Below are 288,358 nucleotides of genomic sequence, written 5' to 3'. Positions count from 1 at the left end.
TAGAAAGCATGGGGAGACAGGAGAGAGGAGGAAAATGGAATATCTCAGTTGGTGGACTTAAAATAGGGGAATGCACAGGCAACTTCCTAGGATGGTCTAAGACAGGAGACAGAGATGGAAAGACAATCTGAGGCAGATACAAAGGTGCAAAGGCCAGTGCATCCTCCAGCAACGGCCAGAGGGAAAATAGGAACTCTCGCTGGAAGTTCAGGATGCTCCAGGGGCAAGGAAGTTTGCCTCTTTCAATTAAAAGCAAATCCAGGGCTACTTAGAACCCAAATAACAAAGGACAGTATTTCTCCTAAGATCATAAGGGAGGCAGGAAGATGTTTGATAAGGCACTGAAAGTGTAAGGTCAACCATGGACTGAATCAGAACTTTCACAGTCAGGGAAGTGGTAAACAGCAACCCCTCCTGAAGGGCATGTTTTATACATCAGTGAAGACTTTCGTTGGCATAAATATCATTTCAGGAACAATAAAAATATGTATGACTCGCTTTTTAATTTTCGTTTTAAGTTGAAAGTCCCATTTGGAGGGCAGGGGCATTTTATAACTCAGAAAACTGACTTGAATAGGAGACCGACAATGAGAAATTTGGCACTGCTTTTCTAGCCAATAAAATGTAAAGATCTGGGCGTACCTGAGAAGTAGCAATACAGAGGCAGATTCTAATTCTCCATTCTGAAATTAGATTTCATGTAGTAAGCACAATATAGCTAAGTTAGGCAGGCTCAGAGTTACTTCATTACTGGTTTAATATTTTAAACCTATGCCAAGCTGAGTAACGGACTATACCTCTGAATTGCTTCAACTGGTAGAATTTAGGTCCAAGAGTTCCTTCCCACTACAGGAAAGTCAAGTTCATCCATTTATTTTTGTAAGTAATTTTTTTGACATCTCTATGTGTCAACATCCCTTGCTTTAATGGAACTTTCCTTCTAGCTAGGGGAACAGAGTGGTAACAAGTAAGTAAAGCATACAGAACACCAGATGGTGATAAGTGCTATGAAGAAAAACAAAATATAGTAGGAGATGGGGATTGCCAGAGGTGGGTGAGTGGGGATGGGGTTCAAGGTAACATTGAACAAAATCCAGAAGGAAGTGAGAGAGCAGAGTGAAAGAAGAAAGTTCTATTTAGAGGAAACAGCAAGTTCAAAGGCAGGAGAGAACCAGGCACATTGGAAACCAGTGTAGCTGTAGGGGACAAGGAGAGCCCTTAGAGCAGCAGTCCCCAACCTTTTTTTTTTTTTTTTTTTTTTTTTTTGCGGTACGCGGGCCTCTCACTGTTGTGGCCTCTCCCGTTGTGGAGCACAGGCTCCGGACGCGCAGGCTCAGCGGCCATGGCTCACGGGCCCAGCCACTCCGCGGCATGTGGGATCTTCCCGGACCGGGGCACGAACCCATGTCCCCTGCATCGGCAGGCGGACTCTCAACCACTGCGCCACCAGGGAAGCCCGGTCCCCAACCTTTTTGGCACCAGCGACCGGTTTCTCGGAAGACAATTTTTCTACGGATGTTGCGGTGGATGGCTCAGGCAGTAATCCAATGATGGGGAGCGAAGGGGAGCGATGGGGAGCAGAGCGGCAGGTGAAGCTTCGCTCGCTGGCCCGCTGCTCACCTCCTGCTGTACCGCCCGGATCCTGAGAGGCCTCAGACCGATAGTGGTCCATGGCCCGGGAGTTGGGGACCCCTGCCTTAGAGGGCCATTGCAAGAATCCCAATGAGAGATGATGGAGACTTGGAAAATTTTTCATTCTGTCTCCATTAGGTGGTAGTGTAAAATCTACAAGGAGACAAAAGAAGAAGGAAGAACAAAAATATTTTATCACACTGGTCTACCCTTTAGAATATTTCTCAAAACATCTATCACCAGTGATCCCATTCTGGCTTCCCCCTTGGTTCAAATAGCTCATATGTGTTATTTCTAACATAGAAATGAATACACTAGAATAGCACTGGCCAATAGAAATAAAATACGAACCACATAAGAAATTATCTAGAGCCATATTTTAAAAAGTAAAAAAAAAAAAAAGTGAAATTAATTTTAATAATGTAGTTAATTTAACCTAATATATCCAAAATATTTAACCCAGTATTTCCAAATATAAGCAATAGAAAGCATTGAGATATTTCATATTTTTTTAAACCATGTCTTTGAAGTCCCCTGTGTATTTACACTTACAGCACATCTCAATTCACACTAGCCACATTTCAAGTGGTCAATAGCCATATGTGGCTAGTGGCTACTGTATCGGACAAATCCAGCTCTGTTAAGATTCAGACCTGCTTGGAAAAGTGATTGATTAGTAAGGAAAATATCTTGGCCTAGGTGTGACTGTTCTCAAAGGCTAAGAATAAATGGCCAACCTGAGGTCACTCTCAAATTAGTATTAGTCTTCCAGACCATGCACTGTCGTCAGTCTTTTTTTTTTGGCTGCATTAGGTCTTATTTTTGGCTGCACGCGGGCTTTCTCTAGTTGTGGTGAGCGGGGGCTACTCTTCATTGTGTTGTGCAGGATTCTCATTGCGGTGTTTTCTCTTCTTGCACAGCCTGGGCTCTAGACGTGTGGGCTTCAGTAGTTGTGGTGCGTGGGCTCAGTAGTTTTGGTTCGTGGGCTCTAGAACACAGGCTCTGTAGTTGTGGCACAGGCTTAGTTGCACTGTGGCACGTGGGATCTTCCCAGACCAGGGATCAAATCCACGTCCCCTGAATTGGCAGGCGGATTCTTAACCACTGCGCCACCAGGGAAGTCCCTGTCGTCAGTCTTGATCCATCTTTCAGTTGCCCACTTTAATATATTCTTCCTTTAGTAATGGTTAGCAGTGAGAAATACCAAGACTTTTAAATTCTTATAAGCAGTTGGGGTAGTTCTCAGAGAGTTTCTGAATTCCAGTCTCAGTAATATGATCTGGAGCAAGATCACTTCAGCTTTGTGTGACACCAGAACGAGTTTGAAGTTTTCAGGTTTTGAAAATACTGCCTTGGTAGGATATTTTGGTTTTGTGTCAACCTGTGCTTAGCTATGGTGTCTACCATTTACCTTCCCTACATGCACACGTAGACGGAGTCTTATAAAACTTTGTAGACACATGTTTAGGGGCTGAGTGGAGGGAGCTACTTCTTTGGGAGGGACTGAATGGCTTTTAATTAATCTTATAATTAACTTATGATTTTATTAGCTTAGAAGTTTAAAATTTTTTGGTATAAACCTGATAGAACAATTTTAATATAAATGTATGAATTTATAATTTTAAAACATAAAGAGATCTTAGTTATTATTTAGTTCATATTCCCATTTTCCAAATGAGGAAATGGCAACCCAGGGACTTCCCTGGAGGTCCAGTGGTTAAGACTCCATACTCCCAGTGCAGGGGGCATGGGTTCGATCCCTGGTCAGGGAATTAAGATCCTGCATGCCACACAGTGCAGCCAAAAAAAAAAGTGTTTCAGGAAATGGCAACCCAGGGATATAAGTGACTTATCCCAGGATATAGCTGATAGCTAAGCCAAATCAAAAAGAAGAGTCTGTCTTCTAACTCTTAGTCCAGTACTCTGTCCATTACACCAGACTAATTTTTCTCAGTCAAGATAATAGGAAACCAACACTTTAGAAATAGAATAGTCTGGCCTGCCATTTATTGGAAAAATAATTGTCTAGAGGAAAAAGTGATACTCAAATAATTTTTATTTATGCTGATAATTTCGGACATAATCTACTCAAGTATGTTCTGGAATTTTGTTAGTATCTGTACTTCATATTTAGCAGGAATTATTTTTACTGATGATATTTCTTTTTGTCAGATTTTAAAACCACACAAGAAAGTTTGGTATAATTTAACCAGATCAAAAGAACTATATGCTTTTACCGTAATTAAAACAGGAATTTTCTGCCTTATTTTTTATCGGTGTTTGAAATCTTTCTATTTTTTTGCTAGTCTTTACATCAAAAGAAGAAGCAAACTTGTTCATACGTAGACACCTCCTATATAATAGATTTGATTTGGAGCTCTTCACTTCCAGTGACCTAGAAAGAGAATGCAGAGAAGAACTTTGTAATTATGAGGAAGCCAGAGAAATTTTTGTGGATGAAGATAAAACGGTAATTTGGTTGATATGTTAATTGGCTAGACATCTATTAAATTGTACTTAAGGAAGTGGCACTTTCAGTCAGTAGAGATTATGTGCCTTAAATAGAATTCAGATTGTATACCTGTTATCTCTTTCTACTTTCTTATATTGTAATTAGCCCATTTAGACTTGGCTTTATACTTAACTGGGCTTATAGTAATTATCAAATTATCAATTATGTCGTGATTTTCTGTGTTTAACATTATGATATTCAAAGACAATAATGAAGCAGAGTGAATTAAACTTCAGGATATTATTTTAGTTAGTTCTCTGACTCAGGCTTCAGTCATTCAAGACTCAGAGCAATTTTTTCTATTAGGACTTACCATTTTTGATTACTGTATTTATATTTCAAGTACTTATTGACGACCTATTATGTGCCAAGTGCTCTGCTAGAGACTGAAGATAAGATATATAGTCCCTGCATTCAGGATTTTATTGCTTGGCAATAAACCTTTAGAAGGTCTCCCTTAAAATACAATTAAATCCTATCTGTTAATTCTGAAAAGGTACAAAACAAACAGCCAGCACTGTCCCTGTTATAATCTGGCATATTCTTTAAGAATGACAAGTGACCCAGATTTTTCACTTTTTTGTAGATTAAATAACCCCAGCTCCTTTTCCCCTTCCTCAAGAATCCCATTTTACTCTTTGGTCAATAAGAACCTCTCTAGGTATCCTTTAAATGCAGGTGTTATTGAAACTTAGTTCTTTTTTCTTCCAAAATTGTGCCCAGATTCCATTCCCTGCTATCATCTGCTGCATCTATTAGAGAAGGGAAAGAAAGTCTACTCTGCGTTGTAGTTGTGCCTGTTGAAATTCTATTGTTTTTCACAAACCCGTTTTCTAATTTTATCACAGTTCCTTAAAAATGGCTTCCATTCTCTCAAGTAACACTGAACTTAAACAGTCTCAGGGATGTCTTTCCAAATCAATAAATAACTTTCAATAAAATTTCCTAGGAGACTGAGGGCTCATCTAATGTAGAAAAAAATCAGACTCCTTTTCAAACATGATAACGAGTCCCCTGCTTCAACTTCCACCTCTGCTACTTTCATCGACTCTCTAATGCGATAGTGTCCCCTGATGCCTGAGTGAGGGCTCTGGGCAGGTGAAGGGAGACTATCAGTGCACAGTAGTAGAGACCTAGCACTGGCAATAATCCCCTGACCAATTCCAGAGTTGGAAGAAACAGTGGTGGATGGCAGTACTTAATTAGAGTGAGTCACGCCCTCCAGCATGAATGAACTAGTATCCTACCTGTGGCACATGCCAAGCGTTTACCACCCCTAGCCTAGGTCATTGAGACCAAATGAAATGACAGTAAAGAAATTAAATAAACTTGGAAATTTTACCTTTCTCTTAGATGGCATTTTGGCAAGAATATTCAATTAAAGGACCAACCACAGAATCAGGTAAGGCAAGAACTGATCAATTTTCATGTTTTTTCCCACCCTCTCTCATAGTACATTTTTAGTTTCATTGTTTGAGTTTGGTTGTTGCACAACCTACATACCTTGTAAAGCCAAGGAAGGTTTCTCAGTTATACACTGGGCTATCTAAGACAGAGAAGGCCACATTCATCTATTTACACACTGAAAATCAAGTTTGGTGAGATAGTAGGGAAATGAGATAATAGGCTTAATGCTATTTTAAACAGTCCAGCTAAGTCAAGACTTGCACAGAATAAAAGTAGGACTCTATTAGTTTCAAATAGTAAACTATTTTAATTTTTTTTTCTTTTTTACCATTACAAGTAAATGGACTACTTATGGTACTAGGTAAATTAGGATTGTTAGGTAGAATTAAGTAACTCCTAGAGAGGGGAGATCCTTTATTTTATCTACATTTATCATCTCTAGCTGCTTTTTAGTCAGGTTTGTTTTGTTTTGTTTTGTTTGTGTTTGACAGCTCTTTTTTCATTCCCCCTAGGTAGGGCCCCAGCTATAGGGAGACTGTATTACATAGCTACACCAGAATTGCTTACTACATTTATCTTAGTAGTTAATACCAAAATGTGTATAGTTGAACAAAGAACATGTTTATCCCACTTAGTGTTGACTTTCATCCATTTAATATAACATTTAAAATAAATGAAGCTAAGGACTTCCCTGGCGGTCCAGGGGTTAAGACTCCACGCTTCCAGTGCAGATGACGCATGTTTGATCCCTGGTTGGGGATCCTGCGTGCCGCACAGTGTGGTCAAAAACTTAAAAAACTTAAAAATAAATGAAGTCAGAGCTAGGGCTTTTAGGAAGTGTATCTAAATTTTTTCTGGTCATGTTTCTAGCACAGACTTTTAAAAGTAATCAATATTAGTTATTAGATGCCCAGTAGCATGCTTACACCCAGCGTTGAATTTATTGAAATCATAGGTGGTGCTTTTCAGTTGTTATATTCATGTTATTTTAATGATTTATCTTAAGATGCTAACAGAGAGAAAATCGATGTTATGGGCCTTCTGACTGGACTGATTGCTGCTGGAATATTTTTGGTTATTTTTGGATTACTTGGTTACTATCTTTGTATCACTAAGTGTAACAGGCAACGACATCCAGGGTAAGTACCAAATAAAAATATTTAATTTACTATTATATGTTCTATACTGTCATTTTTAAATGGCTAAAAAAAATGGCTGCCTTTTTTTTAAAATACACTTTTGATTTTGGAATAATTTTAGATACACCGGGAAGTTACAAAGATAGCACAGAGAGTTCCCTTATGTCCTTCACGCAGCTCCCTCGTTGTTAACATCTTATGTTACCATAGTACATTTGTAAAACTAACAAACCATCATTGGTACATTACTATTAACTGAGTTCCAGCACATTGGTAAAGCTTCATAAAGGCCATAATTGTTTGCATAATAGAATCTCAACATCCTTATTAGAATAAAAAGTTATTATCTTATCTGTAAGTAGAGATGAGAAAGTGAAGAACTAACCTTATTCAACAAAAAGTACCACATGCGAAACAGGCTATCGAAATTAATGCTTATATATCCCTATTTACACTTTCAAATTCTATGAAGAAGCTAATGATGGTAACCAGGTGATAAAATGATTATGGAAATAGATAGTGGTGATGGTTGTACAACATTGTGAATATAATTAATACCATTGAATTGTACACTTGAAAATGGTTATAACGACAAATTTTATGTTACACGTATTTTACCATAATAAAAACTTCTTCTTTATTGTTAAGGTAAGAGTTTAAGGCAACAGATATGGAATTAAGATAAATCCATTGGAGGATAAAAGCTGAAGCCATGAGAGTAGGCAAGTTCTCTGAGTGTGATGAAAGGACAGAAGGCAAGTGACGGAGTCTTAAAGGATGCCTACAGTAAGGGTGCAGAGGAGGACATGCCAGCAAAGGGGGCAGAGGACAGGGGCAAAGTATAGTGTAATTCTATCCCCAAGCTGGAATTCCTGAACAACTCCCTGAGGCATTAATGTGATCATGGGCAGGGACTAGGAAGATTGTCTGAGACTTCTGTAAATCCTATAAAATTTTGAAAAGTGAGAGAAGATAAGGAAAATTTTGTGCAATTTTTCTTAAGCCACTATGTTTTGAGCTGAGAGGTTTCCCTTACTTAATAGACAGGAAATGAGCAAGTTCTTCCTGTTTTCTAGGGCTTTTGACTAAGATTTTATTCAATATGTCCTTCTCCACAAGCTGCAGCATACCTGGAAACTCACAGGTTAATGAAGAAATCGGAAAATATGTCTTTAAAGACTCTCCTTGCCTTTTATCTTTCCTTCTTTTCCACCCCATTTATAGTATTTTCCCCAAAAAGTCTCTGTATGCCCTCACATTTAATAATTTCCCTCAAGGTCTGTGAGCACAGCCATTGTTCAGTGTCCTCATGCTCGACATTGTCTTCTCTCCTCTTTCCGGTTTTTCTTCATTTTTCTACTTTTCTGCACCACTACACCTTCTTACCTTATGGCTTTTTTCTCTGAAACCTTCTAGCTTCTTTCCTGCATGAGGTTAGAAGCAGAATTCAAAGACACGAGGAATAAAGAGGTGCATTATTATGCATATTTTCTATGTATGTTGTTATAACATTTTGAAAACCTGGATATCTCTTATTTTAAAAGTTTAGTTATACTTAATGTTAGTACAGTATAATGCTGTACTGTTTACAGGTCATTTTTACATCTACTGTCTCTCTTTGATTCTCACAGAAACCCTTTATAGGGGACATTTCAAACTAGGTTAACCAGACATCCACTTGTGTTAAGGTTAACTTTTAAATACTTAGTAAAGTACCGTTCATCAATTGTCCTAAGAAATTCTTGCAGCAGAGTTATGTGTTCTCTTTCTACATTTTGCAAGTCTGGAAGTGGGGGAAGGGTGAGGAATATTTGAAAAAGAAAAGAGTAAAAAATAAGATCATTGTTAGAATAGTTTGTCTCATTCCTCTGTAAAAACATGCCAAGAAATGGGAAACAAGATCTTTTCATTTCTTAGTCCCTATATTTTATGGAGGAAAACAGGCATAATATAATGCTGTCAGCTTATTTGAGATGTTCCTGGTGCATACTTTCTGATTTCAATCTTGTAAGAAATCACTGTGGAGACACTTAATGACTTTAATATAATTATACTGTTCCTGTAACTTAAATTTTGAAGGTCAACGTGGAAAAATTCATTTCTTCAAATAAAACATCTGTCTCTCCTGTTTCCTATAAACAAACAAGTAGAACTTTTCGTCACAAGCTAATGAATGTGGCAAGTGACAAGCCTACCATGAATACATTCCAGGTTTCTGACAGAGGAGGAATTGTGTTGACTCCTCTAAGTAAACTTCTGAGGCTATCAGTCACCTCTCAACTATTGAAGGGCTGATTATCCAGTTCCTAGATTTACACAGATTTTTTTCTTTTCTTCTCTCTGCAATTTTCCTCTCTCCTTCCATCCAGTTCCAGATCTCATTATAACCTCCAAAGGACAAGGCATTCTAAGGGGCAAATTGATTGATTCAGTTTGCAAAAGTTTGCAGTATTTTGGGTCTGCTAAGCTGTCTCTTATTGGGAAGAATACTGTAAATATTGACTAGAGGTTGGGGATTACCTATACATTTTAATTATCTTATTAGTCATAACTATAAGAGGTTAATTTACGCATAGATGCTTCATAGGCAGCCAACTTCACAGTCTAAACAGATCAATTTACTAATGTCTAAATTTTAATTTGTAATTCACAAGTGAGAAGGGAAAATGTAGTTTCAAAACACCAGACCTGTGTTGCATTTCAAATTTCATTGGCTGGTGGTGTAGGTGACAGAGTTTTGTGAAAACAGTGGCCATATTGAACTAGGCCTTTTTTTTTTTTTAATTAAAAAAATTTTTTTTGTAATTGTTGGACTTAAATCAATGGAGATCAATGGGGAAAAGATAATAATCTGAGAAAGGGAACAATGCAGGTGAAACCACAGAGATAGACCATAGAATTCATTGCACATACAGAGGAGAGTAAAGAGGCTACCTTGGCAAGAGCAGAGAGCTATAAAATAAAGTGAGGCCAGAATAAGGGAGGCTTTGAAAAGGAGGCACAGGAGTTAGAACTTGATTCAGTAGAAAGTAGGCTGCAGGTTAGACTTTTGCGGAGAAGAATGATATGATAGAAGTCCTGTTTAGGAGGGTTGGCCCAGGCAGCAGGGATTCAGTGGGGAACAGAGGAGAGAGAGACGGGCATCGCTGTTGTGATTATCTCTGTGGCATCAATTTCCTAGGCTTGGAGTTATGCTGCCTTTCAACAAAGCCTGGATTTGGTTTCACACCATACTTTGAGAAAATTTTAATTCAGGAGCAGGAGAAAGAGGGAATTCACGTGTTTTGAGTCCTTGTTACAATGTTCCAGACATTGCTTAGATGCTTTACGTAAGACATCTTTCTCAATCCACACAAAACATCTCTGTTGAGGTAGCTATTGTTATCCCCATTTTATAGAGGAGGAAAGCTGAGTTAGGTTACCTTGCCTCTGGTCACACAGCTATGAAATGACAAGATCCTGTTTCTTACCCATGACTGACTTCAAAGTTCTTGATCTTTCCATTATATCAAGATTCTTTCAGAGTTTATGGGTAAAATAAAACTGTTGTTATTTTAATAAGTCAGGTTCAGGGACTTTCCTGGTGGTCTGGTGGTTAGGATTCAGTGCTTTCACTACCATGGACCGGGTTCACTTCCTGGTTGGGGAACTGAGATCCCACAAGCCACACAGCACGGCCAAAAAATTAAAACAATAAAAATAAATTGGGTTCACCTGTATCAAAATGTTGGATTTTTTAATATTGCCATCTTAACCTAAAAATGCTGCCTTTCCTAGACCTCAATGCTGTCTCTGTTTAGTTCTTCAGCCACCTACGCAAGAAGGGGCAGACACACTCCCTCCATCGTTTTCAGAAGACCTGAGGAGGCTGTCTTGCCTCCATTGCCACCTTCAGTGGAGGACACAGGATTACCTTCTTATGAACAGGCAATGGCACTGACCAGAAAACAGAATGTTTCGCCACCACCACCATATCCTGGGCCAGCAAAAGGGTTTAGGGTATTTAAAAAATCTATGTCACTCCCATCTCGCTAAGCCCACCTTGTTGTCTTGGTGATATAGGACATTCACATTATTTAAATGGTTTGTTTTCCCTGAACCAAAAAGACATGTCGATTCAGCCCTTTATGACAAACTGCAGAGAGTAAAGGAGGAACAAGCACGTGTACTATGCCACTGGAGATCTGTTAGCATCCTGGACCTAAACTTGATCATAATCAGCTGGATAAGGAACTTTGTATCTTTGCAGTTAAGAAGAGAGCACTTTTTTGTTCCTTTTAATGGTTCAAAAAATCTGTTATGGGTGTCACAGCTACAACTGGGGAACTATCTGTATCCTCTGTACAGAAGAAGTTTGTAGATTTCTTGTATTGAATACTAAAAAGGTAAGAATTTCTAACTATTAGATTATCCCAAGTCATAATATTTGACCTACTCTTTTTTTAGGATTTCTTTTTGGTTGGAAATACTTCACAGAATTTGGCATTTAAATATAAATTGGTGGCCTTTATATAATCACTTGTTTTTTTATTTTAAATTATTGCATAGCATTCACCATATTTTGCACGTTCTTATTGTGAACTCTTGCTATCAGTCATATTATGGGGAGCGGGGTCAATAGTTTTCTTTAAAAAAAACCAAACAAATACTTGATAGAGAGTTAGTTCTTCAGAGGGAACAGGGTTGCAATGTTACAGAATTGAAAGGGTTGTTACACCACCAAATAAAGGTACAGGCCTCAAATCTAGGAGTGACAACTTGATAAGTTGTGCATATTAATGATGAGTAGACACACCCATTTTCATTGCTATGTTGTCTGTATTGACTATAACTATTAATCTGGAAAATTTGTTGAATTTTATAAATAATAGTTGGAGAACCTGGAAGAAGTAATTTACTTTTCTGCTATCAAAATAATATTGATTAAAGTTACCAGCAACCCCCTGTATCTCTTAATGTCTAGACACAGAACTCCATAGGTAATCATTTTGACCTATATTTTGTATTTTCTTCTAATTGTATGTATGACCAGTCTCCCCTTAAGAACATAGTAGAGTATAAGCTATAAATTTCTGGAATGAATGTTTGTGCACAAATTTATTTGAGTGGGTGTGTACGTATATGTGAATTTGTTTCCTCTTTGCAGGAGCTCAAAAAAGAAACATACTCCTGAGAAATAGAAAATTCTGTTATGTTTTTTGCCAGGCATTGCTTTTTTCCTATTTAAGACCATTTATAAAATTGTATTTTGTTTTATATTTTCACACAGGTGAGATTAAGACTCACATGCATTTGATAATTCCTTCCAAATTAAATGTTTAGAAAATATAAATCATATTATACTGTGTGTTTGAGTGTATGTCTCTCTTTTAAGACAGCATGATCTTAATGCAGATAAAAGAAAGATTTTAATCATTATAGACTGCTAAAGACTTTACCTTTTATATTTTCAGTCTCTTTGGTTGCGTGTTACAAAGAAATCATCTGGCAACATTTAGATATAATTAGGAAGAAGTCTTTTTAAAGCCACCTACGTTACCTATAAAAATTTTACTATTTGTCATACCTTGGCTTACATAAGCACTTTTCCTCATGTAACTTTGCACTTTGCCCTTATTTTAATCCTCTTTAAAAGGTCAGAGGCAAACTACTCACTTTAGCAATCACACTGAGGCATAGAAGGATAGCTTGACCAAAATCTAACATGTTGGTGAGAGCTAGGTTTAGAATGAACAAGCACACTATTCTAGGCCCATCTCATATCTATAGAATTACACTGTCTCAAATTATGAAATTATAAAATAGAGACAACTAAGTTTTATGAGAAATGTATAAACATTTGTCATATATACATAAATGTATATAGGTGCATATATTACATATCTGTATATGTATTCTCACACATGTGTTTCTTAGGATGAATAAAAATATAAGATACGGGGGCTTCCCTGGTGGCACAGTGGTTGAGAGTCCGCCTGCCGATGCAGGGGACATGGGTTGGTGCCCCGGTCCGGGAAGATCCCACATGCCGCGGAGCGGCTGGGCCCGTGAGCCATGGCCGCTGAGCCTGCGCGGTCGGAGCCTGTGCTCCGCAACGGGAGAGGCCACAACAGTGAGAGGCCCGCGTACTGCAAAAAAAACCCAATATATATATATAAGATACGATATATCTTTTATTGAATCACAATTTGAAATATTCCATGAACTTGTTTACTCCCATTGACTCACAAGAATCTAACTGCAAATCTAGCTTCAGAGCCTGTGACAACCCCTGTCACCCCAGCAGTAGCCTAGATTTGTCATGTGCCATCATTAAGTGTGAAACTGTTGCTCTGACTTGAACAAATCTAGAATTTATCATTAAGATTATGAAATAACTGGTATTTGTAGAGCATCCAATGTTGAGCTCATAATACTTTAAATATAAAAAAGAAAATGTGATAGAACCATAATCAAATACTTATAATAATTAAAAGGAAAATATCAATATAAAATTATTGACACATATTTCTGTCCCATTCACGCTTTTCTATTCCTTGTATACTTTTGGTGGTGGATTTTCTAGTTTGATTAATTTGTTTTGTTTGTGCTTCTTCCCTGGGTAACATATTAGTGTTAACCATTAAATCTATTTTTGACACAAAGCTTTCTACTTAGGTATATCAGTTTTCTCCTCTATCACAATCAGGAAATGAATGTAATATGGGTATGAAAAGGGAATAAGCCTAGAAAAAGACAAGTACACATTAATAGGGTTATGCCTTCAGTAGGCTAGATAATTCTACACACAATATTCTCTTTTCAAGATGAAAAAAATCAAAGAGAGCACAAATTATGACTCTGTCAAAGTTTTGCATCTGTTAATATTGTGCCCTCTGAGTGATTATACAGAGCTGGGTGATAATTCTCAGAACAATTAAAAACTAGAGCAACAGCATCCTCTGTGTCTGGTTTCCCGTTTGCCTGTAAAATTCTAATCATTTTTTCCTATTTCTCAGATAAGTTATGTATGTGTGTACTTTTCCTATATGTGCAAGAGAATTTTTTAGTGAGAAAAAGTTTGTTAGTGCTGTTTAAAAGCTTAATTTCATATTATTCATTTTGCTATTGTTCTAACTGAATGTGAAATAAATTAGTTACTAGTTTGATTTGAAATGTATGTGACATTTATACTACTAGAAGAGTGTCTAGAATTTCTGTAATTTTTTTAAAAACTAGATTCTTTTGTAGATCCTGCCTGTGTAGCATTTTGGAACACATATGATATATAATGATGCCTTCAATCTTCTGTACTGTGTGTTTCCTTCAACATTTTTTGTCGTTTACACATGTCTCCCCAACAGTTTAAGAGTTTAAGGCAATTCAGTACAAATTTGTCAGCGTTTTCATTATCTGGAAAAAGCAACCCATTTTTGAATGCATATTTTTCCTACAGGTTTGATTATATTTTGGTTTTAACGGATTTGTTATCACAGACACTTTTTATACATGTGAATAAACTTTATGCTAAGTAAATATTTGTTGCTTGTTTCAATTAAACATTCTTCATATAGTGGCGTATAATTATATGAGTTAAATGTGAACAACATGTTGCATGTTTTCAAAACAATGTTTACAGCATGGTATTGCTGTATGTATCTTTCACCCAGTGGTGCTAGCTTTCTAAACAGTTTAGTTGCAGTTGTGAAAGTGCAATATTCCTTAACACTGTTTTAATATTTAATATATTGTTTGAAGCAAATTTATAATATATTACTCCTTAAAACTGAATTTACTTCTGTGACCTATATCTATACATAAATTAAAAATCAAAAAAATATAGTAATGTTACACTAAATTATAGGAGTAATAGTACCTCCAACATAAGAGAAACACAAGTAATACTATGTATCATACACATAAATAAACTGATTATTTTTTTTTCTTTTTTTTTTTTGCGGTACGCGGGCCTCTCACTGTTGTGGCCTCTCCCTCCCATTGCGGAGCACAGGCTCCAGATGCGCAGGCTCAGCGGCCGTGGTTCACGGGCCCAGCCGCTCCGCGGCATGTGGGATCTTCCCGGACCAGGGCACGAACCCGTGTCCCCTGCATCGGCAGGCGGACTCTCAACCACTGCGCCACCAGGGAAGCCTTAAACTGATTATTATTAAACATAACTTCATGTTCAACATTTAGACCACCTTAAATTTTTTTATCCAATTGAATAATCCATAAATGTTAATACTTATACTCCTTAAAATTACTTTAATCAAGGAAATGAGAAGAGAAGGTAGTGACTAGGAGAAAACATTTGCAAAAGACACATCTGATAAAGGACTGTTATCCAAATTATACAAAGAAGTCTCAAAATTCAACAGTAAGAAAACCAACAACCCGATTTAAAAATGGGCAGAAGACTTGAACAAATACCTCACCAAAAAGGATATTTAGGGGCTTCCCTGGTGGCGCAGTGGTTGGGAGTCCGCCTGCCGATGCAGGGGACACGGGTGCGTGCCCCGGTCCGGGAGGATCCCACATGCTGCGGAGCGGCTAGGCCCGTGAGCCATGGCTGCTGAGCCTGGGCGTCCAGAACCTGTGCTCCGCGGCGGGAGAGGCCACGGCGGTGAGAGGCCCGCGTACCGCAAAAAAAAAAAAAAGATATTTTGGTGACAAGTAAGCATATGAAAACATGTCCAACAGCGTGTCATTGGAGAATTGCAAATCAAAACAACAAAGAGATACACACCTATTAAAATGGCCAAAATCCAGAACTGACAACATTAAATGTTGGTGAGGATGTGGAGCAAAACGAACTCTCATTCACTGCTGGTTGGAATGCAAAATGGTGCAGCCACTTTGGAAGACAGTTTGGCAATTTCTTATAAAACTAAACATACTTTTACCATTTGATCCAGCAATGATGCTCCCTGGTACTGACCCAGATGGGTTGAAAACTTATGTCCACACAGAAACCTGCATATGGATGTTTATAACAGCCTTACTTATAATTGCCAGAACTTGAAAGCAACCAAGTTGTCCTTCAGTAGGTGAATAAACTGTGGTACATTCAGATAATGGAATATTATTCATTGCTAAAAAGAAATGAGCTATCAAGACATGAAAAGACTATAGTGGAAACTTAGATGAATGTTACTGAGAGAAAAAAGCCAATCTCTAAAGGTGACAAACTATGATTCCAACTATATGACATTCTAGAATTGGCAAAACTACAGAGGTGTAAAAAGATCAGTGCTTGTCAGGGATTGGGTGAGGGGGTGGGTGTGGAGGATGAATTTTTAGGGCAGTGAAACTACTCTGTATGATACTGTAATGGTGGATGCATGTCATTATACATTTGTCCAAACCCATAGAATGTACAGCATGAAGAATGAACCATAATGGGCTTTAGCTGATAATGATGTGTCAATGTAGGTTTATCAATTATAATGAATGTACCACTCTGATGTGGGATATTGATAGTGGGAGAGGCTGCTCATGTGTGGGGATGGGGTATATGTGAACTGTCTATACTTCCCACTCAATTTTGCTCTGAACTGCTCTAAAAAGTAAAGTATTAATTTAAAAAAATTACTTTTATGACAAAAAGTTTTCTTAGGACCAATTGAAAGTTTTTTTTTTTAAATACTTCCTTATATTCTGTTGAAGAGTAGGAAAAAAGAGTGTATTGTTTTCGTTATGTGTTTTATGTAATATTTAACTAGGTGAAGTCTATAAGTAAAATTTCAAGAAATTCAAAAATATATCCTCGGACTTCCCTGGTGGCACAGTGGTTAAGAATCCACCTGCCAATGCAGGGGTTCTGGGTTCAAGCCCTGTTTGGGGAAGATCCCACATGCTGCGGAGCAAGTAAGCCCATGCGCCACAACTACTGAGCCTGTGCTCTAGAGCCCGTGAACCACAACTACTGAGCCTGCGAGCCACAACTACTGAAGCCCACGTGCCTAGAGCCCATGCTCCACAACAAGAGAAACCACCGCAATGAGAAGCCCGCACACCGCAACAAAGAGTAGCCCCCGCTCGCCGCATAGAGAAAACCTGCACACAGTAACAAAGACCAATGCAGCCAAAAATAAATTAATTAATTAATTAAAAAAAAGAATCTGCCTGCCAATGCAGGGGACATGGGTTTGAGCCCTGGTCTGGGAAGATCCCACATGCCGTGGAGCAACTAAGCCCATGTGCCACAACTGCTGAGCCTGTGCTCTAGAGCCCACAAGCCACAACTACGGAGCCTGTGTGCCACAACTACTGAAGCCCACGCACCTAGAGCCCGTGTTCCACAGCAAAGAGAAGCCACCACAGTGAAGAGTCTGCGCACCACAACAAAGAGTAGACCTGGCTTGCCGCAACTAGAGAAAGCCCGCACGCAGCAATGAAGACCCAACACAGCCAAAAAACAAAAACAAAATATATGAATCTCTAAAAAAATGTTATAATATATATGTATATATCTCCTAGATTTTGATTGCTGTGACAAGATAATGAAACACAGACACAAACTCTAAAAAACTAGGTGGAGTAGCCACATTTCATCTAAAGATAGAACCTGTCCTAACAGCTTATTAAATATGCTTAAGAAGGACAACTCTGAGGGCTAAAACCAGAGAGATTTGGAAGGTGAGGGTGATTAGAAATGTCCTTACAAAGTTAATGCAGGATTGTCAAGTCCATTGCTGACTAAGCGTATTTTTCTCACTCAGGGACCAGAAGAAATGATGTCAGGGTCACTGGTAAATAGATTAGGAGGCAGAGTCTAAAAGACGCTATATAAGTCGGAACTCTAGTTGAAAGTCACAAAAACTTAATTCAAACTGGTCTACAAAACTGGGAAGTCTGCAGTTGGAACTGTCCTCAGGGACTTAATATCTCAAGTTCTAAAATCTGCTTCTTTGTGTTAACACTGTCCTGCTGCCCACAGGCTTCCTTCATTCTCAGGGGAAGGCACAGCCACAGGCTTACATTATACCTGCTTAGTGACTGCAGAGAAGCAATTTCTCCCATCCAAAGCCCACAGGTTACCATCAAGATTCTAACTGGCCATGCTTGGGTCACATGACCTTAGCTGGGCCAATGAGTGGGCAGGCCTGGTTCATGTACCCACCCTGTATCCAGAGGATAGCATACCATGATTGGAAGTTGGAGAGAGACAGTTCCCTAAAAGAAGATGATGCTGTTACTAAATCAGGGGCAAGCGGATATTGGGCAGAAAAACTAGCAGCTCTCTACTTCAGACATCAAGAATCATCCCAAGGCGGGCGGCAAGATCAATCAGAATCTCCTGTCACAAACCAGATGACGTAGGGCAGGGGTTAAACAATGCAGAACCAAGAGGATGGTCAGAAAGAAGGCGATTAGACAGTAGACGTAACCTCATTTACATTTCAAATCAATTAACATTTGTTGAGCACTGTAGTAGTTTTCTTTCGCTGCATAACAAATTACCACAAATCTGACGACTTCAAACAAACACACATTTATTATCCCACAGTTTCTATGAGTCAAGAGTCCAGGCACCACTTAGCAAGTCCTCTTCTCAGGGTCTGACAAGGCTGCCCTCAAGGTGTTGGCCAGGCTGTGTTCTCATCTGCAGGCTGTGTCGTGGAAGGATCCACTTTCAGGCTCAGTCAGGTTGTTAGCAGAATTCATCTCCTTGCATCTGTAGAACTGAAGGCCTTTATGGACTGGAGGCTAGAGGCCAACCTTAGCTCCAGAAGCCACTTGCAGTTCCTAGAAGCCACCAGCAGTTCCCGGCCACATGGGATTCCTCTATACCGCTGCTTATTTCATCAAGCCAAGAGAGAGATCGCTAGAGTGTGTCTGCTAGCAAAATAAAGCCTTGTGTAATGTAACATAATCACAAGGGAGACATCACATTATCTTTGCTATACTCTGTTGGTTAGAACAAAGTTGCAGTTTCCACCTGCACTTAAGGAAGGAGATTCTACAAAGATTTGAATACCAGAGGTGAGAGATCATTGGGGATCACCTTAGGGTGTGTCCACCATAAGGATCTAGGCCAAACGCTTACTTTACAGCAGGGGTCCCCAACCCCTGGGCGGCGGACCAGAACGCGAACCTGTTAGGAACGGGCTGCTCAGCAGAAGGTGAGCGGCCGGCACGTGATTGAAGTTTCATCTACTGCTCCCCGTCGCTCCCCATCGCTTGCTTTACTGCCTGAACCATCCCCTACCCCCACCATCCGAGGAAGAATTGTCTTCCAGGAAGCCACCGGTCCCTGGTGCCAAAAAGGTTGGGGACCACTGCTCTACAGGATCTTTCATTTCTTCTGACCATGTTAAAAGTCTTTCAATTGCAAAGTTTTATGTAAACGTGAGTTAACACCTAATAGTAGTAGTATTACAGCTTTTGAAAACTTTGTAATGTTTCATTATTTACCATTTTCATTTCATTTCATTCTTGTTCATTTTCCAACAATTCCTAGCATTAAGTAGCTTTAAACAGATTAAAGTACTTATATCAGAGATTATAATATTGAGAACAATTTGAGAAATTGGTCCTATTCCTTAGCCGGCTAAGGCACGCCCAAAGGAAAAGTAGTTGAAAAGAGCGGATCAAATCCCTCATTCTTGCATGACCTTGAATGTTTTCTGTACTCTCAAATTTGATTTATAATTTAGCTAAGTGTAGTGTTCTAGGTTAAAAAATCATTTTACTTGGCATAATGTGGATATTGCTCTAACATCTTCTAGCATCTAATCACCGTTAAGAATTCTAACAGTGTTCTGATTCCATTTCTTGACATATTTATTTCCCTCAGGAAACCTTTTTTTTTTTTTTTTTCTTAAACGATGGAAATTTATTTTCTTACAATTCTGGAGGCTAGAAGTCTGAGATTAAAGTGTCGGCAGGGTTGATTTCTTCTGAGGCCTCTCTAGCTGGCTTGTGGATTAGCCATCTTCTCTCTGTTTTTGCACGGTCTTCTCTCTCTGCGTCTGTCTTAATCTCCTCTTCTTGTAAGGATACCAGTCATATTGGATTAGGGCCCATCCTAAAGACTTCATTTTAACTTAATTACCTCTTTAAAGACCCTATTTCCAAATTCAGTCACATTCTGAGATACTAAGGGTTAGGATTTCAAATCTAAAATTTTAGGAGGACACAATTCACTCATAACACTGGTCTCCCTGTTTTTGTTCTTGTCTCCTGAGGTCTAGTTTTCATCCTCTGGTAACTTGCAAATTTTCTTATCCCTGGTGATCTCAAATTCACAATTCTGGGCCTTGGTTTTCATTTATTGTTCATGGCAACAAGTGCCTCCTTTTCATGTGAAGTTCTGTGCCCCGTAATTCTAGAAAACTTTCTTGTATAATTTTTTGCCACTTTCTTCTCCTCAGTTTTCTCTACTTTTTGTATGATTCCTAATGGTTGAATATTGGACTTTCTGGATTGATCCACTATTTCCAATTTCTTCCTCCAGCCATTCTTCTTTCTGCATAAGTTCTTATACTTTAACTTCTAACTCTATTAAATTAAACATTTTTAGATTGTCATGTTTTTAATTTCCAAGAGCACTTTTGTATTCTCTGATTTTTTTTTACACATATAACAACTTCACTGGTGTATAATTTACATGCCATAAAATGGAGCCATCTTCACCGAGCAGTTCCATGAGTTTTAACAAATGTAGACACCCAAGTAGCAATCATCCCAACTGAAGAAAGTTCCCATCTACCCCTTTCCTATCAATTCCCTGACTCTCCAGCCTCAGGCTACCACCAACCTATTTTCTGTCACTATAGATTAATTTTGCCTATACTAGAATTTTATATACTAAATCAAATAATATGACATGTATTCTTTAGTGTCTGGTTTCTTTTACTCAGTAGAATATTGTTGCATATACCAGTAGTTTATTCCTATTTATTGCTGAATAGTATTTCATTGTATTGGTATATCACAATTTGTTTATTCACCTGTTGATAGTATTTGTGAATAAAGCTACTATGAACATTCTTCTACAAGTCTTTGTGTGGACATATAATTTCGGTTCTTTTGGGTAAGTACCTCAGAGTAGTACTGCTGGTAATAGATGGGCATATGTTTAACTTTATAAGAAGCTACCAAATTATTTTTCAAAGTGGTTGAACCATTTCACATTCCCAACAGGAACTTATGAAGTTTCCAGTGGCTCCCACATCCTTGCCAACACTGGCTGTTACAGTCTTTTAATTTTATCCACTCTGGTGGAATGTAGTGGTATCTCATTGTGGTTTTAATTTGCATTTCCCTGATGACTGATGATATTGAGTATCTTTTTTTTTTTTTTTTTTCGGTACGCGGGCCTCTCACTGTTGTGGTCTCTCCCGTTGCGGAGCACAGACTCTAGACACGCAGGCTCAGTGGCCATGGCTTACGGGCCCAGCCGCTCCACAGCATGTGGGATCTTCCCAGACCGGGGCACGAACCCGTGTCCCCTGCATCGGCAGGCGGACTCTCAACCACTGCACCACCAGGGAAGCCCTTGAGTATCTTTTTAAAAAACTTTTTATTTTTGTATCTTTTCATATGCTTATTATCTATTTGCATATCTTCTTTTTATCAAGTGCTCATTCAAATCTGTGGACATTTTTTAATTGGTTAGTTTCTCTTCTTACTTTTGAGCTACAAGTGTTCTTTGTATAGTCTTGATACAAGTCCTTTGTCAGATATGTGTCTGGCAAATATTTTCTCCTAGTCATAGCTTGCCTTTTCATTTTCTTAGCAGTGTCTTTCAAAATGCAGAAGTTTTAAATTTTGATGGAGTCCAATGTATCTGCTTTTCTTTTATGTTCATTATTTTGTGTGCCCTGTCAAGAAATCATTGCCCCAAGATTGTAAAGATTTCCCTCTGTTTTCTTCTAGACATTTGACAGTTTCAGCTTTAACATGTAAGTCTAATTTTTGTGTATATATGAAGTTAGGATTGAGATTCATTTTCCTCCATTCAACTATGCAATTGTTTTAGCAAGATTTGTTTAAAAGCCTATCCTTTCCCCACCTAATTATCTGAATTATCTTGGAATCTTTGTTGAAAATCAATTGATGATATACCTGGGGCCCTCTTTTATGTTTCATTCATCTCTGTCTATCCTTATGCCAATACTGTACTGTTTTGCTCACTGAAGCTTTGTAGTAGTCTTGAAAAGAAGTAGTGTAAGTCCTACAACTTTATTCTTTCCCAAAATTTTTTTGGCTATTCAAAGCACTTTGCATTTCTATCTATATTTTAGAATTAGCTTGTCAACTTCTAAATCAAAATACTTTGGGGAATTTAGAATTGCATTAAATTTATAGAAAAATTTGGAGAGAATCACCCTCAACAATTATGAGTCCTCCAATCCATAATATATTTTTCAAGATATTGAAAATATTTCTCAGCAATGTTCATAGATTTATGTATACAAGGATTGCATATATTTTGTTAAATTCATCCTTAAGCAGTTTGTGTCTTTTTATGCTATTCAAAATGCTATTTTTAAAATTTAATTTTCTAACTCTTAGGTATACCCAACAGAATTAAAAACACATATTCACGTAAAAACTTGTATACAAATATTCATAGTAGCATTATTCATAATAGCCAAAAAGTGGAAAATCCAAATGTCTACCAACCTATGAATGAATACACAAAATGTGGTATATCCATATAATGGAATATTATTCAGCTGTAAAAAGGAATGAAGTACTGATAGATGCTACAACATGGATGAAACTTGGAAACATTATGCTAAGTGAAAGAAGTCAGACACAAAAGTCCACACATACTGTATGATTCCATTTATATGAAAAGTCCAGAATAGGCAAGTCCATAAAGAAAGTAGATTAATGGTTGTCAAAGGCTAGGGGGAGGAGGGAATGAGAAGTGTTTGCTATTAGACATGAGGTTTCTTTCTGAGGTGTTATAAATGTTCTAGAATTAGATAGGGGTGATGGTTGTACAACCTTATGAATATACTAAAAGCCACTGGATTGAATACTTTGAAATTAAGAATTTGTGAATATCTCAATTTTTAGAAATTGTATTTTCCAATCGTTTATTGTTACTATGTAGAAATACAATTGTTTTTTTACTTATTGACCTTGTATCCTGTGATCTTGCTAAATTCAATTATTAGTTCTACTTTTTAAAATAGATTCCGTAGGATTTCCTATGACATAAACATGACATTCACAAATAAACATAGTTTTATTTTTTTCTTTCTGTTTTCCTCACCTTATTGCTCTGGCCGAACCTCCAGTATGATGTTGAGAAGAATGGTGTGCCTGAGAGTTTGAAAGCAAATGTAGTAAATGTTAGCATTTATGAAATGTTAATGCATGATACAGGATATAATTGTATTATTCTTTATTCTACTCCATGTCCAAATAAAAAGTTAAAAAATAATTGAAAACTATGTGCCAAGCACTGTTCCAAGCACATACTGTTATTTAATTCTCTTAATACCTCTATGAGGCAGGTATTATTACTAAGTAATAATTTTACAGGCAGGTATTATACAGAAAAGGAGACTGAGGCACAGAGAAGGTAAGTAGTCTACCCAACTTCACACAGTAAGCAGCAGAAGCAGTATTTGAGTGAATGTAGCCTGGCTCCAGAGTCTATGCTCTTAAGCATTATGCTATTCTGTCTCTCCAAAGAGTATATCTTTAGTTTTTATTTGGGGGGTGGGGGTGGGCATATAAGCTTTTGTTAGGAAGGACTACAGTTTTGTTTTGTTTTGTTTTGTTTTTTTAAAGACCCCAGCCCACTTGTTTCACCCTTGTATCATAACTTCTCTGGAAATGTCCAAGTTCTGACCTCTTGAATATGTTTTCAAGATGTAGCTTCTAGTACTTTTAGCAACATTCTTTCCTTCACTCTGCCTTGTCCCCTTAGCCAATCCATAGCTGATAGGAGAAGATTCAATAACTAAGACTTGGGACAGCTCATACCTACAAATTTAAATCACAACACTAAAATTAAGTAGTTATATCAAACAATAATATAAGACATGTTCCCCCAAAAGCAGAACAATTTGGGCACAGGTAGTTTAATTGGGAGGGAGCAAGAATGACAGTGAAGGGAGAAAGGCAGGACAGGAGAACAAACCAAAGGGCATATTATCAAAGTTGCTGTTGTCGGCAGCAGGGGCTCACTTCTATAAGGACCACTCTCTGAGAAGGATGAAAAATGCCTCCCATAACGGCCCACCTGGAAGCTGGGAGGCTGGACATCCATTCTCCATTGACTGAGGATTTCTCCTGATGGGGAAATACAAACTCTCCTGCATTCTGGGGAGCTCCAGTGATGCCCAAGAAAGCAGAATGCAGAAAGATGCATGGCAGGGTCTTGGGGTAGGCTGCTATGCACACAAGGTAAGTCAGGACTGTCTCAGAGGTGAGCCAAGGGATGTGATGTGGGCACCAGAGGAGTCTGCTACAACATGTCATGACCAATGCTCCCTCTGAGTTTTTAACGTTGTGAGCAAGCAACCACGTTACATGAGTAGCAAAAAAGATGAGTATGCATAAAAATAATAAAACTGGGATAATGAATAGTCTGTGCTTACTTTGTTACTTTCAAAAATGTTCTCTATGAGAGTGTGTGTGTGTGCGTGTGCGTGTGTGTGTGTGTGTGTGTGTGTGTGTGTGTAACTCTATAAAGAGACTGAATTTCAATTTCTCCCTTGAACAGAGAAACAACTCATGGAAGCAGAAGAATCTTGAAGACATGTTGAGCAAGAGACTATAAGTTTCCCTAGACTTTGCAGAAAATTGTTAGAGGGTGTTGGACTTCCACATGATGTTTGAGCCTACTGTATCTGGATCTTAAGTAACGGAGAAATCCCATTTGACAAAATTGAATCTGATACCAGGTAATGATGCGCTTAGTATTTAATATACATATACTAACATTAACATGCACGACAATTAGGTGAAGTCTAGATCTCTCCCAACAAGCTTCCTTTACCACCACCATATCTGGGGCTTTGTGATAAAGGGAACAGAGGAGCAACAAGAGAAGGGAGAGGATATAAACCAGCTATGCAGGGGAATTTCTGCTCAGGCAGAGTGTGCTTTAGTGCCCTACTCTTAGGCCATAGATGAGAAACTGGAGGCTTGAGAACACATGCTCTACCACCCTTGGTTTGAGGTTCAATTCTCCAGCAGCAAAACCTCTGGAAGATATTTGCCTCAAGTGTTTGCAAACAACCAGAACAGGAGTATAATAGGACTGTCTTAAGTAGTGGAATATTGTTTTCTTTTCTTTTTGTTGTTGTTGTTGGTGGTGGTGGTGCTGTGTATGTGTGTAAACCTATGAAGGGACTGTACTTCTCGTGTTGATACACTGATGTTCCATCCAGGCTGAAGATGTGGAATGGGGTGGGACTTTAGGAAGGGCAAGGGAATGTTTTCCATAGCTTTGATCATTTACTCCCTGTTTAAGAGGTTCACATGGCTACTTATTGTGAGGAATTATACTAAAGTAATTAAATGTTTGGGTATTGGGCCAAATATGGCACTATTTGAACATCAAAATAAATAAATATGGTAACAGATTATAATCTTGTGTTCAAGGACTCCCAAGACCACCCTGTATTCAATGATTTGCTATAAGAACTCACAAGGCAGTCAAGTTGTTATACTGATGGTTACAGTTTGTTGCAATGAAATGATACAGATTAAAATCAATAATGGAAGAAGGCATAGAGTCTAAGGGAGACCAGGTGCAGCTTGAAGTTGTGTTCTCCCAGTGGAGTGCTGTGGACATTTATCACATGATGTGTTGCCAACCAGGGAAGCTCACCTGAGCCTTGGTGTCCAGGGTTTTTGTTTTTTTGGGGGGGAGGTTGATCACATAGGCATGGCTGACTCCCTGGTGGCTGACCTTAATTCTCTAACCCCTCCAGTGGTCAACTGATACTGTGTGGTCCAAAGCCCCCACCATAAATCACATTGTTAGCATAGCTATCTAGTGTGGTCCAAGGCCTTAGGTAAACAAAACCACTCTTAACAGGCAGGATATTCCAAGTGCTTAGAAGTTATGGCCCTGGAGCCTGGCAAGGGCCAAACCTTTCTTTGGAATACACAGGGTTTGGACAACCTGAACCTGCTAAGTTATTTCTATACTGCACAACTCCATTGAATAAAAAAATTCATGAATCTATACTGAAATAAATAGGTAGATAAATAGGAGATAAAGAAAAGTTCCTTCTTGTAGAAGAATGATAACTAATTATTATAGAAGAAAGGATGGAGTTACAAAAATTACAGTTTGGTAACCATAATAATAATTGATTTCATCAAGAATCATCAGTGGATATGCTGTAGTGAGCTGATTTGTGGTTCCCCAAAAGCCGTGTCCATCTTCTAATCCACAGAACATGTGAATGAGACCTTATTTGGAAAAAGGGTCTTTGCAGATGTCATTAAGTTAAGGATCTTGAGATGAGATCAGCCTGGATTACCCGGGGGGGACTCTAAATCCAGTGACAAGTGTTCTTATAAAGGACAGATGAAAAAGACATCCAGAGGAGAAGGCAATGTGAAGACAGAGGCAGAAACTGGAGTGAGGTAGCCGATTCAAGGAATGCCACCAAAAGCTGGAAGAGGCAAGGAAGAATTCTCCCCTAGAGCCTCCAGAGGGAGCACACAGGCAGACATCTTGATTTAGGGCTTCTGTCCTCCAGAATTTTGAGACAATAAATTTCTATGGTTTTAAGCCACCTAGTTTGTGATAATTTGTTGCTGCAGCCACAGGAAACTAATACAGATACTAAAACCAGTGGTGAAGGAATGATGCTTCAGGAGTTTACAGTCTTAAAGTACCCACAAAACATTCATTAATTATAAAAGAAAACATAGCAACTCTTTAGTGGAGATACCTGGCAGTAGCACTTTAACCAAGCCTATTGGGTTCTGGAGTCAAACATAGCTGGTTTGAAGCTCCACTTGCACTCTTATCAATTTATATTAGTTTATATGATTTGGGCAGTTAATGTCATTAAGCCTCAATTTCCTATAAAATGGAAATAATAGTGACCCACATTGTAAGGATATTTTGAAGATTAAATGAGATAAACCATGCAAAGCCCATAGCACAGGACCTAGCACATATGTATTCGATACATATTGGTTATTCTTGCCCACTCACCTGCCCCAGCAAAAGCAGCTGGACTTTATTGCAGGGAAGCTACAGAGGAGCAGGGCAAGTGAAGGTCTCTGCAGGAACTCCCATCACTGAGCAGGATTGCCAGGTCTTAGATCTGTCTGGAAGGCAGGAGAGGATCAGAGTTGTGTCTACGTTGGTCCATCCTGCAGGCTGGAGGCCCAGGCCCTCACTACTTGGAGCCAGGGTAGGAAACGGCCTTTCCTGTTTTCCCCAGGGTCTACAGCAGAGTGTGTACGCTGCGCTCAGAGTTGTTGCAGACCTTCTTGTTGGGCAGGTCAATGTCAAACTGAACTCCTCCCAGCTCATTGACAACCTGAGTGACTGCATTAGAGCAGCCTTCACAGGTCACGTACACAGAGAACTCGTGCTTTGGCATGACTGAGGAAGTGATGGCAGTGGCGTTGGTGACGCCTCCCCCACTCTGCATATTGGTTATTCTGATGAGAAGAGCTATCATCCACAGAGACAGGTGTAAATTTCCTGTAATCTACCCGGGGAGTTAAAAGATATCACTCAATGATAGACTTCATGATCAGGCCACACCCCTGTCTTTCCAGCTCATACTTAAACTGTGCTTTATCCCCAGATCTCTTGGTCTCTAGTCATTCAACCTGGCTTCTTCCAGACCCCTATAAGCTAAGCCAGTCACCAGAGTTCAAGAGGTAATCCATATCTGTAGTTAGACCCTTCCTCTACATACAAAATTGATGATCAAGTAAGTTTCTTGAAGTTCTCCTCACTGGGAGGAATGTGACTCATCACTGTCTTTCAGTGACACCTGTGGTTTCCAAAGAATCAGGCTTAAATGCAGCTCTTCTGACTCCATTGCTGTCACCCTGGAGGGTATGATAGGCAAGAGAGAGAGCAGCCAAAGATGACTGGTATGGTCAAGCCTCAGAGAAAATGATAGTGGGACTTACTTCATTTCTGATGTTTTAATTTCATTTCTGATGTTGACCTAAGAGATTGAAATGAGTTCTCCCCTGGCAAAGACAGGGCTTATAGTTCCCCCTCCCAATGCCAGAGGAGAAAGGAAAAATGGAAAATTAAGGCCCCCTCCCTTAACCAACCTACTTCCCACAAAACTTGTCCTTCTTGTATCTTTCTAATTAATGGTTGGTCTATTTGTAACATTGGAATATATAGAGTTACTGACTACATTTCTAATCAGTTAACCCTAAACTCTGCATTTCCCCACAAGCTAATAAACAAGGCTGCCTCAGTGGAGATAGAGTTCCATTACTCCCTCCCCCAAGTGATTGCCTCTATCACCTTAAAACAAGCTGAATCCTGGGCTTCAGTTTCATCAGCAACAGAATGAGGGTGATGAACTACTCCAAGTTTCCTACCAGTTGAAATACTCAGTGATTTTTTAATGGGATGGAAGGAAGGTTGGGAAATGTGGGGAGAGTGTTCATGGACATTTTCTAAGGCATCACTAACTTCTAGTCAATAAACTCAGAAGGAAGTGAAGATGGGAGTGGGGGAGGAGGAAGGGCTCTTTTAAGTGGAGGGTCTCAATTCATCTTGCAACCAAATTGTCTTTGTTTGTTTGTTTCTAGAAAGGAGTATGTAAATGATTAAATGGAATTTCTGAATGGGTATTTTAAAAATACTATTTGTATTTATTCATTCAATAAATATGTATTTAGAGCCTAATATAATGTCAGGAGTAGTGGTAAGTACTGAGGATACAAGGATGAATTAAACACAACTCCTGCCTTTAAGGAACTCATGATCTGTGAGGGAAAGGGGCAAATACACAACGAATTGCAATGCAACAAGATGGTGTTAAATATAATGAATATAATAAGCACCATAGAGCAATTGAAAAGGAAGCAATTGGTTTTGCCTTGGAAAGTTGGGGAAATGTCATGGAAGACATAACAGTTGACCTGGATAAGTTCCGTAGGCAAAGACTGGAACATTTTTACTTAAAACATGTACAACATGTTAAGTAAATGTTTTTAAGTAAAAACATTTTTACTTAAAACAAGAACAACAAGGCTCATTGGAGACTTTTGAGGCAGTCTAGATCAGACTTAAACAGCGTGGTTGGGGATTATTTGAAAGAGAACATGAAACGTTTGCAGTGTTGGGAGTATATTTTCAGTAGGGTAGAAGACATTCTTCAGATAATGCCATCAATTTTACCAAAAAGATTTTATGATGTTATTTTGTAGACATGTTGTAACATTGGAAATATACTTGCATTGACTTAGGATAAACTAGGGAAATTTCACTTAATGGGCAAAGGAACATCATATATGGTGACAGAGTAATATTATTTTTCAAATACTACTTCGCTGTATAGTAGAAACTAACTCAACATTGTAAAACTATACTCCAATAAAAAATAAAAATAAAATAAAATTTACTGTTAAATAAATAAAATACTAAAATTTCCGCTTAATATCTTTTCTCTGATTTATGTGACATAAACAAACTACATAATGGTGTGAGGGACTATAAAGGTTTTATTGCCACTTGTTTGGTATTGCCTGCATAACTCATTCTGAGTACCAGTTGTGGGTATCAAACTAAGTGCCATAAAACATATCATGCCACTCCACTTCCTACACCTTCCATACAGCCAAAACTTTAGTGCTCACAAAAATACTTATAAATGAATAGTTAGTAGTGAAAAAAATTTTTTTTGTTTTATTTAGATTACAGATCTCCAGTCTGCAATAAGAAAAGTAAATGTTGTAAGGAAGATTTATGTTACTTCTCTGCAGGATCTCATATTATCTGGCAAATTCCTTCCCCAAAGAAAACCACTTTTCAAAGATATCCTCAGTAAATGCATACTTGGATTAACATAAAATTGGCAAAGTCACTTGTGTCCACACATTTGAATTCATTTGTAAATAACGACTACTCACTTCCTTGCTTCCCCACCCCGGACCAGACTCCAAGCATCACAGGTGCCGAAAGACTTACAAAAAGGAATGAATAGGAACAAAAGGATGTAGGCGCCAGGAGGAAAACAGAATCTCCCAGAACAAAATTAATCTCAGAAGGAATAGCAGATCCAATACCAGGTATTACCGAAGTTTAAACTGCTTTTTAAATGGTGAGATAATGTATCAAATTTATTACTTCTACTATGCCTGTCTGATTTGCTTAACCTTTATGTCAGGCTTATCTTGAGGGATAGATTTCTCTGCTAAGCACATAAATAGGTGTTAAACCTGTATTGATTTTTTAAGGGTGGTGGTCAATAAACTTTACGGTTTTTTTAAACTTTTACTTTATGCCTTAAGGACCAAATGATGATTTCTATGATCCCGAAGTTTCACTACTCGTGAGTTACTAAAGAAACACAGCTCTGACATACACTAGAAGAACCGCAAATAATCTTTAATTTACCCCCCACCAAACAGCTTGGAGGTCTGACCGGAAATGTCTGGGTAGAGTCCTGCTGAAGTTCCAAGTCTCAAACAAAAAGTCCAACACAACGTGTGCACAGTGAGTTTAAATTTATGGTAATTAAAGTCATCCAGATGGTAGCTGCATTAATCAATGAAGAGGCAGTATTTATCTTGGGACAGACGATTCTGAAACCCAGAATGAGAAAAATCGCCAAGGAGGGGGTGGGGACAGTTAATAAGAGCCCCTGGGAAAAGTCCTTCAACTAGGATTGGAAAATAATACGTTTGAATTGGAATCTTTTTGAATGTAAATCTCCCCTAACAGCAGGAAAAGGGTCCTCTAGCCCACCAAGCTTTGGGCAGGAAGGGAGTAAACGGAACTGTAAAACAGCCCGCTCAGCTGTTTCTGGTTTGGGACGAGGAGCAGAGAAAGGAATCGCGATGTGGGAACTGAGTATTTGTGTCGCTCAAAATAACTCGAAGGGTCAAATAACGAACTCCAGGCAAAGCGCTGACAAGCCTCCCCCTCTGCAGCACCCTGCGCTGGGTTTCCGTTCAACTTCCCCTCCCTCGCGAGGACTAACGGCAGGCGCGGCCCCTTCCCACGCGGGGCGCGGCGAGCGCGGACAGCTCCCCTTGGAGCAGACGAGGGCGGGAAGTCCGCGGCCCGTTGGGCTAGGGCTGGCGGGCGCCCCTCCGCGTTCCCGGAGCCGGCTGGGCCAGACAGGCCTCAAGCCTTCTCCGCCCCGGCTGGCCTTCCAGAGGCGGCGGTGGCGGCGGAGGCCTCACGGGCCGCCCGCCTGGCCCGCGAGCCGCGGGCGCGGGGCGCCGAGGGGAGGCGGGGCGAGGCCGCGGGGCGGAGGGGGGCGGGAGGTGCATCCTGGGAAATCCACCAACATGGGGCGCAGCGACCGCCGCGGCTGCCGTGAGTCCCGGCCGCGGATGCCGCCGCTTTTCTGACGCCCAGCTGGGGCCTCGCCGCCCACCGCGGCTCGGGTTCCCCCGACACAAACCGGCCAGCGCGCCCTTCGCCCGTCCGCCCGCCGGGGCCATGTGAGGGGGCCAGCTCCCTCCGCCGCCGCCGCCGCCGCCGCCTCCTCCTCCTCTTCCTCCCCCCGCCCCCTCCCTCCCCTCCCGCCCCCCTCTCGCTGCGCCCTAGAGGAGCCCCCGCTGCTGCCCGCCCTCCCTACGCAACCCCCACGATGGACAGGAACTACGCGACCTCCGGCTTCGCCGACCCGCCGCCGCCGCCGCCCGCACCCCCCGCCGCCCCCGCCAACGCCACCGCACAACCCCCCGCCCCCGCCTGGGCCTACGAACCCCGAGCCGCGGCGGTCGCCGCCGCCTCCAGCAGCAGCTGCAGCAGCGGCAGCAGCCCCAGCCTCAAGGCCAGGTAGGGAGGGTGGGCGGCGGGGTCGTGGTGAGCCAGGAAAGGCCAGGGATGCGTTTGGGGCCTTCGCCCCTGTGCAGCCCCGCCCAGGGGTCCGGGCCGGCTGGGAGCCCTCCGCTCGTCTCTTCGCCCTAGCCCTGGCCGGGAGAGACGGCTGAGGACTCCTGTGGGGTGGTCTTGGGGTGGGTGCGGGTGCCCAGTGCGGGACTCGCAGCCAGGGCTGGTCGGGGACCGTGGGTAAAAGGGAGGGTTGGGCGGGAGTCGTGGGTCCCCGTCACCTCCGGGGTCCGGGCTCTCACATGGTGAAGTTTGGGTTCGTGGCTGAACTCGGCGATCAGGGAGACTCGGGACTGGTTCCGGGGGTACGAGGGGGGCGCTGAGGGGTTCGGGGCAGTGACATTCCATTGTATTGGAACCGACAATGTGGTCTTGGGGGCCCCGGCGGTGAGTGTGAGGGTGGGGGAGGCGGGAGAGGAAGAGGCGCGGAGCTGCGTCCCTGACATTGGGGGACCCGGGAGGGCTGTGCTGCGGGAGAACCCCGGGGGCGTGGGCCCTAGGAGGGGGCCCGTTGGGGCGCGAACGCTGCGCCGTGGCTGGGTGACATATGTTTGCAGTGGTGGCCAAGATGAAGCTATTTCTCGTATACAGGTTCAAAGTTACTCTTGGGTGTCCTCCTGTTTTAACAACAGCAGGAAGTATGGAATCTCTCTTTGCCTTGGGGTGACTAAAGTTGGGAAGAAATTGGAGGTGAGGGGCGGTCGGTGAAGGCCATAAAGGTTGAAGAACAGAAGCATGCTTCTCCATCTCGGTTTCTGAAGCCCCGGTTCATTATGTAGCGTGGGGTTCAAGAGTTCATCTTTGCTCCAGCATGACCAAGGGAATCTAAAATGTTGACTCTTACTAGATATTTAAGCTCGCGGGAAATGTGTAGTAGTGCCACACAGTGAAACGTGAAACGGTCCATTTGAATGATAACTGGAAGGCGTGGTTTGGTTTGGACCATTCGGGAGCGGGGTGTTTTAAAGACACCTCTGCCGAACAATGAAGAATCTGGTAGGTGCAGCTTCTGATTACAAGGACCAGGGAATCTTGGGTTGCTAATGACTTCATCCTCAGCTACCAACAGGAAGCTTCGTGGTTTTATGATCTCATCAGATTTCTTTATTATTGTCACGACAGAAGTGAACTTTTTTTTTTTTTACTTTATATATTACAGTATTCTAGGTTATCTTCTTTGTTTTTATAAAAGTTCCACGTTCATGATTTGGAAAATATGTGCGAAGAGTAGCTGGTCTTTGTCTTAGATAGTACCTTGGGGTGATTGTGAGAGAATGAGAAAAAATTTGTTCAAGAAAAGGGAAGTACGCTTTCTTAGAAAATTTTAGGTCCTTTGTTTAAAAGAGATGGGGTTAAAAAAATAATGTGATGTGCCAATTTGGAGCTAAATAGTTAAATGCTGAGACTTTTCAGAAATAGTCATAACTTTGTATTATATACAGTTAAGACATTTTAAGGAGTTTTATGAAAAATGTATGGCACTTTTCCTTTTTTGTTTTTTTGGGGGTTTTTTTGGTGGTAATTTGACTATCATTTTTTAAGTAGCTTTTGCATCAAATACCATAATTTACAAATTAAAATTACTTTCTCTTCAGGGAACAGCAGTGATAGGTAATTGTGCAGCATATTTTATGTTTTAAATGACAACTGTTTTATTAGGTACATGAAACAAATGCTATCTAGTTATTTCTGTTATTTCTTTTAGCAGAATACTTCTGAGTCAAGAAACTAAAATCTACTTGTCATATTTTCCAAATGTTATTTATCAAAGTAACAAAGAATGACTTCCCAAACACATTTGAAAACAGTAAGTAGATTTATTTGGAACACATAATCTAAAAGGGATTTATTTTCTGTTTATTGGAAATTACTGATTCTTAAATGCTAAGCCCCTCCCCTCTTAAAATATATTTTGGGGGTGGAGTTAGCTAAATTATAGCATAGAAAATGCAGGCTTTCCCCCTCCCCCATCAACTTGCTTTGTTAACATCTTGTGTTAGGATCAGGCCATCTGTACAGGGCTACACACACTTCTTAATTGTACCTCATTTTATTCCTCAAACTGTGATGTCCTCGCTCATTTCAGTTCTATAAAAAATACTGAATCTGAAATATGCCCTTTAAGTATTCTGTGCTTTCAGGAGCCTACTCATATTTTTGTAACATTTTTAAAAACTGTTTCATAATTTGTGTATCAGTTGAATATTTTTGTTCCCCCTTTTGGCAGTTTTTCTTGAAGGTGGAAATGAATACTAGTTGTGATGACACAGTATGGATACTTATCCATAAGGAGTTAGCCTCTCACCTTGTTTCCAGTAACCTATTCAGAAGCTAACAGATGGTAATGACATTCAGTTGTTACTGACATGGAATCTTACATCCTACCTTATGTCTTTACTTGGTCCTGAAATGAAACATTTTCATCAGTTGATAGGAAACAGCATAGTAAACAATTTTTTGGTATAACAGCTCCATAAGGTATTAGGTATTTCCATTGTTTTAACAATTGAAAAATAAAGTGCTAATGGGAAAACTCAAGCATTTTATTGATACCTTAAATAGAGTGTATAGAGAGATTTCTGAATGTTTCTATAATAGTGCTTGGTACGTATATGGAAGTTCAGAGATGGGACCTGGTCATATATTGATAAATCTCCATTTATTTGGGATCTTCTCAGTTTCAGGGACCAAATGAGCATATCTTTGCCTATCACCATGTGGTTGGAAATACTCTTTATGGGGCTAGTTTAAATACTATAAATACCTCTCCATGCTTTTGGAAATAAGATGATCATCAGAACGCTACGGACCTGCACCTTTTCTCTCCCTGACATTTATATCTTGTACAGAACAGGAAGAGACAGACTGTTTCATCATGGTGATGATACATGTTGTGTTTAGTCACACCAGAAAGTGACTAAATGGAAATATTTTGTTTTAAAATAGAATTATATTTGTTTTTTGCCTTTTTGACTTGAAACAGCCTTTTTTTTTTTGCCACCAGTTTTTAGAATTTCCTAATACATAAGTTCTTTCTGATTATAGTATGAATGTGCAGTGAGTGTGAGAGGTACCCTTCCGTAAAAGAAAACAATGATTAGCTTCTCTAAAAATGGTCAGCTACTATATTGAGGACTTTTTGAGTAAGTTTTAAATCTAACGTTTCCCTCAAGGCTTTTGTAATGAGACCTGTAAGATCACAATTTATAAGGAGTAGAGACAATCCCAAATTAGTGAAAGATTATAAACTTCTATTGTTCAGAAAGTATTTTCCCATAAAAACAGTGTTGTAATAGTAGCTATCATTTACTGACAACTAATTTGTGCTAGCTACTGTTTTAAGTGACAAACACCCACACCAGTTTATTTAATCCTCACAGTAGTCTTTTGAGGTAGGTATTATTTTTACCTTCTCTTTTAAGAATTGGAAACTGAGGCATTGTGACATTAATAAACTTAGACCCACATAGCAAGTAAGTAGTGGAGCTGGGATTTAAACCTGGGCATTGTGGATCTAAAGCCTGCATGTTTCATTACTGTACTGCACTACATCATGGTAAGATAGTCTAATGCTGTAATCTACCTATGTAATGGGTTAATGACCTTCTGTAACTGGCCTGGAAACCTAGCCGTCATTAATATCCTTATTTCAGTGTTCTTTATCTCCACTGTCCGTTTGTTTTCCTAATTGAAACATGCTTCCTTTCACTTCCATAGCACTGTCTATTGTGGTTTTCCTCCTTTCTGGCCCACTGCTTTTTCCTCTTCTTCACTAGTTCTTGCTCTTCTATCTCCACATGTTGTTTCCTTGGGGCTTGGGATTGATAGGCTTTCTTGTCCATTCTGTGCTTTCTCCTGAGGATATCACATCCATGCCCGTTACTTTAAATACCATCTCTGGAGATGCCCATATATGTGTCTAAAGCCCAGACCTCTTCTGAGCACCTAATCGCGTATCCATCTCCCTCTTTGAGCTTTTACTTGGGTGTATAGCGAGAATCATTAGTGATGAACTCATACTTTCCCCATCCACCCCACCTCTGCTTGTCTAGTGAATCCTTTCTAGTAAGTCGCACCTCTGTCCACCTAGCTTCTCAGGCCACAACCTGAGAGTTGTGTGTGCTCAGTCACCAAGCCTTGCTATTTTTTTTTAATCTCTTAAATATATCTTGAAATTGTCTACTGTCTTTCTACTGCTCCACCCTGATCCAAGCCATTATTTTTCACTTGGATAACTAAGTAATCTTAAACCTTTTCTTTCCTTCCTTCAATTCATTGTTTTATTTATTTATTTTTTTTTTATTGAAGTCGAGTTGATTTACAAAGTTGTGGCAATCTCTGCTGTACAGCAAGGTGACTCAGTTCTACACACATATATATATATTCTTTTTTAAAGTATGAATTGGATATAGTTCCCCGTGCTTTACAGTAGGACCTTATTGTTATCCATTCTAAATGTAATATTTTTTTTTCCTAAATGTAATATTTTTCATCTACCAACCCCAAATTCCCAGTCCCTCTCTCTTCCTCCCCCCCGCTTCAGTTCACTCTCTTCATAGCATTCAGAGTGAGTTTTAAAAGCACAGATCTACCAGTTTGCTCCTGTTGCTCCTTTGCTTGAAACCTTTCCATTGCTACTCCTACACCTTAAGGTCAAGTTTTTAAAAATCTGGAATGTGCTGTGTATGGCCCTGCATTTACTGGCCAATCTAAAATTCCTAGGATCATCCTAAATTCCTTTCTACCTTAAAACCCTGATACATGCTGTTACCTCCACCTAACTAATTCTCACCCCTTCCCTACCTCCCAGCCTGACTTCTTAAGGTATTTCCTGTTAGAAACCTCCTGCCTTTCACCCTTGGCCCCCTGTTACTTTGAGCAATGGTATATGTTTACTGTGCTTCCACAAAATTCTTAGAAATATAACTACATACTTATATGCTATTTATGTAATAGGTACCTTCCTCTTTAGAATGGAAGTTCTTTGAAGGACACTATCTGTTTTGCCTACTGCTGTATACCTGATACTTAACTCTAGTGTCTGGCACACAATAGGTGCTTAATACATATTTATGACATGAAAGCCAGAACTCTGCTTTAGTGTGGGAATTGAAAGCCCTTCTTTTCCTTGCTGCAGTCTCTAGTACCGTTCCCCATCTTCACCCGCTACCCTGTAGGAGGGACCAGGATGTAGGGTTTAGGGCATTTGTGATTGTCCTTGGTTGGAAGTATGGTGATGTAGGCTGCTGCTTGCTTGCTGCCTTTCCTTGCCATGCTCTCTGGGACAATTTGAGTACTAAAATGTGTATAGCAAAACACAGTCCAGGATTTTTCTTTCATTCATTAAACAAATACTTGAGTGTCCACTATATGCAAGGCACTGTTGCCTTTATCAAGTATTATATTTCTTCAGTGAAAGCTTGAGAAATCAAATGGCAAACATTCATTCACTCATTAGAATGTACTGAGCATCTCTGAGTTTCTGTTACTAAGCTAAGTTCTACAGGGTACCATAAAGATGAAAGAGACACTGTCCTGCCTCTGAAAGAACTTGTGATCCAATAGATGGAGTGTAACCTTTAAAAATTGTGAAACAGTATATTGTACACCTGTAACATATAGGTGTAATATAATATTGTACATCAACTGTACTTCAATTAAAAAAAAAACAACAAAACTTGTAATCCAGAAGGGTGACAGGATGATATACTTGCTGTCTCTCTACTTGGCTTCTAAATGTTGGAGTGCCCTTCAACAAGTGACACTTGGAGCTCCACCCTTTTTCTTCTCTTTCAACTCACCCTCGGTGAAGTTGCCATATATATTAAAAGATTTTCAAATTTATATCTCTAGATTCATATCTAGGTATCTTCCTGTCATCTCCATTTGGATATTGAATAAGTATTTAAAACATAATATGTCCAAAACATGATTATCACCCTAACCCCCCAACCAGGTCCTCCTTTCATCTTCCCTACCTCAGTAAATAATACTACCGTTTACTTTGTAGCTCATGCCTAAGAGTTTGGAGCCATCTATGACTCATTTCTCTCCTCCCATATCCAGTCCCTCAGTAAATCCTGTTGGTTTGATCTCCATATATATAATTTCCCACATGAACAATTGCAGTTGCCTCCTTGTTTCTTGCTTTCCTTGTTTCTACTTTAGCCTTTCTAGAGTTTATTAAACGTGCATCAGCCAGAGTTAACATTTCAAAATATAAATCAAATAATGTCATTACCCTCCTTAAAACCTCCTAGTATTACTCAGAGGAAAATGCAAAGTCCTTATCGTGGCCTACAAGGCCTTGGCTAATTCTCCAACCTCATCATTCCGCTCCCACCACCATCCTTTAGCCACATGGGCCTTATTTCTGTTCCTGAAACATGCTAAGATATTTGTGTCTTAGGAATTTTGCACTAGTTGTTCTTTTTATCTGAACTTCCTTTACAGGTCTTTGCTTTGCTGCTTCTTCTGGACATTTAGGTCTTCTCCCACATGTTACCTCCTCAGCAAGGCCTTCTCTGTCTGCCCTATCTAGAGTAACTTCTCGTCACTGTATTACAGCACAGAGTTTTATTTTCTTCATAGCATTATCACTCTCTGAAGTAATTTTATAGATTTATATGTATAATTTATCACTACCCTTTCCCCATACCACTAACCACTACTAATAGAGTGCATATTCCATGAGAACAGGAAGCTGTCTTGTTCACATCTGTAGAAGGCAGTTTAGAGAAATGGTTGATGGCATAAGCTCTGAAGTCAGAATTTGGGGGGGTTATATTTTGACTCCAACACTTGCAGTATGATCTTAAACAAGTTTCTTAATTTCCCTGTGCCTGAAGTTCCCTGTGTGAAAGGAGCAAGCTTTTTTGAAGATTAAATGAGAACACAGAAAAGTGTTTAGAATGGTGTCTAGCATATAGAATAGCGTATAGACTATTAGCAATATTGGGACTTCCCTGGTGGCGCAGTGGTTAAGAATCCATCTGCCAGTGCAGGGGACATGGGTTCGAGCCATGGTCCCGGAAGATCCACATGCCGCGGAGCAGCTGAGCCCTCGCGCCACAACTACCGAGCCTGCGCTCTAGAGCCCACGAGCCACAACTGCTGAGCCTGCGTGCCACAACTACTGAAGCCTGTGCAGCTAGCGCCCGTGCTCCGCAACAAGAGAAGCCACTGCAGTGAGAAGCCCACGCACCGCAACGAATAGTAGCCCTTGCTCGTTGCAAGTAGAGAAAGCCGGCGTGCAGCAATGAAGACCCAATGCACCCAACAATTTAAATTAATTAATTAAAAAAATAGAATATTAGCGATATTGTCAGCACTTAGAACAATATCTGGCATGTTGTAAGTGCCTGTTAAGCATTCAGTGAATAAATGAAATAACTATAGTACTAGGCAGAAGATTTGTTTCTTTTTAAGAAGTATGAAAATGTTTGGGGGCTCGAAGGAAAAGCTGTAATCGAGTTCAAGGGTATCAAGGAAGCATTTTTCAGGTGTATTGCATACAAACTGATCTGAATTATTGTTAACGTTGAGTAAATGGAATAAAGTATTAGCAGAAAGAGGGAGCTTCCAAGAACAGGTGTTCCAAAGAGGGAGGAAGTGGAATCTGCTGGACTGGTTAGGGCTGGTGCTTGAACTGGCACAGCATCACTTCTGTCGCAGTCTGCTGGTCAAAGCAGTCCTGGGCCTGGTGAAGAGTTATGGGAGGGAGACTACACAAAGGTGTGTTTCATTGGGGAGGTCACCAGAGTAATACTCTTGCACAGCGTATCAGTACTAGATTTTGGAGGACTTTTGATGACAGGCCATGGAGTTCAGTCTCTACAGCTCAGTAGGGAGCTTTGAAATTCAGGTTTTTGAGGAGAATGGTGGTGATGATGACAAAGATGATGATATTAGCAAGAAAAGTGTTTTAATAAGATTAATTTGGCAGTCAAGTACAGAATGGATTAAAATTGGCAGAGGTAGAAAACAGGACATCAAATGAGAGGCAGTTCATCAGGCTAGACAGGAGGGAGGTGGTATGAGGGTTCTCCAGAGAAGCACAGCCAATAGGGGATATATAATATAAATGTGTCTGCTCTCTGCAGCCTTGAAACCAGGGAAGCCTGTGGTGTAATTCAGTCTGAGTTCTAAAGACTTGAGAACCAGGGGAGCTCATGATGTAAACCCTAGTCCAGGGGCAGGAGAAAATGAGATGAGGTGTCTCAGCTCAAACTGTGAGACAGGCAAAAGAGGACAGATTCCTCCAGCCTCTCCATGGATTGGATGATGCTGGCCCACACTGGGGAGGGCAGTCTGTTTTACTGACTTCACTGATGCAAATGCTAACTCATCCAGAAACGCTCTCACAGACACACCCGGAAACAGTGGTTAATCTGGGCTTCCCATGGCCAATCAAGGTGACACGTAAAATTAATCATCACAGAGGGGTTAGGAGACTGGTGGTGATACTGGTATAGAAAGGAAGGAATGGATGTGAGAGACATTAAAGATCAAATTGCCTGAGATTGTTGACAAGGGTACAAGTTAAAAAGTAAGAACAAGGGAAATATTGTTGACCTTTTTCTGGTGACTGGAGAATGATGCAGTGAAGAAAAATACCTAAAATGTTCACTCATTTTGGTCAGCAGATATTCCATGTACCTCCTCTAGGCATTGGGGATTCGATGGTAATTAAGATAGACAACATCTGTTGTTGTGGAGTTTACTTTCTTGTGGGGAGTGGGAGTCAGAAAGTAGACAAGCGAGAAAATTTCCTGCTTGAAGAAGTAGCATTTCCCTGAAAAGTGAGGAAAGAGCACGTGCAGATGTCCTAAGGCTAAAACAAGTCTGGTAATTCCCTTCTCTGACACAATCTAACGCTAGATCAGTGGTTGTCAAATTTAAGAGTTCTTCAGAATCACCCAGAAGGCTTGTTGAAACACAGGTTGCTGGGTCTAACTCCAGAGTTTCTGAATTAGTAGGTCTGAGGCAGAGCCCAATAATTTGCATTTCTAACTAGTTCTTAGGTGATGCTAATGCTGTTTGTCATCTTATCACCCTCTTTTTGCCCTTTTTATCTCTGCTTAAAAATCATCTTTTCATAAAGGTCTTCCCTTACTGCCAAATCTACGTAGCCCCACCAAGTTTTCTTTTATAACACTTGTATATTCTTTAAAGTATTTGTCCTCAGCCGACAAGACCAGAAAGGCGAATTTAGGGAGTCTGAATAGACATTTGTATAGAGACAACGGTGGAATCTCAGAGGTTAAGGTTTCTGGGAAGAAAGGGTAGAGGGCTGAGACCTGAGCCTTAGCTGTTAGTGATAACTAGCAGATCCTGAATGCCTACCATGTGCCACGCACTGGTCTAATATTACATGCGTTATCTCATTTAATTCTCACAACTCTGTGAGATGGGTAGTGTTAGCCAGTTCACAGACAAGTAAACTGAAACCGAGAGCTGTTACGTGTGCAAGGTCACTGCTAGTCAGTGGCAGAGGCAGGATTTGAACCCATGAAGTGTGACTTCAGAGACTGTCAGTTGGCTGTGGGGATTTAGAATGAAGTAGAATTGGCAGATGAAAAAAGTCAAAGGCATTCGTGATGGGAGACTCCCCCCCCCCACCCCCTGGTACGCGGGCCTCTCACCGCTGTGGCCTCTCCTGCCACGGAGCACAGGCTCCAGGCGCGCAGGCCCAGCGGCCACGGCCCACAGGCCCAGCCGCTCCGTGGCATATGAGATCCTCCCGGACCGGGGCACAAACCCGCGTCCCCCGCATCGGCAGGCGGACTCCCAGCCACTGCGCCACCAGGGAAGCCCCGTGATGGGAGACTTTTAAGAAGGGTGTTGGGGGGAAAAAAGATGTTGGGTCTCTTGGGTGTTTGTGCTGGAAGGTTGTACTTTCTCAATTACTTTAAAAATTAGAATTATTTTCCCAGAGCATACTTTGACTAAAGGTTTTTGGAGAAAACTGGGGAACATGGGCTTACACCAGTTTGAATGGTTGCCATAAGGTATGGGAGTTTTAGAGATGTTTCCTGAGCACCTCTCATATATTAAACAGTGCTTTGGGAGCTTGGAATACATCAGCGAACAAAACCAAGATCCCTGCCCTGGTGGAATTTAAACTGGGTATGTGGAGTGAGACAGATGATAAATAATAAACATAACTTTGTGAATTATCTAGTATGTTGGTAGGTGACATGAGAAAACACAGGCTTACGAAGAATGGAAGGTGGATGGGGGAGGCATTGTAGATTTAAATAGCAGGCTAATTGAAATAGTGATATTTGAACAAAGGTTTGATGGTGGTAATCTTCAATAAGAGAATTTTTTTTTCCAGTGATGCAAATGAGACTGCAGGTTTTGTTTAAAAACATATTGCCTGCTCTTTTGCTAAACTTGCTTACAAAAAATCTTATTTTTGTTAACTGTATGCTTTGTTGCTGCTAGTGCGGTTTTAAATTTTAGGAACATGCTAGATAACTTGTTACCAGGCTGCTACCAACACACAGTTTCTGAATTTTCACTAGGCGTTTTCCAGCCTGGGCCTTTTTGCAATCAGTTTTTCTTTTTCTTTTTCTTTTTCTTTTTGCTCAGTAGTAAGTATTTGTTAATCATTGTGCCAGCTGTGTTACAAAATGTGTGAGGATATTATGTGAAGAGGTAAAGGGGAGGACATGGATCTGGTTTTAGCATATCCACTCATTTTTCTTTCATTTTTTTCTAGAATCATGACCACAGATTCTCCCTTGCCCTCTGTCTCTTTTATCTCTGAGTGAAACATGCCATTTTTCCATTGTTTCTTGAACAGCAGCGGGAATGCTCTTATCTCCAGGTCTTTGAGCGATTTCCTCTACTAGGACCACTCTTCTACATGGCTTTCTCCCTCACTGCGTTCAGTTCAAAGTGTCACATTGTTAGAGAGGCCTCTCCTTAGTACCCCTGCCCCCATCAATACCCTGCTTTATCATTGTGTTGCCTAGTACCCTGCTTTAAGTTTCTTCATAGCACTTATCAGTCCTTGATATTAAATATTTCTTTACTCTTGTTTATTGTTGGTCTCTGTCCATTAACCCTTGGGTGTTTCTTAACAATTCAACTTGAGCTGCTTAGTCCTCCCCTCCCACCTTCCTCCTCCCCAATATATCTGTCACATAATAGTCTTCAATAGATACTGATTTTAATAAAGAATATATTTAATACTAGAGTATATTATGCTTTGACTTAGTATCTAATATTTCAGACTTTAAATTTGCCCTCTATAAGTTTAAGGTTCTTTAGGGATCCTGACCATGTAGACTAACCTTTGTTGGTAAGCCTGTAGGCATTTATGGGATATAACAACATAAAATAAGGAAATTTTCATATGATTTAAGGCCATCATTCTCATTACTGTGTGATCACTGATCTTATTTAAATAACTTGAGACCAGATTTGTCTGACCCAATGAAGCTTGGCAAACACAAAAATGTGGATAAGCTAAAGTACTTTTGCTTGGGTCTGCTTAAATTAGATGGCTTAACATTTTAAAACATATCTCATATTGAGCAGACTGCAAAACAATATTGATCTGCTAAAAACAGCTGATACTATCCCCACTTAAACAGACAGTAAACTATTGAAGTCAGAGTTTGATTTGGCCAGAGCCAGAAAAGGTCTAGTGGTATAGTGCCAAAATAAAAGTGAACCATTTGGAAGGATGGGATTAAAGTAGAACTGTGGCTGTACAAAAAACTACAGATGGTCTTTTGCTGTTAGTTAATATCTTTGTATTACTTTTTTCATTTTTAACAAGAGCAAGTTTGGGCTGAACATGATCCTCTTTAACTTCCCGGATTTTAATACGGCATAGAAGATGATGGTTCCAAACTTGCTATTAACAGCTAACGTAGTATCAGCTAATTAACATTTATGTATTGTGCACCTTTTTATGGACATTTTAGCATCCTCCTCCTAAAATATACTTTGGAATGAGTATGTCTGTTATTCACGCTTAACGGACATGTTTATTAAGAAATTTTAAGGTACTTCAGCTTGTAAATTATGGCACTTGAATAACATTTTATGAAATCTTCTTTAACGGTTGTTTCAAAATATATACCTTTTCTCTAATGTTCATTATAATTTCTTCCTCTGCATTAACCTTTGTTGTGGACCAACAACAAATCTAGAACACAAATTAGCCACTTAGAAGTTGATTTTCTCTACTACAAACAACAGCAACATTTTTATTATGGAAAATTTCAAAGCAAACACATTTAGAGAGACTGGTGTAATGAATCCCTATGTATCCATTAGCCAGCTTTGACAGTTTCAGCACATGGTCAGTCTTGTTTCATATATGTTTCTACCAGCTTTGTCTCCCTACTTTATATTTGCTTTGTTTTATTTCAAAGCAAATTTCATGCCATGTATGTGCCTCTTTCAACCATAGTATGTCTCTGAAAGATAAAGGCTTTAAATTTTTTTTTTTTTTTTTTTTTGCGGTACGCGGGCCTCTCACTGTTGTGGCCTCTCCCGTTGCAGAGTACAGGCTCCGGACGTGCAGGCTCAGCGGCCATGGCCCACGGGCCTAGCCGCTCTGCGGCATGTGGGATCTTCCCGGACCGGGGCCTGAACCCGTGTCCCCTGCGTCGGCAGGTGGACTCTCAACCACTGCGCCACCAGGGAAGCCCCAACGTGTAGGATATTTTAAGGCAATCTATAAATATTCTATCTGCTTTGGTATCTGAAGTTAATCTTTTTAAAAAATATATATATATATAATTTTTTAAAATAAATTTCTTTATTTTTTGCCTGTGTTGGGTTTTTGTTGCTGGGCGCGGGCTTTCTCTAGTTGCGGCGAGCGGGAGCTACTCTTTACGGTGTACAGGCTTCTCATTGCAGTGGCTTCTCTTGTTGCAGAGCACTGGCTCTAGAGCACAGGCTCAGTAGTTGTGGCGCACGGGCTTAGTTGCTCAGCGGCATGTGGGATCTTCCTGGACCAGGGTTCAAACCCGTGTTCCCTGTGTTGGTAGGCGGATTCTTAACCACTGTGCCACCAGGGAAGTCCCTGAAGTCAATCTTAAAATAGTATAAATAATATAATACAATTACAATTGTATAAAATACTAGTGGTTTTATTATAAGTCTTTGGTTAATGGGCTTATGGATTTCTGGAAATTTCCTTAGGAAAGCCTTTTGAGCATCTGGAAAATTTCTGATTAATTTTTATTAAAATTTATAGGGAACACCTGAAACTAACACAGCATTGTAAATCAACTATACTCCAACAAAAAAAATTTTTTTTAAAGTTTATAGGGATATATAATGGAGTATTACTCAGCCATAAAAAGGAATGAAATTGGGTCATTTGTAGAGACGTGGATGGACCTAGAGAATGTCATACAGAGTGAAGTAAGTCAGAAAGAGAAAAGCAAATATCATATACTAACGCATATTATGTGGAATCTAGAAAAATGGTATAGATGATCTTATTTGCAAAGCAGAAATAGAGACACAGATGTAGAGAACAAATGTATGGTTACCAAGGAGGAAAAGGGTGGGGTGGGAGGAATTGGGAGACTGGGATTGACACATACACATTATTGATATTATGTATAAAATGGACAACTGATGGGGAACATGCTGTATAGCACAGGGAACTCACCTAGTGCACTGTGGTAACATAAAAGGGAGGGGATATCTATATGTGTATGGCTGATTCATTTTGTTGTGCAGTGGAGGCTAATACAACATTGTAAAGCTAACACAACATTGTAAAGCAACCATACTCCAATAAAAATTAATTTTAAAAAATTTATAGGGAAAGAAGAAAAAGTACAATGAGTATCAAAATGAATATTAAGCTTTGGATTTTGATTCTCCTGAAAATCTTTTTCCTTCCTCTAAAATGTTATTTATTAAGTTCTTATATTAAACCAAAGATGTATAAATGTTTGTCTACAAAACTATTCACAAGTGTGAATTATTGTGTTAAGTGTATATCTTTAGAAAGACTTCCTTACTTAATGCCAGAAATCCTAGGCCATGTTAATATTAGTGAAGAAAATTGTGATGACTAAAAATTCAGCTCTACTGGTTTCTCAAACAAGGAAGAAATTTAATTTGGTAAGGGAAAGACTAAGCCACAACAAGATGCATTGAAGAAACTAAACTAAAATACTTCATAGCATCTATACATTTGAATCATGGAAATATGGACTCTATTGTGTATTGTAAGAAGTAACCAGCTATGTATTAATTCATTTTCAATAATCCCTTCATAGCCTGAAATGAGAGAGAATTATCCAGGGCCCATGTGACCATTTTTGTCTACCTCTTAAATGAATGTTAATGTCTGGACATTACAGATAGTTAATACATTACTGCAGCAGTTCAAATCACAAAATAATTTGCTTTGACAGACGTATTTCTTTTAAAAGAAAAGTGTTCTAGAAAAATATTGGGGTTGGGAAAAATGGGACCTGAAATGTTTTCTTTGTTCAATGGAAAGGTCAGTAATACAGGTGATGACAGAAATAAAAAAGGAAGATGAGATGGAACTTTGGAATTGTGTCCAATCCAGGTCTTGGAGACTCTTGTTATCATGCATATAGCCAAGCATATGCCACATCACCAACACATTTCATTTATTTTCTGACAGAACAACAGACGGAAACTCTGAGTAGCCTTGACTTTGGCATTGTCTTTCTTGGGCATCTGTTACAAATGCCAAAATCTCTCTCTCTTTGTTGTGGATAATGTTTGGAACTGGTAGATTGGTTTTTGAATATGTTCTACTGCTCCACTAGGCAGGAAATACCATACTACTCATTTCACCTTGTTAGTGAAAACAAAAACACCTTCTTTTTAATAAACTTAAATGTATCGTTTACACAAAATGAAGTAGGATTTTTTTATAAAGATCATTAATGATGTATATAAAATTAAAATACATTTACTTATCTCAAGAAATCATACTTGATTTAACAGTAACTTGTTGGTACAAAATACCAGTTGTACCTCCTTTATACGATTATCAGTTGAGGGCCTGCATGAAACGTAATTTCTCTTAGATGATTCATTTGCAGTTACTTTGGTGAAGGGCTCAGTATCATGGTTGGGAGCAGAGTTAAGGGAACCAAAAAGGGATATTGAGACACTGAGTGAGTAGCAGCAGTGTGAAGCCACTTCTGGGCCTGTGAAGGGCCACTTCTGGGCACCAGTTATTGGAGCCCAGAAGGAACTGTAGTTGTGTAGAGATGCAGCATGGCTGGAACCGTGGTTGTGACAGGGAGGGAATGGACAGATAATACTCAGGCTCCTCTCTTCTGCCTTCTGATCTCCTGCAGAACCTACCCCTAATGGCCCCTGAAGCGCCAAGGTGATGCAGTATATAGAAGTTACCTGTGCTGTGAGGTAGTCTTCAACAAAAGAAAAATGAAGGTCCAAAGAAGCTGTAAGTTGCTGAGGTCCCATTAGAGATAGTGATTCCAGGCCATTTGACTCCTCCAGCACTTTTTAAAAATTAACAGCTTCGGGCTTCCCTGGTGGCGCAGTGGTTGGGAGTCTGCCTGCGGGTGCGGGGGACACAGGTTCGGGCCCTGGCCTGAGGGGAATCCCACATGCCACGGAGCAGCTGGCCCCATGAGCCTCAATTACTGAGCCTGCGCGTCTGGAGCCTGTGCTCCGCAACGGGAGAGGCCGCGATGAGGAGTGGCCCCCGCTTGCCCCCGCTTGCCGCAGCTAGAGAAGGCCCTCGCACAGAAACGAAGACCCAACACAGTCAAAAAAAAAAAAAAAATTAACAGCTTTATTGAGATTTAATTTACATACCATAAAATTCTCCTGTATTAAGTGTACAATTCAATAATTTTTAGTATGTTTATGTCACCACAGTGTCACCACAGTCTAATCTTCAAACATTTTCATTCCCCCCGAAAGAAACCTCACTCCCCATTCTCCCTAGGCAACCATTAATCCATTTTCTGTCTCTATAGATTTGCCTTTCCTGGACATTTAATATAAATGGAATCAAAAAATGTGTTTGGCTTCTTTGCCTAAGCATAACGTTTTTGAGATTTATCCATGTTGCAGCATGTATCAGTACTTAAAAATACTTATAATGGAATAATATTCCATTGTTTAGATATAGCTCATTTGTTTTTCTGTTCACTGGTTGATGGACATTTGGGTTGTTTTCACTGTTTGGCTCTTGTGAATAATGCTGCTGTGAACATTTTCATAAAAGTATTTAAATGAAAACATGTTTCACTTTTCTTGCACACGTACCTAAGAGTAGAATTGTTGGGTCATATGATAATGGTGTTTAACATTTTGAGGAACTGCCAGACTTTTCTAAAGTGACTGTATCATTTTATTTTACATTCCCACCAGCAGTGTATGAGGATTCTAGTTTCTCCACATCCTTGTCAACACTTGTGATTATAGCCTTTTTTTTTTTTTTAATATAGCCATTAATCTCCTGAAAGGTTCACTATTTTTAACACAGAGTTGTCTCTTCTCACATGATATTCTGCAGTCAGGTTCAAGAGAAGGGAGGTATCTTTTACCATCGACAACTTTATTATTTTCACTGTTTTTTAAACTACAGGACATCACAGTGGAATTACTCAGCAGTTGGTAGCCAACTTCATTAAGCTCTACATCCCTTAACACTTGCTTTTAAAGCAATTTTTAGTAAAACTTGGAGACTTACATAGTAATACTTGTATGAAAGGGCTGTTATGATAATGAAAGGCTTATTTGAGTTTAAGATTCCCTTTGCTTTCAATTTTAGTTTGGGAACTGAGGGTAAGTTTTGTAGCACATAGCAGCTAGAGTCACCTTTTAAAAATGTATTTAGTCACTCCCTTGGTTAAAAATCCTTCAGTTGTTTTCCATTGCGCATGGAATAGAATCCAGACTCCTTACTGTACCCCCATAAGGTTTTTCATGTTTGCCCCTTGCCTACTACTTTACAGGTGAATGGGTCTCCTGGGTCTCCTGCCACTCTCCCCTTCCCTCAATACACTTGAAGCATGTTAGTCTTCTTTCAGCTGCTCTATATAGCAAGCTTTCCAACCTCAGGCCATGCATAACTCTTTCCTCTCCTCTTCCTGTGGTTTGGCACAGGGTTGGCTTAATATCCCCTTTCCGTGGAGACTTTCGCTGATTGCTGTGTCTTCCAAAAGTAATGTCTCAATCGCTTCTGCCCTCAGCCCCATTTCTCAGGGAGGACACTCTTTTGGCAATTTCATCCATTTCATGACTTCACAAATAACCCAACTGGTAATGATACCCAATTTTTAATTTCCAGCTCTAAGTGGTAACGTTCACTAGCCCTCTTTTGAGTATTTCCCACTTTATCTCTTATGAACACCTTTTAAGAGTTCTCAAATGTCTATAACTATTGCCACTGTTTGGTCCTTATAATTTTTTACCTGGATTTCTGCAGTAGGATCTTGGCCTTCCAACTTTTAGGCTTGCTCTTCTTCACAGTGCTTATCAGATTATCCTTCTAAGAGTCATTCTCTCCTCTTGGTATATGGCAGAATTGCTTTAAGAGCTTTTTCAAAGTGACTTACAGGGTCCCATCTTAGAATTACTAATAAAGAACTTCTGAAAGTGAGAACTGGGAGTGTATAGTTTGAAAAAACCCGCCAGATGATGCTGATGAGCACCTCTGGTTAAAAACCATTCTTTTAAAATACAAATTTAATCATTTAACACTGATTAAAATTCTTTAGAGGCTTTTGATTCCCTTGAAGATAAATGTGATTTTGTCATATAATTTTCTATAATCTGGGTCCTGTCTGACTCATAGCCCCATCCCTAGTACACCCATGCAGAATTACTGAAAGGTCTACTAATGTACCATCTTATTTACATTTCTAGGTCTTTACATATGGTATTATCTCTTCCTGAAATAATCTTCTTTTTCTTCCCTTGAATACTTTCTCCTCTTTCTTTCAGTACTCAGCTGCATTTCCTAGAGGTAAGCCTCTTATACTATGTAATGTGTGTTTATTTACTTATGCCTTTTTACTTCTGTGCCTTCTAGTGCCTAGCATAATGCTTGGCAGTCAGTAAATGTCAGTTGTATAAATTCAGACCTCACCTTTAGGTGCAGTAATAATAGCATTGATTGAACATTATGTGCCAAACATAGTACTGCACTAAATGCTATATACACATATATATATATATATATATATATATATATATATATATGCCTTATTGTTTACTCTCACAACTTTATGAATGTGCATGTTACTATTCACCATATTTTACAGTTGAGGAAACTGAGACAGAGAGAGACTATGTGGTTAGCCTCAAGTTGCAGAATTTGTAAAGTACAGAGTTGGGTTTGAATCCTGTGGTTTATTTGCAAAGCTTGTGTGTGTGTGTGTTTTTTTTTTTTACAGCTGTTACATAGTTGTTTCATGGTTCATTAGTTTATTTTTTCAAACTCACAATAAATAATTCCTTAATAAGGGCTGATTCTTCTTATGCTTCAGGGTTTTTTTTTTGTTTTTAATCCTCAGACTACAATACATGCAAAGTTACATACATGCAAAGTTAATTCAGTGAACTTGGTGTTACCACTGTACTCATTTTGAAGACAGATTTTATACTGAAGAATGCTGTGTGATAGATGAAGTAAAAATATTTAGCTTAACTCAGAATATTAGAAATATGCAGAACATTAGGCTTCATAAAGAGAAAAACTAGGACTCCCTGTGCTTTGCTGAAAGTCTTGAAGTATGTAATTTGCAGAATCAGGACTGGAATCTGGGCCTCCTAACTTCCAATCCAGGGTTATCTTTCTCAACTCTGAAAGGTTGATAATACCCTAAGACTAAAACATTATTTTCCAAATTTAAAGAAAATTGTTTTTATTATATTAGAATATATATATTTTCAGTGACCAAGTTCTTTAACAGAGAAGAAAATAATATGACTACTTAAGGCAAAATCATTCAGTCTTGGGTAACTTATTACTTGTGTGCAAGTACTGGCTTGTTTACCTGGGATTTAACATATTTCATGGAATTTTTGCTGATTGATTTTAAAACTTGGAATGTGTTTTATTTCTTAAGTATTACGGACATAAGAGTATGCTACCCAAGGAGAAGATCTGTACATGTTATTAATATCTGGATATAAACCGTAAGACAGCTTATTCTCAGTAATACATTCAAAGCATTTTTTCTTATGATCATATGCCATCTTCACTGCACAAATTTGCCATTTTAGATAAGATTTTTGTCACAGCTTTCTCATCTGCCTTAAAACTTAATTTTCTTTGTTAAACAAATTAGATTAACATTAGGAAAGAGGCTTACGGAAAGTATGTCATACTTATAGTAAACAAGGTAGAGAGTGGTAAAGAATAATCTCTTTTGGTTTGTTTTAATTTTGAGGAAAACGTCAGTTTTTAAATTTGGAATTTAAGTAACAGGAACTGAAGGAAAGTGTTACTTCCCCCTGCAAAATTCTGACCGTTCTTATCCTCAAGATTAAGTCTGTACCCGACTTTGAAAGTATGGGGAGGGGATGGAAAATGGAAGTTTTGTGCTTGGTTGGGAATCTGAAGATTGACACAACTGTCACTGTTAGCCCTTGGTTCCTTCCTCTTTCCTAGACCTTAGCTCCTGTAGTGCTTGGAGTATGTAGGGGTAGTAAAAGTCCTCTTTCTCACCCTACCACCCATCCAGGCCTTGGAGGCTAGAAAGGGCTATACTATGGTAGGTACTATTATATTAAATAAATGTACATTTATTCAAAGGAGCTTATATTTAGGTATAGGAATTAGAAACAAAGACCATGTTTTGAGGCCTTTTTTTTTTTTTTCCAGGATAAATTTTTATTTTCTTAGGCTGGCTTTTGTTTGAAAAAAATAAACAACTTCAGCAAGCCAGTGACCATCAGATTATTTTGAAACTTATTTTAAAACCATAAAAAAATATATATTTTTGAAACTTGTTTTAAAACCTTAAAAATATTATGTACAGATTAACAAAAAAAAATCCTTATTATATGGTATATGGAGATGGGCCAACCACAGGAGGGAGACTGAATACATGCATGACAGCAAGCCTATCTATAACCACCTTCTTGTTTGTTGATGTTGCACACTTCATGAAAAATTACCCATAATCACTAAGTTTGGATGATCGTAACTTTTATTGAGCTATAGTTCACAAATCATATAATTCACTATTTTATTTTATTTTTATTTTTTAAAATTATGTTGTTTGCTAATAAAGACTGTTTTGTTTTCGGCTGTGCCGCATGGCTTATGGAACTTTAGTTCCCCGACCAGGGATCGAACCTGGGCCCTCGGCAGTGAGAACACGGAGTCCTAACCACTGGACCACCAGGGAATTCCCATAATTCACTATTTTGAAATGTACAGTTCAGTAGTAGTTACATGAGACTGTGTAACCATCACCACTATCTAGTTCTAGAACATTTTCCATCACCCCTGAAGGAAACACATGCTCATAAGAAGTCTCTTCCTATTCTCCCCTCTCCCTAAACCCTGGCAACCACAGTATCTACTTTGTGTCTCCAGGGATTTGATCATTTAGTACATTTCATAGAAATGGAATCATACTGTATGTGGACTTTTGTATTTGGCTTCTTTCACTTAGCATAGTGTTTTCAAGGTTCATCCATGTTGTAGCATGTATTAGTATTTCGTTTCTTTTTATGGCTGAGTAATATTCCATTGTATGGCTGTGTCACATTTTACTTATCCATTTATTGTTGGACATTTGGATTGTTTCTGCCTTTTGACTGTCATGAATAATGCTGCTGTGAACATTTATATACGAGTTTTTGTGTGAACATATGTATTTCCAGTTCTCTTGAGTATATATACCTAGAAATGGGACTGCTAGGGCATATGGTGACTATGTTTAATTTTTTGAGGGGAGCATGGAATTTTTTTTTCTTCTTCTGGTCTTCCCAATGAGTTTTATTTGGGCAGACCTGGGGATGGGGAGGGCCTGCATTTAAAAGAAGGTGTTGGGCCTCTTGGTGGTGAAGTGTGGCTTGTGCTGGTGACAGAGGACCTGGTGGGGCAGTGGGAACTTGATCTTGGAGTCGTGGAACTGCTTGGCTGCTGCTCGGCGGCACTTGCTGGCTGCGATCTCCTCTACCTCCATGATCTGGATCCAGTGGGCCCGGGCAAGGCGCCGGGTGCCCGTGTCTCGGTAGCATTGGGTGATGGTGCCGGCTGCGGTCAGGTCCCGGTACTGCCGGTACATGTTGTGGGGGCCTCTGCGGGAGTCATAGTGCAACCAGATGCAGAAGTTCTTCAGCCTTGGGAGATTTCTTGAACACCTGTCCACAGCAGACAGTTTCCCCTGAAGACTTCTTCATCTTCTCCAGCTGAGACACAAAGTACCAGAAGCGGGACTTGGCAGCATGATTAGGTGCAAAGATCTGCATGCGCCAGAGGGGCGGGGTGGGCCATTTGGCGGGCAGCGCCCCACCACTTTGTACTCTCGAAGTGTGCCCAAGGCCTCCATGGCGCTCCATCTGCGCTCGCCGCCACCCTCGAAAAGGCGGGAAGCATGGAATTTTAACTGGTTTTTAAAAATTCATTGAACTACTGTTTCACTCAAAGCTAATTTTTATATCACGTATAATCTTTATCCCATTGTGCTTTATACATGTTGTTTTTTTAAAAAAAATCCAGTTTATTTTATATAATTATTGAGAGGGTAAAATTATCTGTATTGCTCCCTCTATGACGTATGGTGTAGAGCGTTCTTAATTTGGGCTTCAATAATTAAATCCATTGAATAGTGGCCCAGTTAGATCTCTGCTTTATATTGAAAACTCTCATACAATGCTTAAAATTGATAGAAGTCTCCAGGTATTCAGTTTTCTAGAAAGGGCTGACCTACTAGCTTGATCCTTCAATTTTTTTGTTGTTGTTGTTGGTACGTGGGCCTCTCACCGTTGTGGCCTCTCCCATTGCGGAGCACAGGCTCCGGACGCGCAGGCTCAGCGGCCATGGCTCATGGGCCCAGCCGCTCCGCGGCATGTGGGATCTTCCCGGACCGGGGCACGAACCCGTGTCCCCTGCATCGGCAGGCGGACTCTCAACCACTGCGCCACCAGGGAAGCCCAATCCTTCATTTTTTTATTTCCCAATTCTTATCAGGATATCTGGCAATCAGGTTAGGTACTCAGTACGTATTTGCTTGAGAGGTGATTGAGTTGTAACTTAAAGGTGATTTCTTTTCTGAAACTGAACATAGATTGTAATTATTTATGAGTATCTACAATGTGCCATATACTATTGGGTTGCCCAAAAAGTTCGTTTGGTGTTCTCTGTTAGATGGCTCTAGTAGCGCTTAGTTGTCTTCAACTTCATTTGAAACAATTTTGTTCGATTGTATTGTGACAGCTGTCATGTCAGCGTGCATTTAAAGAAAAAACTTATAAAAATTGGTGAATTTTTGTGTAGCCATTTTAATATTGAAGATGGAATAAAAAAGGCAACATTTTCAGCACATTATGCTTTATTATTTCAAGAAAGGTAAAAACGCAACTGAAACGCAAAAAAAGATTTGTGCAGTATATGGAGAAGGTGCTGTGACTGATTGAATGTGTCAAAAGTGGTTTGTGATGTTTCATGCTGGAGATTTCTCACTGGACAATGCTTCACGGTCAGGTAGACCAGTTGAAGTTGATAGCCATCAAATAGGGACATTAATTGAGAACAATCAACGTTATACCACGAGGGAGGTAGCCGACATACTCAAAATATCCAAATCAAGCATTGAAAATCATTTGCACCAGCTTGGTTACGTTAATCACTTTGATGTTTGGGTTCCACACAAGTTAAGCGAAAAAAACCTTCTTGACCATATTTCCACATGCGATTCTCTACTTAAATGTAATGAAAACATTCTGCTTTTAAAACAAATTGTGATGGGCAATGAAAAGTGGATACTGTACAATAAAGTGGAACAGAAGAGATCGTGGGGCAAGCAAAATACACCACCAACAACCACACCAAAGGCCGGTCTTCATTCAAAGAAGGTGATGTTGTGTACATGGTGGGATTGGAAGGAAGTCCTCTGTTTTGAGCTCCTTCCAGGAAACAAAACGATTAATTCCAACAAGAACTTCTTCCAGTTGACCAACTGAAAGCAACACTGGAGGAAAAGCGTCCGGGATTAGTCAACAGAAAACGCATAATCTTCCATGACGATAACACAAGACTGCATGTTTCGTTGATGACCGGGCAAAAACTGTTACAGCTTGGCTGGGAAGTTCTGATTCATCAGCCATATTCACCAGACATTGCACCTTTGGATTTCCATTTATTTCGGTCTTTACAAAATTCTCTTAATGGAAAAAATTTCAATTCTCTGGAAGACTGTAAAAGGCACTTGGAACAGTTCTTGCTCAAAAATAGAAAAAGTTTTGAGAAGATGGAATTAATGAAGTTGCCTGAAAAATGGCAGAAGGTAGTGGAACAAAACAGTGAATATGTTATTCAATAAAGTTCTTGGTGAAAATGGAAAATGTGCCTCTTTTTTTTTAACTTAAAAACCGAAGGAACTTTTTTGCCAACCCAATATTTTGGGTGTTGGGGTTATAGCAGTGATGAAAGCAAAGTCCCTGTCCTAATGGAGTTTTCATTTCAGTCGCTAAGAGGCAAACCAGTAAATAATGTTGAATGTTTATTAGTGCTATGGAGAAAAATAACGCAAGAAAAGAGGGTTAGGCAATGTGTAGAGAGGATAGAGGAAGGATGTTGTTTTGTATCAGGTGGTCAGGGAAGTCTTCAGTGAGATGAAGTTTGAGCAGAGACCTGAGGGGAAATGAGGTGAACCAACTTAGTATATTTGAGGAAAGAGCCAGGAGACCTGTGTGGCTGGAGTGGAAAATAGATAAAATTGGAGGTTTAAGGGGGCAGCAGTTAGGTTACTTAGCATATTGAGGATTATTGTAAGAACTTTGGCTTTTACTAGGGTGAGATGGGAAGCCATTGGAAGGATTTGAGCAGAAGAGTTTCATGATTTGGCTTTACTTTTTTTTTTTTTTTTTAAACATAATTGACCTTACAACACTATGTTAGTTCCAGGTGCACAACATAGTGATTCAGTATTTCTGTACATTACGAAATAGTTACCATCTGTCACCATACAAAATTATTACAACATTATTGATTATATTCCTCATGCTGTACATTTCATCCCTATGACTCATTTATTTTGTAACTGGGAGTCTGTACTTCTTAATCTCCCTTACCTATTGTGCTCATCCCCCCCACCTACCACCTGTTTATTCTCTGTATCTATGAGTCTGTTTTTGTTTTGTTATGTTTGTTCATTTATTTGGTCTTTTAGATTCCACATATTTGTCTGTCTGACTTATTTCACTTAGCATAGTACCCTCTACGTCTGTCCATGTCGCCTCAAATGGCAAGATTTCATATTTTTTATGGCTGAGTAATATTCCATTTTATTTATATATTTGTATGTGATACACACATTATATGTGTGATATATACACACACCCCACATGTTTATCAATTCATCTGTCAATGGACATTCAGGTTGCTTCCGTATCTTGGCTACTGTAAATAATGCTGCAGTGAACATTGGGGGGGGGGTGCATAGATCTTTTCGAATTAGTGTTTTGAATTTTCAGAAAAATACCCAGAAGTGGAATTGCCAGTTAGTATGGTAGTTCAATTTTTTTAATTTAATTTTTTTTTTTTTTTTTGCGGTACGCGGGCCTCTCACTGTTGTGGCCTCTCCCGTTGCTGAGCACAGGCTCCGGACGCGCAGGCTCAGCGGCCATGGCTCACGGGCCCAGCCGCTCCGCAGCATGTGGGATCTTCCCGGACCGGGGCACGAACCTGTGTCCCCTGCATCGGCAGGCAGACTCTCAACCACTGCGCCACCAGGGAAGCCCTAATTTAATTTTTAATTTTAATTCTATTGATAAGGGGTTAAAATCCAAAATATACAAAGAACTCATATAGCTCAATGTTTTTTAAAAAATCAACCGGTTTTTTAAAAATGGACAGAGGACCTGAATACATATTTTTCCAAAGAAGACATAAAGATGGCCAACAGACACATGAAAAGATGTTCAGTAACACTCATCAATGAAATGCAAATCAAAAGCACAATAAGATATCACCTCACACCTGTCAGAATGGCCATTATCAAAAAGACAACAAATAACAAGTGTTGAAGAGGGTATGGAGGAAAGGAAGCCCTTGTACTCTGTTGGTGGGAGTGTAAATTGGTGCAGCTACTATGGAAAACAGTATGGAGATTCCTCAAAATACTAAAAATTGAACTATCGTATGACTTCATTTTTAAGGGAGTGACTCAGGCTGAGAATAGGGCGTGGGAGGGGTTAGGGCAGAAGCAGAGAGACCAATAGGAGGTTATAATTATTCCTTGCCTGTTAAAGAAGTGGAGTTAGCATGGATTTCTAAGGAGCAAGACAAGACAAAAAACCACCCCTAGAACCTCCTGATATTTACAGTTTATCTTGATCATTATTCTTACTCTTAAAGAGGTTTCAAGATTTGACATGGCTTACAAATTTTTCTTAGTGTAGATTGTATTTTTGAGAGCCTCTTTTGTTTTTTGTGGGGTTTTGGGTTTTTTTTTTGACCATGCCACGTGGCTTGTGGGATCTTAGTTCCCCAGCCAGGGATTGAACCCCAGCCCTCAGCAGCGAAAGCATGGAGTCTTAACCACTGGACTACCAGGGAATTCCCTGAGAGCTGTTTTAGATTTACAGATAGTTACAGGGTTCCCATATACACCCTCACCCACTTTCCCCTATTATTAACTTCTTATATTCTTATGGTACATTTGTTACTAGTAATTAACTGATACATTGTAGTCAACTGAAATCCATAGTTTATTCAAATTTCCTTAGTTTTTACTTAATGTCTTTTTTTGGTCTCTCCAGGGATACCCCTTTACATTTGTTTATCTTGTCTCAGTAGATTCCTCTTTGCCATCACAATTTCTCAGACTTTTCTTGTTTCTGATGACCTTTATATTTTTGAGCAGTGCTGGTCAAGTATTTTGTAGAATGCCCTTCTCTTGGAATTTGCCTGATGTTTTTTTTCTCGTAATCAAACTGGAGTTATGGGTTCTCTAGAGGGAGATCATAGAGGTAAAGTGTTACTTTCGTTACATCATATTAAGGGTATATCTTATCAATGTGATTTATCACTGTTGATGTTGTTTTTACCACCTGGCTGAGATAGTGTTTGTCAGGTTTCTGCACAGTAAAGTTATTTTTTTTGTTTTTTTCCTCCTTTCAATACTATCCTCTTTGGAAGAAAGTTGCTATGTGCAGCCCATTAAGGAGTGGGGAGTTATGGCCCACCTCCTTCAATGTAGAGTTGCTACGTAAATTATTTAGAATTCTTCAAGGGAGATTTGTGTTTCCTCCTCCACTTATTTACTAATCATTTAATTTTATCAGTATGGACTCACAGATATATACTACTAAATTTTTTTTGCTCAAAATGTTCCAGTTTTGGTCATTGGGAGCTCTTTCAGTTTGCCTCTTTGTCCCTTTGACATATCCCCGTAAGTGTAAGGTTTTTTCCCCTCTCTCTGTTTGTTTGGTCAGGAAGAAAATGCAAAGATGCTCAACATCATTAGGTAAATGAAAATCAAAACCACAATGAGATACCACTTCACACCTAATAGGATGGGTATTATAATAAAAGTAAAGACACAGGCAATAACAAGTATTGGCAAAGATGTTGAGAAATTGTAACCCATTAAACGTTGTTGCTGGGAATGTAAAATGGTACAGCCAGTTTGGTTGGCCATTCCTCAAAATGTGAAACATGGAGTTATCATAAGACCCAGCAATTCCACTCCTAGGTATATACCCAAGAGTATTAAAAATATACATCCACACAAAAACTTGTATGTGCATGTTCATCACAACATAATTCATGATAGCCAAAAAGTGGAAACAACCCAATGTCCATCAGGTGATGAATGGCTAAACAAAATGTGGTATATCTATACAATGGAATGTTATTCAGCCGTGAAATGAAGTACTGATATATCCATGTTTGTAACATGGATGACCCTTGAAAACATTATGTTAAGTGAAAGAAGCCAGTCACAAAAGCCTGCATATAATATAATATGATTCCATTTATATGAAATGTTGCGAGTGGGCAAATGCATAGAGACAGAAAAATTAGTGATTGCCAGGGACTGGGTAGAGGAGGATATATAGGGTGTGATGCTAATGGGTACAGGTTTATTTTTGAGGCAGTGAAGTGTTCTAAAATTAGATTATGGTGATGGTTGCACAACCCTGAGTATTCTAAAAGAGCTCTGATTTGTACACTTTAAAAGGGTGACCTTTATGATATGTGAATTATATATCAATAAAGCTGTCATTTAAAAACATTTAGAACAAAAGAAAAATGAGAAATCTAGGGATTTATACTTGTATGAATCATACATTAAACACTACAAAAGATTGCTGACAGGAATTAAAGACCCAAATAAATAGATATACTCATGGATTAGAAGACCCAATACTCTTAAGATGGTAGTTTGCCCCAGTTGATGTATAGAGTCATTGCAGTGTTTTTGTAGAAATTGACAGGCTGACTCTAAAATTTATATGGGAATACCTGGCATAGACAAAGTCATTTTGAAAAAGAACAAAATTAGAAAATCTGTACAACCTGAATCATTTATCAGACTGTGTGTTATTGGCCTAAGAACAGACATGGATCAATGTAACACAGTAGTTAAGAACAGAACCACAAATATATGGCTAGTTGACTTTTTTGGACATAGGTTCAGATAGGTTCAATAGGTAAAGATTCAGTAGATAAAGAATAATCTTTTTGATAAGTAGTACTGGGATAATTGCATATCCAAATTAAAAAAAAAATGAATCCCAAGCCTTACATCACAACATGTACAAAAAATGAATTCCAAATGAATCACAGACCTAAGTGGAAATATTAATACTATAAAACTTCTAGAAGAAAACATAAGAAGAAATCTCTGAGATGTTGGATTAGGCAAAGATTTCTTAGCTACAACATCAAAAGTACAATTCATAAAATAAAAAATTATTTTGCTCTTCTAAATACATTGTTAGGAGAATGAAAGCCACAGATTGGGAGAAAATGTTTACAAAATATGTATCTGTCCAAGGATTTGGTTCCAGAGTATATAGGCAACTCCTAAAACTCATTAATAAGAAAACAGACAACCCAATAAAATATGGGAAAAGATTTGAGTGGATACTTTACCAAAGAATATTTCTGCATGGTAGATAAACAAATGATGCCCAACATTGTTAGTTATTAAGGAAATGCTAATTAAAACCACAGTGAGATACCACTGCACACCAATTAGAATAGCTCAAATTTTTTTAAAGAAAAGGAAAAGAAACAACTTACAAACTTAAAATACTTGGTGCCAGTGAGGATGCAGAGTAACTAGACCAGATGTACATTATTGATGGGAATGCAAAGAGGTATAGCTACTTTGGAAAACAAGTAGTTTCTCTAAAGTTAACATATTACTGTATAACTCAGCCATTCCCCTCCTAAGTTATTTACTCAAGTGAAATGAAAACTTATGTTCAGACTAAACGTTAGGCATGTGTTTATAGCAGCTTTATTCATAATTGCCAAAACAGGAAAAAACCCAAAGTTCCTTCAACTGATGAACGGATTTAAAACAACCATCAACCTTTGGTACATCTATATAATGGAGTGCTACTCCACAATAAAAAATAATGAATTACTGGAAGTGGGCACGCTCCACGCCTTGAGGGCATTGGTCTTTTCCCACCTGCCTTGCACCACTGTGGGAGATTCTGAGTCAAGAGGAAGTCATCTGGGACATCGCCAGGCAGCTCATCCAAGTAGCAGACAGGATGAAGTGCGGCATCCGGCCAGGGCTGGTGGGCAACCTGGCCGCGCAGTTTACGAATGGGAGCCTGTCAGAGGAGGACAGGCGTGTCTATCTGTTCAACAGATACAAAGGTTTGGTTAATGCAAGATGAGTAAGCTCTTCATCGTTCATGAACAGATCTGCGGTACAACATGGTGCACATAGTTAACAATACTGTATTATATACTTTAAGCAGGTGGATCTCATGTTAAGTGCTCTTACCACAATTAAATTAATTGGTTAGAACTTCGGCCTGGAAGAAAACATTCACAATACATGTATCTGACCAAAAAAAATGTGGATCCAGACTGTATTTATTTATTTATTTATTTTAAAACATTTGATTATTTTTTTAAAAAATTTTTATTTATTTTTTGGCTGCATTGGGTCTTCGTTACTGTGCACGGGCTTTAGTTGCGGCGAGCGGGGGCTACTCTTCGTTCTGGTGTGAGGGCCTCTCACTGTGGTGGCTTCTCTTGTTGCAGAGCATGGGCTCTAGGTGCGCGGGCTTCAGTAGTTGTGGCGCACGGACTCTAGAGCACAGGCTTAGTAGTCGTGGCGCATGGCCTTAGTTGCTCCGCGGCATGTGGGATATTCCCGGACCAGGGATTGAACCCATGTCCCCTGCATTAACAGGAGGATTCTTAACCAGTGCCCCACCAGGGAAGTCCCAGACTGTATTTTAAAAACTTTTTACAACCCAGTAAGATGGCTAACGACCCAATTTTTTTTAAAGGGCAAAATCTTTGAACAAACTTCACAAAAGAAGTTACAAGAATAGTCTATAAGCATATACGAAGATGCTCCTCATCATTGGTTATTAGGGAAATGCAAATTAAACCACAGTGAGATACCACTTAACCTACCTAGAATAGCTAAAATTAAGAAGACTGAAAAGATCGTGTGGTGACGAGGATGTAAAGCAAAAACGGAATGTTGATTAATTACTGATGCTGATGTAAAATGGTACGTGCACCTACCTTATCACCCAGTAATTCATTCCTAGATATTTAACTTAGAGAAATGAAAGTATATGTCCACAGAAGACTTATATACAAAATGTTCGTAGTACATTTATTCATAGTAGCCTCTAACTACAAACAATCCAAATGTTCCTCAGTAAGTGAATGGATAAACATAATTGTGATAAATTCATATAATTCAATGAAAAGGAATGACCTACTTATGTATGCAACAGTATGGTTGTATCTCAGAAACATTATGCTGAAACGAAAAAAAGCCAGACACAAAAGAGTACAGACTGTATGATTCCATTTATATGAAATTCTAGGACAAGCAAGCCTAAATTTTCATAACATTAGGTTTCTCAGTGGTTGTCTGGGGCCAGGGGTGATATGAAAAAGATATTGACTGCAAAGGGGCATGAGAAGCCTTCTGTTGTGATGGAAATGTTCTGCAAGTTGGTTGGGATTATGGTTATACTGGTGTGTACATTTATGGAAAAATGTGTACACATTGAACTGTACACTTAAAATGGGTGCACTTTACTGTATGTAACTTACACCTTAATAAGGTGATTTATAAAGTTTAAAATAGATTTAAAATTAATCCTAAAATTGAATCTTCAAACTAAAACAATCATTTACTTAACTTTCGAATCAGTATTCTAACTGTATATACTTAATGGGACATGATCTTGAGACAGAAAGTACTGTGAAGAAATACTTAACTTTACTTGGTGGTTTTGTTTTTGAAAGAGGTTGTGTTACAGTATTTTCGGATAGAACTAATGAGTAAATATGTTGATGTATCAATAGTTGTGAACTGGGATTCTGACTGTAGGAAAAGGGAAATACATGTGAAATGGAGGAAGGTGAGGAATACTACATTAGATTTGAGTTAGAGTTGTCATTATGAACTCACGTTTTTAAAAAGACATGTATTTCCTAGCTTTGTCCACTTAAAGGGCCTAGAAGCAGTGACACCTCAGGCATTGAATACACCTGACACCCAGATCTTGGTTTCAAAATGCCACTGCCCACTAAAAAACCCCTAGTGGAAATGGTTGATTTCAGGTGTGGTACAGGGTTAAAAAAACAAGGTGAACCTGAAGCATCTTGTGCTAGGAGGTAAGAATGTGTCTGAGCACCAAGGAGGATATGTCAAAAGGAAACAAGATTGAAGGGACACTATAAATTAAATACGAAGAGTCTACGATGATATTTTTTTAAGCACAACGTATATACATTAAAAAACATTAGTATATATTTTATATATTATATTTAAGTACGTATATAGATAAGAGAGAGAAAAGGGGAAAAAAGCTAATTTTTATTTTATAGAAGAATGCTAACTTTTAAATATGGAAGGTAGTGTAATTAGAACACTACTGTTTCTAATCTTCAGTGCAATAATTGAAATGAAGATCATGAATGCAGGGTGTTTGAAACCATTAGCTCTTGGGACAAGATACTGACACTGTCTTAAGTAACACCTCACAATTGCATACTTATTTCAAAGAGAAGAAATAACTACATTGAGAGATCTGACAGTACCTTAACCACTTCAAGTTTAGCATCACCAGTGAGACACACTGACATTATGTGTGTCCTCATGAGTGCAATAAGAATTACAAAGCATCATTATGTATTTCTCATGAAGTAGCAATCAGACAAATCCAGAATTTGGGATAGCGTACATTCAACTGACTTCAACTGACATTCAACTGACTCCTCAAAATAAAAAGTCCATGTCCATGGAGTCAAGGCAAAAGGGGTTTGGCATTAGAGGCAGAGTGGAGGCACTGTTCTAAATGTAAAGAGACGTAACCAAATGTAAGTGTTGAATTTTGATTGAATCCTGCAGAAAGCTTTAAAATATCAAACATTTTGACAACAATTGAGGAAAATTGGAATGTGACCTCTGTATTACATGTTATAGTGACAGTGTTGAATTTCTTCAAGTCTAATAATGATACTTGGTTATACAGCTGAATGTCCTATTCCTAGGAGATGCAACTGAATTATTTAAGGATACAGTTTCATGATGTCCACAAGTTATTTTCAAGTAGATTAAAAGAAAGGAGTATATATGTCTGTGTATAAAGATAAAGCAAATATAACAAAATGTTAACAGTTGTTGAAACTTAAGTGATGGGTATACAGGTTATTCATTGTACTGTTTCAGTTTTTCTGTGGGTTTAAAATATTCAGAATAAAAATCAAGGGGAGAAAAATATCTTGTTCTGAATTACTCTCAAGATGTATAAGCTTGAAATTTTCTAGGAGAGTTATTGGGAAATAGTGTTAATTTTCAATTCATTTGAACTGTCTACTATATTCCAGAGACTGTTAGAATTAGAGGGACTTTAGAGATTATCCTGTCTGGGTCCCTTATTCATACAGGTGAGGAAATAAGTCCAACAGTAATAGAGTCACTTATTGAAATCACATGGTAAGCCAGTAGTAGCACTTGGACAGTGAATTCAGCTCTCCTGTTTTCCAGGATATTGCTCTTCCCAATGTACCATGCTACCTCTTCCAGTAAAAGGACTTTGTTGTAGGTAAAGTTGAACTAAGAAAAATACTGTGTATTATTTTTCTTCCCAGTGTATCTTCAATATGTTCCCCCACATTTTGACAGTATTGTCAGACTGTGTTTGATCTCTTGATCTGTAGGTCAGGAATTTAGTCAAAGACTTATGCTACTTTTGATAATTGCTCTCCTAGAAATTTTTTGATCATCTGGTTTGAGCTCTGTGTTTTTTGTCATTTATTTTTATCATCCTCTAGTTTAAGCTATGAAGAAGGACATCCTTCTCACTCTGAAACAGATCTCCTTCAGAGACAGACTTTTGCAGCCTCTCATCAGCTTCCTGGATATGCTGCCACACCTCACCCAACCGGTAAAAATTCTCTTATGAAATATACCACAAATCTGGGTACATTTAGTGAATAAGAAGAAAAATCAATTTTCACATGTTGGGTTATGAAAGTATATGGAACATAACAGTCTCATGGGAAGTGTTAAAATGAAAATGAGATTAAAAGCTTTGTCTTTTACTGCTAGGGAATATCTGTATAATTAGTAGGGAGATCTCTTTTTCATGCATCTCTGTAGATTTTAAATTATAATTATGCTTGAGCAAATTAATGTTTGTTGCTATTCATAATAAAACAGTTTAGGGTTGTAGAACTTCTGGCCTCAAATGTCAGAGATTCCTTTTTAAAATAGCATCCGGAATATCATTTTATATTAACATATATTTTTACTTTGGGATACATTTTATCTTCAAATGTAGGTCTTTCTGGAATATTTGATACTAGTGTGAACAATGCCAGCACTAACACTAAAGAATCTTCAGTGATGAATTTTCTCTCTGCTGTTGAATCCCGAACTGCTCAGGCTGCTTCTTCAGGAACTACTCTTGTACCACAATTCAGGGCCCCATCCTGGCAGACAGGTGATACTTTGTTTTCAGAATTTTTAAGTCCTTTAAAAATATGGATAAAATTTCACTTTTGATAATCTTGTCATTATAGTAGTGTGGCTGAGAGTGATGTTAATTATTGATTTTCCAGTGAACTTTAAAACCTGGAATTTTTCACTATTTTAAGGTGGACAAAATTCAAGAAATTGTTACTAGCAGAAATTCGGTTTTAGCACTCTGATGAAAACTAGCAAGTTGAAGAAGGTAGGTAATTGTTAAAGATAAATCCTAGATATCAAGTTTTTATCTAGCAATTTAAGTAGTTACTTGTTTACTTGAGAGGAGGAAAGATTAAATTTTTTTTTCCTATTTCACCTTTATAGAGGTGTAATTGACATATAAAACTGTAAGATGTTTAAGGTATACATTGTGGTGATTTGATATACATTTACATTGTGAAAGAATCCCCACATCTGGTTAATTAACACAGCTATCACTTCACATATTTATCTTTTGTGGGGGGCGGTTGGTGAAAGATTAAATTTCATTTCTTTTAGTGACTTTGGGCTGGATAGGTGTGGTATAGTAAAAAAAAACAATCTTGGAACTGATTTCATCATTAGAGTTAGGTAAAGTTATCCTTAACTGAACAGAATAAGTCAATCTTTAATAAAAGCCATTCCAAGTTGATATATTATGTACTTTTCTTTTTAAAATTTATTTATTTACTTTTATTTTTGGCTGTGTTGGGTCTTCGTTACTGTGCACGGGCTTTTTCTCTAGTTGGAGTGAGCAGGGGCTACTCTTTGTTGCAGTGCGCGGGCTTCTCATTGCGGTGGCTTCTCTTGTTGCGGAGCATGGGCTCCAGGTGTGTGGGCTTCAGTAGTTGCGGCGCACAGGCTTAGTTGCTCTGCGGCATGTGGTATCTTCCCCAGACCAGGGCTCGAACCTATGTCCCTTACACTGGCAGGCGGATTCTCAACCACTGCACCACCAGGGAAGTCCTATTATGTAGTTTTCTGTTTTATTTTTCTTATTTCATTTTTCAACTGTTTCCCCGCCCCAAAAGTGTTTGTATATACTTTTATTTTTTGCCGGATGACAGAAAGGTTAGTTTTTTTTTTAAGGTTTCATTTTAAAGAATATAGTTTTAAGTAATAGCTATAAGAAATAATATTTTACATTCTGATATAAACTCCATTAATAGAGCTTCTCAGTATGTCTTAGAAACATTTTTTCTGCTTCTAAAGAAACAATGTTTTACTGTGAAATAAAACAGTATTAAAAAACACAATAGGGGACTTCCCTGGTGGTCCAGTGGTTAAGAATCCGCCTTCCAACACAGGGCATGCAGGTTCAATCCCTGGTTGGGCAACTAAGCCCACACGCCGCAACTAGAGAGCCCACGGGCCACAACTAGAGGGAAGCCCATGCGCCACAACAAAAGATCCCATGTGCTGCAACGAAGATCCCGCGTGCTGCAACTAAGACCTAATGCAGCCAAATAAATAAATATTAAAAAAATAAAACTACACAATAGCTTCGTTGTTTGCTTCCTGGAATAATTTTACATTACATGTATTGAGTTAGACTTTCTATCTCAGTTTCTATAATTACATTATTTTAAACATTAATTCTAAGCGCTGTTTTTTCCTTCAAGAGTAGCTAGATATTTTCTGTCCTTGTAATGGTAATCCTTTTTCTGTCTGCATTGCGAGGCTTGTGGGATCTCAGTTTCCTGACCAGGGATTGAACCTGGGCCCCAGCAGTGAAAGCGCCGAGTCCTAACCACTGGACCGCCAGGGAATTCCCACTTTTTTGACATTTAATGGAAAGAGTTGAAAGAAGAATATTTTTGAAAAGGGCAAGAGAATCTTTTTTCCCCAATTTTTCCAAAATGAAAAAGAATTTTTTTTAAAGGAAATTCACTAAAAAATATGTAAACAGACTTAGAGAACGAACTTATGGTTACCAGGGAGGAAGAGTAGAGGGGAGGGATAGACTTGGGAGTTTGGGATTGACATGTTCACACTGGTATATTTAAAATAGATAACCAACAAGGACCTACTGTACAGCAAAGGGAACTCTGCTCAGTGTTCTGTAATAACCTAAATAGGAATAGAATTTGAAAAAGAATAGCTACATGTATATGTATAACTGAATCATTTTGTTGTACACCTGAAACTAACAGAACATTGTTAATCAATGGTGCTCCAATATAAGATAAAATTTTTTTACTGTAAACAATAAAAAGGTGTATAAAATGGAAAGTGATAGTTCCTAATTACAGTCCCCCTTTTTAGAGAAGAGTTAACAGTTTGGTATTTACTCTTCTTTAATATCTTTGTACATCAAAACTTTTTTTGTATATCCACCTAAGCAATGTTTATAGCATCAGTATTATTAGGATATGCCATAATTATTTTACCAGTCTCCTCTTGATGGATATTTAGGTTGTTTCTACCTGTTATTCACAATAACTATAATGAATATCTTGTTTGAATCTTTGTGTCCACTTATTTCCATAGGGTAAATTTCTAGAAATGGAACTTTTGGATTGCATGGGTTTAACATGTTTTTACTTTTGCCGTATGTGGCAAGAATGCTGTCCTGAAATGTTAATACTCTCTTCTTGACAGTGCTTTATTAATTTCTGATCAGCTTCTTTTGATAAGCATGCATCTATTGTTATGAGAAGTTGTTCATAGGAAGTCAAAACTTGAAATGCAAGGAATTTTAAAAATGCATTTATTTTGATAAAAGAAGCTGCACTATTAATCTCACTATTATTTTCAGATTTATTATGTTAAATGTAGGCAGTTCAGTTTCAATTTTAATGTTATGAACATTTTAGTTTGTCCATTGGTATTTTGCATTGGGATTTCAAGGGAAATTAATCATTAGAGATTATGTACATTTTCACTGTTTTCTTAATTATCAAATGACCTTATCTGACTATATATATGTATAATCTCATATTTGTAACAATCATACATATGAATTGCTGATACCTTTGTAATTTTGTTCCTGCCTTATGAAAGCTAGCTGTTTTGAAATGTATTTTTGAAAATTCATGTGCAGAACTAATTTGTCAGGCTTTTCAGTTTTAAAGAGATTTTGATGGATTGAAGGTTATGTAAGTTTTATTAAGTCTGTATTATGAAAGCAGATACAAGTGTTTGTGCTGTAACTGCATGAGCATATTTGTTTTCTTTTCATAGGTATGCATTCCTCAGCAGCAACTGAGCTGTTTGTTACTGGACCTTTGCCAACCACTGGAGCACTTCCACCCTCTGCCCTCCCTGCTTATCAGCATCCCACCACCTTCAGCAATAGAAACTTTGCCACCACCTCACCTTTGGTGCTTCAGGATTCAACTTTTAACACTACATCCAATGGAATTTTAAATCCTCATGATCCTTTGCTGCAAATCAAGACTTCCCAGGGAACTGTTCCAACCGCTTTGGCATTTGAGCGCCTGGGCAGTTCTGCGATAAGTAACAGCATACCACCTCAGTCTTCAACATACCGCTCAGCTCAAGAGTCTGCACCCCATCTTTTACAACCTCAATTTAGTTTGTTGCCTTCAGCACTTGGAGGAGCCCAGCAAACTCCTCAAGCCTACGGTTCAACTCTCTTTACTAGTTCTACTGCTTCCATTGAAAGAGCTCTTCTTCGAGAATGTAGTGTTATTAAACACCATCAGCGGCCTTCAGGTACTCAGTCTATTCAGGCACAACTGACTGGTTCACAGCATTCCTTACACAGTTATCTATCAAATGCAAGTGTGGTTAATTTTCAGGAAACAAGCAGGCAGTCATCTTTATCCTGTAACCCAATTGGAGATTCTACTCAGGTGAGCAATGGAGGATTGCAACAGAAGACATCCCAGGTCTCAGTGGAACTTGCTCAGTCCTATTCATCTGCAATTCCATCATCAGGGTATCCTCCTTCTACTACAAAAGTAAAAAGCTGTTCTACAAAACAACCACTAACATCAGCCAAGTCCCCCAAACCTCAAAGTATAATTCCTCCTGTGCAAACACTAAGCTATTCCAAACCTTTACATAACCAGAGTTCTGTAATATCAGGCCAAGCACAAATTTATTCTACAGCGCAGCTACCAAGCCTTTTATCAGTTAGTCAGTCTCAAAATTATGGTTTAGTACAGCCACATAATGTGCCATCTATTGTTCATTCACATGTTTATAGGTCCAGCAAAGTTGAGAAGTTGCCATCTTTATATAAAACATTGACTTTTTCTGGGTCATCTCAGACTATAACTTCTGAAAATCCAACACTTAATTATTCTTCTGATCAGCAAGAGGTATTATCTTCAGTTACAAATGAGAATTACCCTGCTCAAACAAGAGATCTATCTTCAGTTAGCCAGTCTCAGAGTTACTCATCTGGTCACTCTCAGGGTTTATCACCAGTTAGTCAGACACAGGTTAGTTATTCATCTCAGTCACAAGTTTTGTCAGTTGTTAGTCCTTCAGAAAGCTATGCTTCAGGGCAGTCCCTAACATTAACAGCCCCTTCTCTTTCTTATTCTTCTGCCTCTCGGGCTCAGAATATGTCAGATTCTAGCCCAACTCAGAATTATATTTCTATGCATTCTTCCCAAAATGCTCAGACTCAAGGGTCATCATCTCCCCAGTCCCAAAAGTTTTTGCCTGTTGTCCAGTCATCATCTTTTGCGTCCTCTACTCATTGTCAGACATTACAGAATAACATACCTTCCCCTGATCCAAAGTCTTACGCTGAAAGAAAACTTGACTCAAATGTGTATACATCTTCAAAGCAAGAGGATGATTTTCCAATGCAAGAGTTACAGGTATTACAGCCGCAAGTATCTCTTGAGTCATCAACCCAAAGGCTATCTGATGGGGAAATTAATGTTCCAGAGTCAGCTTATAAGGTGTCAAAGACAGATGACAGATATTCCCAGAGCATAATCAGAAGTAATTCCCATCTTGAAGATCAAGTTGTTGGGATTGTTCTACAGGAGTCAAAAAAAGAAGAAAACATAGTTGGTTCAGTGGCACAGCTTAACCAACAAGTTGGCCAAGTCAATAATGCAGCAACCCTTGATATAAAGAAGACAACTAATTTAATGCAAACTCCACAAATAAGGTTGAATACTAAAGACCTAAACCAGCAGCATTCTCTTATACAGAAGGTACATGAAGCCAAGGTCCAGGAGCAGCATGATCAAATAATTAATGCCTCATCTCAGATTCAAATTCCAAATAATGCTTTAGGGCATGGCCATCAGGCATCTCTTCCTAATACACAGGTCCTTTTAGATTCTGCCTGTGATTTACAAATTCTTCAGCAGTCAATACTACAGGCCGGTTTAGGACAAGTAAAGGCATCTCTACAAGTACAGCGTGTTCAAAGTCCTCAACAAATAGTACATCCTTTCCTTCAAATGGATGGTCATATTATTCAGAGCAATGGCGATCATTCTCAGCAGCAACTCCATCCTCAAAATTCTGAAATTATGAAAATGGACCTCTCTGAGTCTTCAAAACCATTACAACAACATCTAACAACAAAGGGCCATTTTAGTGAAACAAATCAACATGATTCAAAGAATCATTTTGTTTCTCTTGGATCAATATGTTTCCCAGAGGCAATGCTCCTCAGTGATGAAAGAAATATTTTATCAAATGTAGATGATATCTTAGCAGCTACAGCAGCAGCTTGTGGGGTCACACCTTCTGATTTTTCCAAGTCAACTTCAAATGAAACCATTCCTGCTGTTGAAGATGGTGATTCTAAATCTCATTTTCAGCAATCATTAGATGTCGGGCATGTGACGTCAGATTTTAACTCCATAGCAGCTACAGTAGGAAAGCCACCGAATATAAATGATATTTCCTTAAATGGAAATCAAGTTACTGTAAACCTTTCACCAGTACCTACTCTTCAGTCAAAGATGACTCTTGATCAACAGCACATTGAAACACCTGGTCAAAATAAAGCTTCTAAAGTAACTTCACCAGTGGTTGGGCCGGGTCATGAAGTCCAGGAGCAAAGTTCTGGCCCATTCAAGAAACAGTCTGCTACCAATCATGAACCTGAAGAAGATAGCGAAGTACCTGTTGATAGTACATTAAATAATAACAGAAATCAAGAGTTTGTTTCTAGTAGTAGAAGTATAAGTGGAGAGAGTGCTACATCGGAGAGTGAATTCACTTTAGGGGGTGATGACAGTGGTGTGTCAATGAACCCGACTAGGAGTACACTTGCACTGTTGGCCATGGCCCAACCTGGGGAGCCAATCAGCGTCAAGATTGAAGAGGAAAACCAAGATTTAATGCATTTTAACCTTCAGAAGAAGAAAACTAAAGGAAAAGGGCAAACTAAAGAGGAAGACAACAGTAATCAAAAACAGCTGAAAAGACCTGCCCAAGGCAAACGCCAGAATCCAAGGGGAACAGATATATATTTGCCGTATACTCCCCCTTCCTCGGAAAGCTGCCATGATGGTTATCAGCATCAAGAAAAAATGAGACAGAAGATCAAAGAAGTAGAGGAAAAACAGCCAGAAGTCAAAACCGGATTCATTGCCTCTTTCTTAGATTTTCTGAAATCTGGGCCCAAGCAGCAGTTTTCCACTCTTGCTGTACGAATGCCTAACAGGACTAGACGACCAGGAACCCAGACTGTTCGTACATTTTGTCCCCCACCACTTCCAAAAACTGCATGTGCAACACCCACACCTTTAGTGTCTGAAACTGGGGGTAATAGTCCGTCAGAAAAAGCTGATAACGAACTTAAAAACTCGGAACATTTATCTTCACTTTCTTCTGATGAAGATGATCCTGGAGTATGCAGTCGCGATATTTATAAAAGCACCTCTACTACCTTAAATACTTCGGATGCCACTTCTGATAAAAAGAAGAAAACAGGTAAAGTTTTAAAATTTAGATTCATAATTATGGCTTTCCACTTTAATTTTTCTGGCTCTATACCAAGTTTTATGCTTTCTTAGCTTGAAGCAGGTCTGCATTTTTCAGGACAAAATGCATAGGTAGGTATCTCCTTATTAAATAAGGAGACTTATTTTTTTAAATGTTCCTTGCCTATAGGAAAGTTCTGGGTTTTAGGCTGAGTAGTTCTGGTTTTTCTCAGCTTTTTACCACATGCAACATAATTTACATAGTGCACTATCCAGACTTTTCTAACCTGAGACATCTTGAAGTGGCTCATGGATATGAGGCATTGTACTGAGGGCCATGTTGTTATATAAACTGGCATATTTTCTTGGTATGCTAATTTTACCTAAAGATTAACATTTTACTATTAAATATGGTTATTTTGTGTGCAGCATGCAGATTAATATAATTAAGTTAAAACTTTAAAAATTTTGTGCTGGGGCTTCCCTGGTGGCGCAGTGATGAGAGTACGCCTGCCGATGCAGGGGACATGGGTTCGTGCCCCGGTCCGGGAAGATCCAACATGCCGCGGAGCGGCTGGGCCCGTGAGCCATGGCCGCTGAGCCTACGCGTCCGGAGCCTGTGCTCCGCAACGGGAGCGGCCACAACAGTGAGAGGCCCGCGTACCACAAAAAAAAAAAAAAATTGTGCTGGTTCCAAAGTATATGCCCAAATCCTTGGGTGTGTGTTTCACTTTATTCTGTAGTTAAGGGAACATTTCAAGGAACTGTTTTGAGAAGCACTGCCTTATATAAATGATTGACAAGTAGTATAAAAGTTACTGTTTTAAAGAGCATGCTGAGCTTCCCTGTGGTGCAGTGGTTAGGAATCCACCTGCCAATGCAGGAGACACGAGTTCGAGCCCTGGTCCGGGAGGACCCCACGTGCCGCAGAGTAACTGGGCCCGTGTGCTACAACTACTGAGCCTGCGCTCTAGAGTACACGAGCCACAACTACTGAGCCTGCGAGCAACAACTACTGAAGCCCGTGCACCTAGAGCCCGTGCTTCACAACAAGAGAAGCCACCACAATGAAAAGCCTGCACACTGCAATGCAGAGTAGCCCCCAGTCGCCACAACTAGAGAAAGCCCGCGCACAGCAACAAAGACCCAACAGCCAAAAATAAATACAAATAAAATAAATAAATTTGAAAAAAAAAGCTTTTAAAAAAAAATCATGCTAAGGAAAAACATACTTATAACAATAAAATAACTACCACCTCTGTGCCAGGAACTATTAGCAATGCTATAAGATGTGCTTTGTTATCTCCAATATACAGATGATATAACAGACTAAATGAATTTTCCAGGTCCATACAGTCAGTAAACGGAAGAGCTGAAATCCAGACTCAGGTTTATCTGGTTCTAGAATCTGTATTCCTGCCTACCTCCTTTTTTTTTTTTTTAATAATTAATTTTTTGGCTACATTGGGTCTTCATTGCTGCGCGCGGGCTTTTCTCTAGTTGCGGTGAGAGGGGGCTACCCTTCGTTGCGCTGCACGGGCTTCTCATTGCAGTGGCTTGTCTTTGTTGCGGAGCACACCTGTGCAGGCTTCAGTAGTTGTGGCACGTGGCCTCAGTAGCTGTGGCTCGCGGCCTCTAGAGCGCAGGTTTAGTAGTTCTGGCGCACGGGCTTAGTCGCTCCATGGCATGTGGGATCTTCCCAGACCAGGACTTGAACCCGTGTTCCCTGCATTGGCAGGAGGATTCTTAACCACTGCACCACCAGGGAAGCCCCTGCCTACCTCTTTTGTATGAATAGAGTGGTGCTTTATGAGTAAAACCTTGTTTTGTGATGTACTTTTCAGCTTCTCTCCAGATTTGAGACTACCTTTTTAACTACTAGAGTAATATGAAACAGCTGGTATCCCAAATACTCTATCAGCATAAATTTCTGCTAAAACATTTGTAAAGAATTCTCATTTTGTTATACAAGGAAATTAGCATAATGGAAAATCATTGTTAGAGTCAAAACATTAGAGATGTGGCTAATCCTAGTAAGGTTTTACACTCTATTCCCCCAATTCAGAGTTCTTTGCAATTACTGTTATATTCCCTCCTATGTTCCTAGAGCAAACATTTTATAATCTCTGTTATAAAACATGAATCTAGAACTAGTTTCTTCCAGACAACAGTTACTATCTCATTTTTAGTTAAAAATCACCACCATCAACCTTATCCTTACTAATAGGTCTTTGAAGTTCTCCCTTTACCATCCCCATTGCCTCCTCATCTGTGAGAACTCATCATCTCTTGCTTGGACTATTGCAACAGACTTCTCATTAGAATCCTTCCCATCAGTCTCTACACCAGTCCGTCCTCCGCATTGTCATCACACTTTATAAAAAAGGAAAACCAATTGTTACTTCTCTGCTTTGAAATGCTTCTTGTTGCTCCATGGGAAAAAATTATAATGTGTAAAAATTCTCCCTTTCCATGTTTCACTCTTGCTCCACCCTTTCCACTTCGCCTCTTCCGTGACAACTGAATTTCTCATTGTTCCTTGGACCTGTGAGCCCCTGTCACAATTGTGCTCTTTTGGGCAGGTTTTTTTCCACCTAGGCCTTTCTCTTGATTTTTTAGCCCAGCAGACACTTAGTTATCTTTGAAGACCATCTTCAAAGTCACTTTATGGAAGTTACTCCTGGCAGAATTAGTGCTCATATCCTCTAAATTCCCACAGCCCTTAAATATTTCTGAAGGGCAGAAGTTTTAAATTGCAGCAAGGTCTAGTTTATCCAATTTTCCTTTTATGATTTGCGCTTTTTGTATCCTAAGAAATCTTCGCCTAGCCCATAGTCACAAAAATTTTCTCCTGTTTTCTTCTAGGAATTTTAGAATTTTGCATTTTACATTTAAGTCTAGGGTCCCTTTTGATTTTTTTTTTTTTTTTTTGGTATAAGATATGTGGTATGGGTTGAAGTTAATTTTTTTGCACATAGAAGTCCAGCTTTTCCAACACATTTGTTGAAAAGACAGTCCTTTCTCCATTGAGTGCTTTTTGCACCTTTGTCAAAAATTAATTGTATGAATTCATATTTGTGTGAATCTATTTCTGGACTCTCAATTCTATCACATTGATCTATGTGTTTATGCTTTCACCAGTACCACACTGTCTTAATTCCTATAGCTTTACAGTAAATCTTGAATGAAATAAGGCAGTGTGAGTCTTCCAAATTTGTTCTTTTTCAAAATTGTTTTGCCTATTCTAGTTCCTTTCCATTTCCATTTAAATGTTCAAGTCAGCTGTTGGTATCTACAAAAAAATCCTTCTGGGATTTTGATTTCCTTGAATCTGTGGCAATTTGAGGAACACTAAACTGTTAACAATATATTGAGCCTTAATTCATGCACACATTTGATTTCTCTCACTAGTCTTGTGTAGTTTTTGGCATATAGATCCTGCTTTGTTAGATTTATTCCTAAGTTTTTTGGGGTGCTATTTATTGTAAGTGACACTTTCTAAAATTTTCAGATTCCAATTATGCATTAGTAGATTATAAAAATAGTTATTTTTTATACGTTGATCTTAAATCCGCACAACTGATTTATTTTAAGACTTTTTAAATGGGAATTCCCTGGCGGTCTAGTGGTTGGGACTCCACAATTCCACTGCAGGGGGCACAGGTTCGATCCCTGGTTGGGAAACTAGGATCCCGTAAGCCATGTGGCACGGCCAAAAAAAAAAAATGGTTTTTAAAAATTAGATTCCGTAGGATTTTCTATGTAGAAAATGATGTCATCTGCAAATAAGGATAGTTTTATTTCTTCTTTTCCAGTCTAATGCCTTTTTCATTCCTGTCTTAATATACAGGACTTCCTATACAATGTTTAATAAGAGTGCTGAGTGTGGACATCCTGAACATGTTCTTGATCTTTGGGAGAAAGAAATCAGTCTTTCACCATTAACTATGATGTTCACTGTAGGTTTTTGTAGATGCCTTTTTTTATTGCATTAAAGAAGTTCCTTATATTTTATAGTTTGCCAACAGTTTTTATAATGAATGGAGGTTGAATTTTGTCAAATGCTTTTTCTTCATCTATTTAAATGATCATGTAGTTTTCTTCTGTAGTCTGTCAGTATGGTGAATTACATTGATTGATTGTTAAATATATCTGTGGCCTTGCATTCTCAGGATAAACTCCACTGACTGATATATTATCTCATTTATACATTGATGGATTCAGTTTTCTAATTTTTTTGTATCTGTGTTCACAATGAATATTAGTCTGTAGTATTCTTTTTGTAATGCCTTTGTCTGGTTTTGGTATCTGGTTATTGCTGACCTCATAAGTGAGTTGGGGAGTATTCCCTTCTTCTCTGTTTTCTGCAAGCGATTGGGTAGTATTGTTTCTTCCCCAAATGTTTGGTTGAATTTGCTAGTGAAACCATCTGGACCTGGAGTTTTCTATGAATTAAATTTCTGTGACAGAACTATTCAACTAGTCTGTTTCTTCTTGACTGTGTTTTGTATCTTTGAAGGAATTGGTCCATTTCATTAAGTTGTCAAATTTATGAATATAGAGTTGTTAGTAGCATTTCCTCATTATCTTTTTAATTTCTGTAGGTCTTGTAGTGATTCCCACTCTTACAGTCTTTTTTTTTAAAATAAAATATGGCCTTTTTTTAAAAAAAATTATTTATTTTTGGCTGCACTGGGTCTTTGTTGGTGCACGTGGGCTTTCTCTAGTTGCAGCGAGTTGGGGGCTACTCTTCACTGCGGTGTGTGGGCTTCTCATTGCAGTGGCTTCTTGTGTTGCGGAGCATGGGCTCTGGGTATGCGGGCTTCGGTAGTTGTGGCACGCAGGCTCAGTAGTTGTAGCACATGGGTCCCACTCTTACAGTCTTGATGTTGGTCATTTGTATCTTCTCTCTTCATCTTCGTTAGTCTGGATAGAAGTTTATTAATTTTATTGATCTCTTCAAAAGACCAGCTTTTAGTTTCATCGATTTTTCTCCTTTGTTGACAGTTTCACTGATTTCTGCTATTTTCATTAATTCCTTTTTCTGTTTGATTTTGGTTTATTGTGTGCTAGTATTTTTTTTTCTAGTTTCATATGGTAGAAGCCTAAATTGCTGATTTCAGACCTCTATTCTTTTCTGCTTTAAGCATTTAATGTTACAAACTTCTCTCTAAGCCCTGCTTTAGCTATATCCCACAGATTTTATTTTTATTATTTGTTTTTATTTTCTTTTGTTCTAAAAGTTTTAAAAATTCCACTTGGTGCTTTCTTTTTGATCTATGAGTTATTTAGAATCATATTTTAAGATATTCAGATATTTGGGAATTTTCCAGACATCTGTCCTTTATTGATTTCTACTTTGTGTAATTTCAATTCTTTAAAAATTTTAAGGTTAGCTTTATAGCCCAGAATATGGTTGATCTTGATAAATGTTCCAGTGCACTTTAAAAGAATGTGTATTCTGCTGTTGTGTGGATTGTTGTATAAATGTCAATTAGATCAAGTTGGTTGTTAGTGCTGTTCAGATTCTTCTCCTTGCTGGTTATCTGTTTATTTGTTCTGTCAATTACTGCGAGAGGATTTCCAAAGCTTCCAAGTATGCTTGTAGATTTGTCTGTTTTGCTTTTCATTTCTATCTGTTATTGCTTTGTGTATTTTGACCTCTGTTTTTAGATATGTACACAGTTAGGATTGTTAAGTCTTAGCGAATTGACCCTTTTATCAGTATATAATATCCTTCTTTTTCCTTGGTAATAATCTTTATTCTGAAGTCTACTTTGTCTGTTATCAATGTAGCCACTCGAGGTTTCTTTTGATGAATTGCATGTATATCTTTTTCCATCCTTTACCTTTAACCTATCTGTGACGTTATATTTAATGTGGGTATTTTGTAGACAGTATATAGTTCAGTTTTGTCTTTTTTAAAAAAACTCTAATCTCATAATCTCTCTTTCAGCTAGAATGTTTAGACCATTTACATTTAATGTAATTATTGATATAGTTCAATCTTCCATTTTATCGTTTTCTGTTTCCCCCCTTTTTTGTTCCTGTCTCCTCTTTCCTGTCTTTAAAAAAAAAATTATTTGAACTTTTTTACTATTTTATTTTAAAATTTATCTCTCTTTTTTTTTGGCTGTATCCTTTTGTATTATGTTTTTAGTGGTTGACATAGTGATTACAATCCACTTAGTTAATATTTTTGCTACTTAAAATGTAAAAACCTAAAAACCATAGAGATCTCTTTACCCTTGCCCTTATGTTATATATATTTCTCCTATATATTACCTCTACATATATTGAAAACCCTGATAGAGAAGTAATTTTTGCTTTCAACAGTCATATATATTCTAAATAACTTAACAGGAGCAGAATAGTCTATTGTATTTACCCAGATATTTATAATTGCTGTTGCACTTCCTTTATTCCTGATGTTCCAGGTTTCCCTCTGGTATCATTTCCTTTCAGCACAAAGAAGTTTTCCATTTTTAAGACTTTTTCTTTGATTTTCAGGATTGTAATTATTTGTCTGGATAAGGTTTATCCTGTTTGGAGTTCATTGAGCTTTTTGAATCTATAAAATGTATCTCTTTTTCCAAATTAGAGAAGTTTGGGGACGTTATTTTTTTCTGCACCAATCTCTCTCCTATGGGACTCCAATGACATAAATGTAAAATATTTTTATATCGTTACTCAGGTTCCTGAGGTTCTGTTTATTTCTTTTTCAATCTTTTTTCCCCCTCTGTTCTTCAGATTGTATAATTTCTATTGGTCTGTCTTCAAGTTCATTGACTTTTTTGCCTTCTCAATTCTGCTACTGAGCCTATCCAGTGAATTTTTTATTTCAGATATTTTTTTCAATTCTAAAATTTATTTTTGGTTCTTTTTTCTAGTTCCAATGTCTCTGCTGAGAACTTAACATATTTCCATTCATTTCAAAAGTATGTTCACCTTACCCCAGGGAGCCATGGTTATGATAGCTGCCTTCAAGTCTTTGATAATTTTAACATCTGAGTCACCTTAGAGTGGCATCTGCCAATTATCTTTTCCCTTTGAAGTTTGGTCACATTTTTCTGGTTCTTAATATATTGAGCAGTCTTGGATTATATCCTGGACATTTTGAGTACAATACTGTAAGACTCTGGGTTCTATTAAAATCCTCTGCAGAATGTTGATTTGTTTTGTTTTAGCAGGCAGTCAGACCATAAGTTCTGTCTCATCTTTGAGTGATGGTCTGAAGTTAGTTCAGTTTTCAAAGCCTTTGCTCTGGTGCTTTGGATCTGTCGGAGCAGTTAGTCTGGAACTTGGGTGGATGGTAGACTGTTATAGTTTAGATCTCAAAGACTTTGCTATACTAGTTTGGGTATATTCTGCATATGTGCAGTTTAGGCATGAAACTAAGATTTGTGTAGGTTCATGCACAGAACTAGAGGATACCACTCTCCAGTTCTCTCTTCCCTGGGAATTTCCCTACATGCCCAGCTCTCAGGGTTCCCTTTCCCAGACATTTGGCTAGAAATCTGGAATTTTCCTTGGATTTTTTTTAGCTGCTTATGCTTTAACACAATTCTGTACAACTAGGACTGCCCTTGGGGCAGCACACTGAGAGAAGAGAAAAAAGGACAGGGAATCCTCCTACATGTTTTTCCCCAACTTTATTGAGATATAATTGACATACAGCATTTTCTACTCTCTTCATGCCATAGGAGCCCATGCCCCATCCAGGTGCCTCTGGTACACCAAAAAGACAGGTCTTCTGTTCGGGTTTAAGATGTCAGGTTTACTGCCTTTGCGTTGCAGCTCTGTGACTTGGGTTGCCCTTGGGGCAGGGCTGGGAGAGAGAAAGAGAAGAAAAAAGAAATGACAGTGGCCCCCCACATTCTTACTTCGCATGGGGCTCCTTTCCCCACTCCTCTATCCAGAAAGACAGATTTTCTTGGAGTTTTTGTTGTCTGTGTCCTGTGTAGTTCTGCATAAGGGCCACCCTCTAGTCAATGCTAGGTGATAAGAGAGGAAGGAAAGTGAGGAAACACCTCTATATAAAGATTATTTCAGTTTGGGCTTCCCTCCCCAGTCTGCCTGCAGTTACTAACTTTGCAGAGTCTTCAGGTAGTTGCATTTTATGTTTTGTCCAGAGTTTTTATTTGTAATAAGTAGGTCTAGTGGACTTAACTTCATCTTGGTTGGCACCAGAAGCCTTTCATGAATTTTTAAAAATTTGTCTTACAGGTTACAGTCGTTATTTCTGATGCTCAAACTGTCCTGTAATGGGCCGGTAGGAGCCCCTTCAGTGTTTTGAGATTTTGATTGTGATTACATTGAATTCATAAATTAATTTTAAGGGAGAATTGTTAATCTTTACAATATTGTCTTCTCATCCACTTATGGAATGTAGTGTTTTTCTACTTATTCAGATCTTATTTTATGTCTTTTAATATCATTTTTTTCCACATAGATATTCTATATTATAATATCTAAAAAATACTAGTTTTACTAGTATTTTAAATATTATTTTCCCCATAGTGTTCTCTCATTGGTTACTGATAATATATGGCAATGATTGATTTCTGTGTCTCCATCATGTGTTTGGCATTTTTGTTGCACTTCTATTTTAACAGTTTTTCCACCTGATTCTCTTGCCCTCCTAAGTAGATGATTATATCTTCTAAAAATAATGGTAATTTATGTTTCTTTTTTTTTTTTTTTTTGGTAACTTATCTTACTGGCTCAGGCCTCTGTTGTTTAATAATTGCAATGATAGCAAGCATCCTGGCCTCCTTCTTGATATTTAGTAAAATATGTAGTGTTTGACTATGAAATATATTTGTCAGTTTCTAGTATACCATACTCTTTAAGAAGATATCCTTATGTTTTGAAGTTCTTAAGATTATTTTAAAATTAACAATGAGCATTGAATTTTTTTTTTTAACATCTTTATTGGGGTATAATTGCTTTACAATGGTGTGTTAGTGAGCATTGAATTTTGTCAGATGCCTTTTTGAGCTGGTTCTGATAAATCTGCTTTCTTTTACCCCCACATTCATCTATTACTTGATTTCTTAATGCTAAACCTCTTTTTAAAAATTTCTACCATGAACTCTGCTTGGTCATGATGAATTGCTTTAGTCCACTGTAAGATTTAAGTTGCTAGTATTTTATTTGGGATTTTTAGACCTAGATTCATAAATGAAGTGAATGTATCGTACTTTTTGTCTTAATCTTGTTCATTTTTGTATTCAGGAATATGCTGACCTTACAAATTGAATTAGGAAAGTTTTTATATTTGTTTAAATTTTAAAAAGCTTATTATATATAATTGGGATTTCTAAGAATATATCTAGAACTCTCTAGTTTTTTCCTGATAGTTTGATCTATCTGGGCCAATTTAAGAATGGCATATTTTCTAGAAAATCATCTCTTTCATTTAGATTTTAAAATTTGTTGTTATAAAGTTGTATATACTATTACCTCATAAGTTTGTAGTCTCCTCTGTTTCTGTAGGTATGTTCTTTCTTGTTCCAGCTGATTATTTGAATCTTTTTCCTTATCAATCTATGGAAGATTTGCCTATTTAATGGTTCCTTTCAAAGAACCAATGTACTTTTCTTTTTTTTTTCCTCTTATCATTTTTTACTCACTTTTTCTTAATTTCTGCTTTTATCAGTTCTTTTTCCCTATCTTCCCTGGGTTGAATATTCTCTTTCTGGCTAGTTTGTTATTTGTTTGCTGTCTAATGAATGGCATTAAAGTTGTATGTTTCCTTTTTTTTTTCACTACACTCTGGCTGTATTCCTCTGGTTTCAATTTTTAATGCTCTCACTGTCCTTTCTAAATGGTTTGTCGTTTCATTTGATTTCCTTTTAACCCAAGAGTTATTAAGAATAGTGGGGTCTTGCCTGTTTCCCAGTAGGTTTTTGGTTTTTTGGTTGTTTTTGGTATTCCTTTAATACTAACTTATGGCCCTGTTGTATAGTGGTCAAAGGAATATGGCTTAAGTAATGTCTACATTTTGAAATTTGTGGAAATTTTGTTACTAGCTTGGTAAATGGTCAATTTTTATAAATATCCCATGAGTACCAAGTGCTAATAGATTTTATTTGTAATATTGTTCAAGTCCTTTATATCTTTTTATTTTTTGTGTAATGTAATAAATGATATTAGGTTATTTAACAAAATGTATATGTACATGTTGCAAGTAAATGATAGGTCTGGAATTTGCCTTAAACTATCCCAGCAAATATAAAAGAGGTGACAGAAAGATAAATTTATCAAAATGTTTGTGGTTGTTACAGTTGGGTTATGGTATCTGAGGGTTTGTATAGTCTTATGTATGTTTTAAATCTTTAATAAAAAGGTTTTTTAAAATCCTCCCTATCCTTATTTGTTTTTAGATTGCTTCATCTGTTGATTACTGAAAAGGGTGTGTTAAAGTATCCAACTATGTTTTATTGTTTTTCTAATACTGTGTAGTTGTTTTGAATCCGTGTAATTGGGTGTTTGAAATTTTACTACAGTTAAATTTCCTTTTATCATAATAAAATCTCTTTTTCACATTTAATTTCCCATTTTGGTTTTTTAATATTGCCATACTAATCTTATTGTTAGCATTTTTAGTATATTTTCCATATCTCTTCTTTCAGAACATTTTTTTCTTGTGAGATATAACTCACATATGGAAATATGATACACATAAGAAAAACACACAGAAAATTCCCATAAATTTGAAAATGCAGATATTAGTTAAGACATATTCCCTGACCACAATGTAGTAATTTCATAAAAAAATAGCAGAAAGGAAAAAAGAGATAAATAAAAGTAAGTTTTTCTTTCTAAAACTTCTAAATAACTTCTGCTAACTTCTAAATAACTCACGGCTTTAAAAGGAAACCAAAGCTGAAATGACAACTCACTTAGGACAGTGGAGCATCATATTTTGGAACCAAGGGGATGTGCCAGGAATGTGTGGGGCAAAGAAGAAAATTTATGGTGTTAAATGCTACTCGTTAGAAAGCAAGAAAGTTCAAAAATAAATTGAGTGTTAAAGTAAATCCAGCTCATAATCTGTAGAACTAACCACTGTCTGAGTTGGATGGTAATCACCTCCTTGCTTTTCTTTTATAAATTTTACCACCTGTGTATGTATCCCTGTACTTTGGTTTGGCCCATTTTAAAACTTCTCATAAAGAGCATCATACAGTATTGATAAGTTTTTCCTTCCGCTAATTTGGAAGCTATTCTTTTTATAAAATATTTCCTTAACTTTTTATTATGGAAATTTCAAACATAAAGTTACAAAGGTTGGTATAATTAAACCGATCTATGAATCACTCAGTTTCAGTAATCATCAATACATGGTCAGTCTTATTTCATTCTTATCTTTACCTACCCTCTCACCCCCACCCCCACCCCCGATGATTTTGATGAAATATTTCTGTTCTTTACCTGGAGATAATAGGGATTACAATATGCATTTTCACTTTCTCAAAATCCATTAGTATCTTACTCCCCTCCCAAATAACATAAAGACTCTGAGCACTAAAACTCCATTTTATCCCCTCCTAACTTTAATGTTACCATGTATTTTAATATTTGCGTTTTTTTCTTTCTGGCCACGCCACGTGGCTTGTGGAATCTTAGTTCCCCAACCAGGAATCAAACCCTGTCTCCCGGCAGTAGAGGTGCGGAGTCCTAACCACTGGACCACCAGGGAATTCCCCCACGTATTTTAATTCTATCCTATTAATACTCAACAAGAAATAGTGTATTAAATAGTCAGTGTTTGCTTAGGTTTATTTATAGATTTACCATATTGCCCTCCATTCTTTCTTGCACCTCACATCTCCTTGGGATGACAAACTTATGACTAAAGCATGTCCCTTGCAGTTTCTTTTTCTGAGGGTCTGCTGGTGGCCGTATCTCTGTTTTTGTTCATAGATAGCTATGTGATTTGTTTTGCCATGTAACTTAGAGTGTATTTTCAAAATTCAGTGACATTGCTATAATAAAATCCCTTTTATTTCTTCATTCATCCATTATTTATAAGAACAATGTTTCCCAGTTCCTTTATCAATAAAAATGAAGAACAGAAATAAAATTGGTTGTAAAACCTATCTCAATAAGTAATATTCTCCCATGAGTCCATAAACGAGTAAGTTTTAAATGCCACATCGACTCAAAAGAAGCATTCTTTTTACATTTACATTTGTTTTACATTAAATTTGAAAAAATATTAATTTAGATCTACGGTATTATAATGTGTTATAAGTATTATAATGTTAGAAGTGTTTAATATATAGAGCCTTCTGGTCACAAGACATAAAAAATTGATTTCCATTTATATACATTTTTGAGGCAGAAAGTATGATGTTTAGTTATAGTAGCATAAAAATATATTACATTAGGATAAAATTCTGTGATCTAATCTTGAATGATTAGATTATTTTCCCATTGTTATTGAGATATGATTGATGTACAAACTGTATAAGTTCAAGATATACAGCACAGTGACTTGATAATTAGATTATTCATTTGTATTTCCTCAACAGGCCTCTCCCTTTGATTGGGAGGAGTCATATAAATATATGAGGATAGTTTTAATTTGGGATACAGATCAGGTAGGCTGGCTGGTGACAGCTATTAGACCACCCCCCCCCCCAGCCCCTCCTCCCCCCTAGTTAGCTAGAATAAGGGAGAGATGTACTCTAGTTGCCAAGCACTGTAGTTCACTCATTTCCCTTGCCTATCTGCTTTTCCATTTTCTTTTGTGTTTCATAGGTCTGGATTTGTGTTGGGCTCTGCTTTGATTCCCTCTCAACCCCTCCTGTAGGCAGGTAGAGTTCACTTTCTTCAGGGAACAGTTTTTACATTTTGGCCTGTGATCAAGCCACCCCTGCTGCCTACAGCTCAGCATAAGCAAGGGGATCACTGCCCTTCCTGTTTTATTTACTTATTATTGTATATGTTATTATTTTAGTTCATCAGCACTACTCAAAATTACTGCTGCAGTGCTACATGTTCTTTATATTTGTTTCTCAGCCTGGAGCTTCTCTATCAGCTCTAGGCTTCAAAGTCCTTTTTTAACAGCTTTGTTAAATTATAATTCACATATCATAACATCCACCCATTTAAAGTGTACAATTCAGTGGGTTTGTAGAGTTGTATAACCATGACCACAATCTAATTTTAGAATATTTTCATTATCCAAAAAGAAACCCATTATTAGTCAGTCTCCACACCCACGCTCACACCCCATGATAGGCAACCACTAATCTATCCTCGCTATAGATTTGCCCTTTTTTGGACATTTCATGTAAAAGAAATCATATAATATTTGACCTTTTGTGACTAGCTTCTTTCATTTAATGTAATGTTTTCAGTGTTTATTCATGTTGTAGAATATATCAGTACTTCATTCCTTTTTATTCCCTAATAATGTGGATATACCACATTTTGTGTATCCATTCATCAGCTGATGGACATTTGGGTGTTTTCCACTTTTTGGCCATTAGGAATAATGCTGCTGTCAACATTCATATACAGGTATTTGTGTAGATTTATTAGAAGGTGGAGTTTAGAAGTGGAATTCCTTGGTTATATGCTTAACATTTTGAGGAATGGCCGAGCTATTTTCCATAGTGGCTGTACCATTTTACATTCTCTCCAGCAAGGTACAAGGGTTCTAGTTTCTCCTCACGCCTGCTAGCATGTTATTGCCTGTATTTTTTGTAGCCATCCTAATAGCTGTGAGATTGCAATTATCTACTGAATTTACATTGAGCTAATGACTTATAGTGTTGAATGGCCTTTCATGTGCTTATTGACAATTTTTATATCTTCTTTGGACAAATAGGTCCCTTGCTCACTTTTTTTTTTTTAATAAATTTTATTTATTTATTTAGGCTGTGTTGGGTCTTTGCTGCTGCACGCAGGCTATCTCTAGTTGCGGTGAGTGGGAGCTACTCTTCGTTGCGGTGCATGGGCTTCTCATTGCGGTGGCTTCTCGTTGTGGAGCATGGGCTCTAGGCCCACGGGCTTCAGTAGCTGTGGCACGTGGGCTCAGTAGTTTTGGCACACGGGCCCTAGAGCACAGGCTCAGTAGCTGTAGCGCACGGGCTTAGTTGCTCTGCAGCATGTGGGATCTTCCCGGACCAGGGTTCAAACTCGTGTCCCCTGCATTGGCAGGTGGGTTCTTAACCACTGTGCCACCAGGGAGGCCCTTGCTCACTTTTTAAATTGGGTTATTTGTCTTTTTTATTATTGAGGTGTAAGAGTTCTTTATATATATATCCTGGATACAAATCTCTAGCAAGTACATGATTTGCAAGCAGTGTTTCCCATTCTGTAGGTTATCTTTCAACTTTTGTGATGGCATCAATTGCAGCACAAGTTTTAAATTTTGATGAAGTCCAGCTTATTTTTTTCTTTTGTTACATGTAGGGTCATGAAAATTTATACCTATTTTTCTTCTAAGAGTTTCATGATTTTAACTTTCACATTTATGTCTATGATCCACTTTCAGTTAATTTTTGTATATGGTGTGAGGTAGACATCCAACTTTATTCTTCATTCCTATCTAGTTGTCCCAGCACCATTTGTTAAAAAGCTTTTTCATTTTTCCCCCATTGAATGGTTTTGGCACCCTTGTTGAAAATCATTTCACCATAAATACAGAGTTTATTTCTGGACTTTAATTCTACTCTCTTGATCTATATGTCAATCCTTACGCCACCATCACACTGTCTTAATTACTAAAGCTTTGTGGTAAAGTTTTGAAATTTCTGAAATGTGAGTCTTCCAACTTTATTCTTTGCAGGATTTCTTTTGGCTGTTCTGGCTCTCTTGCATTTCCATATGAATTTTAGGAATAGTTTGTCAGCTTCTGCCAAAAATGCAGCTAGGATTTTTATAGGGATTATGCCGATTCTTTTTTTTTTTGGCTGCACCACACAGCATATAGAATCTTAGTTCCCTGGCCAGGGATCAAACCCACACCCCCTACAGTGGGGGTGGAAGCGTGGAGTCTTAACCACTGGACCGACAGGGTAGTCCTTGATTCTTTTAATCAGTTTGGGAGTTTGCCATCTTTACAACGTTGACATTTCCTATCCATGAGCACAGGATGTTTCTCCACTTATTTAGACCTTTAATTCTTTCAACAATGTTTATAGGTCTCAGAATATAAACTTTGTACTTCTTTCATTAAATTTATTCCTAAATAGTTTCTTCTTTTTGATGATATTATAAATGGAATTTTGTTCTAAATTTGTTTTTGGATGGCTCATTGCAAGCATTTCGAAATACAATTGATTTTTATATATTTATCTTATGCCCTGCAAACTTGCTAAATTTATTTATTCTAATAGTTTTTTAGTGGATTCCTTAGGATTTTCTGTATACAAGATCATTTCATCTGCAGATACAGTTTTATTTCTTCAGACATCCTTCTTAGGGGGAAGCATCTCATTTTTTACCGTTAAGTATGATGTTAACTGTGGGTTTTTTGTAGATGGCCTTTATCAGGTTGAAGAAGTTCCCTTCTATTTTTAGGTTCTTGAGTGTTTTTATCATGAAAGTGTTTAAATTCATGATACTGAATTTTGCCAAATGCTTTTTCTGTACCTATTCTGATGATCCTGTGGTTTTGTCCTTTATTATATTAATATGGTGATAGATTGATTTTCAGCTGTTAAAACCAAGCATGCATTCCTAGGATAAAAGCCACTTGGTTATGATGTATAATTCTTTTCAGTGTTGGTATATTTGCTCATATTTTGCTGAAGGTTTTTGTGTTTGTATTCATAAGGGATACTGGTCTGTAGTTTTTTCATGATATTTTTGTCTGGTTTAGGTATTGGAATAATACTGGCCTTGAATGAGTTGGGAAGTGTTTCCTCTGATTTCTTAGAGTTTATAATGGATTGGTATTAATTCTCACTTAACTGTTGATAGAACCCATGTGTACCCATTTGGGTCTGTGCTCATCTTTGTGGGATGTTCTTAATTTCTTTTATTCCCCTGTTATTGGTCTCTTCAGATGTTCTCTTTCTCCTTGAGTTCTTTTGGTAGTTTGTGTCTTTCTAGGAATTTGTCCATTTCATCTAAGTTATTTGTTAGCAAACAGTTTTTCATAACATTACTTTATAATCCTTTTTATTTCGGTAGCTTCTACTGCTATTTCAAAGTATTTGGGAGGTGCTGTTTTTGTTTTCCACGTCCAATCAGCTTTTCTTCTAGGAATTCACAGTTTCAGCTGGCTGACCCTTCCTTGTCTTGCATCACTTTTCTGTCTCTATTCTTTTAAATATATTTTTGTGCTAAATACTTAAGTGGAAGTAGGGAGTTTAGGTCGATGGAGGTTCTGTCTAATTGTCATCCAGATGTAATTCTCACCACTTTGGTTCTTGGAAGTTAACAACCATTCTTTAATTTCATTGTTTCAAACAATTTGATGGCAAAAATAATAAGGTCTTTCTTTGTAAACTGTTCAGATTTTACTCAAAGCAAGTAAATGTTTAATAATTTGTATTACTAATTTGCATTTGCTTGATCTAGTTTCAGAAGCCCTACAGGTGGCAACTACTAGTCCAACTGCCAATACTACTGGTACTGCTACTACTTCCTCCACCACTGTGGGTGCAGTTAAGCAAGAACCTCTCTACTCTACTTCATCTGCAGTAAATATCCTGGAAAATATAAACTCTGCAGAACCCCCAAAGTCCATCGAACATGATGGTCTTCCTTCAGACCAGTTTGCAAAAGGACAGGACACTGTTGCCATAGAAGGTTTTACAGATGAGGAGAACACAGAAAGTGGAGGAGAAGGCCAATACAGAGAGCGTGATGAATTTGTGGTAAAGATAGAAGACATAGAGACTTTTAAGGTGATGTGAATGTTCACAGGTATAAAGGTCATAGCTTAATGGGCGTGCCCTATGGTAGCCTTCATGATGACTTTTAATACCATGCATCTAGCCTGAATTGTGAAAAGTTATATTTTTATAATTCTGTTGTCATAATTGTTAAATAATGAAATCAAACTAGAGATGTCAGGTATTTTGAAAAGGAAAATAGCTTAAAATAATTTTAACTCATCTCTGAGTCTTGTGTATTTCTGACTGGTCAGTATATTGCATTTAGCTACTAGTAATTAGAGCAGTTTTGAAATGTTAATTTTTTCAAAGCTTCCAAGTCATTTGTATTATTAGAAGTTTGGAGAAAATGGTTATTTATCTAACTTAAAAGTTTAAAGAAAATAACAGGAATACAATGTAAAAGTAGAATTAGACTTTTTTCAAATTGCAGAATGTTATAATTTCGTATAAGAAATTTTTAGCAGTGTTTAAGAAAACTTATTTTGGGGTTTTTGTTTGCTTGCTTTTGATTTTATTTTTTAATTGGGGTGGAGAGAAATGGTATTAAAAATACAATGAAGAACATAATATTTAAATTATCCATATTCCTTCCATTCACAATTAACTATTGTTAATATTTTAGCATATTTGTTTCTGATCTTTTTGAATATATACATACTGTTATAACATTGCATAAATAATGTATGACAGTATCATTAGTGGAAAACTTTCCAATAGCTATACAAAAGGGTAATGGGTTACTTTGCATGTTTTTGCTCCCTGTTTCTGGAAGAATTTAAGCAGAGATTGAATAGCTCACTTAAAAGAATTACTGCAAAAGTTCAGCTAGGTAAAAGATAAAAGGTTGAGCTAGGTCTTCAAGATTCCTTTCAGCTCTAAGATTCTATAAATCTAGAATATGTTGCTAGTTTCTATAAATGTTGTTAATACTTCTTATTACAGGAGGCTTTAAAAGCAGGAAAAGAACCCCCAGCTATTTGGAAAGTACAAAAAGCTTTATTACAGAAGTTTGTTCCTGAAATTCGAGATGGGCAAAGAGAATTTGCTGCTACAAATAGTGTAAGTAAAATGCTTGTTTACATTAACCTTCCTATTTTTTGACAGTGATGCTGGGTAAAATACAGAATGATGTAAATTTAAATGTATTGTTTAATGTATGTATATTGAGCATTTCTGAGATAAAATATTAAAATTGAACTACAGAGTATATGATACTGATTTTAAAATAAAATTAATGTCTAAATACCAGCTACTTAAATTGCTTAACTTTTTATTTTTTAAATAAAAGAAAGGAATTAGTGTTAGTCTGTGAAGAATTCAGATGGACTCAGAGACTCTTATATTGATTGTTCTGCCAGAGTCAGATATCCTGATTTACCAAGAAGACTTACAGAATTATTTTCTACCTAAGTAGTTGTTTCATAGCCCTGAGTAAGTGGGCATCTGATGATTAGCCAAATAAGATTGCATCTATAGATGGGCTTGCAGTTAAGAGTGAGGCTGGAATCAGTTTTACTGAGGGTACAACTAGCCTGGCCAGAGCTGCATTTTGAAAAACTTGAAGGATGGCTCTGTGACAGTCTATCAAGACAACAAAGTAATATTTTATGTACAGAATGTACAATTATGTAATTCAAAGTGTTTCTTTCCTTAGTACCTTGGATATTTTGGAGATGCAAAGAGTAAATACAAAAGGATATATGTGAAGTTCATTGAAAACACTAACAAAAAGGAGTATGTCAGAGTGTGTTCCAAAAAGCCACGAAATAAGCCTTCACAAACTATCAGGTATTTATTATTTTATGTAATATGTTTGTAGTAATTATTGGAAGGCTTATTATTGGCAATGTCTTGTACAAAGAATTACATAAATTAAAGAGGCTGATTTTTTTTTCCATTATGTACAAGTCTGAAAATTCAGTGCCTGATGTAATAAGTGATTCTTTTTGAAGTAATGAGACAGGAACTGTAAAGCCCATGGCTATCATGGTGGGATGGGTACCCTTTTCTTCCGAGTCCTTTTGGTGTCACCCTAGTATAGTGAAAAAAATTGGATTTACAGTCTAAAGGTTTGAATCCATCTTTTTGTGACCTAGATTAAGATAACCTTTCTAGGGACTTCCCTGGTGGGCCAGCGGTTAAGACTCCACGCTTCCACTGCAGAGGGCCCAGGTTCGATCCCTGGTCGGGGAACTAAGATCCCACGTGCAGTGTGGCCAAAAACAAAGAAGAAAGAAAAAAAAGATAACCTTTCTAAGCCCTCTTTTTTATCCATAAATAAAGTGAAAATAATAACAGAATGTCAAATTTAAAATGAAAAAACATTGAGCCTGTACATTACAAGTACAGTAAAAAAACATTGAGCCTGCACATTACAAGTGCAGTAGAATTGTCGTCATGGATCAGTGTGGCTCTGGGTTGTGTGGAGCGTGAATTTGGAAAATTCCCTTTGATCTCTGTGGGAAAGGGGGTGTGAACCTTGATACTCTCAATCTAGTGCTAGGAAGATCTCGTTTAATGAAGATTCCAACGTATTGGACACAGCCCACCTTATTTTTATGATGCAATTTTATCCACTCCCTCAAATCTCCAGAACTAGTATATAGCACATCTTATTGAGGGGCTCTAGAACAGGTGCAGTTGGGATTCCACATCAAAACCCGGCACCACCAGAGCCTGTGAGAGTTTCTGATCTGACTGTAAGTCCATTGATCATCTGCCGTGTACAGGCTCATAGTCAGGAAAATGAATTTACAAAGGGAAAGGAAGAGTGGAGGGAGAGAGAGAAATAGGGATGGAATTAATATAGTCCCTTATTAACTGAATATTGAATGTCAGTGGTTAAAGAGTATATTACAAGAGACTTTTGGAGGAATCACCATTGGAGATGTGTAGGACTTAGACTTTATTTTGGAGATACTGGTGAGGTAAATAAACTTTTCTTCACCAGTGTTTCTCGGGTTTTTGTCTATTTTATTTTATTTATTTTTGGCTGCATCACACGGCATGTGGGATCTTAGTTCTCTGACCAGGGATCAAACCCACACCCCCGCCTACAGTGGAAGCGCAGAGTCTTAACCACTGGACCGCCGGGAAAATCCCTCGTCTAATTTATTTTAATTTGACAAGATTTCAGTGCATTAATGAAGTCTGTTTGTAACATTGCAGAACTGTTCAGGCTAAGCCAAGTAGTAGCAGTAAAACTTCTGATGCTCCAACACCAAAAACTACAACGACAAAAGCCCCTTCCATGAAACCCAAAGTTAAACAGCTAAAAGTAAAGGCTGAGCCACCACCAAAGAAAAGGAAGAAATGGAAAGAAGAATTTTCATCATCCCAATCTGACTCATCTCCCGAGATCCACTCTAGTAGTAGTGATGATGAGGGTGAGTTCTCCATGAAATGAATACCTTGATAACTTTAGATTATGTACATTAATGGGGAGGAGCAGTGATGCTGACAATTCAAAATGTATTTACTTTTACTTAATTAGGGAATTTAGCTACCTGATTAAGTTCTGCTTAGGCATATATTTGCCCATGACCGAGCTAGATAACTGTGCCTTAGTTTCTCTTTTATAAAGTGAAAAGGTTGAAATAGACAGCAGTTATCATACTTCTTGACCTTAGAACCCTTCTACGCTGTTAAAAACTGTTGAAGACACCAAAGAGCATTTATGTAGGCTATATATATTGAAATTTACTTCATTACAACTTAAACCTGAGATAGCTGTAAAACACAGAATATACCAGGAAACATTCCATCAGCCATCAAACTTGTTGTGTAATATATGCAAGAAATTTCTAGCAGTTCAGTAGTCTAGAGCAGAAGTAGGCAAACTACTGCTAGTGGGCCAAATCTGATCTGCAGCCTATTCTTGTAAATAAAGTTTTATTGGAACACTGGGATTCATTTACATATTTTCATACAGTTACTTTCCCATTACAGTGATAGATGTGAGTAGTTACTACAGAGAGTATATGACCACTGAAGCCCCAAATATTTACCATCTGGCCCTTTACAGAAAACGTTTGCTGACCCTTCTTCTTCTAGAGCATACATTTGAAGGTAGTCAGGAAAAGATGAAAGGATGATGGAAGGCTGCATATGCCATGCTAAAGCTAAAAAGCTTGGGATCCTGTAAGCAAAGGGGAGTCCTTGGAGGGATTTAAGTAAGGGAGCAACATGGTAAAATCTGAATTTGAATTACGTGACATCACAGTTCAGGTATAAACTGAAAGTCTGAACCTAAGTTTTGGCAGCAGGGATGGAGGAGAGAGGACACATTTGAGAAATTCAGGATGTAATCTTGGCAGAACTTGAATGATGAATTGGTTGAGGTTGATGTCCAGGATGGTTTCTGACATTTTAAGTATCACTGCTAGGGAGCTGATCTTAGAGATTACTTGGATAGAAACAGAATTATAATAAAAACTCTTCAGTACAGAAGTTTACTTTAAATGTATTGTTTTTAAAAGCTACTTTTGAACTGTTGTTTAGAAGTAGGCACGTTGGAATTTATAAAGAAATTTAGTGCTTTGAGTATGTGTGGAAGGCATTATACGTAATTTCGCAGTTAGCATTTCTGCCTACTGTTTAGAGAAGTTTGGGTTCTGAATTTGCACTCAGTTATTTATACAGCTTCCTCAAATGACAATTAAGGTGAGATTTTTCTTTCATTGGTAACTTGAGTTACCACTAGGTGTCACTAACAGGCAAGCATTTTTAGTGCTTCTTAAAAAGAAGGCAAATATTGATAATAAACATAGATTTATAGGCTGGTGATTTTCAAGCTATTTGTTTCAAGACTTCTTTATAATCTTCAAATTTACTGAGGATTCCAAAACACTTTTTGTGTGTGTGTGTGGCCTGTATCTATGTATATCACCAAGTATCAGTTAAAACAGACAATTTTAAGATATTTTAAATAAAAATTACATATTCACATAAGTTTTTTTAGACAATTGTATTTAGTTAGAAGAATAGCATTTTCACATCTGCTTCTGTATTCAGTTTGTATATATATTATTTTGGTTAAAGTATATGAAGAATACCCAGCCTCACATTAGCTATGTAGTTGGGAAAGAGAGGAGTATTTTGATTACCTTTTCAGATAATTATGTATATTTTTCTTTGATACTCAAAGGATTTTATTTGATAAACTTGACAAGTGGTAGCTTCTTCAACTTTTCATGCTTGTTACATTAAAATCTATTGGTTTGTTTTACCCTTTGAGGTATCTTTCATCCATGAATGATTTTATAACATTTTTTGGTAATGTGAAAATATCTGTTAGCTCATTGATGTACATAGTCTATTTCATGTTTTTTCCACATTTTAAAATGTGGTAAAATATATATAACATAGAACTTGCCACTTTTAACCATTTTTAAGTGAACGATTCAGCAGCATTAATTATACTCACACTGTTGCTCAACTGTCACAGCTATTTCCAAAACTTCCTGATCATCCCAAACAGAAACTTTGTAACCATTAGGCAATAACTCCTCATTCTCCCTTTCCCCCAGCTGCTGGGAATCTCTACTCTATTTTGTCTCCATGAATTTGCCTACTCTACATATCTCATATAAGCGTGGCTTATTTCACTTAGCATAATGTTTTTAAGGTTCATCCATGTTAGATAGCATATATTAGAACTTACTAGTTTTTATGATTGAATACAATTCCATTGTAAGTTTATCCATTGTATGTTCTTGTTTATCTTTTTATCTATTGATGGACACTTGGGTTGCTTCCACATTTTGGCTGTTGTAAATAATGCTGCAGTGAACATTGGCATATAAATATCTGTTTGTGTCCTTGTTTTCAATTATTTATATACCTAAGAGTGGAATTGCTGAGTCACATAATTATATGTTTAGCTTTTTGAGGAACTGCCAAACTTTTCCCACAGTGGTTGCACCATTTTACATTCCCACTAGCAATGCATAGGGTTCCAATTTCTTCACATCCTCACCAATACTTGTTATATTTTGTTTTTTGATTATAGCTATTCTAGTAGGTGTGAAGTGGTATCTCATTGTGGTTTTGATTTGTATTTCCCTAATGACTAATGATGTTGAACATCTTTTCAGTTGCTTACTAGCTATTTGCTTATCTTCTTTGGAGAAATGTCTATTCAAATCCTTTGCCCAGTTCATGTCTCCTTTTGTTCTTGAGTTGTAGGAGTTCTTTATATATTATAGATATTAAACCCTTATTAGACATATGATTTGAAAACATTTTCTCCCATTCTGTAGATATTTCAGTTTGTTTGTTTGTTTGTTTGTTTTGCGGTACGCGGGCCTCTCACCGTTGTGGCCTCTCCCGTTGTGGAGCACAGGCTCCGGACATGCAGGCTTAGTGGCCATGGCTCACGTGCCCAGCCGCTCCGCGGCATGTGGGATCTTCCCGGACTGGGGCACAAACCCGCATCCCCTGCATTGGCAGGCAGACTCTCAACCACTGCGCCACCAGGGAAGCCCCTTTTTTTTTTTTTTTTTTTTTTTAGTATATGTGCTGCTGAAGTGAGCACAGTGTTTCATTTTCTTGATAATGTCCTTTGATGCACAAAATTCTGAAATTCTGATGAAGCCAAATTTATCTATTTTTTTTTCATTGCTCATGTTTTTGGTATCATACTTAGAATCCATTGCAAATCCAAGGTCATGAAGATTTATCCTTGTATTTTCTTCTAAGAGTCTTATGGTTTTAGTTCTTACATTTACATCATACATTTTTGCAGTATCAAAGAAATGACATTTTTAATATCAACACTGATTTCATCAATGAAGTCCTTAAGTATTGGAATGTTGTCAGGCTCACAGTGGTGGAAACAAGTTTTCCGGAATTCTGATTTTCACTTGAAACCTCAAATTTTATCATTGGCAACAAATAGTGTCAGTTGTTTTCCTTGCAGTGACAGGTTCACTTCATTAAGAAAATGTCTGCCAAATACCCAAGTCTGAATAGGCATAGTGTATCTGTCAGTCATTTTTTTCAGATAAAATTGGTATCCCAATGGGGGAAAAGGTAGCTGGTTCATCTTGTAATTCAAACAATTACATGGATGCTTTTCCTGGAGAAAACTGTCATACTTCATAGCAGAAATGCTTTATATGTACCTCTCATTTCATCCCACAGAATTTTAAGACATTTACTCAAGAGTAGAGATTTAATACAATTAATAATTATTACCGCTTCATCAAGGATTATTCTTAAGGGAAATTGTTTTTTTTTTTCCTTCAAATTCATGGCAGTTAGATGACAGTCATGGCAAAGTATATGGCTACTAGTACAGTTTGGTGTCACTGCCTCAATCAGGCTAGGTAATGCCCCAGCAGTTTTACCCAACATTCCTTTTACAAATGTCAACAGAGTAAGAAAGGTATATAACATCTTAATATTATTAGGAAAACAATTTGACATCAGAGACCCCTGAAATGGTTATGGGGGGAGACCCCGAGGGGTCCGTGGACCAAAGTCTAAGAACCCCTGTTAAAGGCCGTGATAATAGTTCTATACTTGAATGAAAAGAGTCAAAATTCAGACACACCTCTAATCTTGCAGTTCTTGCCATTGAATTTGAGTGAAATTTTCTTTATGCACAGGCTATGTTTACATTAAAATTTTTTTTTAATATGTGTTGACTCTAGACCAGAATTTTATAGAAATTTTATAGAAACCATCAGTTTTGAAGTAGCATGACCTGGCAGCAGATGTCTGGTAGGGCCAGGGGAGGAGAAACAGGTTCCTATGGGGCAGATGTTTCCAAATGCTGGGCTGGTGTTGGGCTTCAGAGGCACCTGGGAACTTTTTAATTAAAAAGTATAACATTTAAGCTTCATCACCACTACCACCATTACCACCCCGGATTCTGTTTTAATAAGTCCAGCAATCTGTTTTTTTTGTTTTGTTTTAAAAGCTCTCCAGTGACTGTGATGTGCAAAACCACCTTTGAGAATCTCTCACCCACGGTGTTTTTAAAGGCAGAGTGGGAGAACCTTGAATTTGAAGAAATTTTATCTACAACCTTTTATCTGCTTATAGACACTTGCTATAGAGCAGAGTGTTTTTAAAGTTGTCAGGAAGGAGTATTTAATATTTCATCTTTTCTCCCTCCCAGAATTTAATCCTCCAGCTCCCTTTGTCACTCGTTTTTTGAACACAAGAGCAATGAAGGAAACCTTTAAGAGTTACATGGAATTGCTTGTTAGCATTGCTTTGGATCCTGACACAATGCAAGCCTTAGAGAAGAGCAACGGTACAGTCTGCTAAGTAGTACTTTCTTGGTAGTACTTTCTGGATCTTTTTTATTCTTCTCTGTTAGTTACATATTTAATATGTGGTTTTTGTATATGTTGTCAGTTAACAAACTTGATATATTGATTCTATAAAATGGGGTCATAGCTTTTCATGAATTGTTTGAATATACGAACAATTTTATATTGAATATATTTTTAACTGATTTCTACTCATGAGAATATTATGTAACTACCCACTAGTTTCTTTCAATTCTAGAATCTTTATCATCCTCATAACATTTCACCAGTTGTCTGAGTTGCGTGGAAGGTCCAGATGTCAATATATTCTGTTTTATAATAATGGTGTAAAGATTTAAATTGTATATTCGTGTCCAGTAAAAGATACATCACAGAGTAATTATTTTCTAATCAATTAGTAGTAGAACAATAAAGGCCATGGGTTATATTTATTAATATTATTCCTTTTTTACTCTTCCTTTAGTCACTTTTTCTTATGGTAGAGTAGGGATGAAATTGACATAAGAAATAAACTGGTAATTTATATATCTAATGTTGCTCACTAACATTTACCCTTCAGCTACTATAGCATTCACCAGGGACAACTAGAAGAGAGAATAAAAGGATTAACGAGTCAGTTTCCATTATCCTTCTATCAAAATGAGTTGAACAAGTGTAAGATCAAAAAGATAGTAACAATGAATAATCAGTAACAATATACTTCAACAGCAATGCCTAATAATGTATATTGTTTTATTATTTCCACATACTTTGACATACATTATTCTATATTAATCCCAGAACAACTTAGACAGCCATTTTTTGGGTGAAGACAATGATGCTGAGCCTTTTTTGAAAAAGGTTAAGTGAAGAAAAGAAAAAAGGTTAAGTGACTTGCTTAAGAGCCCACAACTTGCAAGTAGCAGAGAAAGGATTAAATCCAAGGTCTTCTAATTTCTAGTCTTGCTTTTTTGACTATATAATCAGAGGCAGTAATTCATACATCAACTATTGTAGAGCTGGAAGAGACGTTAGAGAAGATATTAAATGTGTTTCCTAAAGTTACAGAACAAGTTAGTGGTAGAAGAGCCACAATCAAAACCCAAAATTAATTCCCTAGGTCAGCATTTTGCCAATAAACATTTTCTCTCTCAATCAAAACTCCTTGCATCATAAAATATGCATTTCTTAGTAGTGATCATTTCTGGGTGGTTGTATTTTAAATGATTTTTTTTCTATTGCTTATTTTTTTTTAATTTTCTCCATTTAAAATGAGGGATGAAAATTTTAATGGTTATATTTAAAAATAATCCACAAATGTTTAAAACTTACTTGTGTGAAATGTAAATTTTTATAATACTTGAATAGATTTAATCACTGCTAGAAAGATAAAAAGAAAGCTATCAGGTGTGTTGTGGTGATCTTAGAAAGCATTCCTTATTGAGGACTTTTTCTTCAATTTGAGGGAAGTGTTCTTTTTCTGGTCCCTGTGCTTGTGTTTATTCTCCAATTATAAAGAGTCATTTTGTTTAGCTATGAAATTAGTAACCAGATTCTGAGGGTTATATATACATTTTCAGAAGGGTCATTAAAGCTAATTAGCATTATAAAATGTTGTTATGCTGATAAATTAAATAGTTTAGTAACCTAAAATATTTAATACATCACTAAAAGTAATTAACTTATACTCTGAAAGTGTTTCTCTTAAAAGAGCTTAAAGTTTCAGAACGGTAAAAAAGAAATCATAATCTTTGGGTAAGAAACCTTCATCATACTTTTACTCTCCCCTTTTCTCAAATAACTATTTTGACTCTTCCCTTGTGTATTTGAAACTGGATTTTGACTATTTTTCTTGCCCTACTTTTTCTTTGCCCCAAACTATAGTGAATTAAGAATATCATACTCAGGGCTTCCCTGGTGGCGCAGTAGTTGAGAGTCCGCCTGCTGATGCAGCGGACATGGGTTCATGCCCCGGTCCGGGAAGATCCCACATGCCACGGAGCAGCTGGGCCCGTGAGCCATGGCCGCTGAGCCTGCACGTCTGGAGCCTGTGCTCCGCAACGGGAGAGGCCGCAACAGTGAGAGGCCCGCGTACCGCAAAAAAAAAAGAATATCATACTCAGTATTTTATAAAAAATTTTAATGTTAAATTTATGTTTTGGAATACTGTTATCGTTCACATGGTAAATGAGGTCTGAAGAGATTAGGCAGTTTGCCCACTGGTTGATCAATTCCGGTGGCATAGATGGCGTTAAAACCCAGGACTTTTGATTCTGTCATCACACTATGCTACTTCTTTCTCACTTAGCTATTGTAAACCTATTTTTTCAAGGTAACTTTTGTTCAAAAAGCTTCATGTGCAATATTTTTAAATCAATACTTAATCAGTGAATTTAATGTCAATCTATTAATGTTTTAAAGAAAAGCTGTATTTCTAACAAGTTTTTTTGTTGATAGTTTATCCTGTCACAATAAATTTTTATCTTGTTTTAGATGAGCTACTTTTGCCTCATATGAAAAAAATAGATAGCATGCTGAATGATAACCGAAAGAGACTCCTTTTGAATCTTCATTTGGATCAGTCATTCAAGGTATTTCCGTCAGGTGGTTTATTAGCAAACTCAGTGGCAATCATTGTCTTAGATATAATAGGAAAGAAAATTTTGGGAAGTCATTCTCAGTTTTATAAGATTTTTCCACCCAACAAAAATTTGATTTTTATTCATTATGAGTCTTGTCTGAGCTTGTCTTTTTATTTTATTAAGTATATTCTTAGTGTTAATCATTTGCTTTTCTCTGCTTAAATTCATTTTTCAGGTTTTTATATTCATCTCGTATTCCTTATATATAATAATTTCCAAATGTTTTAAAAAATACTTCCTTTAAACTACTGTATTCCAATCTTGTTTTTCTTTTAAACCTCTTTAAAAATTTCACATTTCATATATACTTAAAATTGGCCTTAGCACAGTTATCAAAATTCCCTTTACTTGCCTACATTACTCAGTATCTGAGGAAAAATTGATCCTCACCTAATGGTAGGAGGTATATACGTCTGTTAATGTATCTTGGCACTATACATTGGTTTTTGGTGTTACCAGAAATAGAGAACAAAAAGCTAATCTAAACTCAGAAAATATATCATAGAAGCTACTTAGTAGTCAAAACTTTCCCGCCTTTTCTTATTCAAAGTATAACATATGGGCTTCCCTGGTGGCGCAGTGGTTGAGAGTCCGCCTGCCGATGCAGGGGTCACGGGTTCGTGCCCCGGTCCGGGAAGATCCCGCATGCCGCGGAGCGGCTGGGCCCGTGAGCCATGGCCGCTGAGCCTGCGCATCTGGAGCCTGTGCTCCACAACGGGAGAGGCCACAACAGTGAGAGGTCCGCGTATCGCAAAAAAAAAAAAAAAAAAAAAAAAAGTATAACATGTAACACCTAGAATCACTTGATTATATCTCTCTCAAGAGAAGTTTTTAGCTTTTTAAAAAACAGACTATATTTTGGAGCAGTTTTAGGTTCACAGCCAAATTGAGCAGGAAGTACAGAGTTTCCATGTGCCCCCTGCCGCCACACCTGAATAACCTCCCATTACCAGCGTCTCCCACCAGAATGTCATGCTGATGAACCTGCACTGACACATCATTACAACCCAAAGTCCATAGTTTACGTGACAGTTCACTCTTGTACATTCCATCGATTTGGACAGACATAACCACTATCATAGTATCGTACAGAGTAGTTTCACTGCCCCCCAAATCCTCTGTGCTCTGTCAGTTCATCCCTTTCTCTCCCCCAGCCTCTGATCTTTTTACTTTTATTCCATAATTTTACCTTTTGCAGAATGTCATATAGTTGAAACCGTACACTATGTAGCTTTGGCTACAGATTGGCTTCTTTCACTTACTAATATGCATTTAAGGTTCTGCCGTGTCTTTTCATGGCAATAGTGAAATAGTTTCTTTCTTTTTAGCCTGAATAATAATCCATTGTCTGAATGTACCACAGTTTATCCATTCACCTACTGAAGGACTGGTTGCTTCCTAGTCCTGGCAATTACTGCTAGACAAGTCTGTGTGAACTTATGTGTGGACATAAGTTGTCAACTCCTTTGGGCAATTTGTATAGCTTTTTCACATCCCTATTTTATCTGAACTCCACATAAAAGTGAAAATCGACTTCATTTTAGCTAGGTGAAAATTAAGGCTCTGAGATTGATTTAGAGGTTATGTGACACCAAACTCTGACTAGTAGTCCTGTATTCTTCACTGACATGTATTGATACTTGCAGAGGGGAAAGAAAAAGTTCAGAAGCTAGTAAGACACCCCGTGCTAAGAATTTGTTCTGCTCACTCCTAGTCCAGTATTTTCTGTTTAACTGCTGTCTTCAAATGAAATATTTTGGGGAGAAATACCATGTTTCCTACAGACAATGGAATGTTGTTATCTGAATATTAACTAAATTTTAAAAATGACCGGTTTTGGTTAACCATTTTAGAGATGTCAAGCCAGTTCTCTAACAACTTGTATTAAAATAAAGCCACCGGGACTTCCCCGATGGTCCAGTGGTAGAGAATCCACCTTAGAATGCAGGGGAGCCGGGTTCAATCCCTGGTCAGGGAACTGACCCTGACCCACGTGCTGCGGGGCAACTGAGCCCATGCACCACAACTGCTAAGCTCACGCACCTCAACTAGAGAGCCTGTGTGCCGCAAACTGCAGAGTCCACGCCCTGGAGCCTGCACGCCACAACTGGAGAGAGAAGCCTGCACACCTCAGCGGAGATCTTGCGTGCCGCAACTAAGACCCGACATAGCCAAAAATAAATAAATAAAATAAATAAATAATAAATAAATATTAAAAAAAAAGAAAAATAAAGCCACCACTTGGAATTTAATAGACTCAGTAGAATTTTTTTTTTTGCGGTACGTGGGCCTCTCACTGTTGCAGCCTCTCCCATTGCGGAGCACAGGCTCCAAACGTGCAGGCTCAGCGGCCATGGCTCACGGGCCCAGCCGCTCCGCGGCATGTGGGATCTTCCTGGACTGGGGCACGAACCCGTGTCCCCTGCATCGGCAGGCGGACTCTCAACCACTGCGCCACCAGGGAAGCCCTCAGTAGATATTTAAATCTTATGCAATAGTTTATGGTGAATAACTGAAATATTCATTTTCATATTCTTGTTTTCACAGGAAAAAACACAAAATTTCTAATTTTGAAATTATAGTTATTTAATATAACTATAAATGATAATAGTGATGTCTATGATAGATAGTTTTCATTTATAGCAATTTGCATTTCAAAGCCAAAACATGCATACAGTATTAAAAGTTAGAATGAAGCTAGAAACAAATAGCTCACTATGGTAGGAAGTGCCAAAAATTCTATTATTTCTATTAATGAAACAGTTCACTCCTACACTTTTGTTTAGAAAATTAAGTTGTTTTAGAATGCACTGTTTGAGGGGTCACAATACCAGGTGCTTGGGAATCTATATAGAGTTTGGGAAAGAGTGACCTTGCAGGTTGAAACTGTTTATAAACAGTTGAAGCTTACAAATGTCCTTCTTTCCCCTGCCTTGAAGCCAGAGAGTCATTACTAGTCTTACTCATTCGGGAGTCCCCATAGTGTCACATGCTGTTGCTTAAATCAGGTCATAAGTTTGGCCCAGATCCAGGGGATGGGGAAGTAGGTTCCACATCTTGATGGGAGGAGCTACAGAGAATTTGTGGCCATGTTTAACACCCCACATATGTTTGTGTATGTTTGTATAGATTGTATATATTTACCGCACCCCATCAGTACCCCCCCACATATATTTTTTGAGTATATGTACATGTATGAATATATTTCTATATTTTTTAAAAATAAGTTTTGAAAAGCTGGAAGTAGTTGAGATCACTTTTCTGATGTCAGTTATTTTTGCTTTATTTTATTGTAAAGAATGCCTTGGAAAGTTTTCCTGAACTAACAATAATTACTCGAGACTCTAAAACAAAAAGTGGGGGATCTGCTATTTCTAAAATCAAAATGAATGGCAAAGCTTATAATAAAAAAACTCTAAGAACTTCTAAAACAACTACTAAATCTGCACAAGTAAGTATATATTGATTGATGTAATTATACCTTCTAGTTTTCAATATAAATCCTACTTCAAACATTGAAACAAGCAAATATTTTACTCTGTTGTTAAATGTGAAATGGTTTCAGGTAGGAATGAGCAGCTCTGGCCTACAGAATAGGGACTCGTTCTTACTTTTTGTTTTTCTCCATTGCCTAGCACAGTATCTGGTATATGGTGAGTGCTCACAAATTTTCTAAATAAGACTAATAATCATCCCATGCTTATAATTATATTTTTAATATTTTTGTGTGTCACTGGGTACAAATGCATACAGATAAGTGGATATGCACACATTCCATAAGATTCAATATTCCATATCTGTAAAATTATTAAAATTGGAATTCATTTATTTTCAAACATAGTCTAAATTATTGCCTTTTCAGAAAGCAGTTTAGCAACATATCAGTTCCCCATCAAAAATGTGTTTTGTAGAATCATTCACAAATGCATAAAAACCATATGCCTTTGCTCATTGTAGAATTAGTTGTAAGAACAATTCCAGTTATATATCACCAGCGTGAGACTAAATAAATAATATTATGTACTTTTTAAAAAGAAGAGAGAGATTCATTCATTCTTTCAATTAAAAAATTTGGTACCTATAGTATACCAAATATAGTTTTGAGTACTAGGAATACAACAGCGAAAAATGGTCCAAAATCCTGCCCTCATATAATTTCTCTTGGGAGGGTGGTGCTTAATAAATAGAAAGATATCCAAGTTTTACTTTGGTTAAAGAAAAAGAATTATAAAAAATAAAACTGCAAAACAATATATATAGTATGATTCCCTTCCCATTACAAAATTAGTGTTATTGATATATGTTATACATATGGAAGCATGCACATGGAAGAATATGTGACATACTGTTAACCTTGTTTACCTCTGAAGCAAGAATTATAGAATTCTTTACCTTGTAAGTCATCTTCTATGTTTACTGTTTAAATTTTTTGTAATGTTTAACTTTTTTGAAATAGTGTATATTTATATTCAGGAAAAAGAATAAAGATTTTAAAATACAATTTAAAATCTTATTTTGAATAAGTTTCTTGTCCATATTAATACATATTAATATCTAGCCATATAAGTCATTTTTAAGATTTCCATTGAGACTTTTGGTCTAGTATTTTCATAAAAGTATTCTTAGTTCAGATGCTCCATGAAATAAATGTGTCTATAAACTCTTTTCTTTTTATAGGAGTTTGCCGTTGATCCAGAGAAAATACAGTTGTATTCTTTGTATCATTCACTCCATCATTATAAATACCATGTTTATCTCATATGTAAAGATGAGGTAATTACTTTTTCGTTTACTTAGAAATGTATGTTTTTCTGAACTTTATGAAGACTGTAGCTGTAGCATTTATATATATAATTTTTAAAGATTACACTGCAGTTACAGTTATTACAAAATATTGGCTATATTCCCTGTGTTGTACAATATATCCCTGTAGCCTGTCTTACACCCAACAGTTTGTACCTCTCACTCCCCAGCCCCTATATTGCCCCTCCTGCCTCCCACTGGTAACCACTAGTTTGTTCTCTATATCTGTGAGTCTGCTTCTTTTTTGTTATATGCACTAGTTAGCTACAGTATTTTTTAATGTTTTAAAGAGAATTGTTAAAAATTGTTTTAAAAAATGTGTCTGTACTCTAAGCGTTGTGCTCAGATTGATCTGAGGCTCACCATCGCATAGGAGCTGTAAGTGGTAATGTTTTTAAGCTGTTATACTCGCTTTACGTTGCCATAATAAATGGCACTTTATTGCATTCTCTTCTCTCATACGTATAATGATCCTGCTTTAATTAATTCTCGTTAGTCACTGCTTTGAATATCTTGCTGTCCTCCTTATCTGTAGAATGGCCTTATCCCAGTTAATTGCGGAGAAAATGGGAGTTTTGTCCCTTGGCATGAAGAAATGATAGTCAAAATTTAATTGTAACTTTTAAGTATCAATTTAAGTTGCTCAGAAATTATGTATGACCATAATAACACTTGGTGGATAGGATGTAAGGATTAATCTCAGAGGTTAAATGGTTGTAGACAGTAAGCTTTTTTGACAAGCATTATCAGTTTTTTAATTAAAAAGGGTTAAGTTGGCTCAAGGCTGTACAATCATGTGTTTGATAATGGTCTGGTGTGGAAAGACGTTCATAAATCTAACCTCTGTCTAGCAAAGGAGAAAGTAAAGATGGTCATGTAAAGTATGTTGGCTATTTTTACAATGCCCTGAAACGCAGAACTTACTCCAAAATTTGCCATTCGGCTTTTAACACAAATGGAAGTAATTGAGAAAGTTTGAACCACTTTTCCTAGCCTTCCTCCCAGCCCCCATGTAGTCAAAAATAATAGGATCAGACCACCCAAATTTATATGAAATAGTCATTCTCTGTGGATGGAATTTTTTAAAAAAATCTGTACTTGTAGGTGAATTTATAAATCCTCTTTTCATTCAGGATATAGAAACAGTAAGCCCTCATGAAGAGCTTATAAAGTGATAAGTATAAACCAATTTGGTATTTCTTTTTATTTTAGATTTCTTCTGTGCAGAAAAAAAATGAAGATTTAGGACAGGAAGAAATTGTCCAACTTTGTATGAAAAATGTAAAATGGGTGGAAGACCTATTTGAAAAATTTGGAGAACTTCTAAATCATGTACAGCAGAAATGTTCCTAACATTTTCACAAAAATTCCATCTATTTTCTAGCACTAATAAGACGGCAGAGGCGGGTGGTCAAAGGGGGTCTAGGGGCCTCAGATAATTGAATGTCAAGCAGTGGTCTCCTGCAAGCACGCCTGCTTTGATCATGAACTTGCATCCTGGTCTCTGCTGAAGGACAGTGGTGCTGCCAAGGAAGTCAGTCCTTTGGAAATGGACCTAAAATCCCACCACGTTTTTATCCTAATGAACGATTTTTCTACTTTGTAAACCATTGGGTAACAGTTTTATTTTCAGAAATGTTTTTTGACAAATGATGAAGCATGCACTAAATATAATTTTTCTTTATTGCTAGAGAGATAACACTTAAGTAACATGATTATTTTTTCCTGACTCTGACTAAACACCAGAATGAAAGAGAGGTGGCAGAAAACATGTTAATATTCATGTCTGACCACAAAATGGAAAGTATTGTACATTATGTAAACATATCTGGTGTGATGTGACATTCTGTATGAGAACATCATCAGTTTAAAATGTAAAATTCAGAAACTGCATTCTGGTTTATGAACTCCTTTTACTTTTAACATGTTCAGGAAACTGGATGTGGAATTGGTGCAATTCTATGACTGCTTTTTGTGTCAAATTATATGGTGATGAAAAAACAATGACATACTATTTTCCCTATCTCAAAGAAAAGTATTTTCCTTTATACTGTTTTTCCTTTGGAAAAATTTTCAATTGTACATTTTATTTCACTAATAGTTGTATTTTTCACAAGGAAAGTGTTGTGGTTATAATTATGTTTGATGTATCTGTACTACACTTTTCATTATTTTCAGTAAATCTTATTTAGTTATATATTGAATTTCTATTGTGAATTCTATCTTGAGGTAACCATTTTTGTTTATACAGATTTGCTTCAGTGTTATCCAGAATATGCATTCAGTACTAGAATTAGTTTAGCTTTATAAATGGGGTTGTGTTAGACACTGCAGGAATTTTCTAATTCATGAAAATAAATTTCTTAGTAAACTAGCACTTGGTTAACTGATCTGTTGAAGTAAAAATTAACCACAATATACATTTTGAAGAATAAAATTTATAATTAGACTACATGCAGTGTTAAACACAGCTTACCCAACTCTTAGAACTGGAAGTGGTAGAGCCCTCCTTTTGGTGCCTTTCCAACCTTTATATATGCTATGGTAGCTCTCTTTAGTTTGATAGCTAGTGTTTCTTCAAGTAGTTTAGCTGAGACCATGAATGTATTAGGTTCAACATGACCTTGTGTTTTATTTGTGTTTGCCAACAGGATGCCTTATTTGTTTGAGAAAAAGATTTACTAGTGTCCTTCTAAATGATCTCCTTTTTTACGATTCTAAAGAAGTTGTTAATCATCATACTTTTATTTTACCACCATTTAGTGCCTTAAGTAAGTCCTATCAAGAAAGCAGTGTTACTGCTCAATGCCCAAATAAGACGTGCTTATGTGGATATTGCTCTTGTCTTGATTTTGAGTTAACAAGCCAACTTCTTACACTTAAAACCTTGGTAAACTGGCAAAGAATTAAAAGTAACACGTGACTTGATTTGAGAATAAACGTTGTAGCATTGGGTGAAAAATGAGTATTTGAGATAAGCTTACATATTTATTTCTGATGGTTATCTTATTGAAAGCAATAATCCTTAATCCAACAATCCTTGTACCTGCCATTAGACAAGATAATCATGGAAATTTCTCTCAAGGATTAAATGTTCCATTTCTGAAAGTCTTTTGAAAACCTGTTTAGGCAGCTTATTTTGAAAACAAAAGTAACCTATTAGATTCATTTTGCCTAACTAACTCAAATGAGAGAATATCAGCAGTGAGAGCATCATAAAATTAATTTTGCTAAGTGGAGAAGAGTAGGAAGCAGCCATATTTCTTTCTGATATTGACTCTGGACAGAATTGGTTTCTTTCATTTCCAAAGTGCAGAAGTAGATAACTACATCTCCTAACGTAGTGTTGTAAGTATACACCTTTACGTTATTTCCCCCAGCTTACTTCCCTGAAACATTGATGGTTTAAACATTTTTAAAAGCCATCCTGCACTTAGGTTAACTCTTGATGTACACGTTTGAAATCACTAGCCACATTTCCTTCATGATAAGACCCATGGAAAACAGAGACCTTTCCTTGTTTCCTGTAGAAAATAACCCATTTCCTTTTCAACTGCAGTTGCCCTTCCAGCTGTTTGCAGTTGTATTCATATTAGTCAAATCAGAGGCCAAGTGTGTGATACTGCCTGGAGGAGAGCCAGTTGCTTTGCACCATCTTCTGTCATTTGATCCATATAGCATAGGTGAAGACGTCAAACTCAGGCCTTAGTGAAGTGGGACTATTAGTATGACATCCACACATGAGTCCTTTCTTTGTATGAAGTTGAATAAATACCTAGCTGGTTAGCATTCACATTCCTTGCCAGGGAGTTTGAAATGTATAATATAGGAATAACCTTAGGTTGTAGATGGAGTTCAAGAGATAAAGCACATGTTGCTACAACCCAGGAAAACCTGTTTAAGAAAGATTGGATTTTCCTACCTACAGAAACCTAGAAACGATTTACTCCTTAAAAAAATCACTTTGTATTGGTAATTACTTCTAGTTCAGATTAGTGGTTAGAGAAAAGGGGCCTCCTTATTCCCATTTCATGATGACCCAGTTTCTACTTAATTGATCTTCTAATGAAGTCATAAATTTATGATTTATGAATTATAGTAAACAATAGAAACTGCCCATTTTTCTGTTATACTATCAGATAGAAAACATTGATGAGATGGAAAAATCTAAACTTAAAATGGCCTAGAAAATATTCAGATTACCTTTAAATTTTTAAATTTCTTTTAATTTCTAAAATAGTGAAAATTATTGATGGCTCACATCATTACTATTTTCAAAGTCTCACTTTCCTTTTACTATACATATTATTTTTGTTAAAGCAGCTATTTTCCAACCTGTGATTTTGGAGATATACCCATAAAGCTAATATGGCAGCAGGGTTATTGAATCAGCTTTGGGTCCCAGAAGTTGCTTCAGATGTGCACGTCGTGAATTTTATTGTATCTATAGAATACAATTTTGTTTTAAACTGTAGTTCCATCTGTTTCTCAGAAATACTTTTCAAAGACTGAAATATCCCAGGATAACTGCTTCTGTGTCAATTACACTTGACACATAACTGCACAAATGAACAATGTACACTATTGGTTGTACATTAACTTACACATATGACTTTTGGCACCTGTGTTCACAAATGCATGTTTTGGCAAATCACTGTTATTTATAAGTGACAATAATTGAAGTTAAGGATACAAAGAAACCTGCATTTGTAGTCCAGAGTTTTAAGTGGTCCATAATACAATGTATGGAAATGTGAAAGACAATTTTGTATATTTGTTTGTTACTAACTCAGATCATTAAAATGAAAACAATTTTTTAAACAACAAGATCAGAATGTTTTGGGGTTTGGTTTTTTTATTTTTAAGAATTGAAAACTGAGGTATTATCCATGCGTCATCATGTTACAGATTCAACGTACATTATAGAGTCCTAAGTAAAGTTATTAGGTACAAATGGTAAAGGGCCCACCCATCATTTTCTCAAATGATTAAGTCAATATTTGATGAGTTATTCAGCTTCAGCTGACAATATCAGAAAGTATTTTGGAGTTTCTGTGTTAAGATACAACTCCTTTAGCCCTTTTCCTCCTATAAAGAAGTATAAGTTCTATAATTTCTAATCTTTATTTGAAAATAATGCATAGCTAGAAGTAATTGCTGATATCCAGATACTTTTTATTATCTATATAAACTGTTGAATAAGTAAAAAGGATTTTGTCTTGACTGATCCTTTAATTTTCAGAATAAGATTCTGCCTTTACTTTCATGTAATATTTTAAAATATTAAGTATTTCAAGTAAAAATATTGTCAGCATATTTGCTAGGTTTTAGTTTTGATTATAAAAGCACTTTTCACTCCTTGATTTTTTTTTTACACAGTACAAAAATAAATCTTTAATCAATGACCTCTATCAAAAATTTTTAAAATTCTGTAACATCTCTGTTTTATTCTCCACTGGCTGCTGAAATTGCTGTTCATTTTAGAAAATGGTCATCGTTCATATATTTTAGAAAATAGTCATTATTCAAATTATACATACGGCAAATCTAAATAATAGTACTTATACTACACTGCTTTGTTAATGTCTTGTTACTATATGGTTCTTTTTATTAGCATTTTTAAAAATATATACTTTGTATCTCAGAGAAGCTCTCTAAACTCAATTATTTAACGTGACCTTCTCAAGGAAGATGTGAAAGAGGATACTTCTGCTCTTTGCTTTCCATGTGGAAATGTTTTTATTACCAGAAAAATAATAAAGCTACTCATTCCTGTACAAAAAAAGTCAAAGAATACAAAAAATATATTTTAAAAAGATATAAATCACTCTCTACTAAGTCTTGACATCAGCCTAGAACAAACATACTGTTAGTTCCCAGTATGGGATGGGTCACAAGATTTAAGCCTGTATGGATTGGCCCATTTCTGTGGTATGGCTTTAAGTAAAGTCCTAAATTTCAGACACCCATGTTCAAATGAAAATTGAAAAGCACATTCCTAAGTGAAATAGAAATTATCTGGATCATTGATCATTTCAGGTTACGTATGTATCTGTTCTTCAGTTAGCATGAATAATTTAGAACTGACTGGTTTCAAATAAAAGGAAGATACAATTACCTATTAGTCTATTGTTAAGCCTTATCTATTTTGTGATGTTAATCGGGAGTCAAGAAATTGCTTTATAAGAATAGCTTATGTTTTATGTAATTTACCTATGATGTATATAGTTTATTGTTTTCTCTCAAATCAAATACAGATTTTCTTTTAATTTAGCTTCTTACAGTATTTAGAATAAGGCAACAATGAAAATCATTTTAGACATAGAGTTAAAAATAATGGACATGGTAGAAATTTTTCTTAAATTGCAGCCAAAATTATCTTTCTCCTGTCCTTCCCCTCTTCACAACCTTTCCATGGCTTTTCATTGCCTTTAGCCCAGACTCTGTCACAGTGTACAAAGTCCTCTAAGGAATGGTTCTTCTTTCCCCATTGTGGCCCAGCCTGAAGGAACGTGTATGTTTTTTTCTTGCCTTCAGGTTCCCTCTGCTGAACTATTCTTCATCTTTTAATCTTCAGATTTCACTTTAACATCACTTCTGTTTAATCAGACTAGGTGTTTTTTTTTTTTTGAAGTATAATTGATTTACACTGTTGTTAATTTCTGCTGTACAGTAAAGTGCCTCAGTTATAGATACATATACATTCTTTTTTATATTCTTTTCCATTATGGTTTATCCCAGGACATTGACTATAGTTCCCTGTGCTATACAGTAGGACCTTGTCCATCCATTCAGCATGTAATAGTTTGTATCTCCTAACCCCAAACTCCTAGTCTACCTCTCCCCCACTTCCCTCCCCCTTGGCAACCACAAGTCTGTTCTCTATGTCTGTGAGTCTGTTTCTGCTTTGTAGATAGGTTCATTTGTGTCGTACTCTACATTCCACATATAAGTGATATCATATGGTATTTGTCTTTGTCTTTCTGACTTACTTAGTGTGATAATCTCTAGTTGCATCCATGTTGATGCAAATGGCATTATTTCATTCTTTTTTATGGCTGAGTAGTGTTCTGTTGTACATATGTACCACATCTTCTTTATCCATTCATCTGCTGATGGACATTTAGGTTGCTTTCATGTCCTGGCTATTGTGAACATTGGGGTGCATGTATCTTTTTGAATTATGGTTTTCTCTGGATACCTGCCCAGGAGTGGGATTGCTGGATCATAAGGTAGCTCTATTTTTAGTTTTTTAAGGAACCTCCATACCGTTCTCCATAGTGGCTGTACCAATTTACATTCCGACTAACAGTGTAGGAGGGTTCCCTTTTCTCCACACCCTCTCCACAGCATTTATTGTTTGTAGATTTTTTGATGATGGCCATTCTGACAGGTGTGAGGTGATACCTCATTGTAGTTTTATTTGCATTCCTCTAATAACAAGAGAGGTTGAGCGTCTTTTCATGTGCCTTTTGGCCATCTGTATGTCTTCTTTAGAGAAAAGTAATCAGACTAGGTTCTAATCCTCTGGACCAGATCATATGCCCTGTGATTCCTCTGATGTAGGATTTACCACACTGTTGTGGCTGCTTGGTCCTGTCGTCTGATGACAGGACCATGTGTGTTTTCCTCACCATTGTATTCCCAGCATCTAGTGCAGTATCTGTTCTCATTAAATATTTGATGAATAAATGGATATATGAAAGGAAACTTACAGGGAACATTAAAAAGGTAAAAACAGAAAAGTATACAATGAATTTTGCAATAAAGGTGTTCATGATCTTAGTGAGCAATAGTAATTGTGACATCAGAAAAAAATGACAATATCAAGAGTTTGTATAATAGGAAAGTTGCTGGTATTTTATGAAAAAGTGAATGTAGTGGCTATGATTTTCTCCATTTTGCCCTCATGCAGAGAGAGCCCAGGGACGAGGACTTCACATTCCTCTGTCTTTGGGGCTTGAGACTCTCTAGACAGAATAACTAGGGAACAAAGTCCTGGTAAAAATAAATGAATGTTTCTGTTAGAGGTACTCACTGTGAGCAAAATACTCTTGGGAGGAGGGTTCATTTCTTGGGGAGGGTCAGGGAAGGCTTCATGGAAGCAGTAATGATCGAGTGGAGCCTCAGAGTTCGGGAGGACTTCTAAACAGGGCTGGATGAAGAAGGCATAATACTTAGTTTGTATTCAGGAGAATGGTTTTGTCTCAGTTCTGTCACTAAACTAGCTCTATCCTCAGGCATGTCATGTGAAGCCTAATCTGGGTGTTTTCTCATCCAGAAAGTAAGGTAAGAAAGTCTTCTAAAGCTGTTAATCTTCTCTGAATCTGGATAGAGAGGCTGGAATATTGGGAGAAATGCAAGGCGGTTCAGTTTGGCAGCACCAAAAGAGAGGGACAGCAGAATGGTAAGAATGGCTTTACTCCATTATTTACAGTCTTTTACTAACTTGCAAGACTGTGTCAGAGTCATTAAGTAGGTATCTTATACACGCACACACCCTAGCAGCGCTTAGTTCATCCGTGACACTAGCATAAGATTAAGTAGAATCATGTCTGATGTCACCAGTCAGTTGTGAAGTACTTAAGGTCAGTATCCACATAGTCTTCATCTTGATATCTCCAATAGCGTGGAGACTTTTACACAACGGGCACTTAATAGGTATGTGTTGAGTAGATGGGTGAATGGATAAATGGGGTTTTTTTTGGAATCAGTTCAAAGTGTTTTCAGGTTGACCTCTAAGTAATTCAAAATATAATAGTCAGTGGCCCATTCCCTGCTTTCTCTATTTTTAGAGGAAAACATCTCTTATAGAACGCATCCTTTGCATGTCACTCTGAGTTCTCACTCTGTGCTTACTTCTCAACAGACCAGAGTCCATTCTCTTAATTCTTATATTTAACTTCCGTTTAGTCAATGGAAGTGAATGGGCTATCATCAGACAGCAGCTGTCTTTAAGCAGTGAAGCAGAGAAATTCAAAATGCTAGCAACAAGCCTAACAGAACCTGGCTTCAGAATGAATTTTTTTAATTATCCTTGTTTACATAGACTATTTATCAATGACTTAAAAACTGTTAATGGGCAAATGAGCAGAAGGTCTTTCCAATGCCAGTCCTTCATTGAGTTTATTATAAGATAATGTTATTTGACTAAAGTAGAAGTCAGGAAGTTAAGGTTTTTCACAGCCAACACTAATGCAGATACATTAATATTACCACAGGAGTCTGCAAACAATTCACTATCAAAAGGATTATGTATTAAAGCACCATTCACGAAGCACTGCAAAGCAAAAATTTGCCTTTTTGGGCTTCCCTGGCGGCCTGGTGGCACAGTGGTAGAGAGTCCGCCTGCTGATGCAGGGGACACGGGTTCGTGCCCCGGTCCAGGAAGATCCCACATGCCGCGGAGCGGCTGGGCTCGTGAGCCATGGCCACTGAGCCTGCGCGTCCGGAGCCTGTGCTCCGCAACGGGAGAGGCCACAACAGTGAGTGGCCCACGTACCGCAAAAAAAAAAAAAAAAAAAAATTTGCCTTTTTAAGGTATACCCCGTACTGCTCATTAACAAACACATGGCCATCCAAATGAGAACGATGAGAAGTCATCACTGACTGGAGTCTGAACACCACTGCATTAGTCTTCTCAGGCTGCTATCACAAAATACCATAGACTATGTGGCTTAAACCACAGAAACTTATTTTCTCCCAGTTCTGGAGGCTAGAACTCCCAGACCAAGGTCCAGCAGAGTCAGTTGCTAGTGAGGGCTCTTTTCCCTGGCTTACAAATGGCTGCCTTCTCGCTGTGTCCTCAAATGGCAGTGAGAGCAGGCTTTGTGGTGTCTTTTATACAGGCACTGATCCCTGCATGAGTGCCCCTCACTTCATGACCTCACTTAACTCTAATTACCTCTCAAAGGCTCCATCTCCAAACCCTATCACACTGAGGGTTAGGGCTTCAACATATGAATTTGGAGGGACAAGTAACATTCAGTCCATAACAACCACTAACTTATCAACTATGGCATAGAAAAGGTGAAAATCATCACTGATTTTCTTGAAATTATCTCTGGTCTACCAGGAAGCAAGAACACAGTTTATATACACTGCTGTCATCTGCTATGAGATTTTCAGAGGTTCACAGTGAGACTCCCTCATCATAGAGATCAAAGACTTTCATCACTGGGCTTCCCTGGTGGCGCAGTGGTTGAGAGTCCACCTGCCAATGCAGGGGACACGGGTTCGTGCCCCGGTCCGGGAAGATCCCACATGCCGCGGAGCAGCTGGGCCCGTGAGCCATGGCCGCTGAGCCTGCGCATCCGGAGCCTGTGCTCCGCAACTGGAGAGGCCACAAAAGTGAGAGGCCCGCGTACCACACACACAAAAAAAAAAGACTTTCATCACTGAGAGGTATTCTTTGAAATTCACAGGCAATAACATCCTGTCAGTTCCTAACTAAACCTCACCTTTCCCCAGTTCTCTTCTTCCACTGTCATTTTACTGGTCCTAACCACCATCAACTGTAGTAATGGCCTACTATAGTAATCTATGAATTGCTGTTTCCCCCACTTCCCATCTTGCTTTCCTTCCATCCATTCTCTACAGAGCAGTTGGTGATTTTAAACACCACTGGAAACCCTTCAGTGCCGTCTGTTGCTCTTAGGATAAAGGCCAAAACTTTACTGGCAACCTCCACTTTCAGCCATGATGGAGTAACAGGGACCAGATGTAACTCTGCCTTATAAAGGAGGCCAAAATTATGAAAATGGTTTTCAAACATTTAAACAATAGGCAGCACAGGATAGTAATCTGAGAGAAGGGAAACAAATGACTTGAGCCCTCCAGCTGTCACAGCTTACTCTCTGGAAAGTTTCTAGGACACAGCACAGGAACAGTGAACCCAGAGCATGTAGGTCTTGCTAAATTGAGACAAACTTCAGGTTCTGGGGAGGCCTAGGCACCTAGAATTTTAAGCGCAGAGTACCGGAGAGGAGAAAGCTGCACAAAAACAGTTCTGCAGATCTGCAGAGGGTTCCCCTCAAGAATCCAACTAAGTACTGACTGACCAGCTTACATGTGGCAGGACACTACCAAGGTCAAGTAAAGGACCGCCAGAAAGAGTCAGAACAATCTCCCGAGCTCACACAGGAACTAGCAGCATTCATGTTCCCACTAGGCAGATTGAAAAGACTTCCTAACACTGGGCATTAGTAGAATCCTCAGGAGATTTTTGTCTCACTAGTGCAACAAAATTGGGCCTGGAATAAAGGCTGTTCTGGACTCATCTAACAGAGCTTAACAGCAATCCTGAAAAAAAATTCAATTGTTTTTAAGTCACTTAATTGCATCCCAGAACAAAGCCCCAAAATATATAAAGAAATACAAAAAAATTTCCAATACCCAAACAATGTAAAATTAACTTTGTCATCAAATCAAAAATTACCAGGAATGCAAAGAACAAGAAAATACATCTCATTTGAGAAGAAAAATCAATCCATAGCAACAGAAGCAGAAAAGATCCAAATGATAAAATTAGTCAACAAGGATAATAAAACAGCTATTCTAAATATATATGCTCAAGAAGGTAGAGACAGGGGACTTCCCTCGTGGTGCAGTTGTTAAGAATCTGCCTGCCAATGCAGGGGGCACAGGTTCGATCCCTGGCCCAGGAAGATCCCACATGCTGCAGAGCAACTAAGCCTGTGCACCACAACTACTGAAGCCTGTGTGCTGCAACTACTGAAGCCTGTGCACTCCAGGGCCCGCGTGCCACAACTACTGAGGCTGAGCACTGCAACTACTGAAGCTGCGTGCCTAGAGCTCGTGCTCCAGAGCAAGAGAAACCACCGCAATGAGAAGCCCATGCACCACAAAAAAGAGTAGCCCCCGCTCACTGCAACTAGAGAAAGCCCACATGCAGCAATGAAGACCAACGCAGCCAAAAATAAAAAAGAAATGAAGGAAACAATAGCAAAGATCAATCCAACTAAAAGCTGGTTCTTTGAAAAGATAAATAAAATTGATAAACCTTTAGCCAGCCTCATCAAGAAAAAAAAGGAGAGGACTCAAATCCATAAAATTAGGAAAGAAAAAGGAGAAGTTACAACTGACACCACAGAAATACAAAGGATCATAAGAGACTACCATAAGCAACTATATGCCAATAAAATGGACAACCTGGAAGAAATGGACAAATTCTTAGAAAAGTACAACCTTCCAAGACTGAACCAGGAAGAAATAGAAAACATGAACAGACCAGTCACAAGCACTGAAATTGAAACTGTGATTTAAAAAATCCCAACAAACAAAAGTCCAGGACCTGGTGGCTTCACAGGCAAATTCTACCAAACATTTAGAGAAGAGCTAACACCTATCCTTCTGAAACTGTTCCAAAAAATTGCAGAGGAAGGAACACTCCCAAACTCATTCTATGAGACTACCATCACCCTGATACCAAAACCAGACAAAGATACCACAAAAAAAAATTACAGGCCAATAACACTGATGAACATTGACGCAAAAATTGTCAACAAAATACTAGCAATCCAAATCCAGCAATACCTTAAAAGGATCATACACCATGATCAAGTGGGATTTATCTCAGGGATACAAGGATTTTTCAATATCCACAAATCAATCAGTGTGATACACCACATCAACATATTGAAGAATAATAACCACATGATCATCTCAATAGATGCAGAAAAAGCTTTTGACAAAATTCAACATCCATTTAAGATTAAAAACTCCAGAAAGCGGGCATAGAGGGAACCTACCTAAACATAATAAAAGCTATATATGACAAACCCACAGCTAACATCATACTCAATGGTCAAAAGCTGAAAGCATTTCCTCTAAGATCAGTAACAAGACAAGGATGTTCACTCTTGCCACTTTTATTCAACATAGTTTTGGAAGTACTAGCCACAGCAATCGAAGAAGAAAAGGAAAGGAATCCAAATTGGAAAAGAAGAAGTAAAACTGTCACTATTTGCAGATGACATGATACTACACATAAAAAATCCTAAAGACGCTACCAGAAAACTACTAGAGCTCATCAGTGAATTTGGTAAAGTTCAGGTTACAAAATGAATACACAGAAATCTGTTGCATTTCTATACACTGACAACAAGAGATCAGAAAGAGAAATTCAAGAAACAATCCCAGGACTTCTCTGGTGGTCCAGTGGTTAAGACTCTGTGTTCCCAAAGCAGGGGGGGTCCAGGTTCAACCCCTGGTCAGGGAACTAGATCCTGCATACCACAACTAAGAGCTCGCATGCCACAACTAAAGGTCCCACATGCCACAACTAAAGGTCCCACATGCCACAACTAAAGGTCCCGCATGCTGCAACTAAAGATCCTGCATGCCACAATGAAGATCCCACACGTGGCAATGAAGATCCCGTGTGCTGCGACTAAGACCCAGTGGAGCCAAATAAATAAATTAATTAAAAAATAAGAAACAATCCCACTTACAATCACATCAAAAAGAATAAAATACCTAGGAGAAAACCTACCTAAGGAGACAAATGGCCTATACTCTGAAAACTATAAGAGCACTGATGAAAGAAATTGAAGATGACACAAACAGATGGAAAGACATACCATGTTCTTGGATTGGAATTATCAATATTGCCAAAATGACTCTACTACCCAAGGCAATCTACAGATTCAATTCAATCCCTATCAAATTACCAATGGCATTTTTTCACAAAACTAGAACAAAAAATCTTAAAATCTGTATGGAGACACAAAATACCCCGAATAGCCAAAGCAATCTTGGGAAAGAAAAACGGAGCTGGAGGAATCAAGCTCCCTGACTTCAGATTATACTACAAAGCTATAGTCATAAAAACAGTATGGTACTGGCTCAAAAACAGAAATATAGATCAATGGAACAGGATAGAAAGCCCAGAAATAAACCCACACACCTATGGTCAATTAATCTACGACAAAAGAGCCAAGATTATACAATGGTGGAATGACAGTCTCTTCAATAAATGTTGCTGGGAAAACCGGACAGCTACATGTAAAACAATGAAATTAGATGCAGCACATGGGCTCCTTAGTTGTGGCAGGTGAGCTTAGTTGTGGCATGCAAACTCTTAGTCGCAGCATGCATGTGGGATCTAGCCCCCTGACCAGGGATCAACCCCAGGCCCCCTGCATTGGGAGTGTGGAGTCTTATCCACTGTGCAACCAGGGAAGTCCCACCCCCACATATTTTAATTCTATCCTGTTTTCTAATACTCAACAAGCAATAGTGTTTTAAATAGTCAGTGTTTGCTTAGGTTTATTTATATATTTACCATATTGCCCTCCATTCTTTCTTGCACCTTACATCTTCTCTTTGGGATGACAAGCTTATGACTAAACCATGTCCCTTACAGTTTTCTTTTCTGAGGGTCTGCTGGAGGCCGTATCTCTGTTTTTGTTCATAGATAGCTATGTGATTTGTTTTGCCATGTAACTTAGAAAGAGTGTATTTTCAAAATTCAGTGACATTGCATAAAAGGGAATAAAATACCTTTTATTCCTTCATTCATCCATTATTTATAAGAACACGTTTCCTAGTTCTTATATCAGAAAAAATGAAGGACAGAAATAAAATTGGTTGTAAAACCTATCTCAATAAGTAATACTGGGGGACTTCCCTGGTGGTCCAGTGGTAAATAATCTGCCTTCCAATGCAGGGGATATGGGTTTGATCCCTGGTTGGGGAATTAAGATCCCACATGGCGTGGGGCAACTAAGCCCGCACACCACACTGCTGAGCTTGCGCGCCTCAACAAGAGAGCCTACATGCCTCACACTATGGAGCCCACGTGCTCTGCACCCCACACGCCACAACTACAGAGCCTACGCACCCTGGAACCCATGCGCCACAACTAGAGAGAGAAAACGCGCACACCACAACTAGAGAGAAGCTCGGTGCCACAACAAAGAGTCCACGCACTGCAATGAAAAGTCCCACACGCCTCAACGAAGACCCCACATGCCTCAACGAAGACCCTGTGTGCTGCAACTAAGACCTGACACAGCCAAAAAAAACAAAAAACAAAATAAATAAATATTAAAAAGAAAAATAATACTGGGACTTTCCTGGTGGCACAGTGGTTAAGACTCTGCGCTCCCAATGCAGCGGGCCTGGGTTTGACCCCTGGTCAGGAAACTAGATCCCACATGTGGGCTGCAACTAAGAGTTTGCATGCCACTACTAAGGAGCCCGCAAGCTGCAACTAAGGAGCCTGCCTGCTGCAACTAACACTTGGTGCAACCAAATAAATATTTTTTTTAAATGAAATTAGAACATTTTTAACCCCAAACACAAAAATAAGCTCAAAATAGACTAAAGATCTAAATGTGAGACGAGACACTCTAAAACTCTTAGAGGAAAACATAGGCAGAACACTCTCTGACATAAATCACAGCAGTATTTTTTTCCATCCATCTCCCAGAGTAATGGAAATAAAAACAAAAATAAACAAATGGGACCTAATTAAACTCAAAAGCTTTTGCACAGCAAAAGAAACCATAGACAAGATGAAAAGACAACCCACTGATTCAGAGAAAATATTTTCAAATTATCTGACTAACAAGGGATTAGTCTCCAAAATTTACAAACAGCTCATGCAGCTTAATATCATCAAAGCAAACAACCCAATAAAAAAATGGGCAGAAGACCTAAATAGACATTTCTCCAAATAAGACATACAGATGGCCAATAGGCACATGAAAAGATGTTCAACATCACTAATTATTATAGAAATGCAAATCAAAACTACAATGAGGTATCACCTCACACCAGTCAAAATTGCTGTCATCAAAAAATCCACAAACAATAAATGCTGGAGAGGGTGTGGTGAGAAGGGAACCCTCCTACACTGTTGATGGGAATGTAAATTGGTACAGCCACTGGGGAGGGCAGTATGGAGGTTCCTTTAAAAACTAAAAATAGAGCTACCATATGATCTTGCAATCCCACTCCTGGGCATATATCCAGAGAAAAACATCGTCCAAAAGGACACATGTACCCCAGTGTTCATTGCAGCACTATTTACACTAGCCAAGACATGGAAGCAATGTAAATGTCCATTGACAGGAATGGATAAAGAAGACGTGGCACATATATACAATGGAATATTACTCAGCCATTAAAAAGAATGAAATAATGCCATTTGCAGCAACATGGATGGACCTAGAGATTGTCATACTAAGGGAAGTAAGTCGGGCAGAGAAAGGGAGATATATGATATCGTTTATATGCAGAATCTAAAAAGAAACGATACAGATGAACTTATTTACAAAACAGAAACAGGTTCACAGACTCAGAGAATGAACTTACGGTTACTGGGGGGAGGGTTGGGTGGAAGGGATAGTTAGGAAGTTTGGGATTGACATGTACACACTGCTATATTTAAAATGGACAACCAACAAGGACCTACTGTATAGCACAGGGATTATGCTCAATATTATATAACAACCTAAATGGGAAAAGAATTTGAAAAAGAATAAATACATATATAAAAAATAAAAATAAGAAAGGCAAAAAAGAAACAAAAAAAATTTGACAAGTTAGATAAAGTGGACAAATTCCTTGAATAGAAACTATCAGAGGTCACTGAAGAAAAAATAGATAACTTGAACTTTTGTTTTTTTGTATATTTGGTTTTTATCCTGTAACCTTGGTGAACATTCTAATCATTTTTTAATGGGTTCCTTGAGATCGTCTATATAAAAGATCATATCATTCACAAATAGGGAAAGTTTCACTTCTTCCTTTACAGTGTTGCTCCAGTTAGGACACCTAATACAATGTTGAAAAGCAGACTTCTTGTCTTCTTTCTGACTTTAGGAGGAAGCATCCAGTCTTTCACCTTTTAGTATTCCCTCAGCTGTGGGGTTGCCCCTCAGCGAAGTGGTATGCCCACAGTCACGCCGAGATGACAGTGGTTTTGGTAGAGTTGTCTTCCTGTCTTTCCTTGAACACACCTGGGGTTAAACTTCACTAATTTCCAGCCGATTGCTCTCTTGTTTTTAATTTATGCCTGGGCATAAATTTCTGTTCAGATTACTCCAATCAAGGCTCACTTGAAGGGATAGTTTCTGATGTCAGTGTTCGATATTTGTTCTGACTCCAGGGGGGTTTCTCCTGCTGCCTTATTTCTGGTTCTCTTTCGAAAATTAACCAGCCTACAGTTTAGCATGTATCTTGAATCTCCTTCCAAATGTTTTTCACCAAAACATGCACTGTCCTTGTGAATCCTCTTAGGCTTGGTCTTCTCCATGCTCTGCTGTAAATGAAGTCAGTTCCTTCTGAAAGAGATTAGTAGTTATCTTTTTGTCCGGCTCAGCAGCCATGGCTCACGGGCCCAGCCACTCCGCGGCACGTGGGATCCTCCCGGACCGGGGCACGAACCCGTGTCCCCTGCATCGGCAGGCAGACTCTCAACCACTGCACCACCAGGGAAGCCCTGTTGGAAGATTTTTAATCACAGTTTAAATTTCATTACTTGTGATTGGTCTGTTCATATTTTCTATTTATTCCTGGTTCAGTCTTGGAAGGTTATACCTTTCTAAGAGTTTGTCCATTTCTTCCAGGTTGTCCATTTTATTGGCTTGTAGTAGTCTCTTATGATGCTTTGTATTTCTGTGGTGTCCGCTGTAACTTCTCCTTTTTCATTTCTAATTTTATTGATTTGAGTCCTCTCCCTCTTTTTCTTGATGAGACTGGCTAATGGTTTATCAATTTTGTTTAACTTCTCAAAGAACCAGCTTTTAGTTTGATTGATCTTTGCTATTGTTTTCTTTGTTTCTATTTCATTTATTTCTGCTCTGATCTTTATGATTTCTTTCCTTCTACTAACTTTAGGTTTTGTTTGTTCTTCTTTCTCTAGTTCCTTTAGGTGTAAGTTTAGATTGTTTATTTGAGATTTTTCTTGTTTCTTGAGGTAAGCTTGTATTGCTATAAACTTCCCTCTTAGAACTGCTTTTGCTGCATCCCATAGGTTTTGGATCGTAATGTTTTTGTTGTAATTTGTCTCTAGGTTTTGATTTTTTAATTTCCTCTTTGATTTCTTCAGTGATCTCTTGGTTATTTAGTAACATATTGTTTAGCCTCCATGTGTTTGTGTTTTTTACGTTTTTTTCCCTGTAATTCATTTCTAATCTCATAGTATTGTGGTCGGAAAAGGTGCTTGATATGATTTCAATTTTCTTAAATTTACCAAGGCTTGATTTGTGACCCACAATGTGATCTACCCTGGAGAATGTTCCATGTGCACTTGAGAAGTGTAACCTGCTGTTTTTAGATGGAATGTCAGTTAAATCTATCTGGTCTATTGTGTCATTTAAAGCTTGTGTTTCCTTATTAATTTTCTGTCTGGATGATCTGTCCATTGGTGTAAGTGAGGTGTTAAAGTCCCCCACTATTATTGTGTTACTGTTGATTTCCTCTTTTATAGCTGTTAGCAGTTGCCTTATGTATTGAGGTGCTCCTATGTTGGATGCATATATATTTATAACTGTTATATCTTCTTCTTGGATTGATCCCTTGATCATTATGTAGTGTCCTTCCTTGTCTCTTGTAACATTCTTTATTTTAATGTCTATTTTATCTGATATGAGTATTGCTACTACAGCTTTGATTTCCATTTGCATGGAATATCTTTTTTCATCCCCTCACTTTCAGTCTGTATGTGTCCCTAGGTCTGAAGTGGGTCTCTTGTAGACATCATATAGATGTGTTTTGTTTTTGTATCCATTCAGCCAGTCTGTGTCATTTGGTCGGAGCATTTAATCCATTCATGTTTAAGGTAATTATTAATAGGTATGTCCCTATTACCATTTTCTTAATTCTTATGGGTTTGTTCTTGAAGGTCCTTTTCTTCTCTTGTGTTTCCCACTTAGAGAAGTTCCTTTAGCATTTGTTGTAGAGCTGGTTTGGTGGTGCTGAATTCTCTTCGTTTTTGCTTGTCTGTAAAGCTTTTGATTTCTCCATCGAATCTGAATGAGATCCTTGCCGGTAGAGTAATCTTGGTTGTAGGTTCCTCCCTTTCATCACTTTAAGTATATCATGCCACTCCCTTCTGGCTTGTAGAGTGTCTGCTGAGAAATCAGCTGTTAACCTTATGGGAGTTCCCTTGCATGTTATTTGTCTTTTTTCCCTTGCTGCTTTCAATAATTTTTCTTTGTCTTTAATTTTTGTCAATTTGATTACTGTGTGTCTCGGCATGTTTCTACTTGGGTTTATCCTACCTGGGACTCTCTGCATTTCCTGGACTTGGGTGGCTATTTCCTTTCACACGTTTGGGAATTTTTTTACTATAATCTCTTCAAATTATTTTCTCGGGTCCTTTCTCTCTTTCTTCTCCTTCTGGGACCCCTATAATGTGAATGTTGTTGCATTTAATGTCCCAGAGGCCTCTTAGGCTGTCTTCATTTCTTTTCATTCTTTTTTCTTTATTCTGTTCCACAGCAGTGAATTCCACCATTCTGTCTTCCAGGTCACTTATCCGTTCTTCTGCCTCAGTTATTCTGCTATTGATTCCTTCTAGTGTAGTTTTCATTTCAGTTATTGTATTGTTCATCTCTGTTTGTTTGTTCTTTAATTCCTGTAGGTCTTTGTTAAACATTTCTTGCATCTTCTTGATCTTTGCCTCCATTGTTTTTCTGAGGTCCTGGATCATCTTCACTATCATTATTCTGAATTCTTTTTCTGGAAGGTTGCCTATCTCCACTTCATTTAGTTGTTTTTCTGGGGTTTTATCTTGTTCCTTCATCTGGTACAAAGTCCTTTGCCTTTTCATTTTGTCTGTTTTTCTGTGAATGTGGTTTTCCTTCCACAGGTTGCAGAATTGTAATTCTTCTTGCTTCTGCTGTCTGCCCCCTCCATACAGTAACTCTTATGTTTAACTTTTTGAGGAACTGCCAAATTGTTTTCCAAAGTGATTGCACTCTTTTACATTCCCACCAGCAACATATGAGGGTAAAATTCTCCACATCCTCAAACAAGTATTGTTTTAAATATTATTTTAAATTAGCATACTTTACTTAACATAGGGAGAAACATTAGTCCAATACTCTGTAAATGACAATAGTACTTCTGATGGATTTGTATTAAATCCTCTGCTAAATACCAGAAATAATGACCCTATCAAAACAACAGTCTGTTCAAAACATATTACAAAGCTACAGTAATCAGAGAGTGTGGTATTGGCATAAAAACAGATACATAGGGCTTCCCTGGTGGCACAGTGGTTGAGAGTCCGCCTACCAATGCAAGGGACATGGGTTCGTGCCCTGGTCTGGGAAGATCCCACATGCCGCGGAGCAGTTGGGCCCATGAGTCATGCCTGCTGAGCCTGTGCGTCTGGAGCCTGTGCTTCACAACGGGATAGGCCACAACAGTGAGAGGCCTGCGTACTGCAAAACAAACAAAAACAAAAACACAACAACAAAAACAGAAACATAGACAAATGGAATAGAATAGAGAGCCCAGAATTAAACCCTGTGTATATGGTCAAATGATCTTTGCAAGGGTGCCAAGACCATACAGTGGGGAAGGATTTACCTTCAATAAATGATGCTGGGAAAACTGTATATCCATATGTGAAATAATGAAAATGGACCCTTACCTTACACTATATACAAAAAGTAACTCAAATGAGTTAAAGATCTAAACATAAGACCTAAAACTATAAAATTCCTAGAAGAAAACATACAGGAAGCGTTTCATGACATCAAATGTGACAATGACATCTTGACTATAATACTAAAAGTACAGGCAAGAAAAGTAGACAAATGGGAATCTATCGAACTTAAAATTTTTTCTGCAAATAAAAGGAAACAATCAACGAAGTGAAAAGGAAACCTGTAGAATGGGGAAAATAATTGCAAATTATATATCTAATAAGGGGTTAATATCCAGAATGTATAAAGAACTCCTACAACTCAACAACAACAAGCAACCCAATTAAAAAATGGTCAAAGGACTTGAATAGTCATTTCTTCCTACACAAATGGCCAAGAAGCACCTGAAAAAATGCTCAACATCATTGATCAACTGCGAAATGCAAATCAAAGTTACAAGGTATCATCTCATACTCATTAGGATGGCCAAAATTAAAAAAAAAAAAAGCAAATAACACATGTTGATGAGGATATGGAGAAACCGGAACACTTGCATACTGTTGGTGGAAATGTAAGATGGTGTAGCCATTATGAAAAACAGTATGGAAGTGCCTCAAAAACTTAGAATTACCATATGATCCAGTAATCCCACTTCTTGGTTTATAGCCAAAGAGTTGAAAGCAGGATTTCAAAGAGGTCATTGCAGTATATTTACAATAGCCAAGAAGTGGAAGTAGCCCAAATGTCCACTGACAGATGAATGGATGTTGAAAATATACATACAATGTAATATTATTCAGCCTTAAAAAAGGAGGAAATCCTGTTACATGCTTCAACATGGAAGAACCCTGAGAACATTTTGCTGAGTGAAATAAGCCAGTTGTAAAAGAAAAAATACTGCATAATTCCACTTATATGAGATATCTAAAACAGTCAAATTTCTGGAAATAGAAAGTAGAATGGTAGTTGCCAGGGGCTGCAAGTAAAGGGAAATGAGGAGCAGTTGTTTGATGGGTACAGGGTTTTAATTTTGCAAGATTAAAACATTCTACAGATCTGTTATACAACAGTATGAATATAGTTAACACTATGATACTGCACACTTAAAAATGGTTGAGGGTAAACTAATACTGTGTGTTTTTTGCCAGAATTTTAAATTTTTTTTAATATTTGGAAAACAAAACTGCCATCTCTTCCCACCACCCTTAGCTTATCACTTTGGTCATCAATTATAAAAGGTCTTGAGTTTGACATATTGATACATAAGTTGAATTCTTGGAAGATTTCCTCTAATTCTTTAACCTTGATTTTGAAAGTGTGGATACCCTCACTGTCCATAATTGCCCAAGCTAGAAATACTAGGAATCATCTTTGACTCTTCCCTTCTCTTCTCTGACCATGTGTAATCGTCCACCTAGCTCTGTATATTCACTGAGCACTATACATGTCCATTAGTGGGTGCTCAAGAAATACATGTAGAAGGAAGGAAGGGATCTGTTAAATCTTCCCTTTTTTTCCTTCTATTTCTCCTTCAGTAAAAACTAAGTACTATTTTAGTTCTCATATCTGTATCTTTCATGGCTTCACTGGTCTCCTTACTTCTAGATTCTTAACCCTTCAATCTTATCTCTACACACTCAGCAGAAACTGGCTTCCTGATCACCTAAGACCCCTCATGATGTAGCCTACCTTATATTTCTCATGTAATCTCCCTTCAGCTCTCCCATCTTTACTCTTATGGACCCTACTCTGTAGCCCTACAGAGCTTTTCATTGCTGAGTACGCCATTTTAAGCATGTTATCATGCTTTTACTTATGATATTTCTTCTGCACGACTGGAAGTCCTCTACTTCCTCCTCTATCAGGTAAACATCTTTAAATGCTCAACTTTAACACAGACCCACAGGGAAGCCTTCTATTTTCCTTCAGACAGAGTCTGATCTTTCTTCTTCTGTGGTCACAGAGAACTCTGCAAATGCTTCTATTATAACACTACTCACACGGCCATGGAATTATTTCTAAACATCTTAGTTGTTCCCACTTGATGGAACTTAAAAATAGGAACAGTGTGCTATTTCCCTTTGTATATAACAATCCTAGCACACTACTAGCAATGTATTATTTTCTTGATAAATATTTATGTACTTCCAACTTTGAACCTAAAGTGTATTGCTTGGGGGAGGAAGGAAATAAAGTGTATTGTTTGCAGACAGCATACAGTTGGATCATGTTTTTTTGTTTGTTTGTTTGTTTTGGCCATACCATGTGGCTTAGGGGATCTTAGTTCCCCTACTAGGGATTGAACCTGGGCCCTCGGCAGTGAAAGCAGAGTCCTAACCACTGGACCACCAGGGAATTCCCTTGATTGGACTTTTTAATCCATTCATGTTTATTGTCTTTACTGATAAAGTAGGATTTCCTTCTGTCATTTTTCCATTTGTTTTCTAAATGCTTCATGTCTTTTTTATTCCTCTATTCCTTCATTATTGCCTTCTTTTGTGTTAAAATAGGTACTTTATAGTGTGCCATGTTAATTCCCTTTGTTGTTTTACTACATATTTTTTGAGTTATTTTCTTAGTGGTGCTCTGGAGATTATAACTGACATCTTAATGTAAAATAATCTAATTCAGATTAATACCAACTTAATTTAAATAATAAAATATTTGCTCCAGTTTAGCTGTGTTCCCTCCCCCTCCCTTGTATTATTACTGTCATATAAATTCCATCTTTATATATTAAAAGCCCATCAGTACCGTTTTATAACTATTACTTTATGCATTTGTCTTTTTCTTTTTTGGTCACACTGCATGGCTTGCAGGATATCAGTTCCCCAACCAGGGATTGAACCCAGGCCACAGCAATGAAAGTACAGAATCCTAAGCACTAGACCACCAGGGAACTCCCACAGTTGTCTTTTAAAATTGGGAGAATAGAAGAGTGACAAACAAAAATATATTTACATATTTTTTTATACTTACCTATGTATTTAACCTTACCTGTGCTCTTCATTAATTTATGTGGACTTGAGTTCCTGTCTAGTGTCATTTCATCTCAGCCTGATGAAGTATTTCTTTTTAAAAAAATTATATATTTATTTATTTATTGGCTGCATTGGGTCTTCGTTGCTGTGCGCAGGCTTTTCTCTAGTTGCGGCAAGTGGGGGCTACTCTTCATTGCAGTGAATGGGCTTCTCATTGCGGTGGCTTCTCTTGTTGTGGAGCACAGGCTCTAGGTGCACAGGCTTCAGTAGTTGTGGCACATGGGCTCAGCAGTTGTGGCGCGCGGCCTGTAGAGCGCAAGCTCAGTAATTATGGCACACGGGCTTAGTTGCTCGGTGGCATGTGGGATCTTCCCGGACCAGGGCTCGAACTCGTGTCCCCTGCATTGGCAGGTGGATTCTTAACCACTGCGCCACCAGGGAAGTCCCTGATGAAGTATTTCTTGTAAGACAGTTCTGCTAGTGACAGTTCTCTCAGTTTTTGTTTATCTGAGAATGTCTTAATTTCTCTTTCATTTGAAGTATAGTTTTACCGGATATAAAACTTTTGGGTGATAGTCTCTTTCTTTCAGCACTTTGAAATATGCTGTCCCTCTGCACTTCAAGATTTCTGTGGAGAAGTCATCTGTTAACCAAATTGAGTATCCCTTACTGTTTTTAAGAGCCTCTTTTTGTTTTTAACTTTTGACAGTTTGATGATGATTGCCTAGGTTTGGATTTCTTTGACTTTACCTTCTAGGAGTTTGCTGAGATTTTTGAATGTGTTGATTTAGATTTTTCATCAGATTAAGAAAGTTGTTTGGTCATTAGTTCTTCAAATATTCTTTCTGCCATTTCAGTAAACAAAGGATGTTGCAGCCATAAAGTTATCAGTCACTGCAGCTGTCCCTGATGGTACACCCTGATGGGAATTCAGGATGGAAAAAAACAGGTTGCTGCCACCAAGCCATCAGCCACTGTAGCTGCCCACCCCCCACTCCCATGGTGTGCCCTGAGGGTAATTCAGGATGGAGAAAAGCAGGGTACTGGCCCTAGGTAGCTAAGATGTATGTCATGGGTATAATTTCAATGAGCAGAGACTCTTGTATCTTCCCATACATAGAAAAGCACGAAAATCATTAACTTGAGATGTCTGTTTTTTGTAATTAGCAATAATCTTTTTTTTTTAATGTATTTATTTATTTATTTATTTTTGGCTGCATTGGGTCTTCGTTGCTGCACATGGGCTTTCTCTAGTTGCAGTAAGTGGAGGCTACTCTTTGTTGTGGTGCACAGCCTTCTCATTGTAGTGGCTTCTCTTGTTGTGGAGCATGGGCTCTAGGCACGCAGGCTTCAGTAGTTGTGGCGCACAGGCTCAGTAGTTGTGGCACGCAGGCTCAGTAGTCATGACTCATGGGCTTAGGTGCTCCGCGGCATGTGGGATCTTCCCAGACCAGGGCTCAAACCTGTGTCCCCTGCATTGGCAGGCAGGTTCTTAACCACTGTGCCACCAGGGAAGCCCAGCAATAATCTTTTGATGTTCAACTAAATTTTTTTTTTCCCAGCAAAAACTCCTATATATCCTGGCAACTCTCTTACCTCTTTGGAACAGTTCCTCAGAGTTATCTGAGAGGCTACTATCCTGGGCTATAGACCTCAGTAAGTAGGCCAAATAAAACATAATTCTCAACTTTTAGGTTGTGCAGGTTTTTTTCTGTCAACAGGTGTTTCAGGGACTTCCCTGGCAGTCCAGTGGTTAAGACTCCGTGCTCCCACTGCAGAGGGCACTAGAGGGCACTGATTTGATCCCTGGTCAGGAAACTAAGATCCCACATGCCGTGTTGTGGGCCAAAAATAAATAAATAAATAAATAATAATAATCATCCCCATGCATACAAAGATATGTACACATTTATATGATCCCATGTGCTACTTCCAGATCCTTACCTGGCAGTGCAGAACTAACTGCTGCTGACTCTTCAAGATTGTTTTTGGGACTTCCCTGGTGGCCCAGTGGTAAAGAATCCGCCTTCCAATGCAGGAGACGCGGGTTCAATCCCTGGTCGGGGAACTAAGATCCCACAGGCCACGGGGCAACTAAGCCTGCGTGCCACAACTACAGAACCCATGCACTACTGAGCCTGCGTGCCTCAACTAGAGAGAAGCCTGAGCACCGCAACTAACATCTGACACAGCCATATATGAAAAAAATATATAAATAAATAAATTTAATTTTAAAAAAGATTGCTTTCACTTGTACTTTCCTTTGAAAATAAAATCCTCTAAAACACAAAACAAAACAAAAACAGTTGTTTCAAATTAGACTTTTTGCCTTATAATTTCCCAATGTTTCAAGGGGAACCATTCTTTCTAGGATTCACTGTCTAGTGCCATAATTTCCCTGGATCTTAATTATGGGATTTCATCATTTATCCATTCAAAAAACACCAGAATGGCAGGTAAGAGTCTTTGTTTACTGAAATGGCAGGCAACATTCTTTGTCCACACACATCTCAAGCAGTGATGATAATTTGATGTCTGCAGTATCTTGCTATTTGGGGTAATGCCTTTTGGTTTTGAAAACAAAAAGGAACTCCCAGAAGAAAAAGCAGCTAAGTGGTGACAAATTGAGCGTACTGCTTAAAGCTCTCAGGTACATTTGTAGTCAGCACAAAGTTTTTCAATCCTAAATATAAGCCTCACTGATGATCTATTCTAGCAGTCCCCAAATCTAGCTACAACCTGAAATCATTTAGGGAGCTTATTTCCAAGTGCAAAAGAGATTGAACACTTTTGTACACATCTTACAGGTAATTATTGAATTATATACTCTTGGACTTCCAGGCACCAGTTTATAACAGGCTGCTGCCAAACTACAACTGAAAAGGCCAAAGGAACTAAAAAACAAGGGAAAAATCTGCATCAATAAGTAGATAGGATCCAAATGCTCCAAACTTAAAAAAAAAATTCTGGGTGTTGAACGAGACCAGACTGAAGAAAAATAACGCCAGAGATGACATTCAACTTCTCTTCCAAAAACAAAAACAAAAACAAAAACCAGAATGGTGGTATGGTAAGTAAATAAAGGAGATCTTGGTAGAATCCAACTATCAACCTCTAATTCGGTGGAATAAAGAGTGGCAGAAAGGGAGTTCCCTGGAGGTCCAGTATTTAGGACTTGGCACTTTCACTGCCATGGCCCTGGGTTCAATCCCTGGTCGGTGAACTAGGATCCTGCAAGCCACGTGATGTAGCCAAAGGGGGGTGGGGTGGCAGAAAGAATAAGGTCACAAGACTTTAGGGGAGCAGTCCAACTGAAGGCCACATTTAAAAGGCCTTTGAAAGCCACAGCAGTTGGAAATCCTCAGGGTAAGCACGCCCACACCAAACATAAGCCCGCAGGTGATGTGGTATTTCCCCACCTAGGAGGAAATTGCAATAGGAAAGACACGGAATACAGTCACACAATCTATGTGGAATGGGAGCTGGACCAAATAAAAAGTTAGGAAGCTGACCCTCGTACAGATATTTCACCAAACACAAAAAAGAAACTCTCAGGATGTTGGATTATGGACCTAGTCATGCATATTTACAACAGGAGCTCTCCCACTTAAAGATTGGAGAGGACATACTCAACCACACGACAGTGTGTAATGTGGCGATCCAAGGAGGATCTCCTTCCTTTGTTTTTAAGCAAATGTTAGACTTAAATAGACCTCTTTTCTTTCAAGAATGAAAAAATACTGAAAAAACTCAAAATGGAACCTATGGGACAATTCTGCAATGTAAATAAGAGAACTTAATAGCAAGGTGGAGTCTATTTTTTATTCTTTAATTCACCAAGTATTCATTGAATATCTATTGTGTGCCAAGCACTGTTCTAGGTACTTGGGATATGTTGATGAATCTTAACCACATGGAGATTACACTGGGGGAGAGGGAAGAAACAGACACTAAACATAGATTTTTAGAAGTTAGTACATGTATTAGAAAAGGATAAGAAATCTGGAAAAGAGAAAAAGACCAAGATAAGGAGGGTCTGGATTGCTGAGGGATAAGTATGACAGATGAGGTCATGACAGCAGTATTTAAATAGGATTGTTAAGGAAGTCCTCATCGAGAAGGTGACGTTTAAACCAAAACTTGAATACAGGAGAGTTAGCTGTGGGTTTATTTGGGAAAAGAGCATTGCAGGCAGAGTGAACAACTGTACAGAGACCCCCTAAGGTAGGAATGTGACTGATGTGTTAATAGAACAGGTAGAAACTAGTGTGGCTGGAATGGAATGATGGGTAGCCTTTGCAGAGGTTTAATCTGTGGCATAATCTTACTTATGGTTTAAGGACTATTCTAGCCGCTCTGTTAAAAGAGACTGAAAAGGGTGGGGCAAAGAGAAAAGCAAGAAGACCAATTAGGAAGCTACTATAGTAACCCAGGTAAGAGGTGGTAGCGATTCAGGCCAGAGTAGTAGGAATGGAGGTATTGGGACATGGTCATATTCTGGACATATTTTGAAAATAGAGCCAACAGATTTCCTCATGAATTGGGTGGGTGTATAGTGAGAGAAAAGGAGTTAAGGATGACTCCAAGATATTTGGCCTGAGCTATTATAGAGCTGGAGCTGCTATTAACTTAGCTGGAGAAATTTGTGTGGAAGAGATTTTGAGGGGAAAGATCAGGAGTTTGGTTTTGGACATGTTAAGTTTGGGATGCCTACCGGACATCCAAGTGGAGATGTAGAGCTGGCAGTCAGATAAATGAGGCTGCAGTTTTAATGAAATGTTTACAGTAGAGATATGATTTGGGGAGCCTTCAAATGGTTTTTTAAAACACGAGGCTGGCTGAAGGAGTGAATGATAGAGAAGAGGACAAAGCCTGAACTCTGGGACACCTGAACATTATTAGTAGCAGGGAGAAGAGGAGGAATCAGAGGAAGGGAGATGGAGGAATAACAACCAGCGAGACAGGGGAAATATTCAGTGTCATGGGCTGGAAACCAAGTAGTCAGCTTTATAAATTGTGTATCAGATCTTTTCTAGAAAACAGGTTTCAATTCCTTTCTGTTTTCAGTGGCCTCCTCCTCATTTCCCCAACCATTTGGCCACCGAAAACACAAATAGTCCACTACAACAATTTTGGGGAGGGGGAGCCTTGGTTAAGATATGAGCCTAAAGTTTGATTTAGCCAAAATTTGAGGTGAAAATTTAAAAATTACACTTTCCATGTTTTAATAGTGAAAAAATGGCACTAAATTGCTACCTTAATAACAAAGTTTTTTCAAAAACTCCAAAAGATTTTTATTCATTATTTTTTTACATTTCTAGATTTACATTTCTAGTTTCCACTGCTAGAGAAAATGGTAGTGCTGGTTGTTTGTTTGGGGGTGATTTAGTGTGTGTGTGTGTGTGTGTGTGTGTGTGTGTGTGTGTATGCAGGATTGCACCAGAACAGTTGTTTCCTGCCTCTAAACTGGCTTAGACAAGTTAGACCAAGCGAAGTTTTCCCATATGCTAAACATAATATTGACCTGACACACTTGTTTAATAATCAATAAAAATGATTTTAAAGCACTCTGTTAAAAAAAACTGTGCAAAGATTACTTAGTTGCATGCCGTTTTATAGTAGTTTTATAGAACAGAAAGAAAGAGGCTGCAGGCTGTGCAGCAGTGCACTAGGTTCATCCAGAAAGGGACGAAATTTCCTTTCATGTCATAAACTGATTGTGACACTTCTAGATATGAAAGAGATTTTTAATGTTTTTTTAACTAGAGGCTCCTAAACATTAAATTTGGGGAATTCCCTGCTGGTCCAGTGGTTAGGACTCCACGCTTTCACTGCTGAGGGCGTGGGTTCAAAACGTGGTCGAGGAACTAAGATCCTGCAAGCCCCATGGCGTGGCCAAAACAAAAACAAACAAACAACAACAACAAAATTAAAGTTTTAAAAGCATGAAGCTGATATTTTTAAAAGCTCTGTATTTTAATGAGGATAATCATTACTATATAAGACATATACTATGTGCCCAACACGACAGATACTGAAAGAAATCTGAGAGGTTAAGATATTCTCCCTGCCCTGAACAGTTTTCCAACTTTGCTAGGCGATCAAGAGGTGTGTGCTGAAATAATTAGGTAGTATCAGTACGATGGGGCCATAAAACAGTAATGTATTTGATAAATGTCATGGGTCTGTAGGGAAGGAATATATCAGTGTAATCTGGAAAAATCTGTCCAGAAAAGAAGGTGGGATTTGAATTAGGCCTCCAAGATACATAGAATGCGGACAAGTAAAAGAGAGCATTTCACCAGGTAAGATAGACAAAGACAGCACAAGCTGGTAAAAATTCTTTGAAATGTTATATAAATCATCAAAATAGTCACTGAGGTCACCTGCCTTTTTCAAAAGACCCAATATTAGTGTTTGTCAAGATTTGCTTTCAGGAATAAGATGAGCTTTTTTTTCCCCAAGTAGTGAGGATGGACTTGTGTGTTCATTCAGTTACACAGCATGGGGTAGACTAAAGTTAATTGGCCTACTGAGTACCTGAGACCCGTCCTAAATTGTATCTTATCTCTGAGATACAGTAGTCAACTGAGTAGTCAACTGAGAAATGACAAAGGAAAATTCCTTGAATAGAGGTGCGGTTGGGTTTTACTACCACCAGGGGGAGAGAGCGCATTAAAAAAAAGGACAACCCTGGCAACCGTTTCTAAATCTTAGGAGCAGCAATGGCCCACGTCTAACCCACTAAACTGGGGGCCCTAAGGTCGCAATTTCTTGGTATGTGCTCTTTGAAATAACCACGTTTGTATTCTTCTTAGCATTTTAAAGCAACTACGTGTAGGAGCTTCCTCCAATAAGCTAAGTAATGAACTCCCATTTAAAAATCATTCTGAGGCTTCCCTGGTGGCACAGTGGTTAAGAATCCGCCTGCCAATACAGCGGACACGGGTTCGAGCCCTGGTCCAGGATGATCCCACATGCCACGGAGCAACTAAGCTCATGCGCCACAGCTACTGAGCCTGCGCTCTAGAGCCTGCGCGCCACAAACCCTGAGCCCTTGCGCCACAACTATAGAAGCCCACACGCCTACAGCCCGTGCTCCACAACAAGAAAAGCCACCGCAATGAGAAGCCTGCACACCGTAACAAAGAGCAACCCCCACTCACCACAACTAGAGGAAGCCCACACGCAGCAATGAAGACCCAATGCAGCCAAAAGTAAAATAAATAAAATAAATTTTTTTAAAAAACATTCTGGTTTAACCTGATCAAGCAGGCATCCTCCTTCTAAGAAGACATTTATTATATGTACCAAAGGTTTAACATGATTGCAAAATCCCCAAATTTGAAAAAAAAAAAAAAGAGCGGGGGGTGGTTAAGTATCTGACAATTGAATTATCGGTCTCTTACGCCACTCATCTTTTCAGAGGTACCCCAGCGCTGGATCCCTGGATTCCCTGTTTTCAAATTCCCCTTAACAGCCCCCTTCCCTTCTTTCCTAACTCTGTCCCTACCCACCTGACCCAGAGTTACTTTGGAGGCCGCACCGATTTCCTTGGCAGCCAGCCCCAAGGCCAGCCAGCTGCCCTCCTGACTGTGACCTCTAGACATTGCTCTCCTGAAACAGATAAAGATTTGTTCTTTACAGGTGGGGATGCGTGAAAAACTCGAGGCACTTATCACCGTGACATAATTTTAAGCACTTACGTTCCAGACCCAACAACTAAAATACATGAATTGGTTCCTGTAACCTTCATTAAAAAAATTCCGCGAAGCGGATACTAATACTGCCCTCGCGTCACAGGTGAGGACACAGAAGCCCAAGACAGTTAAACAGCTGGCCGAGCCCCAGACCTAATCCACGGCGGGACGCGCTTTGTACCCAGCTGGTCTGAGCCTGCCGCGCGCATATCTCTGCCTGCGCGTGGGCTGTGCCGACGGCGGGGGTGGGATGCGGGCAGAGTGCGGCCGGCGCGGACTCGCAGGGCGCAGCACCCCGAAATACTTCCCACCTGGCTGTCTCGAAGGCGGGGTCCGCACCTTTTCCTCGCCCGCGGGGCCTCAGGTTACAGTCGGCCCCGGCCTGCACGTGACCGGCGGCATGCGGCGCGCAGCGGCCGATCACAGGGCGGGGATTGGGCCTGGCGGGAGCCCCGCCCCATCCCGGGCCAGTTAACTGGCGGCCGCTGCGCTGCCGCCCACTTCGCCGTGCGGCGGTCTGGGGCGGCGGTGTCCGCGCGGCTGCGGCTATGGCCACGGTGCGGGAGAAGGCGGCGGCCCTCAACCTGACGGCTTTCCAGAGTCCCGCGCAGAGGCCTCCCAGTAGGTGTCGAGGACCCGGTCTGGGAACGCTGGGGGTCACGGGGCGGGCGGGGGGCGCAGGCTGAGGTTCTCGCGCGGGCGGGTCATCTCGCCAGGTACAGCCAGGTCCACGGCCGCCTCCGAGAGCTCCGCACAGCGGTGGCCGTTCGGGCCGGCGCCCCCGCCGGTGAGCTGCTGTGCCGGACCCTGGTGCCCTCGCAGCCAGCTTTCTCCTAAGTTACCCGGACTTTAACTTCACCGCGCACTAGTCTGTGCGCCAGCTGCGTGCCGGGCGCTTGCAGTAGGTCTCCAGACGTGCTGCACATCATTACTGGTTACTGTCTCAGCCACAAACCTTGACTCCACAATATGGCCAGGGGCCCAGTGCCTCTGTTGCCCAGTTTGTTGCCCAGACTCTTCCTGGGAGTGGTGAGAGGTTTCTGTTACATTAAGTTCTACCGGCAGGAACTTGGCATAAAAGGTATTTATTAGTTACACTTCCTGGATAAGCAGTATTTCAATGAGTAGAAGTTTTTGATTTTCCTTTTCAATGGTTGCATGAGATAAGAAGAAACACTGGTGAATTTTGCCAGCTTAATCATGTCCTGGGAGGCAGGTTACTTAGGATATTAGTATGCTAACATCTTGGTTTCTTTAAATGTCCAAACAATTGAACGGAATCGGATGATCGGTTCTAAAATTCCGATTTTAGCATACCCTACATCTCAGTTAATAGAGTTAAGGGGTACAGATAATACTTGGCTTTTTTGTTTTCCTTTTAGAGAAGTTACAACTTTCCCCCCTTTCTGTAGCTACAATGTGGGTTGCTGTAGGAATTAGTTCCCTTATTATTAAGCCTTTCATTTGTAAAAGCAAACCAGTGAAACTGTGACTCCTTCCTCAAGATGACAGTGGTCAGTGGATTGACGTGGGACAAATTGGGTGCATCTCAGTGCCCCCAGTTTTCTGTTTAACTTATTAGTGATGCTCCTTTTAATCTTCAAAATGCTGATGATAAATTGTGATAGAGAACCACTTTTCATTTGTGCTTTTCTAAGAACGATCTTAACATTAATCTTACTCTCCAATTAAAAGGATTCAAATAAGCACATGATGGCTACATTCAGAATTTCTCCAGTGTTTACAGTGTGAAGAGAAGGGAAATACTTCATCGTTTAGGAATATAAAATCAAATAATATTGGAAACAGTCTTGAGAATTCTTTAGGCTTACTTTCTGGGTGAAAGAAATTGCCAAATTGTATGTGATTGAAAGTCCTGTCTTCTCTAACAGCTGAAATTCCTGTTCTGAGCTTTGGTCATTAGTGAACAGGTGCTTCATATAAGGGAATATGTATTCAAAATTAAGTAGATGACTCTCAGAGGGAAGAGTTGAAGTGCTGGTCATCGAATTTGAACCCAAGGAAAGGACCACTGTCTTCTGCACACCAGGTGCAGTGGGCAGAGAAGGGCCCACTGTGTTTTCTCATCTGTTTTCGTTGCTACAGTTGGAACCCTACCTGTTATCCTATGTTCATCCCCCTTCCCACTCTTTAGTTGCCTTGTCACAGTCCTAGCGAGCATGGTAATGGGAGCCTGTGTTCTTGGTTCCCTGCCATTCTCTTTCTGTGTCCTCTGGCAAGCAGCTTTGTATTTTTGTTTCTCTACCTATTAGTAATCCTTCCATAGTTTAAAGGGGCTGTAACAACCAGGGACCTGATTTATGTAGAAGAAATAAAGTCTGTATGCTAACCTTTAGTAAGTAATTTGAAGAAATTTGTCTTTTAATATAGACAAGCAAGAAAGTGGTATGTTATCCTGTTATCCCTTTATACTGTAACCTAATTCTTTGAATTCACCTGGTATCACTTTTCCAGGGAGCTCAAAGTACTTCCCATATGCTATCTCATTAATCTGTATGAATTAAAGCAGGGGCCAGTGCCTACTTTTGTTAATAGTTCTCTAAACATATTCTAAAATTGTTCTTTATTTATTTTACGTACTTTACCTGCAGCCTTCTTTTCAGAGGCAATGTCAGTCTTCAGCATGACATCTCTAATGCTGTGTAAGAGGAAAACAAACTTTGGATTACCAAAACCAATATGCAGTAAAAGTGTTGCAGTATTGATACTGGCGTATAGGAAGTTTTCCCCACTCAGTCACATCTGCCTAGTTTTAACACTCAAAGCACAGCTCTCTACATTTATCTATTTTCATGACGTTTGGTTAATGTCCAATAAATGTAGTCCTTTTCCTTTGTCTTAACAATTCTGTGAGTAATGTTTTAAAACCTCTTTTGAAAAAAAATAATTCTTAAGAAAAATTCTCTCAAATCCTAAATGATTTAGGATTTTATATACTTGTTATCTTCTGATGAGGAGTTAAATCTTCTGGTGTGTGTCACATTTGTCATCTCACCTGCTAGTGGTCTTTATTTGACTGACTACTGTTCAGCACTTGACCTCATCATCCAAGTGGTATGAATAGGTAGAGGGTAAACTCTTTGAGGGTGGGGACTGTGTCTTCTTAGTTCAAAGAAAGGAAGAGGAAGAAAGAGACCTTCCTTTTTTTAACTTTTTAAATAAACTTAAACATTTTTAGAGTAGATTTAGATTTACAAAAAGTCACTAAGTTAGTGCTTAGAGTTCCCATATGCCCTTCACTCAGTTTCCCTTATGATTAACATCTTACATTTAGTGTAATACATTTGTCACAATTAGTGAACCGATATTGATAGTCCATACTTTTACTCAGGTTTCCTTAGTTTTTGCCTAATATCCTTTTTCTGTTCCAGGGTCCCATCCAGGATATTACATTACAGTGAATCCACATGTCCTTCGGCTCTTCTAGATTGAGACAATTTCCCCTTTCGTTTTTATACGTCTGTTAATTGCTGGGTACGTGCCAGCCACTTTACATATATATCTTAGATGACCTTCACAGTAACTGAGAGCAGTGGAATTAACTCTGTTTTGCACCAGAAAAGTTAGGCAGTTTGCCCAAGATTGCATTATTAGTAATGATGGAGCCAAGAATAGAGAACCAAGTTCTCTGGGACTCCAGAACCCACACTCTCGTCTTTTTCTATTCACAGAACCTAGCACTGTGCCTGCTGCATTAACACAAGTTTCCATGTCTAAAGACATGGAAACCTAGGGTTAACCTAGGGTTTCTGAACCTAGGGTTCAATTAACCTAGGGTTTCTGAACCTCGGCGCTGCTGACATTTTCTTTGTTGTTGCGGGAGCTGGCCTGTCACTGTAGAATGTTAAGCAGTGTCCCTGGCCCCTCTACCCACTAAACATCTGTAGCATTTCTCCCTCAGCTTATAACAACCAAAAATGGCTCCAGACATTGCCAAATGTCCGGGGGGAGTAAAATCACCCACTAAGAACCACTGTGTTAACCCTTCTTTAAAATATTTTAATCGTTGGCAGTAATCTACAACTAACAAGTATTGAATAATTTGAACGTCTGTGAAGTATAAGGAAATTTGAATGAAATAAGGCACTAGCTCACTGTTTCTTTAAGTTTTGTGCAAAACTGCCTAACATAACTCTCTGAATTCTTTTCTTTTGTGTGTGTTGGGGGCGGGGGCAGTGTAATGTCCAAAATTGAAGATAAAATTGTTACATATTCATTTAGAAGTAGCATGTTTTAGTAACTCTTGTGTGTATGTTTACCTTACAGTGGGATCCAGTTTTATAATGTGTCTATTGATCTTCTAAGGAGTTAATATAATCTCACTGATTGAAATGATTATAGAATTGTTTTCACCCTTAAATTGGTTTTCACAGCAGGGCCATAGTTGATGCTGATTATCCCCTTGTGACTTAATGAGTAAATGTAATTTCTTGATCTGCCTTATGACTTGATTTTTAAGGAATTATTATTATAATAACTTGATTATTTAGTGTACCTTTTTAGAAATAAAGATTTTTTTGTTTGTTTTTTTGCGGTACGCGGGCCTCTCACTGTTGTGGCCTCTCCCGTTGCGGAGCACAGGCTCCGGACGCGCAGGCTCAGCGGCCATGGCTCACGGGCCCAGCCGCTCTGCGGCATGTGGGATCTTCCCGGACCGGGGCACGAACCCGTGTCCCCTGCATCGGCAGGCAGACTCTCAACCACTGCGCCACCAGGGAAGCCCAGTAAAGATGATTATTAGTAGTGTTACAAATACACATAAGTCCAATATTAGAAGTTTAACTTTTTTATGGCTGGTAAACTTTTTTGGGTAGATTTCAAACACATGCAAAGGATGGGTCTTTGCTTTTGAAAAATGGCTATTGTTTTCACACAGATAAAGAAGAGCCTGCTTGAAAACTGAGTGTTAACTAGCCTAGGTTTATACAGTGCTCAAGAGCATGTGTAGTATGTTATAGATCTAGTTTAAAACAGTTTCTGAGCCTCTTGATAGCTTCTCAAAGCTTTTTATTCGACAGGTCCAATTTGTTCCTATGCTTCATTTCTTACATATTTTGTTTGGTGTTCAATGACTGTGTCTAAATTGAGAGAGATATAATTTTAGTCTCTAAAGTCCTGCAAATCAGCAGTTTAGACCTGAAACATACCTTAAACATAGTGTTTAATTCTTGTATCAGTAAATGAAGAAAACAAATTATAAAAGTTAAGTCTGTTTTTCAGGGTTCTCGCAGCTGGTCTCTAGACTTTGATCATTAGGTCATGATGCTTTTAGAACATGCTTAACCAAATGTAAACAAAGAAGCATCAAGATGCAGACAGTGATGAATATTAAAGAATTGTCAAGCTCATATGCAAGTGAAGTTTGAGGACAAGCTGAAGCTTAAATTCTGATTGCTAGACTTACAAAACATTCATTGTATACTTTGGGTCTCTCGAATCCTGTTTAGAAGTCACAATAATTCATCTTACTGGGCCATTGTCAGCGATACCAATGTTCATTTCAGCTCTTAGATGATGATCAATAAGAAGTTTCAAACCAGCATGTGGGGGATCTATGTTCAACTGGTGAAGTCAGCATTAAAAAAACAGGTTATCCTGGTGTGGGTTTTGGCACATTTACTCGTCAAGTCCAGGGTAGATTATGTATTAAAATATCTGTACGAACATGAGTTAGTTTGGGTCTACGGGTGGTGATGCTTAAGGGGAAATATCCCAGGATATTTGCAACCAGGATGCAATGGTTGGGAATTAATGGTCAGTGAGAACAGAGGGGACCTGAAAGGGCTGAATTATATTATGCCTGGAGAACTCTGGAAACATTGTATGGCTCACAGGTGCCTACTATCCTGCTCTAACCTGTTCTTTAATCTTTTATACTTTGTTATCCAACCTGCAAGACTTCCTGATTTTCCATATTTAAACAGCAAGTTAATATGGGGAAATATATTCTTTATTTCTTAATTCCTCTGTGAAGATTAGCCTTCTTCACATCATTGAGGCTCTCACCCCATCAGTTGTCTTATTGATCTCAAATTAATAACAGAGTCAGCCTTATCTTTTAGGGTTTTTATGCTAACTTACTTGTAGCTCAACTGTTATGATTTATGTGTTTCATCTTTAGTATTATTACTAGCCCAGAAGTCTGTTTTGTTGGTACTTAATAGGCAATCTGAGCTCTACAAGTTTGAACCTTGCTTATTTTCCTTTCCTGTATACTATGGATAGTATATATCATAGAATTATGATAACTATCTTATTTTAGGAGTAATGACTACTAAGTGTTTTTAAATAGCTTGGTTAAGGATTCAAAAATCTTAAAGTTGTTTTTTTGTTTGTTTCTTTAATCTCATTGGCTCACTTAAAGCTCTTTCAGTTAATCCAAGTCTTCAATGAAAGGTTAATGCTAAAACTATCTGCTAACTTTTTTTTTCAAAGCTTTTTTTTAAAAAATTATTTATTTATTTTTGGCTGCACTGTGTGTTTGTGGCTTCGCGTGGGCTTTTTCTAGTTGTGGCGAGCGGGGGCTACTCTTCGTTGCAGTGCGCGGGCTTCTCGTTGCGGTGGCTTCTCTTGTTGTGGAGCATGGGCTCTAGGCATAAGGGCTTCAGTAGTTGTGGTGCATGGTGTTAGTTGCTCTGTGGCATATGGGATCTTCCCGGACCAGGGCTCGAACCCATGTCCTCTGCATTGGCAGGGGGATTCTTAACTACTGCACCACCAGGAAAGCCCTGCTGACTTACTTTTTTTTTTTTTTTTTTTTTTTGTGGTACGTGGGCCACTCACTGTTGTGGCCTCTCCCGTTGCGGAGCACAGGCTCCGGACGCGCAGGCTCAGCGGCCATGGCTCACGGGCCCAGCCGCTCCGCGGCATGTGGGATCTTCCCGGACCGGGGTACGAACCCGTATCCCCTGCATCGGCAGGCAGACTCTCAACCACTGCGCCACCAGGGAAGCCCTGACAGACTTTTAATATATTTATATTTAAGTACTAAGAAAAGCTAGTATATATTTACTACCTGTAAAACTGAGGGGGAAAAAATACTGAGGGTTTGTTTAATTCACTGAGCCTCAATTTCTTCAAAATAGGATTATTAATAACTATTTTAGAGAAGTTTATCAGTTTATTAAATGAGAGAAGGCAGAGTCATATTGTAAGTCCTCAAATGTTAGCTACTATTAATAATATAATGAAGATTTGAAAAAAGACTAAAGAACAGACATTAAGTTCATTTAAATCTCAGCTATAATCTCTGGTATGTTATGAAGTTAGGAATATTAAATGCTAATCCTCCTTTTATTTAGTCATAGTGGCTGGAAACAGTACAGCTACTCCTAGTTCTGGATACCAGGGGAATGACCTGGACATATTTTGAGATTCCACCCAGTGCATGATTCTGGCTCTACTCAGTAGAGACTAAATACAGTACCGGTAGTAAGTCTAGTTTCAGCTTGATTTATCTAGTTGAGTCTCCATAATTCAGTTCTTAAAACTGCTCACATATTTGGAAAACTAGCATCAATTACGTCCTTCTTTGTTTAGTAATGAATTATGAAGTATCTGGAATTTTTTTTTTTTTTTTTTTTTTTTTTTGCGGTACGCGGGCCTCTCACTGTTGCGGCCTCTCCCACTGCGGAGCACAGGCTCCGGACGCACAGGCTCAGCAGCCATGGCTCACGGGCCCAGCCGCTCCGCGGCATGTGGGATCTTCCCGGACTGGGGCACGAACCCGTGTCCCCTGCATCAGCAGGCGGACTCTCAACCACTGCGCCACCAGGGAAGCCCTGGAATTTTAAAATATAATTTTGATAATTAAAAACAATCTTGCTGGGACTTCCCTGGAGATCCCATGAGATCACCATGTCAAAGAGGTCTTTTCTGACCTCCTATCTAAAACACCATTCTCTTTCTTACCTGGCTTTATTTTTCTTCTTGGCACTGATCTAACATATACATAGTGTCTGTATCTTCCCACAAAGAATAAGTCCATAAGAACAGGGACTTTATTTTGCCCACTCTTGTATCCTAGCACATAGAACAGTGTTTAGCATATAGTAGGCACTACATTTTTTTTTTTTTGCGGTACGCGGGCCTCTCACTGTTGTGGCCTCTCCCGTCGCGGAGCACAGGCTCCGGACGCGCAGGCTCAGCACTACATTTTTTAATGAGTTGCTACTAATAATTTCATATTTCAGTAATAAGCTGCCCTCATAATTGTTTCTTATTAATAACTTTGGAGGTTTGCTTAAGGATTGCTTAGACCTTACTACAAATGAGTGCGGTAACTCTGTGATTTTTCCCACTCCAGGTTTCAGTGTAGCCCAGAAGCCATTTGGAGCCACATACGTATGGAGCAGCATTATAAACACTCTTCAAACACAAGTGGAGGTGAAAAAACGAAGGCATCATTTAAAAAGACACAATGACTGTTTTGTTGGTTCGGAAGCTGTGGATGTCATTTTTTCTCACCTAATTCAGAATAAATACTTTGGTGATGTAGATATTCCTCGGGCCAAAGTGGTGAGAGTGTGTCAAGCACTTATGGACTACAAAGTATTTGAAGCAGTTCCGACCAAAGTCTTTGGAAAAGACAAAAAACCTACATTTGAAGATAGTAGTTGCAGCCTTTATAGATTCACAACGATACCTAACCAAGACAGTCAATTAGGCAAAGAGAACAAACTGTTTTCACCTTCCAGGTTAGTCTATGTTAGATTTTCATTTAATATTGGCAGGGGGAGGTGCCTCTTTAGTGCAGTAGGTAGCGTGTCTCATAATATTGGCAGGGGGGATATTGGCAGGATTTTGTCTACTTTTTTTGTTAGTTTGTTTGGTTTTTGTTTTTTGCGTTACGCGGGCCTCTCACTACTGTGGCCTCTCCCGTTGCGGGGCACAGGCTCCGGACGCGCAGGTTCAGCGGCCATGGCTCACGGGCCCAGCCGCTCCGCGGCATGTGGGATCTTCCCGGACGGAGGAATGAACCTGTGTCCCCTGAATTGGCAGGCGGACTCTCAACCACTGCGCCACCAGGGAAGCCCTTGTCTACTTTTTAATGAGATGCTGACTGTCTGTTATTTTTGGAACAGTAAATTAGGCTAAAATCTGGGTCTGTGGGTAAATTTGATAAAGTAGAGCAAACCTTTGTTTATTTGGTATCTCCTAGAATTCTCGTTTGTTCATATATTTAGCAGAAACCATCAACAAACTTTGATTTTTCTGCTTCAGGTTACAATTAGAGTATAAAAAATGTTAGAGAGTTTATACACTAAGTGGTATGAGAACAGGAGAGGTGAAGACAAGCAGGTGGGTTGTCGCTAGAATCCAGAAAATAGCAGATGTGAAATATGAAAGGAGCCAGTATGCAGAAAGTTTCATAGGACATTTTAAGGAGTTTGCACGTGATCACACAGATGTTGGAGAGGCCACAGAAAGATGTTAAGCATGATGAGATTGTATTTTAAGCAGCTATATGGACAGCCTAATGGGGAGAGGAATCTTGGAATATTGTGGTCTACAGATGAGGGGGAAGTAGGCAGCAGTGGTGGAGAAGCAGGAGTCATTTAAAGGGAGCCTGGGGGACAGAATTGTAGAACCCAGTGATTGAAATGGGTGTAGGTGATAAGTGCATAGCTAACTTAGTTATTTGTCATGAGATAAAACTTCTCCCTTTTATTCCCCTCAGCTAAGCTTTGAAAAGGTGACCACGTAATTGAAGCTCTTACAATTCAGATCTGACCCAAAGTCAGAGTTTTAGTGTATTGACTTTCAAATGTTTTTTTAAACTCTAAAACATGATAAAATTTACCTCTCTCTATATAAGAAGGAAGTAGGAGAATAAGGTAGGGCACAGTCAGTACTTTCCAAATGTAGGTCCATGTGCTTTATCTGAAACCTTTGGGAACAAATGCGTTTAGGAATTCGGAACTTTGGAGATTTTAGAAAGGTCATTATGTACATATATCATTTACTAGATCACACTCTGAGAGGGGTCTGGGATAGCATCTGGTAATCAAACACATTAGTATTTCTGCAGTGAAAATATTCACACTAACTGGGATAGATAAAGGCTGTGATAGTCTCAGAACAGGTTTTGTCACTATATGAATTCTGAATAAACTTTAAGTTTTATAAAGCTTTTTGGGTTTCAGAATTATGAATAAGACATTATAGTTCTGTATTTGAGCACTATCTACCAGAGAATGCCCCAGAAAGAGAGATAACTAATAAAAACAGTAAGCATAATGAAGTTTGACTGTGTTTGATTATGTTTTAAAATTGGCGACTAACGTTTTAGTCATTGAATTACTTAAATCTAAATGCTCAAAGAAGAATTTATGTAGAGTGTGTATATTCAGGCTTGAGAAAGAAGGTGGGATGTTTTTATATTTCATTCTACTCTTAGAATTTGTATTTGTTATGTTTTTGCTCTGAAATACATAAACTTTCTAGAAACTCTTAGCTCTCAGATTCAAAAATATTTCTGTAGGCTTACTAGTAAACAGGAATTTATGAAATAAATTCATTTTAGGTATGCAGATGCATTATTTAAGTCCTCTGATATCAAATCTGCAAGTTTAGAGGATCTGTGGGAAAATCTGAGTTTAAAGCCTGCCGAATCCCCTCACGTAAATATCTCTGCAAACTTGTCTCCACAAGGTAAGCTAAAGATGATACAGGAAGAAATAGAAGACTAACTTCAAATAAAGTTATTTAAATTTTTTCAATCTTAACCTTTATTAGAATTTAGATATTCAGAGCATAAAGAAAGAGCACACTGTGTATTAAAGCTGTTTATATTAAGTTTTAACAGAGGTCTATTATCTTTAACAAATAGATCAGTGTTGCAATTCTGGAACACTGACTTTTGTCCTATCAGCTGGCAGAGATTCAAATCTGAAATGTTTTACATGCAGATTTTAAAAAATTTATTTGAAATCTGCTCTCAGATATATCTTTCCCTAAAATTTTATTAGGTTAAATAAAAATTTGAGAATTATATTAAAACATTAACAGGGTTATATGTTCTTCCTTGTCTGTGGCAATGGAATGTGGTTTTAATGACTGATTTCCACCTTCCCTCCCCCATCCCATTTGTGGAAACCCTGAGCGGAATAATCTGCAGCCAATGGTTTCAAACCAGTTTTCAGATTGAATGAATCATTCTTTCTTCCAAGGTCCTTATTAACATGTTATATGACTTGATCTCTTATCAAGCCATATTGCTTTTTACAGTACAAAAATGAAAAGAATTCCTGTTGTCCAAAGTCTGTTCTCCTACACTTTAAACAAATCTTGAATTGTTTTACTTTGTTATAAGAAACTACTTCATAAAATTGACTCTCTCTCTTCTTCTTTTTTTTTTCTTTTGCCACAAGTTTATTAGCTTAGACCTGCCTAGGCAGATATTGTGGTGAGCATGTAGTAACTATTAATCGTTACCTTTCCCCTTGTTATTTTCCCTGTGCAGTTGTTAATGAAGTATGGCAAGAAGAAACAGTTGGGCGTCTGCTACAACTTATAGACCTTCCACTCCTTGACTCCCTCCTCAAACGGCAAGAGGTGGTACCTAAAGTTACTCAACCTAAGAGGCAGCCTGACTTGGTCAGCAACAGGAACTATCTGGATCGAGGGATTCTCAAGGCTTACAGTGAATCTCAGTATGTGGAAATACATATAATAATTTGAGTGTGTTTATAGGAAGATATTAGTTTTAAGATAATCTTTTGACTTCTTCTGTCCATACAATCAGATATGCTTTGTCAATTGATATTATCAGTATTGGGAAAAATGAACAAAATTACCTTGGTCAAAATTACCGAGATTTAAATGTCATTATTTTTCATATTCATTTTTGTTTCACATATATCTCACTTGCACATCAAGTGAAGAAAATTATTATGTTCCATCTTCTTTGTTAAAATGTCAGGCTGTCTGCTCTCTTAAAGCTGTCTGGTCTTCAAACGGACCTGGAACAAAATGAACAGATTTGTCAAATTCTTAGACTCCTTTGACTATATATGCTTTTATAGTCTTCTAGAATGTGTATTAAATATGTGTTTTTCGAAATTGAGTTATTTGTAGTGAGGTGGATGGACCTAGAGACTGTCACACAGAGTGAAGTAAGTCAGAAAGAGAAAAACAAACACCATATGCTAACACATATATATGGAATCTAAAAAGAAACAAAAATGGTTCTGATGAACCTAGGGGCAGGACAGGAATAAAGACGCAGATGTAGAGAATGGACTTGAGGACAAGGGGAGGGGGAAGGGTAAGCTGGGACAATGTGAGAGACTGGCATGGACATATATACAGTACCAAATGTAAAATAGATAGCTAGTGGGAAGCAGCCGCTTAGCACAGGGAGATCATCTCAGTGCTTTGTGACCACCTAGAGGCGTGGGATAAGGAGGGTGGGAGGGAGATGCAAGAGGGAGGGGATATGGGGATGTATGTATACATATAGCTGATTGACTTTGTTATACTGCAGAAACTAACACAACATTATAAAGCAATTATAGTCCAATAAAGATGTTTAAAAAAAGAATATATACTTATCCCATATGTATTATTATAAGTTAAGCATATATATATATTTATTGCATCACCAACTTCCTGGTTGTTGTGATAAAAATCTATTATTTTATATTGAGTTTACTATACTGTTCATACAGGAGTCCTCTTTTAAGAATTAGTTCTGCCATTTTATTTAGTTTTACAACCATATTAAAAATAACGATTAAAAACAACTAAGTATGTTTTTAAATTAAAAGAAACATCATGGAATAACTCTTGCTCTCACCTCTGACTACACTCTCCTGATTAAAAATTTGAAGGCTTAACTCCAGGTGCTAAGGGAATTATGATTTCATTTTTCCTTAAGGAGGAGTTCTATATTCCTTATAACCTTGAAACTCTTCCCCTAAGTAAAATTATTAAATGTTAAAATCTTGTATTTTCTAGTTTAATTTTTAGTGATTTTTGCCTTAGCAGATAGTGTTCCAGTAGTTAGGAAGATGCAAATGTTTGAAAGGAATACAACTTATATTTTTACTATACTTTACCATTTCTGCATTCTAATGAATTATTAATAAACAATTGAATGTCAAAAGGTACCTTAAACCCTTATGTGAAAAAATTAATCCCAACATACTACTTATTGAACTCTATATAAAGAGGAAGCTTATTATTCTACAAGAATTTAAATTACATTTCTACAATCTAAAGTAACATGTGAAAAAAATTTATGATTACCTTAAATTTTAAGTACAGAATCAGAAATTGACCTTAAAGTTCATCTATCTACATCTTATGATGAAGCTGCTGACTAGAGGAAATGACATGACCTGGGTGGTGGCAGAATTAATTGTCCTGAGTCCACAGCAGTGGAGGACATGATTTTTTTTTAAACTATATATATTAACAAATTGAATATTAAAAGTTAGTCATTCTGCAGATAAATGGATAAAGAAGATGTGGCACATATATGCAATGGAATATTACTCAGCCATAAAAAGAAACAAAATTGAGTTATTTGTAGCGAGGTGAATGGACCTAGAGTCTGTCATACAGAGTGAAGTAAGTCAGAAATTGAAAAACAAATACTGTATACTAACACATATATATGGAATCTAAAAAAAAAAAAGGTTCTGAAGAACCTAAGGGCAAGACAGGAATAAAGATGCAGACGTAGAGAATGGACTTGAGGACACAGGGAGGGGAAAGCGTAAGCTGGGACGAAGTAAGAGAGTGGCATGGACATATATACACTACCAAATGTAAAATAGATATAGCTAGTGGGAAGCAGCTGCATAGCACAGGGAGATCAGCTCGGTGCTTTGTGACCACCTAGAGAGATGGGATAGGGAGGGTGGGAGGGAGACGCAAGAAGGAGGAGATATGGGGATATATGTATATGTATAGCTGATTCACTTTGTTATACAGCAGAAACTAACACACCATTGTAAAGCAATTATACTCCAATAAAGACATTAAAAAAAAAACTTAGTCATTCTGTTCCTTGAAATGTAGCAATTTTCTTAAGTTACCCAACTGGCATTTTATTAGAAATGGTAATTAATAGTTAATTATTTTGAAACCGTACCTTATCTTCCTGTATTCTCTTCTAGCCAAAGTCAGAGATGATAGATCATACACAGAGCTTTGAAGTAAGCAATACTATATTAGAAAAATGCTGGTCTAAGAGTCAGATCTGGGATCTAGCCCTACCTGGGACCCTGAGCAAGCAACTTAGAGTTTCTGGACCTCCATAGTAAATTTAAGGAGCAGAGTTTGAATTTTGATGTTTTTCTCAGGCCTATATTGTAGTGGATGGATTCTGTTTTCACTTAAAAAAAAAAAGACATATTAAACCCAACTTTTTATCTGTGATTCATGATCTAACTATATATTAAAAAGAATTACACATCTCTTTATCTAGGTGTTTAGAGATTTATTCTGGTAGGAAACTTGAAATAGCTAGTAAATTAGGTACTGAGTGTATGTTGGTTATCCTTTGCTTTTTAAAATAATAATTATTTTCTCCCATAGGGAAGATGAGTGGCTTTCTTCAGCAATTGACTGCTTGGAATACCTTCCAGACCAGATGGTTGTAGACATAAGCAGAAACTTTCCTGAGCAACCAGATAGAACAGACTTAGTGAAAGAACTTCTGTTTGATGCCATTAGCAAATATTACAGTAGTAGGGAACCTCTGTTAAATCACCTATCTGATGTTCATAATGGAATTGCAGAACTCCTAGGTAAGTAAGATGTTACTGGATACAAGAATTTCTCTTTTGGAGGGAACAGGAAAACGTTACTTGTCCTCAAAATTAACCAAAATGGTACTACTTCAAGCTGAGAGTGGATCTGGATTAATCCATGGAAAGTGTGTTTTTTCCAAAACTTCTAGGCCTCATTTGGAAAGAGGCTTTAATAAGCTCTGAAGTTATTCAGGGACTTCTGGTTGCTACAGGAGAATGCTGCTCTCATTCACTGGAAGCTTAATAAGCATAGAGTAGCAGTTCTCTTTTTCAGAAAGTGTTATCAGCACTATCACCATTCCCCCTTCATTCTCTTCACAATGGCAGACACTCTGCTTTGTCTCTGTACCAGTGAGCCAGACTGTTCCATATGGCTTGTTGAAAACAAGTTGCAGGTTTCAGAGAATCCTTTATTTTTCTCAGGTAGAGTTGGATACATCAGTACTGTATACAAAGTGTACCCTCGAAATGTAGTGAATTATTGGAAAACATAGACTGAGAATTTATTTACAAACCAAGTTAGATTTAACATCTTAAGATTTGTGTACAACAAGGACTTAGGACTGGCCAATTTGAGTATAGGCTTTTTTTTTTTAATTATTTATTTTTGGCTGTGTTGGGTCTTCGTTGCTGCGTGCGGGCTTTCTCTAGTTGCAGCAAGCAGGGGCTACTCTTCCTTGAGGTGCATGGGCTTCACATTGCGGTGGCTTCTCTTGTTGCAGAGCATGGGCTCTAGGCACGCGGGCTTCAGTAGTTGTGGCATGTGGGCTCAGCAGTTGTGGCGCACAGGTTTAGTTGCTCTGCGGCATGCGAGATCTTCCCAGACCAGGGATTGAACCTGTGTCCGCTGCATTGGCAGGTGGATTCTTAACCACTGTGCCACCAGGGAAGTCCCAAGTACAGGCTTTCTTGATGGTATTGGTCATTCATTGTAATTCCTAGTCTTTTTGTTTTGCTTTTGAACATCATTTTGGATAAGTTTACTGATTAGCATAAGCTCTGACTTGAATTTTGTTCCCTTTGATACAGTCGTGTCTGGTCAAAATTAAAAGCATTTTTTTTCTTTTGACTGAAGTGAATGGGAAGACTGAAATAGCATTAGAAGCTACTCAGCTCTTTCTAAAGCTTTTGGATTCCCAAAACAGAGAAGAATTTAGAAGACTACTGTATTTCATGGCTGTTGCAGCACATCCTTCTGAATTGAAATTACAGAAAGAAGTAAGTCTTTTGTCTAAATGTTAATTGTATTCAGTATCTGTAATATTTATAGGACATATCCGTCATCAGCATCAATTATGCTGAAATGGATAGTAGCTATTAATATTTAACATTCCCTTTTATATTACAATTCTTAAAAATATATACCGTTGGGTGTGTGTTGTTTTATTTTTATAGAGTGACAACCGAATGGTTGTGAAAAGGATATTCTCAAAAGCTATTGTTGACAATAAAAATTTATCCAAAGGCAAAACTGATCTTCTGGTACTCTTTTTAATGGATCATCAAAAAGATGTTTTTAAGGTAAAACTCTGAAAGTAGTTAAGTTGATCTTATGTAATAGATCACTAGATTAAAATGCATTTGAATAATGTTCCGTGTTCCTTTTTTTTTTTTTTTTTTTTTTTTGAGATTCCTGGAACTCTACATAAAATTGTCAGTGTTAAGCTCATGGACATTCAGAAGGGGAGAGATCCAAACAGAGACACAGGTAATCTGAGAAATACTACTTCCATGTCTCACGAGGATAAATTCCTGGTGTTTATTTGAAAGTGTTTTGCTGTAAGTAGTTGTACTTTAATTTCAGCTAGACTCTAATCAATCTCCTCAGAGCCATCCAGACTTAGCTGAGAGCCTCCTTATGTCAAAAAGCAACTTGACAGGGTTCGAAAGTCAGCAGTGCTTAGCATCTTTACATGCATTTTACAAAATGGGGAAAAATATATATAAGTATAAAAGTGTTGCTTGATTTTTCTAGTTAAGTCTGAGGAATAGATTCATTAACTGAACTTTTTACTTTTAAACTTTAAGGATATATTTATTGCCAGAGAATTGATCAAAGTGATTATTCTGACCATACAAGGAAGACAACCAAGGATGAGCTAATGAATTTACTAAAAAATATTGATGAGGATTCAAAACTTTCTGCCAAAGAGAAGAAAAAATTGCTAGGTCAGTTCTATAAGTGTCACCCAGACATCTTTATTGAGTATTTTGGGGACTGAGTGTTCCAGTGTCTGTATATAACTTGTGTATTTTAAGAATAAATTGTGTATCCTAAAGATCCAATCACATTGTAATATTGGATGTTCTTCTAGATATGAAACTGTACTTAATAAAACTTTTTTGTATAACTTTTTGTGTCCGAAACTGAGTATTAGATGGTGTATTGCTGTTAAGTATTGACCTCTTTTAGGTGGGTTGATTTATAATTATTGTGCACGATACTTAATAGAACATCCTAGGAATTTAAATGATATGACATTGCAGTGTTTATATAAGAAAGTATTAAACAGTAAGGAAGTCTGTAATTACAAGTTAATAGGAGTATGGTTTGTACCTTGAAAGGTATACTTCTTAAAGATACAAGATAGAAACTTAGGCTATGCTACAGTGAATTTGTCAATTACCATAAACTGTAGACAAGTAAAAATTGAGCTGTCCTAATGCTTTTGAAAACTTCAACATCTTTTAAAGCTTATTGTGGAAAATTTCAAACATATATAAATATGGGGAGAACAGAATAATGAACTCTCATGTACTCATCATCCAGTTTCAACAGTTGTCAACCCATGGCCAATCTTGTTTAATCTATTCTGTGCTCCCACCTCAGCAAATTTCATATATCCTATCACTTCATCTATTAAGTTTCAGTATGTATAGCTAAAAGATAAGGACATTAAAAACATAACCACAGGGACCTCCCTGGTGGCTCAGTGGTTAAGAATCCGCCTGCTAATGCAGGGGACATGGGTTCGAGCCCTGGTCCAGGCAGATCCCACATGCTGCGGAGCAACTAAGCCCATGCGCCACAACTACTGAGCCTGCGCTCTGAAGCCCGCGAGCTACAACTACTGAGCCCATGTGCCACAACTACTGAAGCCCGTACACATAGAGCCTGTGCTCTGCAACAAGAGAAGCCACCGCAATAAGAAGGCTGCACGCCGCAATGAAGAGTAGCCCCTGCTCACTGCAGCTAGAGAAAGCCTGCACACAGCAACAAAAACCCAACGCAGACAAAAATAAAAAATTAAATTTAAAAAAACATAACCACAGTGTCATTACACACAAAGCCACAATTCCTTAATATCATCAAAATGCATTCAGTGTTCACATTTTCTGATCTCAAATGATTTTGACAGTTTATTCAAATAGGGATCTAAACAAAGTTCATAAAGTGCAATTGGTTAATGTGCTTCTTAAATCTTTTACTCGAGGTTTTTCTCTTTATCCCTCCTTCCTTCTCCTTTTCTCTCTTTCTGTCATTGAATAAACCTGGTCATCTGTTCTTGAGTTTCCCACAGTCTGGATTTAGCTGATTGCAAGCCTGTACTATCCTTTATCATGTTCCTCTGTGTCCTTCATTTCTTGTAAATTAGAGCTAAACTCTTCAACTTTTTATCCAAGTTAATGATTACTTTGGAACTACTGAACTGTCAAGATATACTTGGCAAATAGACGTGCAATATAATACTTTTATAATACAATTTTAAATTGTGCATCTTCACAAAAATAAAACCAAAAGATTAAAGTGAGGCTGAGGGCTTCGCTGGTGGCGCAGTGGTTAAGAGTCCGCCTGCCAGTGCAGGGGACACGGGTTCGAGCCCTGGTCTGGAAAGATCCCACATGCTGCAGAGCAAAGAAGCCCGTGCTCCACAACTACTGAGCCTGCACTCTAGAGCCCGTGAGCCACAACTACTGAGCCCGCGTGCCACAGCTACTGAAGACCGCACGCCTAGAGCCCATGCTCCACAACAAGAGAAGCCACTACAATGAGAAGCTTGCGCACCGCAACAAAGAGTAGCCCCCGCTCGCTGCAACTGGAGAAAGCCCACGTGCAGCAATGAAGACCCAACACAGCCAAAAATAAATTTTTAAAACTTAAAAAAATATGTAGGAATTATGACCAAAGAAAAAATAATAAAATGAGGCTGAACTTTAAATTTAGACTTTTAATGAGAGGTAGGGAAAACTAAAATGATGTACCAATATGCTAGCATGTCAATCTTTTGTTAAGATATAACTGATGCTGACTAGTCTTTAAATGGGATAAAGTTGAGGACATATCTATAGTATAAAATACCAATTCTCCTAATAAAGCAGGGAATAACTATGTCAGGTGGGTTTTTTGTGGTGTGTATTTTGCTTTGTTGCATAGGCAAGAAAGGAAGGCAGGTCTCTACAATGAAGTGAAAGAGAAGATACTTCATAATTCAGGGGTGAGGAAGTTTTTAGAAACAAACTACTGAAAGTGTGGTGAGACCATAGTTGACAAAAACTGTGTGTACTACGTGATTTGCAACCTTTATTTTGCACTTCATGGAATAACATGATTATTTGGCAACAAAACTAACACCTCTCCTTCAGGGGAAGGCAGAACTGCCTAGTTATATTCATGGTCCTAGAAGAAGTGGCCTTCTAATAGAATGTTAATTTCGTGGAAAATCTAGTAAAACCACAGTTTACCTCAAACTTCATCAGCACAAAGTTTAAGAAAAATTGGTCATGTTTATGGCAAGCATTGTCAAAGTTTTAAACTACAGGTCTGGTGCTACCCTGAATGCCTTAGACAACCCTCTTATATCACTAGAACTGTCAATCATCACTTGCTGCTTGCCCTCATTCACTAATTCATGATGTCCTCTTGGAAAGCCATCCCCACTTAAAACACCTGATGCCTAGGTGACTAAGGGCTTCCCCACCACTCTAGTTGAGTAGCCCAGGGCTAAGAACTGATCCAAGGACAGCCTACCTGGAGGCTAATGAGACTGTGCACAAAAATCAGCTTGGCCAATCAAATTCTGTATAGAAAGGTCTAAATTTTGAAGGAGGAACGACTGAAAAATAAAGAAGCTAGTCTGTAGTGTAGAGAGGAGTGAAGCCAACTGCAGCAAGGAGTAGAGATGTGATGAAAGAGATCCTGTGTGTCCTGGGGAGATGATAGAGTAGTAATAATCTAGAGCAGCAGCCAGCTTGCTTCTTCCAAACCCTAGGTAGCTCGTCAGTGAAATCCCTTTACCTTGAGGTAATTTGAATTTCCAGTTCTTGTAGCCAAAAAGCAAACTGGAACATGTGCCAATGTTTTTAAGATTTAAAGGAAACAATTCAAAATATATCAAAAGATTACAAGTGAGCCATCCAAGTCAAATCAGTGGTTTTGGTGGTGTTGCAGCATCTTCTCCACATGTGAAAATTGTTTATACTCATCCTTCAAGGAAGGTAGGGGGACTCTCACTGGGGGCATGGAGGTGGGGGTAGATCTCTCTAGGAAGGTAGTTTTAGCCTGGCTGCCTCTTAGAATCACCTGGGAAGCTTAAAAATTCTTGCCTGGCATCACCACTCACCCCACCCCCTTAGCTTCAGATGATAGCTTTAGAACCACTGCTCCCCAGGAGATTCTGAGGTGGAGTCAGGGTTGAGAACCACTCATCTAGAGACTATGGTATATTCGTCTAGACTCAGAAGTGAGAACTGAATGTTTTCTGCCTAAACCTCAGTTCCAGTTAACTGAGTGTCTTAACGTTTTTCCCCCCTCTAAAGTGAATCCTCATCTGAGAACTGTGTGTGTTTAAGGGAAAAATTCTTACTTTAATGTGTTAGTTAGTGAATGGTTTGAGGTTGCTGGATTGCCATCAGTCTTCAATACTTTAGGAGTAACTTTCCACGTGTGATCAATTTAGATGTAGCGTTTTAAAAAAATAAATTTATTAATTTATTATTGGCTGCATTGGGTCTTTGTTTCTTCGCCCCTTGGAGGAAGGGGGGGCTGGGGGGACTACTTTACATTGCGGTTGTGCGAGCTTCTCGTTGCGGTGGCTTCTCTTGCTTCAGCGTACGGGCTTTAGGCGCGCGAGCATTCAGAAGTTGTGACTCCCGGGCTCTAGAGCGTAGGGTCAGTAGTTGTGGCACGCAGGTTTAATTGCTCCCCAGCATGTGAGATCTTCCCCAACCAGGGAGTGAACCCGTGTCCCCTGCATTGGCAGGCGGATTCTTAACCACTGCGCCACCAGGGAAGCTCCAGGTGTAGTGTTTGAAAGCACTAATTCCACTCCATCTTGTTTTGTTCTAGTTACTTAAATTTAGCAGGTTTTATAGGCTGCAGGTAAGAGACTTGATTGTTACCTTCATTTTAAGGCATATATGTTTGATGCTCAGTCTTAAAGCATTTTACTAACGAACAGTTAAGAGCCACGTAGCTTTTACTTTTTAAGATTAGGCCCCAAAACTATTTCTATTCGTTTAGCTTACTATCTTACTACTACAGGCTGAGAAAAGCATGGTTTTCTAGTTATCCAGCGCCGCGATAGCCACGGCCCGGGTATCTGGGACAAAAGGAAAGGAGGCTCCAGAACAAGCTTGTCTTAACATGGGATGTTTCCTTTCTAGAACGCAGACGGCACATAAAATGCTGAGTGCTCACTGTTTCTCAACTGTCTAAACCGAGCTGAACCCTCATGGGACGTGTTTGCCCCCTCACCTTCCATCTTTTCAGGGCTAAAGTCTCGCTCTTCCTGTCGACAAAGTGTAGCAGCCACTTAGATAAAAGAGATGACCCAAACCAAACCGAATCTGTGCCATTAAAATGAGACTTGGCTATCAAGGTGGTGGGCGTGCCTTTTTTCTAACAGCCAAAATGAGGGGAGGGGAATGAACTATACGCTGCTACGAAACGTGATGTAATATTTAAATTTGAAAACCAGGGCGGGGAAAGCTTTGCAGCTAAACTGCCAACCCTTTTCCGTTATTTGACTGGCTCCGCGACCCCCTCCCGCCGCCCGCTTTTCCGTACGGAAACATGGCGCCGCCCTCTGTGGCGTGGGGGTGCCTCCCGGCTCCGAGTCACTGCCCACTGGGCTCTCTCCGCCGGCATCCGGCCGCGCCTCCCGCCTTTCCGTACGGAAACATGGCGTCGCCCTGCGTGGGACCGCCGCCTCCGGGCTAAGAGCTCTCTCCCGCTGTCCGACGCTGAGGAGCTGCGGCGCTGGCCGCTGCCCACCCGAGCCGGTCGAGGAGGACTGCTCGCAGCGCAGTGAGGGGTGCGGCCTCGGAGGGGCAGAGGCTGAACCGCCCTGCCCGACGCGCATCCTCCCCGCCTCCGCCGCGGCGCCAGCCCCCGTCAGATTCCCGGCCGAGCGGCAGGAGGGAGGACGCCGACTCCGCTGCAGGTGAGGGAAGCGGAGGCTGGCAGCCCTGCGGGGTCCGCACGGGAGGAACAAGGTCGAGATTACAGGCATTTCTTCGCCTTTTTCCGTCGGTCAGTTCCCGGCGATGTCGGGTGGAGGCGAGGAAGAGGCAGAGAAGGCGGGAGGGTTGAGTCTTAGCGCGGCCTTTGTCCCACCCCTCGAGGCCGTCCTCCAGGCGCGCCCCGCTTCCTTTGCTTGCTCCCGGCCCGGCCACTCCCTCGCCGGCCCAAACAGTTGTTTACAGAATCCGGACGCTGGGTGTGAGTGGTGCTGAGTGCTAGGGGAGGTGATTCTCGCCGGCGCTGGACAGAGCTCTTTTGCTGAAAGACCCTTTCTCCTGGGGGAGTCTCTTGTGAGCAGCTTGGGCTCGGCTTGCGGCTCAGATAGACGGTCTTCACGGCAAGTGCGAGGGTCTTCTATCCCTCGGTTCCCTTTTTAGGCATAGCAGGAGTTGGGGCTTGTTGAGTGAATGAGCACGTTGTACGCAGTTAAATGGTTCCTCGCTGCATCCTGTAGTCCTCTAATTATAGTTGCCATTTGTGGGAAGCCTGTTGTGCACCAGCTGTCGTTATGTACGCTTTGTCGTTTACACGTCCCCCAAACCCAAGAGGCAGGTAGCTGCATTTTACAGTTGAGGAAATTGAAGTTAACACAGCTAGTAAAGAGCCAGAATTGGAACCCAGCTATGTCTGAGACCAACGCCCATGTGTCCCGTATAAACTGACATTAAAGAGATGACACAGCTATCAACAAATACTTAGTGGGTATCTGTTTGAAGGACATACTTATATGTGTGGAGCATACGTAGGGAATGTGGTTGGTCTGGCCCTTAAGAAGTTAAAAATCTAGTTGAAGAGTTTTTTAAAAAATAAGAACTTGTAATTTTACCATCTGACCCCAACCCATCTCTCCTTCTTCTTCACCTGCTGCTTGTTCGTCTACTTATTTTCTTCTGCTTTCGCATGTGCCCTTTGAGTGAAATGCTGCTCTTTGTGTGAAAGGCCCCTCTTTTCACCTCCAGATAGTTTTTTGGTTTTTTTTTTTTTTTTGGCCGCACAGCCTGGCTTGCCAGATATTAGTTCCCCGACCAGGGATCGAACCCGTCTCCCCTGCAGTGGAAGTGCTGAGTCCTAACCACTGGACCGCCAGGGAATTCTCTCCAGATTGTTTTTAATTGGGTGAAATTCTACTCTTTTCAAAAAGACAAGCTCAAATGTCACCTTTTCTGGTAAGGTTATCTCAGCCTCCTTCCAGGCAGAATTAGTTTCTCCCTCTGCTGTATTCCCCTAGTGATGTCATAATGCCATTAACGCTTAAGTTTCACTATATTTCCTTGTAAGACTGTCTTCTCCCTCTCTAGACCATGCCTTTTCATCGTTGTATTCCTATTTAAATCAGGATATTTTGAATTGGATTTAAGGCAATGATGAATGCCAGATGTCTAATAGCCATCCCTACCGGAGTTCAGAGAAAGGTGCAAACATTGGTGAGGTTGGGAAGTGACCTGGGAGGAGGTAGGCATTGAGCCGAATTTTACAAGGATGGGTTAGTTTACTAAACTTAGTATTAAAGACCTGGAAATCCTGATTTTCCTCCTTATTGCACAGAATGCGTTACTTCATCCTTCTGAGCTAATTCCCAGCATATGAAGAGGATAAAATTAGAAGTGTTTTTGTTGGTCCTTTCTCATAGAATATGCTGGTAATGTTATCTTTTGGGTCTTGGAGCATTTCTAGAGCCAGACAGGATTTAGGACAGAGGAGATGGGTGTCTGGAGTGGGTTGCTGGAAGGTAAATGGGAACTACATTAAAGCAACCTTCATGTTAATAATACAGGCCTGAAAATGTCAATTCCAATAACTTCATTCTATTTAATGGAGGTATCTGATGTTCAGATAATTATATCAAGTGATTCTTCTTTTCTAATGCACAGAAGAGAGTCTGCCAAACCTCCTGAAAATAGTCATTTCTTTTGATCCCTGGATTAACATCCAGGTATGTAATAAAGTCTGATTAGTGCTTATGAAAACGTTTTGTGACCTCCAAGTGCTGATAGTACAAATGCTAATATTTTCAGTATTATAAATGCAGAAAATGTTGTGTCTTTCTTTGCCCTTACTTAGAAACACATTAAGAATAGAGAATTCTAGGGGAAAAAAAAACTTGACAAAAACCATTTATAGTAATTCAGAGGTTACTATTCCAGACCTCTATTAACCAGGCCCAAACCAGCGTGTTAAGTGTTACTCCTCTTCTAATCAGCAACTAAGACAATTAAAATCCCTCCCAACCACATACATTATGGTTGTCTGCAACTTCCTACTTTACTCACCATCTTTTCCTGCTGACTGGCAAGGAGTTAACAAAAATAATTTGCCCCACACATTTTTCCTAAATGCTCCATGAGATTCTGCCTTCTGTTTGTCATCCCCAGGTGTCTTATCCACATAAGAGGATCAGGGAACCACCTCCTCAGCCTAGTGTATGTTTACTTCGAAGCCCGATGAAAAGCATTATTTCCAGAGTTTTCCTATCACTTCTCAGGACTGAAAGTAAAGAATTTAAGAATTGAATCACTCTTTGATTAAAATAGAAGCAGGGGGCTTCCCTGGTGGCGCAGTGGCTGAGAGCCCGCCTGCCGATGCAGGGGACACGGGTTTGTGACCCCGTCCGGGAAGATCCCACATGCCGCAGAGCGGCTGGGTCCGTGAGCCATGGCCGCTGAGCCTGCGCGTCCGGAGCCTGTGCTCCGCAATGGGAGAGGCCACAACAGTGAGAGGCCCGCATACTGCCAAAAAAAAAAAAAAAAAAAAAAAAAAAAATATATATATATATATATATATATATATATATATATAGAAGCAGGCAGTTTATAGTGTTACCTCCCAACAGTTTAAGGTCCTGTGTTCTCATGACATGGTACTCAGATTGGGACAGAAGTATTCGAACTTGTTACTCTCTGAAGTACAGGTCCGTAAATTTGATAGTTACAAGTGTCATTTTACAGGTGGTCTGTTTAATCATTGAAGTAGAATATTATAGCTGGATAAGACTTTAGCAAGCCCATTGATTTTTACAGATGAGAAATCTGAAAGCCAAAGAAGTTAAATCATTTGCCCAGAGTCACACTGCTAGTTAGTGTCAGAGCAAGAACATTTTGGTTTTCTTTTTCCCCCTAGGAAAGTGAATGAACTTAATTGAGAATGTCTGAAAACCTTGACAAGTCCAATATAAACGAAGAAGGAAAATCAAAATCAAATGATTCTGAGCAAGGCCTTGAAGATGCTGTGGAAAGTTCTGATGAAGCTTTACAGAAAATAAAGTCGGGCTCTCCTAGCACCCAAAGAGTGCAAAGACCTCACTGTAAGCACATTTGACTTTGATTAGAAGCAATGTCTTCATTGTTTTCAGATGATATTTTTATTATGCTTCCTTGCGCATGTGACCTTGAACTAGGTTCTAATAATATGATAACATTGCCAATAATTAGCATTTTAGCATTAGCAACTGACAGCCTAGTCACTTTTGGGTTTTCAATTGCATGAGAAATTACAATTTTAGAATAATGTCCAGAATATTCCTGTTTTCCTCCAGCCTCAGTGACATTCCAGTTTGTCTGAAATGCTCTGAGAAATAGGAAGGTGGAGTGCAAATAGCAGCTTTAATTAAAAGAGTGTTTGAAAAGCCCAAGGCAGGTCCCAGCCAGGACTGTGCTTGTGGAGGTTGAAAAAAAAAGTTTTTGACTGTGAGTGAGTTCACCACACCCTAACTTCACTGCCTGGGGGCTTAGTTCCCACAGGGCTGAGGGGATTCACTTTGCTAACTGTGTGTGGTGAAGTCATTTCAGATCCCTGGCAGGGAGCAGGCTTCGTAGATGAAAGGGTGGCAGTTTCCGCATGCATTCCCAGCAGTTGCTCCAACTCATGTCTTTTATTAAGAACACTCGAGGTTTTTGAAGTGAGTGCAAAAATGATAGTTTTAAGAGGGGGTGTCATAGTCTAAGAATGTTAGTGTTGATGTTATCTCTTTAAAGTATAGATGATCAGTAATCCTTCATATTTGGAAGAAGTACAAACATTTTGGGGTTTAAGGTGTGTTTCTTTTAAAATGATAAAAGCCCCTCCCAGGTAATTTATTAGTCAACAGAGTATTCTTATAGCAAACATTGGTGGACCCCATTTTATTGTGGTTTATTATCACATAGATTTTGATAAATATACTGCTAGGTCAAATTGTGTTCAGGGAAGGAAACATGCTGTTAATAACAGCCTATCATGCATGTTAGGCCTTGTCTCCAATATGTATAGTTAGAAACCATCTGTTTTCTAGTTTTTAAAATGAGGAAAATACATGTTATCTCTTAGGGTCGTTGAAAAGTTTAAATGAATTCATGTAAAGTCCTTAGAACTGTGCTTGGCACATAATAAATGCTCAGTAAACATTAGTTGTTGATACTACTGCTACTAACATGTCATCTGTTGCATTTATTTACTTATCATAAAAAAAAATTTTTTTATTTTGGCCACATCACGCAGCTTGTGGTATTTTAGTTCCCCGACCAGGGATTGAACCCACACCCCGGGCAGTGAAAGCGCAGGGTCCTAACCACTGGACCGCCAGGGAATTCCCCCATCTGTTGCATTTAAAGATACCGAGGACTGATAGCTGTAATGCGGCTGTCTATGGCCAATATGGTAGTTTTATCACTTGCAGTTTCTGGTAAAGAAGTACCTTTGGTTTAGATCTTCAGTTGTTCCTTGATTAATGTCCTTGTCTTTGGCATCCTGTCAGTTTGATGGCATGATTCCAAATTAATGTCAGGCCAACACTAGACTATCTGAAATTGTATGTGGTTATGTCCTTAAGGCAACTTATCCTGGCACCCATGATCAAGAGTTGGGGAACCCAGGAACAGTCAAAAAAGTGTATCAACATGTGTGTGTATGTGCATTTTTCTAGGAGGAAGGTCATGGAAGCTTTCATTAAATTCTCATAGAGATCCATATCAAAATGAGGTTTAAAATCAATGACCTAAAATATTGTTTCTGGCTTTCTTGCTCTTTCTCCTTGTAGTAATAGGTAGGTATAGGGCTGTGGACTCCAATGGTAAAACTAAGACCCCATAGTCTGGGCACCAGGTCAGGAGACATCACTGCCTGCATAGAGCATAAATAAGAATTTATAAAATATGAAATTAGCTGTTTGCAGACATTTCTCCCAAACTGAATTTATAAGTAACTCTAAAATCACATCTGGGATGCTACAAATTAAAAGCAAAAAGATAGCCTTTAGCCTTGCAAATTATAATACGGAATAATGTTTTAAGGGTAGAACTGCTATTGCTAACTGTGATACTGTGATTTATTATAGGAAATGTTTGGTTTTTGTCCTGGTTCTGGCACAGAGCTGCTAAACTATTGGAATTTCCTAAGTGATGAGAGCTAGAAAGATGTCTTTTGTTAGACTTGGAAAGCACCTAGGTAACCTAACCGAAGGATGGCATCTTGTTTGCCAGGGGACTCAGCCTTGTGATTAGGGGGTTGGAACTTTCAGTCCCACCCTCTCACCCCCACCTCTGGGGAGGATGGTGGGGCTGGATGTTGTATCAGTTGCCAATGGCCAATTATTTAATCAAGTTTGCCTATGTAATGAAGCCTGCATAAAAACCCAGAAGGATGGGGTTCAGGGAGCTTCTGGGTTGGTGAAGACATGGAGGTGCTGGGAGAGTGGCACACTGCTTCCCTATACCTTGCCCTATGCATCTCTTCCATCTGGCTGTTTCTGAGTTACATCCTTTTATAATAAACCAGTAATCTAGTATGTAAAATGTTTCTGTGACTTCCATGAGCTGCTCTAGTGAATTAATTGAACGCAAGGAGAGGTTGTTGGAACTTCCCATCCATAGCCAGTCTGTCAGAAGCAGAGGTGACTTGCTACTTACTAGCCATGTCATTTTGGGCAGGTTACTTAACCTCTCTATGTCTATTTCTTTATCTGAATGGTGACAGTAGTAATTCACTATTAGTTCAAAACTAGTTCATGTTACTAGGATTGTTAGAGGATTAAATGAGATACTATTTGTAAAGCATTTTAGAATGGTGCCTGGTTCATAGGAAGCAAAATAATGTGTTTGTTTAAAACAAATAGACTTATTTTGATAACATTTAACATCAGTTTGTGGTAAAAACTCTCAGCAAATAAAGAAGAGAACATCCACAAAATATAAAAGGACATTTACAGACTCTTACAGTTAACATCATACTCAATGGTGAAAGAATGAATGTTTCTCCCTGTAAGTTTGAGAACAAGACAAGGATATTTACTCTTACTACTTCTAATTAAAACTGAACTGGAGATCCCAGCCAGGAAATAAAAATAAATAAAAGGTATCCAGTTAGGGGGGAAAAAAAAAGTGACAATCTGGACTTGGGACTGTTGTCTGAAGTGGGGGGGGGGCGGCAGGGGGCGCAGTGTTGTAGGACTGAGACCTTAACCTGTGGAATCTGATGCTGTCTCCAGGTAGATAGTGTCAGAATTGAGTTGAATTGTACGACACATGTCTGGTGTCAGAGAATTGCTTGGTGGTGTGGGGAAAAAACCTTCACCCCACTTCCCCTGCATGTAATGGAATTTGGGTTCAGAACTTTTAGTAACTGATACAGAATGTAGAAAAAGGTCAACATCATCATTCCTCCGGTTCTGACGAGTCTGGGGTCTCAGCATGCAGTTACCATCCTCCACCTGAGTGGGGTCCTTAGTTCCTGCAGAACTCAAGGATATGTATCACACTGTTATGCATATCTTACTAAATTACTGAGATCTGTTCAAGGGCAAGCACTGTGGGCAGGCTTACATCACAGAGTGGCTTAGGTCAAAAATGGCATCTTATGTCAAGAGAGTCATGCCTGGTTCTTTTTCTCTGGAGACCACCTACCCTATCTGCTTACAATACTTTGGGACTATGCAGACATCCTGTTTCTGCTTAAACTTCAACTCACTGATTTTAGCCTTTACCAGTGATCTTGCCTGCACCAATATTACCCTTTTATTCTAATGGTGATTTTTAAAAATTGAAGTATAGTTGATTTACAATATTGTGTTAGTTTCAGGTGTATAGCAAAGTGATTCAGTTATGTGTATATATATATATATTTTTTCAGATTATTTTCCTTTATATGTTATTACAAGATATTGAATATAGTTCTCTGTGCTATACGGTAAATCCTTGTTGCTTATCTATTTTATGTATAGTAGTTTATATCTGTTAATTCCATACTCCTAATTTATCCCTACCCCTCTCCCTTTCCCTTTTGGTAACCATAAGTTTGTTTTTCTGTGTCTCTGAGTCTGTTTCTGTTTTGTATACAGATTCATTTGTATCATTTTTTCTGGAGTTTTTTATACTTTTTCTAAAAAATTAATTAATTTATTTTTGGCTGCATTGGCTCTTTGTTGCTGTGCGTGGGCTTTCTCTAGTTGTGGCGAGTGGGGGCTACTCTTCCTTGCAGTGCGTGGACTTCTCATTATGGTGGCCTCTCTTGTTGTGGAGCACAGGATCTAGGTGCGCGGGCTTCAGTAGTTGTGACTTGCAGGCTCTAGAGAGTAGGCTTAGTAGCTGTGATGCACAGGCCCAGTTGCTCTGCAGCATGTGGGATCTTCACCGACCAGGGTTCGAACCCCTGTCCGCTGCATTGGCAGGCGATTCTTAACCACTGTGCCACCAGGGAAGTCCCCTTAATATACTTTAATTCTCTGCTCACAATGCACCTTTTGCTCTAGCATTTAATCACCTAGTTGATCAGTAAAAGTTGCCATATTCAGATGAAAAACATCAATTGTTATTCCAGTTAATATTTCCCATTTAGCATTTTAGTTTCTTAAATCAGGTCCTTATGAGATTCATTAGATAAATGGGTGACACCAAGTTCTTACCTTTCTAAAGTGCAAGACCAGACTGAATTATGGTGTCCCTATATTTAGTTAATCAATCAGTGTTGATTGAGTGCACACTGTGTAGCGGGAGTCCAGCAGTGAACCAGGCACACATGCTCTCCGTCCTCCTAGAGCTTGCAATCTAGTGAGGAAGGTACTGTAACAAACCATTTCCACACAGTGTAATATGTTCAGTGGATAAGCTTTACCCTTGCTTCACTATACTCAGTCTATAGTAGCTCTTTGGGTGACATTTGCCATCTGCCCTCAATAAATGTCCATCCACTTGTGTGACTGGAAGCATCTCTTTAGAGTGTGTAGACTTTTCTGGTCCCGGAACCCCTTAGTGAAGAAAGGTGAGAGTAAGCCATTCTGAATTAGACCTTCATTTTATTTTGGAATCTGTTTGGCAGGCTCCCAAAGGGCATGTTTAACTTAATGAGGTTTTCAGTTTCTGTAACAGAGCGTCAGTGCACAAATGCTGTAACAATTTAGCAACAGTTTTTAAAAATATTTATTTATTTATTTTTGGCTGCGTTGGGTCTTTGTTGCTGTGCACGGGCTTTCTCTAGTTGCAGCGAGTGGGGGCTGCTCTTCATTACGGTGTGTGGGCTTCTCATTGCGGTGGCTTCTCTTGTTGTGGAGCATGGGCTCTAGGCACGCAGGCTTCAGTAGTTTTGGCACGTGGGCTTCAGTAGTTGTGGTTCGCGGGCTTTAGAGCGCAGGCTCAGTAGCTGTGGTGCACGGGCTTAGTTGCTCCATGGCATGTGGGATCTTCCTGGACCAGGGCTCAAACCCGTGTCCCCTGCATTGGCAGGCGGATTCTTAACCACTGCGCCACCAGGGAAGTCCCTACTGTACAGTCTTTTGTATCTGACTTTTTCACTAGGGATAATGCTTTTAGGATTCATCCATGGTTTTGCATGTGTCAGTAGTTTGTTCCTTTTTTATTGCTGAGTACTATTACATGGTATAGTTATACTACAGTTGTTTATCCCTTCTGCTGTTACTGACATTTGGATTAGTTCCAGGTTTTGAATGTTATGAAGAAAGCTGCTATGAACATTTGAGTACAAGTCTTTACATAGCCATATGTTTTCAGTTTTCTTGGGTAAAGACCTAGGAATGGGGTTGCTGGGTCATGTGGTAAGTGTATGTATGTTTTACTTGATAAGAAACTGGGAGACTGTTTTCCAAAGTGACTGCAGCATGAGGGATCTTTTTTTTTTTTTAGTTGTGGCATGTGGACTTCTTAGTTGTGGCATACATGTGAGATCTAGTTCCCCAACCAGGGATCGAACCCAGGCCCCTGCATTGGGAACAGAGTCTTGAACCTGCTGGACCATCAGGGAAGTCCCTCATTTTCTTAATAGAGTCTTCCACAGAGCAAAAGTTTTGACTTTTGGTAAAGTTTAATTTATCAGTTTTTTCTCTTAACATTTTAAGCTTTTTGTATCCTATCTAAGAAATTTTGCCTAATCCAAGATCGCAAAGATTTTTGTCTGTGTTTTCTCTTGGAAGTCTTATAGTTTTAGCTTTTATATTTAGGTCTGCAGTTCATTTTGAGTTAGTTTTTATTTATCATGTGAGGTAAGGGTTGAGGGTCATTCTATGATTTATAGATTCCTAATTGTTCCAGCACTATTTGGTAAAAAAACGAATCTTGCCTTACTGACAACAAATATACATACGTATGTGTGTGCATCAGTCTACTTTTGGATCCTCTGCTCTGTTCAGTTCGTCTATATGTCTGTCCTCATGCCAGACGCACACTGACTTGATTATTAGCATTATAGTAAGTCTTGAAATCACTTAGTATATAAGTCCTCCAACTTTATTCTTCTTTTTCAAAATAGTTTTGGCTTTTCTAGGTCCTGTGCATTTCCATACAAATTTTAGAATCAGTCTGGCAATTTCAACAAAAACTTTGCTGGGATTTTGATTGGGATTGCATTTTATCGGCAGATCAATTTGGTAGAAATTGACTTCTAAATAATACTGAGAATTGAAAAGATCTGTTGGGCCTTGATTTTAGATATTTATTGCATTTTACCAATATCCACAAAGCCAATATTCTTTATTATTTTTATTAATATTCCCTGGAAATGCTGAAAAAAATTTTGTGAGTTTTCTCAACTTCCCCTTATGTGAGTAAATAAAGATTTTTACCAGACAGAATATGACCAGCTCTTAGATTTGATTCCTTTTTCTGGTGAGCAAAAGAAAAAAGTAAAAGAAGAGGGAAAATAACTTTTCACTAACCTAGGAAGATCTTTATGTTTTAAACCCTGTGTAAACCAGTGGCATTTTTATCTCATTTTAAGCCCAGATCTTACCACCATTACATAAAATTAATATCATCTTCTAGGCCAGTGCTTTTCAAAGTGTGGTTTCTGAAACCATCAGTATCAGCTGGAGTCTTATGAGAGATGCAGTTCTCCAGCCCCATCCAGACAGGCTAAATCAGAACCCTGAGAGGGGGCCCAGCAATCTGTCTTCATAAGCCTTCCCTGTGATTCTGATATAAACTAAAGACCTGCTATCATGGACTTTTTAAAAAAGCAAACAAAATAACCCAGCTTTATTGAGATATAACTGATAAACCAAAAATGCAAGTATTTAATCACAGACTTTTTAAAAGTAGGAATTACCCTTTGTTCCTTGGCTTGGAACACCTGGGGAGATTTGTGAGAACTTTTTTTATGGAAGATAAATCTCAAACTTTATCAAAAGAAAGCAAAGAACAGAGACCAGTTATGAGGCTATTGCCACAGTTGACACAGAAGTAAAAGCTGCAGGACCTGGATAACAGAGCAGTGGAAAGGGAGAAGTCAGAGATGACTCTGAGGTTTTTGATTCAGTGGGCCTGCATTCTACAAATTCTTGTGTCACACACTCTAATTTGTTCATTTGTCAACTTCAGAATTCTTATATTGTCCTAGTATCCTGTACAGGGTAGTGGTTTTAGCACTGTTTAAACAGCACCTGGCTCAAGGCTATTTTAATTTGGGGAGACTGGTTCAAGGCTCAGTGTTAACGATGGAGCAAAATGTAAACTGCTGATGGGAACAAAAGAGAAGATCCTAAATCTGGTGTCTTCTTTCCATTTAGGGTAGACAGGAGGCATAGGGATTAGAAAATAAACTCTCAGCTTGCTGGGAAGGTGATAATGAGTAACTTTAAAAAGTGATAATCAGTAACTTTAAAAAGTTTTTCTAAGTCTTAGTTTACTGTAATCATTTTCCATTGACCAGTTCTGGCAAAAAAAAAAAAAAAAAAGATGTTTTGAGTATTGTAAATGATCTGTGCTTTTAGGATTCTAGGTTAAAAGAAAAAAAAGAATATGAAATAGGTAAAATTCTATTTGAAATTGCCAGAATATTTTCATAAGTAAAGGGATAACTGAAATTATTAGCTGGTACCAGAACCACTACCTTCTCCTTAATTTAATAGAAATCCTAATCTAGAGGAACAGACCTCTTACACTGGATTTTTGTTATAGCTAGTCCTCCTCGATTCGTGACAGTAGAAGAACTTCTAGAGACAGCAAAAGGAGTAACTAACATGACCATAGCCCATGAAATTGTCATAAATGGAGACTTTCGGATTAAACCAGTTGAATTACCAGAAGACAGGTAAGGTGGTTACTGAGTTATCTTGTTTGGTAGAACAAAGCCATTTCCCAGTTCTGGAAATGTTTTCTTCACTTGATGTCAATATATTCTAATATACTTTTCCTTTTGTATGTTGCTAAAATATATTCCTTATCCTGGGAATTACTAGAGTTCAATAGTAGATCTCAGGACCACTGATCCTTGACAATGTAGTAAAAGGTCTGGAAACCTCCTGTGGAAGTCTTGCGTGTCAGCTTCTTCCCACTCCATAGGATTTAGCTGCCTCCTCTTGTGTGTTCATTGCACTGTCTCCTTCATTTCTTCTTTGTAACTATCACATTTTACTGTAGTTGTTGGTTTACTTGCATTCTTCACCAGATTGTAAACTCCTTAGAGACGAGGACTATGCTTTGTTCTCTATCCCTACCTAGTACCTGGCACATATCATATTGAATCTAAAATTCTGTTGATTGTAAGGTGCACCTTTTAAAGATGGATTGTCACAAGAAGGAAAAAACATTGCCCATTATAATTGTGAAAGTACCATGAAAAAAATCGGGATTCTGTTGACAAAGGAGGAGCAATGGCTGCTGGGTCAGTAAGCTATAGTGTCTCCCGCATAAGGCTTCTGAATATGACTTTACAAACATTTCTTGTATGTTCTGCAAGGATAGTACTTTTTCACATTAATCATGAAGAATTAATTACTTGTTCAGCTCTCATGACATAAAGATTGGTTTTCCTGAAATGCTATATATAAGTTGTTATATTAGTAGTTTGGTACCTAATTAAACAGTTGTCCAGTATGTCACATGGGAATAGGATAATTTTAGGAAACAAACTTAAAGTTTAAAGTCTTAAACTACTTAATCATAAATACCTTAGGAAACTTGCTGGTATCGGGGAACTTAAATTAACAGATCTGAACTTTCCAGTATTCTTTTTATCATATGGCACTGTTATGGGCTGTTATTTGGACTAATGTCACCTGTCAAATTAGTTGAAAGTTATTTTTTCCAATGAGGTACTTATTGAAATAAATCACTAACTAAAAATAAGTATGTGATTGGTTTAGGTATATCTGGGAAATCTTTCCTTCATCCAAATAATTAAAAAAAATTTTCTTACCCTAAACCTGTAGAATTTGTGCTTTTGAAAGTAATTTGAGGCAATAATATTTTATTTGCTTTTGCCTTTTTTTCCATTTGCCTCCAGCTTGGAGAAGAAAGTAAAGGATATTGTACATAAAGCTTTTTGGGATTGCTTGAGTGTCCAGTTATGTGAGGACCCCCCAACTTATGACCGGGCCATCAAGCTTGTTGGTGAGATCAAAGAGGTGAGGCGAAGAGCAAGTCGTGGTGCTTTCCTCGTATGTTAGGAGTACTTACTCATCCTGTGTTACTGTGCCAGAACGCGTTAAAGAAATTGAAGGATCAGGATTCTAAATTGCTTGCCGAAATGTGGATTTAGGGTATTTTTGGCTTACTGGTCTTTAAAAATTTTCAAAGAAGCTGTGATAACCTGAGGGCATTACTCTTCTAAATGAAAAGAAGGTTCATATTTTTGAAAACAGAATTATTTAAAGAAAACAAGTTATTTTATAAAATACAGATAATTTATAAAAATTTTAATAGATATGAACACCTTCAATAAATAATGACCATAAAAGCGATTCAGTCTTTGGGACAGAGAAGGTATTAAGTGAAAGGTAGAACTGTTTTTGCAATACCTTTAGCAACAGTTTTCCAAAGAAGTAAGGTGTCTGTGGAAATTGCCATCTGTTGTTAGCTCACAGGCACACACTAATTAATGTGGGTTTTTTTTTTCACTTCTAACAGTTTTTTCTTCCTGCATCCAGTTGATTGCTACCTAGAGCTTAAATGGAAGCTTAAATAGCTAGTCTAAATGATTTGTAAACATGTTTTTCTGTCGATTTGTTGAATAAGAGGTTAAAATGTGTGCACCATTACAATAGCAGTTGGTAAGCCCTTATTGGAATAATTGTAAATTCCTTTACATATAATCAAAAATGGCTTCTGACTAGGAAGCTTTGATTAAACTTGGCTGTGCTCTCTTGTAGACGCTCTTATCTTTCTTGCTGCCTGGTCACACTAGACTGAGAAACCAGATAACAGAAGTCTTGGATCTGGATCTGATAAAGCAGGAGGCAGAGAATGGGGCCTTGGACATTTCCAAGCTGGCAGAATTCATTATTGGCATGATGGGGACACTGTGCGCACCTGTTCGAGATGAGGAAGTGAAGAAACTAAAGGACATTAAGGAAATAGTGCCCCTTTTCAGGTATGGGCACTGTGTTAATCACCTTCAGGGCACCTAAAATACAGAGCCTGTTTTCAGAGTTAGACTTCCTCAAGTGTAGGTATTCATGCATTTAAAAAAAAAAAATTAAAAAGCAAATATTTTGCTGTGCTCACTTCGGCAGCACATACACTAAAATTGTAACCGTGCAGAGATTAGCGTGGCCCCTGTGCAAGGATGACTCGCAAGTTCGTGAAACGTTCTGTATTTTTTAAAAATAGTGATTATAATAAGAAAAGGAGGGAGGGATGGAATGAAGGGAGGGAAGAGAAAGGGAAGGCTGAAAGGAAGGAAGGAAGGAAGGGGAAAAAGACAGTGAACTTGAGACTCTGGGTGAGGTTATAGTCTGTATATTCTTTAACTGGTTGAAGGCAGGTCAAGGTAAAGACTGATAATTAGCATATGTTTTAAAAATGTTAAAATTCAAATCTGTTTTTTACTAAAATCAATATAAATCCAATGAAACAAAAAGGCATGAGATATTTTTTAAAAAGCAAACATTTTATAACTATAGAAAAGGAGAAAGAAGGAAAAATTTCACCCGTAATTTTACCACACAAAGGCACAATCACTACTGTCATATTGATATATAAATTTTTTTGTTTTTTTTTGCCTCAGCATTTTATTTTGAAAAATTACAAACCTACAGAAAAGTTGCAAAAACAATACAATCAACACTCATATAACCCTTACACAGATCCACCAGTTTTTAACATTTAGTTAGTTTGCTTTATCTTTTTATATATACACTGAGTATGTGCACATTGAGTATGTACGTATGTATGTATATTTTTTCCCCTGAACCTTCTGATGGTTAATGTCAGATATTATGACATTTCACCCTTAACTATTTCAGCAACTACTTCCTAAGAATGTGGATATTCTCCCACATAATCAAAATACAACCAGGACATTCAAGAAATTTAACATTAATATAATCCTATTAACTAACGTTTAGTCCATGTTAACTTCCTTTAGTCTTTTGAATGTTTATTTTTAAATGTATACAGTTGTGATCAAATTTATATAATTTATATGCTAATATGGGCAAAGGATTGACATGATGCTGCCTGAGAATTTGACTTTTGGTTAACTGCTTTACTGTTTTCCTGTAAACAGATGAAGGTGTTATGTATCAAAATACTACTAGGTAACATTACTTATGGGGAAAATGACCTCTAACTGGTAAATTGCATCTAGACAGAAAGAAATGATAATGAACTATAAATACTCGATGGCACATCATACTTGATACTTCCTCGAGTGGGGAAACTTTTATAACTGGGCATGCCCCCCATAGAGACCCTAGAAGTCATGCCGTGGAGTTATTACGAGCTTTTAAGTCAGGGTGCTCCCACATCTCTGAGCTGTCTGTTTATGACTGATATTGTAACTCTTCTTGAAGAGGAGTGCTTGGTGCCACCCTGTTGGCAAGCTGTGTGAATAGATGGTGCCAAACCTGTGGCTTATTGTCCTGTGAGTCTGACTGTTCAGCTGAACCAAAGAAGACCTCCCGGTGGGCACTGCAAGCCTGACTTTTTGTTAACATTACACCCTAATTATTTCACTTATTTTTTCATTGAAAGTATCATTGAGATAATTATATATTCACATGGAGTTGTAAGAAATAATACAGTACACTTTATCCAGCTTCTCCCAGTGGTGACATCGCAAAACTATCAGAACCAGGGTGTTGACACTGATACAGTCCACTGATCTCATTTAGATTTCCTGTATACACATGTATATGTTTATTTATAGTAACTTTTATACAATTTTATCACCTAAGTTGGAATATCCACCACCACACTCAAGATACTGAACAGTCCCAACACCACAAGGATCTCTTGCATTGCCCTTTTATAACCAACTTACATTACGTTACTTTTTTAAACTCTCCATAAGCTTTTTCAGTGGCTGCAATATATTCATTCACATAGATATGATTAACTGTTTCTCTGTTAAGATGGACAATTAGATTATGTATAGTTATTTAGTATTTAACCCTGCAGTGAACATCTCTGCACAAAATTTTTTCTTTATTTTAGGTTATTTCCTAAAGATAGGTTCTTAAAATGGGATTACTGTGTCAGAGGATGTGAACAGTTTTAAGATTCATTGCATGGTACCAAGTTGCTTTCCAAAAGTTTTATAAGTAAAAAAAGTTTAATCTCTAGCCTTCTTGATATCATTATGCTGTCAATATTCATTACATAGAAAAATGCCCTTCACTGTCAGGTTCCCTCTCTCCTATTAACTAACGTTTAATAGGAGAGAGCATGTTGAAAAGACTGCCTAAATATAGTTATTGATTTGTTCATTCATTCAGCAAGCTCTTACTGAGCACCTCTTATGTGCTAGGCACGGTGCTAGACATTAGAAATAATATAGTCGGTAAGAGCTCAAAATCAGCTAAGTTAAATGAGGAATTCCTTGGAAGAGAGTCCTCTGGGGAAATAGCTGGTAGCAAACTCAACCTAACTCAGATTCCTACTGGAAAGAGAAGGGACTGGGGAAACTGGTAACCTGGGAGTATACACCCTATCTGAAGGAGGCCACGGTGGCCGCTTAGTGCCAGCCGATTGTAGTTGTGATGGAGTTTGGGCCCGGGTTGCCAGATCTTTTGATTTTTCAAGAGAAGCTAGAAATCCTGGCTTTTAAAAACACTGTGAGCATAAAACATGACTGTGGGTTACTTCCAGTCAGTGGTCTGCCACTTGGCAGTCTCCAGTAGTCTCTGGTTTCCTGTAGGTGGATTTAGGGGACTGTTGGGAATGCTCAAAGGAGAGGCAGAACACCCTCCAGAAAGTGGGCTGCCCGACGCATTTGGGAGAGGGACAGAGTGGCAGGGTGAGGGGCCCTGAGTTGTTCCTCAGACTGTGTATCCTTTCCCATACATAAACTCACATAAAAGGTGAGTTTATTCTGTCATATGATGTTCAGTCAGTCCCAAAGGGCATCAGGGGACTGGGAGGACATTTGATCCTGTTCTTACCTGTGTAGGACCTAAACCTAAACCTGCACCTTGGGTTCTTATCCACCTTCTGCAAGTAGGTCACTTAGCAGCTCCTGACCTCTGGTAAGAGTGCTGCTGGTATGTGACAGGCGTGGTATGGAAGGCATCCTTGGCATTGCATCAGATCTGCCCATGGGTTACATTCAGAGTGTGAGCTAGCAGTTATGCCATGAGAGCTAGAGCATAAAACCTGCCGTGAACATATTAACCTGTGTGAGCATGGAGACCAGGTGGTGAACTCTCTGCTCTTAACCTCAGGTCTGGGGCCGTCCTTCCTCTGCAGCCAAGAGGGCTGACCCAGAGCCAAAGAAAGAGCTCTGGGCCTGACAGGCAGTGGGGGAAGTGACGTTTGCCTAGGGGCAAGGGTGGGGACAGAGAGCAACTTAAAAATTTGCAGTCCTTTCTTCTAAATTTGTTTTTTTAAATCTGCGTTCTCATGGCTTCTCCAAATTTTCTTGCCACCCTTTCTGAGATGAAAAAACTGTCTCAAATCAGCTCACTTCATTTTTTTTTACAGCAGTGTTTACTTTACAAGCGCCCAGTGATAAATCCTTTTATCTCTTTCAGGGCAATTTTTTCCGTGTTGGACCTAATGAAAGTGGATATGGCAAACTTTGCTGTCAGTAGCATTAGGCCACATCTCATGCAGCAGTCAGTTGAATATGAAAGGAAGCAGTTTCAAGAGTTTTTGGAGAAGCATCCAAGTATGTTTAATGTTTTGTGGTGCCTGTTCGTTGTCTGTGCTTTTTCATTTTAGTGGCTGTAGCTTGCCGCATAATGATATTTTCAAAACAACATGAGAATTTAGTATGAGAATGAAACTGTGCACCTCAGATTGGGGCTTGAACCCACGTGCTGGGACTCAAACCCAGCCAAAACCCACGGTCTTCCAACTGAGATCACACACTTGGTTTCAGGACTTAATGAAGCTCAGGTTCGTGATATCTCATCGAAGAAAGAATTCAGTGAGAGACAAAGTGATGGGTAAGAAGTGGATTTATTTAGAGAGAAACACACTCCACAGACAGAGTGTGGGCCGTCTCAGAAGGTGAGAAAGGCACCAGGCTATGGGGTTGTCAGTTTTTATAGAGGTGGGTAATTTATAGGCTAATGAGTGGGAGGAGTATTCCTGCTATTTCAGGAAGGGGCGGTGATTTCCAGGAATTGGGCCACCGCCCACTTTTTGATCCTTATGGTGGGCCTGGGAACTGTCATGGCGCCTGTGGGTGTATCATTTCGCTTGCTGATGTGTTACGGTGAGCCTATACTGAGGCTCCAGGTCTAGTGGAAGTTGACTTGTCCGCCATCTTGGACCCATTTGGTTCTAATCAGTTTATGTCATGCCCTTGGGCTATATCATTCTTTCAAAGGTTGTGCCCTGCCCCCTTCCCTCCCATTTCAGGAGTAGTCTAATTTGAAGACCGAAAAGGACAAGATGTTAGGCCCTGAAAACTTAGTTGACAAGCAAGAAAACTGTAAGTAGGAGAGGAGAACAGAAATTTAAAAAAACAAAGAAGCCCTAAATTAAATGGGTTTTTATGAAAACACCAGTTTGAGGTGAATTGTATACTTGGCCTTGGTTTTAAGAACATGACGAACTTCTTAGGACTATTTAGCTCACTTTTCTACTCTCTATGAGGTACGTCAAGAAATTTCACTTTGCTTCTCTTCCATATGCATAAATCTCTCTATGAGGTACGTCAAGAAATTTCACTTTGCTTCTCTTCTATATGCATAAATCTGGTTTTGTACCCAGAAAAAGTCTCATTTTTATGAACCACTCAGATGACTGCAGGAAACAGATGAATTAAAATCCAAACTACGTTTCATTTCTAGGGCGCTGTTTCGGTCTCTGCACTGGCAGCTGATGCTCTAAGTGAACTGCAGTCTTCAGTTCCAATTTATTACGAGTTCCGTTTAGCCTCTAAGTTTGCGGGTCACAAGATGAAAATGGCAGTCTCTGGATAGATTGTGTTGCCTGACCAGGATCAGGTCAACAGTTGCTCATCCAGCTCCAGGCAGAGAAGTTGGAACTGGTCCTGAGGGCCAGGAGGAGTCAAGAAAGGGCAGAGTTGAAGGAGCAGTCCTAGAAGATTGGTTAGTGTTTACTGTGTACTAGGCTTGTGCCAAGGGTGTACGTGTGTTGCCATAGGTGACCTCACAGTAAGCCTACGAGGTTGGCAGTATTTTTTAAACCAATTTTACAGATGTGGTAATAGATTTTGAGAGGTTTTTTTTAAAATTTTGGCTGTGCCAGGCAGCATGCGGGATCTTAGTTCCCTGACCAGGGATCGAACCTGTGCCCCCTGCATTGGGAGCTCAGAGTCTTAACCACTGGACTGCCAGGGAAGTCCCCAGATTTTGAGAGCTTTTTGATCAGAATTGATGACCACACAGCTCCCTTTCTCACCCGGTATTTTACTGCCCCTCAGGAGAAACCAGGGTTGCAGTTTACAGGCTGAAGAGCCTTTGTATGAGGGCCGGGTGCGGACAGCCGGGGCCCAGGCGCTGAGCCGGTCCAAGTCTAGTGCTTATCACTCACAGCATGAAAGCCGAGGTTTTCCAGAGCTGGTTGCCTACAGAATGCTGTCTGCAGAGGCGAAAGGGAGAGCGAAGCTCGGAACCAAGAGCTCGGTGTGATCAGCATGTGGGCAGAACCAGAGGAGTGTCCTGCTGCAGCAGTGAAGAGTGGACTCCACCCATGCCCTCGGCTGCCCATTTTGTTTTAAGGTGGCCTCCACTGACCGGGCTGCAACCTGTTCCAGGTCCTGTCAGAGGGGTGTTTGCTCATACAATGTGGACAAAAACCTCATCTTCTCTCTTCTGTCCCTCAGAGTCCCTGGTGCATTATTCAGCTTAGAAAAGTAGGGGAAGCATGCTGGCGGATGAAAAACAACTGAGATTCCCCCGACCCCCCCCCCCCCCCGCAGTGCTCCAAACACTGCACAGTGTGTGTCAAATACGTGACAGAACTTACCCCCCACCCCTACCCCAGCAAGGCTGAAAGTAAACCAGATTGCTACAAGACTAAGATCTAGACAAGGACAAGCCTCATCTTCAGTGTGGAGGATACTTTACACTGGGAAACTCTAGTCAGTGTCTCGTCCCATCTGTCTCTGGGCAAGAATTTTTGCATCTCACTGAGCTGGAGCTATCAGAGCTTCCAGCCACGTATCATGCAGGAGTGGCCAGGGTGGGAGAGAAGAGAGTGGAGGTCTTTTGAACATCCAAGGTGGCATTTATATCCACTGTCGTGCTTAGTCCTCACAGCAGCCTGTGGGGTGGTGGTGGACATTTCTTTGTATTAAGAATCTTGATAGTCAGACAATGACGTATCTAAGAACACTCAGCTGGTAACTGGCAATCTTGTGATGTGAACCGAGTTCTGTTTGATTCCAAAGTCCGTACTTTATACTTTTACCACAATTCCAGGATGATCTTCCCTAAAGTAATTCTGGGACGCATCCGTCCAGAGCGTTCCAGTAATGTTCGAAGCCTTGCTTTTCACAGATTCCCTGGACTTTGTCACCCAGTGGCTGGAAGAAGCCGCAGATGACCTTATGAATCAGAAGTATAGAAATGCCCTGCCGGCTGTGGGAGAGGCCTCTGGCTCTGGGGACAGTCCCGGGCCAGATCCTGTTGCTGTCCAGAACTATGCATACCTGAAGCTTCTGAAGTGGGACCACCTCCACAGACCTTTCCCTGAAGTAGGTGCTGACTGCTCATTTCTTTTTCGTGCTGCTGAACTTTAAAAAAAATAATGGTTACAATTCACATACCAGAAAAATCTCCCTTATAAGTTGTATAATTCACTGGTTTTTAGTACATTCACAGAGTTACACTTCCATTAGCACTGTTTAATTTCAGAACATTTCCGTCACCCAGAAAGAAGCCCTGTACCCATTAGCAGTCACAACCCTCCCCCCACCCCCTGGCAACCATTAATCTTCTTTAGGTCTCTATGGATCTGGCCTATTCTGGACTTTTCGTTTAAACGGAATCAGGCAATGTTGGCCATTTGTGTCTGGCTTCTTAGCATAAAGTTCATCCGTGTTGTAGCATAAATCAGTACTTCATTCTTTTTAAGTTTTTTTTATTGCGTTAAAATATTCACAACATAAAGTGTATCATTTTTAAGTGTACAGTTCAGTGGCACTAAGTACGTTCACATGACTTTGCAGCCATCACAGCCACCCATTCATGGAACACATTGGAACCCAGTACCCTTTAAACACTAACTCCTCACTCCTCCCTCCCCCGGTTCCTCTGTGTTCTTGAATCTGACTACTTTAGCTACCTCATATGAGTGGAATCACACAGTATTTGTCTTTTTGTGACTTGCTTATTTCACTTAGTATAATATCTTCGAGGTTCATCCACGATGTTGTTTGTGGCAGCATTTCTTTTCAAGGCTGAAAAATATTCCATTGTATGGCTATACCCCATTTTGCTTTATTCATTTATCAGTTGATGGACAACTGATGGGCAACTTTTGGGCTATTGTGAATTGTGCTGCTCTGAATATTTGTGTACAAGTTTTTGTGTGGCCATGTGTTCTCAGTTCTCTTGAGTATGTACCTAGGATTAGAATTGCTGGGTCACGTGGTGACTCTTAAGTTTAACATTCTGAGGAACTGCCAGACTATTTTCCAAAGCGCCTGCCTCATTTTACAGTCCCACCAGCAGTGTATGGGGCTTCTAATTTGTGCTGCTGAGCTTCTGTCCTGTTTTTACTCATCTTGATGAAAACCCTAACAGTGACGGTGCTTTTCAGTTTTATCTAAAGAAACTTCTTCCCCTTCCATGCAGAGCAATATATATTTTTTAAAATTTATTTATTTATTTTAGGCTGCATTGTGTCTTTGTTGCTGTGCACGGGCTTCCTCTAGCTGTGGCTTGTGGGCTGTAGGCACGCGGGCTTCAGTAGTTGTGGTGCACAGGCTTCGTTGCTCCGCAGCATGTGGGATCTTCCCGGACCAGGGCTTGAACCCGTGTCCCCTGCATTGGCAGGCGGATTCCTATCCACTGCGCCACCAGGGAAGCCTAGAGCAATATTTTTTTTCTTTGTATGTTTTTCACAGTAAGTGCTTCTAACTGCAGGAGTCCTTTAAAGACATGACTAACAGGGGATTCCCCCAGCAAATAGCTGGTTTGGCGTCTAGACTCCCCCTCTTTTTTGAGGGCACTCACGCTTCTTATCTCTAGTCTCATATCCTGCTACTTCTCGAAGTTTCTTTCTCTGTTCCTTATTTTTCTTTTTAAGATGTTGTGAGCCTAAGGTTTCACCTCTTGCCTCTGAGTTCCCTGTTTTGTGCCAGAGCAGCCTCTCAAGGGGATATTGAAGTGGGGGTGGGGAGCTTCCTTCCTGCAGAGTGCCATGCTCTCTGCTCTCTCCTGCAGACATTTCTCTGCAAAGATAGCCGTGGGGAAAATGGTGTTTTCACTGGGGACAGATGTCTACTCTCAGAATTGATCCTTGGAAATCCTTTGCATCCTAAACCCAAGTACGGCATACTGCTACGAGGCTGCAAAGCAAGGGTGCTGCCCTGTAACAAAGTGAAGTCAAAAAAGAGACTGGTGAAGCCTCTCTGTTTAACCATAGAGGAGTCTCAGCCTTCAAAGGTGGTTTTTACTTCTTAGGGAGAATTCTGGGCTAAGACTCCACGTCGTTAATGTCTCGATTTGGTGTGTCAGTTTCTTATAGCAAGACTGGGCCTTAATATTTGATTCATCTGTAAAAACTCAGATCAGAAGCCATATCTCCTCAGCCTTTCCACTTCCCTTTACCTCACCCCACACAGAAGACTTTGGCCTGGCAGCGCCCAGGCCTGTCAATAACACGGGGACGCCGTCATGGAAATTCACTCACTGACTACTTTCCAGGTATTATGTCATTCCTACTTTTTCTACTTATCGTTCATTTTTCTCTTTCTTTATTCACTTCCCAGTTCTTGAGAGCCTCCTTTGTGCTGGATACTGAGGGGGATACTGAGGTGAATAAGTGTATTTCTCCCCTCCTTCCCTCCTGTGCCCTGGATAGGGTGGTTGGTTGTCTGGTTTACCCAGGACTGGGAATGGGTATGGGGAGGGGAAGTGTTCACAGGACCTGGGAGTTTCAGTTTTAAACCAGGCCACTCCTGGAAAAACTGGGATGAGTTGGCCCCCTGTGTACCTCATTACTCTTTCCCATCTAATGATGTAATTCCTATTTATTGAGTGCTGGCTGTGCCAGCCACTTTATTATTATCTTTCTTTTTTTAATACATTTATTTATTTATTTTTGGCTGTGTTGGGTCTTCACTGCTGTGCGTGCGCTTTCTCTAGTTGCGGCGAGCAGGGGCTACTCTTCATTGTGGTGCACGGGCTTCTCACTGCGGTGGCTTCTCTTGTTGCGGAGCACAGGCTCTAGGCACGCGGGCTTCGGTAGATGCCACACGTGGGCTCAGTAGTTGTGGCTTGTGGGCTCTAGAGCACAGGCTCAGTAGTTGTGGCTCATGGGCTTAGTTGCTCCGCGGCCTGTGGGATCTTCCTGGACCAGGGATCGGACCCGTGTCTCCGGCATTGGCAGGCAGATCCTCAACCACTGCGCCACCAGGGAAGTCCCAGCCACTTTATATACATGGTCTTTTTTCATCTTTCTTTCTTTCTTTTTAATTTTTATTGGAATATAATTGATTTGCAGTGTTGTGTTACTTTCTGCTGTACAGCAAAGTGAATCAGTTATACATATACATATATCCACTCTTTTTTAGATTCTTTTCCCATATAGGTCATTACAGAGTATTGAGTAGCATTCCCTGTGCTATACAGTAGGTCCTTAATAGTTATCTATTTTATATATAGTAGAGTGTATGTTGTCAATCCCAGTCTCCCATCTTATCCCTCTCCCCTTTTTTCGTCTTTAAAACAGCACTGTGAAGGAGGAATCCCCATTTTGCCTAGGGCTCAGAGTTGAAGAAACCTGCATGAGGTTGTGCTGCTATTAAATGATGAAGTCTGGATTTACACCCAGTCTGGCTTATGTTGTACTGCAGCCTTCCTAAGGGAGAGGGGCGCTGCGGTGGAAGAATTCACACCTGCCTCCCTTATGGCCGGCTCTGAAAGGACTAGAAAATCCTCAGGGGAACTTCAGAGGCCTCTGTATGGGCTGCGGCCCCACTGCCCTCTGCCGGTGACAGCCCAGACCTGCAGCTCAGGATGATTTCTGTTTTATTCATTGCAGACAGTTTTGATGGACCATTCTCGCTTCCAAGAGTTCCAGCTCCAGCTGGAGCAGTTGACCGTCCTGGGGGCCGTGTTGCTGGTCACGTTCAGCATGGCAGCCCCAGGAATTTCCAGCCGGGCCGACTTTGCTGAGAAACTCAAGATGATTGTGAAGATTCTGCTCACAGATATGCATCTGCCGTAAGTGACGGAGAGCTCTGGCGACCAGGGCCTTCAACAGATGGTGGGAGGCAGCGGGTGGCGGGGAGCAGACTGGAGTGGGGGTCTGCAGTGTAAGGCAGAGTTGGGGCCACTCGCCAGAGACTGAGGAAACCTGGCACTCCAGCGTTCTTCACCCCGCAGGATTTACTCAGGGTCACACGGTCAAAGTTAGAGTCCACTCCAGGGCTGATTAGCAAGGCTCTAGGACAGTGGCTTTCAAATGTTTGTGACCAGGACGCATAGTAAGAAATTCATCTTCCGTGGTGACAGTGCATACTTGGACACACATGTAACTGCAATAAAAACTTCACAAAGTGAAACTTACCCAACTGTGCTTAATACTTCCTGATATTTCTATTCTATTCTTGTCCCATTAAAAAGAAAAAAAATACTGGTTGCTACCCAGTGAATTGCTTTCATAATCAACTAATAGTTTGGTCAACACAGTCCTAGGGAAAGGTCAAATAAGAAACAAGCTGCATTCCTCCAGAGTGTGTGAATGTGACTAAAGTTTTCCGCCCTTTGCGGAAAACACTCCTCATAGACATTTTGTGCTGAGTGTAAATGGATTATCTATCAACCAGCACCAGTCCACACTTGAGTGAGGGCAACTGCTTCTGCAGTGAAATCAGATTAGGTGATTTATGTGGTTTCCAGCATATAGAATAGTTTTGAATGTTTCTAAGTTAACCTGTATCTGACAAGGTCCACCTCAGAGGATTCTTCAAGTGGCATGTCCCCAAACCTTCTCCTCCTCCTTACAAAGTGGAGGAATTGGCTGCTGAGTTTGCACACAGCTTGCATGTGTTCAGTGCGATGAGGGGCGTGTCCACGAGTTGTGACCTGAGGCTCAACAGTCTTGACTCAGGCCTGCAGGGTGTTTGCTGAGGCGAGGCCTGGCCTGAGGCCTTTGCACAGGTGTAGCCCTGGGCTGTCACCTAGGTCCCCCTCCAGTAAAACTGCTCTGTCAAAGCTACTGAGGAGGAGGGCCTGTCCGTGCTTCCTTGGGAGGCCGGCCCTGCCTTGTCCGCCCTGGCCCCAGCAGCAAGTCCTGGGGCTCTCACATTTGCTCACACTCATTCTACTGTACACAGCCTCTAGATCCAGGACAAAGGCAATTGCCTTCTCAGACAACACCCACCAGCACAAGGGCTCTCCACAGAGACTCCAGGGGAGCCCAGGAGCCCCAGGAAATCGAAGTGTGAATTTTAACTTTTAGATTTCAGTTTTATTTGTTCTTTGAAAGTCGTTAATACACTGTGTTTCAAAAGCCTAAAGGGACAAAGTGGTATCCAATGAAAAGTTTCTCTCCCACTCCGTCCCGCGGCTGCCACATTTCTGGTTTCTGGTGTGTTGCTCCAGAGGTGTCCAAGGTAGTCCTAAGTCAGTTCCAGGTTTATTTCACCACACAGATGCTAGCAAGAAGTTAGCTTTTAGACTGTTAGACCAGGCATAACCTGAGCCCTCCCCGTGCCACTGTTCTTTCTGGCAGAGAGAGACGGGTAGAGAGACAAAGTCCCCTGAGTTGGATGGACGCAGTCTGAGGGGCTCGGGGCAGGGAAGAGGCACAGTTTTCCCTTTGAACCCATCAGTCTGTGAATTGGTCGCTGTGACTCTCCCCAAACGGGGGCTGGGCGGGGGTGGGGGTGGGATGTGCACTTTGTTGATGGGCCCTTTCTTCACTGGCTTCTCCTTCCCTCCTCTGCTCAAGCTCCTTCCATCTGGAGGATGCCCTGACTACCGTCGGGGAGAAAGTCTGCCTGGAGGTGAGCAGCTGCCTTTCCCTGTGCGGATTCAGCCCCCTCACCACGGACAAGGAGGCCGTGCTCAAGGGCCAGATCCAGGCCATGGCCAGTCCTGACAACCCCATCCGCAGGATCGTGGGTACGTTTGGGCGAAGGCGGGACCAGGGATATGCCTGCGATGGGCTGGCAGACAGGCCCCTCTGCGGGCATCTAGAAGGGTCTGATGGATTACACGTGCCAATGAGTGAAGAGAGAGTGATTATTCACCGTAGTGCAATTAGGGCGACCCGAAGCTTTGGCCAAGTGACTAGGCAGCCATCACTGTCCTGAGGGCTCTGGCTTTGTAATCACCGGTCTTGGTTCAGAACCCTGCTCCATCCAGCACTGTGAGGTGGTGGGAAACAATATATTGGTGTCTGCCCCTGGCCCCTGGCACAGAGCTCCTGAAACTCTGGTAGTTTCCTCAGTGATAAGAGCGCTAGGAGCATCTTTTGTTCCAGTGTTTGGTCTCTGACCTTGGCTCCTGACCCGGAGCTCCTACCTCCTTTGGAATTTCCTGGGTGCTGGGAGTGTCTTGCGTTCTGAGTAGATGACTCTTGATGGGCTCCTGGGTGGGGGCCGGTCACCCGAAAGACCAAGCCATGATTAGAAGCTTGGAACTTTCAGCCCCGCCCTCCATCCTCCAGAGAGAGGAGAGGGGCTAGAAATGCCTACGTGCTGAAACCTTCACAGAAGTCCCAAAAGTACAAGGTTTGGAGAGCTTCTGGGCTGCTGAACACATCCGTGTAGTGGACGGGTGGTGCACCCCAGCTCCGCGGGAACAGAAGCTCTTGCCCTCGGGACTCTCCCCGACCTCACCCTATGTATGGCTTCTTCCGACTCTTCATTTGTATCCTTTATCAGATCCTTTATTATATAATAAACTGGTAAACCTAAGTAAGTGTTTCCCTGAGTTCTGTGAGCTATTCTAGCAAATCATCCAAATCCAAGGGAGAGGACGTCACGGCAACCTCTGATTTGTAGCCAAGTCAGAAGTTGTGGATGACCTGCGGGCCGCCTCCTTGTGATCGGCTTCTGAAGTCGGGGGCAGTCTTGTGGACCTGAGCCCTTAACCTGTGGGATCTGAGGCTGTCTGCACGTAGTGTCAGAACTGAGTAAAACTGTAGGATGCCCAGCTGGGGTCACAGAGAACTGCTTGGCGTGGGGACGCTTCTTCCCCGGATCTGGAGTCAGAAGCGTTTTGAATGTGGTAGTGGCGTGAGGGTAAGGGAAAAGTATAGCTGTAGTACAAGGCTAGGACGGGTTTTCTTTACAAGCACTTACTGTGTAGCCTGAGCAAGTGACGTGATACTTGAGTTTCATCATCTCTAAAAGGGGGTAATACCAGCACCTGCAGGGTTGCTGAGAGGACTGCAGGTGGTAAGATATGTAAGGTGCTTACTGCAGAACCTGGCAGCATAGGGAGGACTCACTAACGAGTCGCAGTTATTAAAAATATTACTCCGGACTTCCCTGGCGGTCCAGTGGTTAAAACTCTGCACTTCCAGTGCAGGGGGCATATATATATATATATATTACTCTGCTATGTGAGCTGTGACTTTCCATCATCACTGGTTGATTCTGTTCACTACATCTAATATTTAATTTTTACATCTAATATTTAATTTTTAAAATTATTGTCATTTAATTGTAAAGTCCTTTCTTAACTTCTTTACGAACTCAGATAGATGTTCATCTTATAAATAATGAAAAGTTAGCAGGCTTCAGGCAAAAGCAGAATGATTCGTGGTTATCAGATTCTAGGCTGGAGTAGAGGCTGAACCAGTGACGTGGGTGTGCTTCTAATACCATGACTTTTTAAAATTTCATCCCAGGCCCGCATTAGTCACAGTTTCATCTGCAGGTCCCTCAGGAGGAGCCTCCTGATGCTGCAGGGCCCTCGGACTGTCGAGATCATTGTTGTCAACTGGGGTGGGGATGCGGGGAAGTGCTGTGAAGAGACCACTGGCTACTAAGCTGCTGCCTTAGTCCTGTCATCTAGGTTGTTTAGTCACAGCCAGTTAAGTGTGTTACTGGACTCCAAAGGATGTAAGTCAGTTGCACCTGAGAAGGTTCCCTAGGGCATGAGCTGGGTGTGAAGTTTGAAAACGCTCATTTAATATAAATGCCGCTATTGCTTTTGTAATGAAATCTGCAAGGTGCGGCTTTGCACACACACTTTTTTGGCAGCTGAGGGTGCAAAAATATCATAGAAGGGGATGGGCTAAAGAAGCATCCAACTAAATGATTCCTCAGAGTAGGGCAAGTGGCCCACAACTCCATGGCCTTCATTGCAGGCTTTGGAGAAGGAGGCTTAGGCTTCTTTCATGTGGGCTTATGGGAAAATCTAGATCACAAGCCGATAGTGCTGGAGTCTTCTTTTTTTAAAATAAATGTATTTATTTATTTATTTTTGGCTGTGTTGGGTCTTCGTTGTTGCGCACGGGCTTTCTCTAGTTGCGGCGAGTGGGGGCTACTCTTCGTTGTGGTGCGTGGGCTTCTCCTTGTGGTGGCTTCTCTTGTTGGGGAGCACGGGCTCTAGGCGCGCGGGCTTCAGTAGTTGTGGCTCGCGGGCTTAGTTGCTCCGTGGCATGTGGGATCTTCCCGGACCAGGGCTCAAACCTGTATCCCCTGCATTGGCAGGCGGATTCTTAACCACTGTGCCACCAGGGAAGTCCCTTTCTCTTCTCTTTTGAACTTGCATTTCCTGCTTTATTTTTCCTCCCACTTTTTATATGATCTTAAACAATGGCTAACGTTGGTCTCAGTGTGCCTTGCTCTTCTGAGAGCGGAACTTGGCAGCACCCTAATCTCCCCTTAATCGTTCATACATTTATCCTTGCTTTCCAAGTGTATTTTGGGCTTTGCCTGGTGTCCAGGCCTCATGGCAGGCACTGTGCTGGGTGTTGGGGAGAGAATGATGAACAGGATGAGCATGGTCCCACCCCGTGGAGCGGACCAGCTTTGGGGTGGGCGGGGGTACAGTACAAATGGGATGAATGTTCAGAAGTGGGAGGTGCCTCCGGATGGTCAGGGAAGACTTTCCCGAAAAGGTAATGTTTAAGCTGAAAACTGAAGCGTAAATAGAAACTTGTAAAGTCACCCTGACCAAGAAGCAAACAACTGCTTTCTTTTCTGTCGCAGATTCCCGAATCCTGACCTTCTTAGAAACCTACCTTGTCTCCAGTCATCAGAAGCCATTGCCCACAGCCCCAGGGGGATTAGGTCCAGTTCAAACAGAGCTGGAGGAAGTTGCCATTAACTTCGTGCGCCTGGTCAACTATAACAAGATGGTCTTCAGTCCCTACTATGATGCGATCCTCAGTAAGATCCTTGTCAGACCCTAACGCCTGTGCTCCCTGCAGCAGCAGTGTTACCCACTTGACCTGTTCTCAGCTGTAGTGTTGCTTTGGAAAATGGCTGCTTAGTACCTTTCTATTTAACAGCACTGATGCCAAAAGGAAGAGTATTGTGTATCACTGTTGAAAAGGCTTGTTTTGAGGGTTTGTGTTTATGAGTGCAAGTTTACAGATCAGAGAAGCTTTTCGTTATCGTGAGTTTTGTAGGTAGCACTCAGCTTTTGACGGGTGGACTGCCGTGTGTCTCCACCCACACCCTATCATGATCGTAGCTGCCTCGTCTCTCCCAGGAGCCTGGGACCTCTTCTGCCATCTGGCTCGCTTTTCTTTCAGACACCCAAGAGTATCTGACAGCCACCCCAGAGTGAACAGAACCAGGCCTTGATGCGTTTAGACCCTTGCCCGTCTCTTGCCCAGCCCAGCCCTCCTTCCTTCAGGTATTTTGTGTTGGAAGGACTTTATATAGTCTTACTGCCTCCACACACCTCCCGCACCCACTATTTATTGCTTTCTCCCTGCCTGGGCTAGCTGGAGCCCCAGAACCCTTTTGTTCTAGAGGAGAGTTATTTGATTTTAAAAAGCTTACTTGTTTATACAAAATTACTTCTGAGCCTGGATGATAGCAGTTATGGGATCTAGAGAAAGGAAAATTCTGTGACTTTTATGCCTTGAAAGTCAAGGAGAAATTTTTTTTTTAATATATGTTAGTGTAATATATAGAAGAGGACAGATGTCTGAAGTTCTTACTGAAAAGTTCACTCTGATACAATACATAGATGTATTGATTGGATTCGAATTCCAGCATTGGATTTAAGTGTTTTCAGGTAAAATAGCGTCAGCTCACTTATTTCTTGGATAACGAAGTTATAGGAGATCCCTGGTTTTTGAGCAGTATTTATTGAGGAACTTCAGTGACCAGAATTCCTGACATATCCTGTGACTGAAAGGGTAGCTTGGCTCTCACAGGTGACCTGTTCTGTTAAAAAAAATAAAATGTGCGCATGTGCCTGTGTGTATTTTAGACAGGGACATTTTGTTAGAAACAGAGCCATGAAGTTGTTGGGCGATCTCCAGTTCCCAGAATCATGCAAGGAATCCCTTCATTCAAGCCGATGAGCGCTGGGGTGGAGCTGGGGACAGCGTTGGGGAAACATCCACCCTGTACACTGTCTAGTGATGCGAGGCTTCAGAGGAGTGAAGGTTATACTGGGAATGTGATTTCTCCAAGTATTTGCTTCTAATATTTTTACTTGCAGTCAGAAATGTATGCTGGGTTACATGGTCAGAGGTCATATTAATAAAGTTTAGGCTGAAGGACAAATCCTCCAAGGTTTCACTGGAAGGGGATGAAAGCTCGGTAAGTAGAACTTTTAAAGAACGAAATCACATCTTTTGTAGCTTATTCAATGAGGTCACCTCTGGAATTGTTTCTGGAGATAAGGCTGCTGTGGAATCTGTGCTCACTGGTTGTAGAGTATGAGGTTCCTGGGGGCAGCACTCTTGCTTGCCTCAGCCTCAGTGTTTGGGTCCCTCCCTCCGCAGCCAAGGATGCCGGAGAGGAGCGTTACCCTCACAGATGCAGGGTGGGTCACCAGCTCCTGCAGCCATTTTCCCTAAATCTCAAAGTTTCTTCATTTTGATTTCTTTTGTAAGAGTTAACTCTTAGGTGATTTTTTTCTTTCTTTTCCCTCATGGGTTCCTACATAGAGTGAAGTTTGAACACTTTGAAATCTTGATGCCTATATAACAGGGAGCTTCACAGACTCCTGTGGCCCCCACTACCTCAGTGTCCACTGGTGGAATTCTACAGAAGCCAGAATGAAGACGGCAGAGTTCAGAATCACAATATTCATATTGAATCATTTTGTTGCTGCTCTTTGAAGATAAGTGAGCTAGTTTTCTTCCTGGAATCTCATAGGATTATCACTAAGGGCCAGGAAAATTCATTTAGTTCATTTAGTCACTCAGGAAACATTTGCTAAGCATCTACTTAGAACTCCCCCCTACAGCTCTCCCTCCAAGACAGAAATAGCTTTGGCGTATAAATTATCCTTCAGAATTGAATTGGGTTATATACTGCATACTGATTGCATTTGATGTGGTTTCCTGCCTAACAGGTTTGTGGAAAACATGTCTTGTGGAAGTGCTGAGTTTATTGGGCACTGGTATTTCACTGCAGGTGGGTAGAACTGATTGCCTTGAGAGTTGGGTTGATATCAGCAGGTCAGGTAGATTTCTCTGATAGTCTCCTGAATGAATGAATGAATGAATGTCTAGAGCGGTGACTGCTGCCTTGTCAGCTCTCAACTGATTGGGTGGATTCTCACTCTACATATGTATATTTTTTAATCTTATTCTAAAGCAAGCTGTAAAATGTGATCGTTTATGTAGCCCTTTATAAATATACTTCAGGTCAGAGTTACACTGATATATCTTACTGATTAATGCAGTGGACAGGTGTGTAGGAATTTTTTTCTCTGTGAAGAGAAGTTATTAAAAAGTTTGACTCAATAGGCACATAATGTGCACATACTGGCTGACAATTCTGAATGGATTATTTAGCAGTTCTGTTTTTGTGGCTTATTTTACTTTCTCCAGAGTCTTAAGATACCTGGGAATAGAGCAGCCTACTTTCCTGGTGAATTTCAAAGGGAGGGAATAGGTGTTTGCTGTTTGATTTCCAGTGACATTTTGGCATGCCCTGATTTCTGTGTATAACATTTGTATTTCTTTTAATTTTGAGGCAGGGTGGTAGAGTGGAAAGACTGGGAGCTGTCAAGAAACCAGAGTTTTGATCCTATTTCTGTTACGTGATTAGCTCGAGCAAATCAGGACCCATTTCCAGTACCTATAAAATGAAAGGACTGGATTTAACCTTACAAGCCTTTCCAAGTCTGACATTCTGTAGTAAATCTGACTGGACTTAATAACTTAAGTAGACTGCAGTAGGATTGTGCAGAAAGTTCCTGATTTAGAGGAAGATCTGGGCTGAGTTTTTCCTCTGTTGCCTTCTTGCAAGGTTATGTGATGTTGGGCTAATCATTCTTCCTTGGGCTCTGTATTTTCACCCGTAAGATGAGCATACTCCTAACTCACACTTCCTGGGAGGATTAAATTTGATAATGGATATTAGAATGCTTTGTACATGCAAAAGGACTATGAATGACTTTATTAGCAACAAAGGAGAGCATATAACCCTGCCTGTAGGTGCATATCTGTTATCATGACAGATTCGACTGTTGGTGCCCAACCTCCCTTCAGTCAAGCACATTTTACAGGCCTGTAGGGAAGGTTTTCCTCCTGTCCTGTCCCAAGACTGTTATTTTCTTTTCTCATCTCTTCTGTGCTAGAGCTGCAATCTTACTTTTCGTATCTGCTGCCGTTCACTCCACCCCAGTGGTTTCTCCCCATTTCCACCTCTATATCATTTGAAGTAAATGAATGCATCAATGAACAAATGAGTGGATGACTGAATGGTAGTGGACGATGGGCTATGAAACTCATATTAAAAGGCACTATCGCATTGAAAACATAATCTAAATAAAGAATTACAGTGATGTTTGCAATTGTGTATTTATATTGGGTTTTATATTGTATACCTATTTTAATGGATTGCCTTTTTATTCACAGTATTCAAAGCAACTTCATGGGATGGGGGAGGGGAAAACCTTTAGGCCTAAAAGCCTCTATTAACCTATCCAATGTTCACTGACACTTTCAGAAAAAGCTAGAAGTGTCAGAAATCTGAACAGGCAGAATTTTACTTAAAACTGCCCCTAGTGTGGGTTTCTGTCATACTGTGTTGCCTTCTGAACTAATCTATAGGCCTGATTTGATGGAATGTCACTTAATTTAGTAATCAGATGTGTCTGGAGTTGGTAGCAATAGTCAGATTTCACCATTTTTGTGTTTGTTTTATCTGAACTAAGCATTGAGAACCTTTAAGTGCAACTTCTGACTTAAAAGCAACCTTAAAATCGAAGTAACACTTTTTTTTTCCTTTCTAATTCTTGTTGCCTCTGCTTTTTAAAGTACTGTCTGCTGTAAGCTCGAAGCAGAAATTTGGTCAGGGCTCAGACGGGGAAGAAAATTTAGTAAACTGAATTGGTTTTTTGGACTTTTATTCCCAGAGACTGGTAAGCTCACTTCTGTTGAATATTTAAGTTTTTACTTAGTAATGTGGTACCTGAGTTTTGTTACTTGGTATGAATTACCTTTCAAGACTTCTGAAATTTTTACTAAATGAAATATAACTTCACTTGCTGAACGTCACAGTCAAGTAAGAACTACCAACTTTAATGAAGTTTGCTTTGGGAACTGAAATGTAAAAACCAGAATTTATGAGAAGCCCGCTCACCACAACGAAGAGTAGCCCCCCCGCTCGCCGCAACTAGAGAAAGCCCACGTGCAGCAACGAAGACCCAGCGCAGCCAAAAATAAATAAATAAATTTATTTTTTTAAAGAAAGCATATCCAATAGAGGATTATAAAATTACCAAATAAATTAATAATTATTGCCCAAGGTCAATATGTTGACAAAAGTGGTATATTTTTTCATTCTTTTCCAGTGGTACAATTTGATCAGTTTTATATTTACTAGGTAGCTATAACCTTTTACTTTACTATGTGTGGCAACATAGGTAAAATCTCTCGTTCGAAATTTAGTGCTAAAAGCCAGAGTTTGACTGATTTTTGTTTAGGGAGCATTTATGGTCCTTAAATTTTATCCAGTTCTAGAATTGTGGGGAGATGCTGTCATTGTTTTTATAAAGAGGAAAGATATGGATATCTCTTGGTAATTTCTCTGGGTCCAGCAATATGGATATATGAGAGACCTTGGACACGTAGGACTGGCTATATATACCATGAGAGTCTGCAGATAGATTTCCAAAAATAATTTCAGATTTCTAACATCATGCTACTTGTTCACTGTGTTTACAAAAGGAATTATCAAACATTCAGACAAAATCATACTAAAAACTAAAAGTTCATATATATATCAGGTAGAACATTAGAAAATATTTTCTTAAGAAATAATCCTTTTTAAGTTTAAAGGTCATATAATTTCTAGGGGAAAAAGTCTTAGAAATGAATGTAGTAGGAGCAGTTGTAATACACATAATGGCCTTAACAGTCCTTAGCAGCACTTTTCCCCAAGGTAGGTAGGGGTGTACGTGTGTGTTTTCTTATTACAATGCTAAAAAAAAAAAAAAAGGCATTTTTCCATACTCAATCACGTGGCTTTCTTTTGTCACATGGGAACACTGTTACAGACCATTACAGGTATTTGAAACCATTTTGTCTTCTTCAATACACTACCCAAGATAGCACTTCAGGAAAGATTCCATATCTCTATATTTTTAAGTTTATGCTATATGGTACTACTTATGCCTTTCAGATTGTGTTGTTGATAACCATGATATTAAAAAAAACCCCACACAGCTTGAAAATGATACTTAGGAAGATAACAAAATCTGAAGTAGAGGCAGCTGACTTTGTTTTGAGGAAATTTTTCTCAGCTTCACTGGGAAAATACTGGAGACATATGCTTGTGATCAACTTAGGTAAATATGACCTTGCTATGTATAAATTTATATAAGAAAGTGATTCAAGATAACCTTTTATTATAGGTTTTATAGAAATATTTGAAGCTGATATTTAATCACACTTGAATTCAAATTCTAAATTGTGTACCCATTGTGCAAAGATTGTCTCTTTATAGCCTTCGTACTTTTCCTCTTATTTCCTTCCTTATTTTTAGCTTTTATTCTGAATCACAATCCTTAGGCTCAACTAGTTGTTGGTCTAGTTTTCTAGAAATGAGTCAAGAGGAGGTAACGTTGCTAAAAAAGAGCAAAACTTAATTCTTTTAATTTTTATGGTAAGTTTTTGCTCACTGTAGCTAGTTTTTGGTTACTCGGCTGTAGTTTCCTTTAATGCTGTCTTTGTTTAGCTGATGAAAAAAATGTTCTTGAATACTGAGCACTTTTTGAAATATGTTTATGTGAGAGCAAGACAGTGAGTGGTTAAAGGAATTCCCATACTTATGTTGCTTTTAAGAGACATGAAAGATAAAATATCTCAGTTCTATCGCCCTCAGATTTAATTTGGGAAAAATGCATTCATATTTGAAGATTTCTAAAATGTTTAATTTGCCTCTTAAAAATGGATCTCTCATGTTTTCAAATAGTAGCAAAAAAGACCAGGAAAGGACAACAGTTAAGTGTATATATAGTAAATACAGGATGACTTTTCCTTACATTGTTGACCTTTAGTTTTAAACAGTATTGGCTAAATAACGTAAGTAGCTATTTCAGATAAAATCTGAATGAAAGCAGCAGCAAGAGACATGACTTTTTGAGATCCTTTTATTTTCTAAAGGATTGTTTTTTAAAATTTTAAACTACAAAACCGATTCCGTACATTCTGCCATAAATAAAACAAACAATAAGGCAGGACTCTACATAAGCAAACCAAGAACAGCTGTTGTTTTCAGAAAATGTGATAAAATGCTTTACAATCATAAACCATCCAGTTTTTAAAATAAAACTGTTGAAAACCCACAAGTCTTCAAGTGGTACATACAAGACACCCTTGAAGCGGGAACAAAATGTGGTTCTGCCACTTTGTACTCTTCTCACATTTTTGAAAACCTAATTTTTCTTAGAGCATAGGTCTGTTCCAAATCCTAAAATTCACATAGGTTGGTTGGTTTTTCTCAAGAAGCATATGAATAGAGGCACCAATGACAATACAACTTTGTTTCCAAGAACTTTGTAACAAAGCATTGTCTCTTTTAAACATATGACTTAAGAGGCAAAAGGAATCCTGGATAGGAGTTTTCTTTCTGAGGCAGGTTCTGTGCCTGCTTCACCGAATTCGCTTCTGCTGCCTTGCTCTGTAAATGTCATGAACAGGGGGAACGACAGCTCCCTTTTCCTCATCTTCGTCTGAATCTTCGTTGGGCCTTTTGACAGCCTTGGTGAGTACTGCATTACTTTCCACCGGGCCATTGCCTTCTACAGCTAGCTCTGGGGCTCCTCCAGTAATGATCCTCACAGCTTCTTCAACTGCTATTGAAGCAAAACAAAAAGGACTGTTGTTGGAGGATGTTTAAAAGTATGCTACTGTGAAGGAATATGTGTGTACTACTTTGGATACTTTATAATTTTGTAGCCTCCTATTAGGAAATTCTGAGATAGTACTACTGATACTATTGAATAGTTAAATACAAAAAAGCTGCTGTTAAAATTAATAAAATTATTTTCATAAGCCAAACCTGATAGTGCATGTTCACATGAATAGAAAAGATACGCTTTTTATGATGTTTTTCTTAGAAGAATAAGAACATGAACAAGCCTCTCTGTACCAAAGAGATCCAAAGGATCCCTCCTAGGTGTCACTGTACTTCTGCAAGATGGCTAGCTGGTTTTGGAAACTTCAGTGCCAAAGAATGACAGTCTCTCCTGCCTAGGAAACAACAATGTGAATTCCACTCGAGTAACGGAGACTCATCACTTACTATTTGGTATCTTGCATCTTCGGAAAATTTCCATCAGTTCATCCACTTGTACAAAAGGACCCTATTTTGACACAAAGAAAATTTAATCCCCAATAATCTGACAAAATAGCCCTACTTTGCATTTCCCATGATACAAGAGAAAAAGCACACAATTACTATAATTACCCATAGAGCAAATATCTATCATGAAAATAGTGAACAAACCTGGAAACAAATAGGAGGAGGGAGAAGTTTCATTAAAACAACTGCTGCAGGTGGTACTGGGAACACTCCACCAGGGACAGGGTGTAAGCCCGGAGCTGTAAAAGAAAGAAAAGTAGGAATCAAATGGGATGGAAGAGTTTCTGCACATGTAATGAACCAACATAAGTAATCTGTACATAAATTACTATGTACAAATAGTCATGTTGCTTTGTTCTGGACATCTTAAAATGTTTTTAGTGCTTTATATGTTTGACCAAACGCAAGTGGGTGAGACAGTGAAAGCAGTCTCAACCCCATGGCCACTGGGAGGCAGAAAAGTAAACAAGTGACTTTGCATAAGGCAACCCAGGCGCTGAGCTAGTCAGTTTTTGTCAAAGATCATGCCTAAGCCTCACAAGTCATTTTTTCAGCAATCCCATTTAAAGTCAGTTACACAGTAACATATTTAATCATAAGGGCCCTGTTCAAATAGAATCCAGAGAGGCTACTACCCATTAGTAAGTATAAACGATACCAAATAACATCACCAAAGTAAGTTTCCAGCTGTGCAGGTAATCTGTATGTAGCAGCATTTCTGAAAACTGTCTTAAGTATCACTGCCAAAATGGGTTACTGCAATCTGGATCAATGAGGTTTTGTTTTTTTCTTTTTTAAGACATTTTAAACTCATCTTGGTTCAAAGATTACAGCCAAACCACCTGTCATAGTGACCCTGAGTCTAATTATTAACCTACAATGGAAAGGTCACATTACTTTGCCCCCCACACCTCTCCAGTTAAACCAACAAACAAACTGAGGTCTCAGTACTGGATCTAAAGTCATGGCTTACGTGCTAAATGTCGTGGCTGAAATGGAATCATCTGCTGAGTGTCTGGTTTAGGGTATTCTGGTTTTCTATCCACTTCATCTTTCAGAACAGGCACTATAGAAGGAGCTACAACTGGGTCTGGAATTATAGCTGCTAGCTTAGCACGGGAGACATCCTGAAAATGCAGAACAGAAGAATCCTAAACCTGAAAAAGGGACTTATAGAGTATAACTGTGCAATTCTACAATCTTGAGGATACACTGTGAATAACTGGGTTAAAACCATAGAGAGAATGGAGAAAGATAAGCGAGAACTTCCATGACAGTAAAGGTTGTTAACAAGGAAAGCTAAAGGGCTGTAAAGACCAGTGTTAAGAATCATTAGACTCAGTGTCGCCAGGTGGGACACTTGTAGGATAGATACAAGCTTTTGTAGGTAATACATACCAGGTAGAGGTGGGGTAATTTGGAAGAAAATCTGCGGTTTCAGATATTTTCCTGATAACTCCCTTCCACTAAAATTGAACATCATCTACCAGGTTCTCTAAGTGAAGAAGCTGGATTAAGTAAGGTGCTGTTTCATGAAACCTAACATAAAGCTTATCATCACTTACATTAGTTCATAAGATTTTGCTAATGAAATGAAAAATTACTCCCAAAATACTGTTATAGGGGGGAAGGAATGTTTGTTGAGCAACCACTATTTGTCAGTTTTTGCCATTTATTCCCTCTCTGAGGAGGCAAATAGTAACACCTCCATTTTACAGAAGAAGCTGACACTCAAAAGAGGTTCTGCTGTCTCCAATGTTAGATGGCTAAGAAGTAGAGGATTTGAGAGCACAGGCCTCTCTGACCTCACACCCATCCAGTCTTCTTTTCAGTGTCCCAGCAATGCCTGCCAGAGCTGAAAGCAACCCTCTGAGATATGTCAAAGGGAGCAACATGCTACCTCTTAAAGAGGCCCTATCCCAGAGAAGTTCCTCTGCTACAGGTAACCAGTGTCAATCTGTCTAAAACCAAAAGAGCCTCTTTTGCCACCATCAAGGGATATAAGAGAATTTCATATTCTCAGAGTTTGCTCATATGCATTTGGTGGCAGATCTAAATGAGTATGCCTACTGGGAATTACTTTTTTTTCTTTCTTTCCCTCTCTCACTTATGTGTGACACACAAAAGTATAATAATCCTTTCCAAATAAAAGAACAGAAACGAATACAAGATGGAAAATTCATATTCAAGAAGTAGTTCTACTTAGTAAGATCTTTTCATTAACTTCCTTAATTTCCATTTTCATCCTGGCAAAGTTGAAATAGCCTAAAAATTCCACATAATCTTCAAATGTCTTTGGCTTTTCATTAAGAAGTAGTTAAACCAGAAGCAGAACCTGCTGATCCCTGAGCAGTAACCCCTTAGTTCAGAATAGGAACATGGGGCTGGCACACAACTGGAGCTTCCATTAATGAAAAGGTCTGAAGTTTATTTTAATCTGGTTTAGCCAGTGAGACCCAGGCTAAAAGAGGGCAGTGAGGAAATACAGAGTGATGGTGAGGAACATCCTAATGCCGGCTGGCTTAAGGGGACCAATCGAGGACTCTTGTGGATATAGCTTCCCTTTGGGCTTCCATCTTGGTCTGTCTTTGTTCACATGACACAGAAAAATCAAGAAATGATAGAACAATGGTCTTCTCAGAAAGGGCTATTTCTAGGAGTGTGTAAACATTAATCTTTCCCTTTGGCCTGAATGAGTTCAGGTTCCATATTTGTTTCCTTATGACTCAGTAGTCCAAACAGAAGAGTTCCATTCCTAGATAAGCTAATTTCCTAAAGGACCCCTCTGAAGGAGCCCTGTTTTAAAGATACAAATCCTTCAAGGAACTTTATGGATTTAATAAGCTATAATGTTTCTTCATTATATCTACAAAATATATAGCAGGAATTACTATATATGATCTCCTGTCAAAACACACACATCAGTCTTAAGAGCTATTAGAGAAAAACTAACCTAAGTGACATTCAGATTTTCTTTTGTTTTTCTTCCTTCACCCACCTCCTCCATCTGCCCACAAGACATAAGATATAAGGCATTAACAATTTCCAGGAAAGAAAGTTTGTTAAATCTCATTTTAATTCTCATTTTGTTCAGTATTGTTGATAGTCAATATTTCACAAACCCAAGGAAAATCCCTGAACTTTTTTCTATTCTTCAAATCTATTCTAAAGCTCGATTAATTTCTATTTCAGAATTTACTTTAGAGTGAAGTTTATCCATGAACTATTCTAAAACATTAGGAAAGTAAAGACACTACACACATCTTGAGCCCAAGTACATACCTTATACCCAAGCGCTTTTAGTTCACTTGCAGAGCAAGGATATAAATCCATGAACTTGTATCTATCTACCAGTAAAGCTGTTTCTTTGCCTTCATACTCTTCTTTGAATGCTGTAAACCGTCTTTTCTCCACTTTGAGTATACTAGCTAGATCACCAATATTACTTTCAAAAGCTAAAAATCGGGCCCAGATTTCTCTGTAAGAAAATAAATATAATCAATACTTTACTATTCTGGGTTTGAGGCTTACAAAAAATCTTTAAGTTCCCTTCCTCCCTTTTTTTTTTTAAAATTATACAAATCTCTCTTTTTGTTATTATAAAGATTTCCAAACTTCAGAAAAATATAGTAGTATAGTGAATGCCTATATACCATAACCTAGATTTAATCATTATTAATACTTTGCCATATTTGCTTCATCTTGTTTTTGCTTAAGTATTTGAAAGTAAATTACAGTCATCATAACCCTTTACCCTAAATACTTTCATATTTAAGGCTTTTTTTTTGAGTTTTTACTTATTTAGCATACCTTCCTATCCTTTGTGGCCAATAAGAGAGACATTTACACTAGAGAGAGGAAACTCTAGGTGGAAGAGTTGAAGAAGGAACCTAGACAGATTTCCAGTTTCTCCTGAATAATGTGGCTTCACCATTTTGGAGTCGCATGAATTAAAATGTAGAATACATTCTTGGGGCAACAACATATGAATAAAAATATATTTTGAAATCTAACATGCTCTCTATTTTTTCCCATTAATACGGATCGTTGGGGACAAATTTGTGCCTCACCACTTTTCTAACAGCCAAAATTAATTCTCTTAAGACTCTACTTAGAGAGTAAGTAGATATCAGTAAGGCTTACTTAATACATACTTACTGATACTTAAATATCAGTAAGGCTCATGCAGCTCAATATCAAATAAACAAACAACCCAGTCCAAAAATGGGCAGAAGACCTAAATAGACATTTCTCCATAGAAGATATACAGATTGCCAATAAACACATGAAAGGATCCTCAACATCACTAATCATTAGAGAAATGCAAGTCAAAACTACAATGAGGGCTTCCCTGGTGGCACAGTGGTTAAGAATCCACCTGCCAATGCAGGGGACACGGGTTTGAGCCCTGGTCCAGGAAGATCCCACATGCCGTGCAGCAACTAGGCCCATGCGCCACAACTACTGAGCCTGCGTGCTTCAACTACTGAAGCCCGCATGCCTATAGCCCGTGCTCCGCAACAAGAAAGGCCACCGTAGTGAGAAGCCTGCGTATCGCAACGAAGAGTACGCACAACTAGAGAAAGCCCACATGCAGCAATGAAGACCCAACACGGCCAAAAATAAATACATGAAATAAGTTAATTAAAAAAAACTTTAAAAAAAATCTACAATGAGGTATCACCTCACACCGGTCAGAATGGCCATCATCAAAAAATCTACAAACAATAAATGCTGGAGAGGGTGTGGAGAAAAGGGAACCCTCCTGCACTGTTGGGGGGAATGTAAATTGATACAGCCACTATGGAGAACAGTATGGAGTTTCCTTAAAAAACTAAAAATAGAACTATTATATGACCCAGCAATCCCACTACTGGTCATATACCCTGAGAAAACCATAATTCAAAAAGAGTCATGTACTACAATGTTCACTGCAGCACTACTTACAATAGCCAGGACATGGAAGCAACCTAAGTGTCCATCGACAAATGAATGGATAAAGAAGTTGTGGCACATATATACAATGGAATATTAGCCATAAAAAGAAATGAAATTGAGTTATTTTTAGTGAGGTGGATGGACCTAGAGTCTGTCATACAGAGTGAAGTAAGTCAGAAAGAGAAAAACAAATACCATATGCTAACACATATATGTGGAATCTAAAAAAAAAAAGGTTCTGATGAACCTAGGGGCAGGATAGGAATAAAGACACAGACATTGAGAATGGACTTGAGGACACGGGGACGGGGAAGGGTAAGCTCGGACGAAGTGAGAGACTGGCATGGACATATATACACTACCAAGTGTAAAATAGATAGCTAGTGGGAAACAGCTGCATAGCACAGGGATATCAGCTCGGTGCTTTGTGACCACCTAGAGGAGTGAGATAGGGAGGGTGGGAGGGAGACATAAGAGGGAGGAGATATGGGGATATATGTATAGCTGATTCACTTTGCTATAAAGCAGAAACTAACACACCATTGTAAAGCAATTATACTCCAAAAAAGATGTTAAATAAATAAATAAATAAATAAATGTCAGTAAGCACCTTTGTAGTAAAGTAATGCACTGAGTTCCTATTATATACTAGGTAGAGGACTATCACAAAATTCCTATACTGGTAGACATTATTGCTACTTGACAAGAACGTAAGGATTGGCAAGAGTGAGGAAATATGCCCAAGGTGTAGTTGCCTGAGCTGGAATTTGAACCCAAGACTCCAAAGCCTTACTACTTTCACTGTACCACTATACCATATTGTTCCTCCTGTAAAACTGACAGAGTCAAAACCATAAATCAGGGATATAATTTGTCAAACATATTTTCATTTTGTCAGAGTCTTTGCTCTCGAGTAAGAAGTAAATATTTCAGAACTCTTCTCGTTTGTTCATATAAATTTCTAGGGATATATAGCAAGGTATATTAAAATATTTAATAATAAATTGCTAAGGCATCTCTCAAAATAATCCTAGTCAGTATGCAAAAATTTTTTTTAACAAATCTTAAACAGGTATGAAAATATGGCAAGGCAGGCATTTGTAAATTAAGCTTCAAGAGAGAAGGGAAATTTCTCCTGGAACGTATAGTCACAACAAGCAAATGTTCATCCCATAGACCACAATTCAAATATTAGAACCCGACCAGTAAGTTTTCAAAATGGCTTACCCAGACTTCTCAGGTGGAAGACTTCCAGATGTTAAAACTCGTTCAAACAAAACTCGAGTATTATTGTCCTCTAGGATATTAAAGAAGATTTAAAATATTTTTAAAAATTCAGTTTTATAATTAAACAATGCATTATCTCATTTAATCCTCACAAAAATCCTATGCAGAGAGATCTAACTATTATCACACCCAATATTTATAGATGAGGAAGCTTGAGGTTCAAAAAGATGAAGTGAGTTGATGTGGCTCACAGTTACTGAGTAACAGAGCCGTAACTAGAAGCCAGGTCTTTTTACCTCTAGTTTAGCCCTCCTTCTATAGTATAGTGTAGTTGTAATGTCAAACAATTTATAAGTGTGATATCTGAATCGGGTATCTCATTTTTTTTTAAATAATGAAAATTGCATACTTGTTGACATTATAAGCATCAAACTATTGATATTTTTTAAATACACTGAATGTGGAGGATGACAAGCTCAAATTTAGATATTTGATTTTCTTATTTTGCAGTACCAGGACTACTCTATATTTAACTACTTTAAATTCTTATATAGGTACCATATCTAGATTGGTAGATAAATATGCAAATGGAAAATGAATAAGAATGGTCACCAGAGGTGGATTAAAATTTAAGAGTCTCGGGAGGTCTGTAGTTGGAAGTGGAAAATGACACTTCTTGCTAAGCTCTAAGGGATCTATTAAAATTTAAGAATCTAGTAGTAAATTTACTAACACTCTTTGAACTGCATATTTTAAATGGGTGCATTTATGGTATATAAATTATGCCTCAATAAAACTGTTAAAATCCAACAGAGTAGTTGGCTTTTACTGCCGCAGGGCAGTTATTCAGTTTTACTACATGTCCATAATATGCAAAGTCAAACCAAGAGATTACATGTATTGAACCAAAGAAGATGGCACCATATTCATGGCTTTCATCTTCAACTTAACATACTGTACTTAAAGAAATAAGTAAATCCTGCATTTTATTCTTTTAGCTTTATTCCAAGCTTTGCTCCAGACACACTTTTTGCCATTCCACATAACTTTCCACTGCTTATTACATGCTGTGTTCTCCTGGAATAACGCATTTTCCTGTATCTTTAGGAAAACGATTACTTATCCTTCAAGACCCATCTCATCCTGCCTTCTCTCACCCTCTAGAACAGCACTATCCAATAATTTAAATTTGCTGCTAGCCACATTTAAAAGAATAAAAACAAACAAAAACAAAAAAAAAAAATAAAAATATAAAAACAGGTGAAATTAATTTTATTTTATTTAACCTAAATATCTAAATTATCATTTCAACATGTAATCAATGTGAAAAATTATTAAGATATTTTACATTTCTTTTCTACTATCTCTTTGAAGTCAGTATGTATTTTAACTTACACCACATCTCATTTTGGCCTAGCCACAATTCAAGGGCTCAAAACTTAGTAGTCTAGTGGCTACCATAATTGCATAGCACAGCTCTGGAACTTAGATTACACGCTCCTCTCTGTGCTTCCAAAGTAATTCATTCAGGGCTCTATTACAGAATTTAGCACATGCTTTTCATGACTGCCACCATCAGCTTAAATAGTTAACGTTTATTGTATGCTTACCACATTCCATATATAAGTCAAATACATGCAAAAGTTCATTTAATTATCTCAACAGTCCAATGAAAGGTACTCTTATTATAACCATTCTGCAGATGAGAAATCTGAAACACCATTATACACCTAACCCCAGAATTTATGCCACAATTAAGAATCAAATGATGATGCAATTATGTTTACACATCTGATTTCCCCAGGAGAATACTCTGAGGGTAACAATGGAGTCCTATTCTTGTATTTCCAGACCTTACTAACCAAAGCTACTGAATAAATGATGGGTTGATGAATAAACAAACTAAGACACTGATTTTAGAAGATGATAATGCTGACATCAGAGTTCATCCTCAATTTTAGAGTAAAATATTGTACATCTTAGTAACTATTCTAAAAAATCAAGCAAAACAATATAAAACTGGTAAGGAACATTCATTTCATACAAGAAAATTATATGAAAATTTTCTTTAGCCTCAGCTCAAAAGTCTTAAATGCTCCACTGTCTCACTTTTTGGAGTTAAGCCCTTTTCCAGAAAGTAGAATCACTAAGCTGAAATATAAAATCATGTTTAAGTTTTATTCTTTTCTACTATTTAGGTATACAGAATGCTACATTTTTCTAAAATATCATTAAAATCACTAATATTTACCTGTGATATCTAATTTACATCTAATTATTTACATGGCACATAATTTCATATTTCTTTCTTAAATCAGTTTTTAAACCAGATCATTTTTAGTCAAGAAATTACATATCCTGGACTGTGGTTAACTACACTAAATAAGATACATACATAAATATACAGATCCTCTAGCCTAGTGCCTGGTATAAGGTAGGAACTCAATAAAAGATGGTCATTATTATTACAACAAAATAGGAAAATAAAGATGCTTATAAACATAATGTTTCCTTTGAAATATCTTCCCCAGTAGCCTCAAAGCAGTTTACTACTTGGGCATCTTTGAGTTTTCGTGGCTAGAGATTTGTGGCTTTACCCTATTACTGTTGGGACTTTGATGCTAAATTAAAGACCATTCTGCAGAATCAAAAGGCATCAACCATTATACAATAAGTATAAATTCATAGTTGACAGGCCACAAATATTTGAGTGCCTATCAAGTGCCTGGTTCTGGTGTGATGACAGAATATAATACACTTGAGAAAGAAAAAAACCCAGCAACATAATTTCAGAGAATGACATTGATGGTTTAATATTAAGTAACCATTACAGATCTAGAATCTACTTACCATTGAGGTGAGAAAGATAGTCAATATAGGCCAGGACATATTCTGGAATGTCTCCATATTTCTTTAGCCCCAGCTCAAAAATCTTAAAGGCAACAGATTTGTCCTAGAAGTAGAGAGGAAACTACTGATTTCCATGCAGTGTCAGACAAGATACTCAAAGAATATTAAAACTATAACATCTAAATATGACAAGGTATATTAAGAATTAAAATGGAGATTAAAATTATGTTAAGTAAAAATTACAGAGCTAAAAACCATTCAAGAGGATTCAGATTCATAAATATGGAGTTTAATAAGGTATAAACTAACAGGCAGAGTAGCCCCCACTCGCTGCAGCTGGAGAAAGCCCACGTGTAGCAAAGAAGACCAACGTGGCCAAAAAACCAGATAGATATAAATAAATAAATAAATAATAAAACTTAATGACAGAAATTAGGACTGCATTTCTTTTAATTAATTTATCTCATATGAAGGAAATTATTTTATCTTTATATTTTATTTGAGGACTTACCTTACTACAATAATACTCCATGAGTGCTGCAGTAACATAGACATGGTGGCGGGTTCTGGTATCTTCTCTTGCTTTTTTAAATATCATTCTTCCAGATTTAATACCTTCTGCTCTTCTTGCAAATTTCATATATTGGATATATACCTACACAAAAAAAGTATTTGTTTTCTACAGACTAGGCAAAACGTGAACACTGTAGCATCCCATACAGGTTCACCTTACTTCAGTACTAACACGTTTTGCTGTATAAGGAAGCAATTTTGAATACTTGAGAAATAAAAAAGATTATAGATAGTGTACTATTTAAATCCACAAGCAATTTTTTTCTGGTATTAAAGACGTGCAAATTAGTATTTTAATTGAGATATAATTCACATAGCACAAAATTCACCCTTTAAATGTATAATTTAACGATTTTTAGTATGTTCACAAGGTTTTGCAGTCATCACAATTATCTAATTCCAGAACATGCAAATTAAATCTTAAGGAAGGAATAAAAGTGAAAATACTAGAAAACGCTAGTATTTCTTGATTTATTACTTTTAAAAGCCCACTAGTCTATTTCCTAAAGACCATATAATGTAACTTTATTGATAAACTATTTGAGTCATTTTATACTTAGCACCTACAGAGTGCCCAACACATGAGTATGCAGTATTTGTTCAATGAAAAAACATCTCTGGACTGTACACAGGGTGACTATGAGCAGGGTCCTGATTTGCTCAGTTTTGATGATGTCAAACTACATTGCCCAGTTTAGACAGATGAATAGATGGATGAATGAACTATGAGTTCCTTGAGGAAAGGAATTTTACTTATGTGTCATTATACTGCTGGAATCTAGCACAGTGCATAGCACAGATCAGTTTGCTAAATGAATTTTAAAATGATGACTAAATGCAAGCAATTAGAGCAGTGGAATCCCATGATAAACAGACAAAAAAAGGAGTATAGCTGTAGTTGACTTGAGGCAGAGGGTCTAGAGCCCCACGCATCGGCCCCTCCCCTTCCCCTCCCACTGAAAGAGCTCTGCTGCACTTTTGCAGAAATTCAGGGCTTTGAAAACCACAATTACAGAGTTGAATTCAGGATAAAGTGAGTTCTTGTCCAACTGCTTCCCAGAATGTTGGTTTCTCCTGCCTCCATTTATTTAAAAAGAAATATTTATTAAGCAACAATTATGTGGTATTCAAGCCATGCTCACAAGGAAGGTGTTAGAGAAAGCCCCACTGTGGCTGGTTCATAGCGCTGCACTTACAAACAACAACAGAAGAAACGAGCAGAGAGCAGATCTGCAATTGTCGGGCTGGGAGACAGGGAAGGGGTGACTACAAGGGGGTCACATGAGGGAATTTCTGTGGGGTGATTGAAGTGTTTTGTATTTTAATTGTGATGGTTGTCCCATAACTCTATGTTATTGGTCAAGATTCATAGAACTAACAATTCAACAAAAACAGTGAATTTTACTTTATGTAAATTAATTTTTTTTTAAATTAAAGCAGACTGCAAAAGTGGGAAAGAGACTTGTAAAGTTACTTACCAAGGTGGGGTCAATATCCTCAATTGCCAGAAGTCTGTTATATATACTGTGAACTTTCTCATACTTCATGCGACTCTAAGGTGGTAGAGAAGAAGTGGATATAAATATATATTCATAAACAAGCAGCATTTGAGCTCTGAGGAATCCAGAGGCTGCACCCCACAAAGGCATCTGCTTTGAGCATAAATATATAATGAGCTAAGGACTAATAACTGTTCATTCTGCATTATCTCTGTCTTCCAAAAGTAATATGCCTGGCAAAGAAGCAGCCAGAAAAAAAATTCAGTGCTGCAGTAAAAAGTCCAATTACAAGAAAGTTCTAAATATTTTAACTCACCTCTTCATAATCTGCATATGCAAAATAAAGAAGCATATTCTTCTTTAATAAAGTGCTTATGGCTCTTTCATATATATTAGCAGCTTCATCACTAAATAATTTGGCATTATTCATATCCTAGGAGAGAAAAAAGAAAGCTCACTTACAATAATTTCAATAAAGCTGAAAGAGAATAAAACACACACTCATATGTTTATACCTATGGACACATGCATTTCTGGATTCTTAAGAAATCCTAGGGACTTCCCTGGTGGTACAGTGGATAAGACTCTGTGCTCCCAATGCAGGGGGCCCAGGTTCAATCCCTGGTCAGGGAACTAGATCCCACATGCATGTCACAACTAAGAGTTCACATGCCACAACTAAGGAACCCTCCTGCTGCAATTAAGGAGCCCACGTGCTGCAACTAAGACCCGGTGCAACCAAATAAATAAATAAGTAAATAAATATAAAAAAAAAATTCCAAAGACTTTTTCCATTATTTTAACATAAAGAAGAATCATAGAAGTACTCTAAATGATTCATCACTTTAATACATTAAAGAAGAGCCACTATATTTTAATTCTGACTAAGGTAGTCTAATCATATAAGAGGGTCACTAAGATTCATAGTGACATAAGATTAAAATTTTCAATACCTACACTTCATTACCAAAATTAAGTGCTATACTTTTAGCAAATTATTGCTATATCAAAACCATGAAAAGACCAAAAGGGAGAAACAAATAAATACTCACTCCTTTCTCTGCTAACAGTTTACTTGACTGCTCAAGATACTGGGCAGCTTCATACCAAATATCAGGGTGATGGCCCAGCACAAGCAGGCACTGTTCATAAGCAAACATAACTAAGGGAAGACATTTGCAACATTCAATTAGAATAAATATTATTTACAAAACTATCAATACAAGCATCACAACTCAATTTATAGGCTAAGACAGAGCCCTCAGTAATGAATGATAATTGGAAATAAAAAAACTTCAGTGATTTCTGGCATTATCATCCACCCAAACCCCATCCATTCATCATTTATTAAATTAATATTTATTGAGTACCAACTATATGCTAGGGAATGTGAAAGACACTGTGAATATACCAGTAAATAAGACTTCCTATACTCAAGAAGTCTGCAGTATAGTGGGAAGATCGATATTAAGAATGCAGTTATGGTAAGTGATAAGTATTATGATGAGGAAAGTAGAGTGTACTCTTGAAACTTACAGCAGCAGGACTTAACATAGTTTAGAGACTCAAGAAAGGTTTCACTAAGGAACATATCTAAGTGAAACCTGAAGAAGGGGTAGAATCTGGTCAGATGAGAGAGTTAAGTAGAGGCAGTAAGGACAGGAGTAGATACAAAAATGGTGTAGGCAAAGGAAACAGTACTTGCAAAGCCCTCCAGCTGAGAGAGCAAGGCAAGATTGAGGAATTTTTTTTTTAAGTTCCAAATTCTAGTTCTGACAGTGCCAGAGTAGCCTGTATCAGACTAACTCTCCTGAAAAAAAAAAAAAAACATAAACTGAAAAATACAAAAAGCAACTGTTTAAAGGCACTAGAGAATGACCAAAAGAAAAAGAAACTGGAGAGGACTGAGCCCTTAAAAAATTGGAATCATACTAGGTGAGATATATATTTAATATGGCTTTTTCCCTCAAGTGCAAACCCCTATGTGTATAGTTCTGGGATAGCTAGAACTCAAGCCAAATGCTGAAGTCTTACTGGCTTGAGGTAAGTAACATGGAGTTCTGGGTTACAAGAACAGCTGGAAATTAAGGGGGAAGATCCCCCAAAAGAGAGCCACAGAAGGTGGAGGCTGAAAATCTGGGCCTAATGCCCTCAAATCTTCAACTGGCTCTAAAATAGACATACACAGGAAAGAATACAAACAGCCAGAGCAGAAAGCAAAGCTGAAAGAGCTGGATAGATATCTCATCAGCTGCCCACTGTAATGGAGACCAAGTCTGGAATCTGAGTCCCATCAAGTTAAGAGAGTCTGAGTAAACACCTTGAACTTTCCATTATATCTTGGGAGTAAAGACTATATCCCAGGACTAAGAGATTTACTGTGAGATGAAGGCCACTAACAGAGACTCATCCTAACAGTGTAAAACCAAGCCTCCACAAGGTCCAGGAGACCTGCCAGTAATTTAACTCCTTGCTAAAAGAAAACTCAACATTCTTCCGAGGAAGATAACAGAATCTAGTCTTTACTATGTATCATTTACACATCTGTACAATGTCCAAAAAATTTTTTTAAATGTCTAGACTTGTGACGAAACAAAAAATGTGACCCACAGTCAAGAGGAAAAGAAATCAACACCACAATGGCTCAGATGTTGGAATTAGCAGACGAGGATTTTATAACTATTGTTATAAAAATGTTCAAGGATATAAAGAAAAAGATAGTATTGGCCATGGAATCTTAACAGAAAAAGGAAAATTATAAAAAACATAAAAATTTCTAGAATGGAAATTTATACAACTGAAAAGTAGAATATTTGAAATGAAGAATTCACTAGATGGGCTCACCAGCATATTGGATATGATAAAGCAAAGGTCAGTGAACATGGAGACAGATCTATAGAAATTACTGAATCTGAAGAACATAAGAGAAAAAAAGACTGGGAGTAAAAAACAGCCTCAGTAACCTATGGGATAATATCAAGTGGCCTAACATACACATAATTGGAGTCCCAGAAGGGTTAGTCTTGTTACCTCTTTTAGTTATGAGAGTCTGATCTTCTGTACGAAGAGGGTTGCTCTTTTCCCACTGTATGTATTTCTTCCACATATCTACCTGCTGAGCTTCTTGAGGAGTATTCTGAGGAGGCACTGAGGGAGCATTGCGGTCCAAACCTTTCATTACTGTCTCATATTCCTAGACAACAAGTATTTAGAATTCTGTGGTAAGCTGAGGAACAACTCAGATGTATGAAATGGAGTTGATCTGTTTGGAATACTTTGTTCAAAATGCCTAGTTTTTCCAAATACTACTTTGTTAATATAACCTAAAAACTATTTAAGAGCAGGAATAAAGATAACAGAAGATTACCTACCCAAGAAGAGGTTCCCAGGACTGGGTGAACAGAACAGCCCTGGGCCCTCTCTGGAGGTGATCTAGGAAGTCACTCTTCAGGACAGAGGAGTTGACAGATCAACATGACTGATGATCTGGTGGCACTGTTACTGCCACCTTTGGAGAAATGATCTGTCTTTTAAAATTTCAATCGTTCACAGTCTAGGCTATTTTCCCTAATTTCTAACAGTGTCAACGAATGGAAAGTTATGTACACAAGACAAAACTCGGTCCCTGAGAGCTATGTCATTAGACCACAGATTATTACAGTATTCGGATATGTATGAGCTGACAGGAGGGATGGATAACAACTACTTGATCAATTCTAAGTAGAACTTTGTCTCTATGACCTCTGTTTCTATATTTTAAAAAATAATTTCTTCCAAAATTGATTTATTCTATTTTGTCCTTTAACATGTCTGTAAAGAGGTATTTTGCTTCAAATAATCACCTGCTCAGACAACGTAATTAATTGTCATTAGTTAATACTGCTAATGATTGAAAATATTAAGAGTAATAACAGATTAAAAAAGCGCCTGTGTAAATAACATACTCACAACAAACAATATAGTAAGTGTCCTGATAGAATTCCATACCTTTGCTACCCGCCTAGCATTCATGTAATCCCTACTCCGATCTTCAATCATTTTTTTAGCTAAATGAATATTGATACCCTAAGGAAAAAAAAAAGAAAAATGCATATTATTTGAAAATTAAATATATTTTAATGTTAGCATGATATAGTATATTCATTTGCTAAATTACTTTAAAGTGTTTAAGAGGCTTTTTGGTTAGTAAAATAAAGGTTTGATCACATTATACGCTTAAGAGATGAAGGAGGCTCTGCCTATGTGTTATGAGATGGCAGTAAGTTTCCATATGTCAGGAATTTCTAAAGAGAGGGAATGATTTGGAAAGGACCAATTATTTCACATAAAATTCTACTAATAAAGAATGATATACAGGACTTCCCTGGTGGCGCAGTGGTAAGAATCCATCCGCCTGCCAATGCAGGGGACATGGGTTCAAGTCCTGGTCTGGGAAGATCCCACATGCTGCAGAGCAACTAAGCCCGTGCACCACAACTACTGAGCCCGCGTGCCACAACTACTGAAGCCTGCATGCCTAAAGCCTGTGCTCCGCAACAAGAGAAGCCACCGCAATGAGAAGCCTGCGCACCGCAACGAAGAGTAGCCCCCGCTCACTGCAACTAGAGAAAGCCCGTGCACAGCATTGGAGACCCAATGCAGCCAAAAATAAATACATAAATAAAATAAATTTTAAAAAATAAATAAAAAATAGGGCTTCCCTGGTGGCGCAGTGGTTGAGAGTCCACCTGCCGATGCAGGGGACACAGGTTCGTGCCCCGGTCCGGGAAGATCCCACATGCTGCGGAGCGGCTGGGCCCGTGAGCCATGGCCGCTGAGCCTGTGCGTCTGGAGCCTGTGCTCCACAACAGGAGAGGCCACAACAGTGAGAGGCCCGCGTAACGCAAAAAATAAAAAAATACAAATAAAATAAATAAATAAATAAATAAATAAATAAAAAATGCAGAGGTAGCAAGGAGACATAAACATTATCATTCATGCCGAGTAGTTCTCAAAGAGTTGTCCAAAGCTTCCTGTTCCCCAAGACCCTTTCAGAGGATCCATAAGATCAAAACAATTTTCAAACAATACTAAGACATGATTTGCCTCTCTCACAAATATACAGTGGAGTTTTTCAGAAGCTACGTGACATTCAACAGCATAGCAGATAGAATTTAGAAGCAGATATGAAAATCTGTCTTCTATTAAGCTAAATACCAAAGAGATTTGCAAAACTATGAAATAATGCCACTCTTCTCACTGAATTTTTTCTTATTTTGGAAAATATTTGTTTTAATACTATTTATGTTAAAATATAAGGAGTCTACTACTGCAAACTTTAAATGAATTAATAAATATCTTGAAACTTTCTCAGTTTTAATTCCAATATGCTAAATATTCATAGGTAAAAGCCACATTAAAATTAAAAGTTCTTTGCGGTCTTTAATACTTTTTAAAATCCCAAGACCAAAATGTTTGAGAACCACTGCTCATGCCTATGAGGGAACAGTTTCAATACCCTACATAGTTCTTCCAAATCACAGTGGACATGTGAGGAACTTTCTTTTAAAGATAGAGCTTACTTGGCATGTATGTTTACATAATGGGCTTATTAGTTCAGTTTGTTAAATCATTTTCTTATGAGACGAAGATCTTGGACCACAGCCCTACATCTCACAATTACAAGGGAATAATCACATCACTGTAACCAGGTGAAAGAGGGGCATTGCAACTCATCATTACTACTAGAAAAGCAGTTCTAAAAAGGAACTGTTTCATAAGAGATCAGTGGCAACATGTGTGTGTATGACTGTGTGGATATGGTTTAGCACTGATTAAAAATGGTTTGGTAAGAATTATAATTCTCCCAGAGTATTCTCTAAAAATAACTCAACAGTAAAATGAGACTCTCGAAACATTAGGAATGGTTCTTTCATTACAATCAATATGAAAACAAACGTATGCAGCACTGATATCCAGATACCTGATATTAGAAAGGCTAGCCTCCACAAATCCACAGTGCATAAAAATTTAAATGGCTTGGTCATAATAATAAATTACTGTGGCCTAATTTACCTCTTCATACTTGTTATAGTCTCTCCACAGTTGTTCAATGTTGATCATGGGATTAACACAACCTCGTTGATAAACTCTTCGAACAGCTGTTATTCTCTGATTTTCTGCATAAGATCCAACAGCTTCCCTGGCATTGGGTAAGAAATGCCATCAATTATATTATAGCTAAATCAACTGTTCACACAGAAAATAAAACTATAAAAATACTTACACGCCTTTTAAGAAATTGATGTAATCCACCCAAATCTAAGAAATAAAATAAAATGTTAGTATCTTTCTTAGTAGTTTCAAATTTTTTAAATGTATGTATTAAAAAAAATTTAACTCTACCTGATAAGACATAATTTCCATTCCAATTTTATCCAGTGCAAAGTCATATGCTTGGGCCATTTTTTCTCTGAAATAAACGTGAAAGACATGTTTCTTATAGAAAAAATTGCATGTTATTAAAATGTATCTACAGCTAAAACATAATCATGATTTCTGATCATATGATCAGAACAGCATTTAAACCGCTTATACAAACAAAATGTAAAGACATCTTTGCAAGTATAAAAACAAAATATAAAGACTAAGTTCTTTTGTGTTTAGCTTGTCAATGTCATTATGTACTTTGTTTCTTTTACCTACTACTTGTAAGCTTATCAAAGATAGAGGCCATGTTTTATTTATCTTTATATCATTTATTAATTTTTTAAGACTTTTTTTTGATGTGGACCATTTTTAAAGTCCTTATTGAATTTGTTACAATATTGCTTCTGTTTTATGTTTTGGTTTTTTGGCCACGCATGTGGGATCTTAGCTCCCCGACCAGGGATCAAACCTGCACCCCCTGCATTGGAAGGCAAAGTCTTAACCACTGGACCATCAGGGAAGTCCCCTCTTTATAGCCTTTAAATTGCCTAATCTTACATGTAGAAGATTCAAATGGGGAAATATCTGGTTCTTTGATTAAGAAGGTAAGTTATGTCTAAAGATCTATTAGCTCTGACATAAAATTTAGGGAGAAAGAACTTCTTCAGTGTAAGATAATAATAATGAAGAAAAGAAAAACAAAGATAGAATTCTGGTTATAGAAATAATCTGCCTATTTGTCATATACAAAAACAGCATTTGAGAAGGTCCATTATTTAGATTCAATATAGATAGGTGGGGGTAAGTCCTAGTGAGGAGGTCAACTATACAACAATACCATTGTCAAAGATGCCTTGGAATACTTAAGTAGCATATTACAATGTAACCTGCCAGGAGTGGTGCCATGACAAGTAATAAGATGCTTTTTATTAAAGTTTGTCAACAAGCCTGTCAACAAAGTGCTTTGGAGTTGCAAATGTACAGTGTTTCAATATAGAAGAGGGCTTGGATGATTCAATTCTCCAGAATAAATCTAATGCCAGTGGCTTTCTTTGAAGCATTTTCTTCCATGGTTTACTTACTTCTCAGAGAATCCTGACTTTTCAAATCTTAAGTTGCTTCACCCTCTGGAGTTAAGAGGTGTGAGTTTCTATGGGATTGACTGTGTGCCTCGGGATGACTTGCATTCTTAAGCTCCTGAGTTAACTTACTTGTAACTTGGTAGTTTACCCTTGGTTTCTCGGACATATGAAAGATAACACTTCCATAAGTCAATGTGCAAAACCTTCATAAGGCATCTCTGAAATAGCTGTAAATACAATAAAATATTATCAGAATCCACAGTTAAATAAATTTCACATGTACATAGCTGAAATGAAACATTAAAGAAACAAATTCAGCTCCTTTCATAAATTTATCTTCTTACAAATAGATGTCAAATAACAACTCCCTCTATTTTGTTTAGATAATCAAAATCATTCTCATAATTTTGGTCAGCAGAGTCTAATTATTTTCTTTTCCAAAATTTTATTTTATTTTTAAAAATTTATTTATTTTTTTATTTTTGTGTTGGGTCTTCATTGCTGCGTGCAGGCTTTCTCTAGCTGCAGTGAGCAGGGTTACTCTTTGTTGCCGTGTGCAGGCTTCTCATTGCGGTGGCTTCTCTTGTTGCAGGCACACAGGCTTCAGTAGTTGTGGCTCACGGGCTGTAGAGCACAGGCTCAGTAGTTGTGGCACACACAGGCTTAGGTGCTCCGTGGCATGTGGGATCTTCCCAGACCAGAGCTCGAACCTGTGCCCCCTGCATTGGCAGGCGGATTCTTAACCACTGTGCCACCAGGGAATTCCCCCAAGATTTTATTATGAACATTTTCAAGCATACAAAAGGGCTGAATAAGTACAATGAACTCCTATATAATCACTAGCTAGATTCAACAATTGTTAACATTTTACTGTATTTGCCTTATATACGTTAAGTCCTAAATTAAACTTCAGCATACATTCAAAATATTTAAGAGGACTCACCTTTTCGACCTTGTCATAATTTTTAGCTTTAATCTGCAGAGAAACAGAGAAAAATATAGAATTAACACCATTCTTTTTAGAGTACTATCACTATCTCTGAGTGTTTTGATTAAGCTTGTAAATTCATTTCTACACTTTCCTATTTAATTCTGCCTTTTGAAAATAACAAATAGAAGTTTGAACCCAATATGGATAATATGCATTATAAATATGCCTTACATAAATTAATTCTATACGGAAAAATTTTTATAAGCTCATTTATGTTGAACTTTTGTGAATTTAAAATTTTATAAAACAGTCACAAGATGAATAAATATAAACAAGGCATACTTGAATAGGGCTTTAAGTATCTAATGAAGACAAACTTAAAGCTTTATTTTCCCTGAATAGCTACTACTAGAACAATCTGAGTAGGGTAGCAAAAAAGATTTGTGAATTTTGACTACAAATAAATTTTAATCACTCAGTCAATTTACTATACTCCAGGCGCTGTGCTAGGCACTGGGGCTACCACAGTGAACAAAACATGCATAGTCTGCCTATGTCCTCATAGAGCTTACAATTTTACAGGGAAAACAAGTGTCAAGATGGGGGAACTACAGGGCGCTATGGGAGCATTTAGGAGGAGCATAAAACTCAGACTTATGGGGTTGCAAAAGATGTCCTGGAAGAAGTGAAGATGTTAAGAATGAGGTGTGAGGTCAGAATGGCTATCATCAAAAAGCCTACAAACAATAAATGCTGGAGACGATGTGGAGAAAAGGGAACCCTCCTACACTGTTGGTGGGAATGTAAATTGGTGCAGCCACTATGGAGGACAGTATGGAGGTTCCCTTAAAAATTAAAAATAGGGCTTCCCTGGTGGCGCAGTGGTTGAGAGTCCGCCTGCCGATGCAGGGGACACGGGTTCATGCCCCGGTCTGGGAGGATCCCACATGCCGCGGAGCGGATAGGCCCGTGAGCCATGGCCGCTAGGCCTGCGCGTCCGGAGCCTGTGCTCCACAACGGGAGAGACCACAACAGTGAGAGGCCCGCGTACCGCAAAAAAAAAAAAAAAAAAAAAAAAAAAAAACATTAAAAATAGAGCTACCATATGATCCAGCAATCCCACTCCTGAGCATGTATCTGGAAAAGACGAAAACTCTAATTTGAAAAGGTACATGTACCCTAATGTTCACAGCAGCACTATTTACAATAGTCAAGACATAGGAGCAACCCAAGTGTCTATCAAGAAACAAATGGCTTAAGAAGATGTGGTATATATATATATATATACAATGGTATATTACTCAGCCATAAAAAAGAATGAAATATTGCCATTTGCAGCAACATGGATGAACCTAGAGAATATACTAAGTGAAGTAAGTCAGAGAAAGACAAATATTATATATCACTTATATGTGGAATCTAAAAAATAATACAAATGAATCTATATACAAAACAGAAACAGACTCAGAGACATAGAAAACAGACTTATGATTACCAAAGGGGAAAGGGAAGGGGAAAGGGATAAATCAGGAGTATGGGATTAACAGATACAAGTTACTATACATAAAATAGATAAGCAATAAGGATTTACTGTATAGCACAAGAAACTATATTCAATATCTTGTAATAACATATTATAGAAAATAATCTGAAATGTATATATATATACACACACACACACACTTTGCTGTACGCTTGAAACTAACACGATATTGTAAGTCAATTCAATTTTAATTAAAAACAGAGTTGTTAGACTGGTAAAGAAAGGGAGGAGTTATTCCAGGCAGAAGGAGTTGCATGTGCGAAGACAAAGGTTAAATAAATACTATTAGAATTCCCTTTTTTTGAGTATTTTCATCAGAAGGTAGGTGGGGTTAGTTATCCAATTGTGATATATCAGCAAATCTTTGTATCAGCTTGATAGGTGAATAATTGGACTGCTTAGAGAAACCTTGGCTTGTGGTCCTTTTCAATCAGTAGTATAGATAAATTTTCCCACTGCTTTCTGGCTTAAGGTGAGGCAGATCGGAACTCTGGTAACAGGCTCTTTTTCTTTTGCTGATTACTTGCTCTTTCTCTCTGTAACTTGTAAGATTTCACCCTTGATCTTCAGAGTTCATACACTGTAACAGGATTTGCTTAAATATAGGTCTTTGCTCTTTGAGGCAGTTTAGTCAAGGCTCTGGAGTCAAATCTCTTGGGTTCACTTTTTGACTATACACTTAACCATTTTTCCTCTTCTGAATTAGGGGGGATAATAGTACCTATTTTGTAGGGCTATTGTAAGGACTCAATGAGTTAATAAATGGAAAGCCCTTAGAACACTGCCTAGCAGAGTGAGAACTTAGTAATTGACATTTATTATTACCATGAATTCTGCCAAGGACTCAGCATGCCCTTTGAAGCTAGTCGTGTCTTTCAGCTCGAGACTCTTCCTGTTTTTTAAATTATTGCCTCTCTTCAATCTGTTCCTTTTTTTTCCTTATTGAACTCCTATTATACACATTAGGTCTACTTCTTCTATCCTCAAAATCTGTTATTTTTACCCTTTCTTTGCCTTTTGGCTCTAAGTTTAAAAATACTTCTTCCGGGCTTCCCTGGTGGCACAGTGGTTGAGAGTCCACCTGCCGATGCAGGGAACACGGGTTCATACCCCGGTCCGGGAAGATCCCACATGCCGCAGAGCGGCTGGGCCCTTGAGCCATGGCTGCTGAGCCTGCGCGTCCAGAGCCTGTGTTCTGCAACAGGAGAGGCCACAACAGTGAGAGGCCCGCGTACCGCAAAAACAAACAAACAAAAAACCAAGAAACTTCTTCCATTAGATTCTCTAGGCCACAAATTTAAGTCTCCATGTTATCCTTTTCCTCCAGTTGACCTATTGCTGTAGTTGGTTCAAAAATAATGGCTTTTGGCGCCAGAGGTTTTTTTATTTTTTTAAATACTGCACTTTCAATCTCACTGTGCTCCTATGATTTTGTTCAAGTTATTTTCTCTCTCCTCTAGCAGCTCTATTTTGCTGGGGGCCTGTCCCAACAGCTTGTTTATATTCCTTTCTTGTTGCTGGCTCCTTAGATATGCAGTTATTTCTTCCATCTATTCCCTGAGCTCAGAGTTGGCAGTCCCAGTGTTGTAGTTGACCCTTCTCTACCACGAGAGCTGTGTAGCAGGTGTAAACAGCAAGTTGGCTGTTGGTAGTCTTCTGACAAAAAAACAGAGAGAAATCTTTGCTCAAGAGTAGGGAGGACTCAGCCTGCCAGTGTGGCTCTTTTTTGGTTTCCTGGAGGCCAGGCTGATGTCAACATTCCTCTGGGGCAGAAAGACAGTGGAAGGGTGCCAAGTATTTCTGAGTCAGTTTTTTATTCTTTGTCCTAGGCACTCCACCAGCCCTGTTCTTCGAGACTGCAATAGAATCTGAGGTTTCCTTGCATCCAGCTGCTTGGCTCAGTAAATAGGTTGAGTTGAGAGTAGAAGTGAAGTAAGACAAATTCAAGTCACCAGATTCCCAAGTGTAGATGACAGATTATATACAGTTCTTACAACTGGCCAGGAAAACCGAAACTATTCTTTGGGATAATTGGCAAAGCATATGAATAGGCAATTCCTAGAAAAGAAAATGTAAATGGTTAAAAATAATAAGTGTTAAAAATAACACTGTTGGTGGGAATGTAAACTTGTGCAACCGCTGTAGAAAACAGTATGGAGTTTTCTCAAAAAACTAAAAATAGAATCATATGATCAGAAATTCCACTCCTGGGTATATATATCCAAAAAAACTAAAAACACTAATTTGAAAATATACATGCACCCCAATGTTCATAGCAGCATTATTTATAATTGCCAAGATATGTATGCAACCTAAGTGTCCATCAACAGAATGGATAAAGAAGATGTGGTAAATATATACAATGGAATACCACTCATTCATGAAAAAGAACAAAATTTTGCCATTTACAGCAACATGGATGGACTTGGAGGGCATTATACTAAGTGAAATAAGACAGAGAAAGACAAATACTGTATGATATCACTTACATGTGGAATCTAAAAAATACAACAAACCAGTGAATATAACAAAAAAGAAGCAGACTCACAGATATAGAGAATAAACTAGTAGTTACCAGTGAGGAGAGGGAAGAGGGGGAGGGGCAATATAGGGGTAGGGGATTAAGAGGTACAAACTATTAGGTACAAAACAAGCTACAAGGATATAGTTACAACATGGGGAATATAGCCAATATTTTATAATAATTATAAATGGAGTATAATCTTAAAAATTGTGAATCACTATATTGTACACCTGTAACTTATATAACATTGTAAGCAACTATACTTCAATAAAAATAAATGCCTCCATTTAAAGCCCATTTTTTATATATATATATATAATTTATATATATATAATTTATATTATATATATATATAATTATACACAATTTTGCAAAGATTACTAGAACTTGCTCATATCTTATCTATTACATTAAAAGTAATGTTATGTAAGTTTAAATAACAGGGGTCTTAAAAAATTATCTTTAGGGAATTCCCTGGTGGTCTAGTCGTTAGGACTCCACTTCCACTGCAGGGGGCGTGGGTTCCATCCCTGGTCAGGGAATTAAGATCCCTCAGGCCGCAGGCCGTGGCCAAATACAAACAAACAAAAAATTATTTTTAGTCTTTGGTTCTCTAACTTGCAAACAATCATCTCAGGTGATTGTTAAAAATGTAGATTTCTGGCTTTTATAAACAGGAATCCGAAGTTATCCTAATGCGAAAAAGTTTTTAAGTGGTTGGAAATATACCAAAAAATGAACAATTTATATGTTAGTGTGATGGAATGATTGTTTTTTCCAAAGCTTCTAATAACACGGTATATTATTTTTGTAATTAAAAAAAATCATTCCAAGAAAAAATTTAGGATAATTTTAATATTTATCCTTCGATATATCTATTTATCATCAAAATTTGTCATACAACTGCAATATGAATGAATCATTTGAATTTTACCAAAATATGAAAAGTTGTGGTGGAGAAAAAGGACTAAATTTTAAAAAATTGTCAGCTGGGAATTTCCTGGCAGTCCAGTGGTTAGGACGCCTCGTTCTCACTGGGTTTGGTCCTTGGTCAGGGAACTAGGGTCCCACCAGCCACGTGGCCAGGCCAAAAAAAAAAGAGAAAATAAAAAATAAAATTGTCAACTTCCTAATATTTTCATTTTATAAAGGGAGAAGACAGTTGGAATTCTAGCAAGATTAATTAAACTTTAAATTTAATTAAATTCAAATGACTAGTTATTTGGGGAGAGTGAAAACAAGTATAACACTGAACAAACACAGATCTGTTCCTAACTTTTGAACACTTCCTATGTCTAGTTGTTTGTTAACTTCCACAATTACTTCCCAAGCATTAACTAAACATTGTCTTTTGAAACTAAAACTATCCTCTGGGCAGTTATTGGAACTAATGATCATTTACAGCAGATTATTTAATTTTTAAAAGTAAACATTGTCAGAAAAGTCTAAAAAAACCTGTGGTAATGTTCATTTATAACATAGTTTAGATTAGCTATACCTTTTACCTGGAACATTTTTATATGAAGATCTAAAGAAGCCACAATATTTCACTGCTCAAAAATAAGTTTTTCATAGCTGCTGTTAAGAACATATTTTAATATTTCATTGAACAATTTATAAAATGGCAGTATAAATGTCTATAATTATCGCTAGCATTTTTCTTAGCAGAGAAATAAACCTCTACATATCAACAGCATTTTGGCTGATTTCCTCAAATTCATTTTTTTTTTCTTATGATATAGCTTGGGGAAAATAACCCCACCAAATCCCATAACATCAGAACTTTTTAATGTTATTTTTTAAATTATCAAGTATAAGAATAATTAATAAGCAACTGTATAATTTATTTTGAATGGTTCAAAAATACATTTGACAAGTGACCCCAACTGGCAAGATGACTCTAGAGAGGAAAGTAAATTAGCAAACCAATCTAAAGAAAAAGTAAGTCTCTATATATTTTGTTTAGGTTTTCACATAATAACCATTTGGGGCAAGTCCATACTTGTGTTTTAAGACACTACTGGTCCACACAGCAGAGGCAGAGCTAGGCCCCATCTCAAGCGAGTTAACATGGCAGTTGCTTAGGACAAATGTGATGAATAACTGAATTAATCATAAACCCGCATTCTTAATTTGTCCCCTACATCTTTTCTACTCTAAAGCACAGCACATGCGCTTTGGTGGAATTTAGGACAACCAATTTAAATTAAGTTTGAGCTGCAGAAGCTGCCTGATTCTGCTTCTCTTATTATCCAAAAAGCTCAGCCCCAATCCTGAAACCTGAAAGCAAATGGAATCCTAAATACAAACCCCATCTTCCATTAATTTACTCTTTTTCACTACTCTTTTCTGTTTTCAATCCGCTATGCCTTGGAAATTATCTTAGAAAATTACAAAATGTAAGCAGATTTAATGAATTTGGGAAACACTGAGGAATGAACTCTAAGATCAAACAACAGATTTTTAAGTTGCCAGAGAAGCTGCAGAAAATTTTCCTTTCCACCCAGTCCCAATTTTAAAGTAAAGGTATCAGGAGAGGAGTATCTGCCAGTAAATTCATTTTTATTCAACAAATAATTGTGTGCCTATGTGGCAGGCTCTTTTCTATCTCTAGAGATACAGTGGTGGATTAAACTAAGTTTTATAGTTCATGGAGTTATATTTTAGTGAGGGAGTCAGATAAATAAACTAGGTAGTTTAAAATGTTTGCTTATCTATGCTTCCTAATTTTTCCTATAATATACTGTACTATTTCCATAATTTTCCTATTAAATGTAGTTACAAATGTATGCCTACATACACATACACGGATTTACATTTAACAGATTGGCCAAAACCATGTTGTTGTCCCATAAATTTCCAGTTCCTCAAGGTACTTAAAATGTGCACAGAAATAACATTTGTTAAATATGAGTGTAAAGTATAGACCATTTATAGTCTCAGTATGATTGACATTAAAATGTGTTAATCGAAAATATGATTATCTTAAGTTTTGGATTAAATTTATGTTCATTTTGATTCTTTGTACTAACCAAATTACGTATTAATTAATCTACTTTTCTGAACCAACTAAAAAGTATTTGTAGCATGTTTAGGATTTACCAAGTAGATATGGGAATATGGACCTGAACTCTATCAAAGAGCTTATAATCTAGTTAGAATCATAAAATTATTGGAAAGAACACAGGACTAAATTTAAATTATTTTCTACTTGTGCCATGTCTTATAAAATCCAGAGGAACAGGCGTTCCATGCAAATTAGAGTTACCAAGGAAAAGTTTTATTGTTCAGATGGAATCCTGGCCATTAATGAGAAAAAGTTTCTGTAAATTCGTGAAATAACATGAGTTTCTGTAGAACAGTGAAAACACTCACACAAGAAAGAATAGGTATTAGGAAAATAGGTTAGCTAATTGTGGTGGAGGTCCATTACAGGAGGCCTAAAAAGCCAAGCAGAGTTTAAATCTGATACACAAAAATTGGCTATCACACAATAAGGAAAGTACAGAAACTATGGCTCATCTGTGTGTGGGCGGGGGCGGTTTGAGGGGGTAAAGGTAGGAAAGAAGACAGAGGTGGCTTTCAGTGCCATGGAATGAGGCAAGCAGCCACTAGCTGAGAGAATAGCTAAGAGGCTGTTGCTATCATCCTTAAGTGGGATAATAGTGGCCTGGGCTTGGGAGAGGGAGAACAGGGAGAGCAAAACAGTAATATAGAGCAAAAAACAATAGTCATTTTTTCATGGGAACGAAAATGGAAAATGTTATAGTAGTTGCTGCTCAATAAAGTTTACTTTTTATTACATTTGCGATGACCATAAATTCAGGTAGAAACTGTTTACAGTTAGGAGATAAGGTATTGGTTTTCAAATAAGACAGTGGGATTAAAGATGTACATTTGAGTCACTTGTTTAAAAAAAATTTATATATACCTAGAGCATGTAATACCTAAGGCATTAAGTATATTCTCTGAAGAAGAGAATACACAGACAAGCAAAGATTAATTTCTCAAAAATTATCCATTATTCAGGCAGAGAAAAGGAAAAGAACTCCAAAGAGTACTTGAGATAAGAGAAAAAGGATAAAAACCACATCAGAGAAGTCAAAGACCATTATAAGAAAAAGACGTGGTGGATGGTGGGATAGGCCACAGGTCAAAAGGAACTCTGGGTATAGGAAAGATCCATGGATCTGAAAATAAGAAAATTATTGCTTATCTATTACAAATTTAAATTTAAAAGCTGAAACAATTCAACTTCTTAGAAGTTGAAATCAATGACAAAATACTGCTAATACCAACAGCATTTATTAAATACTTAAGGTATGTAAGCACTACTCTAAGAGTTTATATGTATTAACTCATTCAATCCTTAGAACAACACTCAAGTAAAGTTACTATTATTATTTACTACTTAAAGATGACAAAACTGAGGAAGGTTTAGTAAGTTGCCCAATATTGCACAACTGAGCTCGTAGCTATTACACTACATTGCTCTTTAGCAAGATATAGGTATGAGGATGTTCATTGAAAGAGTGCTTGTGGTAGAGAAAAGCCTGGAAACTTAAAAGACCCAAGGCAGACTGACTAAATAAATTATGCTTTGTCTAAACAATGGAATGGATTATGCATATATACATAAAACTTTAACATAATGATGTATATTTATAATACTGAATGGAAATATGTCCACAATATATTTTTTAAAGGAAGTGGAATTTTTAAATTGGGCACACATTTGGTATGTTTATCCAGTCTACTTATCCTCCTCATCCCACCCCCTCTGTGTCTCTATCTAGAGTGCAAGAGACATAAACTCAGGAGAAATGCACGCAAAACTGTTAGCCAAAACTGTTATCACTGAGAGAATAGAGAATTTTTCTGTCTCAGTTATTTCTGTGACAGATTTTATTTCTATAACACAATTTCACAGCAGCAAAGAGAAATGGGTTTTTGTTTTTTTAAAAGAAAAGAAAGAAAATCATAGCTGACTTGGGTCAGTAAATTCCTCTTCTGAGTAATTCGTTGGTATTTTTCTCTGGTTATAAACATCTCCATTTAAAACTCATTCTTAAATGCTCTCAAATCCTCAGCCAGGCCTACCAAGCTGAAACAGTTATTAAGTAATTGCTAGCAAATCAGGCAAAATTAATTTCAACCAAGAATGTCAAAGGTAAAACTTTGACCTAAATTTGATTTTGTCCCAATTTATAGGGCATCTGTCAACAATCCTCACTTGACATTTATAGACTCAGCCTATTTCACTTAATGTCTAAACTCTTTGCTCCCAGTAAACACACTTTGTAAACACCAGGCCAAATCATTACTTTTCAAAAATAATCTGCAAACTCTGAATAAGAAAAACAGAGCAGGATATTTCACTTTTTGAGAAGTGAGTAGTTTGTTCTAAAGTATCAAAACATCACTCATCTTCATGGCTCCATTGGTTTTGCTACTCTAGCCCCCCTACAACCCCCCCCATGCGACCTCAACATCGATGTATGACATAGATTTTCTTTCTAAATGGTAAATTAAAGTTGAGAATGAGAAATGTGTACAATCGTTTGAGATCCTCGAGCTACCAGAAATGTCAAGAGAACCAAGTTTATAAGCCACTGATCTCGAAAATGGAATCAGTTCTGTACTGCACAACCGGGGAAGTGCTCAGGTAGGTGTGCTGATTCACTTCTCTTAAAAGCCTAATATCAGTTTATTTCTTTCACATCCATTTATAGTCTTCTCGAGCCTGCTACCTTAATTTTTAGCTTTTATGAATTGTTCACTTAACAAAATAAAAATGCTTCCAGGCAAACTTAAAATATTATTCAATACTATAATTTCTCTAAGATTACTACGTGAACTTTATACATTGCCTTAGAAAGTATCTCACTCTACTCTCATTTTGCTGAGTTAATCTCCCATTAGTATAGTCACACAACTTTTTAACATGTAGTGAAAATTTTTAGAGTAGAAAACCATTTACAATTCTTTCATCTTTCACAATACTTCTCACTGCATATTGAGAATTGCTATTTTTAAAAAATTAACAATTGAATTATCATTGGGCAAAAGCCTTATTTTAATCACTCCTCTGATCATTCTAGTTTCATAAATCAAGATAATTTCTTTCCCATTTTGATAGATTCCTATCAGAGTATCAATTTGCTTGCCTAATTTTCAGTGGCATCAACTGGCATCATAAGTTGGTTTTTTTTTTTTGCGGTACGCGGGCCTCTCACTGTTGTTGCACGCTCAGTGGCCGTGGCTCACGGGCCTAGCCGCTCCGCGGGATGTGGGATCTTCCCGGACCAGGGCACGAACCCGTGTCTCCTGCATCGGCTGGCGGACTCTCAACCACTGCGCCACCAGGGAAGCCCCATCATAAGTTTTTCTATGCATTTCTTTGTTACTAATTCTGTGTACACTTTAATACTGCTGAATCAACATGTATACTAGATACATAATATCATGGGTAACACTTCATCTCTAGCTTTTCTTAAAACCACTTTTCAAAAACAGGATTAAACTTCTACAATGAAGTGGATATAAATCCAGTGGATTACATTTCTCTACTTTTTGAGCAACTTGCCTACTCTTCCAGTATTTCCCTATCAACATAGACTTATGAATGATGATTTCCTCATTCTATGAAAATTACAGTACATTCATTCCTGAGACTAAAATATTATGTTTTTTTCAATGCTGCTTTTCAAATACTCTTTAGTTCAGAAATTACAATCACATTCTGTAACTCTGCCTTTGATGCCCTTTTAATTTTATCCGAGAAGTTAAAACCTACACCTGTATTTTATGATCCAATTCCAGTTTTCTCAATCTTCTAAGCATAGTTTATTTCTATTTTGTTAACGAAATAACCTAATTTCAGGTTCCCTTTAAAAAATATTAAATAATCTCCTAATCATCTTTCTCACCAAAATTGTACATTTATTTAATCTTTTTTCTCCCTACTCTTGTGCAAACTATACATTGGCCATTTTTACTGAAATTCTGAAGCAATTAAAAAATATCATGACCTGAAATTTTTGAAAGATGATGTCAGCAACCTTTGATAGTGAAATAATCAAGTCTAAAGGATAAATGTAAAGAAGTTATAAATGTGTAAAGATATTTAAGTAAAATTGTATTTATGTTAGTTTCTCATAAAGCAAAAACTGGAAACTATATGAATGCACAACAATAAAGGCCTGGTTAAAAAGCATATATCTAGGGCTTCCCTGGTGGTGCAGTGGTTAAGAATCCGCCTGCCAGTGCAGGCGACATGGGTTAAATCCCTGGTCCGGTTAGATCCCACATGCTGCGGAGCAGCTAAGCCTGTGCGCCACAACTACTGAGCCTGTGCTCTAGAGCCGGCGTGCCACAACTACTGAAGCCCACGTGCCTAGAGCCCGTGCTCCGCAACAAGGGAAGCCACTGCAAGGAGAAGCCCGCGCACCGCAACAAAGAGTAGCCCCCGCTCGCCACAACTAGAGAAAGCCCAGGCACAGCAACGAAGACCAAGCACAGCCAAAAAAAAAAAAAAATTATTTAAAAAACAAAGCATATATCTAAAATGAACTACTTTGGCATATTTAAAAGTGATTTTGTATAATAAACAACACAAAATATGCTATCATGTAAAAAACTTAAGTTACAAAAAAGTTTAAAGATTTTATAGATAGCTACATCTAGAAAGGCTAAGTGGTGAAAGTGGGAATACGGATGTTTCTTCTCTTTATGCTTACATTTTTCTAATTTTTCTGCAATAAACATATATTACTCTTTCAAATAATATTTTCCTTTATCAGTGCAAATGTAAAAATGTAAAACGTGTAAGTTTTATAGAAAGCTCATTATAAGTTCTGTAATTCTTGTTAAAACATTAACTATAAAAACCTCACTTCAGTAAAAAGATTTAAAAAGAATGCTAAGAATTATACTGTCATACAATTCACAATGAAATAACAATGGATAGGGACTGATTAAAACTCTAATATGTACTTTGAAAACAGATTTCACATGGTTTAGATAATTCCATGCAAACACCCAAATCAATTTTATTTTTCATTAATTCTTTTGAATGAAAACATGGTTTTCATTTCCCATGTAACACTGCTTTAAATACCTACTTAAAAGATGAGAAGTTGGAATTTTGAAAGTGGAGGTTTAAATAGGTAGACATAGCTAACAAATTATCTTCATGAAAAGCAAAGAAAAAATTCAGGTAAAAATTATTAAACTCCAGAAGAATCAGTAAGACTGAGACATGAATCTTCTTCCTCTATGGTAGACATGCTCCAAAACTGAAACTTTGGCTCTATTTTAATGGGTTAAGTCCTACTTTGAAATGTTAAGTACTACCTCCAGAATGTTTATTAAATAATCTAATAGATACTTAAATTTTAAAACTTTTTCCCTAACTTTGTAAGTTCCTAAGTACATTTATTTAAAGGCTTATCAAGAAAGCATGCACTATGTTCTCTGGAATTTGTTTTATATAGTTTGAAATGTTTGGTTTATATTTCACTTTTTATCTCCTCCAGACATATGTTTGTGATGACATTTTCCAAAGTGGTATCACCTAAAGTAAAGAATTAAGTCCAAATTCTATATAGAACACTGCCATTAAGGTTTCAGTAGACAAGATTGCAATAAAGATTATATTGGAATTCCCTCCTTGTGCTGTGACAGAAATGCAAAGAAAGTTGAAGGGGAAAAAAACCTGAAGAGCAAGCTCTGGATCAAGATGCTGTTACTTTAGCTGGTAAATGAAGTCTGGAGGAAGGCTCCTATAATCTAATAAACACATGCCCATTCTTAATAATGGATCCTAATATACAGGTCTGATTTTGTCCAGGCTTTGTGTAACAGGTTAGTGGGGATGTCAGATTATTGAAAGCTGTGACATGTAAAAAATAACAGGAAAATAAAAAATTTCCTAATACTGCTTCTCAAAGAAGTCGAACTCCTAACAGCCCTTTCCCAATCACTCCCTAAACCTAAAGGAAGACAGGACAGGGACAAGACCATTGCTCTATCCTCCTTCCCACATTCCCTCATCATCTCACAATATGCACACAATACTCTAAGGATGGACTTTCAAATTGCTACAGTTGAGATACATTGCTGGATAGGAGGGCATGCATGTTCGAAAACCAGATTTTATGAAGTATTTACCTGACCATTGAGAAAACTAGTTTAAAAATATTTAATGTTAAATAAGTAGTACAAATATAATCCTTACACATAAGACTCACTTCAAAGGGAGCTCTCTATCATTCTTGAAAGATGGCTTCATGATTTTGATGCCTACTATTTTCAGTGACACTGAATAGCTCAAGAAAATCTGTACTGTGAATCAAGATTTTCCTTCAAAAATATAGGCAAATCAACTTAAGGGAAAAAATATATAACTAGCAACAGAAATATACACTTATAAAATCTACTTAAAACTATTATTATTACATATGGGTATTCAAGTCTCCGCATATATTTCTAATGCTGAGTTGCAAGAATATAAAAAGTTCAAGACATGTATGAGAAAAATAATTTGCAAACGTAATACTTAACTGGGAAATTATAGAGTTGATCAACTATATGAAAATCTAAGCACAAAACATTTGAAAGAAAATTATTTAAAGCAACTCATGAACACCAAAGTAACAAATGAAAGTATTGGTCTTTCACCTCAGAGAGCATATTTATCATTCCTTCCAGTCTGATACTGAGAAAAACAACATAAACAATAAAGATAACATACTATTTAAATGCTATATTAAAATTACCTGAACTTATAAATAGCAAATCATGCTAAAGTTAAGTTTCCCTTAAGTCCCCTAATGTATAATGTTCCTGCAAATAAGAAAAAACAAAACAGAAAAATGGAATAAGGAGATCAAGTCTCAGAAAAAGAAATCTAAAGGGACTTTAAATGTATAAAAACAGGTTCAATCTCATACATAAGAGAAATGTAAATCACAACCATACTGATATTATAATTGTTTACCTATGAATACTGGCAAAAATTTTAAAGTATAATAATATATTGAATTAACAAGTTGTGAGGAAGTGTACTTTCAATATCAAGGATTATTAATGGGATTTCAAATTATTACCACCTCTGTGGAAGGCAATTTGGTTAAAAAAAATCCCTCATACTCTTTGATCCAGCAATTCCTCATCTAGGAATAACCTAGATATATTTACAGATGGAAATGACATGTACACATATATTCAATGCAGTAATGTTTGTAATGAAACAAGTTTGGGAGGAACCTAAATGTCCTTCAGCAGAAGACAGATTAAACAAAATAAGGAATAAGTACTTGTAAAAAAAAAAATACACACTCTCTAAAATTTACTTTGTTAAGCAAAAAAGAAAAACAGCAAGGTATAAAACAAAACCTAAGAGGCAATTGTTCATGTAAAAGGAGAGGAAAAAAATAAGCTGAACATTTTCCACTGGGGAGGGGAATTGGGTGACTCAAGGATGGATAGATGAAAAACTTTTCCCTGTAGGTCCCTTTCATATCTTGGGTTTTTGAACCATATTTTAAAATATACAAATATGTATTTTAAAACTCTTTAGATAATATATAACCTTTTGGGGCTTCTCTCATGTTTAAACATATTTCTGTATTTAACCATCAATTCTTAAAAAAAATCCAAATACTTTAAAAATGTATACAAGTAATAGAACACGTATTATGCATACAGATTTTAAGATGTATAATATTGTTAAACTATTTAATTCACAGTATTTTTTAAGGCAAAGGATTTTTGCAACATCTAAATACCTAGTAGAGTTTAAGCATTTGCAAAAGAAACAGTCAACCATAACACAAACTGATAAAACAAAGTACAGAAGTACTACCATAAAATTTTAACTTACTTAGATAATTTTCAAACCTAAAAATGGATGTTAACTAATGGAACAAGACATTGATGTCACTCAAGATTACTTAAAGTGTTTTATAAAGTATTTATAACATTTAATAATAAGATTATTAAAGTAATATAGATGGGTAAAAATCTGAAAGTCAACATTTACTTTAACAAACTGTTGCATGCTGGGAAGACTGGACAGCTACATGTAAAAGAATGAAATTAGAACACTCCCTAACACCATACACAAAAATAAACTCAAAATGGATTAGAGACCTAAATGTAAGACCGAACACTATAAAACTCTTAGAGGAAAACATAGGAAGAACATTCTTTGACATAAATCACAGCAAGATCTTTTTTGATCCACCTCCTACAGTAATGGAAATAAAAACAAAAATAAACAAATGGGACCTAATGAAACTTCAAAGCTTTTGCACAGCAAAGGAAACCATAAACAAGACGAAAAGACAACCCTCAGAATGGGAGAAAATATTTGCAAACGAATCAATGGACAAAGGATTAATTTCCAAAATACATGAACAGCTCATGCAGCTCAATATTAAAAAAACAAACAACCCAATCCAAAAATGGGCAGAAGACCTAAATATACATTTCTCCAAAGAAGACACACAGATGGCCAAACAGCACATGAAAAGCTGCTCAACATCACTAATTATTAGAGAAATGCAAATCAAAACTACAATGAGGTATCACCTCACACCAATTAGAATAGGCATGATCAGAAAATCTACAAACAACAAATGCTGGAGAAGGTGTGGAGAAAACGGAACATTCTTGCACTGTTGGTGGTAATGTAAATTGATACAGCCACTATGGAGAACAGTATGGAGGGTCCTTAAAAAACTAAAAATAGAATTACCATATGACCCAGCAATCCCACTACTGGGTATATACCCTGAGAAAACCATAATTCAAAAAGACACATGCACCCCAGTGTTCACTGCAGCACTATTAACAATAGCCAGGTCATGGAAGCAACCTAAATGCCCATCGACAGACGAATGGCTAAAGAAGATGTGGTACATATACACAATGGAATATTACTCAGCCATAAAAAGGAACAAAATTGGGTCATTTGTAGAGACGTGGATGGATCTAGAGACTGTTATACAGAGTGCAGTAAGTCAGAAAGAGAAAAAATATCATATATTAACACATATATGTGGAACCTAGAAAAATGGTACAGATGAACCAGTTTGCAGGGCAGAAATTGAGACACAGATGTAGAGAACAAACGTATGGACACCAAGGGGGAAAATGGCAGGGGGGTGGTGGTGGTGGTGTGATGAATTGGGCGATTGGGATTGACATGTATACACTGATGTGTATAAAACTGCTGACTAATAAGGACCTGCTGTATAAAAAAATAAATTACTTTAAAAATTAAAAAAACAAAAAATCTGTTGCATGCCACAATCTTTATAAACTTCTGGCACTAAACCAATCAAATAAGATTTACCAATTTATAAATTAAAATAAAAATAAAATTCATAATCATTTTCCTCAAAAAAACGAAGGTAAAAATATAACATGAATTACAATTCTAACAAAAGTCCTTTCATCTATGAGAACTTTCATTGGAAAAGAATGACTTTGGAGGGAGAATCTTATTAAGAAAAATATTGAGTAATCCAGTGGATACTACCGAAACAAGAATATTCTTTATATACGTATATATTTCTTTTACTTTGAGGAAGTTATATACTATAATGGGAAATGTCAAAAAATACATATGTGGCCTCTTGCCTTCTGAGATGGCCCACACTCTGCCTGTGGAGTGTGTTTCTCTAAATAAACCCACTTTTTACCTATCAAAAAAAATACATATTTAACTTTGACAATGTTATTTTATTGACCTCACCTATAATGTCTTTCTTCACCCCCATAAGGATTTTTCTCCTGCGTATAGAACTTTTGACAGGTTTGTTTAAGTAAACTGAGGAGGCAATTCCATTGTCTTCTGGCTTCTACTGTTGCTCTTGGGAAGCTGTCAACCTAACTGCCATTCATTTGAAGGCCATTTGTCCTTTTGTTTCCAGCTGCTTCTGAAATGGGTTTGGTTTTCATTGTTTTTCTGTAGTTTCATTCTGTGTCTACATGGGAATTTTTCTTTTTTTAATCCTGTTTGGGCTTCATTAAGCATCCTGAATCTGCTGAATTCATTTAATCACCCTAAAAAAATTCTTAGTATTTATCTCTTCAAATTGTGCTTCTGCCCAATCTCTCTCCTCTACTTCTGGAACTTCAGTTAGACACATTTTCACTCTATCTGTTGTGGCCTTAATCCTTTCATATTTCCTATGTCATTGTTTCTTTAAACTCCAATCTGGATTTCTTCAATTCTCCAATTCTCTCTTCACCTGTGTCTAATCTGTTATTAACCTAATTCCATCTTAATTCTAGTCTTTGAAGTCTTTGCAGACCTGTTTCTGCTGTATCTGTTTTTTTTACATGATTAGTTTTTAACAAGCAAACTCCTTTTCCTTAGAAAAATATTTGTGGATATTCTTCTGTGGCTTAGGATGAAGGTGCATTCCTCCAGAAAAAGTCTGAGAAAGATTATCAGGCACCTAGTAGCATAATACAGGTTGAGGCCACCTTACATGCATGGTTCAAAAATTTTTTTAACCACCCAAGTGATGTTTATTTGGACCACAAATCCATGCAAGTGCCAACTTGTTGAAACATCCCAGGACTTCCCCATTCTGCTCTGCTCAGGACCACACCAACTTTCCTCAGTCTTCTAGGGTTAATAAGGCAGCACAGATTTATTTCTGGTTCACTGTCATCCTGAGTATTACCTACACACAGCTTTAGAGGAAGAGAGTGTCCTGTTGGGCAAGACTTGGGCTTTGACTTTTGCTTCCTGAACTCCTATAAGCATTTGAAATTGAAGCTCAAGTTCTCCCAGTTTGACAAAGGCTCTTAGGGTAAAAACAGTTTAGGAACTCAGCTTATCTCCCAGCATTCCTATTTTTGTTTGTGTGTGTGTTTGTTTTCCAGTTAGGTTTTGGCTTGGTAATTTTTTACTATGCTGTCAGTTCTTCAAGACGTTTTAAAATTCTGCCCAGAAGCCTTTGTTTTCAGTGAGACCATTTATCTGAATAACCAAGCTCACCATATCACCCAAATCTTCTTCAATGTATTTTATTAACATCTGGCTTCAAAAAAATTAGGAAAAAACTCTGTATGCAAACTATCTTGAAAAGCAACGAAAAACTTAAAAATCCAATGTTCTTTGAAACACTAAATTTCAAAGGTTAAAAAAATTACAGGGTCTTCCCTGGTGGTACAGTTATTGAGAGTCCGCCTGCCAATGCAGGGGACACAGGTTCGTGCCCAGGTCCAGGAGGATTGCACATGCCTAGGAGCGGCTGGGCCCGTGAGCCATGGCTGCTGGGCCAGCGCGTCTGAAGCCTGTGCGTCTGGAGCCTGTGCTCCGCAATGGGAGAGGCCACAACAGTGAGGGGCCCGCGTACCAAAAAAAAAAAGAAAAGAAAATTACAGAATTCAATAAACCAAATATATTTCCTCTAATGTATTGGAGAATTCCCAAGTAAGTGTAATTCAGTTCTCTGAAATACTTTATAAACCAGCAATTTGAGTTTACCCTTAATGTTTGCCATGCCGAAGTAAGTGAAGTTTGGGTGAAAGTTACAAAAACAAAAAGTAAAATGATAAATAACATTTAACACAGAAGTACTGTTTTTAAGGACAAAAGCTGGAGTAATTCACCTTTTATACTTGTTTTTTAAAAAATAAATCTATATAAAGTTTATGGATTAAGTTAAAACAGGAACTTTCTATATTTTTAAATATCTAGATGTCTTAAAGAATTTCCACTCATCAATTGGATGTTGGCATTGTGCACATATACATTAGTCCAAGTGAAAATGGGTGGGTAAGAATTAAAATGTTTATGCTTTACTAGTTTGACAAACAACCTGTGAAATTTGATAAATCAAGTTGTGAAAACTCCTGTTTTTATCTCATACATACACATACAAATATCTCAGAAGTTTTACTTCAATATATACATCTAAATCTTTCTTGTAACCAGTCAGGCATTTATTTTCTATACCAGGTTTTCAAGTTTTATCTGAAAGCATTTCAGAATTACAAACAAGCAATTTTTTTTTAAGGTACTTCAAAATCCTAGGTAAATTAGTAATGCCCTTTTGTAATTCTTTAAAATTGGATAATTCTTTAAAAACCTTTCTTTTAGGTCATACATCAAGATAGAATAATTCTAAATGTCAATGATGCTTATTCTAAAATACTTAAATGGCTGAGGGTATTAGACAATTCAAAAGGACAGTTTCTTTGTAGTTTTAGAAAAAGTGTAGAGACATTTTTAAAACCTATGTTAACAGTAAAGATATTGGCCACGTATAATTTGATGAAAAATAATACATTGTTATAAATTGATGTCACACTCTAATTCTTAGAAATTAAAATTCAAGTTGCAAAATAATATGGTAAATTCAGTTTTATTTTCCATTGTGCATTTTTCACCCAACAAATATTTAGAGTGCCACTATGTGCCAAGCATTGTTCTAGATTCCTGAAACATATCAATGTATAAAATATAAACTATAATAAGTAAACTGTTCAGTATACTAGAAGATAAGCACTATAGGTGAAAAAGATAGAGGAAAGGATGAGTTTTGAGGTGTTGGGAATGGGGGTGGCAATTTAAAATATGGGCAAGAGCAAATCTCACTGAGAAGATAACACTTTTACAAAAATTTGAAGAAAGCAAGGGATTTTGCCAAGCAGCTATCTGGATAAGTATCTTTAGAGCAGATAAAATAGCTAATGTAAAGAAAAGCCTTGAGGTGGGAATGTGTCTAGAATATTTAAGGAGGCCAGAGTGACTGAAGAAGAGACTTTATTTACTATGTGAATTATCTATCACGCAGCTATCAAGCACAAAATTTTATACTTAAGTGGGTATCCTAGTATTCACTCTGTACACTTATTTTCTAATAATTTTTCAACCTATCTGAATTTATGACTAAGAAACAACTGATTCTTAAACATATAAAAATGTTACTTTACAGATATAAATTCATTAAAAATGTATCATTAAAAAAAACCTATATTCAATTTCTACTTGAAATAGGACCCTGGTTATTGTTTTTGAAGATTCCAATCAAGAGCCAGAACTCACTAATTCAGTGATCAAAGTTCCATTATAATTTCTCAACTACTTACTGCTATAAAAACATTGTTTCATATAATACCAATGTCTTTCTAAAATATACAATATTATCATTATTACACCAATACAACTCTTATTAATACTTCCCTCCTCATATTAATTTAACATACTGCCATAGATAGGCAATCTACCCTCCCTAACAGATTTTTGGACTTCACGAAACTTTGAAAATTTAGAGAATGAAATTTACAAACTTTTTCATCAAAAAGAGAAGTTTGAAACCCAGTTCTTGTGCTTTCACTAAATTTTAGTCAGTCTTTAAGCATTCCCAAAATATTCACAAGACATCAGAACATGAGTTTCAGGTTTTATTCAAAACCAAGTTTCAATCCTCAATACTATAATCAATAAAAGTGTAAGTGGTATTTAAAAAGTTTTGTCCCTTTGGTGTAACTGTCCCTTTTAGTACACACTTGCATATTAACTTATGTATTTAACCAAATAAAAGGATAGTGTCCTATATATTTCTTCATTAATAAAATTCATTTAACAGATGAGCAATCTTTTGTGTGTGCAGAAGTCAATCTGGGAACTATGTTATTGGATAAACTAGACATACTGACAATGTGGTATCCTGGGACTGGCATTTAGTAAAAACAGATTTTATTCATGGAAAAAATTTTTCTAGGAACCAACTTTTTCAAAGTAACTACTCAAGTCTAACCTACCAATAAAACATAACTAATTTTCTCCCTTTGAAAAGGCTTTGTTCCTCCTCCAAAATGAATACTCTGGTCAATTAATGTCATTTTCCTCAAACTATATGAAGGCTATTATAGAGAATAAAAGGTTTCATAGCTTCTTAACTCTATTACTTTCTTAAGACTCAAATACAAAGTAAAAATTAGTGAAACCAAGAGAATTTCTAACCAACATGCAACTTTCTTTGAAAATTGTAAAGGAAACCTCCCCTCACTTAACTTCTAAATTTCTGTAGGCATTTGAGTTTTAAAAAAGGCCCACAATTATAAATATCACAACTTACGGTTTTCCTAGAGCAAAATTACATTCACATAATTCTAGCCATTATCAAATTTCAGATGTTCATACTTTTTTTCCAGCTCTATTTTCCTAACAGCTTAGCTGCAATTCTAGATTAACTATTGAGCTAGTGTTTTTGTAATTAAGAAAACTTTCATGAAATAGTCACAAGTCATCTGTTTACAATACTGCGAAGGGCTAGAAGCAAAACTTAGCTTAAAAACTACCAAGCTGTTTCAACTTCTCAGATCATGTTTTTTCTCCCTTTCATTGAGACCTCAGCACTAGTGCTTCTCTTTGCCAGGGATTCTGTGTGTAATTTCATACTTCCATTTAGAAAGTCTTGTTCCTCATAAAAAGGAACGAAATTGTTATTTGTAATGAGGTGGATGGACCTAGAGTCTGTCATACAGAGTGAAGTCAGAAAGAGAAAAACAAATACTATATGCTAATGCAAATATATGGAATCTAAAAAAATGGCACTGAAGAACCTAGTGGCACGGCAGGAAAAAAGATGCAGACATAGAGAATGGACTTGAGGACACGTCGAGGGGGAAGGGCAAGCTGGGACGAAGTGAGAGAGTGGCATGGACATATATACACTACCAAATGTAAAGCAGATAGCTAGTGGGAAGCAGCCGCATAGCACAGGGAGATCAGCTCGGTGCTTTGTGACCACCTAGAGGGGTGGGATAAGGAGTGTGGGAGGGAGACACAAAAGGGAGGAGATATGGGGATATATGTATACGTATAGCTGATTCACTTTGTTGTACAGCAGAAACACACCATTGTAAAGCACTTACGCTCCAGTAAAGATATGTTAAAAAAAAAAGTCTTGTTCTTCTAGAGGATTTCCCTGACCCACCCTAACATACACTCCCCATGTTTTCTCAATCAGAGCACCTACCACCCAGTATTATAATTGTCTCCTACACCAAACTGTAAATTTGTTCACTAATGTGTCCATAGCATCCAAGTGTCTAGCATGCATTTACTCAGTAGATACTTCAAAGTTAATTCCATCCTCCCCTGATATATAAAATGAAAGCAAGAACCTGAAAGAAAGTGTTTTCATGTATGTTTTTACCTGAAGCCACATAAAAATTTATGAAAATATATAGATGGCGTGGGGCCTGAAAATACACCAGATGACTTTTTTCAGAATCCATAAATTCAACAGTCAATTGTGATACAGAAAAACAGTGTAACACTTCAGGCAATTTTATCTGAATATAATCCAGGCAAATATATCAACAGGCATCTGTAAGTCTTCATTCTACCTACTGTTTTGGATACTTTTAAGGACTCCACATGCAAAATTACTTGTCAAAAGGACTTGCTAACAGAATTCTGCATATTTTAATCTGCACAGAATCTCCTAAAAGTTAAAGTACAGCTTATACTTTTCTTCCTATCCAAAAAGTATCATCCTATCCAAAAAGAATAAGCATTACAGAATATATGAAATTTCTAGTTCTTCAATTGTGGGAAACTTAGAACTGCTAAATTCTCTTATAAGGTAAGTAATTTAAATTGATATAACATTATAATGGTTTATTTAGAATCAGTTGAACTGTATCAGGAAGATGCATGAAGGTATTTCAGTTTTCAGTGACATAGTCTGGGGAGGTACTCAAAAAGTATGTCTTGAATTTCTAAGTCTGATAAACCACAAGGTTCAAATAACTGGAAATGCTGATCTTCAATAAATGTGATTTTCCCATTAACTATAGGAATTAACACCCTCTTTCACTTTTTCTTAAAAAGGAAGCTAGATATTGTGCTCCCTGCCTTTAATCTTTCATTTTTATTTTTTCATGAAGTTTTGCTTCATTAACTTCAAACATTTTAAAGATCTCCCCCCCCCCCAAAATCACAATAAAGTATAGACTGTCCTATCGGAAAACTTATTTTGCAAGACTTCTATGGAAAGAAAAGTATAGAGATAACCGTTCAGTAAGCAGATTGAAAGGTAACATACTTTACCTAAATTCTAAATTTTGGCCTTGATTTGAGAAAATTCCATCCTAATAAAACTCCTAATTGCTAAATCAGAAACGAAAGGTAAAATTTCTTATTCTCACATTAATGCTGAATGTAAATATTTAGAGCTATAAAAAATACATTCTTAAGGCTTCCCTGGTGGCGGAGTGGTTGAGAGTCCGCCTGCCGATGCAGGGGACGCGGGTTCGTGCCCCGGTCCAGGAGGATCCCACGTGCCGCGGAGCAGCTAGGCCCGTGAGCCATGGCCGCTGAACCTGCGTGTCCGGAGCCTGTGCTCCGCAACAGGAGAGGACACAACAGTGAGAGGCCTGCGTACCGCAAAAAAAAAAAAAAAATCTTAGAAATTTCTTAAAGGGTCAGAATTGCTAAGATTTGCCGCTTTTGTGTTCAGAATTCCTTTCTACTATTTGAAATCTGAAACAAGTACATAGTGCAGAAAAGTTTAAAAACCGTGAAGGGTAAAAACAGAATTTTGCAAAGTAGAATTTTAGAACTAAGATTTTATACAAACCCTAAGATGCAGTTATGTGTTAGTTATTGTACTATGCCATCTTCCAAAATATTCATAGCAATTTTATGTGGTTTTGGGCAATTATACATATTTTTTCAAATGTACCCCCAAATCCTCATAGCTGAATAAGAATGCAAGAAACACTTGAGCAAAGAAAAAAGGACTCAGTTATGAACCTACTATTTAGCTATTTCTACAACTGTGTTTTAGGTCCTTTAGGCTGTTAGTACAGTGGTTAGTGAGTAGGAGCCCAGACCTAGGAATTAGATTATCTGAGTATAAAGCCCCCAGCTTTCCTATTTACTTCCCAGTAGCTTAAACTTTAGTATTGTTATCTTAGGAAAGCTATTTAAGAACTCTAGATCTCAGAAAAGCTGAACATTTGAAAAAAATGGGGTAATACTTACCTACTTCAAAAAGTAAACTGTGATTAGTCAGATATCCCATGTAAAGTACTAAACACAGTGCCCAGAATATATTAAAGGCCTAATTATTTTCAGCTATTACTGTTTAGGCAAGTAATCAGAATAAAGAAAACAATCACTCTCAATAACAACTGAAAATCAACAATGGATTTTTTTTTTTTTTCGGTACGTGGTCCTCTCCTGTTGTGGAGCACAGGCTCCGGACGCGCAGGCTCACCGGCCATGGCTCACGGGCCTAGCCGCTCCGTGGCATGTGGGATCTTCCCGGACCGGGGCACGAACCCACGTCCCCTGCATCGGCAGGCGGACTCTCAACCACTGCGCCACCAGGGGAGCCCAACAATGGATTTTTTTAAATGCATTCTTTATTTCTAAAAATGTATTCTAGAAAATATTTCACCTCCAAAAATATCATCCTCACACACTCTTCTTTTCCTCAAATAACGTGCATATAGAATATTTTTTTCATGAAATTTAGTAGTTTTGTAGATCTACACTTAAAATGTGATATAATTGAAAAACACCTGCTTATTTCTAAGAACAAGTACAATCCTATGCATATTTTGGGTAAGATCCTCAAAACTTTTAACTCACTGCAAATATAGTTAAATTTAGAATAAAATAAGTTGCCTCTTAGTAATAAAAATATAAAAAATTCCCATCCCACTCTCTAGTATCAGGATAGTTATAAAGACAGCTCTTGTCTATAATCGATACTGGGATGTTTCCATTTATGTCATAATTTACAAATTATTGGAAACAACACTTGAATTCACATTAGTTTTCCTACTGGGAAGGGGAAGGAACAAGAGTGAGAAATAATATGAAATCTGTGTTAAATTTAAGTAAAAGGCACCAGCAGAAGGACCATTATAGGAAGTTAAAATACAAGTGATTTCATCCATCAGAGAAATAAGGCATTTTAGAAAGAATATGAGACTGCTGAAAAAATATAAACATGAGCTGGGTATGAAATTATATTAGAACACTGTTCCTTTTCAGTGGGATAATGGTACTGTGGTTATGTAGGACAATATTCTTTCTATAGAAAAAGATAAACATGTATGGCAAAACATAACATTGAATCAAGGAAGAAGGTGTATAGGTATTTACTGTAATACTTATATTATTCTTTTGACTTTTGTTTCAGAATTTTCATAATAGAACATTGGGAAGGCAAAAAAGAAAGAAAAATTAATGGCTTCCCTAAGGTCACATTCATTCAATGGAAGAGCTAAAAGCAGTAAATCCTAGGTCACCAGATTCCAAATTCTGTGTCACTGCTATTCCTCCACACTGTCCTTTGTAGAGTAAAATTTACAAATTCCTTGCAATTCTTTAAATAAATTAACAATTATTTAAACATCCCTTCCACACTAGCAAAAATTATCAGGCCACTGTCTTAGTAATAATGGGGAGAATTCTGACCGTGCCATTGAGACACACAGCGAATAACTACCCCAACTAACTATAAAATATTAAATCACAGACACATATATAAATAAGTTCTTTCAATTTGGAATGTCTGTTCTTTAAGTGTAAATCTCATCAACTATTCTGTGAACTCTGGGAAACTTAAATGCACAACCGAACAGCTTACTTTGGGGAAAATACCACTCCCATGCTTTAAGCACCCTTTAACTGCTGATAGAGAAATTATTTCCTTTAAAGTGTTAACTTTCTAATTTGTACCTCAAACAACTGAGAATTTAAATAAGTACTTGAAAAATATAGCATTTTCAAACACAAACATTTATCCAAATGATCTTTTTCACTCACTTTTTAACCTGTTTTAAAATCAAAGATCTCATGACTTTTAAAACACGTATTAATTCTTACATGAAATAATTTGCCATTTGGTCAACTAAGTAAATCAATATATTTATTTCCCATAGCCTACAATGATTGTTATGAAAATATACAACCAGTTAAGTTTCTGTATGAGTTGGGGAGCAAATTTTTTAATCTTCCCCTTATGATTTGTGAGAGAATTTAAAAGTATTACTGGCAGAATATATGATTTTATATTTGGAAAACTTGCTACAATCATAAAATGCACGAATCTTGTAAATCATCCTCTTTTCTAACTATTAGTAAGCTGTTCAAAAGAAAAAAAAATGAGGGCAAGGAGAAGCTAGTACCTTACAAGAGTTTTCAAATACAAATAAGCTTGAACTTTAAGTACGTATTTATATTCAACAATAAATACACTGAAAAACCCTAGATAATGTCAGAAAAACATCACTGATTCAGGCAAAAATCATAATAGATTAAAAATTGAGTGGGCAGTTGTTGAAAAACAGGATTTTTACAGAGTCTCAAAATATCTCCCCACTATTTTATTAGTTACAAAAGTAAAAACAGTAACTACACAGTGGAGAAAATGGTCAACACTGACATCATCAATAAGTGGTAAATGAACGTCACATGTCTCTGAAGAGGACACACAACCATTTGTAGCTTTTCAGCTATACTGTATATAACCTGAATCTAATGAGGAAATATCAAATTTAAGACTGAGAAACTGTTCAACATCCAAGGAGACTGGAGAGGAATGACAACTGTATACAATGATCTTGGATTAGATTCTGATTTAAAAGAAAACTGCTCTAAAGGGCATTATTAGATCAATAATTAAAGAAGAAAACAGACTGCAGATTAAAATTCTATTAATGTAAAATTTCCTGGGTTTCATAAGTTTCTTTACATACGAGAATATCTTTGTTATTAGCAAATACACTGATGTCATGATGTATGCAACCCAATCCCCTACGGTTCACGAAAAACAGAACTGATAAAGTTTATGTCAGATGTGAAAAACTGGTCAATCAGGTTAAGTGATGGACATATAATCTGAATCTTTAATCTAAAAGAATGATAATCTAAACAATGAATATGTTTTAAGCATTTTCTCACCTATTAACATTCTAATAGAACCACAAAACCTTAAAAAAAATCACTTATTACACAATAGTTAAAACTGGTAATCAAAGGAAATGGTGGATCAAAGAATTAAAATAAATGTATAGACAATACAGGAAACCAAGTTATTCTGTTGGCAATCTTCCCCAAATACTTTTAAGCTCTTCTATGACAGTCTACACTTTCACCAGCTGTTCTGTTAAGGTAATGTCATTTTTGACATTTAAGTTTTATGAAATTTGGATATTACTTGAGTACTTTTATAAATATCATTGGTGGCAAAATTCTCAGTTATAGCTGGAAAGAGCCAACTCTCTTGAGAATAGACATTAACTAGAAATACTAAAAATACCATTAAAAAATAACATTTCATTTAAAAACTATCAAAAGCCACTAAGGGGGCGTCCCTGGTGGCACAGTGGTTGAGAGTCCGCCTGCCGATGCAGGGGACGTGGGTTCGTGCCCTGGTCCGGGAAGATCCCACATGCCGTGGAGCGGCTGGGCCCCGTGAGCCATGGCCGCTGAGCCTGTGCGTTCGGAGGCTGTGCTCCACAATGGGAGAGGCCACAACAGTGAGAGGCCCGTGTACCGCAAAAAAAAGAAGCCACTAAGGAAAAAAAATTTTTTAAATAAAGGGACATGAGTTAAACGCACTCATCTGTGTAATGAAAAATTTAGAAATGAATCGAAACTGAACTACAGGAATAGCTAGAAATAATGAATGGTACTCTGCGACAACAATCCATTTTCACCCCCCAAAAGAATGAGAAAGTCTTTTATATTACAAAGACTCAAGTACTAATTAAATGAATGGATGTTAGCTAATAATCTGAAAATATGAAGATGTGGTATTCATATGTTTAAAAATTCTCAGAAGTAAGGGTAAGAGCTATCAAAAAAAGCTGCGGTAATCATTTTTTTGGGGGCCATGCTGCACGGCATGTGGGATCCTAGTTCCCAGACCAGGGATCGAACCTCCAGGGATCAAACCCGTGCCCCCTGCAGTGGAAGCAGGGAGCTTTAACCATTGGATCCTGCCAGGGAGTTCCTGCAGTAATCCTTTTAAGCCACAGCTTAAGTGGCCCTCTCTTAACACATGAGACTTCCTTACAAGTTGATTCTTAGAATTTGGGACGTAGGTGATTATATTGTGTTTAAAATAAAAAGTTTATGGAGTTAGAAAATCAGGCTTCAAACCCAGGAATAAAATTAAGTTAAAAAAAATAAATAAATAAAACTGACCAAGTTCAATAACGCAACCCTAAACCTGACTGCAGATTTAATAGCTACCACACTGTCAAAAATACTACCAAGCAAATTGTAGATACCTCTAAAGATTACTTCTTGATTGACTATATACTGATTGATAAACCACAACATGGTATAGTCAAAAGAACAATCACTTTATACTCCAGACAAGTATAGGGAGTATTCTGCCAGGTATGAAATATACTCATGGCAATAAGATTCAATTATTGCCCTCTAAAGAAAACCTCAATTACCAAAACTGGCTACCAGAAACACCTAAAAATAACAGATCCCACATGTCCATCCTTTGGAGATTGAGTCAGCAATGCAGGAATAATAATTACAAAGCCTGAATGTTTTAAAAGCTTCCCAGGTGATCCTAAAGTTATGTTATTTGCAAACTTTGCCTCTAAGGGATAACAATCTCTTGACTTATTTTACACATGCATAAAACAGGGGGCTAAGCTAATTCATCTTTCAGCTCTAAATTTGATTTAAACCTAATATCCATTTTGGCTTTAAATATGTAATACATACATAGCCATAGTCAATATAAGACCATTTTATGTTTGTCTTATACTGATGACAATTTCTGTAACGTTTGTCTTATATTGATGACAATTTCTGTAACGTTTGTCTTATATTGATGACGATTTCTGTAACGTTTGTCTTATATTGATGACAATTTCTGTAACGTTTGTCTTATATTGATGACAATTTCTGTATTCAATTTGAAGAAAAAAAGAGTGCTATTTCATGATGATGGTTTTCTTGAAATTTTTTTAATTCAACAGACTATGGCTATGTATGTATTACATATTTAAAGTCAAAATGGATATTAGGTTTAAGTCAAATTTAGAGCTGAAAGATGCATTAGCTTAGCCCCCTGCTTTATGCATGTGTAAGCCAGTGGGAAGCAGCCGCATAGCACAGGGAGATCAGCTCGGGCTTTGTGACTGCCTGGAGGGGTGGGATAGGGAGGTTGGGAGGGAGGGAGACGCAAGAGGGAAGAGATACGGGAACATATGTGTATGTATAACTGATTCACTTTGTTATAAAGCAGAAACTAACACACCATTGTAAAGCAATTATACTCCAATAAAGATGTAAAAAATATATATAAGACCATTTCCCTTGTTATTAAGTGAGGTAATGGACGCTAACTAAACCCTGTGGTAATCATTTCACAATACATACATATATCAAATCATTATGTTGTACATCTTAAACTTATGCTGCATGTCAATTGTATCTCAATAAACTGAAAGAGAAAAAAAAAAAAGACCGTTTCCCATATACAGGAATCTTTAAAGACTTATAATAATGTTATCTATATATGCTAGAGCTAAAATTTTGTATTTAAAAAAAAAGGTTGTAACTGAACATGTTCTGTAACATGAATAAAAAAGTATTAGGAAGATTAAGAATAGCTTTGGGACTTTATCTTTGGACCTTTTTACATTTCAAAGTAATTATTCCAAAACAACATTTCAGTACTGTCCTTGACATCAGACTCTGTTTTCAGAACTATCACTTAACATTTCCAAACAGAAAATTTTTCTTTGGAGGTTTCCTAGCATACAAAATGATAAAACTTACCCCAGGTTATGCTTTCCTGAGCTTTAGAAAAGCCGGTTAGTTTCTCAACAGGTTGTATTCAAAGCAAACATTCACCATTTTGTTGAATTTGCTGCAGATTCTGAATACGTGGGGGAAAATTTTATACAGAATTTATTATGCCATTATACTAACCGACTACTTGTTTTCTGCTCCAAAGTTGCTAAGAGTAAAAATGTTTAGTAATAAAAGTTAAAAGTTTAAAAAGGAAGTTATTTACAAGCAAATAAATGCATTCTTGTCCACATTTAGAAGTGCAGCTTTTCATAGACATCACTAGTATTATTTCAGACATCTTCATTTCTTGGAAATGCCTTGCGCCAGACTCATTTCATTTAAAAGGAACAGCTGTTTGCAAGTTGAAAGCACACACTAACCCGTTAGAAAACGCTTGAGCCTTTATGAGGCCTTTTTGTCTTTTAAGAGAAAGTCAATTAATTGCCACCAGGTTCCCTTATGCTCAAAGTTGGAACCAAAACCACAGAGCACCCTAAAAAAGGCTTTTCATGTTAGGGTTAGTTCTGTTTCCAAATACGGAGGTTTCTAACTCCACAGCAGTATAAAAGGCTTAGGGGAGTTTGTGTTTATTCATGGATGCCACATGTTGGAGCCTACCTTTAATGAGTATCGCTTGGGATGTCCAGGGGGTTGTATAGCAGATTAATCCCCCAAGACCTTACTGACTACAACCCCCGGTAATTTAAAACACTAATTACTTGGCATTGTATATTACTATGTTATTCCATAAATGCCCAAGAAATTTAGGCTAAGCTACTAGCCACAGGGAAACCTCAAACTGCATGATAAAAATAGCTCTTTATGTTTCACAACAAATTTTGGAACGTATACACTTAAAAAAATCTGGTTAGAGATGGCTTTTCCAGATTTTCAGAATATACCATAACTCTTATTAGATACACAAAAACAGAATATAAAAAAGCCTGGCTAAAAATTTTAAGAGTCTTTGAAGAGGGGGAAAAAATGAACCTTTTTTCCCAATATTCTTATAAGTGACTCAATGATTATAAATTTGTTTTATAAAGAAATATAAAAATGATCAGGTTGATTAGTACAAGATTTTGCCTGAAAATAAAGGGCTACACTTCACATAAAACAAATTACCTAGAAGACATAAAGAATAAAAAAACAAGATTTTTTTTTTAAGAGAAATTTTGCTATCTGAATTATCTATGTCTTTTTGCAAATAGTTTTATTTTGCAAAGCCTGGGGTGAAAAGAAAAGGCTCCAAGGAAAAAAATGTACAGATCATGTTAGTGGAAGTGACAAAAACCTAAACATCTGTGCTACAATAATGGAAGGGAAAATGAATGGGATGAGATATTTCAGTAAAACCTAAAATAGAAGTTTACTACTTAAAACAGTAAATGGAAATATTTCCTTTGTTTTAAAAATAGTATGTAATTATCCATATCACTTTCAGATATTTGATCACTCACTTCAGTGTTTGCAAAATTTGTTTTCTTTTATACCCCTACACTACATTTATACATGCATTTAAGAAACTATAGATTAAAAAGCATATTGCATTTTAGAGAAAAATCTGAATAATCACACAGACATGGACCAACATTTATTACAAACAGGAAAAGAGCAGATCTATAAGAAAAGAGTACAGATTTTTAAAAAAAAAGATTGCAAGCTGAAGTATAGAAAAGAAATCTATATAATTAAAATTTTTTCCTGCATTTAAAAATCACATTGCTCAATATATACAAAACATAATACAGTAGTTTAAACTGTTACTTAGAGGAATTAAAACAGTATTGACAGTGGAGAAGTTTATTTCAATTTAGGTCACCCATGTTCCATCCTGAGTTCACTTCGATTTTCCAAGAAGAAAGGTATTTTTAAAAGTCATTTTTCCCAAGTAGAAAGGTTATTTTGAAAAACTGAAATATGTACGTCACAACTCAGTATTTATAAGAAAAGGATTCACATTAAAAAGTTTTTAATAAAAGGCAATCAATTCTCTACATACTTTTATTAAAGAATTACAGCTTTCACAGACAGCAAGATACATTGTTGCTATTACCAGCAGCATTACCTTCTTCATTTCTCCTTCGGCTAACAATAAAAAAAAATCATCCTTTCATAAGAAAATTTCTTATGAATGTGGCCCAATTCAAAACAACTTACTTCTAACACTAAGTTATTTGTAGCTTACAGTATGCTGTCACATTGATTACCTAGCTACATGAAGAGCTACAGAAACCAAAAGGGGAAAGGCAACTTAAAAAATGTAGCAAAACTATAAATTTTCTCAATTTGCTAATATTTAGTGACCCTTCTGACCACTCTAAAAAGGGGTTCTTTAAAGAGCACTTAGGCTCTAAAGGGGTATTTCACTTAACTCTAGTGTTTAAAAACTCCCATTTCTTAAACTCTAAAATATATTGTACTGCAGATTTAAGACTTCTGTATATGAACTAGAGATGTATTAAAATGTTTCCTTTACTAAAACCAAGCAGCAGCAAAACTATTTTCATATCATAACAATTTAGACTCTATACTGCATCACTTTAAGAAGAGCCATACAATTGTTTGCTCTTATGATATGGCTAATAACATTTTGGAATTCAAGAAGAAAGCAAAGAATTTCAAGCAGTTGAGGCAAAATGTGATCTCCTATATAATATATACAACATTAAAGTAATTTGGCTTAATTTTGAAATTATGTATGTGTTTTAAATATATAGACGTTGGTCCTAAGGGAATTTTACCTCCAATAAGCAACAAAAATAAAAGTGGGTAATGATTTAAGGATGACATTTTAAAGTTCAAATTTTACACAAGTAGCTTTTTAGCAAGGAGTATTGCTAAATGCTCAGAAATGAGAAAAGGTGATATACTGGCAAATATTAAAAATATCAGACTGGTGTCATTAACTTCTTTACTAAAAATTATTTAGAATATGCTCCCATTTGCAATTGATGTTTCAAGTTTAAAAGTAACCCCCCTACTCCCCAAACCCCTAAAACACACCCCCTTCCTTTGCCACTTTGTTCATAAGTAGGATTTACAAGAAATTTCTCTGGGGAAGCAAATTATCTCATTTTTAAAGATGTATGTATTTTCTATTAGAAAGGAACTAAATGTATTTGGACTCACACACACTGGTTTAACTGAACATAAACAATTTTCCCACCATGAAGTACTGAGTTACAACAAATGTATTAACAAAACTTTATTTTCTTGAGAGTGCATACAGGATGTTATGTAAACACTGTTAGTATTATCTTTAAAGACATTCTTATTATTACTTCAGATTTTAATGTATTATAAATATATGTCTTCTTCAGAAATATTAAAGGCCACATTGGGTGATACGGCCAAAGAAAACTTTAGCCCCTCACAGGCTAAACAAAGTACAATTGTGAAAATAAAGAGCAAATTAAGAAAGAGGAAAACATAGCTCAGGATATGCATTTTTAAAATTTGCATTCAATTTAACATCTTAATTCCTAAACCAGAAATATAAAATTTATAAAACACACATATATATTCTTTACCATTTTTTTCTCAAAAGGTGTTTTATACATACATTCATATTTGTGTGTGTATGCGTGTGAAACTGCAAACATTACCAACTAAATCAATCAGGCAACTGCTAACAGCTCTGAAATATTACATGAAATGAGTCTGTTATTTAGACAACTTTCAGCCCTCTGGCATAACATCTGGTCTCAGGATTTTTTTTTAGAATGCAGTTTGTATTTTTAGCTAGGAAATGGGAGAAACAGACTCACTGTGCTTATACTTACAGAATGCAGTATCTAACAGCCAATTTCAGTTTCACTTATGCTATAATAAAATGCATGAATAATACCTGAATATTTGAGAAACTGAAAGAAACTTCTAAAACTCAGAACGTACCACTTCATTATACAAAAACTATCATGTACCAATTATGTTAATTTCTGATGAGCCTGCATATAAGCTAATATGTAAAGTCAAACTGGAATGAAGACCAAGTACAGGTGATCCTGGCTTCAGCACACTTCAGACAGGCCTATTCACTCACCTGGTGAATTCCGTGACAGTCTACTCTGATGATTAGATATACTAAAGGAAGGAAATGGTCCCAAAAGATAAGTGATAAAACCTTAAGGATATGCGCTTGGTCCAAAACCACAACCAGACTCCACATAAGGTACAATCTCTCTCACACATACAAACACACAAACACACATACCACATACACAACCACACAGAAAAAATTTAACACACACACAATGTTCCTGCTATTGTCCAGTAATTCCCCGCCTCCCAAAGTAATACAATATAAACTACAGCACAAATACAGTGAGTACACTGTAGCCTCAATTTAAATCTGCTATTGGTTGGGTCCATTTCTGAGGGACACATCACAGGTGACACTGTGTTGTGTTGAAGTCAGTACTGCTGATGACTAAAGCCCTTTGATAGGTCCAAAACAGACCCACATGTTATCAAATTTCAGCTACTGTGGAATATGTTATGACGAGGCTGCAGTGTACTTGATTATGTTGAGAATTTATATTACAAAATTAATACTCAAATAAGAATACTTCTTAAGTCATAAAAAGAAATGGATATCATTTTCAGCTTAATGGGGATATCAACTATTCCCATCTTACCCCTTACATCTCATTAATATATCACCTGAAAAATGACTACTTGGTGCCAACTGTTATCGATACATTCACACTTTATTATCATCTGGATTGCTAATTCCGGTCTTCAAAAATGAACATTTCCCTTCTAATCATAACCAAGAATGGGGCCTTTACTCTTTAAAATAAACATGCCTGACTTCAAATTTCAAGAGAGTTAGAAAGAAAAAAAACAAAAAGTATCATTGGGTAAATTATGATTACATAGGTTTGAGTTCGTATTAGCTTATTCCTGTATAATGTAAACTTTATCCTATAGAAAAACGTTTTTTAAAATTATTGAAGTGCTTACATTTATTGACAAACCATGCATTTTCACAAAATTAAAATCGAAAATAATTTTTCACCTAAAGGTTTCATTTAACCAGAGACACTCAAAATACCCTATGAAACTAAGTTAACATTTCTGTATTTTCTTATAATACCGTTCATATTAGTTTGTAAATAGGAATAAAAAGAAAAATGAGTTCTAAATAAATGACACAGGAGGCAATAAATTGACACATGACAAGTAAATAAAAGGCTAAAGCACTCCAATACCATTGAAACTGTTTTAATGTTGTTGCAACTCCAAAATGCAACAATCATCAGCTTGTAAAGACCGAAATTTCAAAAATTCATTTTAATTACTCCTTCATACCTATTTTACAAAATAAAGGCAAGAGACATTTTAAATCCTCCTTGTCCTAGTTGTGCTATCTATGTTCCTAATTTGTTTTCTATCACTATAGTGTATGTTGCAATTCCCATCAAAAGCTATATAAGAAAAAATAAAATAAAATATTAACCTCTGCTTCAATGTACAGTTTCCAGAATCTGCCAGAACTGGGGAACTGGGCAACAAGGCGTTCATAAGTCTTCCGTGCTTTGTCTATAGGTTGATTCTAAAATTGAAAACCAATAAACAGCATTTACAATGTTAGGATTATAAATGTATTATTTACTGCAGAACCAAGTAGTGTGATTGGACCCATAGAGAAGGAAATGTAATCCTATATCACTAAACCTGTGCCTCTCGAATGAGAATGCTCCAAGCGTCAAGGTCATAGGGATTCTCTTCTAATTTCTTTTCGGCTTTCTTCACTTTCTCTGGGACATACTCAGCTGCCTAGGGAGAAAAAAAAACAATGAACTGAAGTTACTGTTTTAAAAATCTCAGGCCTAATTTAATTCAAGCACAACATATCAGCCCCCAGATGCAGTATCACAGTACAAAGCATAAAAATGTCCTCTTATAAAAGAGGCCTGTGTTTCCTATAATCTATATATACTATCTTATCATAAATCTCTTGCATAATAACAAAATCAAGTGAACACATACTTTTAAAAAACATTTTTAAAACTTAAATAAACCCATCTTTTACATGAAATAATATAGAGCAGCAGTTCTCAAACTTTGTATTTTCAGGACCCCTTTTATTTATACCCTTGAGTATACCAAAGAGCTTTTGTTCATGTGGGTTATTTCAGGATTTACCATATTAGAAATGAAAACTGAGAAAAATGTTAGATATTTATTCGTGTACAAATAACAATAAAATTATTTACATGTTAACATTTTAATGAAAAATAACTTTAAAAATTCAGCGAGATCATGTTACATATATTTGCAAATCTATATAACGTCAGACTTCAAAATACAGCTGGATTTTCTTATCTGCTTCTGCATTCAACCTTCTGCAATATCAGCTCATGTAAAAATTCCACTGTAGACTCATGAGATTAACAGTGAAAAACGCAAATAATGTCTTAAATCTATTATGAAACAGTATGAACTCACAGGTCCTCTGAAAGTCTTGGGAACCCACAGGGTCCCTGGACCAACTGAGAAACACTGAGAAACACTGCTATACAGAATTTATCCTGAACCACAAAGAAAAAGCAAGAAATGACACGGAAATTTTATTTTTGATATGAAAGTTTTAAAAGCATGATTTACAAAGTGTATATACAGCATAATGAAAACTATAAAAGAAATCCACAATAAAACAGATTGAAAAGATTGTACTAGAATATTTAGTAGTCATGTCTGGGTGATAGGTGGTAGAAGTACAGGTGACTTCCCCCCCCTTCTTTTAATATTTTCTAAACTCTTTAATAAGGTAGTTTTATTTTTCTTATAGAAATATAATCTTAAAAAATTAATACCTAAAAGAGAAGCTAGGAACTGAGGCATAAATACAAGTATTACTTCTCAAACTGTTGTTCAGAATACTACTGTGTGCCACAAAAAGAAAGTGACACTCAAAAAATTAAGATAAATGTTAATCTGTACTAAGTTTGGTTTTACCTTTTTTGTAGGACTTCTTGAAATCCACAGTATGGCAATAAATATCAGTAACATTCAAGAGGGGATAGAGAGGGAAGCATTGCCCCTAATACCTTTCTTTTTCCTTTTTTTTTTCCCCTTAGTGGCAATTAATATTTCACCAAGCAATTCTGTCAAAATAGCAGTTGGGAAAAAAATTTTCAAGTCATGTGTCTAGGGGAAAAAAATTACCTGGAAGAAGTATACTTTTCTTTGGAATAAATCAGTTTCCACCACTGATAAGTATACATTTATTTGGAAAGAAAACCATGTTTTAAAAGACTAATATAATTTTGTATCAAAATTAGGATATTCAACTAATACACAAGAGCTTTGTAAGTAGCTTGCTTAAACTACTTTAGTTTAGAAACTAAAACTGGAAAAGTTTAATAAAGGAGGACCACTGGTCCCACCCACATATTAGAACATAAAATGACAAATAAAGAGTACTGCAATGGTGATAAATCACCAGATCAGAATGGTTCAAAAAGAGGATATATGGAAAATCAGCAAATAATAAAGGTGGCATTTCAAATCGGAATGTTGGGTTATTCAATGCATGGTGCTAGAATAACTGTATCTATCAAAATAAAGTTGAATTCCTATTTTACCCTTTCTACCAAATTAATTTCAGATAGATCAAGATTTAAACATTAAAAACAAAAACACAAGAACCATTGGAAAATATAGTGAAATGTATCTTTGCCCAGGAAGGCTCTTTAAAAGCCTCTGAAAAGAGTAAACTTAATTCTTAAAGTTTATTTACATTTGTGCATGGGAAAAGTATCACAATGACAGTGAAAAGACGAACTTAAAAAATACCCTCAACACACATGGCAAAGTATTAAATTTATTAATATAAAGTCCAGTCACTAAAAGATCAGAAACTCAAAGAGAAAATGGGCAAAGAATTCGAACAGTTCATAGAAAAAGAACAATGAACTTTAAACACTCGAAAGCAATACAAATGTAAGTCACAAGACAGAGATCAAGGGTGTTTCTGGGTTTTTTTAAAGATTTTTTTTGATGTGGACCATTTTAACATCTTTACTGGAGTATAACTGCTTTACAATGTTGTGTTAGTTTCTGCTGTATAATCAGCTATATGTATACATATATCCCCATATCCCCTCCCTCTTGCGTCTCTCTCCCACCCTCCCTATCCCATCCCTCTAGGTGGTCACAAAGCGCTGACCTGATCTCCACGTGCGATGCAGCTGCTTCCCACTAGCTATCTATTTTACATTTGGTAGTGTATATATGTCAACGCTACTCATTTCATATGTGGACCATTTTTAAAGTCTTTATTGAATTTGTTACAATATTGCTTCTGTTTTATGTTTTGGTTTTTGGGCCATGCACGTGGGACCTTAGCACCCTGACCAGGGATTGAACCTGCACCCCCTGCATTGGAAGGTTAAGTTTTAAGCACCCACAAAGGTGTTTTATAATTAACATTGCACTGGCAAGGATATATATCAATAGAAACAGACATTCTCGAATTGTTGGCAGGAACAAGCAGTAATACTGACCAAAATTTAACATGAATATCTGACCCTGAATTCCAGTTCTGACAACTTACCCTACTCTACACGTACACAAAGATGTACACAGGACAGTAATCAGCTATGTGGCTGTTTGTTGTTGTGTAAGACTAGGAATAATTTAAATAATCATGTGTAAAAGAACTGGCTAAATAAATTATGGAATCCGTAGTCACTAAAAGGAACAAAGCAATGCAGCTCTATAAACAGCAACATCAAACAATCTCCATAATAGCTGGTTAAAAAAACAGGAGTGGATGGGGAGACACACACAGCACATACAAGCGTACTTCACACACTGTATACTCTTCTGCTGTTTGAATTTTTACTGTTCACCTGAGAAATATTTGTTCAGTGCCTAGTGTGTGCCAGACATTGCTGAATGGGCACTTGGGATACAACAAAATAAGATTTCTTTCAAACGGTTTACTTCTTGACAAACTTTAAAAATACTTTAAAATAAACTAGGATTCGTAAGATATCAACTCTAATATGTTAACGGTAAAATAAGAAGTAAATGTGATACAGGAACTTTAAATCAGGAATTAAAAATCAGCTAAATTAATCAATGCTAACAATTAGTGTTTCAAAGCAGTCTGGTGGGAGGCCAAATCACTCAAATCCACTTGCTGAAAATTAACCTACCAAAATTAGATAATGTATGCCATAATCTGCAAAAGAACAGAGAAACTCAGAAGATAGCATCTAATATCTGACCAGCATAATTGCAGCAAGTATAAATGTCTCCTTACAAAATAAAACAAGCCATTCACTTAGTGATTCTCAACCCTGGCAGCACATCAGAATCACCTGGGGTAAAGGGAATTTAAAAAGATGCTCAAAAAAAAAAAACTCTCCAGGAGGTTCTAATGTGCAGCCTCAGTTGAAAATTATGGCTCCCTAGGGATTCCAAACTTTTTTTGTGTGTGCTGCTGAAACTTCCTGCAATCTAGAGAAGCCTATGGCCTTTCTAGGCATAATGTTCTTAAATACACAAAATAAACTATGCAGGATTTCAAAGGAAACCAATTATACTGAAATGTAATTATCAAAATATTTTTAAACAAAGTTTATATTGTAATAAATACTTAACACAACAAAATCTAGTGGCGAGTCTAGTGATGAGTGCCAACAGTACTTTGAATACATCTGTCCCAGTCACACAGCTATTGCTAACGCTACTAGTGTGGTTTCTTGCCTACATTCGTAATAGAAGGAAAGGCTCAATTTCAGTTAGAGATTAGTGAAAACTTTTATTTTGCCCATTCAAGTTCAGAGAACCCCTAAAATTCTATCCACAGACACCTGAGGGAAGAGGTTACCAGGGACCCAAGAACCCCATGGAAAGGATGTTGGATCAGATATTAAAAAAACATCTATTGAGCATCTACTATGTTAGGCATTGTCACTCTTCGTTAAGCAACTGATAACCCCATTTCATAATAAAAAATATAACTACATTTTACATGAATCTGCCCGAAGTCCAGTTAGAATCCAGCAGAATTATGGCTCAGCTCTTCACAGAATCTCTTATAACCCTAAATGTTTTCCTCTGGACAAGGATGTAGTTAAATATTCATAAAACAATCTATTTAGATAATTCTCAATCAACTGAATTAATTAACAACAGAAGGTAACCAAAATGGCCAAGAGTATCCTCTGGTAGTTAAAGGCCACATTTAATTCTCACAATAAAAAGTCATCCATCACCACAGCTATGAGTCAATTGGGTAACCAAGAGCATAACATTTTTGTTTTGTGGCCTGGTTACCACACTGCTGTAAAGCAAATGAAAATTGAACAGTTTTCTAGTATCCACAAGGAGACTGAGTCTCCATAAAGAATGGACTTGTAATATTATTTCCTGAATCCGTTGCCAGATCAGAGAAATGGGTCACTTTAAGAAAACTTGTTGCAAGTTTTCAGTGCCCATTTGTAATGGAATGAGGTCAGAACTCTCCTTAGTTATAGCAAAAGAAGAGCCGTCTCATGCTTACATGTCCCAAAAACATTACCATAAAGAAACGCTATCAAAATCCAGCTTTTGTCTTTGGAATATCTGTAATCCCATTATCATTCTTCAGGGGGATGATAATGGGGAGTAGGATGGGCCCCAAATCAAATGAGCAAAACAAAAGCTGGACTAGTTCAGTTCCCAAGGCATGCACATTTAATGATACTAGTAGGACAGTGGGAACTTCTTTGATTTGCACAATTTTAAAAACCAGAAAAATAACACAACTGTAAGGAGTATACACATACACACCAACATATACTATTTCAAACGGGTACAAAAATCAGAAAAAATTGTGAAGTAGACGACGGACTTTTTTTTGTATAAGGCGAAAATGTTGCTGGGGAACTACCTCCAGTACCTGTTCTATGAACTGTTTTTCTAGTCGTAGTGTACTGCTAAAATATCAACTTTTCTATGTGAATAATAACCCGTGTACAACTGGCTTAAAGTATGGAGATAGGATACATTATACATGTTTGACCTTTTTCATTTTTAATAATGGCTTTATTAAGACATAATCACATTCCATACAATTCACTCATTTAAAGTGTAAGATTCAATGGCTTAAATTTAGTATATTCACCATCATAATAAATTTTAAAACATTTTTATCACCCTAAATAAAAACCGGTACCCATTAACAGGCAATCCCATTTCCCAATCCCCCTAGCCCTAGGCAACCACCAATCTACTTTGTTTCTATAGATGTGCAGGTATTTCATGTAAATGATATCATGCAATGTGTTTTGTTTCTGACTTTCACTTTGCATGTTTGCAAGGTTCATGCTTATCATATATCAGTACTTTCCTTTCTATTGCTAAGTATTCCATTGCATGGATATCCCACATTTTATTATTAATCAGTTGATGGACATTTGAATTATTTCCAGTTTTTGAGTGGAATTCGTTTTGTGTTTTCTTTTTACTTAGGTATATACCTAGAAGTGAAATTGCTAGGTCAAAAAGCAAATCTCTGCATAACATTTTGAAGAACTGCCAGACTGTTTTCCAAAGCGATTGAACCATTTTACAGTCCCACCAGTGTGAGGGCTCCAATTTCTCTACATCCCCACCAACACTTGTTATTATCCATCTTTTTGATGAGTATAACCATCCGAGCAGGTGAAGTGATAACTCATTGTGGTTTTGATCTTTATTTCCCTGGTGGCTAATGAAGTTCAGCACTTTTCATGTTCTTATTGGCTTTCGTATATATTTAGAGAAGGGTCTTTTCAGATTGCTTGCCATTTTTAATTCTTTTTTGTTATTGCACTGCAAGAGTCCTTTACATATTATATACTAGTCCTTTATTGGATATACGATATACAAAAATTTTCTCCCATTCACCTGGTTGTCTTTTTACTTTCTATATTTAACCTTTTGTTTTGTGAAGCTAACTCAGAAATAGAACTTATGACATTGTCTCACAGGCTCCTTTCAACAGTTCTCAAACTTCTTATAAAGAATCACTTTGCACTCTTAAAAATGAGGACCCAGAGACTATTTTTAAAATGTGGGGGTTAAATCAACATTATCATACTAAAAATTAAAACTGTAAAGATTTTAATGTGTTAATTCATTTAAAATAAACTTCTATTTTAAAATATTTTCCAAAATTTAAAAAAAATAGTGAAAATGGCGCTGTTTTACATTTTTCTGATCTCTTTAATGTCTGGCTGAATAGAAGACATCTGCTTCTGCTTTCAACCTTTTGCAATATATTGTTTTTGATGAAGTATAAGACCACAAAACTACAATTATGTAGTTGGAAAAGGGAGCAACATTTTTAATAGCCTTTTCGTATAACTGTGGATATGTCATGTAGCCTCTGGGAAACCGAGTTAAGCTGCAAACCACTTTCTTTCTATACGATAGCTTAATTTATATCAGGTGGTTGTTAATGGCGTGTGGTGTGGAGAAGTGACAGACACTATTATATTAATGATTAAATAATTTATAATCTAATTTAATTCCTTCTTTCCATTTCCACAAGGGAAGTAAAACCTGGACAGGAAAAAAAGGGTACTTCTCTTTCTCCAAACAGCTATTTTTGTGGTAAATGGGGGAGGGTGTTATGCTGGAGGTCATATGGAAATTAAGTTAAACTAGAGGTCAGTGAAAATTTAAACCAAGTGATAAACATCAAAAGTATGCAGGGAGGAATGCAGTAAATTAAAGGATGTAAACCTATATTAGCTTTTTGACCAAGATTTTTGCTGGTTTTTGCAACAGAACAAGCAGAGAAGAGTCTCAAAACTAGTTTTGTAATGAGTACTTTCCACTATTAAGGATAATGAGTGACTAGAGAAAAATCAGTAAAAATACTATCAAAGGCCTAACCATCCTCAAATAATCTGCAATGTTTTTCTCCATTTATTTATTTATTTTTTATTATTATTACTATTATTATTTTTTTGCGGTACACGGGCCTCTCACTGTTGTGGCCTCTCCCGTTGCGAAGCCCAGGCTCCGGACGCGCAGGCTCAGCGGCCATGGCCCACAGGCCCAGCCGCTCCGCGGCAGGCGGGGCCTTCCCGGACCGGGGAACAAACCCGTGTCCCCTGCATCGGCAGGCGGACTCTCAACCACTGCGCCACCAGGGAAGCCCTCTCCATTTATTTTATCAATGTGTTCAAAACCAACTTTGAAGGTCCAAGTAGCTTCAATCCCTAACCTAAGTGATTTGCAAACTTTCATTTACATAAAAATCACATGTGATACTCATTTCCAATGAAGATTCTCAGCCTCACCTACAGAATCTATTACATTGATAGTACGTCTGAAATTGAGGTATAAGCACCTATACATTTTTTTTTTTTTTTTTTTTTTGCGGTACGCGGGCCTCTCACTGCTGCGGCCTCTCCCATTGCGGAGCACAGGTTCCAGACGCGCAGGCTCAGCGGCCATGGCTCACGGGCCCAGCAGCTCCGCGGCATGTGGGATCCTCCCGGACCGGGGCACGAACCTGTGTGCCCTGCATCGGAAGGCGGACTCTCAACCACTGCGCCACCAGGGAAGCCCGGCACCTATACTTTTATAAAGCACCTAAGTGAATGTGATGCAATGGACCATGGACTCCATTCTGAGAAACACCACCTAATCCATCTGTTCTGTAAATATATTTTTTTCCAAATGTGGTGTTTCCTCAAAAATAAAGTGGAATCAGACCTAAGTCATTCCTTTTGTTGTTGTTGTTAAAACATTAAGAAAACTGCAAATACATACATTCCAACTCTTAAGTCTGTCTTGGTAGTCTTTTTTCAAAGTTAAAAGTAGACTAGGGTAGCGCTCTGCAAGACTATCTGCAAGTAATAACTGAGTCGATTCATATGCCTAGAGAATTAAGCATTTTATGTGACAGAGGACATTAATACTGGACGCCAGCTTAGTCCTATGTTCCTTTACCAATGCAACAAAACTCTAGATGTTTTTTGTGAATGAATCTGAATATGTATCCTGTATATAATCCATTCAAACCTTCCAAAGACTAAAATCTACTAAACATGCAAACAATTCAAAAACTTAAAGAAAAAATAGGCTAATGGTTATTGGTCTAAATAATTATACTTATCATATTTGCTTATTAAATTTGTTTATTCATCCCCCAGGAAACAAACAGCTACAAACTATAAATAAATGTCTTAATATTTTAGAATTTGAAAAATGCAGCTTCAGACCAGGAGTAGCCAAAATATTAATTCACTTGATAAACTAAGTGAAACATTAGAAAACAACAATTAGACACAGCTTTACGCTTCTGGTTTTATTCAATATTTACTGCTGATTATAACCTATCCATTAATCTAAAAATAGTTTAAACATTTGTTTAACTAAAATCTATTTTAAAATCAATTCTCACACCATTACCAACTGTTCAGTAAAAACAAAAAGACTCAAATTCACAACTAGGTCTTGTCTAAAGAGGAATAAAGATTTAGAGACAATGGCAGAAAAGCTTAAAACTATGAACTGTTTTTTCCAATCATCCACTGAATAGGTACAAACATCTGAACAGATTTTGCCATTCTGGAAGGTCTACCTAGGATGTAAATTTCTGTATTCCTAATGCTGAGGGAATGCAATCTCTTCTAACACAATCTCCTTCTGTTGTACTTCTCCGGAAAACCAATATTTCTGTAAACACAGATCAATCTCTCTTAGGAATAATTACTGCCAAATAGAGTATTCTATGTAGTCAGTTTCCTCAAGAAATATTAACAATAAGATCAAATCAAATTTGCCTGCCCCAAACTATTATACTAAGTATCTTAAAATAGGAGGGGGGAAAAAGTAGGAAAGGCTATTACAGAAAGCTTTTGTTAACAACAGATAAGAATAATTGGATCCAAAGAACACACTGTTGTTATAACATATATTCTTGGCCTTTCCCTCCCTCTTCTAACCTCCACACACATCCACTTGGGTTTAAAATTGGCACTATTTCCCTTTAAGCCCTACTAGATATTAATGGTTACTCAACAAAATAAATCAGGTTTCAACATTGAGTGTTTCATCTTTCTTTCCTCATTAGTAAGTATATAATCGAACACATATTTTTCATATTTTCTATATCTTACTAAACTTATTTTTCACCCAAAGCAAAACAATTATTTATGGCCCTAAATTCCCCTTTTGTTAAGAATTATTGGCAATTAATTTGTGCTCCTTCAAGTCATGCAATTTTTCCGAAGTAAGGATCATTCTTTTTATACTTTAGGCCTTCCTAATTCTAGAATAGGCTATGAATTGTTTGAAAACTCAAATCTTATTCCTAAAACACAAAAGTGTAGAAACAGAATTTTAGGGACTTAAAGGTTCATGGGAATTGACTTGGCCAAATACATATAACAAAACTTGAGAAACCATTCACTCTTATGCCCCAAAATATTTTACTTTGTATTAATTATTAACAATAATTATAAGCACCTGTATTCCCAAAAGATACAATTCTTTAAAATTTTGTAACATATAGCCTGAATGCAAAAATTTATCCATTTATTTAGTGAACACCTTTAATTATCAAAACAGTGTTTCTAGGTTTTTAAGGTGCAATGGTGAATAACTAAGGCAGCCTTTCAACTCAAAACCCAGTGGAGAAACTCTAACCAATAGCCTATTAAATTCTGTAGACGTGATGCACAAGGTAAAATGGAGTGAAGAATGAGATCAGAAGTTGAATCAAGCAGTAAAAAAAAAATGTACACGATAAAAATATAGCCATAATTCCACACGGGAACCAGATGTGCTTTTGTTAGGGGGAAAACCTAACAAAACCTATATGCAGGTGGTTTTGTCACCATTAAACTGACAAAAACAGTAAACACGAAGCTCCAGAAGAATACGCACCAAAACTGCAAGGTAATTTAAATAGCCCTCTAAATGTAAAACAGAACTTCCTTACAAGAGTTAAAAAAAAAAAAAAATCACAATAAACCTTAGCTGTGATTTTGCTTGTCTACAATCACTTCCCTCTTTCATACAGCACAAGTCTAGAGATTCAGTACGAAGAAAGGACCATCTATATTTTTGAATAACAAATTTAAGATATTATCAGGTTTACTGAACAAAACTTTTTTTTGAGTTTCAATGCTAACCAGCTAAAATAAATCTGTAATTCATATCTCACAGGATTCTTTCTCTATCCCACCCTTACCATCTTTCCAAAGCAAATCCATGATTCAGAGTGGTTTTGATGTTTTTCTTATTATTCTTCAGTTTTGTTTAGTCTTTTTTTTCCTTGTCCATCATCTCATTTTTCCTCTAAATTTTCATTAACTGTTGCCTTACACATCAAGCGAGCTGATTCCTATTTTTGATCATGTCACTTTTTAAGGTATCATTTAATTACCATTTCAGTTAAAGTTGAATAATACAGCATCTGCGATTTGCTTCAAAGTAATAGAGGTGGGGAGAGTAAGTGAAAGTATGGAGAAAACATGTTTTGCTGTGAGTTGAAGCTCTATGATAGAAACATCATACGTTATACTATTCTTTTTTTCTTGCATGTTTGAAATGTATCTTTAAAGAGTTTAAAAGATTATATGAAGATAACTATCTGTTGATCATCAGATGTCAAAACATGTCTTACTGACTGATGGAAAAAATATATAGCATATAGGAGGCACCATAAAGGCTAGGACAAGTTAAGCATTTAAAAAACAAAAAAAAGAAAAGAAAAAGAAAAGGTTATAGCTGATTTTAACATAGTAAATACAGAGAAACCCCATGAATCCACAGCTATCCTCAATCTTTTAAAAGGAGGGGAAAAGAAAAAAGGAATTTCATCTTTGAGGAAAAAATATGAGCCAGTAAGTAGAGACAGAATAGGATTTTTTTAAAAACCACCATTTGCCACTTTCAAGGAAACAACTGATTTATTTAAAGATTATCAATTGATGATAAATAACTAGATAAAAGGTTACTGAGGAACACAGTTATCAACCCACAGATTACTAACTGCAAAGGGGAAAATAATCCTTTACAATGAAGAGATCCAGCAGTCATTACCCTAACCCTGACCAAGTGAGCAAACTTAACCATTACTAACACTGGAACCTAGCATGAAGTGCCTTTTGATGTGATGTTATAAAGTATTCTACACAAAAATATTTAACCTGAATACTATCAAAGCTCTGAGTTTAGACATAACCATAATTTTCAGGAAATACAGAAGATGAGGGGACAAGTTAAATGACACCACACAAACACAAATCAAATAAGCCCAGACATAAAATGAGAAGTTCTGCAAGAGAACTGTTCTGGATTCTTCAAATAGACAATAAATATCCTAGGGGAGAAGAAAGAAGAACGATTCAAGAGACATAACCAAATGATGCAACTAACCTAGACGAGATTCTGATTTTTTTTTAATTTAATTTTATTTTTTTACATAGCAGGTTCTTATTAGTTATCCATTTTATACATATTAGTGTAGATTCTGATTTTTAAAATAATAAAACCCTATGAATCACATTCTTAGGACTTACTTTTAGTAATGATACGGTATTGCTATTAATTTTCTTAGGTGGGAAATGGTATAATGGTTATATAACAGCAATAAGGCCTTATACTGTATAAGAGAATGCTGAAATAAGGGGGGCTGAATATGTCACTTACGTTCAAATAAATATATACAAGGAGATAAAGCAAATATGGCAAAACACTCAACAACTGTCGATTCTAGGTGAAGAACTGTACTGCAGTTGTTCACTGCACTTTTCCTTGTCCTAAACTTTACACATAAAAACTTTTGGGTGAAATTTTTTTCTTTAAATTTTTACCACCTTCTCTCCCACTTAAAACACCACAGTTCTGAAATGAAAGGTCATGGCAACATTTCAGTGTGTTTACAATTTTAGATAAATTTAAAAATTAACAATGAATTCGGGAAGCTTTCAATGAACACCTCAGTACATTACTCCTCCTCTACTTTCAGGTGACAAAACATGAGCCCAGAAAAAGGGTAGGTATACAAAAACAGACTTGACATAACGATTTTAAGACTTGGCATTCTTGGGCATTCTAACAGCATGTAAAATGTAAATACTGTGAAAATTTCAGGACTGAAATCAGTCGACGAGCAAACACAAAATTCAGTTTAGCCAAACTTTCCCGACATAATAAAATTTACAGTCACCCTATTCAATAGGAACACGCCAGTTCTGCCTCATCTCTGTCAACCTCCAAGAACAGCCCCCACGTTAAAAGCTGGGGACTTCAAAAACGAAAACCTAAGTGTATTTCGTTGCTATGGCAATGGGAAATTTCAGGAAATTGAGACTGCAGTCTAGCTAACCTCCATTTTAAAAACTATTTACCTAAACATACCAGACTTGAAACGAAAAATAAATTGACAGCTTCCATAAAACACCAGTTTCCTCTTTCAAACTCAAAGGTAAATACTATCCTACAAAATTCTGAATAATGAGCAAAAGAAACAAATCATTTAATTAAGAATCTGAATTTTAAAATACTTAGATATCACATATCCAGTACTAAAAAACAGATGCTTTTACTTACAGTGGCCCAAACATACTTCTCATTTCCGATTTATCAAATTCTACAATTACTTGTTTCGTTGGAAAAATGAAAATGAAATGCTGATAGAAGAAAGGGAAGGAGCAGGAGAAAGCCACAAAATTCCCAAATCTTAGCATAACGATGCTCTTACTCCTAAACTGCTTCCTTCTTCATTCGCTCATGCAAAAGTCTATTTCTCCAGGTTAGTTTCATCTTAAATTACTTCTCAAACCTTTTTCTGGGTACAGTATATATCGGAAAGGCGGTGAAGGGAACACTGTCAAGTTCTTCGAAAACAGCGAGTACACGTTAAAACAATCAATTCCTAACCCCTTAACACCAAAATGGTATTAAAGGAAGGACTCTCACCGGAGAAGTCCCATGAATCTAAACAGCACGAAGTAGCTTCCTGGCTATTGTCTAAATCAAATATTTGTTCATCTTAACGCCTAAGACAGAGAAGCCAAAAAAGTTTTAAATCTCAGTCAGATCTTGCTCCCCATTACCACCGTACTTCTGAACCCTGTCTTTCGGGCTCATTAGACCCTTGATTTCTCCTCAGCGAACATGGCTGGAGAACTCGGACGAACAGAGACGGAGAGAGAAGAGGTCGCCACGAGGCCCCACCACTCTCCTTCCTCACCTGCTCCGTGGCTCCGTCTCCTGACATGGCCTCAGACGACTAGAACGTGCGAACTGGCCCGCGATGCCAAGCTACAAAAGAAAAATTAAACTAAAAACCACCCCCAAACAACTAAAATTGCCCCCTGCCCTGCGGAGCCAGACCGCCAACAAGAACCGCCACCGCCCACTCAGATATGAATTAAAATGGCTGCGCCCGGGCCGGCCAAGGAGGGGTGTGTGGCTTCTGCATTAACTTCCGGGGCAGAGGGCGGAGTTAAGAGAGCAAAATCATCGATTACTCAACCGCGCAGAAGCAGAAAGATCCCAGGGGGCGGGCCCAATGCAAGCGCGGGACGTCACGGCCTTCGAGTAGAGAGGCTGTTGCTGAGCGAGCTGCAACCGGCTGGGAGGCGGGAAACTGTTTTCCACGGAGGCTCGCGCGCCTTTTGGAATTTAATTATCAAGCTGTGGAGCGCGCCTCTTCACTGTTGAAGTCTGCAAATCGGTTCAGTTCAGGCAAGCTGGCCATCTTATTGAGCAATGCTAAGTGTTAAATGCTTCCTATATTTCGGAGATAAGGAATCTATGAAGTTTTCTATGGTCTCAGCTAATGCTCTTCACGCTTTTGCGGTATTAAAGGGACAGATCAAGCCCATCTTAATTTATCCGTCACCGTTTACTCATGTGTCTAAGGTTTGAAGTGAGTAAGGCCCAGGTTTTAAGCTCAGCATCCCACCATGGTTCTTGATAATAGCGCTTCGGCTCTGGAGCCAGCCTGCATTCATTTGAAACCTGGCGTCATCTCTCGCTAGATGGGTAACCGTGGGCAATTAAACATCTCTGTGCCTCAGTTTCCTTGCCTATAATTACGAGTAATAATAATACCTGCTTTTTTTTTTTTTGCTGTACGCGGGCCTCTCACTGTTGTGGCCTCTCCCGTTGCGGAGCACAGGCTCCGGACTCGCAGGCTCAGCGGCCATGGCTCACGGGCCTAGCCGCTCCGCGGCATGTGGGATCTTCCCGGACCAGGGCACGAACCCGTGTCCTCTGCATCAGCAGGCAGACTCTCAACCACTCCGCCACCAGGGAAGCCCAATACCTGCTTTTTTCTTACCGCTTCACGAGGCTTGCAGGATCTGAGTTCCCCCATCAGGGATGAAACCTGCACTCTCAGCAGTGTAAGTGTGGAGTCCTAACCACGGGACCGCCAGGGAATTCCCAGTACCTGCAATTTAAATAAGTTATACATGTAAAAGTGCTTGGAACTGTACTTGGCATAGTCCAGGATTAAGTGAGAGCAGGTCTTCTCAAACTCTTTTACCTTCAAGCATCATCATAAGACTTGTAACACCCTATCGTCTACAGTGGCCAATGGTCCAAAGTAAACTATTCAGCCTTTCCCATACACTCCTTATTCTTTTCAGTCTCCCATGCCTCTGCTCATATTTCCACCTCTGCCCTTTCCACAGCCTGAATTCTTTTTTTTGTTGTTTAACATCTTTATTGGAGTATAATTGCTTTACAATGGTGTGTTAGTTTCTGCTGTATAACAAAGTGAATCAGCTATACATAAACATATATCCCCCGTATCTCCTCCCTCTTATGTGTCCTTCCCACCCCTCTTGGTGGTCACAAAGCACTGAGCTTATCTCCCTGTGCTGTGTGGCTCCTTCCCACTAGCTATCTATTTTACATTTTACAGCCTGAATTCTTACACTTCCAAGAAATCAGACACATGAGCAAAGGGTGTATATTACAGATGTTTATTGCACCATCCAACAATAGAGGACTAGTTAAACACTGTAATCCCTCCCTCTCTCTTATCCTCTGTAGCTCCCTTATCCTATGTTCCAAGACCCCCAGTGGATGCCTGAAACAGGGGGTAGTACCAAACCCTATATATACTATTTTTTCCTGTACATACCTATGTTATCATAGTTTAATTTATAAATTATGAACAATAGAAGATTAACAACAATAATAAAATAGAACAATTATAACAACAAACTGGTAAAAGTTACGTGAATTGTGCTCTTTTGTGCACGTGCGCTTTATCTCTCGCAGAATATCTAATTGTACAGTGTTAATGCCTTTTCCACCTTAACTAAGCAGTTACCACGTACTATGGCCATAACCTTTGTAATTTGAGGTGCAACAGCAAAAGTAGCATGAATTTATTTTTCCTTCTTCACCATTTCACAGGTACAGGATTTGTTCTTCCATGGACCTTAGCAACCTCAGAACATGATTTTTTTCCTTTCCTTGATAAAGCAAGAACTTTCACATTTTTACTTAAAGAAAGCACTTTACAGTTTCTCTTTGGCATATCCAAATTGCCAGCCTAACTCCTTGGCATTTTGGGGCCATTACTAAGTAAAATAAGGGTTAACTTAACACAAGCACTGAGATACCTCCACAGTCAAGCTGATAACCAAGACGGCTAAGTGGCACCAGATTTCATCACACTACTCAGAACGATACACAGCTTAAAATTTAAGAATTGTTTATTTCTGGAATTTTCCATTTAATATTTTCAGACCAAGATTGATCGCAGGTAACTGAAACTGTGGATGGTGGGGAGCCGGGGGGCGGGGGTGGTGGTGGAGGGCAGCAGAGACTACTGTACATCATAAGACATCTCTACAATGGAATGTCATGTAGCTAGTAAACTGATGCTAATGTACAGTTACTGACAGAAAGACATACATGATGTTGTAAAGTGAAGAAACAGAATACAAAAATAGTGTACATTATATAGGATGTACAGTGTATGTATATATATATGTAAATATACACAGTCCATCCTCCATATCCGTGGATCCTGCATCCTCAGAGTCAACTAACCATCGATTGAAAAAAATTTTTTTTAAATACAGAAAGTTCCAAAGAGCAAAAATTGAATTTGCTGCTGCTCCCAACCATTTACATAGGATTTACATTGTATTTGCAATGACTTACACAGCATTTACATTGTATTAGGTATTATAAGTAATCTGGAAGGGATTTAAAAGATGGTCATAAGTTAAATGCAAATACTACAACATTTTATACATGTAAAGCACTTTGAGCATCCACAGATTTTGGTATCTGTAGGGGGCAGGAAGATGGGTCCTAGAACCAATCCATTGGGGATACCCATGGATGACTGTGTGTGTGTGTATATATATATATATATATATATATGTATATATATATATATATAGTGCCTCAAAACATTAAAAGTAGTTATCTCTGTGTCACATAATTTTTTTTTTTCTGTTTTCTAAGTTTGTCTTAAATGAACTAGTGTAAGAACATGTCTTTAAGAATAGTATTCATATTCTAGGCCTTCCCTGGTGGCGCAGTGGTTGAGAGTCTGCCTGCCGATGCAGGGGACACAGGTTCGTGCCCCGGTCCGCAAAGATCCCACATGCCGCACAGTGGCTAGGCCTGTGAGCCATGGCCACTGAACCTGCACGTCCGGGGCCTGTGCTCTGCAGTGGGAGAGGCCACAACGGTGAGAGGCCCGCGTACCGCAAAAAAACAGAAGAATAGTATTCACATTCTCTTCTTCAAAGTTTGACTCAAATGCCAATATCTTTTCCCAATATTTTTAATGAAAAGCTTTAAAGAGATAAAAGTTCAAAGAACAATACAAAGAATACCTGTATACCCATCATCTTGATCCAATGGCTAACATTTTGGCATGTTAGCTTTATATGTATGTATTTACATATATAGTTTGGTTTTTTGCAAAATAATTTTCAAGTAAATCACAGACATCGTGACACTTCATCCCAAAATAAATCAGCTTGTGTTTTCTGAGAATATCTCAGAAATTTCCTTTATATCTGCAATACATATCACACGTAAGAAAATTAACAATTATTTCCTTGTATAATTTACTATTCAGTCCATATTCAAATTTTCCCAAGTAGCCCAAAAATGTCTTTATAGGAGGTTTTTACAAATCAGGATCCAATCAAATTTCAAGCATTGCATTTAGTTGTTATATCTCTAGTTATTGCCCATCTTTTTATTTTTTATGAATTTTTTAAGAGAGTTCACCAGTTGTCCCTAGGAATAGTCCATATTCTGGATATATCTGATTGTTTTCTTGTAGTATCATTTAATATGTTCCTCTTTCCCATGTTTCCTAAACTAAAATGTATGCTAAAATAGTGATTAGATTCGGGTTACACATTTTGGCAAGAATATGTCATAATATAGATATGTTTTTCGTTTTGTATTACACCAGGAGATACATCAAATTACTAGTTTGATTTCAAGTTTGACCACTTGGTTAAGGTGGTGACTATTACATCTCTTTTTTAGGTATATTTCATCCTTAGTAGTTAAGTAGTTGCAGAGTAAGGCTTTGGTACCATGCCAATTTCCTGTTCCCCAACAAATTTTCATCATGGTTTGGTCATTTACCGATAAATCTTTCCTGAACTAATAATGAAATATCTGGTGATTAAATAATCCTCTAATTCCTACATAAACAGAAATTTCTTCTGTGAAAAAGAACTCTTCCTCATTAACCTTAAAAAAACAGGATAAATGCTTACTTTTTTCCCTATAATGACCAATTTTCAAAGTAAAGGGTTTGATTTAATATCTACTTCAAGTAGTGGAAAATGATATATATTTTTTTTGGCCTATTCGCTTTTTAAGTATCATGTGGATTCACGAGTTTTTTAAGATTTAAGTTGTTTCGGTCGATTGCAATCATTATTCTTTTTCAGCCAGTACAGATCCCTTCCCTGGATGAATGGATACTATGTCTTTTTGACATGGTAACAATAGTCTTGGACAACTTCCTGGCCTACTGGCACAAGATGTCCCAGGATCACTTACGTACCTTCCCTATCACAGACTTGGACTCAGTCATTGCTCCAAGGTTACTCTGGTTCCTTCAATTTGGGAATAGAAATTAGGACTAAGATGCGGTCAATAGATGTTCTCTCTGCTACTGGGTGTCATTGCTTCTAGGCCTTTTCAGTGTTCAGCTATAGGAAATGTATTTTTCTAATTATGAGTTCATACATGGATTTCCCAATTCAAATTTAACATGACTGGTTTTTTTCTTTATTGATTTTACATTTGTCTCTCTTTTCTCTTACACTGAAAATCTTGGTTCCTACAAAATATATTTAAAGTTTCTAAATTAAAAATACCAGTACTAAAATATCAAAAACAATACATTTGCTGAGTGAGGTTTAAGATTTCTTTAAAGTTCTTTTGTCCTTAGATTATGTCACATTAAGGGTGGTGTCAGAAAGCCTTGTGCAAAAGTTATTTGAGGGCTTCCCTGGTGGCACAGTGGTTGAGAGTCCGCCTAACAATGCAGGGGACACAGGTTCGTGCCCCAGTCCAAGAAGATCCCACGTGCCGCGGAGCGGCTGGGTCCGTGAGCCATGGCCGCTGAGCCTGCGCGTCTGGAGCCTGTGCTCCGCAACGGGAGAGGCCACAACAGTGAGAGGCCCGCGTACCACACACACATACTTGAAATAATTCTTACCTCTCTGAGTTTATGTGAGCAATTCAATATATAGTTAGGTTCAATTGTTTGCATTTGTTTTCAATTTTAATGTTTGTTTTTCTAAGATGTAATTTTATTTGAAAATGTAAAAACCCTATTACATGGCTCAAGAATCAAAACTTCTACAGAGTTATAATCAGAGAAGTTTCACCTCAATCTCTACCCCCTCCACCCACCTAATTCCATTCCCATCTTTAGAGATAAACATTTTTATTGGTTTTCAGTTTAATCTTTCTAGTATTTCTTTTTGCAAAAATTCACAATGCATGCATTTCACCATACTTCTTACACAAAGGGCACACTATTCTACACTTGCTTTTTTCATTTAGTACATTGTAGAGGTCACTCCCTACCATTAAAGTAGGGAGAAAATGATGAAAATAGAGATTTTCATCATTCTTTTTTTAACATTTGCATAGTACTCCACGGTGTGGATGTACCATGAGTTTACCCAACCCTGTTGATGGATATCTGTGTTGTTTCCTATCTTTGGCTATACAAATGCTTCAGCAAATAATCTTGTGCATATGTTGTTTTATATTTATGTATATGTATCTTAAGGGTACATTTGTAAAAGTGGAATTGCTGAATCAAAGAGTAAATAGATGTGAAATTTTATTAGATCTTCCCTTCATGGGAATTGTGCCACTTTGCACTCCTAAAATCAGTGTATTTATCTTTCCCGCAGCTCCTTCAACAAGTGGTATCTCAGTATAGTTTTATTCATATTGCTATTAATTACAAGTGAGGCTATGATCTTTTCATATATATAAGGATCATTTTCTTTTACTCTGAACTGCCTATTCATGTCTTTTGCCCATTTTTCTATTGTATTTTTGGTCTTCATTGTCTTGATTTTTAAGAATCCTCTCATATCATAGGGATTAACTCTTTGAGTGTTATATAGGTTGCAAATATTTCATCCCCATTTCTCATTTATCGTTTTTTTTTTTTTGCGGTACACGGGCCTCTCACTGTTGTGGCCTCTCCCGTTGCGGAGCACAGGCTCCGGACGCTCAGGCTCAGCGGCCATGGCTTACAGGCCCAGCCGCTCCGCGGCATGTGGGATCTTCCCAAACCAGGGCACGAACCCGTGTCCCCTGCATTGGCAGGCGGACTCTCAACCACTGTGCCACCAGGGAAGCCCTCATTTACCTTTTTAAATTTTTTAATTTTTGGCTGCGTTGGGTCTTCGTTGCTGCACTCGGGCTCTCTCTAGCAGTGGCGAGGAGGGGGTACTCTTTGTTACGATGCACGGGCTTCTCATTGTCGTGGCTCCTCTGGTTGTAGAGCATGGCTCTAGGTGCCTGGGCTCAGTAGTTGTGGCTCCTGGGCTCTAGAGCGCACGCTAAGTAGTTGTGGAGCACGGGCTTAGTTGCTCTGCAGTATGTGGGATCTTCCCAGACCAGGGATCAAACCCGTGTCCTCTGCGTTGGCAGGAGAATTCTTAACCACTGAGCCACCAGGGAAGTCCCCTCATTTATCTTTTAATTGTGCTTATGGGGTTTTTTTTGGTGGGGGGTGACAGGAAGTTTGTTTCTTTTTTTGTCATGTAAAATAATTTTTTTGAATTGTTATGTAGTAGAATTTATCAATCTTCTATTGCTCTAGATTTTGAGACCAAGATAGGTAGCCAAAGGCATATTTCTTCCAGACACTTCATTTTTAATTTATTGAGATATAATGGACATATAACGTTGTATTAGTTTTAGGTGTACAACATTGTGATTTGATATATATGTATATATTGTGAAATGATCACCACAGTAAGTCTAGGTAACTTTCATCACCACATGCAGTTACAATTATTTTTTTCTTGTGATAAGAACTTTAAAAATCTACTCTCTTAGCAACTTTCAAATACAGTATTGTTAACTATAGTCATCATGCTGTACATTACGTCCCCAGGACTTATTTGTCTTATAACTGGGAGTTTGTACCAAGAGAAATGTTTGTTTATAAAGTGGGAGAGGCCTTCCCTGGTGGCGCAGTGGTTAAGAATCCGCCTGCCAATGCAGGGGACACGGGTTTGATCCCTGGTCCAGGAAGATCCCACATGTCGCGGAACAACTAAGCTTGTGCACCACAGCTACTGAGCCTGCACCCTAGAGCCTGCAAGCCACAACTACTGAAGCCCATGTGCCTAGGGCCTGTGCACCACAACAAAGAGTAGCCCCCGCTCACTGCAACTGGAGAAAGCCTGAGCGCAGTAACGAAGATCCAATACAGCCAAAAATAAATAAAATAAAATGAAATAAATTTATTTAAAAAAAAGTGGGAGAGAGGGACTTCCCTGGTGGTACAGTGGTTAAGAATCCACCTGCCAATGCAGAGGGCCTGGGTTCGATCCCTGGTCAGGAAACTAGATCCCACACTCATGCCACAACTAAGGAGCCCGCGTGCCACAACTGAGGCCCAGGGCAACCAAATAAATAAATAAATATTTAAAAAAATAAAGTGGGAGAGAGAACAGCAAAATTATATATTGGCAGGAATGATACAGTATCAAGTAAAACTTAAGAGGTAAAACAGAGTTGCTGGAGTAAGATAGGCAGAAGGATTCTGAATGTCACACACAAATGGAGGAGGAATTGGCTGGAGATAGAAGCCTGAACGATTCAACAGACAGACGAGTACATGAGTAAAGATGCTGGAACATGGTTAGGTGTGTTGTTGAGTCTTTGGACGTTCCTTTTTGATTACTTCCATTTTCTTGTGAAGTAGGAAGCAAGATCACCAGTTGAAAATAAGTTTTGAGGGTGAGGATTTGGGGGCTTGAGGAGGGAAAAGAAGGTATGAGAAGATAACATGGGAGGACTTCCTTGGTGGTCCAGTGGTAAAGAATCCACCTTCCAATCCAGGGGATGTGAGTTCCACCCCTGGTCAGGGAACTAAGATCCCACATGCCACGGGGCAACTAAGTGCTGCAACTAAGACCCGATGCAGCCAAAAAAAAAAAAAAAAAATTAAGGTAATATGGGAGGGGATGAGGGTGAGTTGACTAGGGAAACATAGTAAGATTGAGGGACAAACCATAGAGTCCAGTTGAGGTTTCTGGTCATGGAATTAAAATGGACCAGTCAGCTTGGTTTTATGTTTTGCTTCAGCCTAGGTTCAGCTGCACAATTTCATATGTGGATTGGCAGGGGATGGGACTGGGGGGAGTGGACGGGGGTAGGGGGTGTTGCATTTAACCAGAGGTGTGGTTTTGTCAAATGAGCGTAAGCGACCAAAAGGGAGAAACATTGAAGTTTCATGCAAGGAGTGTTTGCAATGATTGACCATGGAGATTAAGCTGTGTAAGGAGGAGAAATGAGGGCACCAAGAGTTGAGCAACAGTAGCATCACCAGATTTGAGGACCTATGGTGGCATTAAAGGGTCTCTAGGATGGGAACTCCCTGGCAGTCCAGTGGTTAGGACTCTGAACTTTCACTGCCGACATTCAGAGCGGCCATAAATAAATAAATTAATTAAATAAAGGATCTCTAGAAGGACTGAACTTAAAACATAGAAGGTGGGACTTCCCTGGTGGCACAGTGGTTAAGAATCCGTCCGCCAATGCAGGGGACACGGGTTCAATCCCTGGTCTGGGAAGATCCCACATGCTGCGGCGTAACCAAGCCTGTGTGCCACAAGTACCGAAGGCCACTCACCTAGAGCCCGTGCTTCGCAAAAAGAGAAGCCACCACAATGAGAAGCCCGTGCGCTGCAATGAAGAGTAGCCCCCACTCGCCACAACTAGAGATAGCCTGCGCACAGCAATGAAGAACCAACGCAGCCAAATAAATAAATAAAAAGATAGAAGGTGGTGATCAGAGAACTGGAATGCAGAAAAATGAGAGTATAGAGGATCTGCAGTTTTCCATAATGACAAGATCTAGAGTGTGACCATAGACGTGAATGGCTGAGGACAAGATCATTGGAGGTGTGCTCAAAAAATTGAAAAGTGTTGGTGTGGGAAGGTTTGTCTAGGCATACATTGAAATGAACAGAGTGGTACTGATGAGAGAAACCAAGAGCCAGGATCTAAAATCCTTGAGAAATGTAAAGAAAATATTTCCAAATATTAATAACAGTATTACTACTGTTCATCACTGTAATGAAGGAAGTCTAAAGTGTTTCTCTTAGAGGTTCTTAGACTTGTTGGTCTCAAGAGCATTATAAACTCTTAAAAATTATTGAGGGCTATATAGAAATTAAAACTGATAAAATATCAACATTTATTTATTAAGTAAATTAAATATAATGTTGTCATTACAAGTTAACATGAATAACATACATATAAAAAATGACTACATTTTCCAAAACAAAAAATTAGTGAGAAGAATGGCATTTTGCAAATCTCTTTACTATCTGGTTTAATAGAAACAGCTGGATTCTCAAACTGCTTCTGACTTTAATACGCTTACATGTCATGTAGCCTCTGGAAAACTCCCCTGCATACTCATCAGAGAACAAGAGTGAAAAATGACTTAACCATTATTATGATATATTTTGATCTTGTGGGCACCCTGAAAGGTCTAGAAACTCCCATAGCAACACACAGTACCTTCTAGGCCTACCTTAATGAAAGCCCCATTTGCTCAGAGCTCCCCTTCAATCTGGATAGTCTCAGCACACACTAGCCTTGATTCAATTAAAATGTTGCTGGTATTTTCACTCTACTGTTTTTATATATTTTATTTTATTTTATTATTTTTTTAAGTAAGGAAAGGAATTTATTGGCTCACCATGGAAAATTTGAACAGCCAAATTATGTGAAAAAGCAGGGAAATTTGGATTTTAGGAAGAAGTGGCATCAAGGGCTTAGTCCCAGGATTCTCTCTGTATCATTTTTCTTACTATGTTGATGTCATTCTTGCTGATGACCAGCTTTCCCTTTGTATGATGGTATTGGAGGCTATGTAAATGCACCACTCAGATGTCCTTGAGCTGGCCCAGTGAGTATGGGCCTGAGAAATGTGCAGCTGCAGTGAGCTTCATTGACCAAGGGTCCCAGCTGCTGAAATGCATTGCCTGTGTTTTCTCTGAGGCTATGCTTTTCATGAGCTGCTCCCAGCCAAGGACTGAGTGTGTTAGGGATACGAAGGCAGGCCCTTTCCTGGAAAACCAGAACCCCTTGATGACTGATTTTGGCTTGAGGACTTTCCAACAGCTTATTAAATATTTCTTTGGCTGCATGATAGTCTAGGATGCTACTTTCATCTGTCTTTCACCTGGAGTCAGACTTGCATTGTAGTCTGATGATCCACCCAGCCTTCCCTGGCTCCTTTCCCTTTTCTCTCACTGGTGACTTGCCTAATAAAATCCTTGAACATTTATTTAATCATGTTTTAGTTTCTGCTTCTTGGAGGACTAGACAGACTCCTTCAAGAGAGCCTGCTGTGGGGGAGGAGGGTTGACTGAAAGGCCTAGCTGTACCCCTTGTTTTTATAAATTTTAAATATTGATCCTGGCAGCCTCCAGTCACCTCAGGCTGCCTGTCTGAGTGATCCAGGTTTTTGTCCAAGGTATCAATTATTATTTTTATTTGTGCTTGGTTACAAAGTGACATAAATTTTTAATGGTCTGCTCTTAACCCTATTTTTTTCCACATAAATCCTCTTAGTTTAAGCATGCAGCTTTTCAGAAGGCCAAGTCTTTTTAGAAAAGTACACATTACATTATAGCAGAAATATGTGTATGTGCATATATCCTTATCCCTCCCCTCTTTATTTCACAGTTTTGCACTTTGCATTTATCATTTGTATTATAGGTAATCCAGAGATCTCTCCACATTAATACACAGAGATCTTCACTCATTTTTACAATTGCATAGCACTCTATAGTATGGACGTACCATAGTTTGTTCAACTTGTTCCCTATTGATAGGCAGGAGAGTTGTTCCGATCTTTTGCTATTACAAATAATGCTACAATGAATAAAAATGTGCATATATTGTTTCTGTTTGTAGAGGTATCTTCAGCATAGATTCTAAGAAATGGGATTGTTGAGTCAAAGGGTAAATACATTTGTCGTTTAGGTAGACATTTCTTTTTTTTTTTTATTGGAGTAGAGTTGCTTTACAATGTTGTGTTAGTTTCTGCTGTATAATGAAGTGAATCAGCTATATGTATACATATATCCCCTCCCTCTTGAGCCTCCCTCCCACCCTACCCCCATCCCACCCATCTAGGTCATCACAGAGCACTGAGCTGAGCTCCCTGTGCTATACTGCAGGTTCCCACTAGCTATCTGTTTTACACATGGTAGTGTATGTATATCAATCCTAATCTCCCAATTCATCCCACCACCCCCCTTCCCCCCCGTGTCCACACATCCGTTCTCAATGTCTGTTTCCTGTTCCTGCCCTGCAAACAGGTTCATCTGTACCATTTTTCTAGATTCCACAGATATTTCTAATGTTGTTACCTTGTACCATTTTCCACTCTTACTGCCATATCTGAGTGCTCATTTCCCCACAGTCCTGCCATAGAGTATGTTGTCAAACCTTTGTATTTATGCCAATCTGATAAGTGAGATGTGGTATCACAGTAAAGATTTGTTTTGCATTACTTTTATTATATGTGGAGTTGAGAAAATTTTCTTTTGTTAAAGACCATTTGTACTTTCCTGTGAACTCTATTCCTGGCATTTGCCCATTATTATATTGGGTGCTCATTCCTTTCTTTTCGATTTCTAGGAGCTCTTAATGTAGAAGGGAGATCAGTCTTCTGTGATATAAGTTGCATGTACTTGCCCTCTATCAGGCATTCTTACACGATACCTTAACAGATCAACTGAGCCAGAAACTATCTCCACTTCTAAAATCCTTATAACACTTCTCCATATTGCCTTGTGTTATATTTGCATTCATATGTTCTCTCTTCTGCTAGATTATATCTACTCTCTAGTAGAGTACTTTTGAATGAATTGAGAAGCAGTCCATCAAAGTTTTGTTTTAGCTATTGCTTGAAATGTGTAAATCAACTAGAGCTTGGGAATTTGTCCTGTATGATAGTTGTTGTTTAACACTTTTAGATTTATTTAGTTCAAACATTTCATTAACTCCCAACATCATTTTAGAGCTAAAAATAATTCTGATACCAAAATTGTACATAGTTGGCACTTATAACAAATCCTAAGGCCAATTTTACTTGTAAACAAAATAGGAAAAATAAAAAATCAAAATTAGCAAAAAAAAAAGAAAAAGAAAACAAACAAAAACAAATTGAAAACAGATGGAGCTTAAAAGAAAATGTAAAATACTGGATAGTTAGATTTATCCATAAGCATAAATTAACATTAGCAAATCTATTAATGAATATTGTCATATTAACAATTGAAAAAGAAAATCATTATTATCTGATATTTGTTAAAAATTATTTGATTATTTGAAAATTCCACACACATTAATGATTTGAGAAAAGGAAAGTCTCTAACAAACTAGGAGTAGAAGAACATTTCCACATTAGATAAAGAATATTTCCCAGAAATCTACAGCAAATCATTTAAAATTACAGATATGCCACTTAATGCCAAATAAAGTATAAATGTTGGAAAGTAAGACAAATCTGTTGATATTTTCATAAATATGATTTTCTACCTAGAATATGCAAGTAAATCAATTGATAAATTATTAGAAATAATAATAAAATCCAGTAAGGTGGCCCAATAAAAAATCAACTTACAGAAATTAATAGTTTCCTATACTCCATCAGTAATGGATTAGAAAATGTCAAAGGGAATTCCCTGGCAGTCCAATGGTTAGGACTCTCTGCTTCCACCGCAGGGGGCACCTGTTCAATCCCTGGTGGGGGGACTAAGGTCCCGAAAGACATGTGGCGGCCAAAAAAATGTCATAAATGAAAAGACATACTGACAATAGCAAGAAGAACCATAAAACATCCAGAAACACCCATGACCTCCCACTTGCCAAATTCAGTGTTCAGCCTTCTGTCCTCTTCATCTTATTTGGTCTATCAGCAATACTTGACAGAGCTGATCACTCCTTTCTTTCAGACATTTTCATCACTTGACATTCACGATACAAGTTTCTTCATTTTGCCACAACCTCATTGGCCACAATTATGTAAATATAATACTGTTGATACATATGTTGTAATACTTTATTACTATGAATTTTGCCACTTGCAATGTTTCCATGAATCCCCCAGGTGGCAGACAATTTTCACTTGATTAAACATACTTGGTGGGAATTCCGGGCTTCCACTGCAAGGGTCACAGTTTCCATCCCTGGTCCCCTGGTCGGGGAACTAAGATCCTACATGCCACGAGGTCTGGCCAAAACAAACAAACAAACATACTTGGTAAGAGCATTACTTACTTATTACGAATCAGTTAAAAATACTAATCAGAATTCTAGAGTATAGTCCAAGCATACCTACCAGATGATTAAGGAACTAATTTCTTATAACTTACATAAGAATTTTACTAGAAACATCAATGGCAACTGTTAAATTGCTGAGAGATCATTGTAATTAGGCACTCTGATAAATATATATTCCAACTGATCCATCATCTTAAATACTTACAAATGTATCTGCTGGCTATGAAAGCTAATACTGGTCCTTTGTTTGGGATCTGAAAAACTCAAGCATCACTGATAATAAAGCAAAAGCTCTGTTAACCAGCTGATTAGATTATTAAAAATTCCTTGGAGATTTCTACAGTTATTTCTAATTTTAAACTCATATCTGTTAAAGTTGGTCATAAAAGGCTGGGCATATGTTATACTTGATATAATATACCCACCTGCTACAAATAATTAATCATACCCCACTTCCTCACCCTCAAAGCTATACTTTCTTAATGTTTCAGTCTGCTTTTTATATTTTGATCTATTTTACAAAAAGTTTAACAGGCACATGATTACAGCTATGTAGAGGGATGGGCAAATATTTTAAAAGCTTGTGTGGGAAGGACACAAATATATCTGGAATTTTATTTTTTAAAGTACTTGTATCACTTGCAAGTAATGAATTCTTCATGTGCATGATAAAACTGACTGGAATGACTATTGACTCATCTTGAATTAGAATGTTAATTAATCTCATCTTTTACACACTTCCTAGATTTAATCTGACTCTACTGCTTGAGTTTAAAATGATTTCAAAGGTAAAAAAGCTGGAGATAATCAGTTTAAAAATAACATATAGGTATTGTTAAATGATACTTATTGTTCTAAATATTTTTAAAACGTTCTTAAATTAGTCAAAGCACTAGAAAACAATATTGGCAAAAACTGAGGGTGGGGGAAGTCATTATAATCTTACCACTTTTAAAAACAGGTTTTGGGGCTTCCCTGGTGGCGCAGTGGTTGAGAGTCCGCCTGCCGATGTAGGTGACACAGGTTCGTGCCCCGGTCTGGGAGGATCCCACATGCCGCGGAGCGGCTGGGCCCGTGAGCCATGGCCGCTGAGCCTGTGCGTCCGGAGCCTGTGCTCCGCAACGGGAGGGGCCACAACGGTGAGAGGCCCATATACCGCAAAAAAAAAAAAAACAGGTTTTGTTTCACATCATCCCTTTTTGTATTCAATCATATGCATACATTTCTTCCCTTGCCATAAATGTTGGGTATACTGTGCAATTTTGATTTCTGTGGTGGGCTATTTTTTGTTTTTAAGAAAGTGGGGCCTGTACTAAGTGATACGACACAGACTTTCTACTGTCTCCTATTGCCTCTTCTTTTTTTTAAATTGGAGTATAGTTGATTTACCTATTGCCTCTTAAAAAAAAGAAGCTAAACCTAAATGCTTTTGTCAGGAATGGGCACCTGAATCAGAATCTACCCAATAGATAGACTCCACACTGATGAATTAAACAATACAACCACACGTACCCTACTTGAAAGTTTGAAGCTGAGAGAAGAGGGACACCAGAAGAAAGAGAGAGAAAGACCATGTGGACACTGGTGTGACCAGTCCTAGAACTGTCTGTTATGAAATGGCTTAACAATCTTAAACCATCCATGTCCTTACAGTTAACCTCCTTTGTCCTTAAGACTGAATGAACTTCTGCTCTTGGCCTTCTAAAGTGTGATACAACCACATGCTGATAAATTATCAATTTTTGTCCTCTTTCCCCTTCTTTTTCTGTTCCCTCACCTTTTATGTGAGCTTGTTTACCAAATGATTCATCTGAAATAGAAATAATTTTAAAGAACAGATTTTACCATCTCCGAAAACAACTTGATGTGTAAAAATAATGAGTATTTTAGAACTTTGCTTCCACAGTTTCATTATCCTTTAACCTGGAAATTGTATAAAAGATGTATTCATTTTCTAGGAGAAAAATCTACCATATCCATAAATTTACATTATCTAAAATGCCGTGTCTATTTTGAGGACATGAATTTGGCCCACAAAAGACTCTCAGCAAAGTATGTATGGTTCATAATCTTCGGTGTAATAATACTCTGCACAATAGTACAATACTACCACTCTACTCTGTGTGGTGATTTTTCATCCAAGGACTCTTCTAAATTCCTTTCATGAGGCAACAAATACTTAGACTCTATTATGGTCATTTCATTGTTTACTGGTAGTAGTACACAGAAGGATGGAATGTGCTATCCCTGGCACAAAGGGTTCTGCTGGAAGTTTAGAGAGAATAAAATGTCTTCATCCTTCAGTGACTACAGAGAAAACACTTGTGGAGAAGAGAGAAAGCAAAGTTCCAAGAAGTATGTATTTATTATCTCTGTGCTGGTTAGTTGGAACTTGTTGTCAATGAGGTCATAGTTTTGATCCCAATGTGGCCCATTTAGCCTTGCTAACTTCCTTAATCAGAGCATGCACCCCTAACTCCAGCCAAGTGCTTGACAAATGTCTCTCTCTCTTTTTTTAAATTTATTTATTTATTTTATTTTATTTATTTTTGGCTGCGTTGGGTCTTTGTTGCTCGTGCGGGCTTTTTCTCCAGTTGTGGTGAGTGGGAGCTACTCTTCCTTGCGGTGTGCGAGCTTCTCGTTGCGGTGGCTTCTCTTGTTGCAGAGCACAGGCTCTAGGCGTCTGGGCTTCAGGAGTTGTGGCTCGCAGGCTCTAGAGCGCAGGCTCAGTAGTTGTGGCTCACGGGCTTAGTTGCTCCGTGGCATGTGGGATCTTCCCAGGCCAGGGCTCGAACCCATGTCCCCCGCTTTGGCAGGTGGATTCTTAACCACTGCACCACCAGGGAAGTCCCCAAATGTCTCTTTTTGATCCAAATTGTGCCTGAAAAGAGAATAACATAATTTGTGTAAATCCACCAGTATAGCTGGAAAAGAATAATTTAAAATGCTTTTCCAATCGACTGGAATAATAAAATTATCATTTTCATCTAGACACTAGTTAGTAGTCATTTAAAAAGGTACTTCCTATATATACAGACAATTCCTAAATGATTCTAAATGAACAATTAATTGATCCATCTAATGGAGATGGGGTTTCCTAAATGTGTTTCATTGTGTACCAATCAATGTACAGATAGAGCCTTATTTATTATCTTAAAAATTTTATAACTGGAAGTTTGTACCTTTTGACCATCTTCACCTATTTCACATCCCCTCACCTCTGGAAAATGCCAGTCTGTTCCATGAGTTCTTTTGTTTTTGTTTTTTTTTTTTTTAGATTCCACATGTAAGTGATGAGATCATATGGTATTTGTCTCTCTCTGTCTGACTTACTTCATTTAGCATAATGCCCTGGAAGTCCATCCATGTTGTCACAATGGCAGAATTTCCTTCTTTTTTTATGGCTGATTAATATTTCTCAATATGCCACATCTTCTTCATCCATTCATCCATTGATGGACACTTGGGTTGTTTCCATGTCTTGGCTACTGTAAATAATGCTGCATTGAACATGGGGGAGCTGATATCTTTTTGAGTTAGTGTTTTTGTTTCCTTCAAATAAATATCCACTTTGAATAAAAAGTTAAATTGCTGGATCATTTGGTAGTTCTTTGAAAAAGTTTTTAGGAACTTCGATACTATTTTTCATGGTGGCTGCACCAATCTACATTCCTACCAACAGTACACAGAGATTCTTTTGCTCCATATCCTTGCCAACGCTTGTTGTCTCTTGTCTTTTGATAATAGCCATTCTAACAGGTGTGAGATGGTATCTCATTGTGGTTTTGATTTGCATTTCCTCGATGATTCGTTATGTTGACCACCTTTTCATGTATCTGTTGGCCATCTGTATGTCTTCTTCGGAAAAATGTATTTCATTCTGATCTTCTGCCTATTTTTTAATCTGATTGTTTTTTTGCTTCTGAGTTGTATGAGTTCTTTATATATTTTGGATATTAACCCCTTATCAAATATATAATTTTTGAATATTTTTTTCTGTTCTGTAGATTGCCTTTTCATTTTGTTGGTGGTTTCCTTTGCTATGCAGAAGCTTTTTAGTTTGATGTAGTTCCATTTGTTTATTTTTGCTTTGGTTGCCAGTAGAGTCTTATTAAAATGAAGGAAGCAAAAGGCTTTAAAAGATTAGAAATCTGAGCAGTCTAGTTTTACATCAAAATCATTTGTTTGAACCACACCAAATCAAATGGTAGCAGAGGAAAAAATAATGATGAATTTTACTCCTTTGGCTACCATGGTCACATAATTATTGGTAAAATAATTTGGTACCATCTGTGTATCAAAAAGCATATGACATATCCCTTACACTTATCTTTGAACTACAGCTATGTGAAAATTGATTGATGATGATTGCTATAGTACTATTCAACAGTAAGGCAAAGGCAAAATGTGGGGTTTTTCAGTAAAATACTTAATCATGCAGTGAATTTTCTCCTAAAGCGAAATTCTAAATAAAAAAAGTCCACTATGGGGGCCAAACTAAAAATTACATAATTTAAAAAATTGACATATAGTTGATTTACAGTATTGTGTTATTTCAGGTGTACAACATAATGATTCCTTTTTTCTTGTAGATTATATTCTATTATAGGTTATTACAAGACATTGGGTATAATTCCCTATGCTCTACAGTATATTTTTGTTGCTTACCTATTTTATGTATAGTAGTTTGTATCTGTTAATCCCATACTCCTAATTTGTCCCTCCTCACCTCCCTCTCCCCTTTGTAACCATGAGTTTGTTTTCTATGTCTGTGAGTCTGTTTCTGTTTTGTATATAGATTCATTTGTATTATTGTTTAGAATCCACATGTAAGTTATATCATATAGTATTTTTCTTTCTCTGACTTATTTCACTAAGCACAATATTCTCTAGGTCCATCCATGTGCTACAAATGGCAATATTTCATTCTCTTCTATGGCTGAGTAATATTTTATATATATATACCACAACATATGTATACCACATCTTCTTAAACCAATTGTCTGTTCATGGGCACTTGGGTTGCTTCCATGTCTTGCCTATCATAAATAGTGCTGGTATGAACGCTATTTATTTGGGTGCATGTAACTTTTTGAATTAGAGTTTTTGTTTTTTCTGGATATATACCCAGGAGTGGAATTGCTGGATCATTTGGTATTCTATTTTTATTTTTTTAAGGAAACTCCATACTATTTTTCATAGTGGCTGCACCAATTTACATTCCCACCAGCAGTGTACAGGGGTTCCCTTTTCTCCACATCCTCTCCAGCATTTGTTGTTTGTAGACTTTTTGATGATGGCCATTCTGACCAGTGTGAGGTGATACCTGACTGCGGTTTTGATTTGCAAAAAATGCACAATTTTCATAAGTGACAAAAAACAATCAAACCTAACCAGCTCTAGCAGAAGTTTCTCATTTTTGGATCAAATTTTTGTATAAGTGCATAATGAAATACAGGAAGCTAGGTATAATGTGTCACTGTATGAGTCTCACCTATAAAATAATTTTCCTTGACATTTCTGGAATCTAAGTCTTGTGATGGGTGAAAATTTGGGGGACAGTTTCTTCTGTCTTCTTACTTCTGCTTGCATCAGGGACAATTACTATGGCTCTTTTTAGAAAGAGAAATACTTGTTTCTTCCTCTTGTATCATGGAAGTTCCATATGCCCAATCCTCTACATGTCTGAAGATATCAGAATCCTTTAAAAGTCTCATATTTAAATATTTAATCCACAAACTTTTATGGAGGTCCTATTCTATGCTTTGAATCTACAGCATACTGTAATTCAAAGATAAGTAGGATACAGATTTTGCCTTCCAGAAACTCAGTATGGATTAAAATGTACAACTACTAAATTACCTTAAAAAGTATAAATAAATTCTAGACTTCAATAAAGGTATTTAAACGTTAGAATGCAACTATGAAAATGATGGCAGGAAGGTCACTGACTATGTTAGACTTATTAAATATGAAGCTGTCGTTATCCCCCAATTGATCTATAGTTTCAAAACAATTACAGTCAAAATATAAGCAGGTTTTTTTGAGACCCATACAAGTACAAACAGCTGACTTTTGACCAAGTGTCCAGGTAATCCAACGGAGAAAGTATAGCTTTTTCAGCACATGGTATTAGAACAATTGGACATCCATGTGCAAAAACCTGTCTCAACTTATACCTCATACCTTATATAAAATTAATTCAAAATGGATGACAGACCTAAGTAAAACTATATAACTTTTAGGAAGAAACAAAGGAGAAAAACTTGCTTTTACCTTGGATTAAGCAAAGAGTTTTCCAGATATGATGCCAAAAGCGTATTTAATCCATAAAAGAAAATACTGATAAATTGGACTTTTTCAAAATTAAAAAGGTTTTGTTCTTTGGAAGACATCATTAAGAGAATAAAAAGACAAGCTGCAGACTTTGGTAAAATGTTTACAAAGCACATATCTGACAAAAGAGTTGTATCCAGATACAAAGAACTCTTGAAACCTAATACGGAAACAACACGACTAAAAAATGAGCAAAACATTTGAACAGCCACTTGATGAAAAAATAAAAGCAGAAGGCAAATAAGCACATGGTAAGATGCTCAATTTCATTAGTCATTAAGGAAAGGCAAATTGAAACTGATAGGTTATGACTACAAACCTATTAGTAGTGGATGGCAAGACAACAACACCTGACAATACCAGGTGCTGATGAGGATGCAAAGCAGCTGCAACGCTTATACGTTGCTTGTGGAAATGCAAAATTGTGCAGACAGTTTTTAAAAGTTTGGCAGTCTCTAATAATGTCAAATGTATACTTACTGTGTGACCCCAAAATTCCACTCCTAAGTATCAATATTTACCCCAAGACAAATAAAAATTGTCTTCACACAAAACAATATACAAATGTTTATGGCAACTTTATTCATAATCTCTAAAGACTGGGAATAAACCAAATGTCCATGAACTGGTATTGAATTAATGAACTATGGCACATCTATGTAAAGAAATACTGTTCAACAATTTTGAGGAACATCTATTGATATGATAAACAAAATAGTATGGATGAATCCCAAATGCGTTACGTTTAGTGAAAGAAGCCAGATTCAAAAGACTACATATTGACTGATTCCATTTATACGATATTCTGGAAAAGGAAAACCTATAGGGATAGAGATGGAGACCAAATCAGCCGTTAATTTCACCAGGCAATAATGACAATTCTAAACTTGTATGATCTTCCTTCTTTGTTTCTTATCTCCCAAATTTAGAATGCTCCAGGACTCAGTTCTTAGAACTTTCCTAACACAATCTTTTCCTTGATGGTCACAATTAGGTTCCAGGGATTCACATACCAGCTATATGCTAACTCCCAATTTTATTTCTTCAGCCAATACTTCTATTCTGCACTCCAGACTTCTTAAACCAATTGCCTATGTGATATTTCCACATGGGAATCTAATGGTACCTCAAATTTATGTCCAAAACCAAGCTTCTGATCTTACTTGCCAAACCTGCTCTTCTCCTAGGCTTTACCATCTCCGAAAATGGCAACTACATCTTTCTATTTGCTTAGGCCAAAAGCAATGCAGTCATCGTGCATCCTAGCAGACTAATTTGACTCTGCTTTCTATTCATCACTCCTACAGGCTACACATGACTCTGGAACTCATGTTCAAGGAAAGTAAAAGGAACAATGTCTACTTGGAGAAATGGTTGATTTCAAGCTGGGGCAAGGAAAGACAAAGTAAGTTTGGAATATCTCATTGTATCAGAAAGTAAGGAAGTTCTGAAAAACTGATGGGGACACAGGAGTCAAATTGAGGGGGGTCCCACTGGTCAAATAGTGGTCAAGTTCAGCATCAAAATAAATAATGGTAGGAATTGACTAACAAAAAAGAACCTATCAGTCCATGTTATTACAGAACAAAAAATCACCATTTTATAACCCCCATAGTAATAATTGATTCATATAAGAATCATCAAAATATATTAAAACTATTACGTAAAAGACTGTTGGGGAACAGAATATTCATAGTCTCAAAGTATCACTCTACAGAATACTTCCTAATTACAAAGGGAAAAGATATCTTTATACTGGAGAAATTTGGGAGGAACTTAGTGAAATGAACAAAGGTAACACCAAGAATGAAGCAAACTAACATTAAGGCCCCCCTCAGGTTTGATCATTCTCTAGAAGGACTCACAGAGCTCAAAAAAGCTGTGATTCTCGCAGTTATGGTTTATGATAGCAAAAGGATAGAGATTAAAATCAGCAGAGTGAAAAGGAGCATGGAGCCAAATCTAGGAGGAACCAGGAGTAAGGCTTCTGGCTGTCCTCTCTCAGTCACACGGACAGCGCTTAATTCTCTCAGCAACCATGTGTGACAATATGTGTGAAGCGTCGCCAACCAAAGAAGCTGACCCAAGCCTCGGTGTCCAAGGTTTTACTGGGAGTCAGTCACACAGGCACACAGCATATAAAAACAGGTACTCACCATAAATCAAATTGTTAGCATAAATTATCTGATCAAAATGATACGGATTGCCCAAGGTCAAAGGCATTCAAAAAACACTCTTTCCAGGCAGGATATTCCAAGGGCTCAGAGGTTATCTCCCAGGAGCCGGTCAGGGTCCAATCCTTTCTTTGGAAGGTGCAGAGTTTGAGCAATCAAGCCTGCTGAGTTAACTCTTTATGGCATACCACCTGATAGGAAAAGGGCACAAATCAACAATGTGGTATCCCGCTAAGTTTTTAACCTAGACCTAGTCATGAGGATATCCACTGATTGACATTTGGCAGAACAACTGTTCTGACTTTTTTAAAATGTCAATGTTTTGAAAGACAAAAAACAAACAAAAAAGATGGGAACTATTCTAGATTAAAGGAGACCAGAGAGACATCACAACTAAACACAATATGTGATCGTTCACTGGATGTCCTTGATCAAAACAAGAGAAAATGAAACAAAACAAACAAGTAAAAAACAGGTATAAAAGACATTATTGGGACAATTGCAGACATTTGAATACACACTGTTTAGTAGATAGTAATATGGTATCCATGTTAAATTTCACGAATGTGACAAAGATTCTGCTTTGACCTAACTTGTGTCAGGTTCCTCTGAGTTCTCTTTCTGACTATGCCCCTGACCTTGGGTTCTGTCTTTGGCCCATTTAGTACAGTTTTAGCAAGAATCCTGCTGGGTCAGTTTTTGGAAAATTTCCCATGCTTGGTATCTGACCACTCCTGACATCTGATCAAGTTCCTCATCGCTCATCTTCTATATCTTATCACCCTAGCCTCCCTTCAGCAAGAATCTTGTCAAATGGCTTAGCCAGAATCTCCCTACACTTGATGTTTCCTCTTAGTAATTTTCTATCCACAGACCTTCACCCTGCTCCTTCCTTATAAATTCCCACTTGCCTTTGTTAGTTGAGCTCAGTCTCTCCTCCACACTACAAAACCCCATTGTGGTAGTTCTCTCTGAATAAAGTCTGCTTTGCCATCTTTAACAAGTGTCATGCATAACTTTTTTTCTTTAACAAGTATAATAATTATGATTATACAGGAGGATATTCTCGTTCTTAGGAGACAGTCTGAAATATTTAGGAGTAAGTTGTCATGATGTATGCCACTAACTTGTAAATAGCTTAGTGAAATGATTATAATTATATATGTATATGTGTGCACATACATACATGTACATATATGTATGCATGTTAATATATATGTGTATATGTGTGGGGGAAAGACACAACAAGAGAAAGAAAAAAGTATATGTGACAAAATGTTGACAAATCTAGGATGAGTATTCAATTTATACTTCTTACAAGTCTTCTGGTTTTTCAATTTTACAAAATAAAAAGTTGGAAAAAATAATTCTATAAACCTTGGGGGTAGGAAGGAAAAAGTGTTAGGGAAAGAATTTTGCCAGGAAGGTAGCTGTAGCTTTTGGGTTTCTCCCCTTGATATTTATTTATTTATTTTATTATGGTGAAAAATATGTAACATTAACCATCCTAACCACTTTTATGTATACAGTTCAATAGTGTTAAGTATATTCGCTAAGATTTCTTCTAGGATTCTTTCATCTTGTAAAACTGAAACTTTACATCCATTAAACAAACACTAATTTCCCCCTTCCCTTTTCCCCAGCCCTTGCCAACCACCTTTCTACTTTCTGTTTCTATGATTTTAGATACCTCATATAAGTGGAATCATACAATATTTCTGTGACTGGCTTGTTTCACTTAGCATATTGTCCTTGAGGTTCATCCATGTTGTTGCATATTGTCAGATTGCCTTCTTTTTAAAGGTTGGATAATATTCCATTGTATGTATATACCACATTTTTTTAATGCATCCATCCATTGATGGACATTTGGGTTATTTCCACCTCTTGACTACTGTGAATAATCCCACAATGAACATAGGTGTACAAATATCACTTCCAGATCCTGCTTTCAATTCTTTTGAATATATACCCAGAAGTAGGAGTGCTAGATTATGTGGTAATTCTATTTTTAATTTTTTGAGAAACCTCCATAGTTTTCTATAATGGCTACACCATTTTACATCCTCACCAACAGTACACAAGGGTTCCAATTCCTCCACATCCTCACCAGTACTTGTTATTTTTTTTCTTTTCATAGCAGTTATCCTAAAAGGTGTGATGTGATACTTCATTTTGGTGTTGATTTGCATGTATCTTATGATCAGAAATAAGTATTGTTTCATATGTTTGTTGGCCACTTGTATATTTTCTTTGGAGAAATGTCTTTTCAAGTCCTTTGCCCATTTTTTAATTGGGTTGTTTTTGTTGTCATTGAGTTGTAAGAGTTCTTTATATATTCTGGATATTAACCTTTTATTAGATATGTGATTTGCAAATATTTTCTCCCTTTTCTATA

General features: G+C 37.9%; 5 protein-coding genes and 2 pseudogenes across 20 annotated transcripts in view; 4 read left to right on the top strand and 3 right to left on the bottom strand.

The window, feature by feature from the left end:
- Nucleotides 1–14,193, top strand: part of PRRG4 (proline rich and Gla domain 4) — a 16,750-nt gene extending 2,557 nt beyond the window's left edge. For all 3 annotated transcript variants that reach the window (XM_079930794.1, XM_079930796.1, XM_079930795.1), the window contains exons 3-6: nucleotides 3,939–4,102; nucleotides 5,498–5,546; nucleotides 6,558–6,690; nucleotides 10,491–14,193. In XM_079930794.1, coding sequence (XP_079786920.1) covers nucleotides 3,939–4,102; nucleotides 5,498–5,546; nucleotides 6,558–6,690; nucleotides 10,491–10,725 — 581 coding nt within the window. In that variant the 3' untranslated portion in view covers nucleotides 10,726–14,193. The remainder of the gene's footprint in view (nucleotides 1–3,938; nucleotides 4,103–5,497; nucleotides 5,547–6,557; nucleotides 6,691–10,490) is intronic.
- A 12,818-nt stretch (nucleotides 14,194–27,011) lies between these two features.
- Nucleotides 27,012–27,218, bottom strand: LOC307191089 (copper transport protein ATOX1-like; annotated as a pseudogene). Its single transcript has one exon. The product of its transcript is annotated as a copper transport protein ATOX1-like (transcript).
- A 3,028-nt stretch (nucleotides 27,219–30,246) lies between these two features.
- Nucleotides 30,247–109,493, top strand: QSER1 (glutamine and serine rich 1). 7 transcript variants are annotated; one of them, XM_079930791.1, is made up of 15 exons: nucleotides 32,125–32,659; nucleotides 33,372–33,470; nucleotides 61,343–61,572; nucleotides 64,359–64,471; nucleotides 64,868–65,029; nucleotides 68,218–71,916; nucleotides 88,455–88,783; nucleotides 89,717–89,833; nucleotides 90,429–90,562; nucleotides 91,943–92,160; nucleotides 96,900–97,037; nucleotides 99,529–99,626; nucleotides 102,976–103,128; nucleotides 104,355–104,450; nucleotides 105,693–109,493. In XM_079930791.1, the coding sequence occupies exons 5-15, from the start codon at nucleotides 64,933–64,935 to the stop codon at nucleotides 105,831–105,833; spliced, it is 5,220 nt and encodes a 1,739-aa protein (XP_079786917.1). In that variant the 5' UTR covers nucleotides 32,125–32,659; nucleotides 33,372–33,470; nucleotides 61,343–61,572; nucleotides 64,359–64,471; nucleotides 64,868–64,932; the 3' UTR covers nucleotides 105,834–109,493. The 7 variants fall into 7 exon arrangements, with proteins under 7 accessions (XP_079786919.1, XP_079786914.1, XP_079786913.1 ...); XM_079930789.1 differs by having other exon boundaries at nucleotides 32,125–33,470; XM_079930793.1 differs by lacking the exons at nucleotides 32,125–32,659; nucleotides 33,372–33,470; nucleotides 61,343–61,572 and adding an exon at nucleotides 30,247–30,313.
- LOC307191088 (large ribosomal subunit protein eL20-like) lies at nucleotides 49,426–53,413 on the bottom strand (annotated as a pseudogene). Its single transcript has one exon. The product of its transcript is annotated as a large ribosomal subunit protein eL20-like (transcript).
- A 26,762-nt stretch (nucleotides 109,494–136,255) lies between the features above and the next one.
- On the top strand, nucleotides 136,256–152,894 carry DEPDC7 (DEP domain containing 7). Its single transcript, XM_079929872.1, has 9 exons — nucleotides 136,256–136,409; nucleotides 144,115–144,505; nucleotides 146,335–146,462; nucleotides 147,274–147,463; nucleotides 150,357–150,568; nucleotides 151,647–151,789; nucleotides 151,967–152,092; nucleotides 152,201–152,279; nucleotides 152,600–152,894. Exons 1-9 carry the CDS (start codon nucleotides 136,337–136,339, stop codon nucleotides 152,791–152,793), a joined length of 1,536 nt encoding a protein of 511 aa, XP_079785998.1. The 5' UTR covers nucleotides 136,256–136,336; the 3' UTR covers nucleotides 152,794–152,894.
- Nucleotides 152,895–157,669: 4,775 nt separating this feature from the next.
- TCP11L1 (t-complex 11 like 1) lies at nucleotides 157,670–191,412 on the top strand. 4 transcript variants are annotated; one of them, XR_013829526.1, is made up of 11 exons: nucleotides 157,670–157,953; nucleotides 161,151–161,334; nucleotides 169,406–169,538; nucleotides 170,733–170,853; nucleotides 171,598–171,818; nucleotides 175,420–175,556; nucleotides 178,363–178,559; nucleotides 182,075–182,256; nucleotides 183,989–184,161; nucleotides 187,206–188,777; nucleotides 189,128–191,412. XR_013829526.1 is itself a non-coding variant. In XM_079930095.1 (10 exons), exons 2-10 carry the CDS (start codon nucleotides 161,175–161,177, stop codon nucleotides 187,406–187,408), a joined length of 1,527 nt encoding a protein of 508 aa, XP_079786221.1. In that variant the 5' UTR covers nucleotides 157,670–157,953; nucleotides 161,151–161,174; the 3' UTR covers nucleotides 187,409–188,841. The 4 variants fall into 4 exon arrangements, 3 of the variants coding, with proteins under 3 accessions (XP_079786221.1, XP_079786223.1, XP_079786222.1); XM_079930095.1 differs by lacking the exon at nucleotides 189,128–191,412 and having other exon boundaries at nucleotides 187,206–188,841; XM_079930096.1 differs by lacking the exon at nucleotides 189,128–191,412 and having other exon boundaries at nucleotides 157,932–158,005; nucleotides 187,206–188,841.
- A 1,457-nt stretch (nucleotides 191,413–192,869) lies between these two features.
- On the bottom strand, nucleotides 192,870–263,770 carry CSTF3 (cleavage stimulation factor subunit 3). Of its 3 annotated transcripts, XM_079930092.1 has the most exons (21): nucleotides 263,616–263,770; nucleotides 250,091–250,192; nucleotides 249,873–249,968; nucleotides 214,523–214,555; nucleotides 213,709–213,806; nucleotides 212,474–212,540; nucleotides 212,355–212,389; nucleotides 212,144–212,270; nucleotides 210,077–210,154; nucleotides 209,120–209,282; nucleotides 207,142–207,251; nucleotides 206,406–206,522; nucleotides 206,069–206,143; nucleotides 204,529–204,672; nucleotides 204,018–204,120; nucleotides 201,168–201,237; nucleotides 198,285–198,480; nucleotides 195,976–196,129; nucleotides 195,147–195,241; nucleotides 194,943–195,003; nucleotides 192,870–194,493 (listed from the first exon to the last, which is right to left on the bottom strand). In XM_079930092.1, exons 1-21 carry the CDS (start codon nucleotides 263,640–263,642, stop codon nucleotides 194,291–194,293), a joined length of 2,154 nt encoding a protein of 717 aa, XP_079786218.1. In that variant the 5' UTR covers nucleotides 263,643–263,770; the 3' UTR covers nucleotides 192,870–194,290. The 3 variants fall into 3 exon arrangements, with proteins under 3 accessions (XP_079786218.1, XP_079786219.1, XP_079786220.1); XM_079930093.1 differs by lacking the exons at nucleotides 250,091–250,192; nucleotides 263,616–263,770 and adding an exon at nucleotides 244,394–244,493 and having other exon boundaries at nucleotides 249,873–250,071; XM_079930094.1 differs by lacking the exons at nucleotides 249,873–249,968; nucleotides 250,091–250,192; nucleotides 263,616–263,770 and adding an exon at nucleotides 244,394–247,340.
- Between the last annotated feature and the right edge of the window lie 24,588 nt (nucleotides 263,771–288,358).

Source organism: Stenella coeruleoalba (assembly GCF_951394435.1).
Source record: "Stenella coeruleoalba genome assembly, chromosome: 8".
Lineage (NCBI taxonomy): Eukaryota > Metazoa > Chordata > Mammalia > Artiodactyla > Delphinidae > Stenella > Stenella coeruleoalba.
This window is presented reverse-complemented; position numbering and strand designations above follow the sequence as displayed.

Coding starts and splice junctions, on each gene's coding strand:
- TCP11L1 (XM_079930095.1), top strand. CDS start 161,175: ATGTCTGAAAACCTTGACAAGTCCAATATAAACGAAGAAGGAAAATCA. Junction 161,335..169,405: donor AAGAGTGCAAAGACCTCACT/GTAAGCACATTT, acceptor TTTTTGTTATAG/CTAGTCCTCCTCGATTCGTG. Junction 171,819..175,419: donor GAAATAGTGCCCCTTTTCAG/GTATGGGCACTG, acceptor TATCTCTTTCAG/GGCAATTTTTTCCGTGTTGG.
- QSER1 (XM_079930787.1), top strand. CDS start 31,419: ATGGACAGGAACTACGCGACCTCCGGCTTCGCCGACCCGCCGCCGCCG. Junction 31,610..64,358: donor AGCCCCAGCCTCAAGGCCAG/GTAGGGAGGGTG, acceptor ATCATCCTCTAG/TTTAAGCTATGAAGAAGGAC. Junction 89,834..90,428: donor AATTTGCTGCTACAAATAGT/GTAAGTAAAATG, acceptor TTCTTTCCTTAG/TACCTTGGATATTTTGGAGA.
- CSTF3 (XM_079930092.1), bottom strand. CDS start 263,642: ATGTCAGGAGACGGAGCCACGGAGCAG. Junction 250,193..263,615: donor GAGACGGAGCCACGGAGCAG/GTGAGGAAGGAG, acceptor TTTTCTCCCTAG/GCAGCTGAGTATGTCCCAGA. Junction 204,121..204,528: donor TGGAGTATTATTGTAGTAAG/GTAAGTCCTCAA, acceptor CTCTACTTCTAG/GACAAATCTGTTGCCTTTAA.
- DEPDC7 (XM_079929872.1), top strand. CDS start 136,337: ATGGCCACGGTGCGGGAGAAGGCGGCGGCCCTCAACCTGACGGCTTTC. Junction 136,410..144,114: donor TCCCGCGCAGAGGCCTCCCA/GTAGGTGTCGAG, acceptor TTCCCACTCCAG/GTTTCAGTGTAGCCCAGAAG. Junction 144,506..146,334: donor AAACTGTTTTCACCTTCCAG/GTTAGTCTATGT, acceptor AATTCATTTTAG/GTATGCAGATGCATTATTTA.